Source organism: Oncorhynchus clarkii, chromosome 9, assembly GCF_045791955.1.
Source record: "Oncorhynchus clarkii lewisi isolate Uvic-CL-2024 chromosome 9, UVic_Ocla_1.0, whole genome shotgun sequence".
NCBI lineage: Eukaryota > Metazoa > Chordata > Actinopteri > Salmoniformes > Salmonidae > Oncorhynchus > Oncorhynchus clarkii.
Window position 1 is genome coordinate 59068017 of NC_092155.1, and position 281338 is coordinate 59349354.

The following is a 281338-nucleotide window of genomic DNA, read 5'->3' on the forward strand; positions in this document are numbered from 1 at the left end:
ACAGAAACACGCAGATATGTACACATTAGGGATTTCAAAAGAGAAAACAAAGAAAGTTATGAAAGAAGCAACAAGTGATGGTGTGTGGTGTGCAGGTTATGGGGAGAGAGGGTAATACAGCAACGGTTGCCCCCTCTGCACAAGAGTCCATAGTCCCCATGGGTATGGTGGTAGTGTCAGCCACCACCTGGGCACAGGGGCAGGGCACAGGATAGCTGAAGCTGCTGGTAGATGGATTCAAATTTTGATTGAAAGAAGTCTATAAACTTATTACAGAGGTTCAGCTCCAGAGCTCTTGCGTCGCCGTACACTGATCCAGTCCCCAGGGTTGACGTCCATCTGCAGCATCTTCATCACCCACTTGTCCTTCCTGGCCCCGTCGATGAACTCATCCAAAGACAACTCCCCTGAGGGAAGACACAGTTAGCATGACTCACTAACTACTGAAACCAAACACTGTTTACAATGAGGGAAAAACATTACTAACACCCATTGTCCAATGGTCCAATTTTCCAAATACTTTAGACTGTTACACACAATAATATGTTGCACACAGTCATAAGGATATGGAATCACAGTGAGAACCTGCTAAATCATTACATTATTAAAACCACAGATCAAGCTGTCAGAGAACAGTAAGAGGGTAAAGTAAGCGTCCTCACCATCATATATGTATGGGATATTATAACTGTATTTTACACTAATCTTTGAACGTCTGTTACCTCTACAATCTCCAGCAGCTCTGTCTTGTCAATGCAGCCACTTCCATCTTTGTCGTACATTTTGAAAGTCCATTTCAGTTTATGTTCCAACTTGCTCCTCAAGACCAGGTTCAAGGCTGCAACATACTGTAGAAAATCAATTGTATTGTCCTGCAAAGGAAAGAAATTATAAAATAATTTTATGATACTCATCAAGAAATACAGAAATGAAGAGAAAGTGATGTTCAACAGTTATCACTTGAAGGACATGTGGACACTGTGGCCCTCAAAGGCCCCCATCAGATGACTGTAATCTGTAGGCTACTCACTCCGTTCTTGTCAAATGCGCGAAACATATTCTCAATATAATCGGTAGCATTCTTGTTGTTAGTAACACCGAAGAAGCTCTTGAACTCGTGCATGAAGAGTGTTCCACTTGGGAACTCCACCACAAACTTCTTATACCAGTCCTGCAGCTCTGCAACATCAATTTCCTGGTCTGAATCACTCTCCTCACTCAGTCGCTGACCCATCAAATCAAATTTTATTTGTCACATACACATGGTTAGCAGATGTTAATGCGAGTGTAGCGAAATGCTTGTGCTAATCTAACCTAACAATTCCACAACTACCTTATGCACACAAGTGTAAAGGGATGAAGAATATGTACATAAAAATATATGAATGAGTGATGGTACAGAACGGCATAGGCAAGATGCAGTAGCTGGTATTGAGTACAGTATATACATATGAGATAATGTAGGGTATGTAAACATAAAAGTGGCGTTGTTTAAAGTGGCTAGTGATACATGTATTACATAAAGATGGCAAGATGCAGTAGATGGTATAGGGTACAGTATATACATATGAGATGAGTAATGTAGGGTATGTAAACATTATATTAAGTGGCATTGTTTAAAGTGGCTAGTGATACATTTTTACATCAATTTTTTTCATTATTAAAGTGACTGGAGTTGAGTCAGTATGTTGGCTGTAGCCACTCTATGTTAGTGGTGGCTGTTTAACAGTCTGATGGCCTTGAGATAGAAGCTGTTTTTCAGTCTTTCGGTCCCTGCTTTGATACACCTGTACTGACCTCGCCTTCTGGATGATAGCGGGGTGAACAGGCAGTGGCTCGGGTGGTTGTTGTCCTTGATGATCTTTAAGTCCTTCCTGTGACATTGGGTGGTGTAGGTGTCCTGGAGGGCAGGTAGTTTGCCCCTGGTGAGGCGTTGTGCAGACCTCACTGCCCTCTGGAGAGCCTTACGGTATGTGGGTGGAGCAGTTGCCGTACCAGGCGGTGATACAGCCCGACAGGATGCTCTCGATTGTGCATCTGTAAAAGTTTGCGAGTGCTTTTGGTGACAAGCCGAATTTCTTCAACCTCCTGAGGTTGAAGAGGCGCTGCTGAAGTCCACGATCATCTCCTTTGTTTTGTTGACGTTGAGTGTGAGGTTATCTTCCCTCACCTCTGGTAATCAAGCCTACCACTGTAGTGTTGTCTGCAAACTTGATGATTGAGTTGGAGGCGTGCATGGCCACGCAGTCGTGGGTGAACAGGGAGTACAGGAGAGGGCTCAGAACGCACCCTTGTTTGTGTGGCCCCAGTGTTGAGGATCAGCGGGGTGGAGATGTTACCTACCCTCACCACCTGGGGGCGGCCCATCAGGAAATTCAGTATCCAGTTGCACAGGGTGGGGTCGAGACCCAGGGTCTCAAGCTTGATGATGAGTTTGGAGGGTACTATGGTGTTAAATTCCTCTTGTCCAGATGGGTTAGGGCAGTGTGGTTGCGATTGCGTCGTCTGTGGACCTATTGGGGCGGTAAGCAAATTGGAGTGGGTCTAGGGTGTCAGGTAGGGTGGAGGTGATATGGTATCACAGAAATAGTTCTCAAATACTGTGATGAGACTCTTTAGTTGAAGGTGTTGTCGCTCATGTTTGATTGGACTCCTTAGTTGAAGAAGTTGTCTCTCATGGTTGAAAGTTCCACATATGATTTTGCTCTTCCAACTATTAATTTCCATCACAACTGCAACTTTTTAATCAGTCCACTGTGTCTGTACTATTACTGAAAAAATATATATATTTCCATAAAGGTACCACACATAAACAAAAACACTGCGGACAGAAACAGTGAGTTACTTACTATATTACCCCTTGTCTGACAATTCTCCACTGATGGTAGAGACTGGGCAAGGACTGATAAAAGGAAGAGCCCTTGACTTGACATTTTTCTTTGATCATGGTAATAGTGTGACATGAGGAAATTGAAATCAGCATACAAGTCATTGTGGAAAAGGTACAAGGCCAGTTTCTCAGACCCAGACCCAGTTTAGTCCTGGACTAAAATGCACTTTCAATGGAAACTATGTCGTGGAAATTTCCTCTATTTACCAGATCATGAGAGCAAACCACACACAAGTCACAGTTAGTTATCACAAAGTCCATCTTTAATTATGTGAGCTCTATCACAACCTTGTGACTCTCAGATCAATTCAGTGTCTATCAATTAATTCTCTGAGAGTCCCTCACACATTGTTACTGAGATCCTTTATAGCAAAGACACACATATCCAGACAGCATAGGCATAATTTATCGTTCAGCTTTGTCTCCTAAACTATGTTCTTTTCTCAAACTCAGAACCATAAACCAATCCTCCATATCAACAGGCATATATCAAATCCATCCTATCTTGACAAGATCACAGAGACACACTGACTGGCACACAGACATTGTGGAGCCAAGAGATACACGCTTGACCTCTCCCCTCTCTCCGGCCCAAGCAACTTAGTCTTGACATAGAACAGATACTGCAACCCTGCCACAGTATTATACAAAAATAACATTCTGATGAGAAGTAACTTACAAACAAACATATGATGAATATAAAACATCTTACCTATGTTACCAACCAATTCTGATTATTCCCCAACAACTATCAATTGAAAATGAATTTTTTTCATCCAGGACTAGGTTTAATCAGGGTCCAGGAAACTATCCTATGTCATCTCTACAGAGAATTACATTGAGCCATATACAGGCAGGACCCAGTATATTCCCATGGTGAAATATGAAGTCCATGTCTTGCCAAAGGTTAGTTACACAATGTCCCTTAAATGGGATCCTCCTTTCTGTTTGCAAATCTGATGACTCATAAAGGCCAGGCATTTGGTAATCCCTCTTTAAGGTGATGCTATTTCTTAGGACCTTCCTTGATAACCTGTGTGACAGAATGTACATTGTCTCCGTTGCAGCATAATTATGTCATAATTACATCAACTTTATGATAAACATTTATTATTGTATTCCATGGCTCAGTAGTAGGCCTAACATTTTACCAGTTGACTGTGTCTCCAAATACCCCTTGTTATATTTTTGTATGGAAGATGTGAAAATCCTGATATCGATATGAGAAAAATTTATCAAATTTATATACACTAAAGAGACAGGTTGCAGAGGTTGGAAAAACACACTTGTGGGACTGACTGTCCTTGTTTCCTATAGTTGAACAGTGTGAAGATCTCAATTGCATTCTCCTTGTGTCCTCTCTCTTCGGCTCCTTCTCAAAACCAATTGGATCAGAAAGCCAGAGGTCCCTCCCCTCTGATCTCCGCCATTGGATTTTGAGGACGCGAGGAATATGCAATTGAGATATTCCCAGTGTGTTGACTGAACACCCCCGTCTAGCACATCTTGGCTCATGTAATCTGCTGACTAGGTGTTTCATAGGGACACAGATAAGTATCATTAGCCTGAGTGTCAAGGCCATCTGGAGATACTCTCATAACTTTCTCTGAAAATGTAGATAAGGACATAATATATTCAAAGGATGTATTCAGTTAGCAAAATTTACTTGAAAAACGTACTGATACAAATTAAGCAAACCCCACACTTAAAATGTTAGCATTTATTGCTTCATATGAATACTGTGCTGAAAGCCAATCATTCAATTTACAGAGATGTCAATCGGTTTCACAAAGGCAGTGAACACATATTACAATCTACAAAATCTACTTTACAGAAATGTTTATCCTAATATATAAAAAAAGACAGTTGCAGAAACTGGTAAAGATATGGCAGCCAGTAAACTCTCAAAATAAAATCAAACAAAATTATTGTGATCAATGACATTTAGTGCTGATATTGACATTTCAATTTGACAAATGTAATTTTATTGAATTTAAAAGATTGTGAGAACTAAAGTAAACCATGTTTTCTTACCATTTGAGTAAATCGGACACAAAAACTGACAGTAACTGTGGTCAACAAACAAAACCATTCACTCAATACTGTCAGACAACAGAAATCAGGAAATTGGCAATATTATTGTCTGATGTTTTGGAAGACTTAGCAACAGGTGAGAAGGTAGAGAACGGTGAGATAGAGTGCTCCTGGAATGTTTAGAGCAATTTGTTCACAGCTATACAGTGCTGTCAGAAAGTATTCATTCCCCTCAACCTATTCCACATTTTGTTGGGTTAAAGCCCAAATTCAATTTTCCTACACAAAATAGCCCATAATGTCAAAGTGAAAACATTTATTTTTGCAAATGTATTGAATCATAAATACATATAATTTACATAAGTATTCACACCCGAGTCAAAAACACCTTTGGTGGCGATTACAGCTTTGTGTCGTCTTGGGTACGTCTGCATCAGCTTTGCACATCTGGATTTGGGGATTTCCTCCCATTCTTCCTTGCAGATTTTCTCAAGCTCTGTTAAGTTAAATGGGAAGTGGCGGTGAACAGCAATCTTCAAGTCTTTCCATAGATTTTCAATGGGCTTTGGTTGAGCCACTCAAGGACTTTCAAACTCTTGTGCTGAAGTCATTCCAGCATTGCTTTGGCTATATGCTTGGGGTCATTCTCCTGTTGGAATGTAAATCTTCACCCCAGTCCAAGGTCATTTGCACTCTGAAGCAGGTTGTCATCAGGGATTTGACACCATTCATTGTTCGCGGTATCCTTACCAGTCTCTCAATCCCTGCCACTGAAAAGCATCCCTATAGCAAGATGCTGCTACCACCGCTATACAGTAGGGATGGTGTTAGATGGGTGATTAGCTGTGCCTGTTTCTCTCTAGACAGCGCTTTGCATTCAGACCAATTTGTTTCTCATCAGACAACAGAATCTTTTGCCTTATGCTCCATCTTTCATATGCCTTTTTGCAAACTCCAGGCCTTCCATCATGTCCCTTTTTGTTAGGAGCGGCTTCCGTCTGGCCACTCTCCCATAAAGCTCAGATTGGTGAAGTGCGCAAAGACTTCTGGCTTCTGAGAACAGCAGGATAGCTTAGTGGTTAGAGTGTTGGACTAGTAACCGGAAGGTTGCAAGTTCTAATCCCTGAGCTGACAAAGTATAAATCTGTTGTTCTGCCCCTGAACAGGCAGTTAACCCACTGTTCCTAGGCCGTCATTGAAAATAAGAATTTGTTCATAACTGACTTGCCTAGTTAAATAAAGGTAATAAAAAAAATCAAATCTGGCAGGTTCTCCCATCTCAACCAAGGAACTCTTGTTCTGTCAGAGTAGTCCTTGGGTTTAGTCACTCACCTCCCTTACCAAAGGTCTTTCTTGCCTTGGTCGGACGGCTGGGTAATTCTAGATTTTTTCAATGTCCCAATGATAGAGACCACTGTGCTCGCAAAAACTCTAAAATTGTTTTATACCCTTCCCCCAGATATATGCCTCATCACAATCGTGTCTCGGCACTCTACGGACAGTTCCTTGGACTTCATGGTAATAGTTTCTGCTTTGACATGAACTGTCAACTGTGGAACCTTATATAGACAGGTGTTTTTCTAAATCATGTCCAAACAAATTAATCAGCCACAGGTGGACTCCAATCAAGTTGTAGTGACAGCTCAAGGATGATCAAAGGAAGTTGGCTGCTCCTGAGCTCAGTTTGGTGTGACATAACAAAGGGGTGTGTATACCTTCAAGTTAGATATTTATTTCATTTTCAATCAATTTGCAAAGACTTCTAAAAATGTGTTTTCATTCTGGGTTATTGTGTGTTAACATTTAAGCTATTTTGAATTCAAGCTGTGTTATTCCCCTTATTGGGGGATATAAGTCGAGGGGTATGAATACTTTCTGAAAGCACTGTTTTGTTCAATCAGAGTGCAATAGTACATGAGGATTGGTTGCAATCCATGGTTTCGGTATGTTTACTTTGCAAGATTACCAAACTTGCAGGGCAAGGGCTTCCAGTGGTTTTATGGAACAGATGTGTGTCATGGACAATCCTTCATACTTTACATTCCAAAGTATGGACAACTACACTAGAAATTTAAACAGATGTGAACGGTAGCTTTACCAAGGGAAAACCCAAGGCATCCCACAGATCCAGAGGAGACCTTAACTGGGCCGGCCAACATGATACTTTCACCACAGATTGAGATCACAACAAACACACAGAAGTGGCTGATTCATTCCTTATGACAATATTAACCAAGCAGCTTTAAAACTGGTGTCTAAAATAGCAGTAAATATTAAAATGACAGTGATCCATGAGAGAAATAAAAACTATCAAGGTGATAAAAAAGTACAGCTGAGTCGTTTTTTTGAATGCCACAGGCTTTAAAAAAATCTAGCTGGAGGGGAACTTTAAATGATAAGTTCCAGTTTTTAAAAACGGACTGATGCGTGGCCGTCAGGAGGTGGGTGGGTCTTACAAGGCGTGAAGAGACCTGAGGGTGAAAATCCTCTGAGGCCTCACACAAAAAGCCTCCCTGTGCTGGGAGATACAGGTCCATAGTGGTACAGAGATCTCCTGGGTTTGGTACAGTGTCAATATACAGTGTAAAGTAATGTTGGGGGGGGGGGGGGGGGGGCGGCCGTTGGCCTCAGGTTAGTCCTGTTCCATGGGCTCGTCTGCAGTCTCTGAGCTTTCCGAACAGTTTTCTGCAGCAGCGCCCTCTGCCAACGACTCAGCTGTACTGCTGGGAGAGGCAGAGGGGATAGGCTCTTCACTGGGTGCTCCCTCCCCATTGCTGCTACTGCTGCTACTTACTGGGTCACTGCAATCGCCTTCCTCCTGTTCCTCTAAACTCAGATCATTCCCTGACTGAGCAAGCTGCTCCTCTGACTGGTCCATGGTGTTGTCACTCTTTAGTCTGTGGGTGGGGCCATACTCAGCCTCCCTCTCTGATGTCTCTTCCTCGTCATCAAAGGGATCTTCTGTCTGAGTACTGGAGGGCTCTGGGGGACAGAAGGCAAGAACAATAATACCATTACATCCTTCCATAAATCAATCCATTTTTAGCAATGTTATTTTTAGATTCATGTCATTTTCCCTTTCACAAATCACGTAATGTGATTTGAAAATTCCCCATTGTACAAAATACATACCATGATCGTCTGTGGTGAGCATATCAGCAGACTTATCTTTTTCTTCCTCAACAACATCTGTTGACGATTCTGGCATGTCTGATGAACTTTGGGCAGGTGCAGGACATGACATCTCCTTGTCTACCTCTTCCTCCTCTTCATCCATGTCTTTGTCAAACTTCAGCCTCTTGACTTCGTGGCTCTCTGCCTCCGTTGCATCCTCTTCCGGATGCTTGGTCTTCATCGGACTGCTCTGTGTGGCATCACTTTCCGATACCGAGGAATCACTAAAGGAAGGGTCAAAACATCAGAACCAGTTGCTCTAATTATATATATATTTCTTATAAAACATTTACATGTGGTATCAGTACATTATATTTCTGCTGACAGTAACCTGGCTTTTCACACAATGCTATTTACCTGACAACATGCTCCTCCTCTTGTTCTGTGAGTGGCTCCTTATCGTCTGTGCTGTCAGGGAGACCGTTTGTAGCCAGAGAGGTGGATAGTGATAGCTTTGGTCTGTTCAGTGGCCTTGGGGTGTCTGGTCCATTTACATTCCTACCGTAAGGAGAGGAAATAATCTCTGCATAATCTAATACTTTCATACAATCAAATGTTGTTGCAAATGAATCTATGTTGCAATTTAATTTAATTAATAACAAGGAGATTAATTCAAGCAACACTACAGTGCCACCCACTGTCTAACAATCATATTTGGTATGAGTAAATTAGTAAACCTTCTCTCCCTATGTTCAGGGATCCCTGGAAAGAAAGGTTGGGTTTAATTTGGGTTCCTTATCCCTTTATGTTTTTTAATAGCATAACTGAAAGTTAACCATTGACAATTAGGTATATCTCACCTTTCTGAATAAATAGCGGTATTGCCAGGGAACATCACTCCATTCATTCTATTTACACTGGTTGCCCCATTTTTCCTTTAAAAAGAGGCACAGCAAGTCAACAAATCTAAATGATTGTTAGCTTTAAAATGCTATACATAGCTTTTTTTTTTTTGCATTGTAATTTCAGTACATTTCCATAATATATCAGGCACTAATGGTGGAAGGATAGTGTTTCACAGTATCGCTTACCCACAGTGTTGTGATTGGCTGTGATATTCGTCTATTGATTCTGCCTGCCGGTGCGGCATCTGTTGTCAAACTAGGATAGCTGTTCTGACCTTGTGGCTGTGTTATCTAGTGGAAACTAATTTCATGGTTGCTAAAATTCTACACTGTTCTTGTAAACGTGTGAAATGGCTAGCTAGTTAGCGGGGTGCGCGCTAATAGCGTTTCAATCAGTGACGTCACTCGCTCTGAGACCTTGATGTAATTGTTTCCCTTGCTCTGCAAGGGCCTGGGCTTTTGTGGAGCAATGGGTAACGTTGCTTCAAGGGTGACTTGTCGATGTGTGCAGGGGGTCCCTGGTTCGAGCCAAGGTAGGGTCGAGGAGAGGGACGAAAGCAGTATTGTTACATTCGCTCAATTTCTGTGAGAAAACAAGCACAATAATGTAGGGAATCATTGTACCATCTAAATCAATAACAACAAAAATCTTATTTTCAGCTGTTTGAAGAGGGTGAACCAAAACAAAAAAAGTTACTTTCGTTTTTTGGTCCACCAGCTTCAAACAGCTGTAAATATGATTTTTGTTGTTGCTGAAAATACGTTTCACAGCGATTTAGATGGTACAATGATTACCTACAATATTGAGTGCTTGTTTTCTCACATAAGTGGAAATTGAGCGAACAGTGTAGAATTTTAGCAACCAGGAAATTAGCCATTTCCACTAGATAACACAGCCAACGTCAGAAAGGCTTTCCCAGTTTGACAAAAGATGCCGCACTGGCGGAAGAAATCAACAAGTGAATATCACAGTGAATCAAAATGCAACACTGTAATACTTTGAAACACTATCATTCCACTATTAGCCACCGATATTTTCTGTAATTAGAAGATAGATCCTGTGTACATTAGCACCTTTTAAGTATATTTTGCTATATATAAAAATAAAAATAAATTAGGTTTAAGCTAAAGGGGTAGGTAGAGAAACATGACAGAATACTTACTCTGACGTAGGACACACACAGCTGACCACCATCACATTCTGCAAAACATAAACACCATCAATCCCCAAGCGTTTATATTAATACAAGCAATTCTAACTTGTTTATAAAAAATTAAACTGGGCCATGCAAGAATACATTACTCAACACAAGGACATGTATATGTGACATAGGTATTCTTACTAGGCTTAATACCCTCATTCAAACACCCATTACAAGTAATGATGTCAGTAGAAGTGACGATACTTACCTTCTCCACTCCCCTGAGGAACTTGTCTGTTCCTGTGTAGTTTCTCTTTGGCTCAGTCAGTAACTCACACAGACGCTGGATGGTGAACGGAATCCTGGAAAAATATGGATTTGTCAAGAAGGTATACTTTCCTCACCGTGGCTGTATACTAGGGCTACACAAAGACCTACTGGTAAAACAAGAAAAAGGGTCATTTTATTAGACGTTTCAGCACAGTTTAGTAGAGGATACTCACCCGTTGTATCCTTCTACGATTTTGAGAATCCTCTCCTTCATCTCTTCAAACGGAATGTACTCCACATTAGGATTGGCTGGCCCTCGCTGGTCTGGTGTCGAGGCTCTGAAGTCATCCATTACCTTCTCAAGTTTAAACAGGAAATAACTTTTGAACTGTGACCATGAAATCCTGGAAAAGATGAGACCAAAAAGTTATCCTCTCTAGATCAGACACCTTGTAACCTATCCAACAGAGATGCAGCCTTGATGCTGTGATAACTACCAGTCTTGGGACCACACAATCATGTCTCCACAAACAACTTTGGATTTGGTAGCATATCGTGATTTCTGGAATATGACTATCCACGAGTTGTAATTTACCAGTCGTTTTATTTATATCCTGTATTGACACATTGTCTTCTCCTTAGAAAAGTGGCTGGCACCGTTGGGATCATTTATCAGACACTCACATCGTTTCTCCCGTTTTGGCGACATGACACAGAAATTGATCCAGGGCAGGGCAGGCATCTTTCTTCCCTTTCTTCTCGAAGTCTGAACGTAGATGCATGAAAATAGGAAACTATTTCAATTTCAATTTCAATTAACTGCACGGCAACCACAGCGTTAGCGATCTAACAGTACCTAGCTAGAAAACTAATTAACCATCCATGGCCAACAAACTAGGTTACAGCGACCGGATAACTATGTAACTACAATGTGGGTAAAATAGCTTCAACACAATACACCTATTCACATACGTTTTGAATTATACAAGTACAGTAACGTTATCTAAATAAAATAGGCCTAGCGCGAGTTAGCTAGCTAACAATTTCGACTGATAGCCACAAGCTAGCTAGCCAAGTTAGCCGTCCAACGAGTATAATATATGCAGCTACTTAACGTTACGCTTGTAAATTCAAATGTAGCTGGTTAATCGTGTACATATACGGAAAATCAGCAAACGCGAGTTGACTTACCCGTAAAACCCTCCAAAAGTGTGTCGATTTCCATGGTTGTAACGTAAGCTATTTTATGGCAACCGAAGTCCCCTACACACCAGCGACAGGAAATCAGAAAAAGCTAGCTACCGCTAGCTAGCAACAATGCATCCCAGTGAGTTTATGGCGCCGTTTGACTCACACTTGCAGGCTAACGTTAGCTACCCACACAACTGGGCATGTCCAGTCAGAGTATGTCTGGCAAACCGGCCTTCTGCTTTGGGATTGGTTTGACGGATCGCATCCAACTTTTAAGGTGCGTTCCCCGCCACCTACTGTACTGGAGTGTGAGGCCAGTCACAGCCTACCTACATTAAATTATCTACGATAGTCCTGTTCCTCTAAGAAAGTGAAATAGAGCCCTAAACACCCAAATCTTAACCCCGTCGAGCCTCTCTAACCCTTTCACACAATCTCTCCCTATCTACATAATGCAGTTCACAAAATATCAACACATGCTCAACCGTTTCCTCCACTAAACACTCACCACACAGACCTGTTTCATGTCTCCCAATCATCCACAGCATGGCATTCAAACCTGTCTGCCCAGACCATCGTCTACTCCACAGAACTTTCTCTCTCCTACATCCCATACTCCCCACCTCTTCCTTTAATGATCGATGCACGGGATAAAATCCCTTACAAAAAAATATTGCTGTTTTGTGATTACTGAATAACTGCAATGTACTGCAGTTATACTGCACTGTAACAGCAGTTACACTTCAAAGTTACTGCAGTAAAAATAACGGTGTTCTTTTGGACGCAGTATTATTAGCATACTGCAGTTATACTGCATTTTAACTACAGTTATACTACAGCGTACTGCAGTTATACTGCACGCTGACTGCACATTTTTTTGTAAGGGATTGCCTCCCCTTACTACTAGCATCCCACTCCCTTTTTGCTAAAGATCGAGGCCTTTGCCCGGATCAAGAACTTGTCTTCCCTGCGGACCAGTGGGACCTGAATATCTAGCCCCTCTCTCCTCACTACCACCACTCCCATCCTCTCCAATGAAATAAAATACAATTTCAAAAAATTGTCAAATGCACCGAATACAACAGGTATAGACTTTACAGTGAAATGCTTACTTCCAAGCCCTTAACCAACTATGCAGTTTTAAGAAAATACCACAAAAAAAGTAAGAGACAAGAATAACAAATAATTAAAGAGCAACAGCAAATAACAAAACGGGGCTATATACAGGGGGTACCTGTCATGTATTGTCATATTATGTCTTGTTCCTGTTCTTTTCCTCACTCTCTCTCTCACACCCTCTGCTGGTCGTATTAGGTTACCTTCTCTTCCTCTCCTTACCCAGCTGCTCCTCATCTTCTCTAACTACCTCGTTCACCCTTTTCCCACCTGTTCCCTTTTTCCCTCTGATTAGGTCTCTATTTCTCTCTCTGTTCCTGCTTCTGTCTTTGTCAGATTCTCGTTTGAGTTTCTCATGCCAGAACCAAACTATCGTCTCGTTTGCTTCACCCTTGTCCTGTCCTGTCGGAATCTGCCTGTTCATCTGATGCTACGTGTGATCAGGTACCTCTGTCCTCTACGACCCGCGCCTACCCAGAGAGACCAGCAGTCTGTCGCCGCTAACCCAGCTATTCTCCTCTGCTGCTAGAAGGGGAACTCTTCTGTGAATATCAGAAGGACTTTATGATTTATTTGTCGCCCTCTCTGCGGGTTGTTTATTTTGCCATTATATACATTTGAAGAGGATCTATGTCTTACCTGTGTTTTGACATTAAAGGACTCTGTTTTTGTTAAACCGCTTTTGGGTCCTCACTCACGTGCATAACAGAAGAATCTGACCAAGAATGGACCCAGCGACTTCGGATCCTCTCCACTTAGCCGTCGAGATCCAGGGAGCGATGCTAGGCAGACACGAGCAGGAATTGTCTGCTGCTCGACATGCCGTTGAGACCCTGGCCGCCCAAGTCTCCAACCTCACAGAACAGATTCACCATCTCCGCCTCGATCCACCGGCCACTTCCAGGGCTTTCGAATCTCCGGAGCCCAGAATCAATAACCCGCCGTGTTACTCTGGGGAGCCCACTGAATGCCGCTCGTTCCTCACCCAGTGTGATATTGTGTTTTCTCTCCAGCCCAACACTTACTCCAGGACCGGTGTGACAGTTCGTTGTCGAGGTTGACGCGTCAGAGGTGGGCGTGGGAGCCATTCTTTCTCAGCGCTCCCTCTCTGACGACAAGGTCCACCCTTGCGCGTATTTTTCTCATCGCCTGTCGCCGTCGGAACGTAACTATGATGTGGGTAACCGCGAACTGCTCGCCATCCGCTTAGCCCTAGGCGAATGGCGACAGTGGTTGGAGGACCGTTCCTTTTGTCGTTTGGACTGACCATAGGAACCTTGAGTACATCCGTTCTGCCAAACGACTTAATGCACGTCAGGCTCGTTGGGCGCTGTTTTTCGCTCGTTTCGAGTTCGTAATTTCTTATCGTCCGGGCTCTAAGAACACCAAGCCTGATGCTTTATCTCGTCTCTTCAGTTCTTCAGTAGCGTCCACTGACCCCGAGGGGATTCTCCCTGAGGGGCGTGTTGTCGGGTTGACTGTCTGGGGAATTGAGAGGCAGGTAAAGCAAGCACTCACTCACACTCCGTCGCCGCGCGCTTGTCCTAGGAACCTTCTTTTCGTTCCCGTTCCTACTCGTCTGGCCGTTCTTCAGTGGGCTCACTCTGCCAAGTTAGCCGGCCACCCCGGCGTTCGGGGTACGCTTGCTTCCATTCGCCAGCGTTTTTGGTGGCCCACTCGGGAGCATGACACGCGTCGTTTCGTGGCTGCTTGTTCGGTCTGCACGCAGACTAAGTCCGGTAACTCCCCTCCTGCCGGCCGTCTCAGACCGCTTCCCATTCCCTCTCGACCGTGGTCTCACATCGCCTTAGATTTTATCACCGGACTGCCTTTGTCAGCGGGGAAGACTGTTATTCTTACGGTTGTCGATAGGTTCTCTAAGGCGGTTCATTTTATTCCCCTCGCTAAGCTCCCTTCTGCTAAAGAGACGGCACAAATCATCATCGAGAATGTTTTCAGAATTCATGGCCTTCCGTCAGAAGTCGTTTCGGACAGGGGTCCGCAATTCACGTCTCAATTTTGGAGGGAGTTTTGCCGTTTGATTGGGGCTTCCGTCAGTCTCTCTTCCGGCTTTCACCCCCAGTCTAACGGTCAAGCAGAACGGGCCAATCAGACTATTGGTCGCATCTTACGCAGTCTTTCTTTTCGTAACCCTGCGTCTTGGTCAGAACAGCTCCCCTGGGCAGAATACGCCCACAACTCGCTTCCTTCGTCTGCGACCGGGCTATCTCCTTTTCAGAGTAGCCTCGGGTACCAGCCTCCGGTGTTCTCGTCTCAGTTCGCAGAGTCCAGTGTCCCCTCCGCTCAGGCTTTTGTCCAACGTTGCGAGCGCACCTGGAAGAGGGTCAGGTCTGCACTTTGCCGTTATAGGGCGCAGACTGTGAGAGCCGCTAATAAGCGTAGAACTAAGAGTCCTAGATATTGTCGCGGTCAGAGAGTTTGGCTCTCCACTCAGAACCTTCCCCTTAAGACAGCTTCTCGCAAGTTGACCCTGCGGTTCATTGGTCCGTTCCGTATTTCTCAGATCATTAATCCTGTCGCAGTGCGACTTCTTCTTCCGCGATATCTTCGTCGCGTCCACCCGGTCTTCCATGTCTCCTGTGTTAAGCCCGTTCTTCGCGCCCCAGCTCGTCTTCCCCCCCCCCCATCCTTGTCGAGGGCGCACCTATCTACAGGGTCCGTAAGATTTTGGACATGCGTCCTCGGGGCCGTGGTCATCAGTACCTAGTGGATTGGGAGGGGTACGGTCCTGAGGAAAGGAGTTGGGTTCCCTCTCGGGACGTGCTGGACCGTTCGCTGATCGATGATTTCCTCCGTTGCCACCAGGTTTCCTCCTCGAGTGCGCCAGGAGGCGCTCGGTGAGATGGAGGGTACTGTCATGTATTGTCATATTATGTCTTGTTCCTGTTCTTTCTTTTCACTCCGTCTCCCTCTGCTGGTCGTATTAGGTTACCTTCTCTTCCTCTCCTTACCCAGCTGCTCCTCATCTTCTCTAACTACCTCGTTCACCCTTTTCCCACCTGTTCCCTTTTTCCCTCTGATTAGGTCTCTATTTCTCTCTCTGTTCCTGCTTCTGTCTTTGTCAGATTCTCGTTTGAGTTTCTCATGCCAGAACCAAACTATCGTCTCGTTTGCTTCACCCTTGTCCTGTCCTGTCGGAATCTGCCTGTTCATCTGATGCTACGTGTGATCAGGTACCTCTGTCCTCTACGACCCGCGCCTACCCAGAGAGACCAGCAGTCTGTCGCCGCTAACCCAGCTATTCTCCTCTGCTGCTAGAAGAGGAACTCTTCTGTGAATATCAGAAGGACTTTATGATTTATTTGTCGCCCTCTCTGCGGGTTGTTTATTTTGCCATTATATACATTTGAAGAGGATCTATGTCTTACCTGTGTTTTGACATTAAAGGACTCTGTTTTTGTTAAACTGCTTTTGGGTCCTCACTCACGTGCATAACAGTACCGGTACAGAGTCAATGTGTCAATGTGCGGGGGCACCGGTGTCGAGGTAATTATGTTCATGTAGGTAGAGTTATTAAAGTGACTATGCATAGATAATAACAGAGGCTAGCAGCAGCGTGGGGGGAGGAGGGGGGGGGGGGGCAATGCAAATAGTCTGGGTAGCCATTTGATTAGCTGTTCAGGAGTTTTATGGCTTGGGGGTAGAAGCTGTTTAGAAGCCTCTTGTACCTAAACTTGATGCTCCGGTACCATTTTCCCCTGCTGTAACAGAATGAACAGTCTGTGGCTGGAGTTTTTGACAATTTTTAGGGCCTTCCTCTGACACCGCCTGGTATAGAGGTCCTGGATGGCAGGAAGCTTGGCCCCAGTGATGTACTGGGCCGTACGCACTACCTCTGTAGTGCCTTGCGGTCGAAGGCCGAACAGTTACCATACCAGGCAGTGATGCAACCCGTCAGGATTCTCTCGAAGGTGCAGCTGTAAAACCTTTGAGGATCTGAGGACCCATACCAAGTCTTTTCAGCCTCCTGGCGGGGAATAGGTTTTGTCATTCCCTCTTCACGACTTGGTCCAAGCATGAACTGTGCTTGGACCATGTTAGTTTGTTGGTGATGTGGACGCCAAGGAACTTGAAGCTCTCAACCTACTCCACTACAGCCCTGTTGATGAGAATGGGGACGTGCTCAGTCCTCCTTTTCCTGTAGTCCACAACCATCTCCTTTGTCTTGATCACGTTGAGTGAGAGGTTGTTGTCCTTGCACCTCACAGTCAGGTCTCTGACCTCCCTATAGGCTGTCTCATCGTTGTCGATGATCAGGCCTACCACTGTTGTGTCATCAGCAAATGATAGTGTTGGAGCCGTGCCTGGCCATGCAGTCATGAGTGAACATGGAGTACAGGAAGGGACTGAGCACGCACCCTTGAGGGGCCCTCGTGTTGAGGATCATCGTAGCGGATGTGTTGTTACCTACCCTTACCACTTGGGGGCAGCCCATCAGGAAGTCCAGGATCCAGTTGCAGAGGGAGGTGTTTAGTCCCAGGGTCCTTAGCTTAGTGATGCGCTTTGAGGGCACTATGTTGTTGAACGCTGAGCTGTAGTCAATGAATAGCATTCTTATAGGTGTTCCTTTTGTCCAGGAGGGAAAGGGCAGTGAGGAGTGCAATAGAGATTGCGTCATCTGTGGATCTGTTGGTGCAGTATGCAAATTGAGTGGGTCTAGGGTTTCTGGGATAATGGTGTTGATGTGAGCCATGACCAGTTTTTCAACGCATTTCATGGCTACAGATGTGAGTGCTACGGGTCTGTAGTCATTTAGGCAGGTTACCTTCGTGTTCTTGGACACAGGGACTATGGAGGTTTGCTTGAAACATGTTGCTATTACAGACTCAGACAGGGGGAAGTTGAAAATGCCAGTGAAGACATTTGCCAGTTGGTCAGCGCATGCTCGGAGTACACATCCTGGTAATCCATCTGGCCCAGCAGCCTTGTGAATGTTGACCTGTTTAAAGGTCTTACTCACATCGGCTGTGGAGAGCGTGATCACACAGTCGTCTGGAACAGCTGATGCTCTCATGCATGTTTCAGTGTTAATTGCCTCGAAGCGAGCATAGAATTCATTTAGTTCGTCTGGTAGGCTCGTGTCACTGGGCAGCTCTCGGCTGTGCTTCCCTTTGGAATCTGTAATAGTTTGCAAGCCCTGCCATATCCGACAAGCATCGGAGCCGGTGTGGTACAATTCGATCTGAGTCCTGTATTGATTCTTTGCCTGTTTAATGGTTCGTCGGAGGGCATAGCAGGATTTCTTATAAGCCTCCGGGTTAGAGTCCCGCTACTTGAAAGTGGCAGCTCTACCCTTTAGCTCAGTGCAAATGTTGCCTGTAATCCATGGCTTCTGGTTGGGGTATGTACGTACAGTCATTGTGGGGACAACGTCCTCGATGCACTTATTGATAAAGCCATTGACTGATGTGGTGTACTCCTCAATGCCATTGGAAGAATCCCAGAACATTTCCAGTCTGTGCTAGCAAAACAGTCCTGTAGTTTAACATCTGCTTCATCTGACCACTTTTTTATTGACCGAGTCACTGGTGCTTCCTGTTTAATTTTTGCTTGTAAGCAGGAATCAGGAGAATAGAGTTATGGTCAGATTTGCCAAATGGAGGGCGAGGGAGAGCTTTGTACGTATCTCTGTGTGTGGAGTAAAGGTGGTCTATAATTATTCCCCCCCCCCCCCCCCCCCCCCCCACACACACATTTAACATTGTCATGCCCTCACCTTAGAGAGCTTTTTATGTCTCTATTTTGGCTTGGTCAGGTTGTGATTTGGGTGGGCATTCTATGTTCTTTTTTCTATGTTTTTGTATTTCTTTGTTTTGGCAGGGTAGGGTTCTCAATCAGGGACAGCTGTCTATTGTTGTCTCTGATTGGGAACCATACTTAGGTAGCTTTTTCCCACATGGTTTTTGGGGGTAGTTGTTTTCTGTTTAGTACATGAAAAATATAGATGACAACTCTCTCGGTGGATAGTGTGGTCTACAGCTGATCTTGAGGTACTATACCTCAGGGGAGCAATATCTTGAGACATTATGGGTATTGTGTAGATTGAGGGGAAACACAATTTGCACTGTATATGTACATATCAACTTACATTTCCTCGTACCCCTCCCTACACATCGACTTGGTACTGGTAGCTATCATTGCTCATTGTGTATTTATTCCTTGTGTTAGTTTTATTTTGTTGGTATTCTGCATTGTTGGGAAACGACAGTAAGTAAGCATTGTAACTGTTAGTCTACACCTTTTGTTTAGGAAGCATGTGACAATGGAAATGTATTTGATTATAAAGGACATTTATAATGTTCATTCACACATTCAATTCATCAATCTATTTTATATTGGCAGATGCAATTAACACTGAAAATATCACTGTCATGCTTAGATGTTTTAGTCTGAGTACCAGTTTGTTTAGTTTATTCTACTCTTTGCTACTCCTGTCATGATAAACTTTAGCATAATTTATACCCTGATGAAGACAGCTTGGCTGTCGAAACGTTGGTATTACATTTTTGCATCTGAGCTCCTAGAGTGTGCGGCTCTCTTTTATTTTTTATTTTCAAACTTCAACATAATGACATGGCGTTCAAGGTGTGGAATGTTAGATTAACAGACTGGTACCCATGCTGGCCATAGATGTTTAAGGTCATGATACTGATTGAATATTATGATAATTCTGGATGATTTAGACAAATGTCCATTATTGATATTTGTGTAATGGACTGTGAAAAGTAGAGAACAAATGTATTATATTCTACAGCATCGCGCCTGCCGCTTTTGGCAAGAACGTTTGGTCTGCAGACAGCAATACGTCATTTTACTGTTGTGGCGGCAGAACAGTGAAGCGACGAATGAGTCAGCAGAGTAGGCACTTCCTATACAATCAAAGGGGGAAACGAGATCTTTTAAAAAAACAATCAAATCGATAATTTTTTACAAGCAAGGAAATGGCAGTTCCTGCTGTCCCGAATCTGCAATTGAACAAAACAGTAAGTCAAAACTCCCCCGAACGTAACATCCATATCGACGAAAGAGAATTGGAGAACATCACGAACAACGATGGAAACGGCACTCTCCCATTACATTCTCCGTGGACTTTTTGGCTTGATAGGTAAGCTCACCATTTTATCATTACGTGGACTTAATGGCGATTCTTTCTATGCTTTCATGGGATGAGTTTGTCAACAAAATTGCATTTGCGATAGCTAGAAAGCCTTATTGCCAAAACAAAGGAGTAGGCCTTGCAATCAGTTATGCGTATAACGCCGCAGAAAGGCAAGATGAATACCATATTCATTATACATTATATGATTATTACACTTGACTATAAGTCTGTTTTCGCAATCACGATACATTGTTTCTTATTTCTCTGGTGATTTGATACCATGCGCACCGTTAGAACATGTTCTCAAACTCAGTCTTTGATTTATTTTAAAACTTCAGATCACTGCTTCACTGTATTTGTAAATATTATTATATTATGGGAGGTGTCCACATGACCTGCAGAAATTGGACTTTGTCTATTTTCATGAACACTGAGTGCTTGTATTGGGGCATAGTCTGTTAAAACATTGGGTTGGAGAAAGCACTTGGCCCTCTGATTTGTTGTATACATGTTTTTTTATGAAACATCGGCCTAGTGGTGAAAGTGTTTATTTCCAATCTCAAGACTAAAAGTCAAATCATAGGCTGGTCTGTTTTTGTTTAGGCTATTGCCATCCATTGACACTTTAATGTGGGCAATTTTTCTCTGTCTTGGTTTCAATTTAGATTTTTTCTAATAAAAACATGTTCATTGTGATGGATGTCACAATAATGGCCATAGATTATCATTTTGCATATACAGATATTTCCTTTCAATGTGTTTTTATTGAAATTGTATATCCGTCAATGTACTGCTCTGGCCAAGAGAACGCAGACAATTTTAAAGGGGGTCATTCTTGTTTACTGCTGGGCTAGAGTCCAGTGGAAAGGGGATTGACACCTGATCTCCGACCTGGCTGCTTTGAGCACAACCTCTTTTGGCTGAGTTATCTAGTAAGGCCTGTTTACAGAGTGGGAGGAAGGCTTGCTATAGGTACAAAACTAAACAGGTTATTTTAGGTCTGATTGCTAGATAAATTCGTTTAAATATTGATATTTTGTAGTGCTGAACGATTCCGAGTTCGGTTTCGTTTTGGGATCTTTTTAGGACTGCTAGATAGATCATGCCAGATGCGGAGTTATACATTTGTTTGAATATTGATGTTGTGATTACTAGGTCGTTTTGGAAAAAATTGTGAGTTTTCGGTTTCGATAAAATAAAATGCATTATGTGGGTTACATGCTGTAACAACACAGAATAAACAAAGTAATGGTAATGACTGTCCATTTACTTTGACTTATTGGTCTCCTGAGTGGCGCAGCCGTCTAAGGCACTGCATCTAATTTGTTAGATTCATCCAATGTCTGTCATGTTTTTGGAATACGTGATCGCGTCGTCACTGCTCCTTGTGCGCACGGAGTGCTAGTGCGCATGTGATGTTGGTCTGTACAAATCGGATGCAACCCGGATATAGACGGTTCATGAATCGGCGTAGCCTAACATGAGTCTCCAGTTTTTATTATACCACGGTGCTTGGGCCCCACAGGCTTGCTTGGCAAGAACCAACGACAACAAGCAGCTGCATGCGCAATGTATTCTGATCATTGTAGTTAAGGACCACGTTTTTTTTGCGCTTAAGTTGGATAACATGTCTCAGATCTTTCTAAAGAAACGCCATCGGTCATCGAAAAACATTTCAGTTAATCGCTCAGCACTAATGTTTTGTTTATCTTTCTTCCAGATCTTTACCAGGAACAACGGCAGCAGAATGTGAATCAGGTCTGAAAAAAATCTACACTGTGCAAACAGTTCAGGTAAGGTTTGCGTGTTAGTTGAGCGTTTTAAGATCTGCCTGCATCACATTATTATACATACATACATGTACTGTACTCTATGTTATGGCTTTGTGTTTTTCAACAATAATGCCGCAATAATATGAATTTGATAATCATGGTAAAGAACCTATTTTCCTTTGGATCTTTTTGAATAGAGCTTTTGGAGTGTGTACAACAATATACCTGGAGTATCCAGCCTACCACTGAGATGTAGCTATCACCTAATGAGAGGGGAGAGAAGACCACTCTGGTGAGCCTAACTCACCTAATTTGTACATAAACACAAGTCTATGCATAATTATATGACCTTTCATTTACTCTTGTCTTGTTTTATCCAGGGAAGAAGAGAGTAATGCAAAGGGGGGAGTTTGGAAAATGAAAGTACCCAAAGAAAGCACTGTAAGTACGATACAAGTAATCTGTTCTTTTTTTATAATTCATACAAATGTAATTTATCATGTTTGTTGAGTAAATGTGTATAGTGTTGGTTACATACTCAATGTGTCTTCATTTCCCCAGCCTGCTGTATGGAAGGAGTTACTGCTGGCCACTATTGGGGAGCAATTTACTGATTACTGTGCTTCAGGTAAGAGTGTGAAGGGAGAGAGTACATCGTGTGCAGTGTTTTTCAGACTCCAACTGTGGGTTTTGGTTTACATGGTCTGTTGTCAGCTTGTACAGTCATGTCTAATGAGTCAGTCAACCATACAGAATAACTCTGTGAAATACCATGCTCATCCAATGGTTTCTGGGCCTTCGGATGCCATCCTGTTCTACATTCCTCAGATTGTTCAGGTCCTGCGCTATGACAAGATGGGCTATGAGAGAGTACATCCAGTGGGTGGCCCAGACGTCTCAGCTCTTGGCCTGCTAGTGTTAGGGTTGCGTAAATTCGAATCTGGTATCAGGATAAATATAACAATGAGTCGCCGATTTTATACTATGTATTTTTTATTAGCTAAGTAATAAATGGCAAATGCAACTTTCGTATATACGGGCTCACTGTAATACCACGCAGGGCAGAACAGAGAACTGACAAGATGTATGTAACCAGTATTCTTTATACTGTGATAGGCCAACAGACGGGTTGGAACTATGTCTATCACAATAGAGGCTGGGCGTGGTTTAAACTTGCTCAGCCTATTGCAGGCACTCAGGCGGGTCCCCGCCTCGTTGCGCTTCTGTTGATATATGTAACTGTTGCTGTGAAGAACATCCATGCGCTCATGCTCGATACCGTTATCTCGCACCTGGCTCCTGTTATCTAACAAAAGACCGCTTGTTCTCGCAACACCCCGCTCTGAATGTGCCCCCCCCCAACTCATTGAACAGTTCCTGTCTTCATGCTACTCTGTATTTTTCCATCATGAGAAAGGCCCATGGCCCTGAAACTGTTAACAATGTTTCAAGTCAGCTATGTTGCATAACACATACATACATCCACACAAGCCAACAGCAGATAATATTCAGTCATATATATATATGGTAATGGCTATAATGTAAACACAGAATCCAACACTAGTTCATCTGGAACATGAAGACTAACATCTACCTGAATGAGGAGGCACACCACAAAGACCCTGACATCAGGGATCTTTTGGGTGAGATGATTGAGGAGATAATAGGCTCTGTCTGGTGCAGTTAAATACTACCAGAGAGAGTTTGACTTCAACAAAATCACCAACGTATCCGCCATCAAGCTCACCCCAAAGGGAGATGAGAGGAAGAGGGCATGTCTCAAAGCTGTTTGACAAGGTCTAGCAAGGCTGCTACCTGCCCAGTAACCCATAGGTCATTGTACTGGACATTGACTATGAGTCTAGAACACCCATACAAAGTGCTGCCAAGGCCCTGTACCTGGCTAAGTTTAAGGTGAAGTGTTGTGGGGTCAGTGAGCTGGAGAGGAAAGATCTGCGTTGTCAGACTGACTCCCAGGACGTGGAGCTGGGCGAAGACGTAACTTGCAGGATCGTCTGGCAGGTCGCCATCTTTAAAGTAAGATGACTGCAGACAGGACGTGCTGGCGCTCCAGATCATTTGTCTAAGAACATCTTCCAACAGGCGGGACTGGACCTGTTTTTGTTTCCCTACAGAGTGGTGGCTCCCGACCCTGGGTGTGGTGTGATCGAGTGTATCCCAGACTGTAAATCCCGTGACCAGATGGGCAGACAGACTTTGGGATGTATGAGTACTTCAGAAACCAGTATGAAGACGAGTCCACTCCACTTCCAGAAGGCGAGGCATAACTTCATCTGTAATATGGCTGCTTACACCCTGCTGCTCTTTCTGCTACAAATCAAAGATGGACACAACAGGAACATCATGCAGGACAGCAAGGGACGGCTTATCCACATCAACTTTGGCTCATGTTTGAGAGTTCTCCTGGTGGTAACCTGGGCTGGGAGCCAGACCTCAAGCTGACTGATGAGATGGTGGTGATCATGGGCGGCAAGATGGAGGCCATACCTTTCAAATGGTTTATGGAGGTGTGTCGGGGGGTACCTGGCTGTCAGGTCCTACATGGATGCAGTGGTGTCTCTAGTCACTCTGATGCTGGACTACCATGCTTCAGAGGACAGACCATCAAACTGCCCAAGCAGCAACTCAACCTCATGAGGTTGCTGCTTTCAAGGTCATCCAGATTTGCTTCCTCAGCAGCAGGAGCAAGACCTGCAATATGCTTCAGTATTACCAGATCCCATACTAATGACCTGCTGCAGTATTATCACATACTGAAGACCTGAGACCTGTCTGAATCCTTATTCTCTATATATGCAGTAACCTCTGCTTTAGACTGTCTGTAAGGTCAGAGGATGTCCTATATACAAAGTAATATCCTCGGCTTGCTGACTATCCAGCAACTTGTGCACTTTATAGATTGTTGTATTTCACCCACCTAATTGGACCCTGATCAAGAGCTGTTATACTAGAGAAATCACACTAACCAATCACACAACCTCTATCTAACTGAACTCTAATACAATCAGCAAATCTCACGGTCATCAATGTATTGATGCAATCACATACTAAGTGTGTGTCCAGTAGTCAAAAGCGATGAGTAGATCTTCTCTCGGGGGACATTTCTAATGGTGGCGCTAGTGACATCTGTCTTGAGTCAATCACATACTGTGTGTAGCTGCTCCAATGTAGTTGGGTCCGATTCAGAATAAACCAGTGTTTTGTTTACCTACTAACCTTCTAACTCTGCATGTCTCACGACCAGACCTTCTAGTAGTAATGTCTTGTATGGATTTAGTAGTGGTTTTAAACAGGTGTGTGAGATTCTGTTTGGAGACATTCTTTCTGCACAAATAAATATTTAATTTGCCTTCAACCCTGTACTTCAATCTCCTGGATTTGCTTTTAGTATGAATGGTTGCATCACCGCCAGGTATGGCCAGGTATGGCAACTGCTCGACATCTGACCATAAGGTGCTACAGAGGGCAGTCCGTACGGCCCAGTACATCACTGGGGCCAAGCTTCCTGCCATCCAGGACCTCTGTACTAGGCGGTATCAGAGGAAGTCCCAAAAAATAGTCAGACTCCAGTCACCCAAGTCATAGCCTGTTCTCTCTGCTACTGCACGGCAAGTGGTACCGGAGTGCGAAGTCTAGGACCAAAAGGCTCCTTAACAGCTTCTACCCCCAAGACATAAGACTGCTGAACAATTAATCAAATGGCCACCCGGACTATTTGATTTAGTGTCTTTACACTGCTGCTACTCGCTGTTTATTATCTATGCATAGTCACTTTACCCCTACCTACATGTAAAAATGACCATGACTAACCTGTACCCCCGCACATTGATTCAGTACTGTTATGCCCTGTATATAGCCTAGTTATTGTTATTTTATTGTTGCTTTTTATTATTTTTAGTTTATTTGGTAAATATTTTCTTAACTCTTTCTTGAACTGCATTGTTGGGTAAGGGCTTGTAAGTAAGCATTTCACGGTAACACCTGTTGTATTCCACGCATGTGACAAATAAAGTTTGATTTGGTGGTAGTGGTGATGAAGACCCCAAAAGCAATTTTTCTAAACCTTGGCACAAACAGAAGGGTAGTATTAAATGACAACTACACTCCTCTGATGTTATGCTAGATGTTATCATCTTAATGTGTGACAACATCTGAGATTGCTGTGAGTTGCGCTTCAGAAACCCTGCTCTTGTCACGCTGTATATCAACTTTCAGGCTTTATGAAGATGCTTTACTTGATTGTTTGTAAAGAGACGTAATCTTACATCTGTCTATCATTTTATATTATATGGTATGTATTTTGTTCTGAATGGATATGTTGTTATTATTAATAATTATTGTATAAGATGAAATACCCTATATGTATTACAGAGTGTGTTTGTAATATAACGTAGTCGGCTATCGGTTAAGCGCATTGGGCCAGTAACCAAAAGGTTGCTGGTTCGAATGCCTGAGCTGACTAGGTGAAAAATCTCCTGATGTGCCCTTGAGAAAGACATTTATTCTTATCCGGAGTGACTTACAGGAGAAATTAAGGTTCTGCTAAATGACTCAAAAGTTGTAAAAAGTATCACAGCTTTACAATATTCCATTATATAATTGTACTTCAAAATACTGAAGGGTATTGATGTGTTTATTTGAGAAAAATAATAATCTTTGGTTATGTTTCAGAGGATGAGGTGGTTGGTGTTAGTGTCAGCGTTCGAGACAGAGAAGATGTTGTTCAAGTCTGGAATGGAAATGCCTTTTTTGCTAACGAAGCAAACATCCTAGGAAGGATCTATGAACTTCTTCCACAGATAACTTTTAAAGCAGTATTTTATAAGCGTGAGTACTTTAAAAACAAGAGTAGAGTACGTGCTAGTTCACTCCATCAAAACAACGTAAAATGAGCCTATTGATAACTCATGAGATTAATGTGTTTGTTTCTATTTCAGCACATGAGGAGCACCATGCCTTCGAAGGAGGTCGCCCAAGACATTAGCAAGCTTTGCACATTTGACACTTTGTTGTTTTTGGTCATGGAAATTGACTGAATCTTCTGAGCTCTACTGTCTTTCATGAATGTGTTATACAATTACTTCAATTTGGGCAGACAGAAAATGTCATAGCTGGGCTTCATTTTAGGATGACTGATACATGTTCCTTAGTGTTTAGTTTTTTATACAAAAATATTTAGCTAAACCACACTTTATCTCAACTGTGCACTTTTACCAGAGCCTTTTAGTTTTCACAGTTTCCTGATCTTACATTGAATTTACATTGTTCCCTGATTCTAGAATGAATGGAGAGTATTTTCCTCAAGCCAGTATTATTCATACAGTTTTATGTGAAAATGTTGCACATTCAAATGTTTTATTTATTTGTTTTTTGGGGTTTGTAGTTTATTTTTGGCAGGGGGGGGGGATCTTAACTGTTACTGGTTGTTAGATTTGTTAAATAACACCAACTTTTTTACAAAAACTAAATCAACACTGCGTGTTACCAGATAAATGCTATAGTTTAGTTTACCCTGAGTGTTTTGGTAATCAGCAGTGGGTCATTGTACAAACACACTCAATTGTTGTTTCCGAAATGCACAACAGGCCTTTTTATTTTTTACTGTAATGAACAGGATTACTAAGCAAGGAATCTAGACTACGCCTAGATGGGTATCAGTTTTCTGAAGAATATCAATTGCACATGTCAATTGGTTCATTCTAATTTTTTTCTTCACTTTTGTGTTTATTACATTTCTATCATTAATATTGTTCTCATTTAAGTCCTACAAACTAAAAGAACCATTTTGAAATTCAAAAAACGATATGATGTATGAACTGTGCTTTGGGTTGAATGAGTACTTATCTTTACCAAAGACCTTTCTAACCCTCTCTCTCTGTCTTGTGTGTGCACAAGCATGCATGTGTGTGCATGCACCCTGCCAAGCTTTTTAAGTTTTGTAACCTGTTGGTTGTAATTGTCATCAGATGCGGTGGAGCTTCTCTGTGACTCAGGTCATCCATGTTCAAACACTAATAAGCACATTAATTAGGGACGTTTTTGTTGAAAGAAACAAATAATCGAACATAATGTAGCTGGACTTTCTGGCAGTTTTTACTATAGTGCCCAGTCAAGGTGAGATCTCAACTGATTATTAATCTTTGGAATGGTGCCTTGTGTTTTCCAAGGGTTTCAGTCTTGAAAGTTGTTTATTTTTAACATTGAACCAGTCAAAATGTAAAATCAATATTTTTGCTGATAGATTTTGAAATGTTGGAAAAATGAAATGCTAAACAATCATGCCTTGTTGTTATCTATGGTCTCTGGTGCTGTTTTTTGTTTGTTTTTTAATCCGGTGGCTGTGATGTCATCAAATGCACAGTCCAGTGTCAACTGTTTATCTGTGTTTGCTAACGGTGGTTGCTGAGTGAGTGTATTTCAATCGCTTCTTATCTTGCTCAACAAGACGTGCCAAATAGCTAGCTAGTAGCTCAGGCTACACATTGATGCCCCGGTAAGTAAATGGTAGAATGCTGTTATTGGATAGCAGATGCTATTTATTCATCTCGTTAGCTAGCCTAGTCAGCTACTAGCCAACATAGGCGGTAAACAACCACACCAACCCGTTGTTTAGCTAAATAACATTCACGTTGTACAACAACGACGAAGTGGCTTTTAACAGCGAGTTAACTAACCAATATGTTTGATGTTCTCTTGGATAGCTAGCTAAGGTTAACGAAAGGCAAGTTACCGAACAACATTGGCAATCTACGACTGCTAGCTGTTCGCTACATTTACTTGCTAGCTAACGTTAGCTTTAATACCAAATATGTATTTATAAATAAACCAAGATAGCTCACAGCCATACGTTAAAAATGGGAAGAAATGAGTCATAGTGGACAGAACAATAAAGGAGTTGGGCAGAGTCAAGCAACTATTAGTGAGTTCTTATTGGCGCGTTCTAGCATATATTTGCATATTTCCGTTAGGGAACGCCTACTCTGAAGTGCGCGTGCGCAATAACTCGATTCGCCTTTGCACTCCTGCATTTATTTATTTTTTTACTTTAGCAAAGGGTCAAGTTTACATACTGTTTGTAACATTATAGTTTTGGCAACAGAAAACGATTGAGTTCAAAAGTTTCAATGAAAAAATGTGCAGAATTTCGGCCAAAATCCATCTTGTTCCCTATTCCATCACTGCTGGCAACTAGGCTTCCTCTCACTACCAAATTTGGTAGTAAGTGGAACCGCCAAGCGGACGCTTCACATCTATACATCCGGTGTTTTATCCTGTTCGTTGTTCTGTGTTAATACTAGCTAGCTAACGTTAGCTAGAAAAGTACATTTCCATGGTCCGTAGTTATGTTGTAGATATTTTGCCGTCTTTAGCTAGATAACGTTAGCTAAAACAATGCATTTCCCAGTGTTGGAAAAAGTACTACAATTGTCATAAAAGATACCTTAATAGAAAATGACTCAAGTAAAAGTGAAATTTACCCAGTAAATTACAAATTGAGTAAAAGTCTAAAAGTATTTGGTTTTACATATACTTAAGTATCAAAAGTAAAAGTATAAATTATTCCAAATTCCTTATATTAAGCAAACCAGACGGCACAATAATATTATTTTTAAATGTATGCATAGCCAAGGGCACATTAACACTCAGACATCATTTAAAAACAGCATTTGTGTTTTGTAAGTCTACCAGATCATAGGCAGTAGGGATAACCAGGGATGTTCTCTTGATAAGTGTGTGAATTGGACCATTTTCCTATCCTACTATTCATTCAAAATGTTAAGAGTACTTTTGGGTGTCATGGAAAATGTATGGAGTAAAAAGTAGAATACAATTATTTACAAATGTAGTGAAGTTGCCTAGTTTAATAAAGGTACCAAAAGTAAAAGTTGTCAATATAAATAGTAAAGTACAGCTACCCCCAAAAACAACTTGAGTAGCACTTGAAATAATTTTTACTTAAGTACACCACTGGCATTTCCTTTTTTCTCGCTGTGAAATGCCCGCAATGCCCCATTTCAACAACACCAGCTAAGAACTTGTAGCCTCTTAAGACCAATTGACTGTCCCTCTTCTGTTACCATGTGTTTGGCAATCTGATTCATGGATGGATGTGGCCCCCATAAACTGGATGAATGTGGCCCCCACACATACTATACCCATAGCGTCTTGTGCCAAACCCGGAGTTTACTTATAACAACTGTAAAGAGTTTTCAGTTGGGCAGGTGTATGTCTGGCAGGTGTGCTGTCATTAAAGCATTCACATTAGATGTAATGCGCTGAAACGTTATCACCCCATGCTGTTTTGTATATTTTTGCATGGTTTCCAATGTAGTTATTTAGGCTAGAAGTTGCTACAGGATATGTGATTCTCCATACCCTTTACATGTTTGCTAATGGAAAGCCTCGCACAAGGAATTTTAACTAACCTGTTATTGATGATATTTTCTTAATTCTCAATTCTATGGAGAAAAAAATATATCTTAGAAATGTTCATGTCCAGTTGCAGGTGGTTCTACAAAAAACAGCAAAAACTCAGAAAGATATTAAATCCACATTTTGCACCTAGTGATGAGTTCCCTTGTCATTTTAATTCCAGACATCTTGCATTTCCCAACATCTTGTTGTATTTTTCATTTTCATTTTCATTGTTGGACATAAGACTGTAAAAAACATCAAGTGATTTTAATTTAAGAAATCTGTTCCCAAGTATTCCCACGGATAATAGAGAGACACGACGTGATCGTATTCAAATGTAAGCAAGGTTTGAAATGATTATGTTTTAGTCAAACTTTTTATCTGTTTGTGCTTCTTGCGGTCAATTTGTAATTATTTGTAATTATGTTCCGTCCCCCCAACCATCCACTCCACTCAAGAAGAATTCGCTCCACGACTGAATCTAATTGATGATCCCTGGCATACAGCATATTATGATCATGTAGGGACCAGTCAACCTGGCTGACAGAACAGATGCTTAATGTTATACTGCTGCTCAAGCTGATCCATAATAGAGTTTAATGGCTTTGAGTGGATATTCTTTTCAGAATCACTATCCTGTGGTGTCTCTCCCACAGCAACAAAGAAGATGATGATATAGGCCTAGTCTAGCATCATCCACCTTGTTTATGAAAATGGCAATAAAACTAAACTTCCTGCGGGTCAGCTATGCAAATGTTCAATGAAAACATTTGATTGAATTTCACATTTGCTTATTTCTATTTGCATTATCCGGTAATTGTTCCCCAGAGTGGTAAACTTAGCATGCAAGTGATTGATTAACACACATTCACTTATAAAGGATAGCCTTACAGTATGTAGGGCCCTATAATATCCACGTTGCAGAGAATGCGGACAGAATCACGGATTCCAGACATTAAAATGTAATTCAACAATATTCAAAAAGGTTTTGAACTTTGTAGGAAATCAACTAAATGTATTGAACTTATTTGACAATTCATTAATTTGCCCAAATTAATCATGTCATGAACAAAATGCATCAGTGATTTTTATTTTACTGCAACTTTCTGAAACGTGTGTGGGGGAGTGCGCATGTCTACACTTTGTGTAACTGTTAGCAATTATGCTAATGTATACCTTCTGGTAAAGATGGAAAAGCTTTTCCGAAAACCTTCTCAATTAGCCTGTTAGAATGATACCATGATTATATGCATCAATCCACAGGCCATTTGCTTAACAAACTCTGCAATCACATGAGCACTACAGAAACATCACTAACCAAAGGTCTCTTGCTGGTGCACACTTGCATTAAAGGTTAACTACACCCAAAAATAAAAATGTCTTCTATTTTTCCCAGACTTCCAAAGTGGTCACCTGATGTGGTTTAAACATTGTTGTGGACTTAAAACATCCAATGTTGCTTTTCCCACGCCTATGATTTTATAGTGCCCTACTAATGCTTTGGTGCAGGCATACAATGCCTTTTGTTTGTGGCTCTGAATTATAGTTTTGACTAAAAAGAGTGACAACTCCCAATGGAAACACAGGGGAAATGTTGATCCCCAAAAAGTAGCAAGGAGCTGAACATTAGACAATGCAATGTGCATTCAATAAAATTAACAGAATGTAGGTATTCATTGTGTATGCCTGGACAGACAGGAATTGCAGTGGGCATATGGTTTTCCCTTGTTCTATTTGCAGAGTGTTCGTGTTTATGCAAACAGGCGTACTCCTGCATTTTAAACCACAGCACCTGTTCATGTGTTCACAGTCCACATAGGCTACACACTTCTTACGCTACTGCTTTGAACTCAGTTGAACACCTACAGTGCTGTGCCTTTTCTGCCAAGGTAAGGATGGTGTACTATTGTAAAGATGTGCATAACAGTTGATTTGATATTTTGGCTAGAACCCCAAACTCTTGTTGATGATTGTTCTACTAATTTGACCTTTCTATAGTTTGCTTTGTTATAATTCTTAATGTGATTTTTCTTTCTCATTGATCTGTATTACAGATCTGTGGTAGGCTAGGCTCTATCTAAGAGTCAGGATTGAAATGCATTGTTGCATTGTGGTATAGACTAGGCCTATATTTTCGGTCCTGACTGTTGAAGTAGGTATTCAGAAGATTCCCCTCTACCCTAAAAACCTAATGTTTGTGTTGCTTGTCTGCTTTGCTAGCAGCACTGGATCCGACATTGGGAATGTTGAAGGGCATTAGGATGAAACACTGTTTTGTGTGCAAATACACCCTTGGCTGCTGTAGCCTAAAATAAACAGGAATCAGTTTTGCTGTGGAATGAAAAGGCCAGTAGGTACTGAAGTCAGACTTGATAGGCAATGCAATATTGTATCTAACAGTAGGTTAGCCTATGTTTCAGCTTGCTCCAGAAGTCGATAAGTCATAAATACATACATTTGATGAATCTACGTTTTCAGCTGAGGGGACATTTGCTGTTTATTTTAGCTGTGTTGCATTTGAGTCGAACGCTTCCCCAACTGTACACACGACCCTCCCTTTAATGCGGTATTGTGCTACCTGCCAGATCTGTTTATCGCACCACCTGGTTAATGTTAAATTGCTCCAGAAGGACGATATGTTTACTCATAAACACCGAACCAGGGTCCCTTTGTTTACCGTAGCCATGGCAGCAATCAGCTACTCAACAAATATCTTCGGTTTATGTTGGCAAGAGGGAAACTGTTGCCTTGATTAGTTAAAGCAGAGTAACATCTTGTCTTTCTCTGATCTGCAACAATATTGAAGATGTTTCTAAGATTGTCTTCAGTAAGAAACCGCATGTGGGCATTTCCATGTAAAAGGAACCATGAGCACTAATGTGAAGTTTGTAGGAGCATGTTAAATGAAAGCCTTCTATAAATTATAGTTAGACATTATTTGCCTTCTTTAAATGTAAGAAACATTGCCTTGTGCCTTGTAATTCTGTTACCAAAACTCCATATCTTTTAAGTTATTTTCTAATTTCTCTCCCTTATGAGAGAGGATAATGAACATTCACAGAAATAACAAGTAAAGACCGACCAATTAGTTAGTTTTTATTTGTTTATGAATTATTAAGTGATTAAAACACATAATTCTGTTACCAAATCAGTCACGTAATTACTGCAATTGAATTGGCTACAATTGGAAATCCTATTCACAAACCACAGCTGGGTCACCTGCTACTGTCCTTCCTTCCACTGGCATACTGTTCAGCTCATACCTTTTGTCTGGTGGTCAAAGCAAGACTGAAAACAGTCTGGTTATTTCTGTCTGTCTGTCTGTCTGTCTGTCTGTCTTTCAGTTAATGTCACCTCTTCTGATTCTTTCTACCAACTACCCACTTTCCATTTAGTGTAACAAGCATCCTCACCCACTGACCATCGGCCGATGGAAGTTGAAATTTGGTCAGTCCGCCCTGGCCGGACCAAATCTGAACCTTTCATAAGCTTCTATATTTCACAGGTTTGGACAAAACAGTACAGAAAAGTAGAGCACACTAGAGTGGAGTACAATATAATGTACTGAACATACCTACAGCACTCTACTGTGCTGTACTGTGGCGTCTAAACTTGTAAAACGAAGACGTCTGATTGTTTCAGATGTGGTCTTGTTTGGGGGCGGCGCTCATTACAATAATAGCTAGTGTGAAGCATTATACCCAAATATGCAAAATAAGGATATTGCATATTTCTACTTTTATGTACCTATTCAGGATACATCACCATGAAGAGAATGATATTCATGTCCATAATTATGCATTTCTGTATAGTACAGGTCAGGATGTAATTCCATTACCGGATGTAAATCCACTTCCCCTACTGTAGTTCAGTAACCAAAATATATTTTCAAACTCAAGGTGTCATGTAGCTGACACCCCATTCTTTCTGCAGACCTCTTTGAATCTTATTTCAGAGCTGATATTTAAGCTTTTTTGGAGAATGTGGTTGAACAAAACAACTGAGGGAGATTTTAACGTAATTCTGTTACCAAACTTTGCATCTACACAGTTTGTTCAGTAAATGTGTTTTTGTGAAATTTCTGTGTAAATTGTTCAAAGTAGTGCATGTAGTTATATGGGCAATCTGAATTCAAGCTTAATTCCGTTATCGTGGAATTGCCCATGTGCATATGTAATTGTTCCAACAAAAAAAATGTAGCCTAAAATCAGTATTGTGGAAAGTCACTGTGGATTTACATGAGGTTTACAGCGGCTCTCTTGTTCTTGTTCTGTTCTCAGGTCAGTGAGTCCAGATGCATGAGTCTGGGTCAGAACAGACAGCCTGCACCAGTCCAGCCAATCAGACGGAGAATGGGGACAGTGCTGAGAAGGATGATTGTCGGAGTGCTAAGCCACTAACTCCAGAGGGTTCTGGGGCTGACAGTCAGCAGCAAAACCAGGTTACCAAACGTATTTTATAAAGTGTGCCACATGCTTACTTTCCACAACTAAAGCATATGGGTTCTCAAATTGTCACATTTAGCATCTTTCTTTGTTTGTATGATAGGTAGGATATCTCTCACTGAACTTTGAGCCAACTGTAGTGCTGCAGACAGAGACTGCTGAGACACTTTGTGATTGGTGGAGAAGGATAGATCTGTGTTATTGGTTAGTTTTGTTTATGCACACAAGCACTTTGTCAGACTGCCAGACAGTGTAATGTTGTGCTCGGCTTACTGCTCTCTTTCTCCACCCTGCGTCTCTAACTGCCAAAGACGACCACTGTAAATGGAGTTGGTCAGGTTTGTCAGCTTTATTATTGTATTTTGGTCAACTAGCCTATTTCTACATGTAGATAGATAACGCTCTATGTTTACTGGTATATACATTGGTAGAATTTGCTGGATGAAAAGGACTACGTTAAAGTGAAACACTGGTCATCTGTGTAAACTAAGGACCAAGATAGTAATTGTGACTGTGTTAGTTAAAGTGAATTTGCATGTGTCACTACTACCTAACATATTTATAATGTTATTCTACTGTATAATCAAAGGTAATTTACTTAAATCATATGAAAATGTCCTTAGCTCTTTATTGCCTCTTCCTAGCATTTTTCTTACTCTGGTCTTGTAGATTATATTCCTTTGTGCATTGATGGTTTGTGTATGTCTCAGTTGAGTTTGTTAAAATACGGTTTGTTATAACTCAGTTCAGGGAGAGATTAAGTATAAGGGTCTGTTATATGAAAAGGGATTATATTTTCTGGGTTTCAGAAAAGGGATGTAACTTGTTTTTGGCAACATTAGTCATAGAGCACATACCTCTCTTTGAGGACTAGCCCAGTGTTTACATTGTCCTTCATGGGTATGTGGGTTTCTGTCACATCAACAATAATAATAACAAAAGATGTTTGGGCTGGTCTGCCCTGACGTCATGGAAACAAGGATTAGGTGCAGGATTAGGTTTTGCTGATGTTGTGCATACAAAAGATGAGCCTTTCCCATACCATATACAGTGACTAACTGGCCCTATCTGGCTCTCTGAAGTTTTTCTTCTTCTGTACTGCAGACTTTAAGTCCAGCTGATGCAATTATTTTACCTTCTGCTTTAAGTCATGTAAGCCATGAGTTTATCCTCAGTATCTGCTCCAGGGTATAGGTCTATAAGGATCTTGATGAGCATCAGAGCATGTTTAGTCCGTGTGGGAAAGGGCCATCTCCTTGGCAATCCACTGTTATTGTTAGCCTAGAGTGTATGTGACATCCTCCAGCAGTTTGTTTACTGGATCCCAAACAGAGCCAGCCTTAGTGGGAATTGTTTGTTTGTGGTTCAGACCTTAATTAAGGCCCTATTCCCACTAGGAGATATGAAGAAGACTCTAAGGAGCGGGGTGGCGAAAGAGAATTCAACTTTTCAATTCACATTACATCCTTGCCTTACCTTTCGTTGTGGCTGGCCACATGACAATCTTGCTCCGTAGTTCAAATTGACCGTAAATATCACAGCCACTAGCCAGAAAGCACAAACTATTCAACATTGACAAAAGTTTATTCTAAAACATATTACACTGTTGAATAATGCACCCAAACCATATTACACTGCAACAATTCACAAGCATGTATGTGCAGTCAATTTAAATTGTTTATTTTCTCGTCTGTAGGCTACACTCAAAACATTTTTAGCTTCAAGACAAAAGCACAGAGTTACTGCTAACAAAATGTCTTCATCAAGTAACGTTAGCATATCAAAAATGAATGATTTAACCCTCTCATATTATTATAAAGTACAGTAGGCCTACATTACAACATCACAACAAACCAGGCTTCATTTTGAACAATATCATGAAGATAATTGAATGTGGTAAAAGCGAATTGTGACAGGAAACGTGAGTATAACTGAATTCACCACGACAAGCTGTTTTATATGGAAGTCTATACCCGCCACCAAATTTGTTTAGTAAAAAGACTGATGATTTGTCAACGTGCACAATTAGTCTGTGCTTCAGTCTGACCAACTACAGCCTACTGACGACAACCACAGCTGCAGGTAGCCAGAGAAGCCTATGCGCTCTGATCCCATCTGGGCTTGGCCAGGGGAAACGTAATGTCATGTTTTTATAGCCTAAAATAGGCCCATTTATTTGTGTTCTGAGAAAGGGATTTTATATTCACACTTCGGGTGGCAAGGCAACCTACACTATATATACAAAAGTATATGGACATCCCTTCAAAATAGTGGATTCGGCTATTTCAGCCACACCCGTTGCTGACAGGTTTATAAAATCGAGCACACAGCTATGCAATCTCCATAGTCCAACATTGACTGTAGAATGGCCTTACTGAAGAGCTCAGTGACTTTCAACTTTCATAGGATGTCACCTTTAAGTGCTTTTATTGTGAAGTGGAAACGTCTAGGAGCAACAACGGCTCAGTCGCAAAGTGGTAGGCCACACAAGCTCATAGAACAGGATCTCCGAGTGCCCATGATTTTGGAATGAGATGTTCGACGAGCAGGTGTCCACATACTTTTGGTTATGTAGTGTAGGTCTTTTTAATCCAAAATGATTGACTGAAATGAATCAATCAATACAATAGTGATGACATGCTATATGAGTATCTACACGATGCAACCAGCCATACAGAGAGCTCAGCCCTGTTCGTTTTTGTCAAATTTTTAAACCATATGACTTAATAAATCTGGTCCCATCATAGCCCATATAAAACAGTTTATGAATGTTTTTTGATATTTTTTCTAGCTGATTTATGTCATACACTACAACTAGGGTCCAGAGTTGGTTAGATTAGCCTACTATCAGATCAATAATAACTCTGGGCCCCAGGAACCCCCAAGTTCCTGCAAGTACGCAAGTTTACATTTGAATATTATGTGTATCCGATGATATTTTTACAAAAAGTATTGTAAGTGTGAGGCTCTAAAATGCAATGCAGTTCTGTTTTTGCAAAACTTGCCATGCATCCCTGGCTTTGTATTCATTTTTTATCTATACTAAACAAAAATATAAACGAAACATGCAACAATTTCAAAGATTTTACTGAGTTACATTTCATATACAGAAATCAGTCAATTGAAATAAATAAATTGGGCCTTAATCTATGGATTTCACATGACTGGGCAGGGGTGCAGCCATGGGTGGGCCGGTGAGGGCATAGGCCCACCCAATGTGTAATGATCATGCTGTTTTAATCAACTTCTTGATATCTCTCACCTGTCAGGTGGATGGATTATCTTGGCAAAGGAGAAATGCTCACTAACAGGGATGTAAACACATTTGTGCACCAAATTTGAGAGAAATAATATTTTTGTGTGTATGGAACATTTATGGGATTTTTTTTATTTCTGCTCATGACGCATTGGACCAACACTTTACACATTGCATTTATATTTTTGTGCAGTGAATTTATTTGGCTTTAATTATTATGTTTACTGTAAACATCCCCAGAGCTGTGGGTGTTAGGCAGACAGGGAGGGGTAATTGCTGGATGCCTAGCAAAGGTTGTTCATATGTTTTGGTTTTAAAATGTTAAAAAAAACCACTTCAATGGTGTTGTTGGCATTTTGTTTTTCTGTAATTTTCCGGCATGGCTATGTCTAATCTGTGCTCATCTGTATTTGTGTGTTGGCAGGTTACAGTTTCAGTGTCTATGATGACCCCTCCGGTGGAGACTCCTCAGCAGACACAGCAGCAGGTCCTCAACCCACAGCAGATCCAGGCCCTGCTCCAGCAGCAGAAAGCACTCATGTTACACCAGGTAACTACATCATATTCACCACACAAATCTACATGTAAATGCTTTATTGTGTTCTGTTTCACAATTGTAATATTAGCAGGAATTTTTGTTAATTTCTCTGTACGTCACCTATTTTTCATGTGGATCTTCCAGTGAGATTCTGATGGCTTGAACGTGACCACTGTATTTCCTCATGACCTTCCATTAACTCAAGGTGTTTTTTCCTTCTTTTTTTTCTACAGCAACACATACAGGATCTCTGCCAGAAACAGCAGGACCAGTTCAACGCCCAGCTCCTACAGCAGAAGCATGCTGAGAAGTCAGGCCAAGAGGTAGGCCGACATACTTATTTTTTGTCATACGTCTGTATTTTGCTGTCATCTAAATGTTCCAAAGCGCTATATAAAATCAATGTATTATTATAGTATTGCTGAGGCCTCATGTGTACCTCTTCCCCACTCCCCTACAGCAGCTAGCTGCTCAGCACATGGCCATCCAGCAGCAGCTCCTGCAGGTCCAACAGCAGCACCTCCTTAGCCTCCAGAGACAGGGTCTCCTGTCTGTCCTGCCCTCCATGAGCCCCTCTGCAGCTCAGGGTAAGTGTCTACCCCCTCAGCCCCAACCCTAATCTAACATACCTTCCCCCATCAAGTATCTGCCCCATGCTTTGTTTGTTGTTGCTGTCCTCCTCCATGGCTGCAATGCAGCTACATTTGTTTTGGTTGTTTTTGGGCAAGAATATTATAGTTATTTGGCTGAATTACTTGTGTATTTCTCCTAGGTTTAATGAAAGGGTGTGAGAATGGCACCAGCCTGCTCTCTGGTGGTGAGAATCCAGCTACTCTTCAGAAGAACCTGCTCCACAGTCAGCATTCCACCACCAATGGGAATCATCCATCACAGATCCTAAAGAAGAAAGACAGGTGATTAGTCATTTCGGAACAGTGTTTATTCATTCTCATCTGTCCAACCTCTTCCGGAAGTGTTACATTGATGATATATATATATATATGTATGTCTCTCTGCAGTGGGCCTGTGGATAATCACACACAAAACACTCACCCTCTCTATGGACACGGCATGTGCAAATGGTCTGGCTGTGAGGCTGTCTTTGGAGACATTCAAGTTTTTCTCAAGTGAGTTTCTCCTCATCTATTCAATCTCTCAGAGAGACAAATTAAGGTCAATCTCTCTTACTATAATAGTAACACTGGGTTCTAGTGGCTTCTTCAGTGTTTTCTTGTTTTATAATAGAATGTGTTTTCCCCCCAGGCATCTGAACAGTGAACATACACTGGATGACAAGAGTACAGCACAGTGTAGAGTGCAGATGCAGGTTGTTCAGCAGCTAGAACTGCAGGTACACAGTAGACAAGACATTTGCTTAAATAAAGCCCATTCATTGTACAGTACCTTCTCACTGTAATCAACTTCACATGACATCTTTGTTGTTTTATCTTCTCCTCAATGAAGTTGAAAAAAGACAAAGAGCGTCTGCAAGCCATGATGTCTCACCTCAAATCCTCTGATCAAAAGTCCAAACCAGCAACCCCAACGGTAAGTCTCTGGAGTATTAAAGTGGGCATGTCTTAAATTCAAATCATGTTACTAACAGAGTAAGACGAGAATTAGCCACAATGGTAAAATAATCACCCTTCAAGTTTGCATTCCCTACAGCTGTGTTCTCTGTATTGCGTTTTAAATGAATCTTTACTTTTTATTTTCAAGGGGAATCTTGTGCCCAATGTCTCCTTCTCCCAGGTGACATTTCCCAAGGTGCTACCTTCCATGACCTTGTCTCAAAATGCCACTGCTCCTTCTACACCCCTGACACCACCCCCAACCTCCTCCTCTATCCTCCCTCCCCACACCCTGCTCACTGTGAGCCCTGGAAGGAGATGGTACTCAGACAGCAAGACCATGAAATACAGCAAAACCATGAATCAAGGTGAGTTAGCAGAGTGATGCTGAACCTAATGAGGGTAGTAGGGTACATTTTTTTGATACCTGTGGTAGTTTATCTACTTGAATGGCTTCAATCATTGATTTTAATAAAACACATTTTGTTAATTCCTTAACAGATATTGTTCAGAATAAAGAAGCTAGACCGCCATTTACATATGCAGCCCTAATAAGACAGGTAAGGAATATTTTATTTTATTTCACCCTGGTTTACCCTCCGATGACTAAATGTTAGCTATTCGTAAGGAGTGAGTCTATTGTTTGCTAATTGAATGTTTGCATTTTTCCAGGCAATATTTGAATCCCCCTATAAGCAGCTGACACTAAATGAAATCTACAATTGGTTCACGCGAACATTTTCCTATTTTAGACGCAACGCCGCAACATGGAAGGTATTTCGTTGTCTATTTAAAGGGTAATTTACATGTATATGAATACCCTTGTCCTACGTTTAGTTGCCATGCCATATTCATTACGTTTTTTTAGGAATGTTACATGGTATTAGATCAACTTGTATGGAATAATGTTCTTCTTTCTGACTCTGCAGAATGCAGTGAGACACAACCTCAGCCTCCACAAGTGTTTTGTGCGAGTGGAGAATGTAAAAGGAGCTGTGTGGACAGTTGATGAGATGGAGTTCCAGAGGAGAAGGCCCCAGAAGCCTGCTGGTGAAGGGTATGTTTAACATGCTCGGTATCTCCAGTAAAGCTCCATGTATGTCTCTGTTTCTCAACATGTTAAACCTGCATTTTTGTTGGTATTATACTAATACAAACCATGTAACTAAGTTTGGGCATGATCAGATTTTTCTCTAGAAAACCTGCAGAGCAATGTGCACATTGAGCTCACAGAAAAATCCAAACTAAATGGAATTCATATAATTGAATAGAACATCGGTCAATCAGTTGTTTAAAAAATATAAAATAACTGATATTTCGGTTATTCGCTCAGCACTAGTAACATAAATAAAAGTGTCTTGTGAGGATATGTTGTCCCTCTATTTTCCAGTGTGTGTTGAATAGATGAACATGTGTTTATTTGTAACTGCAGGTCTCTCAAGAGGGAGAACACTGACCATGGTCACTGCTCAGCTTTCCTTACTCCTAAGGTAAATGCTCTTTTGACAACTTTGAGTGCTAAACCCAGGACCGGCGTTAGGGGGCCTGGCCACATACTGTACCTCCTTTCCCGTCCAAATAAAATATTGAAATCTTGATAATTCATTGGGCCGAGAAGCGTGCCGACAGAAAGACTCATTCATCTTAGATAAGCATCCGAGTGAAACAGTTCCTCTCTGTCTCAGTATGTGTAGACTGTGTATCTGATGCTGTCTGGACAAAAACAATATGGCATGTCATACTATTTCTGTCCAGACAGCGTCAGATAGATGGTCTACATATAGTCAGACAGAGGAGTGCTGTTTCGCTTGCTCGGATGCTTTCTCCGGTGAGAGTTTCAGCAGAAAGGAAGAGGTGACACGAGGGCTCACTCTCGCCACAAACTCTGTCCAGAATAAGCCCAATGATATTCTGTCAGGCTTTCAAGAGCAGCTGTGATTACCTTTAATATTGATCAGCTTTAATATTGCAGATTGTAGCTTCCATCAATTTAATTGTCTGCATCATTTCCAATCGCTCATATATACAGTTTAAGTCGGAAGTTTACATACACTTAGGTTGGAGTCATTAAAACTAGTTTTTCAACCACCACAAATTTCTTGTTAACAAACTATAGTTTTGGCAAGTCGGTTAGGACATCTACTCTGTGCATGACACAAGTAATTTTTCCAACAATTGTTTACAGACAGAATATTTCACTTAAATTCACTGTATCACAATTCCAGTGGGTCAGAAGTTGACATACACTAAGTACCTTTAAACAGCTTGGAAAATTCCAGAAAATGATGTCATGGCTTCTGATAGGGTAATTGACATAATTTGAGTCAATTGGAGGTGTACCTGTGGATGTATTTCAAGGCCTACCTTCAAACTCCTTGACATCATGGGAAAATCCAAAGAAATCAGTCAAGATCTCAGAAAAAAATTGTAGACCTTCTCAAGTCTGGTTCATCTGCCTGAAGGTACCACATTCATCTGTACAAACAATATTACTTAAGTTTAAACACCATGGGACCACGGAGCCGCCATACCGCTCAGGAAGGAGATGCGTTCTGTCTCCTAGAGATGAACGTACTTTGATGCGAAAAGTGCAAATCAATCCTAGAACAACAGCAAAGGACCTTGTGAAGATGCTGGAGGAAACAGGTACAAAAGTATCTATATCCACAGTAAAACGAGTCCTATATCGACATAACCTGAAAGGCCGCCATTAAAAAGCCAGACTACGGTTTGCAACTGCACATAGGGACAAAGATTGTACTTTTTAGAGAAATGTCCTCTGGTCTGATGAAACAAAAATAGAACTGTTTGGCCATAATGACCATCGTTATTTTTCGAGGAAAAAGGGTGAGGCTTGTAAGCTGAAGAACACCATCCCAACCGTGAATCATGGGGGTGGCAGCATCACGTTGTGGGGGTGCTTTGCTGCAGGAGCCTCTGGTGCACTTCACAAAATAGATGGCATCATGAGGCAGAAAAATTATGTGTATATATTGAAGCAACATCTCAAGACATCAGTCAGGAAGTTAAAGCTTGGTCGCAAAGGGGTCTTCCAAATGGACAGTGACCCCAAGCATACTTCCAAAGTTGTGGCAAAATGACTTAAGGACAACAAAGTCAAGGTATTGGAGTGGCCGTCATAAAGCCCTGAACTCAATCCTATAGAAAATTTGTGGGCAGAATTGAAAAAGCGTGTGCGAGCAAGGCCTACAAACCTGACTCCGTTTCATCAGCTCTGTCAGGAGGAATGGGCCAAAATTCACCCAACTTATTGTGGGAAGCTTGTAGAAGGCTCCCCAAAACGTTTGACCCAAGTTCAACAATTTTAAAGGCAATGCTGCCAAATACTAATTTAGTGTATGTAGTAAACTTCTTACCCACTGGGAATGTAATGAAATAAATAAAAGCTGAAATAAATCATTCTCTCGACTATTATTCTGACATTTCACATTCTTAAAATAAGTGGTGATCCTAACTGACCTAAAACAGGGGATTTTTACTAGGATTAAATGTCAGGAATTGTGAAAAACTGAGTTTAAATGTATTTGGCTAAGGTGTAACTTCTGACTTCAACTGTATGTCACCAGTAGGTCTAGTGAATATACCGGCAATCCCTGTCATTTGGTTACATACATTTCTGTTAATGCATGTAATAATTTGTTGTTTACTATTCTCATTCTGAGTGGAAACATTATTAGCAGGTTGTGAACTCTGCAACACAAGTTTAGGTTTATTTCATAACCATAATTTAAGAGTTTTGTAAACTTTTTCATTGCCTTTTATTTGGAGTGCTTCATGTGAGCAATGAGCATGTCTGGTTTCTCTGTCCTGATAACGGTGAGGGAGCACGCGCCTGAGCACGCTAGTAGTAGGCCTACTTGGCCTGCTGTGTGCAAATGTAGGAAAGTGTCCATTTGATTTCTGATTGTCTTAACTCACCACGTCCACTACTAATAATAAACTGAGCTTCTCAGTAAACATTTTTTTTTTTACCTCACACAGTAAGGCCACGAAGCCTACAGCCATTGCAAATGATAGTAGTTCCTCACAGTATTTGAAAAATCTTTCCAACACTCCTGGCCTCGATAATCATCAAGCCTCGGTGTGAAAGAGCAAATATATCATGATCTGGTGACCCCATATATTCAGTGGAAACGTCATTTAAAAAAAACTGCTGTCTGTACGGTGCTCACTGGTACCGGAAACACTGAGGGCCCGGAATAGGCTAATTAAATAGAAAGGTAGGCATACAGGTGGAGTAGAGATGAAAATTCAAGTTCTTTCAATCGCATTCATCAGGATGTTTTTATTTGTCGGCTTTAGGTTTATCTATTTTACTTGGTTGACGATGGAAATTGTAGCCCTACTGCTGCATTGGCCTATAGGCTAGTTCCATGCACTAATTTCTTTAGCCGCCAATGGGCCACGGTGTATCAATGTGTCCATATGGCAGAGGCTGGTGTTCTTGCATTAGTTGAATTTTAACTTTTCGATTTTGATCATTTTAATTCAGATTTTTATGATTAACCACATGACAATGATTTTGAGAAATGAAAACGTTATCGAAATTAAACTGTTTCATGAAAATGTGCATACCGTATATACAAATAATCATAACTAGCATGCAGATAGTTTAAAAATGGTATGATAAATTGTTAGCTTCCCCAAACTTGAAACTCACGAGCTGCCTATGGTCTTTAACACCCATGAAAAAAAAATATTTGCAAGCGTGTGCGTGCACACATGGGAGGTCCCCTAAATATATATATTTATTAAAGGTGCCCGATGGAAATCAAATGCCCGTCCAACTTATTTGTTCTGGCACCGGCCCTTGATAAACCTATGGCGTGTCTTTTCAGGCTGAATGGCTAGAGAGTAGTATACCTCCATTCAACCCAGCCTCTATAGGAGCTCCCTTTTATGTTCTCTGTTCCAGCAGGAGGAGATGAATGCAGCTCTCTGGTATGGGAATGGATCCTACAGTGACAGCAGTGAAGAGCAGTACCCAATTCACCCTCTGTGAGTTCTATCACCATTCAAAACTAGATTTGATAGAGGAGAAATGTTTCATAATTCATTACAAGTACATTTCTTCCTTATCATTACTTTTCTTCTCAGCGTGAAAGAAGAGCTAATGGATGAGGAGGCATATGAGAATGTGCCCCATGACTGTTCAGAGACTGAGAGCTCTGATGAGCACAGCTCAGATGTGGACCAAGACGGCGGTAGCCCAGAGAGACCCAACCTGCAGTTGGCCCATGTGCCTTCGCAGTGAAAGGGACTGTTTTCAAACCTGTCACTCTCCACTGCAAGACTCCCACATTGGACAACTATGAAATATACCAAATTAATATAGAACTGCTTCATATCAAGTGGAAAAACACACATTTTCTGTTGAGGAAATAAATTACTATTTTATTTATTGAGGATATTTTGTCCTCGCTGTTGTATTGGGTTTTATCCACCTAGAGCTCACGTTGAAGACAAGAGCTGATGGCGGAACCTTTGTAACACCCCTTGTCCTCAAATAATGCATCCCTATCGGCTTATTGTGAGGCTGTACAACCAATGACGAAGCCCTATGGGGAGCTGGCTCAGTGACGCAGACATGTTTTTACATTTTCTTTCAAGAATGTGTATATCAATAACCAGAGCATTGGCAATATTTATATTCATGAAGATGAATCTTTGTTTTCTCCTCCTAATTAATTTTTATATGAGAGTACCAGACAACCACCAGATTGTAACAAGTTGTTTTGTTTGACATGATATCCTTGAGAATTGGTTACTTTTAAAGGGAGCTGTACACTGCCAAAAATATGATTTATGTGTAACTGATCTGTTGGGATATTATTATTTATGTAGCCTAATAATCGTATTTTTCCCCCCACTATCCCAAACATGGCTTTTTGGACTTATTTAGTGTTGTATCATACATTGCCATAGTTGTGCACTTAATGCTGTCTCTAATACATTCCATATAAAAAGTGTGTGGTGAATGTCTGGTTTGAAGCATTCATTATTGTGTTTATGTGCAGGTTTTGAGTTATGACCGGAGTTTGTTTTAACAGTGTGGTAATGGCCATACTTCAGTGGTCAATATAATGTGGATATCTAATGGTTGGCAGGCAATGGGAAGAAGACGTTGTTTGGCAGGAGAAGGTTCTACTGTAAATATACTCCCTTCATTCAGTTCAGACCACATCATCATCATCAACCAGCCTGGATGTGTGCACACTGCATAGAGATGAGTAGGTAACCTATAGTGGCATCTATATAGGCTCATACCGTGATAGCCTATCTGACTGAGGTCGTCAGAGTGATAAAATATACTTACAATTGACCAAAACTCATCCTGCCAAAACTTTTTACGCTGTCTGGTTGGCTATGGCTCGGATCCAGATGGGGGTGTGTCCTGTCCTGCCCGTTTACAGAGCACTGCGATCCAAGCTGCACTTCATCCACACGAGGATCCAGCAGCTTTACAAGGATTGGATGGTTCTGTCCCTTTGTGGACAATTTTAAAAAAAATTGTTAGCCTTTGTGAAGTTTTGTTTCAGGGAAAGTCAATTTGATTTACAATTAAGAATAAGTATCTTACCATAAATATGCATACGTGAAAGGAATGGGATATGATCTGCAAATATTATATAGGCGCATAGGTTATATTATTAGGTTGCATGGGCATGTGGTAATCTTATCAAACATTTTTAATACCTGAATCTTGAGAGAAAAAGCTTTGTTTTTAAAAATGGGTTATCTTCTATTTTTCTGGTTAGGGTCATTTTTGTATTTACTGGTTAATGGTCGAGCCAAGTATCATAGTGTGGAATTTATTTCCATTGCAAGAGTGCTTAAGCAAATGTGGTCCCATTCTACATTGACTGCTGCAGACTTGTATTCTGTAGGGGAGAGTGGGGTAAGTTCAGCCAAAATGTTAGTTGAGCCACCCCTTGTTTCTAAGAATCCATACATGAAATTAATCGTGTCACCAAATATTTAGGAAGAGTTCATCATTTCCTGGAGTCTGTGAAGGAAGAAACTACATGGAAAAAGTGGTAAGTAATTTGGGTTAAAAAAAATATTTTTCACAAAGGCAAATTCATTTGTGTTCTAGGTTTCATGATGCTTGTACAGTATCTAAACTAAAGTAGATCGTTTTAAGATTGTTTTATACATCATTTGGGGTCTCTAAGCTACAATATAAGGTCCTAAAGCTAGCATGAAAGTGCATCCTTGTAGCAGTGTGGACTAATGTAGTCAAAATTGTATAAAACCCCCTTAGATATTAATTTAGTGTCCTTTAAATTTAATTAGATCTACAATGACATTTTATTGATCTACCGGAATTTTAATTTAGAGATTCTGGTAAACTCTTTGTTCCTTTCATGTGTTCTACCAATTATTATTGAATTATTCACCATGGCAACCACTTGTTAGTATAAAAACTAAACGTATTTCTCAGTTTGGTTGGCTTTCGTGGAGATCGGACCATTTCCATTTGCAGGGATATTTGTCAGTTTTTGACCAAATAGCACATGTATGCTCTGTTTCATCATTAAACTCCTAGACTGGGCTTGTGTTTCTGTCATCACCCTTTTACCAGAGTGCTGTCCGTTATTCGTTTACTCCTAGTGGTCTATCCACACATTAGAGAGCACCAGACTCTGTTTTAAAAATATTTACCTTGGGGTAAGTTGAGCCCAATGGCCACCATACCCCATACAAATGACACTGAACAAAAATATAAACGCAACATGTAAAGTGTTGGTCCCTTGTCCCTCATGAACTGAAATAAAAGATCCCAGAATGTTCCATGCGCACAAAAAGCTTATTTATCTCAAATTGTGTGTACAAATGTATTTAGATCCCTGTTAGTGAGCGTTTCTCCTTTGCCAAGATAATCTATCCACCTGACAGGTGTGGTATATCAAGAAGCTGATTAAAAGGTTTGATCATTACACAGGTGCACCTTGTGCTTGGGACAATGACAGGCCACTCTAAAATATGCAGTTTTGTCACACAACACAATGCCACGGATGTCTCAAGTTTTGACAACGCATGCAATTGGCATGCTGACTGCAGGAATGTCCACCAGAGCTGTTGCCACATAATTTAATGTTAATTTCTCTACCATAAGCTGTCGTTTTAGAGAATTTGGCAGTATGTCCAACCAGCCTTACGACCGCAGGGCGAGCGGTTTGCTGATGTCATTGTTATGAACTGAGTGCCACATTCTGGCGGTGGGGATACGGTATGGGCAGGCGTAAGCTACGGGCGACGAACACAATTGGATTTTATTGATGGCATTTTCAATGCACAGAGATACTGTGACGAGATCCTGAGGCCCATTGTCGACCCATCAATCTGCCGCTATCACCTCACGTTTCCACATGACAATGCACGGCCCCATGTCACAAGGATGTTTACACAATTTATGGAAGCTGAAAGTGTCTCAGTTCTTCCATGGCCTACATACTCACCAGACATGTCACCCGTTCAGCATGTTTTAACTGTATGTAAATTGCCTTAGTATTGCTGGACCCCAACAAGAGTATTCGTTGCCCTGGCAATAAAATACAAATACAGAGTGAGGAGTAACTGAGTGCACACTACAGGAGAAAGGTGGAGAATTGGGACGCAGTACATATCCTTCCAAACTGTGTCCCATTCAGTAAATGAGGGCTTGCACTGACACGACGAGCCTGATAGTGGTACGAACCAACAAACAGAGTTCAGTCTGTTGCAAGTGAACTGGGCATGGAACAGACAGACTGGTGCACAGTCTCAGGAGGGATGGTTGTCAGCTGCTAAAATGTGAGTATCATTTACATGTTGTCTTTTTCGTGTGGAACAAATGGAAGGATTTATCACATCTAGTCATAAGCATGTCAAAATGATGATCTTGCTGAACAGCAGTGTAAAAAAGGGCAGTATACCTCTGTTTCCAAATCTTAGGAAACAATACATTATTTAATACTTTTGATTAGTGTTCATTTAAACTATATTTGTTATTTTAGAACAGGGCCTATTTCAATCTTATGAGATGCATCATTTTCTGTTGACTAAATGTGGGTCAGCAGTGTTTTTTTGTAGAGCGGTGACTTATTTACTGGAAGACAGAATCTCTTTCTATTTTGGGTGCAGCTGCCATTTCAGCTTGTGGTTCTGTAGGTGTACAGTAGACCAGGATACTGGAAGAGCTGTTTAACACTTTACATTTTGTCTGTACACTTTGCATCCCAACTACTGTTCTTGCTGATGGTGTACTTTTCATAATATTGTTTTCATTATTAAAGATTTGAGATGTTAAGTATTTATAGACAAGCCTGGCAAAAATAGTAAAGCTTATAAATCCATGGGTTGTAACTGATGGCAATTTTGTTACCATTCAGACGTGCCACTCTCTGACTGTTGTTGTGATCACTTACCATTTCTGCTGGCTCCTCAGCATCCAGAGCATCTCAATATGTCCTGGACAGTGGTCAGCTCCAATGTGTTCACCTACAGAGTGATCCAATGCCACAACCTGCTGGATGATGGGAACGACCCACTGCTGTGTGGTCATATAGAGGACCAGGAGGAGCTCAAGGCCATCAGAAGCAACACCAAGCGCATCGACGGCTTCATTGTCATTGATGAGACAGTCAATCAGCTATATGGCTCCCAGGTCACCAGGTACTTTGATGCCAGAAATGTTCTCTATAGGATCCTCTCACTGCCCACTACAGAGGAGAACAGGTCCATTAATGTTCTCTATAGGATCCTCCCACTGCCCACTACAGAGGAGAACAGGTCCATTAAATGTTCTCTATAGGATCCTCCCACTGCCCACTACAGAGGAGAACAGGTCAATTAAATGTTCTCTATGGGATCCTCCCACTGCCCACTACAGAGGAGAACAAGTCCATGGAGCACGTGACCAGGATTCTGGAGGAGGTCCACAAGTTTGGCATAGACAGGTGCTCTGAACCCCTCATTGCTATTGGAGCAGGGGTGTGCCTGGATGTGGTGGGCCTAGCTATTTTTTTCTACCGGAGAACAACCCCCTATATCCGTGTCCCGACCACCCTGCTCTTCTACATTGATGCCAGTGTGGGGGCTAAAACTGGAGTCAACTTTGTCAATGGAAAGAACAAGCTAGGGAGTTACATCCCCAGTCGCAATGTTTTTAGACTGTTCCTCGCAGGCAGGTTTCTATTGGGATGGCAGAAATGTTGATGGTACTCATCACAATATGTATGTGGGTTGAATATGTGTCAGCATTACAAACTGAGCATATCATCTTTCTAAAACGACTGAACACTGTTCTGTGCATTTCGAGACCTATCTGGACAACGGGACAAGCATCACTTAACAGCAAGATGTGGTTGTATTTGTCTGCTCTCTATTACATGTCTATTACACTCTTTACTAATCACGATTACTAATGAACAAACACTTTATACAAGCCTAAACCACCCCATTGGTAGTGTCTTACTTACATTGTGTTTCCAAACTCTGTATGGAGCTAATAAATCAGCTATGTCCATCATCCTTTGTGTTCTAGGTGGCCCTGATGATACACAGGGGCCTGTTTGAACTCCTAGAGACTGAAGGTGGGGACTTGCTGGACTCCAGCTTCCAGTCCTGTGACCAGAAGACCAGTGGCTGCTGTGACATGGAGGATGTTGCCACTACATCCCCACAGATTGCCATAGAAACCATGCTAGAGGAGTTGGCTCCCAACCTGTGGGAAGATGACCTGGACAGACTGGTGGACTTTGGCCACCTAGTCAGCCCTGAGCTACGAATGGTAAAACGTTTATCACTGAGTTAATATGGAAGGGATATGAAAGGATGGAGAAAACGGCATCAGGGAAGGTATGAATGCTCAGATATATTTTTGACAAGTGAAGAGACAATTTGGCAAATATGCATGCAGTATAACTTGACCTTCTTTGCAGAAAGTGCTGACTGTGCTGCTCCACGGGGAGGCGTGAACATCGACATGTCCTTCATGGTGTACGTGGCCCACCAGAAAGGGTTCCAGACGGAAGAGGAGAAGGCCTGGATCAGCCGCTGCATGATGGAGCTGGAGCTGCCTGTGTGGCACCAGGACTGCACTCTGGCCCTGGTGCAAGAGTCTTTAAACACTGCAGGGTCCCTGAGAATGCCTCTTCATACAGGACTGTGCTCTGCAGGTCTGGACATCTTTCCTTTAAAGGGGAAAGATATGTACCCATTGATTATTGAAGAATATAATTTATAAATGCCTCATGAGCTAAGTTCAACTGTCTTACCACATCAGAACCCAAAATATAAGCTTGTTTTACTCCTATTTTTGTAAACAAAATAAATGTAAACAAATAGCCTCAAAACATGGTTATATCAGTAATTGTAATGTCATTGATGGTCTGTTTTTGCAACAATAGCTTCCTCTTTGAATTTGAGAGTGGTTACATTTCTCCCACCCATCCCTCAGCTTTTTACCAAAATAGGGGTGGGGAGCCCACTTTGTTATTGTCTCAACTGCTGATTGACGCTTTCAGAACATCATCGAACTGCCTTTTTAAGTCAGAACATTCCTAGACATTCCATACAGTATGAGTTTTGGAATTTCCAAAACAAGTAAATGTATCCGATGGGGATGTGTGAAACTCAGTCCTCAGCCTGAAGTGTTCCTACTTTTGTCACAGAATAGCTAGCTTTTTGCGTGGCCTGACTGGTAAGACGCTTCGGGAGGACAGTCAAGTGTGCTAGCAAGACAGAGGTCCTGGGTTCGAGCCTCTGTGTGAGCTGAATCAGTAGGAAGTGGTGCTCGCTAAGCAAGCAACCAAGCAACGTGACATCTGTTAAAGATGGTGCCGCGACCTGGATCTGCAGTTGCGCTCAGCTCAACACTGGGGTCTCTGTGGAGTAAGTTTGAGGGGAGAATGTAGCACATGGGGATGTGTGAAACTCTCTCTTCGGTCTGAAGTGTCCCCACTTGTGTCCCGAATAGCTCGCTTTCCCTAGCTTTCCCTGTGGCGCGACTGGTATTACGCTTCGGTGGGGCAGTTAAAAGGCAGAGGTCCTGTGTTTGAGCGAATTAGGAGGAAGTGGTTCTCGCTAAGCAAGCAATGTTACAGTACGTCCGCTACACAAGCACATTTACTGTACAGTCTCATCTCTACAAAAATCTTCCATGACATCGGTGATGACATTCTGTGTCAGGCTTTCAAGAGCAGCTGTGATTACCTTTTGATATTGATCAACTTTAATATTGCAGATAGATTGTAGCTTTCATCAATATAATTGTCTGCATCATTTCCAATCTCCCATATATTTTTTTGTAACTATATATATACAGTTGAAGTCGGAAGTTTACGTACACTTAGGTTGGAGTCATTAAAACTTGTTTTTCAACCACTCCACAAATTTCATGTTAAGAAACTATAGTTTTGACAAGTTGGTTAGGACATCTACTTTATGCATGACACAAGTAATTTTTCCAACAATTGTTTACAGATGTCATGGCTTTAGAAGCTTCTGTTAGGCTAATTGACATCATTTGAGTGAATTGGAGGTGTACCTGTGGATGTATTTCAAGGCCTACCTTCAAACTCAGCGCCTCTTTGCTTGACATCATGGGAAAATCAAAAGAAATCTGCCAAGACCTCAGAAAAAAATGTAGACCTTCACAAGTCTCATTCATTCTTGGGAGCAATTTCCAAATGCCTGAAGGTATCACGTTCATCTGTACAAACAATACTACGCAAGTTTAAACACCATGGGTCCAGGAAGTCGTCATACCGCTCAGGAAGGAGACGTGTTCTGTCTCCTAGAGATGAACGTACTTTGGTGCAAAAAGTGCCAATCAATCCCAGAACAACAGCAAAGGACCTTGTGAGATGCTGGAGGAAAAAGTTACAAAAGTATCCATATCCACAGTAAAAACGAGTCCGATATCGACATAACCTGAAAGTCCACTGAGCAAGGAAGAAGACACTGCTCCAAAACCGCCATTTAAAAAATCCAGACTACAGTTTGCAACTGCACATGGGGACAAAGATCGAAAGGTTGTACTTTTTGGAGAAATTACTTCTGGTCTGATGAAACAAAAATAGAACTGTTTGACCATAATGACCATCATTAACTTTGGAGGAAAAAGGTGGATGCTTGCAAGCCGGAGAACACCATCCCAACCGTGAAGCACGGGGGTGGCAGCATCATGTTGTGGGGGTGCTTTGCTGTAGGAGGGACTGGTGAACTTCACAAAATAGATGGCATCATGAGGCAGGAAAATGACGTGGATATATTGAAGCAACATCTCAAGACATCAGTCAGGAAGTTAAAGCTTGACCTCAATCCTATGAAAAATGTGTGGGCAGAACTGAAAAAGCGTGTGCGAACAAGGAGGCTTACAAACCTGACTCAGTTACACCAGCTCTGTCAGTTTAAATGTATTTGGCTAAGGTGTATGTAAACTTCCGACTTCAACTGTGTGTGTGTGTGTGTGTGTGTGTGTGTGTGTGTGTGTGTGTGTGTGTGTGTGTGTGTGTGTGTGTGTGTGTAATATATATATATATACGTATATATTTACATATACAGTACCAATCAAAGGTTTGGACACATACTCATTCAAGGGTTTTTCTTTATTTGTGCTATTTTCTACATTGTACAATAATAGTGAAGACATCAAAACTATGTAGTATCCAAGAAAGTGTTAAACAAATCCAAATATATTTTAGATTTTAGATTCTTGTGGAGGCCAGGTCATCTGATGCATCACTCCATCCATCTCCTTCTTGGTCAAATAGCCTTAAGGTGTGTTGGGTCATTGTCCTGTTGAAAAACAAATGATAGTCCCACTAAGTGCAAACCAGATGGGATGGTGTATCGCTGCAGAATGCTGTGGTAGTCATGCTGGTGGTAGCCAAGTGTGCTTTTGAATTCTAAATAAATCACAGACAGAGTCACCAGCAACACACCCACACACCATCACACCTCCTCTTCCATGCTTCACGGTGGGAACCACACATGCGGAGATCATCCGTTCACCTGCTCTGTGTCTCACAAAGACACGGCGGTTGGAACCAAAAATCTCAAATTTGGACTCATCAGACCAAAGGACAGATCTCCACCGGTCTAATGTCCATTGCTCGTGTTTCTTTGCCCAAGCAAGTCTCTTCTTCTTATTGGTGTCTTTTAGTAATGGTTTCTTTGCAGCAATTCGACCATGAAGACCTGATTCGCACATTCTCTTCTGAACATTTGATGTTGAGATGTGTCTCTGTGAAGCATTTCTTTGGGCTGCATTTTCTGAGGCTGGTAACTCTAATGAACTTATTCTCTGCAGCAGAGGTAACTCTGGGTCTTCCTTTCCTGTGGTGGTCCTCATGACAGCCAGTTTCAGTGCTTGATGGTTTTTGTGACTGCACTTGAAGAAATTCTTGAAATGTCTGACCTTCATGTCTTAATTGTCTGACCTTCATGTCTTAAAGTAATGATGGACTGTCGTGTCTCTTTGCTTATTTAAACTGTTCTTGCCATAATATGGACTTGGTCTTTTACCAAATAGGGCTATCTTCTGTATACCATCCCTACCTTGTCACAACACAACTGATTGGCTCAAACAAAAATAAATAACACAAATGAACTTTTAACAAAGAACGAACACCTGTTAATTGAAATGCATTCCAGGTGAATACCTCATGAAGCTGGTTGAGTGAATAACAAGCGTGTGCAAAGTTGAAGTATCTCAAATATATTTTGATTTGTTTAACACTTTTTTTGGTTACTACATGATTCTATATGTGTTATTTCATAGTTTTGATGTCTTCACTATTATTTTACAATGTAGAAAATAGTAAAAATAAAGAAAAACCCTTGAATGAGTAGGTGTGTCCAAACTTTTGACTGGTTCTGTATATACAGTGCATTCAAAAGTATTCTGAACCCTTGACTTTTTCCACAATTTGTTATGTTACAGTCTTATTCTGAAATGGATTTAAAAAAAGAATCATCAATCTACACACAACACTCCATAATGACAAAGCGAAAACAAGTTTGTAGAATTGTTAGCAAATTTATTAGAAGTAAAGAACAGAAATACCTTATTTACATATGCTTACAGACCCTTCACTATGAGACTCGAGCTTGATTGGAGTCCACCTGTGGTAAATTAAATTGATTGGACATGATTTGGAAAGGCACACACCTGTCTAAATAAGGTCCCACAGTTGACAGTGCATGTCAGAGCAAAAACCAAGACATGAGGTCAAAGGAATTGTCCGTAGAGCTCCGAGACAGGATTGTGTCGAGGCACAGAGTTGGGGAAGGGTATCAAAAAATGTCTGCGGCATTGAAGGTCTCCAAGAACAAAGTGGCCTCCATAAATCTTAAATGGAAGAAGTTTGGAACCACCAAGACTCTTCCTAGAGCTGGCCGCCTCGCCAAACTGAGCAATCGGGGGAGAAGGGCCTTGGTCAGGGACCTGACCAAAAACCTCATGGTCACTCTGACAGAGCTGCGGAGTTCCTCTGTGGAGATGGGAGAACCTTCCAGAAGGACAACCATCTCTGCAGCACTCCACCAATCAGGTATTTTTCGTAGAGTGGCCAGACGGAAGCCACTCCTCAGTAAAAGGCACATGACAGCCTGCTCTGAGTTTGCCAAAAGGCATCTAAAGGACTCTCAGACCATGAGAAACAAGATTCTCTGGTCTGATGAAACCAAGATTAAACTCTTTGGCCTGAATGCCAAGCGTCACGTCTGGAGGAAACCTGGCACCATACCTACGGTAAAGCATGGTGGTGGCAGCATCATGCTGTGGGGATGTTTTTCAGTGGCAGGGACTGGGAGACTAGTCAGGATCGAGGGGAAAAATGAATGGAGCAAAGTAGATCGAGATCCTTGATGAAAACCTGCTCCGGAGCGCTCAGGACCTCAGACTGGGACGAAGGTTTACCTTCCAATAGGACAACGACCCTAAGCACACAGCCAAGACAACACAGGAGTGGCTTCAGAGCAAGTCTCTGAATGTCCTTGAGTGGCCCAGCCAGAGCCCGGACTTGAATGCGGTCGAACATCTCTGTAGAGGCCTGAAAATAGTGGTGCAGCGACACTCCCCATCTAACCTGACAGAACTTGAGAAGAATGAGAGAAACTCCCCAAATACAAGTGTGCCAAGCTTGTAGCGTCATACCCCAAAAGACTCGCTGTAATCACTGCCAACGGTGCTTCAACAAAGTACTGAGTAAAGGGTTTGAATACTTATGCAAATGTGAGATTTCAGTTTGGGATTTTTTATAAATTTGCAAACATGTCTAAACAGTTTTTGCTTCGTCATTATGGGGTATTGTGTGTAGATTGCTAAAACAAAGCAATTGAATAAGGCTGTAACGTAACAAATGTGGAAAAAGTCAAGGGGTCTGAATACTTTCCGAAATGCACTGTATATTAAAAATCTTGCGTATCTTAATTCCCATCATTAACAAAGAATATGCGTAATAATGTAGGCTGTTCATGCAAAGGATTATTACCTATAACCAGGATTGCCATTCCAAAAATTATATTTTTGGTAAGCAATTATTATTTTACCACACATTTATTGTGATTCATCCTATATTGTCCCTAACATCATTACCCCCTAGCAACAGATGTGGAATACATACACACACACATTCATACACACACACTCAACCCCTTTTCCCCATAAACTACCATAAGCTCAGACGCTCAACAGGTGTTCCATCCCTGAGCCCAACTCAAGAAAGGACTTGTTTTACGAATGCATATACAGTTGCAACTGTTTGAGAAGGCATGCAAAATTTTGCAAAAAATGTGAAAAATTAGGAGATTTCATTAACTATTGTTAAGTCCTAGGTGATGGAGATCAGATACACATGGAGATCAGATACACCCCCTTCCTCTGAAACACACACACACGCTGGTCCCCCATTGTGACCAATTTCCAAGCAACTCTGTGCAGTCAGACCTTTTGATTATTTTGTGCTACCAGGGCCACAATAATATGCCCCCTCCCCATTGGTTAGTGCAGCTCTTCATGCCAGCGCTGCCACTACCTGGGTGGGGGCACCCCACCGGAATCCCCATCGGCTAGGTAAAAGGTCGTCAAGGTTCAAATTAGCAGCTTTGAGAATTTCCTTGCATATTATCCTCTCCCATCAGGGGGCTTTGGCTTTGCAGGACCAACCCTGCCAGGCAGGCTCAGAATCTTGAGAGGGCGGTGCTGCTTTAGTAGGTGTCTGTGTGATGAACTTGGTTCTTCTTGAAGGCTGGTGATAATATCCATGCCATGATGAGCAGGTGAAGAAGAAATGCTGTGTTTCATATTCAATATATTTCAGTCAACGCACATTTACTTGGGGCTTTATTTAATATGTTAAACTGAAGTGTTACAGATTCCGTGATACAAAGGTAAAGGTCATTTTTGATTGAGCCGACATATGCAGCATTTACCGTGAATGCAGTCTCTGCTAATGCGGGAACATAGCCTTTAAATTTCAAGCACGCTGTACAGCTGAACTTCCCCATTGCGGATTGAATAGAGCCCTGGAAGTCTACCAATAAAATATTATCATTAATTATATTGGAGTGTCTGAACATGATCTATTCTCATATTATTTACCCATCATTAGTGTTCAGAGACAATTAGTGAAATACTTTGATAAAAATAAATCATAGAACGAAACATACTCCTGCAATAACACAAGTAAAAATATTTAATTGACTTTAATGTTTGTCAAAAGCTATTTTCCACACTCAGTTCCAATGAATGGCCTTGACATCACTGATCCATCCCTAACCAGTGTATGACCATCACTACCTCCATCTCCCCTGGCAACAGAGTCATTATCACATTACAGTGGCAATCTCGGCAGAGGTGTCTATCTGAACCATGTAAATACAATTAATAGACCTGTCAGCCTGGGGTGTTCAATGTGTGAACAAACATGGCTCTTTGAAATGTTATTGGTATACCCAAACTGTGCCATGGTAACAAGCGGATCGATTAATATGTTTATTTACAAATAATGGGCATCAATCAACTGTCACCATTGCTTTAAATGAAAATGTTAGTTCTATGCATTTTAGTTCTATGGTTGAAAACACCAATCTTGGTGCATAGTGGTTTCATCAACACAAGAGGGTGACATTGTCTAGGGAAATGATATGCTGATCTGGGTTCAGTCAAAGGACAGTGAGTGAATGACAGGCCTGTGTCTAGATATTACCAGACAGACCTGGGTGCAGTGAGGGCCATTCTGCAGTGGATTTGTACTGCAGAGAATTTGCCTATAAGTACATGGACTACTTTGTGCTTAGCTTTACGTGCAGCCTGATAGCCATTATTCTTAAATTATTGCTCTAGAAATAAAGAAGAAACATCCTTACACAAAAGTACAACATCAAAAAATAACAACGTTAATTCCTTCTTTGCATATTTTAGACTTCACTTTGATTTTGGCAACACATTTTGGCAGTCAACACTATGTTACATTACATTCAGAAAAATAATTGGTCTCAAAAAAGAAGCTGAGAATTCAGTAAAGCAATGTTTTGATTATTGCCCTCCGAGTGGAATTCTGACCTCAAAACAGAACTATAGCATCAAAAACATCCCAAACAAAATGGATGGCCTAGAGAGACATTTGGAGGCCCATAACATGGTTTTCTACTCTCTGACAAAAGGCCCTACTGCTTCCCGTAGGGACCTTGCAGCTCAACACTTCATACATGAAGCACCAAACACCAGAAACAACAACAACAAACCAGTGTCTAGTAGTCCTCCTAGATCTGTGGAAAACAAAAAACTAACAGTAAGGCACTTCAATGTAAATCATTCTGCTAGGTGCTTCTTACTAATCATTACAACATATTATATGACCAGCCTAATGTGTCTAATGTCTTCTGGGTAAAACAGGCACAACTGTAATCATTGCATAGTTCCACAGACTTGAGGATGCACTGTAACCATGTTCTCAATACAGTGGTGTAATGTACAGTAGATAGTTATTATCAAAGGCATATTTGAGTACTTTCCTACAGTTGTTAAAAAGTAGAAATATACATTAACAGTACAGCTTATAGTTTTAACTACAATCAATCATTTGAAAAACCTAAATATAATCGTTAGTAAATATATATTTAAATCAATTTATGGACGTCATTCCAGTGTTTAAACAGTTTTCTACATGTACATCTCCTTATATTCCTAGCAATATAAACATTCACATCATTGACAAAAAAAATATCCTGAATATCTCTTAAACACGAAATGGATGGACAGGCAAATCCTAATAAGTGTACAAAAAAATTCAATAAAAATAGAAAATGGACAAGTTAAAAACAAAATGCATTTTTCTTCCTTAGAGATCCACTTCTTAGTGAGTATTTGCTGCAATACATTTCAATCTTATTATCATAAATATCATCATAAACCAAATGTGCCTGTATGGAAATCAATGTTGCATTTCTACCAATATTGATAGACTGACATTATGTTCTGTGCTATATGTGAAATGTTTACAAATCTCCTGACTAAGACGTTATCTCATTCAAGTTCAAAAGCACAAAAGTAATGCACAAACAAAAGTAATCAAAATAATGTATTATCGTTTCTGTCATATTGCGCTGAATAGACATGCTATAAAGGAAGTAGTGTGACTGTGTAACACACCAACAATATATTAAACCACAATTTTTAGTTTTCACTTCGAGGGAATTGCATTTTTTTTAATTTAAAGCAATAAGCTTATCAATCAGGGTTTTATAACTATTATAAGCCTGCCCTATACCATGATGACCTTACACAGGTACAGTATGCGTGAGATGTCGCTCCCTGACTCATTGTCATAAAAGTATTGATAAAATCAGAGCATGATCTATTAAAACGAACTATTAAAAAGTAATTTATAATCAATACACAAGAGAAACTGAACTAAATTCAGTTTGACGGCTTTCAGAACCCAATGATACCATATAATAAACAAAAAAAACAAAACAATGAAAAATGTAAAATGTGTAAACACCTGAAAACAAACTAACTAACTAACCAGCAGTTGGCTGAAGTTAGCTACTGACGGGAGACGTCTGAGGAGGCCTCAACACAACACAACATAGAACAGGTTGAAGGGGTGGAGATAAAGATGCAGGTGAGTGGAGTGGGCAGCAGTGAGTGCTAACAGCTCTGGTCGTTCTCTTCCATGCTTTTGCTGCCTGAGCAGCTGCTATCCTTAGAAGCTCCGGGCGAGACAGAGGAAAGCAGGGGGTCTCCCCCTCCCACAGGGGACAAGTTGTCATCCATCAGGATGTCCATCAAGGCCCCCTTAGGATGACTGCCGTAAGGCCCCTGGTCACCTGAGACTCCCATGTGGCCCTTGGTGTAGGGAGATGCTCCATCGTTGAGCTCCAAGATGGTGTACTGAACCTGGTCTGGAGTGCAGGCTGGGTGGTGTTGGTGCCGGGGGTGGACATGGTACAGATCCTGGTGGCAGTCTCCCAGGGCTGGCTCCTGCTTGATGCCTCGGACTGAGAGCTCAGCTGAGCAGAGGGCAGATGTGTCTGTGGTCAGACCATGGGCACGAGCTTGCATCTCCAACTCCTGAACCCCATCAAGGGAGGGAGAAAGAGAAAGGAAAGAGAGTGTTATCAACATTGTCTGTCTGCATGCTGCATATCTGATACCATCCAGAATATAGAAGAGCCTCATCTCAATTCAATCCTACTTTGATTGGCTAATACAGTATGTGACATTTTGAAGGCATGGCTAGTTTCTCCTTATCTCTCCCAGTGCCCCACGGCCTACCATGCTGTACCTGTATCCGCAGCATCAGGTGTCTATTGGCATGCTCCAGCTTCTTCTGCCTGTTCTCCAGCTCTTTGGCCCTCTGCTGCTCCCTCTGTAGCTTCCTGATGTAATCCACTGACGCCTTGAGAATGGTGCCTTTGTTCCATCGCATATCCCTGAGGACCAGAGAGGGGCGCGGCAGGCCAGCAAGGTTTTATCAGCCTGAACTGTTAGCATTCTGGAGTACACTGACAACGTTCTAACTCATACAATTCTCAAGGGTATGGATGCACTGAAAATAAACTGAGGCATTGATCTATAATTATCGTAAACTCTAGCCTAGGGTCAATGTCTGACCCATGATATATACAGTGGGGTCCGGAATTATTGGAACCTTTTGATAAAGATGAGCAAAAAAGACTGTATAAAATAAATAATACAAATACTGAGCTATGTTGTATGCTTAAAAAATGAAAAATGATATTATTTTATACTAATATAATTTCTCAGTGAAAGAGATATTATTTAACAAGTAATAAAAAAAAAAGCTAAAAGATAGGGGTCAGCATTATTGGACCCCCTGTTTTCAATACTCCAGTACCCTCCCTTTGGAAGGATAACAATACTGAGCCTTTTTATAAAATGTTTTATGAGATTGGAGAACACTTTGGGAGAGATCTTTCCAGATCCTCGAAGGTCAAACCCGTGACCAAATACCTCTATTTTCATGTCATCTGACCATAGCACCGCCTGGAGTTTGCTAAACATCATTGGCACTTGGTTTGGAACCAGTGCTATGGTCATATGACACGAAAATAGAGGTCTTTGGCCAGACACACCAGCGGTGGGTTTGGCCTTAGAAAGAACAATGCATATGTAGTAAAATACCTCATCACTACTGTAAAATATGGTGGTGGATCGTTGATGTTATGGGGCTATTTTGCTTCCACTGGTCCTGGGGTCCGTGTTAAGGTCAACGGCATTATGAACTTTGCCAAGTACCAGGACATGTTAGCCAAAAACCTGGTTGCCTCTGCCAGAGGCTGAAACTTGGCCGCAAGTGAATATTCCAGCAAGTAAACATCAAAAACCACAAAGAAAAAAACAAAATCAACAATTTGCAATGGCCATCTCAGAACCATATTGAAAACCTGTGGTTTGAATTGAAGAGGGCAATCAATTAGCGCAGACAAAATATATCAAGGATCTGGAAAGATTCTGTATGGAGGAATGGTCTAAGATCCCTCCTAGTGTGTTCCCCAATCTCATAAAACATTTTAGAAAAAGGCTCATTGTCAATATCCTTACAAGGGGAGGGGTCGGCAGGTAGCCTAGTGGTTAGAGCTTTGGGCCAGTAACCGAAAGGTTGCTGGATTGAATCCCCGAGCTGACAAGTTAAAAATCTGTTGTTCTGCCCCTGAGCAAGGCAGTTAACCCACTGTTCTCCGGGCACCGAAGACGTGGATGTCGATTATGGCAGCTCTGATTCAGAGTGGTTGGGTTAAATGCGGAAGACACATTTCAGTTGAATGTATTCAGGTGTATACCTGAATCCCGTTCCCTTACTGGAGCAATGAAAACAGGGGATCCAATCATTTTGAACCATATCTTTTTGAGATTTGTTTTAATTACTTGTTACACAAAATCTTGATCTCTGAGCAATAGTATTATTATTAAATAATATAATTGTTCTAATTTTTGGAGTATACAATATAGCTCAGTATTTGTATTACTGATTTTCTGTTATTTTTTTGCTCATCTTTATTAAGGGATCCAATAATTCCAGACTGCGCTGTATCTGGTAGAAAGACTTCAAATCCAAGTAAACATACGCAACTTACGGATCATTTGATTTTGGAATCATGGTCCCCAATTCTTTGATCCGGTCGTTGATGTTAAACCTCCGTCTTCTCTCAACTACAGGAAATAGGACGAGAAGAGAACAATAAGAAACAATCAATCATGCAAAATGTAATAATGAAGGTAATATCACCGCATATCTAAACAACCCACATGATATTACTAGATAGCTGATAATTACCGTATAGCAAAACTCACTCAAATTATGGTTATCCTTCTTCTGTCGTTCCTTTGCCATTGCCCTGACCTCTGCTTCTGAAACAAAGCAGTTAGCATTAGGAATGGACAATGACTACAGATGTGGGATCTTAATTTGATAACCCTGTTGCAGGAGAACAATGCAGGAAATGTAAAACTTGTAGTGTATTTGAGGTTTAAAATGTGTAATTTCCACTTTGAAATTTCAGATTTTATTTTACCTTATGAAAAATGTATCAACCCCTACAAAAACGTCCATTAATTATAATCCATATAATAATTCACATTTCTTGTTGCTGCAGGATTATTTTCAAACGGATCAGTTTAAGATCCTTCATCTGTAGGACAATGGCAAAACATTGATGTTGACACACAACAAAACAGTTATGCCAGAAATGTTTAGTTAGTTTCGGGAAGAAAATAAATGAAACTGTGCTGAGCACATTATAGGCTAAGCAATATGCACCCGTGTAACCTAACTCAAACTCACAGTTAGCTAAAGTAAATATGAATATGACTATGCAGACATACCTACAGGAAACCCTTCAGGCCTGTGATAGTTCTCAAACTTGCTACACGATCCAGACTTGTCCAGCATGTGCATGATGGCCGGAGATTGGGAAACTATTTGGCACATAAAATGTTCAATGCATTTCACTTTATTTTGAATGACAAAATAACAAAGTTTACAATAATCAAAAACAATATCAATGCAAAGCACATGCATAACATTTCCCTGACCCTTTCAAACATATTGCTCAGTCACAAAGGTCTGGAGAGTATGTTTGAATCTGGATGTTTTCCATGTAATGGGGTCATGCTCACCTGAGTATTCCCTTTTGATGTTGGGCAGGTTGGCAGGGCAGGAGTTGATGGCCAGGCCTGGATGGGGCATGCTCTGGTTACCATAAATGTCCAAGAGGTTAGTGTTGACAGCGATCTGATGAGAAAAGATAACCACAGACAATAGTAATGTTAGCAGGGTCAAATATACCTGGCACATGTGGTGCTTGACACATGAGTAGTTAACCCTTTAAAAATGTGTTTACACAATGATCTGGAAGCAAACATTTGCTGTATTCGTAGACACATCTACTATGAATTGTCATATAGGCCTCCACCGGATAGGTGCAGTGAGATGTGTTGCTCTACAGGGTCAGCCATAGTAGTACTGCGCCCCTGGAGAAAATTAGGGTTAAGTGCCTTGCTCAAGGGCACATAGACAGATTTCCCCTTGTCAGCTCAGGTATTCAAACCAGCAGCCTTTCGGTTACTGGCCTCATGCAAGCAGACAGTAAATTAAGGCAATCATACCGTATTGGCCATCTGAAGCCCTGGGTCCATTAATCCAAGGATATCGTCGTTATAACTCGATTCCAGACTAATTATGTCATCAATGACATCATCCATCTATAATAAAAAAACTAAAATTGAATTTGAGACAACAACATATTTTCTAACAGACAGTGATTCAGTTGAGGGTTAATCAACAGAAGATCACATTTCCTTATCAATGAATATGTATTATCCAACTCCATGGTGTTACTACCATTCGTTACTCAAATACACATGGCTTTGAAGTAGAAGTAATCGAAAATTGGCAGATATTATGGTGTGAAAAGCACACTGAATTTACACACACTGCATTGTAGCTCGGCATCTATGGCCATGTTACGTTTTGTGTTACCTCTTTCTCACAGTTGATGTTGAGGGTGAGTAAGGCCATGGGGCTGTTGGGGGCACTGTTTCCCGGCCCCAGAGCCAAGCCCTTGTGGTCAGAGGACTGGTTGGGGCAGGGCAGGGAGCCAAGCTTGCCCAGGTAGCGCTTCACCTGCTGCTGCTGGGCCTGCTGGATGTGGTACTTGGTGGGGTTCTCCAGGTGAGTCTGCACCTGGAGGAGGTAGGGAGAGATGGAGTGAAAGAGGGAGAGACATAAGTGAGAGTCAGAATCCTCAAACGCTGTTATGATGGGTTGATGATCATTGGTCATGTTGTAATTGTGCTGTGCACTCAAGAAACAGCTCTCATATCTCACTGAATATTATCTCACTAAATAAGCAAGAAACAGCTTTGAAAATGTTTCCATACATTTATAATAATAAAGAGAACTGGATTACTAATTAATATGAAAATAAAATACCTGTCAGCTCAACTAGTGATAGAGTCCTTGACTTGACCAGAGAAAGTCAAGTATGAATTGAAATGTTAGAAAGTATCAATATTACTAGCAAATCCCAAAGCAGTAAGCCGTAAGCTTATCTTTTCATTTATATTTTTTCTGTGCTATCTCTTGATAGCTAAATAATCCCTAGATATAAATACATGTATTCACAATTCATGTCACACGTTCCATCTGAATAAATGTTATGTTTATCTTACCATACCCCAAAAGAAAAAGGGGGGAAAATAAAATATATTTCAATCAGCATAATACTGGACCTACTTGATAATGGCAAGCATCTCCAACATCTCCAGCACAATTTATATTCCAACTACAAATAAGAGATGCTTAAAACCTAATTATATTCCCTTTCCAAGTCTATGCAAGACCAGAGAGGCTGTCTTCCTCTTTCATCCGCTGCTTTCAACACTGATAATACAGAGAGGAACACCTCTAGTTCAGCTTATAAAAGGCAGAAAAAAGGCATTAGCTACACATGTTAATAAGTCTAAGTGAGACACAATGAACCTTTTTAAAGATTGTGATGCTTTATGTAAAATATGAATTTATGCCTTTATGATGCTAGTTTGACGTCAGAGTGGGAGTCTAACAAAGAGGCTCTTTCTACAACCAAGACCAGGTCACCCTGTCTACTGACACTTGCCCCAGGCCAGATAACTTCTCATCTCCTCTTTAACCACATGCATGGCTGTTGCACACTGGCTGGTTACTCTGCTATTTTTGGATGATAGGCTCACTGAGCTAAAACTATTATTGTAAACTACATGCTTCATAATATAGTCAAATATATACTGTATTGTTTTGTTTGTCTAAACATCTTCATTGAAACAAAAAATCCATAAAATGATTACGTTGCTAAAGGGAGGCTACTTTATTCATTCTTTACTCAAACCTGACAGAAAGCAGATTGTAATAAGATGTTTCTAAACATGAGATTTCAGCTACCTGTAACATTATCTCTAATATGAAGTTATTCCTGAATCCTAACAGGACAGTACATCACTGCATTCAAGGGTTCCAACAACAGCAAAGATAACCAACTGATAAATTACCAATTATAAACCAGTAATGGGAGAGAATTCCGTTTAGAATCGGTTGTACTGAAGCATGTGTGTTTATCCAACACGTGTGTAAATTGACTGTAGCCAAGCCTGGACAAACTCAGAATGACAGTTGATTTCACTGGTGAGGTGGTTAATGAGCTCAGATAACCAAGTGTGGATGACAGAGTCTGGTTATTTGGAAAGGCTTGAGGCAGATGGAGCTCCTCACAACCCCATTCACCTCCTGAACTCTTGGCTCAACAACGCTGCAACAGAACCAGACGGTCCCTCCCCCAGGCCCTTATTGGCTGAGGTTATTTAACCTTGCAAATAGTATCTACAGTAACAACTGACACCACACTAGCATCAATAGAGAATATCATACACTGTTCTACTATAACATGGTAATAAGCATTTACTGGTAGGCCTATTTGTTTTATGCAACAAAAATTAAAAAGGTAATTCAATAGATGTGTATTGCTCAATGTAAATTGGCATTCCCTATTTCTAGTCATTCCATAAGGAATGTATCCTAACTGGCAGGTCTATTAATAGCTCTCTGAGGTATTTTGGGAATCCCCCTGGGGAGAGATGAAAGTTATTTCAGGCATGTTGGCCGTGTGATAACTGAAGGGGTCAAAGTTGGGAATGCATCCTGACCAATTAGGCAATAAATGTCCTTTAAATGCACTGTTCGTCAACAATGAGAGGTGGAGGAATTGTGTAGAATTAGAGGCATCCTAAACAAAGTGAACCGTTCAAATAATATTTTTTAAATGTCAGAGAGGTGTGAGCAATCCCTGATTTGTATCTATATAGTGTTCATGTGCTGTAAATGGGACACCAAATAATCATCCAACAATCCTAGACACGCAATTAGCCTCTGAGCTGTAATTGAGGAGTAAGTACTAGTTGCACTGTTTGTGTACATGGGTGTTTGATTATTCATTTAAAAATATATAAATAATTAGCATGTATGTTTTCTTAGAAAGCGCCACATGCTGAACAATCTGATAACAAGTCTCTTAACGTCTTAATATGCAATTAACGCTACTATTACTACTAATATGACGGCCACATGCACGACCTCCGACAGTAATAATACATTTCATAATTGTACAGTGCTGTGGAAAGGCAAATGTTGCTGCAAATCTGACATATGGAAAACACAAGTTTAGAATCCATTGACACAATATGTGTTCTGTATATTTCAGAGTTGTACATCTTTCTACTTTCTCACACCAGTCCGACATCCATTTCTATCAGAGAATACCAAGGCATACTTCCAGCCAATCTGCCTCAGTATTTTCTTGACCTGGTCAAATTCCTTCTGCTAATATTGAACATGGAAGGTGTGTAAATACTGCTAGTGTTATGATGAATTGCTTTCAATCGATAGCGACATCTATGTACCAGGGTGTTATTGAGACAACAGAACAAGATCAGCAATTATTTGTTATTTTTTACATTGATTGATTGACATTTAAATTGAAATAATAACATGGATTATAACACTGGATTACCTCAATATAGTGAGCCAAGAAGCACACAAAAAAATCTATACTACTTGTACATGATATAAAATAAGCATTAGAATTGGCCAGAATACAGAATGCAGGCTTTGTCGAATTGATTTCACTCAATACAGATTGAACTTTATGCCTCTAGTAACTGAACTAGAAGTTCTTCCAAACCACACTACATGTTCTTTGCCTTACGGTTCTCATTTGGTGTTTATAACTTCCATGAGAGAAACGCTAGTAACTAGTGTGAAGTCAGAAGATACATGGCTTGAATTTAGTCTTAGCTCAAACTTGATTAATGGGATATTCCTAGGATAAAAGAAACAATAAATAATGAGAGAAACGCTAGTAACTAGTGTGAAGTCAGAAGATACATGGCTTGAATTTAGTCTTAGCTCAAACTTGATTAATGGGATATTCCTAGGATAAAAGAAACAATAAATAATCTGACTTCCAAAATAAGACAGGCCAACACAGTCCCGAGGTAACAAGCAACTCCTCCTCAATAAAGTCAATTTTTTTTTTTTTAGCTAGGTTTTTTTAGCCCATTGATATTGTTGTAATGTTTTAGTCACTCCAATATCACATGAATACACAATACCCAATGCTGAGTAAAAAGTTTGGGAACCCCTGATCTAATCCATGAGAGTAAACCTAATGCAATTTTTCCTGATCTATTAATTTCATTATATTATGAAATCTTACAATGTCTAATGTCTCAAAGGTTCAATAATTGTATTTGATGAATTGATGAAATTAGTTTCTTTGTGGCTAAACCAAAGTGACCATCTGTAAACTAGTAAATACGAAAATTACAGTATGTGACACCCATGGATAAATACAGATGTAGGATCTTAAATTGATCACTCCTTTGTTTCTGATAATTTTCCTGAACAGCAGGAAATGCAAACTTGTGTTTGAGGTTTAAAAATGCTTATAAAGTTTGTAATTTCCACTTTAAAATGTCAGACTTGATTTGCCCTAACGAAAAATGTATCAATCCCTACAAAAAATGTCCATTAATTATAACCCACATTATAATTCAAATTTCTTGTTGCTGCAGGATTATTTTCCTGCTGTAGCAAGCTGGCTCAAATTAAGATCCTACATCTGTACATAATGTTTAATTAATGCATACTTTTGATGCAGCATGATCCAAAAGAACACATCCTGTCATTTTCAGAGCTGAATACTATGCACAGTGGAATGAGGAGTAAGGGAAACGCCACTAAGGTACACAATAGTACATTTTGGTAGATAGAAGGAAGAAAGGAGGACCTTTCATATAATTGATAAAAATGCCTTTATTAGTATGGCATGTTCGATAGAAACAAAGTTTTTTTTAAACCGACGCGTTTCGGCTGCATGGCCTTCGTCAGGGAGTACAAAAACAACAAACAAAAAAAGGAATACAAGGTCCTCTTTTAAATAGCTCATCAATTAGCCCTAATTGGAAGAGGGAGTGGTTACACAATTGATTGGACACACCTAGTAAGCAACACATTGAAATACTGTAGCTATGTTATCATAAAAATACAACTCCAAACTAGAAGTATCAGAACACTAAAAGGTAGTTCTAACCTTAAATATGACTGGGAGAAGGGTCAAGAATAAGAAAGCTAAATATTCCATAGTACACTAGAACACAGCAAAACATGAACAACAACAGTCTAACCATAGCTGAGGGCAATAGAGCAAAATGTCCACTAGATGACAGCAAATGGACCCATCACGACCCTACAGGAAGGGTGAGAAATCCATATCTTTATTTAAACCAGGGTATTTAGTGGCCTGTAGTTTGTAAATCCAAAAACTTTCCCTTTGGTTTAACTGTTTAAGACGGTCCCCTTTTCTAATAGGGGCCGGAATATGATCAATACCCATAGCTTGTAGGGAGGCAGGGTTGCCATGGTGTAGGGACTTGTAGTGCCTTGCCATGGGGTAGTCTTCATTACCTACCCGTATGGCGTACTTGTGTTCCGCTATTATATGAAGAGTGCCTTGGTCCTCCTTTCTTTTTGATGACTATGCACAGTGCTTTATTCTTCTCATAATACTTCCGTCGAAGTCGGTTCCTCTCCTTGTTCAGGCGGCGTTCGGCGGTCGACGTCGCCGGTCTTCTAGCCATTGCCGATCCACCTTTCATTTTCCATTTGTTTTGTCTTGTCTTCTGGCACACCTGGTTCACATCTCCTACTAATTAACATGTGTATTTAACCCTCTGTTCCCTCCATGTCTGTGTGGGGTATTTTTTATTGTCAGGGTTGGCACGCTTCTGTCTGGTTTGCGCCGGGTTTTGTTTTATCTGTGCTTTGTGGCAGCCGGTGCTTTATACTTGGGTTCTGTACTTTTGCTGCCTCACTTGTTCTGTGGGCATTTGTTTTGTGACGCGGTTGCGTTCTGTATTATGATTGCCTTAGTAAAGTACTTTGTCCATTCATCTCTCCTCTCCTGCGCCTGACTTCCATGCACCAGCTACACCCACCGCTGACAAATACGCTAAATTCCTTTTCACTAAATCTAGAAATCATGTTGAACTCTTTTAGGAAATGATCCTAAATAAATTTCAAAGCTAGTGTTTTTTTCCCCTTATGCCATGGAATGAAAGCAGTGGGGCTAATTACGAGCATTCTTCGCTGAATTAGAGTTAGGGTGTGTGGTAAGACTGCTTGCCTTTGGCCTGATCCCCAAACTGATCCCGTACATATTCCTATTCCTCCAAAGGTCAGTGGTCACTTGGTTAATTAAGGGCCGAATCTGTCTTTAGACAAACTCATCTGAGCTTAATGTTTTCACCTTTAAGGTCCAGCAGCCCTGCCTGGTACCCCTAAGCTAATTTTGTGTAGCTTTGCGTGTGGACTGTGCTAATCTAGTCACAGACAGGCGAGCAGGTAAACCCTGCTCTACAGTGCTTAGTGCTAGACAGGAACAGGCCTTTCATTTGGGGGAATTTCAGTCAATGAAGAATGTCCGTAAGCTCCAAACCTGAATCACAGAAATGTCTTCCAGCTTGTCGTATTGTACTCTTTTATGGGGTTATCCTAAACCTTTCAAAGAGCTAATGATTTTACAGAGTATAGGATAAGTAATGTTTATGCTGTATGTGGAGGGCAATGGTTTCAATGGTTGGACCCATGCCACACATGTTCAGTATGATGACAAGAGGGGGGCACTATTTATACTACTATCCTACTACTTTATACTATATGGAATGGAATTGTACATAATGTAATTAAGACTTTAACTTTAAAAAAAATTACAGCCTTATTCTAAAATTGATTAAATAAAACATGTTCCTCATGAATCTACACACAATAACCAATATTCTTTTTTTTTGCACAGGTGCATCCTGTTTCCATTAATCATCCTTGAGATGGTTCTACAACTTGATTGAAGTTCACCTGTAGTACATTTAATTGATTGGACATGATTTGGAAAGGCACACACCTGTCTATATGAGGTCCCACAGTTGACAGAGCATGTCAGAGCAAAAACCAAGACATGAGGTCGAAGGAATTGTCCGTAGAGCTCCGAGACTGGACTGTGTCAAGGCACAGGTCTGGGGTAGGGTATCAAAAATGTTCTGCAGCATTGAAGGTCCCCAAGAACACAGTGGCCTCCATCATTCTTAAATGGAAGAAGTTTGGAATCACCAAGAGTCTTTCTAGAGCTGGCCGCCTCGCCAAACTGAGCAATCGGGGGAGAAGGGCCTTGGTCAGCAAGGTGACCAAGAACCCGAAGGTCACTCTGACAGAGCTCCAGAGTTCCTCTGTGGATATGGTTGTCCTTCTGGAAGGTTATCCCATCTCTGCAACACTCCACCAATGAGGCCTTTTTGGTAGAGTGGCCAGACGGAAGCCACTCCTCAGAAAAAGGCACATGACAGCCTGCTTGGAGTTTGCCAAAAGGCACCTAAAGACTCTCAGACCATGAGAAACAAGATTCTCTGGTCTGATGAAACCAAGATTAAACTATTTGGTTTGAATGCCAAGCGTCACGTCTGGAGGAAACCTGTCACCATACCTACGGAAAAGCATGGTGGTGACAGCATCATGCTGTGGAGATGTTTTTCAGCGGCAGGGACTGGGAGACTAGTCAGGATCGAGGGAAAGATGATGGAGCAGAGTACAGAGAGATCCTTGATGAAAACCTGCTCCAGAGCGCTCAGGACCTCAGACTGGGGCGAAGGTTCGCCTTCCAACAGGACAACGACCCTAAGCACACAGCCGAGACAACGCAGGAGTGGCTTCGGGACAAGTCTCTTAATGTCCTTGAGTGGGCCGGACTTGAATCCGATTGAACATCTCTGGAGAGACCTGAAAATAGCTGTGCAGCAATGGATCTGCAGAGACAAATGGGAGAAACTCCCCAAATACAGGTGTGCCAAGCTTATAGCTTCATACCCAAAAAGACTAGAGGTTGTCATCGCTGCCAACGGTGCTTCAATAAAGTACTGAGTAAAGGGTCTCTATACTTATGTAAATGTAATATTTCAGTGTATTATTTGTATTAAATTTGTAACAATTTCTAAAAAAGTGTTTTTGCTTTATCATTATGGGGTATTGGTGTAGATTGATGAGGGATTACATTTTTTTTCCTGTAATGTACTGTATCAAAGTGTGGGAAAAGTAAAGGCGTCTGTGTCATATTTCCACAAAAGCTATCAATCAATACAATATTAAACCTATTTGCTATAATGAAATATTACATTGATATAGAACACTTGCACACATACAACCTACTTTGCCATCTGGACTACCCAGATGGCAAATTCCTACCAGCGTAAACTTCAATCACAACAATCACACGAATTGCAGTAAAACATGGACTAGGGCTTTTCTACTGCTAAATTACTACAATACTTTTAGTAAATCTGCAGTGAATCTATATGTTCAGAGGGTTCAGAAATAAACAAGTCCTAAAGCAGTCATAATCAGAATTATAAATGACTCAGTCTCGCCTGATCTCCTTAAAATTAGGTTGTGCCCCAGAAAATTGTGAAAATGTAAAAAATAATGCATACATTGTAAAAACATACCCTCACTGTTTCCTGAATGGGTGGCAGTATGCTCTTAAGAAATGCTTGTCAGGCAGTTCATGCTATGAAACTACCACGTCCTGTATCATTGTGTCATAAAACGGTATCATTGTGTTATTATCTTTATTGTTATGATTCATATTCTCATAATTTTCTTAAGAAATGAAAACATTCCATTTTTTCCAATGATAACAATCAATTAGAATGTTGCAGTGACAATGTTGGAGACAACAGGAAAATTGTCATATTCAAAGGAAAACGCAAAGGAGAAATATCTATCCAGTCATGCTTTAGATACAGTGAGGGGAAAAAAGTATTTGATCCCCTGCTGATTTTGTACGTTTGCCCACTGACAAAGAAATGATCAGTCTATAATTTTAATGGTAGGTTTATTTGAACAGTGAGAGACAGAATATCAACAAAAAAATCCAGGAAAACGCATGTCAAAAATGTTATCAATTGATTTGCATTTTAATGAAGTATTTGACCCCCTCTCAATCAGAAAGATTTCTGGCTCCCAGGTGTCTTTTATACAGGTAACGTGCTGATATTAGGAGCACACTCTTAAAGGGAGTGCTCCTAGTCTCAGCTTGTTACCTGTATAAAAGACACCTGTCCACAGAAGCAATCAATCAATCAGATTCCAAACTCTCCACCATGGCCAAGACCAAAGAGCTCTCCAAGGATGTCAGGGACAAGATTGTAGACCTACACAAGGCTGGCATGGGCTACAAGACCATCGCCAAGCAGCTTGGCGAGAAGGTGACAACAGTTGGTGCCATTGTTCGCAAATAGAAGAAACACAAAAGAGCCGATCTCCTTCTGCCTGGGGCTCCATGCAAGATCTCACCTCGTGGAGTTGCAATGATCATGAGAACGGTGAGGAATCAGCCCATAACTACACGGGAGGATCTTGTCAATGATCTCAAGGCAGCTGGGACCATAGTCACCAAGAAAACAATTGGTAACACACTACGCCGTGAAGCACTGAAATCCTGCAGCGCCCGCAAGGTCCCCCTGCTCAAGAAAGCACATATTCATGCCCGTCTGAAGTTTGCCAATGAACATCTGAATGATTCATAGGACAACTGGGTGAAAGTGTTGTGGTCAGATGAGACCAAAATGGAGCTCTTTGGCATCAACTCAACTCGCCGTGTTTGGAGGAGGAGGAATGCTGCCTATGACCCCAAGAACACCATCCCCACTGTCAAACATGGAGGTGGAAACATTATGCTTTGGGGGTGTTTTTCTGCTAAGGGGACAGGACAACTTCACAGCATCAAAGGGACGATGGATGGGGCCATGTACCGTCAAATCTTTGGCGAGAACCTCCTTTCCTCAGCCAGGGCATTGAAAATGGGTCGTGGATGGTTATTCCAGCATGACAATGACCCAAAACACACGGCCAAGGCAACAAAGGAGTGGCTCAAGAAGAAGCACATTAAGGTCCTGGAGTGGCCTAGCCAGTCTCCTGACCTTAATCCCATAGAAAATCTGTGGAGGGAGCTGAAGGTTCGAGTTGCCAAACATCAGCCTCAAAACCTTAATGACTTGGAGAAAATCTGAAAAGAGGAGTGGGACAAAATCCCTCCTGAGATGTGTGCAAATCTGGTGGCCAACTACAAGAAAAAGAAAGGGTTTTGCCACCAAGTACTAAGTCATGTTTTGCAGAGGGGTCAAATACTTATTTCCCTCATTAAAATGCAAATCAATTTCTAACATTTTTGACATGCGTTTCTCTGGATTTTGTTGTTGTTATTCTGTCTCTCACTGTTCAAATAAACCTACCATTAAAATGATAGACTGATATTTTTTTTGTCAGTGGGCAAACGTACAAAATCAGCAGGGGATCAAATACTTTTTTCCCTCACTGTATGAAGTTTTGGATACACTTCAACATTTAATCTTGACCTTTTTTTATATTATTTTTTATATTTAGTTATACTTTTTCTAAAGAAGGACAAACAAATGTAAAGGAATTTTTTTAAACTTACCAAATGGTCTTTGTTTTTCTGGATGTACTATAGTATAGTAGTGTGTTGTGGTAGTTATCAATCTGTCTCCCCTAGCTTTCAGAAAATTTGCAACAGTCTCTAGTCGCCCAGAGCAGATTAACAATGAATCAAAGCTATGAAAAGATATGAATGTAGCTCAGCAAATAGGATTAAAGATGGCTAAATCCAAATGGATGGAAGCACAGCATGCATTAAAGAGGAATTCTCTCAGGAAATTCTCTCATATGCGTTTTAAAACACTTCTCACCTCCACGTGTTTTACACCGTATCATAGTAAACCGTGCTTGCTCTACTGTCCAGAAGTTGCCAATATAGAGTCATCCAACCCACAGTAACTTCTTAAAACAACATCTGAGTGTGAATGCCTGCATCTAGAGGTGATGACCTCTGGAATTGTGTGAGAAGTGGCATGTTTGGAAGACCACAGTGAAGCAGCCAGCCAGAGAGGGGGTGTGTCACCTGTGTCATCAGGTGTGAGAACTGTGGACAATACTTATTGCTTACCTTCAGCACCTCCATTGGCAGCTGGGATGCGGGGGGGAGGCTGGGGGGCGCGCTGACGTTGATGGCCGGGGTCTGGGTGTGGCCGTCGGTGGTCTGGTGGTGCAGCGAGGTGGAGGAGGCCTGACGTCTCTGCTGCTCCCGCCGCTCCTGCTCCTGGAGCTGCTCTCGCATCAACTGCTGCCGCAGCAGGATTCGTGATGTCATGGCGGAAGAGCCCAACGGGGGCTTGGAAGACGAGCATTGCTGGTCTAACGGATTACTGCAGAACGGAGAGACAAACACCAGGCAGGGCATCAGGAGAGAGGAGGAGGGGAGGGGGCGGGGTTAGGGAGGTGAGAGTGAGTGTTAAGGAGTGAACGAGAGGTCAGGGAAAAGAGAGAGGCATTAGAGCATTAGGATCTACAGTACTGGAATCAGGAAGACGCCACATCACAGTGAGAAAACCTAAAGATTTCTTCTAAATGTCTCCTGCTGGTCTGCAAGCCAGAAAGTTGTGTCTGCTGCAGAATACTGAACACCAACACTGAGGAGGAATCTTAACCCTAACACATCTCCTTCTAGTCTTGTCTGTATAGTGTTTAAATGTAGCCAACATCCCATACTTGGATCAAAACAATGACTCAGAAAGGGGAACTTTTCTTCACTCAGTTTCAGTTCTCCCTATGGTCTCAAATGTAGACACTTGCTGTTTTCCCAGACAGAATCCTGCTGTAGGCCTAAAATATACAGGGTGTGCTGGAGCAGATGAAGCTGTCTGGATGAAGCCTTCCCTGAGTGAGTGATTTGATTAAAAAAACTCAGCAAAACGTCTTACCAATCAAGCTGTGCAGTAATCGGACTAATTAGCCAGTCTGGTCAAACGCAACCTTGGTCTACAGCCATCCCTCCGCACTGAACTTTCCCTTTATTTTATAGAAGCTCATGTCAACCCTCTCATAAAATAAGAAAGTGATCTTACGCATCACATTTCTGACAACTGAGATGCATTAAAGACTATGTAACGTTTTTTATTGTAATCATACGAACACAACATTTTAGGCCCAAAAATGTTCATAAACTTGAAGAAGCCTGACACCAAATGCCATTTTCCACACTTTAACCACAATGAGAGGGGTTAATATACATCTCTGAGGTCAAGAACATGGAGGAAATTCAGTCGGTGCCTTTTCCCCATTTTTGCAAACTGATTATGGCTTGTCTGGAGCAAGTGAATCATGTCTTTTGACACACATTGGTTGGGAGACCTGACTTACACAAGACCAAAATGCTTCCTGTGGTGGATCCAAAATCATTTTCATCTTCACTTTACATTTTGGAATCTCCAGATAATATCGATCTGTTGTGCTTCTGTGGCCCTTCATTAAGTTCATCTGTAGGGCTTCCCTCAACATACATTCAAGAGACACAAATGTTGATTCTCAACTCAAGTTTCATAACCAGTATACCCTTGTGTATATGGTATACCTCTATCATCTTACATAGGAGAATAAGCAGAACTGTATTGAGGCAGACTCAAGATTACAACCATTGACCACTGTGTGTGTAGGTTCTGCCCTCACTAACACATTGACCGGCTTGCCAGATGGCTTTTTGCCCAGTTGTTCCTAAGCAGAATACTGAAACCCATAAAAAGACCTTTTGTCTGGTTCAACTTTCCACTATTGTGTGTGCACACACCTCCTCTCTGTGCATATGTATCAGGAAACACAATGGCTGCACAGTCTCTCGCATGGCCACACCCCCTGGCCGAGAGTTTTTTAATGTAGAGAGAGAGCTCCTGGACTGAAGGTGGTTCAATGGCTGCAGCCCACCCTCACACACCTTAATGACCTGCTGGATAAAGAATGGCTTGGCCTAGTGGGAGAGCCATCAATCTTGCTTCACAATGAACAATAGTCAACTTTTAGTCAACTTTTAATTGTCCTTCAATCTTGGCTGAATCTCTTTCACATTTCAACATCTACATATCTGTATAATTACATATGAGTTCCAAACAAAACAATAATGCACCAAAGCTTTAAATGCATTCTGGCTATAGTACTTAGCCCAAACTGCACATACATTTCTTGAATTCCAATGCAAAAGCTTCTTACCTATCTGTCCAAAATCAAAACACTGCATTGGCAAGTAAAACTCTGAGCAGTAAACAAACCGCAACCTAAAGTTACTGCCTAGAGAGAGTGCTATTAATAGCCATATAGATGTATTGTATTTATAGTCCAAATGCACGTTTCACTCTGCACACATATAAACCTTCTATCTTACTCTTTCTAACACACGCACATTCAAATCTCAAATATAAACACACATGCATGCACACATAGCAGCATGGAGGTGCAGCTACTCACAGGTGGTTAGTGTAAAAGGAGCAGGGTCTGTGCACTTGGGCTCCTAAGGCCTCCATGTTTGTTCGTTTTTCCTGAAGGTGCATCAGACAGCTGTCCTTGGAGAGCAGTGAAAGTCATGTTGCCAATGCAGCCCTGTAAGTGTGTCACAAGGGGGAGGCTCCAGGGCCAGGCCTGGGAACTCCAATCCCTACATAGAGCTACCCAGGGAGGAACAGCCCCGTCCGGTCAACACCAATCCACACACAGTGAGAGTGAGAGTGAGAGTGAGAGTGAGTGAGTGAGAGAGAGAGAGAGAGAGAGAGAGAGAGAGAGAGAGAGAGAGAGAGAGAGCACAGGAGCAGTGCTGTGTTGTCTGTTCAAGACATGATCTATCAAACAGGAGGTGCTGTACACTAACTGAGCTACTTAGATTCCTTACTGCATCAACATCAAGATCCTCAGACCGGAAAGATTGACCCTGGTCAAACAATGAGTAGCCATGTGTGCAGAAGGACAGAAGTAAATACAAGGAGTTATCCTGGCCCTGCCCTTTTCCCCCACCATAAGGTACACTTCTTCCTCTGGGCTCACCTTCACAATCACCTTCTGAGACACACAGAGCTCAGTCCAGTGACTGCAGTTTGCAGGTGTCTTGGTTCCTGGTTGGATCAGGTGTTCCTGACAGCACTACACAGTCTCCCTGCTGGAGGTGGAGTTTGAGCAGCACAACTGCACACTGTTCTGCTCAGAACCTTGACCTACCCAACCAACCCCCACTGCTCAGAACCTTGACCTACCCAACCAACCCCCACTGCTCAGAACCTTGACCTACCCAATCAACCCCCTCTGCTCAGAACACTGCTGCCTGGTGCCGAGAGCATATACAGTTGAAGTCGGAAATTTACATACACTTAGGTTGGAGTCATTAAAACTTGCTTTTTAACCACTCCACAAATTTCTTGTTAACAAACTATAAGTTTTGGCAAGTCGGTTAGGACATCTACTTTGCGCATGACACAAGTCATTTTTCCAACAATTGTTTACAGACAGATTATTTCACTTATAAGTCACTGTATCACAATTCCAGTGGAAGTTTACATACACTAAATTGACTGTGCCTCTAAAATGCTTGGAAAATTCCAGAAAATTATGTCATGGCTTTAGAAGCTTCTGATAGCCCAATTGATATAATTTGAGTCAATTGGAGGCGTACCTGTGGATGTATTTCAAGGCCTACCTTCAAACTCAGCGCCTCTTTGCTTGACATCATGGGAAAATCAAAAGAAATCAGCCAAGACAGAAAAAAAATTGTAGACCTCCACAAGTCTGGTTCATCCTTGGGAGCAATTTCCAAACGCCTGAAGGTACCACATTCATCTGTACAAACAATAGTACACAAGTTTAAACACCATGGGACCACACAGCCGTCATACCGCTCAGGAAGGAGACACGTTCGGTCTCCTAGAGATGAACGTACTTTGGTGCGAAAAGTGCAAATTAATCCCAGAACAACAGCAAAGGACCTTGTGAACATGCTGGAGGAAACAGGTACAAAAGTATCTATATCCACAGTAAAATGATTCCTATTTCGACATAACCTGAAAGTCCACTAAGCAAGGAAGAAGACACTGCTCCAAAACCGTAATAAAAGAGCCAGACTACGGTTTGCAACTGTACATGGGGACAAAGATCGTACTTTTTGGAGAAATGACCTCTGGTTTGATGAAACAAAAATAGAACTGTTTGGCCATAATGACCATTGTTATGTTTGCAGGAAAAAGGGGGAGACTTGCAAGCCGAAGAACTCCATCCCAAACGTGAAGCACGGGGGTGGCAGCATCATGTTGTGGGAGTGCTTTGCTGTAGGAGGGACTGGTGAACTTCACAAAATAGATGGCATCATGAGGACGGAAAATTATGTGGATATATTGAAGCAACATCTCAAGACATACTGTATGTCTTGAGATGTTGCTTCAATATATCCACATAATTTTCCGTCCTCATGATGCCATCTATTTTGTGAAGTTCACCTATATGGCTTGCAAGTCTCCCCCTTTTTCCTGCAAACATAACAATGGTCATTATGGCCAAGCAGTTCAAATGTATAAACTGGTTAAAAGGTCATGTAAACTAAAACATTGACTACAGTAAGGAAAGAGACACATTAACACAGATAAACCGGACCATGACATAACGGTGAAGAACACTCACAGTGAGGAAAGGCTCTGTATACAGTGCTTTGGTTAAGTAAGACAAGTTAAGAGCGCTATGGTCACAAATAAATAAAATTGATGCATACACCGAGTGCTCCAAACATTAAGAACACCTTCCTAATATTGAGTTGGACCCCTCCTTTTTTCCCTCAGAACAGCCTCAATTCGTTGGTGCATGGACTCTACAAGTTATCGAAAGCATCCACAGGGATGCTGGCTCATGTTGACACCAATGCTTCCCACAGTTATGTCAAGTTGGCTAGATGTCCTTTGGGTGGTGGACCATTCTTGATACACACAGGAAACTGTTGAGTGTGACACAAACCAGCGCACCTGGCACCTACTAACATACCCTGTTTAAAGGCACTTAAATATTTTGTCTTGCCCATTCACCCACTGAATGACACACTTACACAATCCATGTCTCAATTGTCCCAAGGCTTCTTTAACCAGTCTCCTCCCCTTCATCTACACTGATTGAAGTGGATTTAACAAGTGACGTCAATAAGGGATCATAGCTTTCACCTGGATTCAACTGGTCAGTCTATGTCATGAAAGAGCAGGTGTTCTTAATGTTTTGTATACTCAGTGTGTGTTATGCAAGGAAAACAAAACTGCAAGTTGCCAACTACCACAACAGATAATGCGGTTCTTTGTTGTCGTAGTTACGGGCAGAGAAGGTCCGGTTGGGATAATTTGAACTTGCCGGGTCCTATTTCTGTAATTAGGTTTTATGACTTTCATGAGTCTCTGCACTTGTTTACAGTAGTATGGCCTACTCTAGTCCAGCTCGCCTTCCCCTCTCTGCATGCTATGACTAGGACAGCACTCTGAAGCACATCAAAAAACAACCACACAGATGATCAATGTATTGCAGTAATATTACTGCTGCTGCATACAGAATGGTGGGTGGCTATAATGTGTGATAAGTCGCGCCCTACTACAGGCATGCTCTTCAAATTATCCTTGACAGCATCAATGTGTTCTCTATTTGAAAATACACTATATATACAAAAGTATGTTGACACCCGTTCAAATTAGTGGATTCTACTATTTCAGCCACAGCCATTGCTGACTGGTGTATCAAATTGAGCACACAACACTCACTACCGAGATCCAAACTGCATCTGGAAGCAATCGTCAGTACAATAACTGTTTGTCGGGAACTTCATAAAATGGGTTTCCATGGCCGAGCAGCCGCACACAAGCCTAAGATCACCATGCAAAATGCCAAGCATCGGCTGGAGTGGTGTAAAGCTTGGATGCCATTGGATTCTGAAGCAGTGGAAACGCGTTCTCTGGAGTGATGAATCACACTTTACCAACTGGCAGTCGAACGGACGAATCTGGGTTTGACGGATGCCAGGAGAACACCACCTGCCCCAGTGCATAGGGACAACTGTGGAGTTAGATGGAAGAGGAATAATGGTCTGGATCTGTTTTTCATGGTTCGGGCTAGACCCCTTATTTCCAGTGAAGGGAAATCTTAACGCTACAGCATACAATGACATTCTAGACGATTCTGTGCTTCCAATTTTTGTGGCAACAGTTTTACTGAATGGAAGCAAGTCCCCACAGCAATGTTCCAACATCTAGAAGAAAGCCTTCCTAGATGAGTGGAGGCTGTTATAGCAGCAAAGGGAGTTTCATACTAATACCCATGATTTTGGAATGAGATGTTCGACAAGCAGGTGTCCACATACTCTTGGTAATGTAGTGGCTACCATAATGTTGTTTCTTCCTAGGTTCTGGCCTTTCTAGGGAGTTTTTCCTAGCCACCGTGCTTCTACATCTGCATTGTTTGTTGTTTGGGGTTTAGGCTGGGTTTCGATACAGCACTTTGTGACATCGGCTAAAGTAAAAACGACTTTATAAATACATTTGATTGATTGATAAAGAAAATCCTTTGTCAGTCTCACATCTGTTTACTCAGACTGTCAGATCTAACTGGAATTATGGAGAAATTAAATTAACACCATCATGGCCACTGTCCAGTGAATGTGTTTAGAGCCAAAGTGGGAGTAAGGATGCGGTCAGAGTGATTACGTAACCATTGGGTTGTGTAGTGTCTCACTCAACTCTAGCACCTGTATGTGTCACTCAGACCACATCGGATCCCCATCCTGGATCGGGAGAGGAACACCCTGGTCCGGACCTCCCACTTTGGTATATGATATGGACTCCCAGAAACAGAACAGGACAGAGCGCTCCCTGAGACTTTGAGTGTCCCTTACAGAGGCCACATTGACACCAGCACTGGAGAGTGGATGCTCATGTAAAAACACATATCATAATGCAATGCAGTATGTACTTTCTGTGAATACATTTTTACCATATATCTACTTCAATGCCTAGGCCAAGATGTGGCTTGGGAAGAGCATTGAACACAATAAAGACAACCTCTGCTCTTTGATATTATTTAACTTCTAGGTCAAACGGGGCTTGTAGGGAGTCGATAAAACCAGTTCGTGGGCATGGAGTGCATGGTCACTGGAGGACAACTGGGACATCTCTGCTCCTTAAAAGCGTCATATAGTCACATACTCTACGTAGTGTTTGACTGCATGAATAGTGTATCCTTAACCACTCAATGAGTCATCATATTACATAAATGGGAAGATACATAGTGGAAAAAGAAAACATTGACTTACAGACATTTTCTTTGTTATTTTTTTTATTTAACCTTTATTTATCTAGGCAAGTCAATTAAGAACAAATTCTTATTTACAATGACGGCCTACACCGGCCAAACTCGGACGACGCTGGGCCAATTGTGAGTCGCCCTATGGGACTCTCTAACACGGCCGGTTGTGATACAGCCTGGATTCGAACCAGGGTGTCTGTAGTGACACCTCTAGCACTGAGATGCAGCGCCCCTCGGGAGCCCATGCCACATGCTTTGACAAGGTTCATGCTACATTGACACTTTACCTCTCATTCACCTCTTTGACAGATGAAAGATACAGTATGACAGGTATGTGACCATTGGGCAGTGACGTTACATCTTTTTTTAATCATAATGTCATGACATGGAATATCTCTCTAAACTGTATCTACATTTTTGCTTTTAACTATGTCATCACTATTTTATTGTAAATTTCACCATTTAGTGCTGTAGCCCTACAAATGGTGCATTACATATTTTGACCAATCCAGACTCTGGGCCTACCAGAAGCAAAATATATGAGCTGAGACGTGAACAAATCCTGTCAAGAGACGTGCAGAATATTGACAGTCTAATTAGAATGTGAAGCTGACTCCATAAGTTAACTTGCAAAAAAATCCCAGCAACAAACAACGCAAGGCTTGCTTTGCATTGGAGGTGACATATCCATTGCTAAATTTACAGAGCTAATTTACACCGCATAGAAGACAAGTTTCACCGTCTGTCTCACGTCTATATTAAGAACACACAGCTCAGGCTCTGACTCTGCAGGGGTTCGTTCGGCTGTCTGTGCCAAAAGCTTTCTGAGACAGCCAGAAGCGAAGTAACCTCCGTCAGTAAAAACAAGATAATTCATGATGTTATCAACATCATGATTTCAAGTGAAGAAAAACTGCATTTTAGACCTAACAGGCCAGTCAATCTATGTCTTATCTTTGGCCTTGCGTTACTGTAGTAGTCCGGGTGTGTAGCATTTGTTTGTTTTTTTGCATTGTTTGTAACTTATTTTGTACATAATGTTGCTGATACCGTCTCTTATGACCGAAAAGAGCTTCTGGACATCAGAACAGCAATTACTCCGCTTGAGCTGGAAGAAGAATTTTTCTTTAATGAGTCGGACGAGAGGGATTTACTCCAGACACCCGAACAGGCCCTCATCCTCGTCATTCGCAGGAGAAAGAGACAGGTTTTGCGGAAGGAGATCGGGGTGCCTTGTGAGGATCCGGCGACGAGTGACTAATCTGCCTTTGCCATCGGTACTATTGGCCAACGTACAATCACTTGATAATAAAGTGGACGAACTACAAGCATGTATATCCTACCAACGGGACATTAAAAACTGTAATATCTTATGTTTCACCGAGTCGTGGCTGAACAACGACATGAAAAACATACAGCTGGCGGGTTATACACTGTATCGGCAGGATAGAACAGCAGCTTCTAAGACATGGGGTGATGATCTATGTATATTTGTAGAGAACAGCTGATAAGCTGTAGACCACACTATCTACCTACAGAGTTTTCAACTATATTCTTCGTAGCTGTCTATTTACCACCATAAACCGATGCTGGCACTAAGACCTCACACAATGAGCTGGATACGGCCATAAGCAAACAGGAAAACACTTATTCAGAGGCAGCGCTCCTAGTGGCCGGGGACTTTAATGAAGGAAAACTTACATCCATTTTACCTAATTTCTACCAGCATGTTAAATGTGCAACCAGAAGGATAAAACTCTAGACCGCCTTTACTCCACACACAGAGACACGTACTAAGCTCAGATGAAGCAGATGCTAAGCTACAGGACTGTTTTGCTAGCACAGACTGGAATAGGTTCTGACGCTCGTCTTATATGGCAGGGTTTGCAAACTATTACAGACTACAAAGGGAAACACATCAGAGAGCTGCCCAGCCCACAGACGAGCTAAATTACTTCTATGCTCACTTCTAGGTAAGCCATCCTGAAACATGCATGAGAGCATCAGCTGTTCTGGACGACTGTGTGATCACGCTCTCCGCAGCCGATGTGAGTAAGACCTTTAAACAGTTCAACATTCACAAGGCCGCAGGGCCAAACGGATGACCAGGACTTGTACTCCGAGCATGCGCTGACCAATTGGCAAGTATCTTCACTGACATTTTCAATCTCACCCTGTCTGAGTCTGTAATACCAACATGTTTCAAGCAGACCACCATAGTCTCTGTGCCCATGAACACTAAGGTAACCTGCCTAAATAACTACCGACCCGTAACACTCACGTCTGGAACCATGAAGTGCTTTGAAAGGCTGGTCATGGCTCACATCAACACCATTATCGCAGAAAACCTAGACCCAATACCGCCCCAACAGATCCACAGATGATGCAATCTCTATTGCACGCCACACTGCCCTTTCACACCTGGACAAAAGGAACACTTATGTGTGTCACGTTCTGACCTTAGTTCTTTTGTAATGTCTTTGTTTTAGTATGGTCAGGGCATGAGTCGGGTGGGTTGTCTATGTTCGTTTTTCTATGATTTGGTATTTCTGTGTTTAGCCTGGTATGGTTCTCAATCAGAGGCATCTGTCAATCGTTGTCCCTGATTGAGAACCATACTTAGGCTGCCTGTTTTCACCCTTGAGTTGTGGGTGATTATTTTCTGTTGAGTGTTTGTATTCTGCACCAGACAGAACTGTTTCGGTTTTGTTCGTTCACTTTGTTGTTTTTGCTCAGTGTTCAATTTCTTTATTAAAAATATGGACACTTACCATGCTGCGCATTGGTCCTCACCTTCTTCCACCAACAACGGCCGTTACAATGTGGGAATGCTATTAATTGACTACAGCTTATTGCCCTCAAAGCTCATCACTAAGCTAAGGACCCTGGGACTAAACATCTCCTTCTGCTACTGGATCCTGGACTTCCTGACGGGCCACCCCAGGTGGAAAGGGTAGGTAACAACACATCCGCCACGCTGATCCTCAACACGGAGGTGCGTGCACAGTCCCCTCCTGTACTCCCTGTTCACTCATGACTGCACGGCCAGGCACGACTCCAACACCATCATTAAGTTTGCAGATGACAAAACAGTGGTAGGCCTGATCACTGACAACGACGAGACAGTCTATAGAGAGGAGGTCAGAAACCTGACCATGTGGTGCAGTGCAAGGCCAACAAGTGTTCAAGACAAAGGAGATGATTGTGGACTACAGGAAAAGGAGGACCGAGCACGCCCCCATTCTCATCGACAGAGCTGTAGTGGAGGTTGAGGTTGAGAGCTTCAAGTTCCTTGGCGTCCACATCAACAACAAACTAACATGGTCCAAGCACACCAAGACAGTCGTGAAGAGGGCACGACAAAACCTATTCCCCTTTAGGAGACTGAAAAGATTTGTCATGGGTCCTCAGATCCTCAAAAGGTTTTACAGCTGCACCATCGAGAGCATCCTGACAGGTTGCATCACTGCCTGGTATGGCAACTGCTTGGCCTCCGACCGCAAGGCACTACAAAGGGTAGTGCGTATGGCCCAGTACATCACTGGGGCCAAGCTTCCTGACATCCAAGACCTCTATGCCAGGCGGTGTCAGAGGAATGTCCTAAAAATAGTCCGAGACTCCAGCCACCCTAATCATAGACTGTTCTTTTTGCTACCGCACGGCAAGCGGTACCGGAGCATCAAGTCTAGGTCCAAGAGGCTTCTAAACAGCTTCTACCACCAAGCAATAAGACACCTGAACATCTAATCAAATGGCTAGCCAGACTATTTGTATTGACCCCCCCTCTTTTACGCTGCTGCTACTCTCTGTTATTATCTATGCACCCCTGTATAAAGCTTCGCTATTGTTATTTTACTGCTGCTCTTTAATTATTTGTTACTTTTATTTTTATTATTTTTTAGGTATTTTTCTTAAAACTGCATTGTTGATTAAGGGCTTCTAAGTAAGCATTTCACTGTAAGGTCTACTCCACCTGTTGTATTCAGCGCATGTAAAAAATACAATTTTATTTTATTTTTATCAAACAAATGAACCACAGTGTCATAACCACAAGGGTATATAAGGATAAGCATGGTTAAAACGACTGCACTCAATGTTTGGCTTTCTGTCGTGGTTGCAAAGCCATTAGATTGCCTGCTTTTAGCGGGGCATTCTCAGGTTCAAGAGGAAAAGCAGAAAAGTGTATTAATTCATGCATGTCAGATAATTTTGGAGACACATAGAAGTCACAATAAAAAATGTAATTAAATCACAACTTCAAGCATCTGCTACAGCAAGCCCATATAGTGTTGATTTAGTATCAATGTAATGAAATGTACTAATGAAGAAAATCGTTTTAAATTATGAATTACGTTAAAGGGCTGCACAAGATGGTGATTGCTTTCTCGTTCTCTCTGACATTTCAATGAAATTTTGTGGAAAATAAAAGCAAGAAACTCCACAGCAATGTGTCATTGCTGTGTGGAAAACAGTGGCCAGTCTGAGATATGGCTTTCTCTTTGCAACTCTGCCTAGAAGGCCAGCATCCCGGAGTCGCCTCTTCACTGTTGACGTTGAGACGGATGTTTTGTGGGTACTATTTAATAAAGTACTATTTCTATTCTGGTTAGAGCCATTTTGTGCTGTTCTGTAAAGGGAGTAGTACACAGCGTTGTAAGAGATCTTCAGTTTACCCTTTTGACCTCCTCCTTTTTTCCACAGCAACCAGTGATCCGGGTCACGGCACCAATGTAACAGTACAGCTTCCGTCCCTCTCCTCGCCCCAACCTGGGCTCGAACCAGGGACCCTCTGCACACATCAACCACAGTCAATCATGAAGCATCGTTACCCATCGCGCCACAAAAGCCGCAGCTCTTGCAGAGCAAGGGGAACAACTATTTCTAGGTCTCAGAGAGAGTGACGTCACCGACTGAAACACTATTAGCGCACCACCGCTAACTAGCTAGCCATTTCACATCGGCCACACTAACATAATTGCAAAAGGGTTTTCTAATCAATTATCCGTTTAAAATGATAAACTTGGATTAGCTAACACAACGTGCCATTGGAACACAGGTGTGATGGTTGCTGATGATGGGCCTCTGTACGCCTATGTAGATATTCCATAAAAAATCTGCCATTTCCAGCTACTATAGTCATTTACAACATTAACAATGACTACACTGTATTTCTGATCAATTTGATGTCATTTTAATGGACAAAATATGTGCTTTTCTTCAAAAAACAAGGACATTTCTAAGTGCCCCCAAACTTTTGAACGGTAGTGTATATAAAATATATATACTAAAAAAGGGGATTAGAAATGATGCATGTAATGTTATTTGATAGACTTCAATTCTATCTGATAATTTCATAGCTGATCTAGCCCGTAAAAAAAAGAGAGGGAAAAAAAGATCCAGAAAGGAAAGACTGATTGGGTCCACCACAAGTATTCTATCGGAAATCTAGACACAGAAGAGTACTGTCATGTTTAGAAAGGTCACATGTCTCCACCACTAAGCACAATAATGAAGTCATACATAATTAACAGACAAAAAGAGACAATATTGCTTTGAACTACTTCCTGGCAATGGGCATGCAGCCAAGCACACAGTATTGACAGGCATTTTAGACCATTGCTCAATGTAACGCTTGTCCCAGTCAATCAAGCTTCACAGCCGGCATCCCCATGAACTACGCAATTACACAGAAGGCAATATTATGGTATAAGGACTTAAATGTATAACAGTGGAGGCTGCTGAGGGGAGGACGGCTCATAATAATGACTGGAATGATCAATGGAATGGTATCAAACACATGGAAACCCCGTCTTTGATGTTTTTGATACCACACCATTGACTCCATTCCAGACATTATTATGAGCCGTCCTCCCCTCAGCAGCCTCCACTGATCCATTAGTCTTTAGAATAGAAAAGCCCCAGTTATTTGTACATTCTAATCTTACACAGAGAGACATAACCAAAGTGACAATAATTCAGGGGAGGCCTGGACCCCAGGCGGCAGAGGGGTAAAAGGTCATGTCCAGAGAACAGACCTGACTCAGCTCCCTGCTCTTTATTCAGCGCTAGGGACAGAGGACACAATATGGATGCAAATAGCTCTCTATTAAGTCATTTGTCAACTGTTTAGGAAAATATCTATACATTTTCCTTTATGTAGTTAAATAAGCTATTTTGGAAAGTAACATGGTTCCTACAATATTTATTTACTTAATTTTAGAATGTATAACGCATTTTCTTACTAGGTCTCTATTGATATAAATAATATTAAGAATTCACTGAGCACTAGGAATATCCCTACAGCAGATGCACAAGCTGATGCACCAGTGAAATGTGACACACATTTGACCACATTGAACACATGACATTTTTCTTGACATTGTAATGACATTTACAATGCATGAAATATATTTATTTCAAAAGAAAATGCATTTAGACTATACATGTGGAAAATAACTATGGCAGCGGAATAAACTGAAGGAAGTTCACCATGGAGTGGAGTTAAGTTCGTTATGGTAATCACAGTGAAGAAGACATCATAGTTTACTGCCTGGTATGGCTGTTCAAAATCCACAAACAAACTGTATTCTTCACAAGCTAATATTTGAGGTTGCATGTTAACAAGACAACACCCAAGTGTTGCATAACTAAATGTGCAATATAGAAGAGACATAAGGAATGGGAAGCAAACAAATCCCTCCTAGAAAGTCCTCAATAGGATAGGACATTTTGCTATAGGATAACATCTCTGTGGAATCGCCTTCATTGGAAATAATATAATTATACCCACACAAAAAAACATTTCCACAATAATTAAAACTTTTGCAAACATCCCTCGAATATCAAATTGCTCTTTACTGCATAAAATAGCAGTGCACAGTCAAAACACCGACCTGTTTTTTTTCAAGGGCTGACTCTTCAATTCGTAATACGTTTTTGGTTCCTCTTGAAACTCTTCTCCAACCTCGAAGTCGGGAACTATACCCGATTCCGCTTGCATACTTGCGGCTGTCAACTTCTTGGCAATTTCAAATTATAAAGAAACCAACGATGTTATGGCCACCTCTCTAAAACACTCGCTGTAACAGCCACTGAAAACGCAAACCCGTCTTGCTCCAAGACCCAGCGCGCAAACAACGCAAAAACATATGAAGTTCTGTAGAGCAGGGAATGACGCTCTTAGAAATGGGAGTTTGTGGTATGGAAAACTACAAGCACCATAAGCCACACGTTTGGTGTATTGATCTGTCAATGTCAGCAGCTTTTTCATAGGTCGCAACATCCGATGGGATTTTACCACATTTTACCTTCAAAACTGCTCTGGTAAAATACCATAGCAGGATACATTGTTTCAATGTACAAATATCAGTATTCGTTCTTAAAAATAATAGCCTTATTAACATCTCCATCATTTTCACACATACCCTACTTTTCTTTCTATGAAAGGTAGGCTACAGTGTAACTACAACTATAAGCCTAATTTGTATACCTATAGTGTAATTACATTGTAACTACGATCCAACTACCATGTCCAAGTCACATTGCAAACCATCAGATGAGTTGACTATTTCTAAATTTCGTAGACTACATAGCCGTGTTAATAGCATTGACCCAAATATTGATTATGTTTGAAAATGTTTGAGGAAATCTCGTGTTTTACGTTTTTTTTTTGATGATGGGAGAATAACATTGAGAGAATGTGATCTTAAAATGTGGGTAGGTTATGTATTATGTTTATTAATGTAGGTTAATATTATCTGAGCTTGTACCCTACTGCTCTCTAGCAATGGTACTGGAGTCTGAACATAAAGTTTAATTTACAACCAGTTAGGTATTGCGATACATTACAGGCTGTACCGTGGAAAGGTTAAAAGCAAAAGCCAGATCACCACAGGCGACTCTCCTGTGCCTTGCAATCTGCACTGTCCCCATTTAAAAGTCCCTTATTCTCCACTGGGCGGCAGTGTAAAGCTAGGACAATCATCATCACCATTGAGTCTGCAGGTGACAAATAAAATAAAATATAATTTTATTTGTCACATGCTTTATAAACAACAGGTGTAGACAAACAGTGAAATGCTTACTGAGGGGCCCTTCCCAACAATGTATACAGAAAGAAAATATATAAATAATAGAAAAGTAAAACACATAATAATAAAAGTTATAATAAATACACAATGAGTAACGATAACTTGGTTATATACAGTACTGAGTTGATTTGCAGGGGTATGAAGTAAGGTAGATACTGTATGTACATATAACTAGGAATACAGTGACCGATAATAAACAGTAGCAGCAGCAGCTTATGTGTTGAGACAAAACAAGTTTGTGGAAAAAGGGCCAATGCAGATACTCCAGGTAGCTATTTGATTAACCTGCCTTGACAGAGCATGCAAGACTTGCAAGTTCGAAATTTGCGCTTGTGTCATCCTGGTCAACTGGCTCACAGACCTACATTTCACCATGTGAAAAATCAACATACAAGCAAATGAATTCTAGGAATGCAAGAATCCACCGAGAACAACAGTCAAGGCAACAACATTCTTAAACTTGCAGTAGCTGCTCTCAATGACTGTGGCAGGCTACTATAAAAACATCATGCTCCAATGATTTCAGTGTACCCATCCTTTATTGATTCAACCTCTATTGATGGAATGGTTTAAGTAAATACAGTATAGTGTTGATTTTTCCTGTAGTCTTGCCTAGATTGTTACTGAAGAAGGGAATTATCTGGATAAACCAGTGCACAATGTTAACAGGGTGTTCATAGCAGATATGCCAAAAAGAATCTGAACTAAACTGCGTGTTAGCAATTTAACTTACACAATATTATGACAGCAATCCAGTTGTATAGTTTATGCATCATCAATATCTAAACCACTCAGATGGTTGGTTCTTGGCTGTGAGGAGGAGATATCCAGAGGACAGATGGTTTGGGGGAATCATAATGAGATCCTTATTCATTCATGTCTGATGAAACCCTAGAGCTGGGGGTTGGGGGGTTGGAATGGGGGGAATGAGGGAATGGGGGGTGGTACATTGTTTACAGTAGGCTGGGAGGCTTGACAAATTAATAGGCTACTGTCACGATCGTCGTATGAAGTAGACCAAAGCGCAGCGTGGTGTGAATGAAAAAAAAAACACGAAGTACACTAAACAAACAAACTAACGTGACTGCTATAGAAACACTGTGCTAACCTATAACATAGACAATAACCTACAAACCACAATACAAAACAGGCTACCTAAATATGGCTCCCAATCAGAGACAACGACAAACACCTGCCACTGATTAAGAACCATATCAGGCCAAAACACATAGAAACAGACTAACTAGACATGCAACATAGAATGCCCACTTATATCACACCCTGACCAAACAAAACATAGAAACAAACAACTCAAATAATGGTCAGAGTGTGACAGCTACAGAAAATTTACTTGCTGAAATTTTTCAGCAAAACCTTTTAAAATAAGACAACTGAAGAGTTTCAATCCAAAATGCTTTATGGGTGCTTCTACGGAAGTGGTGCAAATTGCAGTCCCACCCCAAAAATACGATTCAAAAAACCGTTTAAATCTCCATCTTAGGACATTTATTTATATTATGATATTTTCTAATTCAATGGAATGGCTATAAACATATTGTTAAATTTATATAGTACATGGGCTGGGTGGGGTACAGGGGGGAGGAAACTGGAAGGGAAAGGTGGAGAGTGATAAGTTTGGCTTGGGAGAGAGGGAAGGAAGGATTTATCTATGTTACAATGTACTTGTATTTCTTTTTGTGACTTGCAAACCTGCTGTAAAATGAATAACAGTTCTTGCAAGATTAGGAGAGGATGTCGAGTCATTATTATTCCTTGTTTGCCGCCATTATAGGTAAGATCCCATGGTGGTTATTGGTGAGAGTGGAGAGAGACTCTTTCCGAGGGATTGGGATGGGGTGGCTGATAGGGCATCAGACACTTCCTTGAAGTGCTGTATGTGTGGTGCCTTCACTCATCTCACTTCGGTCTTTAAACTCTCCCCAAGTAGAGCCCCAGAAGTCACTATACTTTAATGGCACAGTGCATTAAAGTACAAATAAGTACTTTGTCCTCTGTTAAATGTTTGCTTGTTCAATGAACCATAAACAATTAATAAACATGCAAACTGTGGAACGGTCGTTAAGACACTAACAGCTTACAGATGGTAAGCAATTAAGGTCACGGTTATAAAAACTTAGGACACTAAAGAGGCCTTTCTACTGACCCTGAAAAACACCAAAAGAAAGAAGCCCAGGGTCCCTGCTCATCTGCGTGAGCATGCCTTAGGCATGCTGCAAGGTGGCATGAGGACTCCAAATGTGGCCAGGGCAATAAATTGCAATGCCCGTACTGTGAGACGCCAAAGACAGCGCTATAGGGAGACAGGACGGACAGCTGATTGTCCTTGCAGTGGCAGACCACGTGTAACAACATCTGCACAAGATCGGTACATCAGAACATCACACCTGCGGGACAGGTACAGGATGACAACACAACTGCATGAGTTACACCAGCAACGCACAATCCCTCCATCAGTGCTCAGACTGTCCGCAATAGGCTGAGAGAGGCTGGATTGAGGGCTTGTAGGCCTGTTGTAAGGCAGGTCCTCACCAGACATCACCGGCAACAAATTCGCCTATAGTCACAAACCCACCGTCGCTGGACCAAACAGGACTGGCCAAAAGTGCTCTTCACTGACGAGGCGCGATTGTGTTTCGCCAGGGGTGATGGTCGGATTTGCGCCCGTCCAGCGCTCTAACCTCCATGGGAATGGAGATGGGCTGAGTGGGGATGTTCAGCTCGGAAGCCAGTGTGGTGTCCAAAAAGCTCTCATCGGCCCCAGAGTCAATGAGGACCCGGAGAGATTTGGACTGGTTTCCCCACAGCAGAATTACATGAAAAGGGGTGCGAGTAAGGGAAGCAGAAAAGTTCTCCATATGCCCCACCAGAGTACTCGCTCCTACCGGTGAGCCTGGTCTTTTACCGGGAAAGAGGACACAAAATGACCAAAAGTCTCGCAATACAGACAGCTCCTGTGTTGCCATTCCGCTGGCGATAGCCCAGCTCGGCCTAGTTGCATAGGCTCGGGAACAGTGCTTCGGCCGTCTTTTGTGACTCTCGAGGAAGGTTGGGAAACATCAGGTGCACTCGGCAACGTCTGGGACTTCCGGGTTGACTCGGAGGCGAGGTGGAATCCCTGGACGTGCGAGCGAAATCGAATTTCCTCTCCATCCGTCGTTCCCACAATCGCCCGTCGATGTGGATGGTCAAAGCAATAAGGGCGTCGAGCAGGCAATAGACAGGTCAAGGCAGGCAGGGTTCAGTAAACCAGAGGTGAGGCAAAGGTACAGGTCAGCAGGCAGGCTCAGGGGCAGGCAGACTGGTCAGGCAGGTGGGCTCAGAGTCAGGACAGGCAAGGGTCAAAACCAGGAGGGCGAGAAAAAGAAAACCGCTGGTTGACTTGACAAACAAGATGAACTGGCAACAGACAACAGAGAACAAAGGTATAAATAAATACACAGGGGTAATGGGGAAGATGGGTGACACCAGGAGGGGGGTAGAGACAATCACAAAGACAGGTGAAACAGATCAGGGTGTGAAAGGAACTGATAGATGGAGGGAATGTTGGAACATAACTACCAAAATTACAGTTAACGAAAATGTACATTTAATCCAGTATAAACTAATGTATAAAATGTATTACACAAGAGACAAACTTTACACATTCTACAGCACAACAGCAGAGTCATGTCTTATGTGTAAAACTAACAACAACTCAATAATTAATGCCTTCTGGAATGGCTATTAAGTCCCAAAATTATGGGCGGAGTTAGAATGTTGGCTGTCAGAAGTTTTACAATTTAAGTTAAATTTAATCTGCATATTTCACGACATGGCATATGAGAATGGGATGAGATTCCCAATGGGTTGGAACATACTTTTCTCGTCAATCATTTAGAAAAATCCTTCACTTAAAAACTGTAAATCAAATAATCCTCCATTGTTAAGACAGTGGATGAATGAAACACATTATTATTTAAATATTGGAAAACTATGGGCTATGGAGAGAAACAGAATAGCGCAATTTGAGGCCATATGATATAGAGTGTTACAATCACTGGAAATGTCCAGGGGATGAAGGATGAGGGCAATTGTTGTGAGACAAATGGGATGTGTGTGGTTGTGGTGGGAACACGTGGGTCTGAGCAGGTGTGATGTCATTGATGTTTGCTGAAAAAAGTTTGGACACCTAAAACTTTACATTACATTTTTTCATGATGGAAACTGAAATGTTAAAATGTAATTGTTAAAAATAAAACTGTTGGGAAAAACATTTAAGAGCTACAGTCTGACAGCAGTGGTTACAGTGGCGGTTCGTACGGGCAGTTACAGTAAAGAGTTTCTCAGGAGCCTGGCGCTGTCACCTCTTTCTGGATGTAGCACCACCACCAATCCACCGTATTCCAGACAAGGTCTGACCAGTGTAGTACTGTTACCAGATCTTCAGTGGGTAGGCCATTTCTGTCAAGAACAGTCAAAAAGTGCAGGCGCTTTGTGGCCTTTCTCACTGACTGTTTCACAGGTGTGTCACCACTGAGTTTAGAGTCTCGATGAAAACCAAGATACAGTACTTGGTACTTGTTACCACTGGTACTTTCTGTCCTACTACGATGAGTGGTGCTGGTTGTGGAGGGTCTCTTGAACACACACACATTAAAAGACTGTAGAATGAATGTACCTTAAGCCACACCCCTATAAATATCACCAGCATGGTAACTGGAAAGTATGGAAAGTACATGGATGTGCATATGTTCCTTAGCTTTTGTACATGCACTCTCCAGCATGGCCAGATGGTGAGTAGCATGTCTGCAAACATTTTGGAGAAAATGACTGAGCAAGTTGGTAAGTCATCATGTATTTTTGAGAAGTGTCACCACCGAACAATCTAATATATCCATAAATATGTAAAGTATGGTTGTGGGACTAAAATATATGTTTGCTGGGATGTACATCTGTCAAAATGAAAGATAGCTATGGGGATTCTTTAAAGTCCAAAATATGTTAAAATTTACCAATAGTCACAACCAAAATAATTGACTACATAGAGTTATATAGAGGTCTCATCTTTGTATCTGTGTCATTATGGCGTTTGAGGCACCACTGGTAGCATGCGTGCTGCAGAGGACCACCATGTGTTTAGAGGACAAGTGCACACTTCAGGAAAAAGTGTAGAGTATAGAGATGCATAGACAGCTGGGGGTTCCAACCCTCCAAGAGCCCAAACATTGACATCTATTTGGTCCAAACATAGATGTCTATAATGTGCTCTACAGTACTGTACTGTAATGTATTGTACTTTACTGTACTGTGCTCTACTGTATTGTGCTCTATTTAAAAAAAAATGCGGGATTTAGTCATGTGAAAAAAATATATATTTTATGAATATCGCTAGCTGCAATAAAATACCACCCTTTTTATGTCTCTGTGTCCAGTATGAAAGAAGTTAGAGCTAGTTTCACAAGCCAATGATAACCAGTTCTAGCTGTTCCTGTTCAACCGGATCTGGGGAAGTAGAGAAAAGGTTTCATTGACAAAATCTCTTACTATCCCTTAATTAAATATAGAGGAAATTACAGTCACTGCAACTAAATACAGTTTTTTTTTCTGCAAAACACCTTGAGACTGGTGTTATGCGGGTGCTATTTAATGAAGCTGCCAGTTGAGGACTGTTTCTCAAACTAGACACTCTAATGTACTTGTCCTCTTGCTCAGTTGTGCACCGGGGCCTCACACTCCTCTTTCTATTCTGGTTAGAGCCAGTTTGCGCTGTTCTGTGAAGGGAGTAGTACACGGCGTTGTACGAGATCTTCAGTTTCTTGGCAATTTTTCGCATGGAATAGCCTTCATTTCTCAGAACAAGAATAGACTGACGAGTTTACGAAGAAAGTGCTATGTTTCTGGCCATTTTTAACCTGTAATCGAACCCACAAATGCTGATGCTCCAGATACTCAACTAGTCTAAAGAAGGCCAGTTTTATTGCTTCTTTAATCTGAACAACAGTTTTCAGCTGTGCTAACATAATTGCAAAAGGGTTTTCTAAGGATCAGTTAGCCTTTTATAATGATAAACTTGGGTTAGCTAACACAACGTGCCAGTGGAACACAGGAGTGATGGTTGCTAATAATGGGCCTCTGTACACCTATGTAGATATTAATAGTCATTTACAACATTAACAATGTCTATACTGTATTTCTGATCAATTTGATGTCTTTCAAAAACCAGAACATTTCTAAGTGACCCCAAACTTTTGAACGGTAGTGTATATGTATTGAAACTGTCTAGCAAACGTATTCATTTTAAAATGTTGAAACCCTTTACCTCTCATTATCATTCATGTGATGACAATGTGTGAGTTTTTTTTTTTTGTTGCTAACATATAATGGAGGGTCCCTGGGTCCCTAATGGTCTTGGTCTTGAGACCACTCAAGACCATATTCATTTGGTTTTTAAATTGTCATGGTCTCAACTCACTGTGTCTGGATCTTGGGACCAATGTCCTGGTAGAAATATTGGTCTTGGCTCCTGGATATTATCTTTAGTCTTTGGATACAAACCATAGGCAACCCAAAAAGATGACAATGATCATTGGCTGATCACTCCCGACAATGAGATTATTTGATCTGGTTCTTCTTGGCAGCATGTTATAAACCACAAATTGCCTCAGGTTGCTTTCATGAGATTTACATTTGAGATTTTCTGAAATATAGAGCCGTTTATGTCACTTTAGTTCACTCCTATTAATTGTTGATGAATAGATTTTTTTGAAGGCAATGGATGGGTGGGGTTTATGTCACAGCCAACACACAGTATTTTGGACATGCATTCATTTATACAATGGCTACAATTGGCTACAATAATAATAATTATTTTAAAACCCTGATAGGCATGTAGATAGGTTTGCGATAATACCTGGGTAGAAAAAAATGGTATTCCGCATGGGTCTGCATCATATCTAATTCTAAAACATTAACCTTTATTACCAGCAATGAGCATATTGTGGCCCATTGTGTACAGTTCAGTACAGCCGCCGTAGCTGAGGACAGCGAGCGCTAAAATCTCCTTTCACGTAAATAACTGCGGGGTGAAGGCGTGGTGAGCGTGGAAGAAAGCAAGCGTGCGCGAGTAGCCCTACGAGAGAAGGCTACTAATAGTTGACAGCGATACAGTTCACTGACTCTCTCCTCCTTTTGCTGAAAACGTAACAGGAATGCATTGAATTCGTTTCCAATATGCTGGAGGAGACCTATGTTAGATTCAAGAAACCAACTAGCTGAAATAGAAGGAAACGCCCAAAACGAAGGTAAGACTGTCCCATTACAACGTGACAAAAAACGATAATGGGGAGAGTATTCTCTGAACTGTGCAGGGAACAAAGTATACCAGGTCATTCACGCATCGGAATGGGATCCCACTCGAGTGATCAATTAATTAACCGGCTTTATCATATCATTGTAGGCTTGGCTATCCTATTGTAATTGTATTATCAATATTGGCATCAGTGTTTTTTCTTTCAACAAAAGAATCATGCCAATTCATATACTTTTATTTAGCTTTTAATGTCATCGGGGACTCAGGTTTGTCATTTGACTGAAAATAACCACCAATGTACAGTAAGTAGTAACCTAGTCATTGTTCCTACCCCGTTGTGAAATACGTGTTCCTGTTAGCATACAACGTTTTAATGGGTCATTAGCCTACTGTATACAATTGGTAAATACTTTTCTTTATGTGAATGGAATAAACTAAAATATGTTTTTGATGATGAGATAAGACACATAATACATTTGCATTCTGCCTGACACACCTTGCTATCCAGTCTAGTCTGCACTAAACAGCAGTGGATAGAAGAGATCGGTTAGGGACCGATATGGACCGGGGTTTGGTCAGTGAGGAAGGATACAGTGCAGAAAGAAGGCTTCCTTACAGAAATTGGATTGGGTACATTAATATTAAGGCAACGATTATGTAGCTTTATTTATCTACATAAAGGATATCTTTAGGATTAGGCCTGTTGTAAGTAAATACAGTAAGCGATTTCAATTCATATATAAGCATCAGAAACGAAGTCCAGTTGATTAATTAGCAACATAATTTTACTCTGCAAGTATACTGCCTATCCGTTTTACCGATCTGTTTTTGTTCATGCGGTGTATGTCCATGCTGTGTATGCCTACTTAGGCTACATGTGGATAGTCATAAAGAGTTGTGGATTATTTGCATCCTTTATTTTGCATTGTACGTTGTCAGTGACTGCTCTAAGGCAGCTAGCAGGCTCACTCCATCATTTTCATGAGAAACATGTCACCTGTGTAGTAGCAGCCAAAGCAAACAGCAGCATACAGTATAATGTCATGGTACAGGTGGCAGTGCCAGCTCTGGCCTGATGTTACCGATTGACTACGTAGTGAATTCGTTAAAACTATTTGAAAAAGTAAACTAAATTCTCAAAACTTGTTTTTTACACTGTACAGATTTAGCAGTGAATAGAACAAAGAAAGAAGAGAAAAACCATCACTGATAGTGATGATAGTGTTGTCACTATTTGTCTACAAGTTGTCACTAATTGTCATGTTCTCTGTGAGATTCAGGAAAATAAAGGCTTTTGATGTAGTTTTAGGCAGCCTGCATGGTAAACAGGAATTTCTAGTTTGATGGCTGTTTTTTTTAGAAATGGAAGTGGATGAACTTCACTATCCTGAGACTTATCCCGTTGTGATGGCCCCTGCCGTTGTTGGTCAGGATATCCTGTTGAAAACAGTATGGTGACTAATGCAAAGCAGCACCGCAGGAGATGGGGGGGCATTGTTTAAAACCCACGACATAAAGCAATGACTGACCCCTTGAAACAAGCAACAGGGGTCATAACAAACAAGTGTTGTTTAAGTGGGTAACTAAATATACAGTAAACTGAAATAATACATTGTACCTTTAACAGTAAACATACACCATGTAAGCATATACTTCTGCTAGTTTACTGCCTCTACATATTTTCCTCTTGTGAGTGTACCTCAGTACATGAGAGATGGTTTGTGAGGCTGTTTGATGCTGGTGATGAGCAACACACCACATCACTCAGTTGGCAGTTTTCCTTTCAGGAACCTTGACGTCTCCTGAGGATTTACATGAAACACTGTCTAAAGAGAGGATTATTTTTGGAAAGGCTGGTTATCCTGCATTTATTCATAACCTGGAAGAGTTAAATATTGTTACGTTACAAGTCCATAGGTAGGGAAGTATACACATTCTATGAAACTGCATAAGTGTTACATCAGTCTTCATCCTCAAGCATTCATTGGTAATCACACACCTGTTCAACTCCATAACTCTACATACTCCAGATTATCGGCTTTTGCTAGTACCTATTATAACTGATGACAGTAAATGCTAATATTCAATAAAATTAATAGTGCTACATGTCACGATAATATTGTTTTGACAGCCAATGTTATCTTTTGATGATAGCATCTATAAAAGCTTTGAGATTCGTAGTTCTGTTACCCACATCAAGCGTTGCAACATCATTAATATCCCAATCTCTACTCTGCTCCTCAGTGACTGAGTGCCTCGCTCCTTCCCCAGGGCTCTGCAGAAAGTCACAACAGCTCCAGATAATACAACGTTGCAGTCCCTTTCAGTAGGCATAAATACCCCTCACTACAGCACCTGCTTCTGACACCCAATAGAGAAACAGCTTTTCATTCTAGTCGCATAGCAGCTGTAGTGAAGGGATAGCAACAGTTACGGGTACTACTAATACTCTACTACTAATACTACACTACTACTATTACTCCAACAACCCCAACTAGTACTACATCTACTACTACTACTACTACCACTACTACTGCTGCTACTACTATTACTACCACTGCTACTCCTACTAATACTACACTACTACTGTTACTCCAACAATTCCAACTAGTACTACAACTATTACTGCTACTACTATTACTACTACTACTACTTATACTACAACTACTACTACCACTACTACTACTACTACTACTACTACTACTACTACTGCTTATACTACAACTACTACTACCACTACCACTACTACTACTAATACAGCTCCCACTCCAACTACTGCAACTACTGCTGCTACTACTGTTACTACCACTACTACTACTGCTACTACTACTACTACTACCACTACTACTTATAATACAACTACTCCTACCACCCCTACTACTACTACTACAACTGCTACTACTGCTGCTACTACTGCTACTACTACTACTACTACTATTACTACTACTACTACTGTTTATACTACAACTACTACTACCACTACTACTACTAATACCAATACTATTACTTCTACTACTACTACCACTCCTACTACTACCGCTTCTACCGCTACTACTACTACTACTACTACTACTACTACTACTACTACTACTACTACTACTACTACTACTACTGCTGCTACTACTGCTACTACCACTACTACTACTACTACTACTACTACTACTGCTACTACTGCTGCTACTACTTTACTTCTACACCTACTAGCCTACTACCTCTACTGCTACCTTAACCACTACTTAGTGCTAATACTTCCACTACTTCTGAAAATACTGCTACTACAGCTGTCATTATTAGACAGCGTAGACAGCATGGTTAGTGTGCAGTGCTGAGTGCTCTTTGATTGCAGTAGTTGCAAAACACCAGTCTCAACGTCAACAGTGAAGAGGCGACTCCGGGATGCTGGCATTCTAGGCAGAGTTGCAAAGAAAAAGCCAAATCTCAGACTGGCCAATAAAAATAAAATATTAAGATGTGCAAAAGAACACAGACACTGGACAGAGGAACACTGCCTAGAAGGCCAGCATCCCGGAGTCGCCTCTTCACTGTTGACGTTAAGACGGGTGTTTTGCGGGTAGTATTTAATGAAGCTGCCAGTTGAGGACTTGTCTGTTTCTCAAACTAGACACTCTAATGTTGGGCTGGGCTAGACAACCTGGACCCTCTCTTTCTAAAATGATCAGCCAAAATTGTTGCAACCTCTATTACTAGCCTGTTCAACCTCTCTTTCGTATCGTCTGAGATCCCCAAAGATTGGAAAGCTGCCACGGTCATCCCCCTCTTCAAAGGGGGAGACACTCTAGACCCAAACTGTTACAGACCTATATCTATTCTACCCTGCCTTTCTAAGGTCTTCGAAAGCCAAGTTAACGAACAGATCACAGACCATTTCGAATCCCATCGTACCTTCTCCGCCATGCAATCTAGTTTCCGAGCTGGTCATGGGTGCACCTCAGCCACGCTCAAGGTCCTAAACGATAACATAACCGCAATCGATAAAAGACAAATCTGTGCAGCCGTATTCATCGACCTGGCCAAGGCTTTCGACTCTGTCAATCACCACATTCTTATCGGCAGACTCAACAGCCTTCGTTTCTCAAACGACTGCCTCGCCTGGTTCACCAACTACTTCTCAGACAGAGTTCAGTGTGTCAAATCGGAGGGCCTGTTGTCAGGACCTCTGGCAGTCTGTATGGGGGTACCACAGGGTTAAATTCTCAGGCCGACTCTTTTCTCTGTATACATCAATGATGTTGCTCTTGCTGCTGGTGATTCTCTGATCCACCTCTACGCAGACGACACCATTCTGTATACTTATGGCCCTTCTTTGGACACTGTGTTAACTAACCTCCAGACAAGCTTCAATGTCATACAACTCTCCTTCAGTGGCCTCCATCTGCTCTTAAAAACAAGTAAAACTAAATGCAACCGATCGCTGCCCACACCTGCCTGCCCGTCCAGCATCACTACTCTGGACGGTTCTGACATCATTTGTGGACAATTACAAATGCCTAGGTGTCTGGTTAGACTGTAAACTCTACTTCCAGACTCACATTAAGAATCTCCAATCCAAAATCAAATCTAGAATCGGCTTCCTATTTCGCAACAAAGCATCCTTCACTCATGCTGCCAAACATACCCTCGTAAAACTGACTATCCTACCGATCCTTGACATTGGCGATGTCATTTATAAAATAGCCTCCAACACTCTACTCAGCAAATTGGATGCAGTCTATCACAGTGCCATCCGTTTTGTCACCAAAGCCCCATATACTACCCACCACTGCGACCTGTATGCTCTCGTTGGCTGGCCCTCGCTTCATATTCGTCGCCAAACCCATTGGCTCCAGGTCATCTATAAGTCTTTGCTAAGTAAAGTGCCGCCTTATCTCAGCTCACTAGTCACTATAGCAGCACCCACTCGTAGCACGTGCTCCCACAGGTATACAGTGGGGCAAAAAAGTATTTAGTCAGCCACCAATTGTGCAAGTTCTCCCACTTAAAAAGATGAGAGAGGCCTGTAATTTTCATCATATGTACACTTCAACTATGACAGACAAAACGAGAAAAAAAAATCCAGAAAATCACATTGAAGGATTTTTAAAGAGTTTATTTGCAAATTATCGTGGAAAATAAGTATTTGGTCACCTACAAACATGCAAGATTTCTGGCTCTCACAGACCTGTAACTTCTTCTTTAAGAGGCTCCTCTGTCCTCCACTCGTTACCTGTATTAATGGCACCTGTTTGAACTTGTTATCAATATAAAAGACACCTGTCCACAACCTCAAACAGTCACACTCCAAACTCCACTATGGCCAAGACCAAAGAGCTGTCAAAGGACACCAGAAACAAAATTGTAGACCTGCACCAGGCTGGGAAGACTGAATCTGCAATAGGTAAGCAGCTTGGTTTGAAGAAATCAACTGTGGGAGCAATTATTAGGAAATGGAAGACATACAAGACCACTGATAATCTCCCTCGATCTGGGGCTCCACGCAAGATCTCACCCCGTGGGGTCAAAATGATCACAAGAACGGTGAGCAAAAATCACAGAACCACACGGGGGGACCTAGTGAATGACCTGCAGAGAGCTGGGACCGAAGTAACAAAGCCTACCATCAGTAACACACTACGCCACCAGGGACTCAAATCCTGCAGTGCCAGACGTGTCCCCCTGCTTAAGCCAGTACATGTCCAGGCCCGTCTGAAGTTTGCTAGAGAGCATTTGGATGATCCAGAAGAAGATTGGGAGAATGTCATATGGTCAGATGAAACCAAAATATAACTTTTTGGTAAAAACTCAACTCGTCGTGTTTGGAGGACAAAGAATGCTGAGTTGCATCCAAAGAACACCATACCTACTGTGAAGTATGGGGGTGGAAACATCATGCTTTGGGGCTGTTTTTCTGCAAAGGGACCAGGACGACTGATCTGTGTAAAGGAAAGAATGAATGGGGCCATGTATCATGAGATTTTGAGTGAAAACCTCCTTCCATCAGCAAGGGCATTGAAGATGAAACGTGGCTGGGTCTTTCAGCATGACAATGATCCCAAACACACCACCCGGGCAATGAAGGAGTGGCTTCGTAAGAAGCATTTCAAGGTCCTGGAGTGGCCTAGCCAGTCTCCAGATCTCAACCCCATAGAAAATCTTTGGAGGGAGTCCGTGTTGCCCAGCAACAGCCCCAAAACATCACTGCTCTAGAGGAGATTTGCATGGAGGAATGGGCCAAAATACCAGCAACAGTGTGTGAAAACCTTGTGAAGACTTACAGAAAATGTTTGACCTCTGTCATTGCCAACAAAGGGTATATAACAAAGTATTGAGATAAACCAAATACTTATTTTCCACCATAATTTGCATCATACAATGTGATTTTCTGGATTTTTTTTTCTCATTTTGTCTGTCATAGTTGAAGTGTACCAATGATGAAAATTACAGGCCTCTCTCATCTTTTTAAGTGGGAGAACTTGCACAATTGGTGGCTGATTAAATACTTTTTTGCCCCACTGTATTTCACTGGTCAACCCAAAGCCTATTCCTCATTTGGCCGCCTTTCCTTCCAGTTCTCTACTGACAATGACTGGAACGAACTGCAAAAATCACTGAAGCTGGAGACTCATATCTCCCTCACTAACTTTAAGCATCAGCTGTCAGAGCAGCTCACAGACCACTGCATCTGTACATAGCCCATCTGTAAATAGCCCATCCAACTACCTCATCCCCATATTGTTATTTATATTTTGCTCCTTTGCACCCCAATATCTCTACTTTCACATGCATCTTCTGCACATCTATCACTCCAGTGTTTAATTGCTAAATTGTAATTACTTCGCCACAATGGCCTATTTATTGCCTTACCTCCGTTATCTTATCTCATTTGCACACAATGTACAGTGCCTTGCGAAAGTATTCGGCCCCCTTGAACTTTGCGACCTTTTGCCACATTTCAGGCTTCAAATATAAAGATATAAAACTGTATTTTTGTGTGAAGAATCAACAACAAGTGGGACACAATCATGAAGTGGAACGACATTTATTGGATATTTCAAACTTTTTTAACAAATCAAAAACTGAAAAATTGGCCGTGCAAAATTATTCAGCCCCTTTACTTTCAGTGCAGCAAACTCTCTCCAGAAGTTCAGTGAGGATCTCTGAATGATCCAATGTTGACCTAAATGACTAATGATGATAAATACAATCCACCTGTGTGTAATCAAGTCTCCGTATAAATGCACCTGCACTGTGATAGTCTCAGAGGTCCGTTAAAAGCGCAGAGAGCATCATGAAGAACAAGGAACACACCAGGCAGGTCCGAGATACTGTTGTGAAGAAGTTTAAAGCCGGATTTGGATACAAAAAGATTTCCCAAGCTTTAAACATCCCAAGGAGCACTGTGCAAGCAATAATATTGAAATGGAAGGAGTGTCAGACCACTGAAAATCTACCAAGCCCTGGCCGTCCCTCTAAACTTTCAGCTCATACAAGGAGAAGACTGATCAGAGATGCAGCCAAGAGGCCCATGATCACTCTGGATGAACTGCACAGATCTACACTGAGGTGGGAGACTCTGTCCATAGGACAACAATCAGTCGTATATTGCACAAATCTGGCCTTTATGGAAGAGTGGCAAGAAGAAAGCCATTTCTTAAAGATATCCATAAAAAGTGTTGTTTAAAGTTTGCCACAAGCCACCTGGGAGACACACCAAACATGTGGAAGAAGATGCTCTGGTCAGACGAAACCAAAATTGAACTTTTTGGCAACAATGCAAAACGTTATGTTTGGCGTAAAAGCAACACAGCTGAACACACCATCCCCACTGTCAAACATGGTGGTGGCAGCATCATGGCTTGGGCCTGCTTTTCTTCAGCAGGGACAGGGAAGATGGTTAAAATTGATGGGAAGATGGATGGAGCCAAATACAGGACCATTCTGGAAGAAAACCTGATGGAGTCTGCAAAAGACCTGAGACTGGGACGGAGATTTGTCTTCCAACAAGACAATGATCCAAAACATAAAGCAAAATCTACAATGGAATGGTTCAAAAATAAACATATCCAGGTGTTAGAATGGCCAAGTCAAAGTCCAGACCTGAATCCAATCGAGAATCTGTGGAAAGAACTGAAAACTGCTGTTCACAAATGCTCTCCATCCAACCTCACTGAGCTCGAGCTGTTTTGCAAGGAGGAATGGGAAAAAATTTCAGTCTCTCGATGTGCAAAACTGATAGAGACATACCCCAAGCGACTTACAGCTGTAATCGCAGCAAAAGGTGGCGTTACAAAGTATTAACTTAAGGGGGCTGAATAATTTTGCACGCCCAATTTTTCAGTTTTTGATTTGTTAAAAAAGTTTGAAATATCCAATAAATGTCGTTCCACTTCATGATTGTGTCCCACTTGTTGTTGATTCTTCACAAAAAAATACAGTTTTATATCTTTATGTTTGAAGCCTGAAATGTGGCAAAAGGTCGCAAAGTTCAAGGGGGCCGAATACTTTCGCAAGGCACTGTATATAGATTTTTCCCCTATTGTGTTATTGACTGTACGTTTGTTTATTCCATGTGTAACTCTGTGTTGTTGTTTGTGTCACACTGCTTTGCTTTATCTTGGCCAGGTCACAGTTGTAAATGAGAACTTGTTCTCAACTGGCCTTCATTCAAATAGCCTTCATTTCACAGAACAAGAATAAACTGACGAGTTTCAGAAGAAAGTGCTATGTTTCTAGCCATTTTGAGCTTGTATGTCACGTTCTGACCATAGTTCTTTTGTGTTTTCCTTGTTTTAGTGTTGGTCAGGATGTGAGCTGGGTGGGCATTCTGTGTTGGATGTCTAGTTTGTCTTTTCTGTGTTTGGCCTGATATGGTTCTCAATCAGAGGCAGGTGTTAGTCGTTGTCTCTGCCAGTCAGCCAGGATCCTCCAGAGCTGCCAGTCAGCCAGGATCCTCCAGAGCTGCCATTCAGCCAAGATCCTCCAGAGCGGCCAGTCCGCTTCTTACGACGATCGTGACACTGTAATCGAACCCACAAATGCTGATGCTCCAGATACTCAACTAGACTAAAGAAGGCCAGTTTTATTGCTTCTTTAATCATCACAACATTTTCAGCTGCGCTAACATAATTGCGAAAGGGTTTTCTAATGAACAATTAGCCTTTTAAAATTATTAACTTGGATTAGCTAACACAATGTGCCATTGGAACACAGGAGTGATGGTTGCTGATAATGGGCCTCTGAACTCCTATGTAGATATTCCATTTAAAAAATCAGCAGTTTCCAGCTAGATGAAGGCCATGGTCATTATATTTTACCAATGACTAAATTTGGCCAAAGGAGAAATCAGATATGGTAGAATTCCAAACACCACTCCTATCAACTCACTGCCTCAGGATCCCAGAAGGCACTAAGCCTGGGGGAACAGGTGTCTCAGCCTCCCCTCAAATACTGCTGCTCTGTGTAGCCTTACCTAGAGGTTAGCTATGGTGCTGGAGGTCATGACCAGTCATCAGCAGAAGTCAAAGATGCAAGTTACAAGTTGATTTTGGGTAATTTCCTTCCCAAGCAACCAACAAGTGGTCTCGTGTCACAACACCGGAGAGGTTTCGTGGTGCCCTAGCTGAAAAGAGTGTTGTGACTGAATGGAAAACTACTTGATTACAATCAGGTCACCCTGGCTTGATAGAATTGGAGCTGGGTATCCTGTTTAGTAGGCTGTTTACAGACACCTGAAATCACAGGAAGACATGGTTTTGGCTGCTTAAGAGTGTTTGGTTTTCTTTTGGAGTGGGAACCCTGATGTTAACTCATTCAGTTTCTAATGAGTTTTTACTGAACTAAAGTTGTCAAATCCACCCTTGACACATCAAGGCAAATTACCACAAAAACGTAGACTAAGTCTTATACATTGCTTTGCAGTATGACTCCAGGAAATGTCAACCTGATCATAGAAATGTGTATAAAGGAATCAAGAGATCATTTAGCCATGCGTCACAGTACATGTCTAAACCATGTGCAGAGGACAAGTATATAAGTCTAAAGAGCAGACGTGGGCTGGCGTGCGACACCAGGTTTCATCAATAATGCATGAAGCCAGGAAACCGAGATAAGAGGAGGTGCAGCCAGGCCATGATGACAAAACCAGCTGTTTCTTGTGATTTACTGCCGTCACACCTGGTATGTACTTCTAAAACAGGTCTAAATCAAAATGTACAAGCAACCGGAAAAATATGAATGGATTGTTTTTGACCGGAAGACACACCTCTTCCGGTCAAAAACAATCCATACCTTTTTTGGGGGGTTGCTTGACCATTTTTATTTAGACCTTTCTTGGAAGTACATGCTGGGTGTGACGGCAGTAAATGAGGATAGTTGCAGGCAGGGCAGGCATATTTGGTGTGTAAAGAACTTATTTTAACATTATAACGCTTGCAGAGCTGTCTAATGGGAAGATGAATGGAAGCTTTCTGGGCAGAGAGGAGATCTCGTCATATTCATCGTCACTTTTGCTCAGATACTGGTTCATGCAACAATATGCCTGAATACTTAGCCTGTCATTAAACCTCATCATCATTGTCACGTAGTCTATAATCATTACAAACTGCCATGTGAAAGTGCCATTGTTGATAACGTTATGTGAAGCAAGACATTTATGATGACATATATGCAAGTCAAGCATTATAAGAGGGTAATGTTTAGACCCACTTAACACAGTTGATATTAGTGCAGAGGGCCAGCGCCAATCCGTAACAGGCCATCCATGACAAGCTCTCCATATCACCCAGGCCCCTAGGCCCTATTCCTTATAGTCCCATGCCCATTGCCTGTGGCCCACTTCTCAGACAGCAGTCAGGCTCCAAAAACACACAGAAAGCCTTTACACTTCTTTCATCATGTCCCGCTACATCTCTGCCACGTGGGATTAATTGCATGTCTGAAGGCAAGTGGTGTTTTCTTGAGAGCTGTTGAATGTAATGTGTTTGGTTGACTAAGCAGTGTCAGTGGTCTTGGATAAACACAACACTGGAAAACTGGAATCAGTATTCCAGTCAATAAATCAATATCATTATCATCTCATTCATTAGCATAAATGGACTTTATATGGTTATACGTGCAAATATTATTGCTACAGTATGTACAGGCTGAATCTCAACGGGACTTGATATGAGGATGGGTTGGCTATAAACATCCTTAAAGAAAAGTGAAATAGAATTTAGAAGTGACATAGAAGTTAGCGTTTAGCTCCTAGATCTGTGCATCTGGAAAAGCTTGTGGAAAGCTCTGTCCAGAGTGATAAAAATAGATCATGTTGAGAGGATTTGACATTTCCCACTGTCCAAATGTTAAATGTGGGAAAACCAATCACAAAACGCTCATTCAATTAAATTGGCTGATACTCTAAGTACACATTGGAAATGAATCGTCACATGTTCATGCACATGAGGGCCTTAAGTAAGAAACATTTTCTTGACATTTTTTGCCCCACATAGAATACTCACTGTAGTGACAAATCACCATGACCCATCTAATTCTGAAAATGTAATAGCTACAACTGTCCGGCTCCTGGCAGCTGGTTCTGCAATCTGCACACATTAAAGCATGATGGCATTGTCATCACAAATACACTAGACATCCTGCTGCTATAATACTGGCATAACAATGTCAGTGCACTGTGACAAATACTGTAGGTCTCTGTGAGAGACATGCAGTCGTGCAAAATTAATTGGATCCATTGAATGTGCATATTTAACATTATATCATATTTTTTTAATTGATCACATTGTCAGTGTTACAGGGCCTTTAAATCAGACCCCTTAATTGAATGATTGTTAATTAACATAATTAACAGAGGGTGATTTGTTAATTATGACTTTCCTATCCGAACTGCTTCAACTCCCAGCCTTTCGTCCAAAGCCAAATAGAGACATTCAATCTCCATCTCTACCATCTCAATTTAAATTAGTTGGTTGTTGGTTTAGCTTTTTAGGCTCTTTGAGATTATTTTATGTAATGAACAGCGCTATACAAAATGTATTATTAGATTTGTCTGAGACAGAGGCGGTATTACTGTCTGGTATCCAACACCTCGGTTTCCTCATGCTCTATGTTTCCTAGAGCATAAATGATTTGGCTACAATAGGAGTCACCTGCACCACGTCTCCTGGCTGACCCATTTTCCCTAAGGCTTAGCAGAAGCAGTGCTCTGAAAGAAAAGTCTGTAGTCTAGCATCTGACCCAGACGTGCCTTAGCTCAATGGGTTAGCAGCACATATCAATGATATTGTTACGCAAACCAACTCAGCCAGACTTGGGTTTGGTAGGTATCAGGCGTTGCAGAGCAGGGACAGCCAAGCCAAAGCCCGGCTGGGTGTTAGCTAGCGTGCAGTATGGACAAGCTGTTGGTCAGAGGTGCTCGCTTTGTGCTGGTTGTCAGTGTGTGGATCTTGAGGAAGAAGGGCTACATGCTAGGGATGATGAGCTCTGGACAGGGATGTGTTCAGACGTGTGTCCTCCCAGGGGAACTCTACCAGGTACAGCAGCACTTTATAGATCAGTAGGACTTCATCTGTCATTTACAGTATAGGGCTGTTAGAGGACAGGGCTGGTGGAGGTGTGTGTCTTTGCCTACTTTAGTGTTACCTGTAACTACTATATGTGATATTGAGAATGTTTTGTGAGCCATTGCAGGTTGTATATTTTATATTTTAGCACTTCATGCCATAATTTGGTGGACACAGATTAGAGTCAGGTGTGGTGTTGGTTGTTTTTGGAGTATGTGTATGTATTTTACGTTTTTAAGTGCTACAAAAGGCTTTTGGGGGAAGAGTGGGGTAAGGTGAGCCAAAGGGGTAAGTTGAGCCACCCTTATTTCTATGAAACCATACAAAAAATGTATAATTTGCTCAATATTTAGGTAGATGTCATCATTTCATGGAGTCTGTGAAGGAAGAAATCCCATGAAAAAAAGTGGTAGAAAGTTAGGTCCAAAAAATAGATTTTCGCAAGTCAAATGAATTTATTGTGTTCGAGGGTTCATGATGCTTGTATCTAAACCAAAGTAGATCATTTTAAAATGGCTGTAAACCTCAGTTGGGGTTTCTATAAGCTTCAGTATGAAGTTCTAAACCTAGTATGAAAGTGCATCCTTGTAGCTGTGTGGGCTAATATAGTCAAAACATTTTTGGATAAATTGGGACAATAGCCATGGGGTAAGTTAAGCCAACGGTTGAGCCCATGGCAAGTTGAGCAAATTGAAGTGTTTTCTTCACAAGCGTAATGCAAGGCATTTTTCGATTGGATATGAGGCAACAACAGGGCCTGGCCTATGTAAAAAAAAGTACAGAGTGTTTGATAGTTGTTAAGCCTATGTTAAAAGATGCTTCAAAGGATTAAAAGACAAAAAAAGTGATGATTTTGTGATTTAGTTTAATTGTGTTTTGGAAATAAAGATAGACATGTTTTTTAAAAGGTAGTGCTAATATTTAATTCAGTACTGAAATCTGCTTAAGGATCCGCCCCTTTTTTTCAATTTTCACCTAAAATGACATACCCAAATCTAACTGCCTATAGCTCAGGACCTGAAGCAAGGATATGGTATTCTTGATATCATTTGAAAGGAAACACTTTGACGTGTCTGGAAATGTTAAATTAATGTGGGAGAATATAACACATTAGATCTAGTAAAAGATAATACAAACATATTTTTTGTACCATCATCTTTGAAATGCAACAGAAAGGCCATAATGTATTATTTCAGCCCAGGCGCAATTTAGATTTTGACCACTAGATGGCAGCAATGTATGTGCAACGTTTTAGACTAATCCAATGAACCATTGTATTTCTGTTCAACATTTTATATCAAGACTGCCCAAATGTGCCTAATTGGTTTATTAATACATTTTCAAGTTCATAACTGTGCACTCTCCTCAAACAATAGCATGGTATTATTTCACTGTAATAGCTACTGTAAATTGGATAGTGAAGTTAGATTAACAAGAATTCAAGCTTTCTGCCAATATCAAATATGTCTATGTCCTTGGAAATGTTATTGTTAATTACAACCTCATGCTAATCACATTAGCCTAGGTTAGCTCAACCGTTCCGCAGGGGAGCCACCAATCCTGTAGAGGTTTTAACTTACCCTGACCTGCGGCTCAACTTACCCAATACCCAGTGTAATTTGTGCCAAGAGACCACTTTTTTTTTTAGATAAGCTATGTTTTCAAAACTGAAATGTACATTAATTCTGATTAGTTTTAGGGATACACAACATATTGAAATACATGTACATATCTTTGTTGGAAGGAATACTATGTTTCCCTTGACGGAGTGATGCTGAATGTAAAAACCTCAACTTACCCCACTCTCCCCTACAGAATTACTTAAAAACCTTCAGAACAACAAATCCTCTTTGGGTTACTTTAGTGCTAAATCCATGAGACAATGGAGTCCTTGTAATTAAAAACAACATCAGTTATTATTTCCTGAACGTGATTAAGCTCTCTATCCTGTGCATTGACTTTGTTAAAAAGAAAGCCCTGTGCCTCCTGAGTGGTGCAGCAGTCTAAGGCATTGCACCGCAGTGCGTGCGGCGTCACTACAGACCCGTGTTCGATCCCAGGCAGTGTCACAGCTGGCCGCGACTGGGAGACCCATGAAGCGGGGCGTACAATTGGCCCAGCGCTGTCCGGGTTAGGGGAGGGTTTGGCTGGCCGGGATGTCCTTGTCTCATCACACTCTAGAGACTCCTTGTGGCGGGCAGGGTGCACGCACGCTGACTTCAGTTGTGGCCAATTCCTTTGTAGATGCACTGTGGCCAATTCCTTTGTAGCTGCACTGTGGCCAATTCCTTTGTAGCCGCACATTGGTGCGGCTGGCTTCTGGGTTAAGTGAACCAGTGTGTCAAGAAACAGTGCAGCTAGGCAGGGTCATGTTTCGGAGGACGCATGGCTCTCAACCTTCGCCTCTCCCGAGTCCGTACGGGAGTTGCAGCGATGGGACAAGACTGTAACTACCAATTGGATATCATGAAATTGGGGAGAAAAGGGGTAAATATAAGGTTTTACAAAAAGAAAGAAAGCCTTGGCTGATGTTTGATTTTGGTCAATTTGTATTGACTGAGACAAGATTTCTACACAACTGAAATGTCCTACAATTGTCATTAATTGCATTTGCATCTAAGCAGGGTTGGTGTTGATTGACAGTATGAACAAATCCAATACTCAGCATTTACTTCCTGTACTCCATTGTAGATGACGGAGGGGAGACTCTGCCAGGTTCATCTCCTTGACGACAGGAAACTTGATCTGCTGGTTCAGGTACAATATCTTAAATCATTTTATGAGATTATTGTAACAGTACTTTAGTTTCCTATGAATTTCAAATAATTTGGACCAAAAATGATAATGCCCTCAAATAGATAGGCCCAATGCCCTCTTCAAACAATTTCCTATTCCACAGCCCAAGCTGTTGTCCCGTGAACTGCTAGATCTGGTGTCCTCCCATTTTAATCTCAAAGAGAAGGAATACTTTGGCCTAACATTTGTTGATGACAGGTAAGACACTGCTTATTTTGTAAGTATATGGGTGTTAGAGCATACAGTGTGTGTGTGTGTGTGTGTGTGTGTGTGTGTGTGTGTGTGTGTGTGTGTGTGTGTGTGTGTGTGTGTGTGTGTGTGTGTGTGTGTGTGTGTGCGTGCGTGCGTGCGTGCGTGCGTGCGTGCGTTTGTGCGTGCGTGCGTGCGTGCGTGCGTGTGTGTGTGTGTTTGTGCCAGTGTGTGTGAGTGCTTGCGAGCGCTCAGTGGTGGTCTTGGCTATTTAAGATTAGGGAGGACAATTAAACATTTTATGAGCATATTTCTATTACAGCATATTGGATGACTGTCATTCATATTCCATTCACAATGTAACATTGATAGGTTTAGGCTACTACATGATACCGTATTTTTCCCTATACCCATCATGAGGTTGCTACAAACTAGCCTATGAATGAAAGTTTATAACGTAGGTGCACAGGTCGAGAGACAAATTTGAGTAATCAAGGTGACAGACAGTGACACACCAAATACCGTCATCTAGCTGATCTAGAGTGTAATCATTAGTCCAACTATCACGGCTCAGGAAAAGACCCAGATGCAGAGTGTTCGAATAACGGACGTTTATTATTTAAACAGGGGGCAGGCAAAGGACAGGTTAAGGGCTGGCAGGGGTCGGTAGTCCAGGGCAGAGTCCAAAAGGTACAGAGCGGCAGGCAGACTCGGTAAGGGCAGGCAAAAAAAATGTAAAACTAGAAAACGGGTTCAAGGAAACAGGAGTAAGAAAAAAACCCTGGTAGGCTTGACAAGACAAGACGAACTGGCAACAGACAAACAGAGAACACAGGTATAAATGCACAGGGGATAATGGGGAAGATGGGCGTCACCTGGAGGGGGGTGGAGACAAGCACAAAGACAGCTGAAACTGATCAGGGTGTGACACCAACAGTTGCAAACAAGAGTTTCTATTGGGCAAATTCAGGTAGGCTTATCCCCGTTTCGTTCTGTGTGCTTCCTTTTAAGAAAAGTTTTTCGATGGAATGAATCGGTGGAATGAATACACCCCTGATCACTAGAGCTAGAGCATTAGTTAACTCATTACGATCACACAGTACTGTGTACAGCAAGCAGTTTAGCAGTTACACCGGCGGGCCCCGGTGGCAATAAATTAATAAAACCGAAAGCTTACCTTGACCTTGAGTTCTATTGTTGGATAGCCTTAGCTAGCTAACAAAAATAAATGGCATTCCTCTCTGTTTGAGCCTGGTATTTGAGTAAATTAGCTAGCTGCATTAGCTAGCTAAGTAAGTGAAAGTAAAAGTTTAAAAGTTTAAAAAAATACAATGAAATCTCTCTCTCTCTCTCTCTGGTGCTTCTCCTTCATTTTTTAAGAAATAAATTAGTTACAAACTGTTCAACTATTGTCTTTCTCTCTCTTTGAGTCAACTACTCACCACATTTTAGCATTGCAGTGCTAGCTAGCTGTAGATTATGCTTTCATTGCTAGATTAATTCTCTGAATCTTTGATTGGGTGGAAAACGTCAGTTCATGCTGCTCTGATAGGTTGGAGGACGACCTCCGGAAGTCGTCATAATTATTGTGCAAGTCTGTGGAAGGGGGTGAGAACCATGAGCCTCATAGGTTTTGTATTGAAGTCAATGCATACACCATGGTGCTACCCCAGAGAGTGCTGTTGAGGCTACTGTAACCTTCATTAAAAACAGTGTGTTTTAATCGCACGTTAATATTTTGCTGAGAATATATTTAGTATATGTTTTATCTATTTACATTTTTTTGGAAATTCACTGAGTAGGATGGTCCTCCTCTTCCTCCCATGAGGATCCTCCACTGATAAATGTATGCTTGTATGCTTCTTACCAGTGCTGTTTGTTTACTTAACACTTTTCTTCATTGTCTCTTGTAGTGGCCAGTGTAAATACTTGCAGTTGGACCGAAGAGTTCTAGAACATGACTTTTCTAAGAGGGCTACTGGGCCTATTGCCCTCAACTTCCTGGTCAGGTAGTTATTGCACCAGGTCCATATCTGTACCACATATATCCTGTTATTGGTTTAAGATGATAATGACGGCAGTAGTTTTATTACATTAGGGAATATCTAGTAGTGGGTGATGAGATGTCTTACTGATTATGCATGGAATATGTACTTTAGAATTAAATTCAACAAATAGTCTTTGAAACTTCTTTGTACGTATCCCTGCAGGTTTTACATCGAGAGTATAACACTGCTGAAAGACAACACAACGGTGGAATTATTCTTCCTAAATGCAAAAGTTGCCGTCTACAATGTAAGCTACTTATCTTATTCTGTTGTGTGTTGAGATAAATGGTGATTCACCGTCTCATTGTCCCTCTTTATAAACCATCAAACCTCAGTCTGACTGTGGCCGTGAGACACTGTTTTGTTGGAATGAGATGAGACAGTCAGAAAGAGTAGATTGCTGTTTATTCAAAAATAATTATATTTTGATGAATATGTGTTAGTCATAGGAACAGAGCTCAGATACAGACATCTGCAAAGTGTCTCTGCAGCCCATAAGTACATTAACACATGTATGATGATGCTTTATTTCTTACAGGGGGATATAGAGGTGGAAAGTGAGAATGTATTCAAATTAGCAGCAAACGCCTTGCAGGTTAGTTTCTTATTTGCTTGGGATTTGTACTGTATATTAATTGGCCACTCTAAAGCATACATCTTCTGACATGCTGTTTTTATATCAATTCAGGAAGCAAAGGGGAATTACTCAAGGTAAGGACATATATTCTAATGAGTATCAAACACAACAGCTACCTAAGCAACAAGACAACATCACACATTTAGCAAAGACTTTAAATATTGGAGCTGGTTTTCCAGACAAAACAGTAAAATCAATGACAGCGAAGGCAGTTATAAGAGGGAAGGCAGAGATGTTGTGTATTGTGAGGCCTGCCACGATGTGTTGAAATCTCACACAGGCCTTCGAATGAGTATCATACCACTGACAGCTCGGCCAAGGCTACTACAGTCTGCAGGGCTGCATTCTAACATCAAAGCTCTACCACTTTTAATAAAGCGTCTATTGCAGGAGCAGCATCCTCTTTACTGTCAGGGAGCATTCAGTTGGAACCATACTGTAGACAGAGAATTATGGAACACTGTGGATCTTTGTCTGCATTCACACCTGTCTCATTCCAAATTAAAATAAATTACAGGGGTTAGATGGCCAGAGAATGGAGCTTCAGTTGGTTCATTATGAAGAACCTTCCTCTGCATGTGGCCATGCACCTGGAACATGTCTGCCAATGACGTTTCTGCACCAGTGGGTCAGGTCAGACAGTCTGATTAAATAGGGGTGATATCCTTTAGCAGCTCATTCCAAGTTGTTTGTACTTTAGAAGACCTTATTGCACTGGTTTCTCTACATCATTTCTGTATGGTAATTTTCTAACTGTTATGTACAGAATATTATTTAAAGGCCTGGTGCAGGCAAAAACGTGATTATCCTGTGTTTTATATACATTTCCACACTATGATATTTTGGTGGGATGGAGTTTTGGCCTACCTGGTGAAATCACCAGGTGATACATTAGATAGCAGGTTTTCAGTGTTCCCCTCCCCACTGACCACTCCCAGGCAGTCCTAGTAAAAGTCTTGCTTGAGAAATGTTCTTTGCTAAGAGGCTATTTTTGTTTATTTTGGAGAGAAAAAAGTATGAAAACAATCACAGTAAGGTACTTAACTGTTACACAGATACTATTTGATATTGAGATAAAAAAAAATGGCTGCATTGGGCCTACAGTATATTGTATTTCACTATCCACATTCTGTTTTATCATTATTATCAGTGATGAAACCACCAGAATGGATCTGAAGAAGCTCCCAACTCTTCCCAACAAGGTGCTAAAGGAGCACCCATCACTTACATACTGGTAAAATAACCTTGAATATGATGTGCATCCTTAGTAACTTTTTAGTTTACAAAACTGCTAAATAAAAATTGTTGCAAAAGAAATGTTGTAGCAGACAATGATTTAGGATGTATGATGCATTCCTGAGAGGGAGGAGGGATGCAGCCCATAACTTCGAAGTTGAAGGTGTCATCATGCATTTTTACAATGTTTATTATAGTGAGGATCGAGTGATAGAGCACTACAAACAGCTGAAAGGAGTCTCCCGCGGACATGCCATAGTGCAGTGAGTATTGGAAAAACAATGATCCCTCATTCCCCTCACACACTCCTGTTAACCACAAGTCATAAGATTGAAAACATCAGGCCCTGGCTATCTCTCAGTCCTCTCTCTTTTTCTCTTTCTATCTCTTACTCCCTTTCTTGCTCTCTGTTTTCTCTCTCAAATACTCACTCGTTACTCTCTTCTCTCTCTTTACCCTCTCTTTTTTCTTCTCTCCCTTACTCTCTCTCTCTCTCTCTTTCTCACACTCTCCTTTCTCGTAGCCAAGGTCTGATAGAAATCAATAACCCAGTTCAGTTACTGTCTGGCCAGTGAATCATTGTGATTCACTGTAGGCACCTTTAACATATCATGCTCTCATTGTCCTGTACCATCTATAATATCCCTGGAAACCACCTTTTGGAAGTTAAAGAGTGATTCTGGGATGTTACTGTAAAATAAAATTATTTTATTTCAGGTATTTGACTCTAGTGGAATCCTTACCCACGTATGGTGTTCATTATTATGAAGTAAAGGTAATAATACAGTATATTGCATTATGCACACAACAACAGCTGTGCATTGCACTTATACATCCTAATAAATACAATTATAAATCAGATTTCTGTAAGGGAATGGATGTATGCAGTTCAGTCATGAAACTATGCTTTTGCCTTACAGGACAAGCAAGGTATCCCATGGTGGCTTGGGATCAGCTACAAAGGAATTGGCCAATATGATTTGCAGGACAAATTGAAACCAAGGAAGGTACAGTTATTTGTTTGTTCCCATTTGTGTTCTTCTTACACTATGGAGGAGTACAGGATTAGTTTTGCATGAGATATTTTATTGTCAGCATACAGCGGTTGTTTTGCAGTATAGTCTTTACAGGTATATAGGAGATTCATTTAGCAGATAAGATGTCTGCCTGCTACTGCAGCATTATACCTGACAGCGCTAGGAGCTTCAGCAGGCTGTTTGAGGAAAGATGAAAATGACAGTGATAAAGATACCTCCAGCACGTAGCACTATCATGATTCACTAACCTCTCACACACATTCATCACCTTTTCATCTGATCGGGGTTAGGCCCTCAATACAGCTGAAGAAGGCCAGACTTGAATATATAGTTTATAACAACTCTGTGATCAATCCCTTTAGGTAAACATTACTTTGGAGGCCTGTATTTATAATATTTATGTCTATCACTTATAACAGAGAGAGAGAGAGAGAGAGAGAGTATGCCTGCTCAACTTCTACCAGATCAGTTAATACATGTAGATATATCCATCATTCTGAGAGTCCTACATAAAGTGTCAAGTGTGTAACCCGCTCTTCTGGTTCAGTGGATGTTTTATAGCTTGCTGTTCTCCTGGACAAACACCAAGCTTTGTGGTCTGCCTCTACATGATCACGGTGTTAAGTTAATGATCTATGTGCGTATGAGTTTGAACACGGAGAGAGAAGGAGATCTGGTTGGGCAGACATTTAGTGTTGAGAGGAGGGAGGATGGTGTGTATGTGATGTCAAAGACAGGAAGGCAGGGTACTGGGCGTTACCCTTCAGAGTGCTGAGAGTACCTGAGGAGACTTGTTGGAAGCAGAGAGAAGGAGTTGTTTGTGTTGTTTGACCTTGACAAAAAGGAATAGAGACAGCATTACTATAGAAACAGGATTACTGGACCTCTACTGGTAAGAGATAAAGCAACAGTTTTACATATTTTATATTGACAATAACATTTTGTTAAATGAAAAACAACTACATATATGATGATATCATGCTTTTTTATGATGTGATTTTTGATGGTAGCGCAATCTGGGTTGTTGTTTTTTTCTGTCCCTGGTATTATGTAATAGGTACAATAGTGTTGGTAAATGTTACAGATAGGCTACAGAACTAGCTATAATAGGAGAGAGAGGGGTGGATTACAAAATCCAACCATTAGTTTGGGTCTGTAACAAGGCTGTAAATGCCTGCCTCGTGTGGCGAACCTAGACATGGTGATGAGTCATGCACCTCTGTGGATTCTTCATATCTTACTGTAAACAGTCAGCACCTGGAGGGGTTACTGAGCAATGTGATTAGCCATGGAAGCTGTTACACATTGTTATTTGTCTTTGTGGTATGCCCCTTTGTAGCAAAATGCTATTTACTCTGGACTAGCACCTGCATAATGATATAATAGATAATATATCATAGACCTGACAGCCCTGTTTCATGGCAGTTGAAGTTATAGTTGTGATTTAACTTACTTGATTAAAGGTTGCGGTTTGCTAGTTATTACATCATGGGATTGACTATGTGGGCATGTGTTATGACATAGCCAGGTCAGAATAAGGTCATTGTAATATATCTGTTGTGATTCATCATTACAGATGCTTATTATTTAATCATATACTTTATATGGGTTCATATAAAGGTGTCATATGCAGGATTTGAGAGTTAAAGTTCAAGTAAATGTTTCACCAATCATTAATCAGTTGTTTCTCTGTGTCTCTCTGTGTTTACCTCCATAGCTGTATCAGTGGAAGCAACTGGAGAACTTGTATTTTCGGGAGAAGAAATTTGCTGTTGAGGTGAATGACCCTCACAGGTGAGGGCAAGTCAAACTATAAATATTTATCACAACTACATTTCCTAGACAGCTAAAGAAGCTCTTCTTCCTGAGCCTAATGTATTTCCTCTAAACAGGCGGGCAGTGACCAAGCGTACATTCGGCCAGACCGGCTTGGTCATCCACACATGGTACGCCAGCCATTCACTGATCAAAACCATCTGGGTCATGGCCATCAGTCAGCACCAGTTTTACTTGGACAGGAAGCAAAGCAAGGTACCATGTCATATTATCTCTTTTTAGTCCTGACCTAATCAGTGTACCTGTGTTCTGTACCTTCATGCGTCCCTAAATTAATACATGTATTCATGTCGGATTAAATGCTGATATTTACATGTAGACAGTGTAGGTTTGTAGTATGTATTCACCCCATAAATCCCTAATCCAACAGGGTAAAATAACTGCAGCGAAAAGTTTGGGTGATATTGCCGTCGATCTAACAGAGCATGGAGGAGGAACCAAGATAACCAGACTAGGAGATAACCTAAAGCACAACCTCATTATGGCTAGCACTGGTAGCCTGGCGTCAACAGGTAGGTCAGCATTCTGGTAGCTGAAAGTCTATATTTAGCTAAGTGTTTTAAAATACCTGTATAAAGGGCTAGGAAAAAATATACCCTTATTTGTATGCACTGTGTTAGAAAAGTACAACCAAAACTAACACATAGGCCTGCGGTACATTTATAGTGTAAACAATGTCACCACTACAGGGTCTGCCGATTCAGCGGTGGACGAAGAGCAGAGAAAGGAGAAGATCTCTGAGCTAAAGAAAAAGGAACAAGAGATCCAAGACGTCTTGACCCAGAAAACAAAGGAGCTGAAGAAAATCTGCTTGCTGGAGGCGGTGAAAGGCCCATTTTTCTCTTGGACAATTACTTACATTGATTTCTGGAGGTGCTAGGCTGATACACTTCAGCAATTCATTTCAGTCAGGGTCAGTCAGTGAAACATCAGTCAAGCTACTGTACAAATTGCTTTAGTTTGGGCAATTGAGACTATTGGAGTGAAACACTGTGTAACTGTACGAGCCAGTGTGCCACAGAGAGTGTCTGTTTTGTGTTTTCTCACATTGTTTTCTGTAAAGCTAACTGACCTGGATATTTTGTTGTGTGTTTCCAGGAGCTCACGGGCAAACTGCCAAAAGAGTATCCCTTGTTTGCAGGCGAGAGACCTCCTCATGTTAGACGACGCGTTGGAACGACCTTCAAACTGGATGACCTCTTCCCATACAACGAGGTCTGTCTTGAAACTGCACTGTTCAGTATATGACATATATTTTGCAAACTAATCTAGGAACCCAGAACCAAATCTCACGTTCATGTGTAGCACATGGGGATGTTTAAGCCGTGCGTACTGGCGCTAGAGAAGTCAGGCGCAGGAGAGCAAAGACTGTGTTACAACGGCGCAGTTTAATGATAAAAATCACTGTGACCAAACAATATATATACAATGGGACAAAACCCCCAGACATAACGTGCACAAGCACTCACAATGAACAATTCCGGACAAGGACATGGGGGGAAACAGAGGGTTAAATACACAACATGTAATTATGTAATTGGAACCAGGTGTGGGGAGACAAGACAAAACAAATGGAAAATGAAAGGTAGATCGCCGACCGTCGAACACCGCCCGAATAAGGAGAGGGACCGACTTTGGCGGAAGTCATGACAGTGTGAATGTGATGTGTGAAATTTACTCCTCAGCCTGAAGTGCCATCATTTGCGCTGCCGAATTATTAACTTTTCGGTGGTGCCAAACTGGTAATACGTTTCAGGAGGGCGGTCATGCGTGCTACCAAGGCAGAGGTCCTGTGTTCCAGCCTTTGTGTGAGCCCAATCAGGAAGCAGTACCTGCTAAGCAAGCAGTGTGACGTCCGTTGTACATGTTGGCCTTGTTAAGTTTGTAACAAGACTAATATTTTGCAGAATATGACATAACATGAATTCCATGAATTCCTCAGGGATTTGAACTTGGGGTTTTAGGATATTACTGTAAGCAGAGAAACACATATACTGTACACTGAAGGAAAAAAAAATGTTGTGTCATGAATGGAATGTGATGAAGTTAGGATCATGTCCTGTCCTGTTTCGTATGGATCACGTGTTGATGAGTTGCCTGATGCTTTTCCCAACACAGGCACAAACTGCAAAATATTATGTTGTTGATATGACTACATTCTACTGTAATTTACAATTGGATATTGCATTTAAAGTGCTCAGTGGATATTGAAATGGATCTGCCATTCTCTGATGTAATAATGTCTATAATAATGTCTGTACTCTGATCTTTAGGACCCTTATCTGAGGAACCTGGAGAGCATGTTTGCTCTGCAGCAGAAGATCGTAGAAGCAGCTAAGAAGCTGGCCTCAGAGGCAGAGCTCTGTAAGACTGTGAAGAGGAAGAGGAGGAGGAACTGTCAGGACGCCATGAGGAAACTGCAGCAGGTTGAAGACGAGATGAACCAGTACAGAATCAAGAAAGGCAAGAAGCCTACCCAAAGAGCCTCTATGATTATCACAGGTACTGGGGATAAAGATCGACAAACACATGCACTCACATTCCACAATATTACTTTATACATTTGTACTTTAATCTGTAGCCTATAATATACTTTCCTTCTTCTTCCCCAGATGAATTTATCCGTTTAGAGACCAGCTCCCTGTCAGATAGTCAGATTCTGGATGACGGTGAGTGGGACACAGAGTTCAGTCATACAGTAGCTACCTGACCTTTGTTGCACAGCTGCTTTACCAATCCCATCTGATCATGAGTTTTGTATTTTGGTCCAGATGACTCTGATGGTGCTCAGAGGCCCCGGTCACGGTCTGTCCAGTGCTCCCCTCAGCTCAGCCCCGCGCACTCCCTAGATCACCACAACAACAAGAGTCTCAACAGGTTAGCGTTTGACGGCCAGGATGCTTCACACCACTACCACCCAAGAGAGGTGTCATCCGCACACAGCAGCCCCTACAAAACCTTACCCAGACCTTCACGGGACGCACGCAGCATGCCCTCCACCCCCGTTATGACCCGCAACGCCTACAGCAGCAGCCAGCTCAGGTGAGACCCTCCACCACCCCTCAGACCATGCCTAGCCAAACTCTTACCCTCTCACCCCGACCCTGAACATTTATCCTATACTATCCTATACTCTCCTACCTTACCTGCATCCCACCGTTTAACAGAAAACAATTGTTTATTTTATTTTACCGTTATTTTACCAGGTAAGTTAACTGAGAACACATTCTCATTTACAGCAACGACCTGGGGAATAGTTACAGGGGGATGAATGAGCTAATTGTAAGCTGGGGATGATTAGGTGACCGTGATGGTATGCGGGACAGCTTGGGAATTTAGCCAGGACACCGGGGTTAACACCCCTACTCTTACGATAAGTGCCATGGGATCTTTAATGACCTCAGAGAGTCAGGACACCCGTTTAACATCCCATCCGAAAGACAGCACCCTACACAGAGCAGTGTCCCCAATCACTGCCCTGGGGCATTGGAATATATATTTTTTAGACCAGAGGAAAGAGTGTGTCCTACTGGCCCTCCAATACCACTTCCAGCAGCATCTGGTCTCCTATCTAGGGACCAACCAGGACCAACCCTGCTTAGCTTCAGAAGCAAGCCAGCAGTGGGATGCAGGGTGGAATGCAGGATGCAGAAAACAATTGTAATTTAGTGTGCTGTACATCTGGATTTCTTAACCATACTATTTGCTTCTTTTGTGTGTGTGACTTTTGCAGGTCGGATGGGAACTCTCAGTCCTTCAGGCACCGCAGTGGGAGTCTGGAGTCACAGCAACGGCTATTAAAGGATACTGACTCAGAGAAGCCAGTGTTTACCCAGTCCCCTGCCCGCAGGAACAACAGCACAGAAGCCCTGGAGGACTGCTCCTCCTACACCAGCCAGTCCAGCTTGGACTACGCAGGCAACCCCCACTACTGCACCCTGGACTCTCGGACCCGCAACCATCAGCTGCACAGGAGGGTGGAGGTCTACGGTAATACAGGCAGTATGCCCAATTTGGTCCAGAACCATATCGGCTTTAGTGATACTTACGAGCCCCAGGCACACTACGCGCCAACTGCTTACTACGTGGCAGGCTACCCCTGTCCAGACATGGAGCCCTACTCCAACGGTGCTTACGTCTATGAGAACGAGATGGAGGGCCACTACAATGTCAACCCCTCCTACCAAGTCCACAATTACGGACACGAGCGATACAGGACCTACAGTAGTGATCGGGCGGACAGCCTTGCTCAGAACCCCTACGCTACCATGAGATTGCCCCGGACCAGACATGGGCCCCGCAATGAGCCCTTACAGAAGAACATGCAGAAGGCCATGGTGGCTGAGCACCTGAGAGGCTGGTACCACCGCAGCGGGGGCCACATAGAGGCAGGTAGAGGTCTGGCTGGGTATGACTACGATAACGGCTCTCAGCTCAGCCTTGGATACCAGACCATGCCAGCCCCCTTCAGCCACTCCAGCCGAACCACCTCCTACTCCTCAGGTAGTAGTTGATCCTGCTTCTCATCATACTGGAACAGGTCACCTCAGAAACCATACTCTGTCTGTTCACCCTCGGTAACACAGAGGGACATGTTTTTATTTTTTATTAATACAATTCATACATTCCTAACATACTGTATGAAAATATTATTCTGTATTAATTGTTAGGATTAGGGTGTCATTCACTGAGACTCACCTTTATTTTTCTGTCTCTTTAGTGCAACTAAAAAGTGTTGTCTTTCTAGTTTCCTCATCCACCAGCACAGGAAACTGGCGCAGCCAGCTAACTGTGGGTCTAACAGACAATGATAACATGGCAGAGTCACCACAGCACCATCACCCAGGAGCCCATGGCACCTACAACCGGAGCCCCACCCATATCAGGTGAGTACCTACTACAACCCCACACCTACATGTAGTCATCTATATATCCCACATGATTTTAGAGGAAATAGTAGCATTAATTGTGTGACCTAAACTAAGGGAAATAAAATGTTTCAATCAAGACCAGTCTTATGAGGGTTATTTAGCCAGCAGCATACCATCTTGCAGCCACTGCTGGCTTAAATATAAAGCTAAGCAGGGTTGGTCCCTGGATAGGAGACCAGATGCTGCTGGAAGTGGTGTTAGAGGGCCAGTAGGAGGCACTCTTTCCCCTGGTCAAAATAAACATCTCAATTCCCAAGGGCAGTGATTGGAGACATTGCCCTGTGTAGGGGTTGGATGTTAAACAGACTCTCTGTGGTCACTAAATATCTCATGGCATCTATCATAAGAGTAGGAGTGTCTTGGATAAATTCCCAATCTGGTCCTCATACCATCATGGCCACCTAATCATCCCCAGTTTCCAATTGACTCATTCATCTCCCCTGTAACTATGCCCAAGATTGAAGCTGTAAATGAGAATGTGTTCTCAGTCAACTTACCAGGTAAAAACATGCTCATATTTTTATCCTCCCTATGCACAATCGCAGGTATTCTTGTGGATGTCATCTCTGTTGACTCTCTGTGTTTGCCTGTAATGACATTGAACCTCAGGACCATCCTAGCGTTCGTTGTCACCACTTACCGCTATCCTTCCACCTGCTCTTAATATTCCTGCATCCTCTCCTCTTCTCCACCTTCATCCTGTTCCTCATGATTGAACAGGTCATTTTGGCTGTCAGATAGACTTTAAAATGTTATCCTTATCTATGAACAGTCTTTGATAGTAAGTGACATCAGTGTGTTTGGCCTGTTGGTGTGAAACTAAACCCCAATAACGAAGCAGTCTCTAATGAGTGTGGGTGTGTTCTTTGTGAACTGGTGATCTTTTCACTTTCTTCCTTTCTTTCTCTCCTTTCACGATCTGTCCATCCTCAATCCTCATGTACATAGATTTCCCCCAGAATGCAATGTGTTGAAGAGGTCTGATACGATGCCGGTAGATTCAGTAAAGATGTTTGGTGCTGTGGCCAATAGCGCTGAGGAAGACCATTAGGCAGTCATTCAAACACAGAAGGGTGAGATGCAAATAGGCTGTGGTAGTGCTAATCCATTTCCATCAGTGCCACTGTTTTCAGTTTCCATCTGCGTCTCATCATTTGCCATATTGATCAATATAGCGTAGCTCATTTAGTGCCGTGAAAATCAAGGTGAAATCAATATTTCTAGGCCATCCATTAAATGTACAGCCAGAGCAGTGGTAACACATTCTGCCAAGGCCCAATCCAGATACTTCTAGCTCATGGATGACCATGCCTTACCCGCTCGATCAAAGATTTTGCCAAATTATCGGTCTATTAGCAGGCTCACAAATTCAGTATGGCTGCATCCCACTGGGAAAAATGGATTGAATCAACGTTCTTTCCAAGTCATTTCAACAAAATAATGAAATGTGATGATGTTGAATCATCATGGAAAATTGATTGGACTTTGAAAATGTCATCAATGTAAGGGAATTTAGCATTTTTAACCCAACTTTTAACCTAAATCCAATGACATGATGAAATGGTTTGTTGATTTCACATTGAATTCACATTAGTGGACAACTCAACCATTTAAATCAAAACTAGACGTTGAGCTAACGACGTCTGTGCCCAGTGAAATGTGAAGCAAATGGTACATTACATCCTGTAGCTAGAAACCCCACTTTCACATTGTCTACCTTCACATGCACAGTTTACACACCACATCCTGCACATACTGTATCTCATAGCACCAGTAGTAGAATGTACCTACTTTTGCTTGCCTCTCATTAGTGTAAATTGTGATCCATATTAAGTGGAAATTTCTAATTTCACATGTTACATTCCTTATATTATTGCATGGCATGCTTGACAAGACAGTAGGTCATTTGCTTTTGTTAAACATCCTTCTTTCTAATAACATATTTCTTCATGGTGTTTATCCCTGGTTTGTTCTGTTCCATTTCCATGCCTGTACAGTATATTATAATCTCAGCTGTTGCAGCATGCAGGGGGTTTCATGCAGTAATATGCTATCCTAAAGTATGGGAGTCTTTTATATTGACCTTGACTCAAATGTGTCTGTTTTCATCTCTTTATTACAGGAGAATATTCATGGATGGAAATTACATGAGCATCTACTGAAGGTAAGAGGACTGGAATGAAATCTGTCACAATGACCCTGACACTGGAAGCACAGACCTCTGGATGGATGCCAACTAACCAATCTGTATACATACTATGAAGCTTGAGAATGACTCTCCCATGTGCCTTGGATTGGATGGAGATCGATATTATTCAGGAAGACATGGATGTGGTGATGGCACAAAAGTTTTGCTGATCTGGAAAAGCAGCTTCATCATTGTGAATTTCGAACCCTGGGATATCTTTGACCCAAATATATTGAACCAATTGTATTATGACCTTATACATATTGTAAATCAACTGTAATATCTTTGTAAAACATTTTAGGTATACATTTTGGAGTTATTATTCACAAAATGTGATAACAAAATAATAAACTAACCCTTCTTTAGTCCCAGGTTGTCAGTCCATGGACTGACACTCTCTCCTCTCCCAAGTATGAATCTGAATGTACATGTTTCTAGATTATTATTATTTGTGAATGTGTTATTGTGATGTAAATTGCTTTCATGTGGAGAACATAAACTTTTGATAAGTAGGTTTTTTGTATGATGTAAAAAGATATGTCTTTGAACTGGATAACCCTCAAATAATGTTCCTTTATTTGTTTCTCTACATATTTCTACATTGTCCATGTATTGTTTGTCTTCTCCTACTCTGAGTGAATATCTCCCATTTGGATTTGGGACATTAATAAAAAACAGTGTGAGACTTTATTTGTAGTGTGACTTCTTTAGCCCTGTGTGTGATAAACAAGACTTTCTCAATTACATGCTACAGGGTGTCATACTGATAACAGGACATTCCTATTGAGTATAGCAACCCCCTACATATCAGATATTCTCATTTAAATAAGCTGTTCATTGTTGTGCATCACTTTAGGGAGATATTATTACATTTTTCAGGGAACTCTGGGGGATTGGGCGGAGCCCTCTACGCAGTGGACCCTAGGATTCCTCCCCAGGCTTGTAAAAAAAACAATCCACCTGTTACTGTCTATCTCCCCCTCTTGTTGTCTCACAATCAACTGCCATGCTGCAAGATCATGAAGTTTGTTGAGCTGACTCAAGCTGCTGAAAAAGGAATATGTTAGTATGTCTCCCCTGACCCTCTTGCACCAAACATATTTCCATGTGATCCTATGTGTTAATTTTAGACTTTGTCTGAGGCGTGAGCAGGCCATTTACCAACTAGAGACAGAGCCAGTAGCACTGTCCACTCAGCTCTAGAACTGTTCAGTCATTGTGGATATACTTTTTACCCTTTAGGTTGATTGACAAACAGTTTATTTTGTCAAACGACTTCTAGATGGATATGTCCAACCAAAGAGACCTGGGACATGGAAGACATAAATGAGGAAGACATTAATGAAGATGATATCCTGGCTAGCTTGTCTCCTGAGGAGCTTCAAGAACTACAGAAAGAGATGGACGTTATGGCCCCAGACAAGAGAGTGCCGCTTGGTCAGAGACAGAAGGACCAGAAGAAAGAAAAGCCATCTGCAGACTCTGATGATGAAGACATCGATGAAAATGACATCCTGGCAAACTTCTCCTGAGGAGCTGAAAGAGCTCCAGAAAGAGATGGACGTTATAGCCCCAGATGAAAGGGTACCTGTGGGTCAGAGGCAGAAAAGCCAGACAGAGAAGGTTCATTTGACCACAGGGGCCTGGTGGATTATCTGTACTGGGAGAAGGAGTCCAAACGCATGCTGGAGGAGGAGAGGATCCCCGTCACTCTCCTGCCCAATAAGGTAAGGGACTACATAACCAATGGTCAATATACCGTAGATATAGCCTTCAAATAGGGTGGCTTGTAGCCTAGCGGTTAGAGCATTGGGCCTGAAATCAAAGGATTGCTGGTTTGAATATCTGAGTCGACAAGGTGAAGAATCTGTTGATGTGCCCTTGAGCAAGGCACTTAACCTAATTTGCTTCAGGGGTGCCGTACTACTATGGCTGACCCTGTAAAACAATACATTTCACTGCACCTATCTGGTGAAACATCTTAATATATCATACTGTATACCTCTTTAATTATTATAACATTATAAACAAACATAATTAACTGACTGACTGTATGTTCTACAAGGCTAAGTTTATTAAATGATTGTACTACTTGTCTTCATCAGAAAACCATGGAAGTGGATGCTGAAAAGAAAGAAAATGCAGAACACATGGAAATTGTGTATGAGGTGCAAGAAGAAGTCATTGAGGTGGAAGCTACAGATGGTGTTGAAGGAGAGGAAATTATAGTGGAGGAAGAGGATGAGGATAAAAAGGACATAAACTATGAAAGGGTCATAGGAAAACATGAACATCCAGTGAATAAACATTTAAATGAGTCATTGGATGACAATAGCACAAACACTGTATACACTACTAGCCCCTTGCAGCCCCCTCCAGAGTTCACCAACAAGAAAGAGGAGAAAGAGACTGAGAGCAGAGAGCAAAAAAAGAGCACATCACAAATATCTGAGAAAGTAGAAATGAACACCACAGAGACTCCTGAAGTAACAGAGATGACTCCAGAGGAGAAGAGGGCCTTTTTTGTCCCGGAGAAAGGGGCGAGAGTAATAAACAAGCTAAATATTCCATCGCTGGCCCTTGGCGGGGGCCTTGGTGACCTTGATGGGGCCAAGAAGACATCAAGACCCTCAGGGAATGAGACAAACCTGGACACCACCCTGGATAAGATATGCAACAACAACCCCACTATCACAGATGTAAACCTGAACAACATAGAAAACATTCCCAAAGAAATGCTTATAGAATACGTCAATGCCTTGAAGAAGAACAAACACGTAAAAACCTTTAGCATAGCCAACACCGATGCAGACGAAAACATTGCCTTCACCCTGGCCAACAGGCTGAGAGAGAACCGTTGCATCACCACACTGAACATAGAGTCTAACTTCATAACAGGGAAGGGCATCATCGCCATTATCCGCTGCCTACAGTTCAAAGAGACGCTCACTGAGCTCCGCTTCCACAACCAGAGACACATGCTGGGCCATCACGTGGAGATGGAGGTGTCGCGCCTGCTCAAGGCCAACAATACCCTCCTGAAGATGGGCTACCACTTTGAGCAGGCAGGGCCTAGGATGGTGGTGACTAACCTACTGACCAGGAACCTGGACCGCCAGAGACAACAGAGGAACGAGGAGCAGAGCAAGCAGCAGAAGCAGGAGCAGAAGGAGGTGTTTGAGATGTATGAACGGGCTCTGAACCTGCCCCCAGGGCTATTGGCGTTGCTTGGCTACGTCCCTCACGAAATCGCGGCCCTCATGCCGCAGCTGCCCAAGGGTCCACAGGGTCCCATGGAACCCAAACCAGAGCCCTCCTCCCGAGTCAAGCAGTCCAACACTTCTTCACAGTATCAACACAAGCAGATTTACCACGCTCCACAGTGAAACCCCATTCCACAACAACTCCCCAGCATGGACTCGTCTGGTAACCCTCTAAGAAACATCCAGCTGAAGAGGACCCCCAAAAAGAGTGACCCTTTTCTGGATGTGGACCCAAGGGACGACAGGAGAGCAGAGAGGCTGAACGTCCAGCTCAGGAAGACAACAGGAAAACAGAGGGGTACCGGCATTGATGAGATGGTAGAACTGAAGGCCACTCTGAAAGATGTGATGAAGACATTAAAGCCTGTTCCTCGAAGGCGGCAGGTAGGGGTGTCCTTGTCTCATCGTGCAGCAGCGACTCCTGTGGCGGGCCGGGCACAGTGCGCGCTAACCAAGGTGGCCAGGTACACTGTGTTTCCTCCAACACATTGGTGCGGCTGGCTTCCGGGTTGGATGCGCGCTGTGTTAAGAAGCAGTGCGGCTTGGTTGGGTTGTGTATCGGAGGACGCATGACTTTCAACCTTCATCTCTCCCGAGCCCGTACGGGAGTTGTAGCGATGAGACAAGATAGTAGCTACTACAACAATTAGATACCACGAAATTGGGGAGAAAAAGGGGTAAAAAAAATAAATTAAAAGAGCAATGTGGCCTATCTCAAAGCCGTGAGTTCAACTGATGATTCTCAAATTAGATTAGCACTAACAGACATATTGTTAGCGAACTTGATCTGACCAGCCTTCAGTTTTTAGTCAGATGTCAGAAGTTGTCTGATTATTGCTTAAAACATTTTTTTGTAATATAAACTCAGCAAAAAAAGAAACTTCCCTTTTTCAGGACCCTGTCTTTCAAAGACAGAAAAAATCCAAATAATATTATTATTGTAAAGGGTTTAAACACTGTTTCTCATGCTTTAATGAATTCATGAACATGCACCTGTGGAACGGTCAAACACACGATCTGTTATAGTCACAGCCGTGATTTAACCAGTTTTATAAACTTCAGAGTGTTTTCTATCCACACATACTAATCATATGCATATACTATATTCCTGGCATGAGTAGCAGGACGCTGAAAAGTTGCGCGATTTTTAACAGAATTTTCGAAAAAGGAGGGGGTAGAAGTAAGAGGTTAAGACAGACAGTAGACAGACAGCTTACAGACAGTAGGCAGTTAAGGTCACAGTTATGAAAACTTAGGACTAAAGAGGCCTTTCTACTGGCTCTGAAAAACACCAAAAGAAAGATGCCCAGGGTCCCTGCTCATCTGCGTGAACGTGCCTTGGGCATGCTGCAAGGAGGCATGAGGACTGCAGATGTTCCCCAGGGCAATAATTTGCAATGTCCGTACTGTGAGACGCCTAAGACAGTGCTACAGGGAGACAGGACGGACAGCTGATTGTCCTCTCAGTGGCAGATCATGTGTAACAACACCTGCACAGGACCGGTACATCCGGACATCACACCTGCGGGACAGGTACAGGATGGCAACAACAACTGCCCGTGTTACACCAGGAACGCACAATCCCTCCATCAGTGCTCAGATTGTCCGCAGTAGGCTGAGAGAGGCTGGACTGAGGGCTTGTAGGCCTGTTGTAAGGCAGGTCCTCACCAGACATCACCGGTAACAACGTCGCCTATAGGCACAAACCCACCGTCACTGGACCAGACAGGACGGGCAAAAAGTGCTCTTCACTGACAAGTCACGGTTTTGTCTCACCGGGGTGATGGTCGGATTCGCGTTTATCGTCGAAGGAATGAGCGTTACACCGAGGCCTGTACTCTGGAGTGGGATCGATTTTGAGGTGGAGGGTCCGTCATGGTCTGGGGCGGTGTGTCATCATCGGACTGAGCTTGTTTTCATTGCAGGCAATCTCAACGCTGTGCTTTACAGGGAAGACATCTTCCTCCCTCATGTGGTACCCTTCCTGCAGGCTCATCCTGACATGACCCTGCAGCATGACAATGGCACCAGCCATACTGGTCGTTCTGTGCGTGATTTCCTGCAAGACAGGAATGTCAGAGTTCTGCCATGGCCAGCGAAGAGCCCGGATCTCAATCCCATTGAGCACGTCTGGGACCTGTTGGATCGGAGAGTGAGGGCTAGGGCCATTCCCTCTAGAAATGTCTGGGATCTTGCAGGTGCCTTGTTGGAAGAGTGGGGTAACATCTCACAGCAAGAATTGGCAAATCTGGTGCAGTCCATGAGGAAGAGATGCACTGCAGTACTTAATGCAGCTGGTGGCCACACCAGATACTGACTGTCGCTTTTGATTTTGACACCCCCTTTGTTCAGGGACACATTATTCCATTTCTGTTCGTCACATGTCTGTGGAACTTGTTCAGTTTATGTCTCAGCTGTTGAATCTTATGTTCATACAAATATTTACACATGTTAAGTTTGCTGAAACTAAACACAGTTGACAGTGAGAGGATGTTTATTATTTTGCTGAGTTTATGTATTGTGGAACACTCTTGAACTGGAGAAACTTAGCCCAATCAAGCTTGTTAGCTTTAACCCATATTAGACACACACTAGCAAATATGTACACCAGATTTATAGTGTGAAATTCAAATTAGGTGATATATCTGTTTATCCTCCACTACCAATCAAAGCTTTCTCACAGCTGTTTCTTTGCGTAATGTATTACTCCTACAGGTGCCGCTCCCCAAAGAATTGGAATCAAGAGAAACCAGTCTCTTCAATCTCTGAGGAATTTACAACACCAGGCTGTGTTTGTTCAACATGATGTGTTTAATGTCTTCCACTTGTAACAATAGTCTGCCACAGTTCTCATGGTCAGGCAGAACAAGTTTTGTTCTTTGAGGTTTGGAATAACTTTTATGGTATTTGGATATGAGTCTACAGCTGGAAAATGCACCATAGAATGTGCATCATAGGTATAAGTAGACTCAATGAAGAATGTCTAAGAAAAAAATAGTTATATTTGTTTGTGTAAAATTCCATGACTTTGTACAGCCCCAAAACCATAATACATCCTCTACTGATGACTTGGATCTTTCATATATGGGATTTTAAAACCACTATGGTGTCTAACTGCCAACTTTTCAATATAGATATAGCTGAACACCATATACAGAATATACAGTATACCATGAAAAAAAAAAAACGTTTTAGGACTGGATTCAATCCGTATTACAAAATATCTACGTCAAAATATAAAGGTAATTTCCGATTGAGCCGACATATGCAGCCTTCACTGTGAGTGCAGTCTCCGCGAACACAAGAACATTGCCTTTCGGGGCTCTCCTCAATCTGTATTGCTGAAGTTCAGCATTACAGCGTGATTGAAATTTAAAGGCAATGTTCCCGCGTTAGCAGAGACTGCATTCACGGTAAACGCTGCATATGTCAGCTCAATAGTAAATTACCTTAACATTTTGATTGCGCAATCTGTAACACTTTAGCAATACAGATTGAATCAAGCCCTACATTTCAATGAGCTATAATGTGGATCTTCCGTGATACTTTGGCGATACGGATTGAATCCAGCCCTTAGTCTTTTACTGTGTAAAACACTGTGGATCAGTGGTTCAGGGACTGGAATAATAACTGTATTGACATAAAAAATCAGTGTACATACAAAATGTTTCAGATGTCAATCTTTCCTTCATTAACATACATTTGTATGACCTTACAGTTGCGTCATTCCCTATTTCTTCGAAGTTGAAATTGAAAATAACTCTCCACACCTTATTGGATTTTCAACATTTCAGAACCCATTTTATTTTTGTAAAATGTTTTTTATTTTAATTTAAAAAATAAAGACAAATGGCATGGACACAATTATTGGCACCCTGGAGCTAGTACTTGGTTGCACCGCCTTTGGCCAAGATAACTGCCAACAAATGCTTCTTGTAGCCATCAATGAGCTTGCTGCACCTTTCTACTGGCAATTTGTCCCACTCTTCAGCAGCAAACTGTTCTAATTCTTCAATGTTAGACGGGTTCCCTCCACCAACTGCTGTTTTCAGATCCTGCCATTCAGATCTAGTTTCTTCGCTGGCCACCCCAGAACAGTCCAGTGTTTCTTCTTAAACCACTCCAGGGTGCTTTTGATGTGTGTTTTGGGTCGTTGTTTTTCTGGAAGACCCACAACCTTCAACAGAAACACAGTTTTTGGACACTGGGTTGAACATTGGACTACAAAACACCTTGATAGCCTGGTGATTTCATGATGTCTTGCACACATCCAAGGCCCCCAGTACCAGAGGCAGCAAAGCAACCCCACAGCAGGACAACAACCCCAAACACACGTCAAAAAGCACCCAGGAATGATTCAATAAGAGATGCTGGACTGTTCTGGAGTGGCCAGCTAAGAGTACAGATCTGAATCCCATCCAAAACGCATAGCGAGATCTGAAAGCAACAGTTGGGGAGGGCATGAGGGCATCCCTGAAACACAAATATTTACACATGTTAAGTTTGCTGAAAATAAACACAGTTGACAGTGAGAGGACGTTTCTTTTTTTGCTGAGGTTATGTATAAAACACAGGAAATCATGTTTTTGACTGCACTGGGCCTTTCATTCTGGGATCTGAACAGCGTCTTAAAATCTATTTAATCGTTTTATATGAATTACCAATGGTGATCCCTGGAATTGGATAAATTGGATTGGCATTTTAATATGGCTAAAAAAAATCTCCAAACATCTGGGAAATACAGGAAAATACAATCAGAATCCCCATTTTCAAATACACAACAAAAATACACCAAACATTCATAATGTGTGTAATATTTAATAGTACAGAGGTAACATTCTTGCACTAATATTTTTTCCATCAATACTTTGGTGCCTTACCCTGTCCTTTTTGTAATGCAAACATTTGTTTTCTGCATGCTTTATGCTGAATACACAAGTACAGAAGATTTGGTGATACATGAACGCACAACTTTAACATATACAACATGACTACTTCAATTAATAAAGCTGCATTTGCCATTCATTTTCCCATATTGCATAACTATGATCTGATAATGTTCATCTCAAGCCCAACCCACAGGGTCTGAAGTAACAAGAGGGACATTATTGCTACTTGTCGATAAGCAGTCACTGGTCCAGTGAATATAAGGGGGAGCCCAGCGACACCAGTTCAGCTTAAGAGAAAATACAGCGATGATTATTCTTCTGAGGTAGCAAATAAATTGGTTCCGATTGATTAAATGCTTTGACCTAAAAAATGAAAAAAGATAATTAAAAATGCTACGCTACTGAACACAATTGGTTTAACATGCAATAGTTGCATTCTGGCATGCAGCTTTTTTTGTTGTTGACATTGTACACTCAAAAGTCAAATGTGCCTGGATACATATCGCAATTACATAATGACATGTGTATTGTGTGTTTATTTGAATGGACACACAATATACACAGGAATGCTCATGCCTCATTTCATTGTGCCATGTGCCTTCCCCCCAACATCTGATCCATACACGACAGTACAAATCTTTCTGAAATGCTCCAAAGAAAATCAGGGACTGTGTGACACAAAATGTACAAAGGTGTTTCAATATAACAAAACAAATGGAGTGAGAATGATAAATAGGGGGAATGCGACAACACTGATATTATATGGGGTACAAATCAACACACTTGATTTTGATGTTAAAGGTAAAAACAAACCATGTTGAATTTAATCAGAATGAGGTTGTGGGTGCCATTTTGGCTCTCTCCCCTCAATCCTTGTTTAGCTTTGACTCCAGGAAGTCCTGGATCTTGTTGATCTTCTCCTCCTGTTGGTCTAGCAGATCGAGGATGATGCCCATCGGGGACTTTTTCATGCCCACTCCCTCCATCTTATTCTCCAGTCTGTTCTTCATGTTGCGCAGCCTCAGAGACGCATGAACCAGGATCACTATAGGGAAGAAAGGCAGGATTAGTTTCCTACCCATTCAGGATATGCTATCCTCAATGGAGATTCCCATGGTAACATGTTCCCATTCTGTCAGCTGGAAACATGTTGTAAAAGTGCACACGTGTGCCTTACTCTTATGCAGCTTCAACTGAGAAGGATAATTATTTTCCAGGTATGTTATGAAAAACAATTGACTAACGGGTTAAGGAGAGGCATCTTTACTTCCCTCGCCAGATGCTGACTGCATCATGTAAGCCAGTAAATGTAGTGGAGTCTATAGTACAGACAGTACATAGCAACCACATCGGCAGCCACAGGACAGCCCTCTTGGGATAGCCTGTGTTACATACTGACTGCCTCCTGTTTTTCCATCACAATGTTAGTTGTTGCCTGTACTTTTCTCAGAACCACCAATTGCCCTAAACATTGTGTTCTGTAATGTGTATTTCAGAATGTAGCAGTTTGTCTAGACCAGCACTTCACAACTCCAGTCTACTCCAACACCATACACTTTTGTTGTAGCTCCGGACAAACTCACCTGATTCAACTTAACGAGGTCTTGATGATTAGTTGAATAAGGTGTGCTCGTCCAGGGCTACAATTAAAATGTGTACTGGTTGGGGTACTCGAGGACTGGAATGTGGGAAACACTGGTCTAGGCTATTTCTTTTCAAAAGTGTCACATGCATTCTCCATATTGAACCCATACAATTAGAGAGTGTAGTTAAATAAAGGTTCAATAAAACATTTTTAAAAAACAATCTGTTTGCTCCATCTTCTGGGACTCATCCCCCATGTTTGCACCTACCCCAGGGTAGCCTGCCGCCCCATGAATGGTGGTTAGAGCGTTGGACTAGTAACCGGAAGGTTGGAAGTTCAAACCCCCAAGCTGACAAGGTACAAATCTGTCGTTCTGCCCCTGAACAGGCAGTTAACCCACTGCTCCTAGGCCATCATTGAAAATAAGAATTTGTTCTTAATTGACTTGCCTGGTTAAATAAAGGTAAAATAAATAAATTCATAGACGCTAACTGCTTTAGCATCTATTGACGATAGTATCTGCTGATCAGGGGACTGATGTTAAGAGCCCAGACTCTTGCTCTAAACATTAACACCCATCTCTTGCGTTGCGCGGCATGTATCTTTCATATCAGCAAGAATTTTCTTTTTACAAAAAAAAGGTTAAATTACTACACACCTTTATTGGGTTAGGGTTCCCACATGGCCATATTTCCATGTTACAGCACTTGTTTACAGAAAACGGAGTTTGTTAAAACAGTAACTGTGTATTTTGCATTTGTGAAATCATTTTGATGTGATATAAAAGTAGAGGTATTTATGTTTCTTGGCAATAATTTCTTTGCTGTCGAGTCTGAAAAAAAGATCTTAGAAATGTCTGTTTACAGTAGGGATGGGTGTTTAATGTTTTGATTATTCGAGTACTCATGATTTTTTGGGGAGTATATTTTTTAGAACACAAGGCCCACTATGGGAATTTTTTTTGCCCATTTATCTGTACTGGACAAAAATATAAATGCAACAATATAAAAGATTTTACTGAGTTACAGTTCATATAAGGAAATCAGTCAATTGAAATAAATTCATATGGTCCTCATCTATGTATTTCACAACTGGGAATACAGATATGAATCTGTTCGTCACAAATACCTTTAAAAACACAAAAAAAGAGTAGGGGCGTGAATCTGGTGCGACCATTTGCCTCATGCAGCGCGACACATTTCCTTCTCATAGAGTTGATCAGGCTGTTGATTGTGGACTGTGGAATGTTGTCCCACTTCTTTTCAATGGCTGAGCGAAGTTGCTGAATATTGATGGGAACTGGAACACGCTATCGTACACTTGGATCCAGAGCATCCCAAGCATGCTCAATGGTTGACATATCTGATGAGTATGCTTGTTGCATTCATATTTTTGTCCAGTGTATATTAAATCCATGTTTTGTATGAGATATGCCTCTTGCATGTGTGTGGGCGTGTTGCATTGAAATGAATAGTTCCTGCAAGGATGCTGGGAAGTGCTAGATGTGCGGCAGCTAAGATGGTGAGGGACAAAACATGGATTTCATATTTTTGAGGGGGTTCCGTTGATTTTTGTAGAACCACCTGCAACTGGAAACGGACATTTCTAAGATACTTCTTAGACCAAATCGAAAATGAAGAAAGTATCATCAAGGACAGGTTAGTTGAAAAATCTATGGTGGCAGTTTGTATGGGTCTTTCCTGTAACAGCCAGTAATGGACACCAAAAATCTTTGGTTATATCACATTATCTTGCATACAATATGTACCTAGTTTGCACCATATTCCAATGGAGTTACCATTGGAAAAGGCCTGGAAGCTAGGATAAATCTACATGCTAGTTACTGTGTGCATACTTGTGCATTGTGTGATTATCAGGATTCTGACCCTATGGGCTGAATTCCCAGACACAGATAAAGCCTAGTCTTGTACAAAGCTCTTAATCTGTGTCCAAAAAGCTGGTCCTATGAGTGTAGAATTTTTGAGACTCACACAGCAAGGGAAAAGTAATTCCGAAAATGAAGACCATCACTCCACCACACAGCGACAGCAGAAAGTAGCTCGTTCCCATAACAGCGATGACAAACAAAGTGGGGTTCTTCTTCTTGAAGTTCTTGATGAAATTCTTGTTCTCTCCTGCCCACACCGAGCACATGAAGACCAGAGAGACCACCGCACCGCCCAGAAACATGCCAAGAGGGTTCAGAAACCTACACAACAGAAGGGAAACACAGATTACACAACCTCTAAATCCACTCAAACGCTATACATGGCAATGCAAAACAACAATTGGGGCTCTAAAACAAAATACATGTAATGATGAGCACAACCTGGTGGCTGGAATAAGATGAACACCTTTACATTATTTATTTGTTTTTATCTGAGCCATTTTCTAAAATAATATAACTTTCAAGCTACTGTAGCTGCAATTTAGTAATTAGGACGCATACAAAGCTGTTCCTCAGGTATCTTATCAATTGTATTAATAGCATACTTTGACATGGATCAGTGTGTGGCTGAGATAAGGACCCAACAGCTGGGACAACTTGCAGCATCCACGTGTTGTCATTGTCTGGTCGACTCAAGAGACTATTAATAGAAAAGAAATGTGACAGGAAACTCATCGCTGTCAAATTTGACTGAGTTCAGTTTCGTACATGAGTACCTTTTTATATTTTGAGTACCATTTAAGTTAATGTCAAAAGAGAAAAAAGGTACTCAAGTACTCAAATGAAAATTAGACTATAAAGAAATTGGTTACTATTAGCCTAAGGCCTACACTACCTTGTAATTACTATGTTCATCATGGCTCCCATGATTCAAAAAAATGTCACACAGTTGCTGGCAGCTGATTCAGGAAAGGTGGTGCAATGACATTTGTTTTTAGCAGGCCAACTACAGTAGCTAATGCCAGACTCCATTCCAATTCCATGACATGACTGGATCTCTTATTTTGTCGTTGCTGTAATATGAAAAGGTATATAGGGACTGCGCATTGCTATGAATAAATGCCCACGACTGTCGCGTGGATCTGATGCAGGCTAATCTAATAAACTAGTTATCTAGCTAGCTATAGCAGCTGGGTAGATAATGCTAGGAAGCTCGCGCTGTCATGATGACTTACCCCACGATCAGGAAAACCACTATGGCCACGGCGAAATAATTGGTCTGATAGTATAACAAGTTGCTGATCACCCTGTTGTTCCATTTAGCTAAATCTCCGAAGTCGGGTTTTGCAAATCGATCAGCTCCTGGGAAGAAGTCATCCCATGGTCTAAGTGGTGCAAGCTCCATACTCGCCATCTCTGAGTTTCACTGCGCGAGTATTTTGACTGATCAGCTGATCAAACCAGTTCTCGTTCTTAGCAGTTCAGCTTCTCGCGAGAGTAGGACAAGCGCAGTAATGTTGATGTGAATCAAAATTACGTTGCGCTTCACCCTATTTTTTTTTAACAGTCTATGGCTTCACCTTATGCCGCGTTTAAAAAAAATGGGAACTCAGAAATCTCCGACTTCCAAGCATTAACAAACTCGGAAAAAACGAAATATCGTTTTAACGGTCATCCAACTCGGAATCTTGAGCATCTTTCTATAGCTCCGACCTGAATATCACTGACGTGATGATTTGACCTCGAGTCTTGAAAGCACCATTATAACTCAGTGTGCAAAATTTGAGCACATAATGCTAACGCAGGTTTGATTTTTGTGAATATACAGTACAGGCACTGGGGACATGGCAGCGTGAAAGTATGGCGGATGCTGAAGAGCCGTAAGTAACGTTACCAAAATAGATATTGTAGCTGACAGAAATATGCTGCTGTAAAACAAGCATTGAACCTTATTTTATTCTCTAATTTTTAGGGAGAAGAAAATAAGGAAAATAGAGGAGCTGACTGAGAAGTTAGTGACGAAATGCTTGAAACTGTCAGCAGTAGGTTTGAGTTGAGTTGCACAACTAGTTAGCTAGCCTGTTAGCATGGAGTGTGGAAATTCATTCATTCAACAATTTCAGTTTTGGAAATTGGCCCAATTCAAGTAGTTAGCGAGTTTACTATAACGCCCAGGCAAATATTAGCTAGGAATAATAGGCCTAGTCAAAGTGTACCAAATCTACCCTCGGCCAGAGGCTCTAGCTCTGCAATATCAAAAAAGACCAGTTAGTTATGGTAACGTTAGCTAGCCCTTGATCATGACTCTCAGTTCCACACAGATGAAAATCGGCTAACCGATAGGTAACTTATCTAGTTTACCAGCCTGGAGCATTACACATAAGAGTCAACTTTAGACGAAGGCGTATTCTGTATGCGGGAGTTTTGTTAAGAGGCCGACGCTCGCTCTGAACATTAACACGCAACGCTTGTCGTACGATTTTGGAAGCATAATGACCTTATCTTTCATATCAGTGAGAAATCATTTTCAGAAAACAAAAGGTTAAATTGATACACACCTGTTTATAGGGTTAGAGTACACACATGGCCAGGTCTCTATGTTACAGCGCCTGTTTATATTTATAAAATAGTCTGGCAGGATATTGACGTTTATGAATGGGGTTTTGCCAGACCCAACCAGGGATGTAGTGGAGGATAAACGACGTTACGCACATTTTTAATTTAGTTAATTATCGTGTACACACTTATTATTGGGTTCCCAGCATTGGTCAACACTCAAAGGCTTCTTGATCTGAGTTCTAATCGCGCCTACCTGTGCTAACGAGTAGATTCATGTATACTTATGGGGTGTGATACATGCCAGAATTAAGCCTCATGAAGCTACTGATACCTCTCACCAAGTCACCTAACGTCTTCCTAGCGCCATGAATTAACATATACTGTCAATGGAGACAAGTTTGTTTCTAAGGCGTCAAACCTCCGACGAGTTCACGACACGTACACGTCATGTGGACGTAGTGTTCACATTGCGTAACGTGTCGCTGACAAGTCATGTGTCAGTTTGCATGTAAGTTTGTTATGAATGATTTTACCACAAACAACTTAACGTCTACATGTGTTACGTGTTAGTTGAAGTCTCTGTTTAGTATAGCAATTTAGCTATACTAAACAGCATCATGATCAGCCAGACGAGGACTGGCCACCCCTCATAGCCTGGTTCCTCTCTAGGTTTCTTCCTAGGTTCTGGCCTTTTTCTAGGGAGTTTTTCCTAGCCACTGTGCATCTACACCTGCATTGCTTGCTGTTTGAGATTTTAGGCTGGGTTTCTGTACAGCACTTTATGACATCAGCTGATGTGAGAAGGGATTTATACATACATTTGATTGAACAGATAACATTTATTATTCAGGAGAATCCCATTGAATCAGGCAGTTGCGTTCTTACGCATATCCTTACTAAAAGGAACCGTAAATACCCCAGCCTGTTTTGATCACAGATCATGATGAAGCCTGAATATTTAAGCTCTTTGTCATATATTTAGCCCACAATTGCCTATGGATTTGATACACATGAAGACCTATATTTAATATGGAATTGACAAACAAAAGCCTGACTAGGATCCTGACTTTCCCCCACGTCATACGTCAAAAGTTGGAGGGTGGTTGGTAATGGAGGACATCAGGTGGATCCATGTCTGGGTGTTGGGCAGAACCCCTAGGTCCTGGAGAACAGGAGCAGAGTAAAGGGAACAGGGTAGGAGACAGACATAAACAAGCAAACACACAGGTTGAATGATTCAGGTATGTAAAAATAGTTATTTAATTATTTACTTTAAATGTTTGATTAGACATGGATTAATGTTAACGGCAGACAGAAAATAAAGGATACCTTTCTAATTGTTGATGTCAGTGGGGTTGGGAAGGGATGGTCCTTGGGAAAGGTAGAGAGATGAGTTGTGAGAGAAACTCCAGGGTGGTGTCATGACCACTGGAGTCATACACCTTAACACCTTAACAGTACCTATCTGGAAGTGGTGGTTATTTAACATGACCCAGTGGTTAGCCTTGAGATTGATTATTTGGAGAAACCCCTGGGCCAGTGTTGGTACTGCTAAACAGCACGGCGATGTCGCCCACCATGAGGCTGAAAATGCAAATAGTTATGAGATTTTTTATATTTCCTCTTAATGGATGTTGACCCCAGCTAGGAGCGAAAGAGCACCAAGCTCTCCCGGGTCTCGCCTTCTTCCAAGCCAAGTAATTTGCCCAGATGTCAAAGCACTTGGTTCCCTTGATCTTCTCAGGTGGTTCCCCTTTTTCTCATGCGCTCTGTCCATGTTCAGTCTCACCTTTATTGATAATAGAAATAAATGCAATTATATTTAATATTATTACAAATACATCTCTTATATATCTCTTGGAAGGCCAGAAAATAAATGAACAGTGGACAATTTTTACCTGGTCAAAAACCTCCACATCCTTCTCAGTCTGTGCCTGAAGGTGGTCTTTGAAGGAGTTTGAATTTGGTTCGACAACTTCCACCACATCAGGTGGAGTATCACTGACCTCAAAGTGCATTATACAAAAACAGCAAAAGAAAAACGTGAATCAAAAAAAGTATACTACAGTATGTGCAATAATGTTATATACAATTGTATTGTTTACATCAGTTAACTGCTGCGGCTTCCCTCCATATAGCAGGTGATAGAGTGAATAATGTGGAGACCTGGACACTGCTGTGTTGTGTGCAAAGATAATTACCTTCAGATTGTCTCAATGTCAACAGTAAAGAAGAGGTGAGCATCCTGGAGTCACCTCTTCACTGTTGATGTTGAGACTGGTGTTTTGCAAGTACTATTTAATGAAGCTGCCAGTTGAGGACTTGTGAGGTGTCTGTTTCTCAAACTAGACGCTCTATTGTACTTGTCCTCTTGCTCAGTTGTGCACCTGGGCCTCCCACTCCTCTTTCTATTCTGGTTAGAGCCAATTTGTGCTGTTCTGTGAAGGGAGTAGTACAGTGTTGTGACAGATCTTCAGTTTCTTGGCAATTTCTCGCATGGAATAGCCTTCATTTCTCAGAACAAGAATAGCCTGACAAGTTTCAGAAGAAAGTTATTTGTTTCTGGCCATTTTGTGCCTGTAATCGAACCCACAAATGCTGATGCTCCAGATACTCAACCCGTCTAAAGGTCAGTTTTATTGCTTCTTTAATCAGCACAAAATTTTCTGCTGTGCTAACATAATTGAAAAAGGGTTTTCGAATGATCAATTAGCCTTTTTTATAATGATAAACTTGGATTAGCGAACACAACGTGCCATTGGAACACAGGAGTGATGGTTGCTGGTACTGGGCCTCTGTACGCGTATGTAGATATTCCATACAAAAATCATCCGTTTCCAATAGTAATTTATAACATTAACAATGTCTACACTGTATTTTTGATCAATTTGATGTTATTTTAATGGGCACAAAAATTGCTTTTCTTTCAAAAACAAGGACATTTCTGTGACCCCAAACTTTTGAACGGTAGTGTACATTTACATTAGTGTGGATAAAGCAGTAGCCTATTCTACAACCTGTTAGGATACCGTTGTGATATTGTCAGGCATGATTTTAGGTCTTTGATCGTTGTTGCATGTTGTATCTCGTTTCCCTTCTTCAGTGAAAAGTAATTATCTCATTTACAATTAAATGAATCCATTAAATAAATAATGCTAGCACATACAATTACGTTATTGTACAATAACCTACTACGCTATCGACACAGTAAATAATATTGCCTATGTGCTTTCAACAGTACATTATCAGCAAAAAATACTTATTTTCAAATAGACCACATTTGCCTTAACACAGTAGACCTAAATATTTCCTAACGATATCACAACTTAAATATAGCCTACATCCTGCTCAGTTGGATCAAGGACATCTTGGTAATTATTTGTATCATCTCTAATAAGGAAACTGTCTCAGGCAGTCATTCAAATCGCTTCTGCCAATTGTAAAAAAACAAATTAATTAAAGTCTGTGTTGCCGCTTAGCTCTCAAATACTGTGCCAGTCTCACTCTATGAACGGTCACTGCTATCTGGATTCCTTGGGACGTCCTTACCCTGAACCCTAAGTTAACACTAAACTTAACCAATTAACATTTATACTTGATAGAGGTATTGTCATCCCAAGGATCCAGATTAGCAAAGCCCCTCTGGGAAAGTCTATGAACTGCTCTATTCGACTGAAGGGACATCCCAAGGAGTCTGAATAGCAACTATGAACTCCTGAAAGCCGTGGACACAACTCTTATTGGTTGTCTCATGTGGAACTGGTAACAACACAGTCTGTGATTGGCTAACAACATTTAGATCTGTATACAGCGAGATAAGATATCATACCATGCCATGAGTTGTTGAGGGAAAGACAGAATATCTATAGATTGGGCATCATAATTTCTAGGCCATTAGCGATAACAGGAAATACACAAGCCGTAGGCTACACTATAGTTCAAGGTGGCTATGTCGGAATGTCTGCTTGCACGGGGAAAATTGTACATTTCTAACATTTATGGTTGAGATTTAATTAATATAAATATAAACTATGCACATTGTCTTTCATTAACATGCGATGCAGGTGTCACGCAGACGTTAGTAAGGCGTTATCATGTCAGGTGGTACGGTTGCCTAGACTTATATATGTTCCTTATCACCCCCCATAAATGCTCGTTATGTTCACCTGCTCCCTCGGATTTACCTGGTTAGCAGCACTTTCATTCACCACTCTGTCCAATGGGAAACTCCGCCCACGACATAGGCTGAGACATGAAATGAACTACCTCAGCCCAGACCTAAAGTGGCAAGTGTCAGAGAGACTGCAGGAATTTTTTTGAAATCCCTCGACTCCTTCCGTGTCAATAGACATCCCCCCAAACCACCCTCCTGACTCTCTGAGAATGATTGTACAGCTGTTAAAGAGTCGCTGATATTTCAGTCTGACTCTAGCAATCTCAAAGTACTTAAAAGTCCTTGAATTTGACTTGCCACTGTTTGTATGAAACCTGAATATTTTTGATTATGGAAATATACACTGCTCAAAAAAAATAAAGGGAACACTAAAATAACACATCCTAGATCTGAATGAATGACATATTCTTATTAAATAGTTTTTTCTTTACATAGTTGAATGTGCTGACAACAAAATCACACAAATTATAAATGGAAATCAAATTTATCAACCCATGGAGGTCTGGATTTGGATTCACACTCAAAATTAAAGTGGAAAACCACACTACAGGCTGACCCAACTTTGATGTAATGTCCTTAAAACAAGTCAAAATGAGGCTCAGTAGTGTGTGTGGCCTCCACGTGCCTGTATGACCTCCCTACAATGCCTGGACATGCTCCTGATGAGGTGACGGATGGTCTCCTGAGGGATCTCCTCCCAGACCTGGACTAAAGCATCCGCCAACTCCTGGACAGTCTGTGGTGCAACGTGGCGTTGGTGGATGGAGCGAGATATGATGTCCCAGATGTGCTCAATTGGATTCAGGTCTGGGGAACGGGCGGGCCAGTCCATAGCATCAATGCCTTCCTCTTGCAGGAACTGCTAACACACTCCAGCCACATGAGGTCTAGCATTGTCTTGCATTAGGAGGAACCCAGGTCCAACCGCACCAGCATATGGTCTCACAAGGGGTCTGAGGATCTCATCTCAGTACCTAATGGCAGTCAGGCTACCTCTGGCAAGCACATGGAGGGCTGTGCCCCCCCCAATGAAATGCCACCCCACACCATGACTGACCCACCGCCAAACCGGTCATGCTGGAGGATGTTGCAGGCAGCAGAACGTTCTCCACGGCGTCTCCAGACTGTCACGTCTGTCACATGTGCTCAGTGTGAACCTGATTTCATCTGTGAAGAGCACAGGGCGCCAGTGGCGAATTTGCCAATCTTGGTGTTCTCTGGCAAATGCCAAACGTCCTGCACGGTGTTGGGCTGTAAGCACAACCCCCACCTGTGGAGGTCGGGCCCTCATACCACCCTCATGGAGTCTGTTTCTGACCGTTTGAGCAGACACATGCACATTTGTGGCCTGCTGGAGGTCATTTTGCAGGGCTCTGGCAGTGCTCCTCCTGCTCCTCCTTGCACAAAGGCAGAGGTAGCTGTCCTGCTGCTGGGTTGTTGCCCTCCTACGGCCTCCTCCACGTCTCCTGATGTACTGGCCTGTCTCCTGGCAGCGCCTCCATGCTCTGGACACTACGCTGACAGACACAGCAAACCTTCTTGCCACAGCTCACATTGATGTGCATCCTGGATGAGCTGCACTACCTGAGCCACTTGGGTTGTAGACTCCGTCTCATGCTACCACTAGAGTGAAAGCACCGCCAGCATTCAAAAGTGACCAAAACATCAGCCAGGAAGCATAGGAACTGAGAAGTGGTCTGTGGTTATCACCTGCAGAACCACTCCTTTATTGGGGGTGTCTTGCTAATTGCCTATAATTTCCACCTGTTGTCTATTCCATTTGCACAACAGCATGTGAAATGTATTGTCAATCAGTGTTGCTTCCTAAGTGGACAGTTTGATTTCACAGAAGTGTGATTGACTTGGAGTTACATTGTGTTGTTTAAGTGTTCTCTTTATTTTTTTTGAGCAGTGTATTTCACAGCAGTTTAGATGGTATAATTATTCTCTACACTATGCTTGCTTTGTTTGTCACACAAACTGATAATATTAGAATTTTAGCAACCAGGAAATGGAGGAGCAAATTCTGCTTAGTACACCTTTTAAAACAGCGTTGGGATTGTAGTTCACATGAGCCAGTCATGGGAAACGCTAACCGCTGAGAACTGTAGTAGGGATAATGCAGAATGCCACCTATAGTTTTGGAGAGCTATTATGGTAGCCAGCTAGTTTCCATTAGCTAGTTAGCAGCAGCAACATCTGCTGCCAATGATGAAATCTGCAGCCTGAATTTTCACACATGATAATCGAAAAATTGATTAGGTACTAGCTAGCTAGTTATACTAGGGAAATCATCATGATGTTAATGTACACAGACCTGTGTCTACCTATCTAGCTATCTCATTTTGACTCATCAAACTTGTAAAGGTTTGAATGATTTCTCATTGATATGTGCAGAAGAGCACCGTGTGTTCTCTGTGTGCAGAATGGCTGTAGATGGAGACAGTAGAGACTGGGATGGCCGATGGAACCATGTGAAGAAGTTCCTTGAGAGAGCCGGCCCATTCACTCATCCTGACTTTGAGCCAAGCATTGAGGTAAGGAAGAAATAACAAATAGATAACTAATAACATTTCCTTTATTTAGGGGATAGAGATAATCATTCACCAAACCAACTCTTTTATGCTCTCAGTCCCTTGGGTTCTTATTGGAGACATGCAAGATCCTGGTCATTGGAGCTGGAGGACCTGGGTGTGAGCTGCTCAAAAATCTGGTATGAGAGTTTATGTCCAGCATCCAGGTGCAAATGCATGCAAGCCTTTTGTTTCTTTGTCTGTTTCTGCACATCAAGAGGTATCTTAAAGTGGAACCGACAGCGTTTGGACTACTTTGCATATGACATTCCCAGTTTATGCTTCAAAACCAACTTAATAAGAAGTTTTTAAAAAATAGGTTAGATTTGAATCAAAATTCCATGACTTATAATAACACATTGTTGGCAGAATACAGTTGAAATCGGAAGTTTACATTCACCTTAGCCAAATACATTTAAACTCAGTTTTTCACAATTCCTGACATCTATTTCCTGAAGTGCACCAGTTCCTCCTGCAGCAAAGAGTCCCCACAACATGAAGCTGCCACCCCCGTGCTTCATGGTTGAGATGGTGTTCTTCGGCTTGCAAGCCTCCCCTTTCTTCCTCCAAACATAACAATGGTCTTTATGGCCAAACAGTTATTTTTGTTTCATCAGACCAGAGGACATTTCTCCAAAAAGTACGATATTTGTCCCCATGTGCAGTTGCAAACCGTAGTCTGGCTTTTTTTATGGCGGTTTTGGAGCAGTGGCTTCTTCCTTGCTGAGCGGCCTTTCAAGTTATGCCGATATAGGACTCGTTTTACTGTGGGTATAGATACTTTTGTACCTGAATCCTCCAGCATCTTAACAAGGTCCTTTGCTGTTGTTCTGGGATTGATTTGCAATTTTCGCACGAAAGTACGTTCATCTCTAGGAGAAAGAACGCGTCTCCTTCCTGAGCGGTATGACGGCTCCGTGGTCCCATGGTGTTTATACTTGCATACTATTGTTTGTACAGAGGAACGTGGTACCTTCAGGCATTTAGAAATTGCTCCCAAGGATGAACCAGACTTGTGGAGGTCTACACATTTTTTTCTGAGGTCTTGGCTGACTTCTTTTGATTTTCCCATGATGTCAAGCAAAGAGGCACTGAGTACACCTCCAATTGACTCCAAATGATTTCAATTAGCCTATCAGAAGCTTCTTGGATTTTTCGAAGCTGTTTAAAGGCACAGTCAACTTAGTGTATGTAAACTTCTGACCCACTGGAATTGGGACACAGTCAATTACAAGTTAAATAATCTGTCTGTAAACAATTGTTGGAAAAATTACTTGCACAAAGTAGATATCCTAACCGACTTGCCAAAACTATAGTTTGTTAACAAGAAATTTGTGTAGTAAAAAAAAAACAGGTTCTAATGACTCCAACCTAAGTGTATGTAAACTTCTGACTTCAACTGTATATGGAAGGAGTTCAATGCATTATTAATATAATTCACAAATACATTTCCTGGTAGTCCAAAAAATATTGCTATCAGTTTGTAAATCAGATGTTCTGGCCCATTTTTTGCTGCCTCCACCCATTGGATGCACTGTTTCAGTTTAAATGGCTCAATATTTTGACAAAATGGACGACTGTAACTAAGGCTTGGAATGTCAATACAATCAAACTATCAAGGGCAATGATCAAAAGTCAGTCATAACGTGGCAAATTGGCTAGCGCACGTGTCAAACACAAGCGAATATAAATGAGTCAAATTGAATAATCTACTTTATGAAATTACAGCCTGATGCGCTTGCTTGTTTACAGCGCATAGCGGATGGGAAAGTTTACAGACAGACATGCCTAGCTAGGTAGGCTACTAAAATGTTGCAGTCTGGCTTTGGTTTTTAAGGCTTGACAGTGAGTACGTTTACATGTACACTAGTAATTTGATATTAACCCGATTCTGGCAGAAGGCAGAGTATGGCATTAGTAAACACCTAACTCTGCTTGCCTTAATCAGTGTAAAGTCATAATCGAAGTAAGCATATGCCGATTAACAACTGGTTTTCTAAGCAATCTTTCTAATTACTAAAACATGTAAACAGCATAATCGGCGTTCCAGCGTTGTATTTGATTTGCGCATGTGCCAGCTCAATCTTATGCACGAGTGAAGTGAGCTCTGAAAAACGTAATAGTTTTTACATACAAAAGGTATATGTCCAAAATCAGAATCAAGAAATATTCGCAAAAATAACATTGTCACTGTGGTAGAACGTTACTTTTTATTTGCGGATTTCTGTATTTATCGAAAGTTCCATCAGTAGCCTGATTTCAGATGTGTCCATGTAAACAGGATAATTAGGGAAATCATTCTTCTTGCAAAGCATGTCAACTTTTTAAACAAACTATTATATTGCCGTGACTATCCACAATAATCGCAGTAGGCTAGGTTGGCTACTGACTACAATACATGTGTATGTCACCATACAGCAATGCTGTATTCAACTGCACCCGTGATCCATGCAGTGCAAAAAAAATGAAAAACATGTTTTAAGTTTAAATGTTACTATTTATTGCTACGTTTTTGTTATTTAGAGTTAAGTACTTTTTTGATTAGGGTCGCAGCATATTATGCATAGCAGCAAAGGCTGTACAAATATGATTTATATTTTTTTGTTTTAATATGTAACAATTCTGTATACAGTATTCTATGTACATAAGTGGACATTTTATAAAGGGACATTTTTTTCTGATAAAACAATGGCCCGTTTGCGTCCCAGTTTAACGTTTTTTTTATTTGTTGTAAAAATAAGTAGGCTATATCTGACCCGCAAATTCGTAGTTTATTTCAAAATGTCCCGTGCACTGATTGAGTTTGACACCCTTGGGCTAGCGTATTTATTTAGCAAGCTAAAAACACAGGGCCCAACGTTAGTTAGCTAGCTAGCTGCTAGGAGGATATCATGTCATTGAACGAGTGTGTCAGTGACCGACTTTTTCCCCTGATCGTGTGGCTACAGCTAGAGATGCAGCTGTCATTTGGTTAGCTAGCAAGAAATGTGAATTGCTTTGCTAGCTCGCTATGCTGAACTTGAACGACTGTTATCCACAGTTACTATATCTCTTAGTTGTGATCAAATGTATTTGGCATTGATCAAATGAGCGGGTAGGCAGGGAAGTTCCTATTCAGTTTTCAAAACATGGGTTGTGACAAGCATGCATTAGCAGGTAAGCTGCAGAAGGACGAGCAGGCTACTATTCCCCATCGTTTATCAGTGCAATTTTGACGGGCAAATTGCTGAAAAAGTTTGAGAATGTTTATCTAACGTTAATATTCCTCGCTCTGCCTAGCATTAGTTGTTGATGTGCATAGGGAGGGAGAGAGTCTACCTTTTCATTGTTATTTGATCAATAGGACTGTCAAGTTCTCAAATGTTAAGAGGACTCCTGTGGTTTTTACGTATTTGCAGAAATCTATTCAGATGGATTTTTGGCAAATGCTTTCTAATGATCTACTGCCTGTTAACACACCGTCCAGTTCAAAGTGAATAATGGCAGGCCCATGTGGCAAATGGCTTATTTGAAAATAGACCTACAGTAGCTCTGATTGGCTATAGAATGGTCTGGACAAGACATGATTTTATTAGGTTTTATTGACTGCAGTGTCTATTAATTGTCCAAAAGCACGGCGGCTTTCCCACTCTATATTGCTATTGAATTCTCACATGTCCCTTACTATACGTCATTCCCAAACATTCTATGCATTTATGAAAATAATCATAGCTTGTCAGAAAAAAGTAAAAGGCCTCATATTATTCCTGGGGGTGTATATGAATACAATTTCATGTTGCTAAATGCTGTCAGTTCCACTTTAATGTTTGGTTTTGCCTTGTTCTAGGCCCTGTCAGGTTTTCGTCACATTCATGTTGTTGACATGGATACCATTGATATCTCCAATCTCAACAGGCAGTTCCTTTTCAGGTTTGGCTTGCCATTTTCCCACCTTCTCCTATGTCCATTAATCTATTACTTTATGATGGATACCAACCTTAGTGTGTTCACAGTTGATAGAAAAAAATCTACTGAATGAAAGAGTCTTAAGAGTTTACTGTTAAACACACACATCTCGTCTGTATACCCTGTTTAGGACCAAAGATGTTGGACGGCCAAAAGCAGATGTGGCTGCTGACTTTGTCAATGGTCGCGTCCCTGGATGTCAAGTCGTCCCGTGTCCTTTGCAACTGACGTGATGAATACCGGCATGTAGGATTACCCCATACAAATGATTGCATTACAAAGCTTGAGCATGTGAACATTTGTAGAAGTATCTTCTATCATTTATTTTTCTTAAATAGTATCCTGCTCAGACATTTCAACAAAATCCAAGACTTTGATGAATCTTTCTACAGACGTAAGTGCAAACTTTGTGTACATTATGGAGTTTTCTAAAAATCTTTTGTACCTACGGTGCATTCGGAAAGTATTCAGACCCCTTTACCTTTTCAACATTTTGTTACTTTACAGCCCTATTCTAAAATTGATTCAATAAATACTTTCCCTCAATCTACACACAATACTTCATAATGACAAAGTGAAAACTGTTTTTTAGAAATGTTTGCAAAATTAATAAACGGAAATACCTTGTTTAAATAGTAGTCAGACGCTTTGCTATGAGACTCAAAATTGAGCTCAGCTACATCCTGTTGCCATTGATCATCCTTGAGATGTAGATGTTTCTACAACTTGATTGGGGTACAACTGTGGTAAATTCAATTGATTGGACATGATTTGAAAAGGCACTTAACATTGCATGTCAGAGTAAAAACCAAGCCATGAGGTCGAAGTACTTGTCTGTAGTGCTCCGAGATAGGATTGTGTCAATGCACAGATCTGGGGAAGGACACAAAAACATCTCTGCAGGATTGAAGGTCCCAAAGAACACAGTGCATTCATTCTTAAATGGAAGAAGTTTGGAACCACCAAGACCTGTCCTAGAGCTGGCCTCCCGGCCAAACTGAGCAATTGGGGGAGAAGGGCCTTGCTCAGGAAGGTGACCAAGAACCCGATGGTCACTCTGAAGGAGCTCCAGAGTTCCTCTGTGGAGATGGGAGAACCTTCCAGAAGGACAACCATGTCTGCAGCACTCCATCAATCAGGCTTTTTCTGGTATAGTAGCCAGACGTAAAAGGCACATGACAGCCTGCTTGGAGTTTGCCAAAAGGCACCTAAAGACTCTCAGACCAAGATAAACAAGATTCTCTGGTCTGATGAAACCAAAACCTTTTTGAGAGCCCTCAGGACCTCTGATTGGGGCGAAGGTTTACCTTCTAACAGGACTATGATACTAAGCACGCAGCCAAGTCAACGCAGGAGTTGCTTCAGGACAAGTCTCTGAATGTTCTTGAGTGGCCCAGCCTGGACTTCGATCAAACATCTCCGGAGAGACCTGAAAATGGCTGTGCAGCGACGCTCCCCACCCAACATGACAGAGCTTGAAAAATACAGGTGTGCCAAGCTTGTAACGTCATACCCAAGAAGACTTGAGGCTGTAATCGCTGCCAAAGGTACTGAGTAATGGGTCTGAATACTTATGTTATTGTGATATTTCAGTTTTTTATTTTGAATAACTTTTTTACAAATTGTTTTTGCTTTGTCATTATGTGGTATTGTGTGTAGATTGATGAAAAAAACAAACCATTTAATCAATTTTAGAATAAGGTTGTAACATAACAAAATGTGGAAAAGGCAAGGGGTCTGAATGCTTTCTGAAGACACTGTAAAATAATGGCTCTGACACACATTTTCTTCTCAAATTTGTAGAATTCCATATTATTGTTTGTGGATTAGATTCCATCATCGCCAGGCGTTGGATGAATGGCATGCTGGTATGTCTTAATATAAACAATATGCTATTTGGACTGTGTGTATATGTCAGGGTTTTTTCTGGATTTAAAAGGGGTTTAGGGGTTGGCATGGCAGGTGGCGTGGCAATGGGCACGGTCGGCACAGCTGGATTTGAGACATTTTTTTAGAGGTCCCCAGCTTTGCGGTGTAAGCACATTTCCTGCAATTCTTCAAATTTCTCCATGGAGCTGAGAGAAATTGTTTTAATGCAAATTTCTGCAATTCTACATATTTTGCTGACTGTCAAGATTTTATTTTGGTGATAACAGAATATATACTGTGGGTTAGAGGTCGACCGATTAATCGGAATGGCCAATTTTAATTAGGGCCAAATTCAAGTTTTCATAACAATCGGGAATCTGTATTTTTGGACACCGATATTTTTTATTTTTTTTTACATCTTTATTGAATCTTTTATTTAACTAGGCAAGTCAGTTAAGAACACATTCTTATTTTCAATGACGGCCTAGAAACGGTGGGTTAACTGCCTCGTTCAGGGGCAGAACGACAGATTTTCACATTGTCAGCTCGGGGGATCCAATCTTGCAACCTTACAGTTAACTAGTCTAACGCAATAACGACCTGCCTCTCTCTCGTTGCAGTCCACAAGGAGACCACCTTTTACGCAAATGCAGTAAGCCAAGGTAAGTTGCTAGCTAGCATTAAACGTATCTTGTAAAAAACAATCAATCATAATCATTAGTTAACTACACATAGTTGATCATATTACTAGATATTATCTAGCGTGTCATGTGTTGCGTATAATCTGACTGAGCATACAAATATCTAAGTATCTGACTGAGTGGTGGTAGGCAGAATCAGGCGCGTAAACATTCATTCAAACAGCACTTTCGTGCGTTTTGCCAGCAGCTCTTCGTTGTGCGTCAATCATTGCGCTGTTCATGACTTCAAACATATCAACTCCCGAGATGAGGCTGGTGTAACCGAAGTGAAATGGCTGGCTAGTTATAGCGCGCTAATTATGTTTCAAACGTCAATCACTCACTCTGAGCCTTGGCGTGGTTGTTTCCCTTGCTCTGCATGGGTAACGCTGCTTCGAGGGTGGCTGTTGTCGATGTGTTCCTGGTTCAAGCCCAGGGAGGAGCGAGGAGAGGGACGGAAGCTATACTGTTACACTGGCAATACTAAAGTGCGTATAAGAACATCCAATAGTCAAAGGTTAATGTAATACAAATGGTATAGAGAGAAATAGTCCTATAATAACTACAACCTAAAACTTCTTACCTGGGAATATTGAAGACTCATGTTAAAAGGAACCACCAGCTTTCATATGTCCTCATGTTCTGAGCAAGGAACTTAAACGTTAGCTTTCTTACATGGCAAATATTGCACTTTTAATTTCTCCATCACTTTGTTTTTACATTATTTAAACCAAATTGAACATGTTTCATTATTTATTTGAGGCTAAATTGATTTTATTGATGTATTATATTAAGTTAAAATAAGTGTTCCTTCAGTATTGTTGTAATTGTCATTATTACAAATAAATTTAAAAAATTGGCCGATTTTAATCGGTATCGGCTTTTTTGGTCCTCCAATAATCGGTATCGGCGTTGATAAATCCTAATCGGTCGACCTCTACTGTAGGTCCATTTATCTTTTAGACCCGATTTATATCTGGTTTTATTCATTTAAGTTCAGTGTTTTTCCATCCAGATTTTAATATATTAATAAAAAAAAATGTTTAGATTTAGGCGTCCCGAAAAAACGCTTAGGGAGCCCGCCCAAGGATTTCAATGGCAGAAAAATCCCTGTATGTAAAATGTCAGTTCTAACTAATTGAAGACCCCATTTACAGATATCTCTCCTGAGTTATGAGTATGGTGTTCTGGACCCCAGTTCCATCATTCCCCTCATTGACGGTGGGACGGAGGGTTTCAAAGGCAATGCTCGGGTCATTCTGCCTGGCATGACCGCATGCATCGACTGCACCCTGGAGCTCTATCCACCACAGGTGCTCCAAGTTCTCTCAGACCTGCCAATTTTTTTGTGTACTACTTCAGTAGCCCACTTCTATGTTAAGTTGGACAGTGATTTGTGTTCTGCAGCCATTTTCTGTTATCAGTGACACAAAATTAACTTGTGTGTATGTGTGTTGTATAGCCTAATTTGATGTATTCTTTTGGTCCATAGATTAATTTCCCCATGTGCACCATTGCGTCTATGCCGCGGTTGCCAGAGCACTGCGTTGAATATGTCAGAATGCTACAGTGGCCCAAAGACAAGCCTTTTGGAGGTACAACCATGAATAACACTACTCTATTCATTGTCACATTACCTCTTGATTGCAATCAAAAAGGTCAGAAAATAATTATGCTGTATCGCCCGTTATAATTCCTCCATAACACTATCATAAAGATTGTCATAGTCATAATACCTCCACAGCTGATATAATAGGTAGTCAAATCTTTTTTCTTTTTGACCCTTTTATCGCCCCAATTTCGTGGTATCCAATTGGTAGTTACAGTCTTGTCTCATCGCTGCAACTCCCGTACGAACTCGGGAGAGGCGAAGGCTGAGAACACAACCCAGCCTCTTGACACAATGCCCAGTTTACCCGGAAGCCAGCCGCACCAATGTGTTGGAGGAAACATCATACACCTGGCAATTGTGTCAGCGTGCACTGCGCACAACCCGCCACAGGAGTCGCTACTGCGCGATGGGACAAGGACATCCCTGCCGGCCAAACACTCCCCTAACCCGGACGATGCTGGGCCAATTATGCTCCGCCTTATGGGTCTCCCGGTCACAGGCCGGCTGCGACGTCATGGCCGGCTGGACTCGATCCCAGAATCTGTAGTGGCACAGCTAGCACTGTGATGCAGTGCCTTAGACCACTGTGCCACTCGAGACACCCTGTAATATGACTATCTGACGGGACAGTTTGCAATACAACATTGTTTTTTGGCCGTTTCTGCCCTTGCTGATTGCTTTAGGAAAGAGCAGTAACAGCCAGGAATTATTATTTTTTTTTTCCAAGGGAGTAGATCAGCTTTAATATGGCAGATATATTGTGGCTTCTACCATCATTTCCAATCCCCCATATATACTGAACAAATAAAAGATCCCAGAAATTATCCATATGCACAAAAAGCTTATTTCTCTCAAATTCTGTGCACAAATGTAGTTACATCCCTGTTAGTGAGCATTTCTCCTTTGCCAAGATAATATCTCAAGAAGCTGATTAAACAGCATGATCATTACACAGGTGTACCTTGTGCTGGGGGACAATAAAAGGCCACTTTAAAATGTTCAGTTTTGTCACACGACACAATGCCACATGTTTCAAGTTTTGAGGGAGTGTGCAATTGGCATGCTGACTGCAGGAATGTCCACCAGAGCTGTTGCCAGAGAATTTCTTGTTCATTTCTCACAACCGCTGACCACGTGTAACCATTCCATGACCTCGTCTGGCTTCTTCACCTGCGGGATTGTCTGAGACCAGCCACCCAGATAGCTGATGAAACTGAGGAGTATTTCCTTCTGTAATAAAGCCCTTATGTGGGGAAACACTAATTCTGATTGGGTGGTCCTGGCTCCCTAGTGGGATGCCCCCTTAGGCCCTTAACCATAGATTAGGTCCTAATTCATGTGTTTTAATTGACTGATTTCCTTATATGAACTGTAACTCAGTAAAATCATTAATTGTTGCATGTTGCGTTTAAGTAATAAGGCACAAGGGGGTGTGGTATATGGCCAATATACCATGGCTAAGCTCTGTTCATGTGCGCAACGCAGAGTGCCTGGATACAGCCCTTAGCCGTGGTATGTTGGCCATATACCACAAACACCTGAGGTGCCTTATTGCTAATATAACCTGGTTACCAACGTAATTAGAGCAGTAAAAATAAATGTTTTGTCATACCCGTGGTATACTGATATATCACGGCTGTCAGCGAATCAGCATTCAGGGCTCAAATTACACAGTTTATAATTATATTTTGTGTGTGTGTACACACATACATACATACATACATACATACATACATACCCACCCACCCGTAAAACATCAGTCTCACACCCACCCACCCGTAAAACATCAGTCTCAATGTCAACAGTGAAGAGGCGACTCCGCGATTCTGGCCTTCTAGGCAGAGTTGCAAAAACAAAAGCCATATTTCAGACTGGCCAATAAAAAATTAAGATGGGCAAAAGAACACAGACACTAGACAGAGGAACTCTGCCTAGAAGGCCAGCATCCCGGAGTCTTCTCTTCACTGTTGACGTTGAGACTGGTGTTTTGAGGGTACTATTTAATGAAGCTGATAATGGGCCTCTGTACGCCTATGTAGATATTCCATCAAAAAAACAGCCGTTTCCAGCTACAATACATTCACAACATTAACAATGTCTACACTGTATTTCTGATCAATTTAATGTTATTTAAATGGACAACAAAAATGAGATTTTCTTTCAAAAACAAGGACATTTCTAAGTGACTTGTGTGTGTGTGTGTGTATATATCTATAACCCTACCTCATTGGAGTAAACTAAATATATATTTGTTATATTGTTATTTTCCCATAAACCTACCTAATTAGAGTAAATTAATGGACAACAATACAGCTTATACATGCTATGTACATTTGCTGGACAGTATGTTTTACATTTAGTTATCTTTTTGTTTGTTTTTAGTCCCAGCCTTCAGCTACCCTCAACCTCTCCCACCCACCCCTCCCCAAACTGGTATTGCACAATGTGCCATTTGGTGGTCATAATTCCTTCATAACACTATCATAAAGATCAACATAATACCCATTTCTAACAGATAATGGCAGCTAATGACAGTCCGGCTCTTGTCTGTCCCTCAGATGGTGTTGGTTTGGATGGGGATAACCCTGAGCACATCCATTGGGTGTTCCAGAGGGCCCAGGAGAGAGCTGTTGACTACAGCATCACAGGAGTCACATACAGACTCACACAAGGTGAGGAGAACCACACTGTAACACCCTGTCCTGGAGATGATAAAACTCATGTTTTACCAGCTTTCAGCCATACATTCTGTATAGGACAAACAATTTGCTATCAATTCCATTTTCAATTAGAATTTAAAAATGTTTTTTAATTTAAGTTGTATTGACACCAACAAGTACAAGTATTGGTTGCTGAAATCTGAACAGTGGAGTTAAAGATTTATTTTGACATGGTTTTGCCTCAGGTGTCGTGAAAAGGATCATCCCTGCTGTGGCGTCAACTAATGCTTTAATAGCTGGTAGGAAACCCTTAATGACTGTCATTGGGTTTTATCTTGAAGAATCCTAAAGTAAAGTGTAACATATATTTCACCGTTTGTGTTGCTTTGCAGCTGCCTGCTCCACTGAAGTTTTTAAAATAGCTTCAAGGTTAGTACCATGACTCATCCCTTTTTCACATGATGGACTCACTGGAGAGTAGGTCAATTCCATACTAGGTATCATTCATATTACCTTTCTCTGACTTTGCAGCACTTATATTCCACTGAATAATTATCTGGTATTTAATATTGTGGACGGACTGTACACCTACACCTTTGAGGCAGAGCGAAAGGTTAGTCGTGTTTTTGATGTAACCAGATGAGAGTCCTTAATGGATATATATTTGCCCATTTTATTTAGGAGAACTGTATTAATGTAACTGACGGTGCTATTGACACACAAGGCTATAAGGGTATGGTGTGGTTTCAGGCTACTTGTGCCTTCATGCTCTTGTTTGGTCTGACAGGTGAACTGCTCAGCTTGTAGCCAGGTGCCCCAGGATCTACAGTTCCCACCCTCTGCCAAGCTACAGGAGGTCCTGGAGTACTTGACAGAGAACGCCTCCCTGTGAGTACATCTCCTAGTAACCAGATCGACTGATATTGATGTCTGCCAGGTCTTCACACAGAAGAGGCTGTTTTTTATGGTTACTGAAGTGTAAATGTGAAGTTGTCATTGTTAACTTTAAAAAGTTATTGTTTTCCAGACAAATGAAATCCCCAGCCATCACAGCAACCCTGGACGGGAAAAATAAGACACTGTATTTACAGACTATAGCTTCAATTGAAGAAAGAACTAGACCAAACCTTTGCAAAACCTTGAAAGGTAAGATGCGTGCATTGCGTGTGTGTGGTAGATCATATAAAGCTATGTGTTTATTTCGGCCATCTTGTAAATGTAATGTTGTGTTGTTGCAGAACTGGGATTGTCCGATGGACAGGAACTAGCAGTGGCGGATGTCACCACACCTCAGACTGTCCTCTTCAAGTTGAAACTCACCTCTTAAAGGGCTAGTGCAGTCATAAATGTGATTTTCTTATGTTTTATCTATTTTTCCACACTGAGGTTGGAATAATTCTGTGAAATTGTGAAAATGATGATAATACCCTTTTAGTGTAAGCGTTGTTTGAAAAGAACGCCTGAAATTTCAGGTAATTTTGCATGGGTGGAGTTTTGGCCTGCCTGGCGACATTACCGGGCGGTGTTAATAGACCAATAACAGAAAGTTCCAAACCTCTGCCAATAACAGCTAGTTTTGTTTCTTTTTTACCATTGTTTTCAATTAAAATCACAGTAAGGTACTTACTTAATTGTTACCCAGAAATAATTTGATATTGAGATAAAAAACGACTGCATTGGACCTTTTTTAAATGCAGAATCTGTCGACATTTGACAACCTTTGGGGAGAAAGTAGCAAGTGATACAGCGTGGCATGGTTTTAATATATTTTAGTCTGATAATGTATATAAGATCATTTTCTCTGTGTATTGGCCCATTGTGGGAGGTAGCTGATGGCCATCAACCTTCTATATCACTATATGTGGAATCAGTCTGTGAAAATGTTTCTTAATGTTTTACTCCTAAATGTTTGCTCCAAATGTCTGTCTTCTTTCCCTCACTCAAAAGAGCAGTAGTTTATATAGGGTACCAGTCAAAAGTTTGGACACACCTACTCATTCTAGGGTTTTTGTTTGTTTATTATTATTTATTTTTTCTACATTGTAGAATAACAGTAAAGAAATCAAAACTATGAAATAACACACATGGAATCATGTAGTAAAAAAAAAACAACCAAAAGTGTTAAAACACATCAAAATATATTTTAGGTTCTTCAAAGTAGCCATCCTTTGCCTTGATGACAGCTTTGCAACCAGCTTCACATGGAATGCTTTTCCAACAGTCTTGAAGGAGTTCCAACATATGCTGAGCACTTCTTGGCTGCTTTTCCTTCACGCTGCGGTCCAACTCATCCCAAACCATCTCAGTTGGGTTGAGTTTGGGTGATTGTGAAGGCTATGTCATCTGATGCAGCACCCCATCACTCTCCTTCTTGGTCAAAGTGTGTTTGGGTCATTGTCCTGTTGAAAAACAAATGATAGTCCCACTAAGCGCAAACCAGATGGGATGGTGTATCGCTGTAGAATGCTTTGGTAGCCTTGCTTGGTTAAGTTTCTTGGCCCAAGCAAGTCTCTTCTTATTGGTGTCCTTTAGTAGTGGTTTCTTTGCAGCAATTTGGCCATGAAGGCTGGATTCACACAGTCTCCTTTGAACAGTTGATGTTGAGATGTGTGAACTCTGAAGCATTTATTTGGGCTGCAATTTCTGAGGCTGGTAACTCTAATGAACTTATCCTCTGCAGCAGAGGTAACTCTGGGTCTTCCATTCCTGTGGCGGTTCTCATGAGAGCCAGTTTCATCTGCACTTGAAGAAACTTTCAAAGTTCTTAACATTTTTCAGATCACTGACCTACATGTCTTAAAGTAATGATGGACTGCCGTTTCTCTTTGCTAATTTGAGCTGTTCTTGCCATAATATGTACTTGGTATTTTACCAAATAGGGCTGTCTTCTGTATACCACCCCTACCATGTCACAACACAACTGATTGCCTCAAACACATCAAGAAGGAAAGAAATTACACAAATTAACATTTAACAAGGCACACCTGTTAATTGAAATGCATTCCAGATGACTACCTCATGAAGCTGGTTGAGAGAATGCCAAGAGTTTGCAAAGATTTAATCAAGGCAAAGGGTGGCTACTTTGAAGAATCTGAAATATATTTTGATTTGTTTACCACTTTTGGTTACTAAATGATTCGTAATGTTATTTCATAGTTTTGATGTCTTCACTATTATTCTACAATGTAGAAAATAGGAAAAAATAAATGAGTAGGTGTGTCCAAACGTTTAGCTGGTACTGTTTGTAATTATGACAAACTGTGCTGCAATAAAGTGTTTTGTTAATGAAAGTTGTCGCAAAGAGGGTTTCCTTCGTCTGCACTAGATCGACGCTATACACCTAACACACCACTGACATAGCATGATTTGATTAGAGGTGGTTTCACCAACCCAAATTCATTTAACTTTTTAGGATATTGATCATTAGATTTTTTTTTTTGTATATGGTTTAGTAGTTCCTGGACTCTATGGCTAAACTTCCTAGTCATATACTGTAGCCCAGATTTCAATTAAATAAATTGTAAATGGGGCATTTTGTAGTCGACTTAAAGAAATGACGAGTTGACACCTATTTTACTAAGCACAATAGGAGGACTAGTACCATGGTCTGCACATGGGGTTAGCGGCTGTAAAATACTTCAGTGGTGCGTTCAGGTTTGCTACATACAGAGTTTGTTTCCCAAGTTTCTAAATCATACTAAACTATCTTTGGTATAGTGTCACCATAATATTTGAATTGAGGAAGTGTGATCATAATCATTAGGATATTTCATGTCCTAAATGTCCGCAGATGTAAAATAAATGGTGCACTTGAGAACAGTGGGTTAAGTGCCTTGTTTAGGGGCAGAACGACAGGTTTTTACCTTGTCAGCTCGGGGATTCGATCTTGCAACCTATCCGTTATTCGTCTAATGTTCTAACCACTAGGTGGTTAGATTAAATCGGCACAATATGTTTTACGGATACATTTCACAATATTAAATTAATTCGCACAAAACATATTAACAAAAGTATTCACTGTGAAAGTTGCTACATTCATATATTGGCTATGCACAGCACTTTGTTCAATTTATCTAAGCAGTTATTGTTTTCTTGCTTAAACCGCGAGCATCACATGTCAAACTCAGACATTTCTCTCAAAACACAGAGATGGCAATTCACACAGGACTAGTATTATCAGAGGATATTGGAGTTCGCCAAAAAACTAGGTTATTCTGGCTGGAATTGATATACTCCTGCCATGTAAAAATTACTGCCATGGCAAATTCGGACAGGAGTAAAATTACAGATGTGGTGTTTTGTGCTCATGCACATAATTACATTACCCAACATCCCCCAGTAAAACTAATCCTGTCCAAATAGGGCTATAGACTATACACAGTAATTATGACAAATTCCGGAGGACCTCGTCCAACCTATCAGAGCTCTTCCAGCATGAACTGTCATGTTGTCCACCCAATCAAAGAATCAGAGAATTAATCTAGTAATGAAAGCAGAAGCTACAGCTAGCGCTGCAGTGCATAAAATGTGGAGAGTAGTTGACAAAGAGAAAGACAATAGTTTAAATTAATTTCTTCAAAAATGAATGAGAAGCGAGAGAGATGGCTATATATTTTTCACTTCCACTTACTTACCTAGTGAATGCAGCTAGCTAGTTTAGCCGACTCAAACACCCAGCTCAAACAGAGGGTTGCTATGTTACTTAGCTGGCTATGGCTATCCAACACCGGAACTCTTCCAAGTAAGCTTTTGGTACCCACCGGTAACTGCTAAACTGCTTGATAACTGTACACTGTACTCCATGATTGTAGAGAGTTTACTAACATGTTAGTTCTAGTAGCTATGTTGACTTGACATTAGCTAACATGGTGACAACGATGTAGGCTGTGTGTAGCGGTTATGATATTTAGGTTTGACTAGGAAATGTTTTTTCGTCTGGTCACAGACCACTGTTGTGTTCTGCACTTTAGTCCAGAAGCTAGGGGAAAAGGTGAGCGGAGGAGAGTGCGTAGATGCGAGAGAGAATTATCCAACGATCATGCTGTTTATATGTGGCTGCTATGATTTTAGTATCAGGTAGTAGACTAAACCTATCACTGTTACTTTGAGCTGGGTGAATGGAATATGAATGACAGTCATCCAATATGCTGTAATAGAAATAAGGCCATGCTCATAAAAAATATAATCATCCTCCCTCATCTTAAATGCACTGACCGCCACTGGTTTGCTCCCATTTGATGGTGTGGATTGGCTTGAAGCAGAAGCAATGAGTGATGTATTTAAAGGACAGTGGTCATGCTGACATTGTTCCCCAACCCATCCCCGTTTTCAACTTGTCTTTCAGTACAGCACCATTTCCGTTCAATTACTGAATGCAGCCCTGGTACAGGATTCATACCCCGCAGTGAGTGAGCTGATCAAATGTACCCACACACTATCACTGTGTTCAATCAGCATAATGTCCTTAGTCCATAATATCTTATTGAATGAGGTTTGGTGTGGTATGGAGACATTTGGTTTTCTTGATTAAGTTATTTAATGATGCGAAAGCCTCATGGCATGCTAAACAGTCAGTATCATGTGAAAACTGGTGTGTTGTGCCCTCATGTAGTCATTTAGCTCTGGGGAAGTACATCATACCCATTCACACGTTTTGCCCCAGTAGCGACTGCATGAAGATATGATACCTGTAAGTTTCCAAATTAGTCCATCAATGATGAGAGGATAGCTCTGAAGCATGGGCTGGAATATATTTCAACAGCTGTGAGAGATATTTCTCTCTAACCCTTCTATTTTTCTGCCTCGGACTGTATCCTGTTCAACGTTAATAGTCTGAATTGGAGTGATTTATCACGCGGTTTCGTCTCAGTTTTCAGATCAAATGTGAGGCGGATACTGAACAGAAACAAACTCAAGGAAATCAATAATTATTGAGGAGGGGACTGTTTCAACCATTATTTCCAGCATTATTTCTAGCCGATTGCGCATTGGTGTGGACAACATTTTTTGACGTAGGAACCATGGTTTTTAGGGGTTAATACTAAATTAGCTCTGTAAAAGGCAAAGAAAGATACGAACAGAGTGAAGTGTTGGCATACTTTATCATGCATGAGAATGTGTTCCTCTCAATAGTGAGTGCATTCTTGGACCGATAAACTGTCTGGTTGATGGACGGCAACTTCAAGAAACAATCAGGAAAGTAGCCTAGGTGCTAGCTGTCACCACAATGATATATGGCTCTATAGGCAAGTGAGTATTTATATCTAAATTGAATCCATTGTTTCATGAATGTGATGAAATACTATCGTGATCAGAAAATGACAGACTGCTTTATCTGCAAACAAGTGTCAGTCAAATGATCTGAAGCTGCAGCATTGTTCATTAAATTCTAAACACCTTGGAAAGTATATGGTTTTATACACACTACCGTTCAAAAGTTTGGGGTCACTTAGAAATGTCCTTGTTTTTGAAACCGTTTTTTTTTTGTCCATTAAAAAACATCAGATTGTTCAGAAATACAGTGTAGACATTGTTAATGTTATAAATGACTATTGTAGCTGGAAACGGCAGATTATTAATGGAATTATAACGGCTCTCGTCGAAAGGAGTGGACCAAAGCGCAGCGTGGAAAGTGTTGATGATTTTTATTTTCAAAAAACACTCAAACAAAATACTAAATTAATTTTCACAGTCTGCTGCCTCAGTGTCTTTAGATATTTTTGTCAAATGTTACTATGGAATACTGAAGTATAATAACAAGTGTCAAAGGATTTTATTGACAATTACATGAAGTTGATGCAAAGAGTCAATATTTGAAGTGTTGACCCTTCTTTTTCAAGACCTCTGCAATCCGCCCTGGCATGCTGTCAATTAACTTCTGTGCCACACCCTGACTGATGGCAGCCCAATCTTGCATAATCAATGCTTGGAGTTTGTCAGAGCCTCTTGAGGATTGACCACAAATTCTCAATGGGATTAAGGTCTGGGGAGTTTCCTGGCCATGGACCCAAAGTATCGATGTTTTGTTCCCCGAGCCACATAGTTATCACTTTTGCCTTATGGCAAGGTGCTCCATCATGCTGGAAAAGGCATTGTTCATCACCAAACTGTTCCTGGATGGTTGGGAGAAGTTGCTCTCGGAGAATGTGTTGGTACTGTTCTTTATTCATGGCTGTGGTTGTGAGTGAGCCCACTCCTTTGGCTGAGAAGCAACCCCACACATGAATGGTCTCAGGATGCTTTACTGTTGGATTGACACAGGACTGATGATAGGGCTCACCTTGTCTTCTCCGGACAAGCTTTTTTCCGGATGCCCCAAACAATCGGAAAGGTGATTCATCAAAGAAAATGACTTTACCCCAGTTCTCAGCATTCCAATCTCTGTACCTTTTGCAGAATATCAGTCTGTCCCTGATGTTTTTCCTGGAGAGAAGTGGCTTCTTTGCTGCCCTTCTTGACACCAGGCCATCCTCCAAAAGTATTCGCCTCACTGTGCATGCAGATGCACTGACACCTGCCTGCTGCCAATCTTGAGCAAGCTCTGTACTTGTGGTGCCCCGATTCCGCAGCTGAATCAACTTTAGGAGACGGTCCTGGCGCTTGCTGGACTTTCTTGGGCGCCCCGAAGCCTTCTTCACAACAATTTAACCGCTCTCCTTGAAGTTCTTAATGATCTGATAAATGGTTGATTTAGGTGCAATCTTACTGGCAGCAATATCCTTGCCTGTGAAGCCCTTTTTGTGCAAAGCAATGATGACGGCACGTGTTTCCTTGCAGGTAACCATGGTTGACAGAGGAAGAACAATGATTCCAAGCACCACCCTCCTTTTGAAGCTTCCAGTCTGTTATTTGAACTCAATCAGCATGACAGAGTGATCTCCCGCCTTGTCCTTGTCAACACTCACACCTGTGTTAACGAGAGAATCACTGACATGATGTCAGCAGGTCCTTTTGTGGCAGGGCTGAAATGCAGTGGAATTTCTTGAGGGGGATTCCGTTCATTTGCATGGCAAGGAGGGACTTTGCAATTCATCTGATCACTCTTCATAACATTCTGGAGTATATGCAAAATGCCATCATACAAGCTGAGGCAGCAGACTGGGAACGTTAATATTTGTGTCATTCTCAAAACTTTTGGCCACGACTGTACATAGGCGTACAGAGAGTGGCCCACTATCAGCAACCATCACTCCTGTGTTCCAATGACACGTTGTTAGCTAATCAAAGTTTAGAATTTTAAAGGCTAATTGATCATTAGAAAACCCATTTGCAACTATGTTAGCACAGTTTAAAACTGTTGCTCTGATTAAAGAAGCAATAACACTGGCCTTCTTTAGACTAATTGAGTATCTGGAGCATCAGCATTTGTGAGTTTGATTACAGGCTAAAAATGGCCAGAAACAAAGAAACTTTCTTCTGAAACTCCTCAGTCTATTCTTGTTCTGAGAAATGAAGGCTATTCCATGTGAGAAATTTCCAAGAAACTGAAGATCTTGTACAGTGCTGTGTACAACTCCCTTCACAGAACAGCGCAAACTATCTCTAACCTGAATAGAAAGAGTGGGAGGCCCCTGTGCACAACTGTGCAAAAGGACAAGTGCATTAGTGTCTAGTTTGAGAAACAGACACTTCACAAGTCCTCAAATGGCAGCTTCATTAAATAGTACCCGCAAAACACCAGTCTCAACAGTGAGGAGGCAAATCCGGGATGCTGACCTTCTAGGCAGAGTTGCAAAGAAAACGCCATATCTCAGACCGGCCAATATAAAGAAAAGATTAAGTTGGGCAAAAGAACACAGACCATGGACAGAGGAACTCTGCCTAGAAGGGGAGTTGCAGCAATAAGACAAGACTGTAAAAGTATAAACAAAACAAAAACTGGCTCTGGAAGCAACGTCAGCACAAGAACAGTTCATCTGGAGCTTCATGAAATGGGTTTCCATGGCCGAGCAGCTCAAATCAAATCAAATCAAATTTTATTTGTCACATACACATGGTTAGCAGATGTTAATGCGAGTGTAGCGAAATGCTTGTGCTTCTAGTTCCGACAATGCAGTAATAACAAGTAATCTAACTAACAATTCCAAAACTACTGTCTTGTACACAGTGTAAGGGGATAAAGAATATGTACATAAGGATATATGAATGAGTGATGGTACAGAGCAGCATAGGCAAGATACAGTAGATGGTATCGAGTACAGTATGTACAAATGAGATGAGTATGTAAACAAAGTGGCATAGTATAAAGTGGCTAGTGATACATGTATTACATAAGGATACCGTCGATGATATAGAGTACAGTATATACGTATGCATATGAGATGAATAATGTAGGGTAAGTAACATTTATATAAGGTAGCATTGTTTAAAGTGGCTAGTGATATATTTACATCATTTCCCATCAATTCCCATTATTAAAGTGGCTGGAGTTGAGTCAGTGTCAGTGTGTTGGCAGCAGCCACTCGGTGTTAGTGGTGGCTGTTTAACAGTCTGATGGCCTTGAGATAGAAGCTGTTTTTCAGTCTCTCTGTCCCAGCTTTGATGCACCTGTACTGACCTCGCCTTCTGGATGATAGCGGGGTGAACAGGCAGTGGCTCGGGTGGTTGATGTCCTTGATGATCTTTATGGCCTTCCTGTGACATCGGGTGGTGTAGGTGTCCTGGAGGGCAGGTAGTTTGCCCCCGGTGATGCGTTGTGCAGACCTCACTACCCTCTGGAGAGCCTTACGGTTGAGGGCGGTGCAGTTGCCATACCAGGCGGTGATACAGCCCGCCAGGATGCTCTCGATTGTGCATCTGTAGAAGTTTGTGAGTGCTTTTGGTGACAAGCCGAATTTCTTCAGCCTCCTGAGGTTGAAGAGGCGCTGCTGCGCCTTCTTCACGATGCTGTCTGTGTGAGTGGACCAATTCAGTTTGTCTGTGATGTGTATGCCGAGGAACTTAAAACTTGCTACCCTCTCCACTACTGTTCCATCGATGTGGATAGGGGGGTGTTCCCTCTGCTGTTTCCTGAAGTCCACAATCATCTCCTTAGTTTTGTTGACGTTGAGTGTGAGGTTATTTTCCTGACACCACACTCCGAGGGCCCTCACCTCCTCCCTGTAGGCCGTCTCGTCGTTGTTGGTAATCAAGCCTACCACTGTTGTGTCGTCCGCAAACTTGATGATTGAGTTGGAGGCGTGCGTGGCCACGCAGTCGTGGGTGAACAGGGAGTACAGGAGAGGGCTCAGAACGCACCCTTGTGGGGCCCCAGTGTTGAGGATCAGCGGGGAGGAGATGTTGTTGCCTACCGTCACCACCTGGGGGCGGCCCGTCAGGAAGTCCAGTACCCAGTTGCACAGGGCGGGGTCGAGACCCAGGGTCTCGAGCTTGATGACGAGCTTGGAGGGTACTATGGTGTTGAATGCCGAGCTGTAGTCGATGAACAGCATTCTCACATAGGTATTCCTCTTGTCCAGATGGGTTAGGGCAGTGTGCAGTGTGGTTGAGATTGCATCGTCTGTGGACCTATTTGGGCGGTAAGCAAATTGGAGTGGGTCTAGGGTGTCAGGTAGGGTGGAGGTGATATGGTCCTTGACTAGTCTCTCAAAGCACTTCATGATGACGGATGTGAGTGCTCAGTTACCTTAGCTCAGTTACCTTAGCTTTCTTGGGAACAGGAACAATGGTGGCCCTCTTGAAGCATGTGGGAACAGCAGACTGGTATAGGGATTGATTGAATATGTCCGTAAACACACCGGCCAGCTGGTCTGCGCATGCTCTGAGGGCGCGGCTGGGGATGCCGTCTGGGCCTGCAGCCTTGCGAGGGTTAACACGTTTAAATGTCTTACTCACCTCGGCTGCAGTGAAGGAGAGACCGCATGTTTTCGTTGCAGGCCGTGTCAGTGGCACTGTATTGTCCTCAAAGCGGGCAAAAAAGTTATTTAGTCTGCCTGGGAGCAAGACATCCTGGTCCGTGACTGGGCTGGATTTCTTCCTGTAGTCCGTGATTGACTGTAGACCCTGCCACATGCCTCTTGTGTCTGAGCCGTTGAATTGAGATTCTACTTTGTCTCTGTACTGGCGCTTAGCTTGTTTGATAGCCTTGCGGAGGGAATAGCTGCACTGTTTGTATTCGGTCATGTTACCAGACACCTTGCCCTGATTAAAAGCAGTGGTTCGCGCTTTCAGTTTCACACGAATGCTGCCATCAATCCACGGTTTCTGGTTAGGGAATGTTTTAATCGTTGCTATGGGAACGACATCTTCAACGCACGTTCTAATGAACTCGCACACCGAATCAGCGTATTCATCAATGTTGTTATCTGACGCAATACGAAACATCTCCCAGTCCACGTGATGGAAGCAGTCTTGGAGTGTGGAGTCAGCTTGGTCGGACCAGCGTTGGACAGACCTCAGCGTGGGAGCCTCTTGTTTTAGTTTCTGTCTGTAGGCAGGGATCAACAAAATGGAGTCGTGGTCAGCTTTTCCGAAAGGGGGGTGGGGCAGGGCCTTATATGCGTCGTGGAAGTTAGAGTAACAATGATCCAAGGTCTTTCCTCCCCTGGTTGCGCAATCGATATGCTGATAAAATTTGGGGAGTCTTGTTTTCAGATTAGCCTTGTTAAAATCCCCAGCTACAATGAATGCAGCCTCCGGATAAATCGTTTCCAGTTTGCAGAGAGTTAAATAAAGTTCGTTCAGAGCCATCGATGTGTCTGCTTGGGGGGGGGGGATATATACGGCTGTGATTATAATCGAAGAGAATTCTCTTGGTAGATAATGCGGTCTACATTTGATTGTGAGGAATTCTAAATCAGGTGAACAGAAGGCTTTGAGTTCCTGTATGTTTCTTTCATCACACCATGTCACGTTGGCCATGAGGCATACGCCCCCGCCCCTCTTCTTACCAGAAAGATGTTTGTTTCTGTCAGCGTGATGTGTGGAGAAACCCGTTGGCTGCACCGCTTCGGATAGAGTCTCTCCAGTGAGCCATGTTTCAGTGAAGCAAAGGACGTTACAGTCTCTGATGTCCCTCTGGAATGCTACCCTTGCTCGGATTTCATCAACCTTGTTGTCAAGAGACTGGACATTGGCAAGAAGAATGCTAGGGAGTGGTGCGCGCTGTGCCCGTCTCCGGAGTCTGACCAGAAGACCGCCTCGTTTCCCGCTCTTTCGGAGTCGTTTTTTTGGGTTGCTGCATAGGATCCACTCCGTTGTCCTGTTTGTAAGGCAGAACACAGGGTCCACGTCGCGAAAAACATATTCTTGGTCGTACTGATGGTGAGTTGACGCTGATCTTATATTCAGTAGTTCTTCTCGACTGTATGTAATGAAACCTAAGATGACCTGGGGTACTAATGTAAGAAATAACACGTAAAAAAACAAAAAACTGCATAGTTTCCTAGGAACACGAAGCGAGGCGGCCATCTCTGTCGGCTGGATACAAGCCTAAGATCACCATGTGCAATGCCAAGCGTCGGCTGGAGTGGTGTAAAGCTCGCTACCGTTGGACTCTGGAGCAGTGGAAATGAGTTCTCTGGAGTGATTAATCACGCTTCACCATCTGGCAGTCCGCTGGACGAATCTGGGTTTTAAGGATGCCAGGAGAATGCTACCTCCCCCAATGTGTAGTGCCAACTGTAATTGGTCTGGGACTGTTTTCATGGTTCAGGCTAGGCCCCTTAGTTCCAGTGAAGGGAAATCTTAACGCTAAAGCATACAATGAAATTCTATATGATTCTGTGCGTCCAACTTTGTGGCAACAGTTTGGGGAAGGCCCTTTCCTGTTTCGGAATGACAATGTCCCCGTGCACAAAGCGAAGTCCAAACAGAAATGGTTTGTCGAGATTGGTGTGGAAGTACTTGACGGGCCTGCACAAAGTCCTGACCTCAACCCCATCGGACACTTTTGGGATGAATTGGAATGCCGACTGCGAACCAGGCCTAATCCGCCAACATTAGTGCCCAACCTCACTAATGCTTTTGTGGCTGAATGGAAGCAGGTCCCAGCAGCAATGTTCCAACATCTAGGGGAAAGCCTTCCCCTTCCAACTCCATATTAATGCCCATGATTTTGGAATCAGATGTTTGATGAGAATATGTCCACATACTTTTGGTCATGTAGCGTAACTCTATTTCCCCAGGTGTTGAAGAACACACTCTTTTAGATACTGTAGGCCTAATATCAAAGCAGATTTTCTCTTTAATATTGAGTTTGACAGGTGGCCGAGATTTTTATACAATGGTAGCAGATACACATATGGACCAAGGGGGACATAATTATTAGTTTTGGTTGCCATAAATCCACATGAATTCATCCTCTTGTCTATCTAATGCTAGTCTTGTCCATCTGGTCACAGAGTGGTAATGTGATAACCTGCCTGATCACTGTGGTGTTTGTTACAGAATGTGATCACCTTAGTAGTTTGCATCACTGAGGTAGGCTACCTACTGCATACAGACACAGTGACGGGTTTAAGACCTTGTTGAAGAACAGATGCTGGTTAAAAATACAGTAGTTAATACTCCTGATATACTTCTTCTGGGAGAATCTCTGAGCAACAGCGGTACGTTGAAACTGTTTTTCTCCCAATGGTCTCTGCATTATTCATCACTGTAATTAAATGTAAAAGAAGAAATCCTTGTCCTAGTTTTTCTGGGACGACTTGGTTGTGTTGGAATACTTGCGGTTGTCTGGGGTATTGTTGTGGACTGGGTGAGGGGGTTTGTGAGGTAAACGTTCTCAGAGAGTTGTGAAAGAGTGGTATGGCCTAGGTTATTGGGTCAGGAAATCCTTACATACTGTATAAAGATATATATTAAAGTTTAAAACTCGTGTAACATAGGGTGTTTGAATGTGGAATCACTTTAAAATACCCTATATATCAACGAGAGAGACAACGGAATTGGCTACAGAGCAGGCCATCAGACATCAAAAGTTCAAGGACCTGCAGCGCTGAATGGGCCTATACTATGGCAGAACTGTAAACACTATACCAATTGGTGGCTCAGTCTGACCGTTGGTGCACCACTCATGGGTGCAGTCAGATAGTAGGAGGGTATGACACCATTTTTTTCCACAGGCTAACTGTTGATTGAATACAAATGTTTGGTCCATGCCCCTCATGAGTTTAGGCCTTCTCAACTTTTGTCCCAATAACTGTTTTTTTTAACCACTGGGTGGCAGTAATTGTATGTCATATTGTATTGTATGTCTTTCATCAAGCTTTCATAAAACTTCATGATGGAATGTAGACACAATATGTAGATATAAAAGTGTTAAACCAACATTTTTCTATTTTAAGAAATCAAATATTTGAAGTAGCTGTACGCAAAGTATTTGAACTAATACTGAATATTCTAACAGAGGTTTCAGACCCCATCCCCCATACTGTGCGATGGCTGATGTATCATATCTTCCCACTAACTACGTTGTTGCTAGGCTGACGGGATGAAGGTTATTAGCTGGGAGATGGCGTGGCCGGTACACTGGGGCGGCCTCCTGCTCTGCATAGTGATCCTCTACTGCCAACCAGTGTCCACCGGCAACCACAGCCCCCTGGGGCAGTCGGGTATGTACCAGAGCCAGCCCACACCAGCCCCTCCCCTGGCCCCCAAAAGACTCATTATGGCTCCTGGCCACCAGTATGCCTAGCTCTACTGGGAACTGAGCACGGCCAAAACTAATGAGGTGAAAAGAGATGTTTGGTCTGGTCTGCATGGTAGAATTTAAACACAGCATATGCTGATGCTACAATTACTGTAGTCTGTTGCCAGACTCATCAAATCAAATCAAATCAAATGTATTTATATAGCCCTTCGTACATCAGCTGATATCTCAAAGTGCTGTACAGAAACCCAGCCTAAAACCCCAAACAGCAAGCAATGCAGGTGTAGAAGCACGGTGGCTAGGAAAAACTCCCTAGAAAGGCCAAAACTCATGGTTCTCCTACAGCGACTGTGGGAAGAGACTTCAAAATACTACAATAATCAGTTACACATTCATAAATAACAAACAGGTAATTGTCAGTAATTTATTCTCTTCCCTTTAATGACCAAGTGTTCAAATACACTACAAGAAAATGCTCAACAACAAAAGAGTGATCAAATGAAGATCCTACATCTGTATGTGTAGGCAGGGATGTGCACAAAAAACTTCACCTCTTTTTGACAGATTTCATTTTTTTCATCCATGTCTATGCAGGCTAGTTAGGTTACCACCTTTCCTAAACCCTTTGTCTCAGGTTCATCACAGGTAAAGACAGGTACCTTTGAAGTGGTGGATGCCCATCACTGCTGCAATATGAACAAGATTGAGGAGCGCTCTCAAACTGTCAAGTGTTCCTGCTTCCCTGGCCAGGTCGCCGGGAAAACAAGAGCATAGTCCTCTTGTGTTGAAGGTAGGATGCTTCATATAAGATGGTAGAGTTTCAGTACTTCAAGGGTTTTTATTACACCAACATATTGTCAATGTTACAGTTATCTCGCCCGTTTTTCCAGGCGGAAATCAGTGTTTATTGAAGTGCTCTCCAAACAACACGCTGCAACTCATCTCATTTCAAGTGACTGACTGCCCACTGTGCTGTGTTCTCTCCTGTTCTTTTCAGCATCCATCATGCTTCAGAAGTGGTGGTGCCAGATGCAGCCCTGTCTTAAAGGGAGAGGAGTGTAAAGTACTGCCGGATCTCAATGGCTGGTCCTGTAGCTCTGGAAACAAAGTCAAGACCACCAAGGTGAGTTTATGTGAAGGGACAGCAAAGGAAATTAAATTAAGGACCTTGAATTCATGCATTATTACAGTACAGTTGGAAGGCAATGAAACCAACCTATTCAGAAAACAATCATTAAATGACAAGCAAACGATACTATCTGTTCCAACTAGTATTACATCAAGGAAATGGCACCAATGATACATGCATGCTTCAAAGTGGTCCCTGTGTAAAGATGATGATAAATAACCTAATGAAATGATTGATTGTTTTGATAAAAGTAAGAAGGAATGTAAGCGCGCTCTCTCTCTCTCTGCGCCCCTCCCCATGAAGCTTAATTATGTTTGCACATGTAACTAATGCAAAGATTGAATGACAGCATTTGTGCAGAATCATCACACGTGTTTACAGTACTTGCAATAAGCCTTGCTTTAATTATAAAATATCCCACAATCTGACATGATTACTGCTCCCAGTCAGTCACAGAGGGCTAAGCAAGCTTCATTTGGTAATTCTGTGGAAGATGGGGCCAAAAGGACAAACATGAAATGAGACCGTTTTATACATGTAAACCAGCTGATACAGAGATCTAAATGGGATGTAATTCAATCTGACAGCCTTCATGCCAGTGGACAAACTGCTGCCTTTAGGAATGTGCAAATCTGTGATGTCTTGCCTTTTATCAGCTTGAAATAGATATGCAGTAGGGAAACCTATCATGAGTCAACTTGAAGAGAATAGAAAAACAGCTGAACATATACTGCATAAAGTAATTAATTAATAAAAACCGAAACAAACATTCCAACATGAATCTTTCTGGATAGGTATACTATACCCATCTGATGTTATAGTTGCCTCAGGAAGAAACTGCCATTTCCCTGTCCACTACGTACAGTATGTCTAAGATTTGGATCAGGCAGTAGAAATAATGATTTCTAGTGAAGGCTGTTGGTACAGGGTCACCCAGCATTTAATAGACCTTTCAGAAGTTCTTGGATTGCACCCTGTTGCAGGATTTGTTGTTGTTGTTGCTTTAAGTGTATTTGAGGTTTAAAAAGGCTTCTGCAGTTTGTAAATTCCAATTAAAAATGTCAGTCTTTAAATTTTCTTATGAAAAATGTATCAACCCTTACAAAAATGTCCATTAATTAGAATCCACACAATTAACTTCTCCTGTTGCTGCAGGATTATTTTCCTGCTGTAGCAAACGGGCTCTAATTAAGATTCTACATCTGTACTACTTTTACCTTTTCCAGGTAGCGCAGTAGCAAAAACCCATCTCAGCCAATCGACTGAGACCCTGAATGTGCCCTGGCCTACAGTAAATCTCACTAGTTTTTTTCTTTGAACAAAGTGAAGATCGTGTTCAGTTTCTGGGATACAATTAGGAATACACTAGCAAATGAGCAGCTCTACCAGATAAATAAAGTGACTGGTGTGAATGAAAAGGAGAACTCGAGGAATTCAAGGAGCCTGTGCAATAAAGTATGTATCCCTACTCCCCTGTCTGTGTCCTCTGAGAGACAGAGATGGGGGGGGGGGGGGGCAGATAAAAAAAAAAATATTGCTTCGCACATCTCTCAGTTGGATTCCATATTGTGTTCTGTCAGAGGGACATTGTCTTTCAGTGAGAGATAAATGCTGAGCTGGTGATTGCTGTATGTATTGTCTGTTTGGATGAGTCACACCCAGAGAGACAACTGGACATTTGAAATAGATTGTGAACTTGGACCAAAGACTGTATGAACAGAGGCTCTTGTCTTGACTGTCTCAGTGAAGCAATGTACCCAGCTATTGATGAATGGAAGCACATTTTGATTTGGGCATTCTTCTCAATATGTTTTGTGGGGAGACGCTGTCTTCATTTGTTTTGGGCGTTCTTATCGATACTTTTTGTGTAGAGACACTGTCATTTGATTTGTCCTGTCCCAACGTTTTGGAGGAAAGGGTTGGATAAACCTGGGCCATTCCTCGAGCTACTCCAGATTCAGCCACACACACACACATGCAAGGATATGATGGCATGGAAATGAACATGGAACTCAGATGCAAAACAACGGCTGTTTGAAATGCTAATCACTAGGAGAGGAGGAGAGAGAAAAGGGGCTTCTTCAATGCCGACAGTATTTACATCACGCATTTGTTTGTCTTTCTAACTGCTGTCTCCTGTTGAGAGGACCTCTGTTATAGTAATGATGTGAAATGGTGCAGAATTGCCCGTGCCTTCAAGCAAATTGTGGCTACAAGCAAAATAAAACATTCACTCTACTGTCATTTACTTTCCTCAGTTTCTGTCCTCTCAACACTTTTTGTACATCTATGCTTACTCATAATAATTGCCATTCTTTTGTTCATTCTTTTAAAGTAGTTTGAGAAAGCAGAAGAGTTTTTTACAGTTTAACATGACAATGCAGAAATGTTACAGAGCTTCACTGATAAAAACCTACTTATTCCCAAAGCAACATCCCATCAGAACATGCCAAACAGCCATTCAAATTCAGCTTGTCAAACCTAACATAAGAGGTGTTTGCTCACCTCCGCCAAAATTATTACCCTGTAAAATGATTTGGCAATTATATCTTTTGAGCTGTCACAAAGGATCAGATGTAATGTTGTGTTTATGACATAATAATTAATGCTAGTGCACATGATGCCTAACCTACAGTTTTACTCAACACAAATATTTATCTTCCTAATTTATTCAGCACAACTTTCTCTTAATGACCTAGAGAGGACACAGCTAATTAATAAAGTGTGAATATGATAAATACCAACCATTATTACGCTGTGTGTTTGTGTGCATGCAGATGGGTGTGCGTGTTTTGCCTGGGGAGACAAGAATTAAAATCCAACTGGTTTTAAAATGCCTTCAACTTACTCAGTGCGATAGACTGAGTGTAATTTGGTTATGGCTCAAAGATATGTTCCATGTGTCTTGTCATGTGCATGATGTCTAGAATTGAAATTGCATTTAACATAATTAGAGAGTTGAACAATTATATTTTAATGAATATAATATTAATTGGAATAACAATGTTGGTTCATCTGCCTGTATTTAATTAATATATAGTGTGTGCATGGTCATGCGTCATAGTTGTTCTGTAGGCAGATTGATGCATACTGTAGCTACTTGTAATCAAATACATGAAACCATAGTTTAGTCTCTCCTTGTTTTCATTGTGCTGTGATGTTAATGATATCATATGGTAACTATGACATTCTCTGCAGTTAACATGGGTATACATGATTTAATATTTAAAATGCATGATGTAAATACACTTTGACTTATATAGCAACCGTCCTATTAGTACAGCCTAATTTCCTGAACTACTTTGAAAGTATCTTGCATGTGGAATATTGTAATTTACTGTCACACTCTTTTAAAGTAAACATGTTGAGCTCACAACAGAGGAAATAAAATAACCTCACAGCAAGACACAACAGATAGGGAGAGCACACAAAGACTCAGGCACTGCCTGTTTTCATGAGTAATATTGGTGTAACGTTGTTATGTCCTAAACACGAGTATGCTATCCACAGAAAAATGTATCTTCTTCAGAAAATCCCTCAACATGCATTTTACAGTTAATCAATTATTAACCTTTGTTAATGGGGTGGGTTTACTTTACAAGGGGAAAACTGTACGTTTAAACGTTTTACCTCCTGAACATCAGCGGGGTAATGTTGATGTAAGGTATACTGAGTTTACAAGGTAAATAAGACAGGCCCACAACATATTAGCCCCGTTTATACCTGGTTCTAACATGCATCCTTTGTCTTGATTTTATCCACATTCTGAATGTGCCCACATTTTTAGACAAGTGTAGACGACCACCTCCAGAGGTTGTCAGGGACCATTGGTATCTGGATATCAATCCATTTTAAACAGATCTGGATGATCTAACCATTTAAATCATAATTATACTGGTCTCTAAAATCATTGACGGGTAGCACCATTGAATTGCTAAGAACTGAAAACTGCTGTTCACAAATGCTCTCCATCCAACCTCACAGAGCTTGAGCTGTTTTGCAAGGAGGATTGGGAAAAAATGTCAGTCTCTCGATGTACAAAACTGATAGAGACATACCCCAAGCGACTTACAGCTGTAATCGCAGCAAAAGGTGGCGCTACAAAGTATTAACTTAAGGGGGCTGAATAATTTTGCACGCCCAATTTTTCAGTTTTTGATTTGTTAAAAAAGTTTGAAATATCCAATAAATGTCGTTCCACTTCATGATTGTGTCCCACTTGTTGTTGATTCTTCACAAAAAAATACAGTTTTATATCTTTATGTTTGAAGCCTGAAATGTGGCAAAAGGTCGCAAAGTTCAAGGGGGCCGAATACTTTCGCAAGGCACTGTATGTGTTAAATAATCTGCATACAGTGTGGCCCCAGGAAATCTGGTCACATTGCGGATACAGTGGACGGATAAGAGACCATTTTTAAAATTATATTATCTTTTAACCCCTTTTTCGTGATTACGATCTTGTCTCATTGCTGCAACTCCCCAACGGGCTAGGGAGATGAAGGTCGAGTCATGCATCCCCTGAAACATGACTCGCCAAACGGCGTTTCTTAACACCCACTCGCTTAACCTGGAAGCCAGCTGCACCAATGTGTCAGAGGAAACACTGTTTGATTGATGACCGAAGTCAGCCTGCAGGTGCCTGGCCTGCCACAAGGAGTCACTAAAGCGTGATGAGCAATGTAAAGCCCCCCGGCCAAACCTTCCCTAGCCCGGACGACGCTGGTCCAATTGTGCTCCATCCTATGGGACTCCAAGTCATGGCCGGTAATGACATAGCCTGGGATCGAACCTCAGGCTGTAGTGACGCCGCAACACTGCGATGCAGTGCCTTAGACCACTGTGTCACTCGGGAGGCCACAGACACATTTTAATACCATGTGTAGATGCAACAGCTACAATGTGGGTACAATCAGAATGTGGATAAGATCAGGACAAATGACTCATGTTAGAACTAGGTATAAGTGAGGTTATAGTCAGTCAGTTTCAACACATGTCAAAGCAGGTCACCACTGACACACTACTAACCCTGTAGATTTATCACTGTTTGTAAATGTGTTATTGTTTTTGTTTGCCTGATCAAGTCTTTAATCATTGATGGAGCCCAAATGGTTTGGCGGCACCGGCGTTCTCAGCATGAATGATTTAGATGAACGCTGGAGGAGCCTGGAGAGGAACCTGATGTCAACTTTAATTAGAATCGAGTTTGGTCCGCATTACCTTGACTTTGAAATCCCTGCATCCCACAGGGAGACAGTGCCTGGTTTGAGAGGATGTGATTAGACTTGGTAATATCTTGGTGGCTGGCTGCTGCCTGTTGTACTTGGAGAGAATGGCAAACACTAGAGCAGTTTGTTTTACTCTACTGTAGGCTATGTACGGGGTCCGTGCTTAATTTTCTTGCCAGTTGTCCACATAAACTACTGTACATTGCACAACCACCTAATGTAGTGGTGGCTGAAGTGGTGGTACACACTTATTAATTGACTCGATCTTGGTACAATCATTGACTTAATATCTGACACTACTCATCATGATATTGAGTTTGGCTGACTTACAAAATGTGTAAATGGGTGGGTGCAGGTGTTGAGTGTGAGCACTGTCAGTGCCACCCAGTTTGAATATGTTTATATCTAGAATATCCCATGGGGATCCAGCACTGAGGTGTAATAAGAACTGGAGACTGCATCCAAGATGTTCAACTATTGTTTTCAAGGTAATCTACTCACGCTCGTAGACAGTCGATTCATGGACCGTCTGCATCCAAGATGTTCAACTATTGTTTTCAAGGTAATCTACTCACGCTCGTAGATGTCGATTCATGGACCGTCTGCATCCGGGTTGCATCCGGTTTATACCGACCAACATCACGTGCACTAGCGCACATGGAGCAGCGCGAGTAGCGACGACATCATCACATCATCCAAAAACAAGGCAGACATTGGATGAATATAATTTGTTAATATCATTGGCTGTGAGTGATGTGAAAAAAAATCTGCATTTGTGCACGAAGGTGATGACTAAAGTGTCTTATTAGGAATTTTCAAATCTGACTTTTCTATGTTGCTGTTTATGGAAATTGTCTTTCTGGGGCGGGCATCAGTTAAACTGCAGTACTGAAGCAAAACTGTAGGAGTAGTCAAAACTGCTTCCAGACCAGAACCCTGGCCCCTTGGGATCCAGCAGAGAAGGGGTCCTATGGGTACCTCACTGTTGTCCCCTGATGCCTCACTTACTTCCTGACAGAAAGTCAAGGTGGATCAACGTCAGTTGTCACGTATTTGTCACAGTTCTGCACCACAATGTGAGCCATCAGGCCCCGCGGGAGCAGCCTGGAGTGTGTCTGATTTTATGGAGCTGGTGCTTCTTCAGAATCTCCTGCAGTTAGCTAACATTACATTATCATTAGTGTCATAGTGTTTGGTAGTGTGATGGAGGATCTGTTTTACTGTCAAACAAACAACTTTAGTTAGAAACAGAATATGGCTGAATGTCAGATTCTGGGTAAGAGGGAGAGGAGAGCTGAATGAGACAATTGGAAGCTGCGGTTGAGTAGCCATTGGTAAGATGAGCAGCCATGTTGGGAATCTTTCCAGGCCAGGGCACCGAGGTTATTACCCCTGTTCTAGCCACAAGATTTTTAATGACCACTGAGTCAAGACCTCAGTTTCAACAGCTCCTCCACAGATAATTGAAGATGATAACTTTTCAGAGTGCTTCAATTTAGCCGATGATTCCCTCCATGAGGCACAATGCTGCATACTGTGGTTTCACCTTCAGCTACTGTTCACCTCTGTCTCATTTATCTTTTTCACAGAATCCCAGTAGCCCAGTCCCACCAGCTTAATCATTTCATCTTCAGCATGATTGTAAAGGGAGCCTTTAAAGGAAGCACCACCTCCATTAAACAGTGGTTTAGTCATTAATTTCTTAGGCTGTGCGCTTACACTGGTACTGTATGCAGACTAGCAGTTCATCAATAGTTGTTCAGATTGGAATACACTTTAGAACAGATTTCAGAATACAGTTAGGATACAGTGCCTTTACTTGCATGTTACTTTCTGCTGTCACTAGCCTTGCCTGCCGCTGGTGCGATGTGATTTCAGTGTGTGTTTATATGCTGTGTTTGACCCACAAGCACAGATGGAGATTCCAGACAACATGTGCCAGAGAGCAACACTCAGAAGATCCCTTCAGGGTGTCTGGTGGTTTTACATCTGCCTGCTGACTGCTAGGTTGCTGGTGCTTTGTAATATAAAAATATTTTCTATAATCTGCTTCGTGCTCCATTGGGCATCCTTTGTTGAGCGGAAGACTTCAGAGTAAATCTGTTTTTTATTGACTGTCCTTATTCGTCAAGTTAATTTCTTCTTTACAATGCGAGCAGAACACTTCAAAACCCCAGTCTGTTAGGGTAGAATTCCCAGAGTGCTGCAGTTCTGTAGCTACTGTTTTATGGATTCAACTGGTCAAGTAGGCTACCCAATACAAAAGATGCATGTACACGGGTGAAAGTAGGCCGGTATGGTCCATTATGGCGTCCCGGCAAAATAAATGATGGGGGTACGCTATACCGGTAAAACTTGAGTCTATCACAATAATTTACACAAAATGCCAATAAAACTATAGGCTATTAAACCATTATTTAACATTACCACAGTGGTGTAGTGGAGGATAAACAATGCAGCCTACCCACATTTTTAGGGGGCTGGACAGTTTACCCACCTTTTGCAGAAAAATGCATTGAAAGTATAGGTGGTGTCATTTATTTTACCGCTACTTGGGCGGTAAGAAAATAAATCTACTTTCACCTCTGAATGTACAAATTAAACATTGGCATTCCGGTCATGTGATTTCCTCTACTTACTTAACCCAATTAGCAGGCTAGTTGATTGTGATCGTTGTGATTTCTGACATCTGTGCACTGTGGAGGCAATTATTATCCAGATTTCATCACTTATGATAAGCTGATTTTGTTGATACTTCAAGCAGCCAATGCTAAATAGATATTTAAATTACATAACACACCATAGTTTAATTTAATATTTATGCACAAAGCAATGGTAGACTTTTAATATGTTGTTGAAGAATTTGACACACATAAGGCATCTAAAGAAGTAAAAAACAACAAAATAGGCCTACTGTGTTTTTTGGTAAACATTCAACCGTTTGATGGATAACTGAACTATAAAAGGAAGCAACACTGATGACCTAAGGAATTCAAGTACAAAAACGGTTTTGATAAAATAAACATGTCTTGTTATTGGCCAAATGATTCCAATGTACAGTTGCATCCTCACATGATCTACACCTATAGGTTATTGTATGTTTAAGAAACACTAGACCTTTGGCTGTGGTCTGGAATCTGGAACACATGGACAAGAACAGAACAGATCAGAGTTTGGAATCATTTACATCTCACCACCATCATACTGTAGACAATGTTCTTGTTCACATGAAGATACTGAAACATGGTATATACAGAATCCTGAGGCCCCACGGCAAGTTTTCCTCAAAGTAACCCAGAAATGTCTCTCTTTCGCCGAGTCTAAGTTTGCTGATACCAGAGAACGAAGAGCTGGGACAGTGGCGGCAGTAGATACTCAGACGAACATCAGACACAGTTCAGATGTGCTGTACATCCAAATGCAGTGTTCCATCAAATTACAACATTGTGAAATCACTGGGTTCCCCATTGCTATGCTTCAGCTGCATCATTCCTCAGTGCCCTTGAGCAGCAGTTTCTTTGAGAATTCACACCTTTCTATACAGGGATGTTCACACGTATAACTGTAAGGTAAGCTGAATGCCTGGGTCCTTGGATTGATCTGAAACAAACAAAAGGGAGTGCACTCAGATATTGTGATACAGTGTATTACAGTGCAGATATCATTGTATTGATTATTAGATGGGTTATGGTAAGATGGTATACATTAACAGCTCTATAAAGATGGAACATGTCAAAGCTGACCTTTGCAGTTGGCCCATCTAAAGTTAGAGGTATTCTTTGCTTGCAGGTTGTTGGGTGTTCTAAAAAGGAAAAGCGACAGTTTTCTCATATTCTTGAGTCAATACCTTGTGCCTTTGTCTGTCAATATAAAACTCTATATTGGTCTCTTGGTGCAAATCTCCCATGACTGTACCCCCTCCTCCAATATAACTCTGATTCAAATTGTAATGAGAGGTTATCTTACCCGGGTGGTTTTGATCTTGTTCCCAGCGTAACACATCCAGCCTGAGTTGTCAGGCAGCGTCTTGCACTCTTCATCCTCCAGGCAGGGCTCCATCTCGCACCACCACTTACCAATCACTATGGATGCTGCAGGCAACAAAACCATAAGGTGACCTGAGTATGTCTTACCCAGTGGAAACGGAGGCAATATGAGAGAGCAGTATATGACTTGAAGATGGATTGGTGGCTAGCACTGAAGCAACCTTAGGTGTATTTACAGTGGCTTGCGAAAGTATTCACCCCCCTTTGGCATTTTTCCTATTTTATTGCCTTACAACCTGGAATTTAAAAAAAAATTGGGGGGGGGGGGGGGTTGTATCAATTGATTTACACAACATGCCTACCACTTTGAAGATGCAAAATATTTTTGATTGTAAACACAAAAAAAAGACAAAAAAAGGACAACTTGAGCATGCATAACTATTCACCCCTGCAAAGTCAATACTTTGTAGAGTCACCTTTTGCAGCAATGTCACGCCCTGACCATAGAGAGCCTTTTTATTCTCTATTTTGGTTAGGTCGAGGGGTGATTAGGGTGGGTAATCTAGGTTGTTTTATTTCTATGTTGGCCTGGTATGGTTCCCAATCAGAGGCAGCTGTTTATCATTGTCTCTGATTGGGGATCCTATTTAGGCAGCCTTTTCCCCACTGTGTTTTGTGGGATCTTGTTTTTGCGTTGTTGCCTTTGAGCACTTCATTTGACATGACGTTTCGTTGTTTCTTTATTTGGTCTTGTTCAAAGTTTCACGTCAATAAACATGTGGAACCCAGATCACGCTGCGCTTTGGTCCGAGTATGCTTCCAACGACGATCATGACAAGCAATTACAGCTGCAAGTCTCTTGTGGTATGTCTCTATAAGCTTGGCACATCTAGCCACTGGGATTTTTGCCCATTCTTCAAGGCAAAACTTCTCCAGCTCCTTCAAGTTGGATGTGTCCCGCTGGTGTACAGCAATCTTTAAGTCATAACACAGATTCTCAATTGGATTGAGATCTGGGCTTTGACTAGGCCATTCCAAGACATTTAAATGTTTCCCCTTAAACCACTCAAGTGTTGCTTTAGCAGTATGCTTAGGGTCATTGTCCTGCTGGAAGGTGAACCTCCATCCCAGTCTCAAATCTCTGGAAGACTGAAACAGGTTTCCCCCAAGAAGTTCCCTGTATAAATACAGCCATTCATCATTCCTTCAATTCTGACCAGTTTCCCAGTCCCTGCCGATGAAAAACATCCCCACAGCATGATGCTGCCACCACCATGCTTCACTGTGGGGATGGTGTTATCAGGGTGATGAGAGGTGTTGGGTTTGCACCAGACATTACGTTTTTCTTGATGGCCAAAAAGCTCAATTTTAGTCTCATCTGCCCAGAGTACCTTTTTCCATATGTTCGGGGAGTCTCCCACATGCCTTTTGGCAAACACCAAACATTTTTGCTTATTCTTTTCTTTAAGCAATGGCTTTTTTTCAGTCCACTCTTCCGTAAAGCGCAGCTCTGTGGGGTGTACGGCTTAAAGTGGTCCTATGGACAGATACTACAATCTCCGCTGTGGAGCTTTTTAGCTCCTTCAGGGTTATCTTTGGTCTCTGTTGCCTCTCTGATTAATGCTCTTCTTGCCTGGTCTGTGAGTTTTGGTGGGTGGCCCTCTCTTGGCAGGTTTGTTGTGGTGCCACATTCTTTCAATTTTTTAATAATGGATTTAATGGTGCTCTGTGGGATGTTCAAGGTTTCTGATATTTTCTTATAACCCAAACCTGATCTGTATTTCTCCACAACTTTGTCCCGGACCTGTTAATTATGTGACTTTAGAAGGTAATTGGCTGCACCAGATCTTATTTAGGGGCTTCATAGCAAAGGGGGTGAATACATATGCATGCACCACTTTTCAGTTTCACTTTTTTCTTTTCATTTCCCTTCACCAATTTGGTCTATTTTGTATGTCCATTACATGAAATCCAAATAAAAATCCGCCTGAAAATAAAAATCCATTTAAATTACAGGTTGTAATGCAACAAAATAGGAAAAACGCCAAGGGGGATGAATACTTTTGCAAGGCACTGTAAAGCATTTCTTACATGCATTTCAAATCAAAGAGAAAGCCAGACGTCTAGACATGTTAATTGAAAGAGGGGGCATAGCTGTAACTAATGCAGGACATATTCTTGCTCTGGAAAGAGAAAATTGCCTTAAATACAGGGTAAATGTCCAACACATCTTGGACGTCTGACAGAGAAAAATACCCTGTCAGTCCTGACAGACAAAAGACACCTCAAATTCCCTCACTCTGTCTGTGTACTCTGCTCAGTAATTGTGGAAACATTTCCTAATGGTTAGAATCTAAAGAAGCATACAAGCAGGTGAGAAGTGATGCTTGCTGTCAGGGCCGGCCCCAGGCATAAGCGACATAAGTGACCCCAAAAAATGTTAAAACAGTGGTCAAAACATTAAGGACACCTTCCTAATATTGACTTGCTCCCCCCCCCCCCCCCTTTGCACTCGGGAACAGACTCAATATGTTGGGGCATGGAGTCTACAAGGTGTCTAAAGCTTTCCGCAGGAATGCTGGCCCATGTTGACTCCAAATGCTTCCCACAGTTGTGTCAAATAGGCTAGATGTCCCTTAGGTGGTGGACCATTCTTGATACACATGGGAAACTGTTGAGTGTGAAGAACCTGGGTAGAAACCTTAGATTTGTGTCGGGACTATATCTGAAATAGTATCCAAATAACGTTTTTAATGAAAATATGTCAATCATTATTTGAATATGTTGATAACCTGTTGTATAAAAGTGATAATGCCCTTGAAGCTGGTGTTTGGAGGATATATTGGCATTGTTTGCCAGCCTGACATGAAACAACACCCCTGCCAATATATCCTCCAAAACCGGCTTCTCGGGCGTTATCACTTAACTATAGTAATTACAGCCGAATACCGACTGGGTACTATTTTGTTAGTCACTTTCACTCAGAGATCATTAACATGGTATAAGTCATTGCAAAATGTGCAGAATTGCAGGAGATTAGCTTTAAAACTGCAAAAATGTAGCTTCACTACATGGCAAAATGAGTATACAATTTTAGCATTTTCTCTCTGCCCCACAGCATAGGAAAAAATACAGTATATAGGCAGTAATATAGGCTACTACTGTCTTCTGTTGGATCTTTACTAGAGATGCTAAAATTGTGTCTCATCTGTCAAAAAACCAATACATACAATTCATAAAGCAACAGTACATTTCCACAGTACAAAATGAGGTAGTTGAGTATGACCACAACTTGTGTTCTTGGCTGTCCTAGTCTAAGTGGTTTTCCACTTGGACCTGTTCCTTACGGTGAAGAGGGTCACTGTGGTTATTTGCCAGGAGTCTGATCGAACAAAGTTTATAGTGCATCTATTAAACAACAACTCCATAGGCTGCTCTGTCTTAGACCTGGCACGAATCAATGCAGGGTGCATAATACACAAAGAACCATTGCAACTTCTCTAGGGAATGTACTGTATGTCATTGATGAATGCGTGTGTTCTATATACATTCTATACATTCTCTCAGTAATTCTCTCTTAATACTTCTGCAGTGAGCTAATCAAAAGAAAGGGATGGTGCATCTCCGTCTCTACTGGCCACCTGCTGTGAGAAATGCCATCCCAGATCTATTGGGAAAGGCTGAATCATTATATACAATCCAAGTTTTATATTGTACTACTCTAATGCAACCCTGATAAAAAAATATTCAAGAACTGGTTCTATAAGAAGCATCTGTGTGTGCGAGTCCAATCAGTGATAGGGCACACACTTCCCTTGCACCTGCAATACCAATGGGGGTTGGGATGCTAGTCTTACTCTACTCACCATCAACACAGGAGGGTCTGTTCCTGGTGGTCCCTGCCACCTTCCCTGGTAGGCAGGAACACTTGACCGTCTGGGACCGCTCCTCAATCTTGTTCTTATTACAACATCTGTGAGCCGCAATCACTTCACACGTTCCTCCTTCTAGGAAAAGATCAACAAAAGCAAACAAGTAAAAACTGTTCAAAATAACTTCTTAGGTTAGTCAATGGCAAAGTTAGCACAATCAACAATGATTTATGTAGCTACTGTATGTTGGTAGGCCCGTTGTTGGCCTGTTAAATTCCTGTGTATGTTCTAGGCTTTATCTCAATATCAACATACTGTAGATGGTATCTCTTTATGCAAGATATCACAAGTGTATTACATGTGAGTAATGTCTGTCGTGCGTTTTGCACATTAATTGAGTGAGGCCCCAGAAGTCCCTAGCTTGTGTGAGAGACTAGATAAAGACATCATCAGGATGAGAAGGCCTCCAGGGGCCCTCCCTCCGTCTTAGTCTGAATAATGTCCCTTCATGTAATTATCAGGAGGTTGGTTCACTTTGCCTACAGGACACCGTCCCCCGCCATCCCCCTCATCAGGGTGGCTGTCTTATTCTGCCTACGGAACTTCTCCCTATCAGGATGCCCCCCCCTACAACTAACACTAACAACACAACAAGTATGACCAATCCAATAATTAGGCCTGTCTGTCGACCAAAGACAAGGAAAGTTTATATGTGCATCAGGAGGCAAATATGAAATGTTCCCCATTTGGTGGAGTTTTTAGAGAGAAACGGATATGCCATTACGTTTTCAAAATGTGTTACGACTAGAGAATGTAATTGCAGAGCAGCAGTGGATATCACCAGCTGATGAAAGTAATACCATGGAACAGATAACCCATGAGACTGGGTTGAATAATAATGCTATCACCTTACCCTGTGCAATATCCAAAGATTAGTCAAATACAGCCAATGGACTTTTTCCCAACTAGATAGAAATGTAGATTTGTCTTCTAACATATAAGATTTCAAGTGAGACCCATATTCAGAGTCAAAACCCAGATAGACATTTAAAAGAGTTTAAATTCAGGTTGGAGAGGAGGTGGTGTCAGCTTCATGCTATAATTGAGCGATCATGTTAAAGCCTGGAGAGATGATCTAACATGACCTCTCCTGAACCCTGGATGACCTCCTGACCCCTGATTGAAAGGAGACCACACAGCCCATTTTCCTCTACCAATGACTGACTCCATCATTCCACCACCTCATCTCAATAGCAAGAGGATATAGTTTAAACATTTTCAATACAACATGGAAAGAATTGTGGAGACTGCCAAATGTTACCGTTATGTGTTAGGGTTTAATTAGGATTTTTCATATACTTCACCCACACACAGCCTTTTTGCATAACATTTTGTTTTTCAGAGTGTGCATTGTACATCACCCTGTCAGCTATCTGAAGTGTTGTTTCAGCCTAGCTTGACTGAGAAGTGACTGCAAATAACAGCAATAGAGATTGGAAGCTCCGTTGGAGACAGCCTAGAGGTTTAATTGGCAGAAATAATTGTAATAGAATAATTAAACAATGGTAATTGACTAAGTTTAATTGAATGGGAGGAAACAAATTAAAGACCTTCGCTTTCCAAATCTCTCTGTCTGACCAGATTTCTCAATAATACCGTGTGGTTTCAGTGGGATTTACGTCACTCAAGGCTGGTGGTTGAGAACAGCCTTTGGCAGGAGTTGAGGAGAGACATAAACTTTATCTCTGAACCTGTATGACAACGGGGCATGTTTGCACAATGATAATCCTGATTTTATTTAGCAGTGGAAGCAGTAGGCCATCAGCTAAAACAACAACAGCCCACAGGGGTTTGTTCTCTTTAATGCATCTTCTTAATTGCATAAGACAAGACCCAGATTAATCCTTTGATCCATTAAAAACCACACTACTCAACAGAATCCACTTTGTTCGTTGCTTACGTTGCTTGTTGAGAGGAGCAGCAACGAGAACAGGAGAAGTTTGAGTCTGGATATACTCTATATTTGGAAATCGTCACCTCTGAAGAATATATTAAAATCAAATAAAAATGCAAATAGGCTTGGTTATTTCCAGCTGGTAGGTGTTTTCGGTGGCTTTAAACAAAAGTAATGTGAAACTGATGAGCGTTCTTTAAGCTCAGTCGGTGTGGCTCAGTTTGTGACTGCCACACTCTTAATGCTCCGAGACTCCATCTCTACGCACACACGCTGCATGCTCAGAGACCACATCTCTGCGTCATGAATATATCAGGGGGAGATGGAGAATAACATGGCTGGAGATGAATAGTGTCTCATCAGGTGACGGCTGCTGGAGCCATGCCAGGATATAATTGTTTTCTGTATTTCCATTCCCTCTTCCATTATCAATCACTGAGAACAAAGTCAGCTGCCCTAATGACAAATGGCTTCAGAACTTGTGTGTGCGTGTTTGTGTAGTTATGTGTCTCATGGAAGCTGTGATATTGTATAAAGGTTGGGTGGGATGGTGTGCTATCTGAAAAGCACAAAATATCCCATCTCTCCCTGAAAAGCACATTATGTTAAGCAGGTCATGAGCCAGTTCCTGATCTCTTTCCTTATTGTTTCTCCCACTATTGTGTTGACTGGCAGAGAACAGGAATCCTGCTGAGACAGTCGTTCCAGGGGGTAGAGGGGTAATGCAGGCAGGAACAGGAGGGGCTCTGTTAGTAACGCACTATTTAAGTTGCCATACCATGCCACGCTCCTGCCAGTGCCCTCTTCCTGTCTTGTACAGTAATCTAAACATTGGGTTTGTTAGAACACAGGTGCCACACAACCTGCAACCCGACAGGTCTGGGTCACATTTTTTTTAGCTAGAGACATTGACCTTTTGAAAGCTCCTGCAAGTTTGCTGAGGTTATAAACTATTTTTCATTGCATTTTGAGGAAAGATAAGGTACTGTCCTGATATTTGACAATGTACTTTCTGTGGCATTCAGGGGAGATGGTTGTAACACTTCAAACCAGAGTAAAAGGGGCTTGGGAGGCCTGGTTCGTGGGGGCTGCAGAGAAAGACGTTTGTGTGAGCTCTTAATATTTTAGGAACCCATGATTTGGACACAACACCTGGTGTCCACAATAAATCAGTTTCTAAGGAGTAAAAGAGGAGTAAATCAGTTTCTGAGGGGTAACAGAGGAGTAAATCAGTTTCTGAGGAGTAACAGAGTAGTAAATCAGTTTCTTTGGAGTCTGGAAAGCGATGAAAGCCAGGAGAAATGAGGAATTAGGACTTATTACCCCTGCTATAGAGGTTCCTACTGTAGTGTCAACCCATGTATGACAATTACACACAACATTGACATTCTACAATTGCGTGGATCTAAGATTCTCTGTGCCTAATGGATGTGAACAGGGGCCATATGGGACCAATAAATGGCTATTCACCAGTGATGAAGCTGCTATTGCTCAGACGCAAATGTTCTCTACATCTCATTAGAAATGTGCCGTAAGCATGCCAAGACTTGCTGTCTACTGTAATAAACACGTGTGAAGTAGTCTCCAGAGGATCTGACCGCATGTATTCTATCTCAATGGGTAGTGGGTACACTCTTTCCCTCTCAAGCAATCTGTGCTGTGTGTGTGTGTGTGTGTGTGCGTGTGTGCGTGCGTGCGCTGTGCTAGTCTAAAACGAAATATGAAACTGCAATTGAATGTACTGTGCTCTCTTTGCTGTGTTTCACACTGCCATCCACTTGGAAAGCCCTAGACGCTCAATTTAGCAGGTAACATGGTTCTTTTCCGAGGTTCTGTGGATGCACACATACCACGTTGTGAATGGTTCTTTCCCATATACACACACATCTCCACAAGTTCTGGCAAACCATAGCCCATGTTTGGAATGGAAGTAGCCAGCCTCTCACCATTAAATAGAAGATTCGCTCAAGGTGACCTGTAATAGGCCGCGCTCACAGTTCATTCTCTGTGTCCATGCCAGCAGGCTACCACAGCCCTGTCACTGGCAGGAAATGAGACAACCAGATTAGAGAATGTCAAATTAATGCAGATGGAAGACAGTGAGAGTCACAAAACACAAGCCAGCATGGTGTCAAATTGAAAGACTAGGTTTTCCCACACAGTAAAGTCCTTGCAGGGCCGTTGTTATTCTGGTCTCAAATGCTTGGGAAAAACATGGAGAGAACTATTACATGATAAATTGTGTGCCAATCATGACAAATTTGTTTCTGCAAAAAAGAAAAACGGATGATAACATGATATGATGCCAATCATAAGTTTGTCTTTTGCAATTCAAAAGACAAAATTACATCTAGATGAATTGTGTGAGTCATGGGAGAGAAAACAAAAATGGAATAGCTGAATGTTATGAACAATGTAAGATCAATGTTTTCTTTTCTCTCTTAGAGCAAATAACATGGCTTTGAAAAGCACTAAGAAGTCCTAATAATGCACTGATCAAGAAAGCTAAATCGGGATTTGACAGTCCCTTCTTGAGTGTGTGTGGTGTGCAAGTGCATGTGTGTGTGTGTGTGTTTACATTTACCCTCCCAGACCAGAAATAATTACTCTCCCCCTCTGAATTGGATTCAGCAAAGTACTTTTTCATAGCATGCACAATTTACACATGGCTGAAGAAAAATATAAATTGCTACTCAGAAAAAGTACGACCCATGAGAAAATTAATATAAGCCAGGACATTTATGAAATATATGACTGGCAGCACTGTCACTTAACAGCAGTAGCATCTCCCTCCTCTTAGTAGTTGTTTTGCATTTCAATAAAGTATTGTCCATTCTCAGTGGCCCGTTGCACCTGACCATATATTTAACCCCCGTGTGTTAAAGATGCATGGAACAGAGGAACCAGAGAGGTAGGGAACAGAGGAACCAGAGAGGAAGGGAGGAGAGGAACCAGAGAGGAAGGGAGGAGGGGAACCAGAGTGGAAGGGAAGAGAGGAACCAGAGTGGAAGGGAAGAGAGGAACCAGAGTGGAAGGGAGGAGATGAACCAGAGTGGAAGGGAGGAGATGAACCAGAGTGGAAGGGAGGAGATGAACCAGAGTGGAAGGGAGGAGATGAACCAGAGTGGAAGGGAGGAGAGGAACCAAAGTGGAAGGGAGGAGAGGAACCAGAGTGGAAGGGAGGAGAGGAACCAGAGAGGAAGGGAGGAGATGAACCAGAGTGGAAGGGAGGAGAGGAACCAGAGAGGAAGGGAGGAGAGGAACCAGAGAGGAAGGGAGGAGAGGAACCAGAGAGGAATGGAGGAGAGGAACTAGATAGAGAAAGGGAGGAGAGGAACCAGAGAGAGAAAGGGAGGAGGGGAACCAGAGAGGAAGGGAGGAGAGGGAACCAGAGAGAGGAAGGGAGGAGAGGAACCAGAGAGGAAGGGAGGAACCAGAGAGAGAAAGGGAGGAGAGGACCCAGAGTGGAAGGGAGGAGAGGAACCAGAGAGGAAGGGAGAAGAGGAACCAGAGAGGAAGGGAGAAGAGGAACCAGAGAGGAAGGGAGGAGAGGAACCAGAGTGGAAGGGAGGAGATGAACCAGAGTGGAAGGGAGGAGATGAACCAGAGTGGAAGGGAGGAGATGAACCAGAGTGGAAGGGAGGAGAGGAACCAGAGTGGAAGGGAGGAGAGGAACCAGAGAGGAAGGGAGGAGAGGAACCAGAGAGGAAGGGAGGAGAGGAACCAGAGAGGAAGGGAGGAGAGGAACCAGAGAGGAAGGGAGGAGAGGAACCAGAGAGGAAGGGAGGAGAGGAACCAGAGAGGAATGGAGGAGAGGAACTAGATAGAGAAAGGGAGGAGAGGAACCAGAGAGAGAAAGGGAGGAGGGGAACCAGAGAGGAAGGGAGGAGAGGGAACCAGAGAGAGGAAGGGAGGAGAGGGAACCAGAGAGAGGAAGGGAGGAGAGGGAACCAGAGAGAGGAAGGGAGGAGAGGAACCAGAGAGAGGAAGGGAGGAGAGGAACCAGAGAGAAAGGGAGGAGTGGAACCAGAGAGAAAGGGAGGAGTGGAACCAGAGAGAAAGGGAGGAGGGAACCAGAGAGGAAGGGAAGAGAGGAACCAGAGAGGAATGGAGGAGAGGAACTAGATAGAGAAAGGGAGGAGAGGAACCAGAGAGAGGAAGGGAGGAGGGGAACCAGAGAGGAAGGGAGGAGAGGAACCAGAGACAGAAAGGGAGGAGAGGAACCAGAGAGGAAGGGAGAAGAGGAACCAGAGAGAGAAAGGGAGGAACCAGAGAGAGAAAGGGAGGAGAGGAACCAGAGTGGAAGGGAGGAGAGGAACCAGAGAGGAAGGGAGAAGAGGAACCAGAGAGGAAGAGAGGAGTGGAACCAGCGAGAAAGGGAGGAGTGGAACCAGAGAGAAAGGGAGGAGAGGAACCAGAGAGGAAGGGAGGGGAGGAACCAGAGAGGAAGGGAGGGGAGGAACCAGAGAGAGAAAGGGAGGGGAGGAACCAGAGAGAGAAAGGGAGGAACTAGAGAGGGAAAGGGAGGAGAGGAACCAGAGTGGAAGGGAGGAGAGGATCCAGAGAGGAAGGGAGGAGAGGATCCAGAGGGTTGGATGCGCGCTGTGTTAAGAAGCAGTGCGTCTAGGTTGGGTTGTGTATCGGAGGACGCATGACTTTAAACCTTCGTCTCTCCCGAGCCCGTATGGGAGTTGTAGCGATGAGACAAGATAGTAGCTACTACAACAATTGGACACCACGAAATTGGGGAGAAAAAGGGGTAAAAAAATGTTTAAAAATAAGAGAAAGCGAGGAGAGCAACCAGAGAGAGAAAGGGAATGGGTTTTCTATTTGCATCTGAGCCTCAAAACCTGTCTCCACAGCTGTCACACAGGGACGCAAAAGCTGCTGTAAAACTGGTATTGATCAAGGGCATAAATTCATATTCTCAGTCTTGAGGAGGAGGATCCTTATGTGACAAAATGCCCATGGTGATTTCGTTTTGCTATGGATATACTATATGTGTTGTTGGGTATGACAACAAACTACAGCAGAAATCATGCAATGAAACAAAATCGTTCCATTTGGTAAAAATAGGACAAAAAACATGGAACATGAGTCTCTATTCTTCTTTATTCTTTTTCCAAAAATGTGATGTCAATGCTTTGTCTGCCTATCTATCCATCTTTCCCTAGCTCTCGCTGCCTTCTACATTTCCAGGTATTTAATATCAGTATATAGCCTTCCCAGATGAAACACTTCCAGTCTGCATTAAAAAAAAAGACATTTAAAAAAAGAGGGAAGATGAAAGGTGGGCACTATTCAAAGAGTTGTCAGTGGAAAGCTGCTGAGCTTGTATCCGTGGCTACAATCTTAGAAAAAAAGGTCCCAAAAGGGTTCTTCTTCTGTTCCCCTTTTTGGTTGCAGGGAAATCCTTTTGGGTTCCATGTAGAACCCTCTATGGAAAGGGTTCTACATTGAACGCAAACAAGGGTTCTCTTATAGGCACAGTCAAATAACCATTTTAGGTTCTAGATATCACTTTTTTAGTTTGAGTGTAGGTCCTCTCCTCTCAGGGTTGAACGGACGGACGTGGCAGTAGTCTGGTACAGGGTACGAGTGTGTCTGGCTGCCCTGTAAAATGCACTCTTCTGCAACATTTGCTCTGTATAAATAATATACAGCACAATAGAATGCTTAAATTACCTGTCATACATGTACTCTCCTGGGTTGGGTAGTAATGATTTACCTAAGCTTTGCAGGGTGACAGGGCTGGTAATGGGAGTTGAAGGAAATGGTTAATTACTAACCCAATATGCTGGTGTTGTGCAGAGATGTCTTAGGTAATAATCACTTTCAATTATCTTTATTGTGCATTGTGAATAGACTAGATATGTGGGTGTTGGTGACGTATGCAGCCTATTGTATGAAAGTACAATAATTGCACTCTTTATGCTTGCTATTAGTATACCACTTGGTTACTGTGAGGGGACAGTACACCAGTTATCATCTCTATTTAAATTGTGTAGGTGTTTTCTTATCACATGTCCCATGTGAGAACAACACACACTACTCATTCTCTGCCCCAATTGATGCTCTCCAGCCTAACTCCATCACTCAACCTATGGTAGGGTTCTCATTATTGCAACAGAGCAGTCATTTCTATCATACCACACCACTCTACCTCGGTGTCGTGTCTTTACTATCATTAACTGAAGGCTGGTAGTTTTTATCAAACATTCTCTGTAATTAGTTACTGTGCGATCAACTGATTAATCACGTAGCTAATTAACTAGGAAGTCGGGGCACCGAGGAAAAATATTCAGATTACAAAGTTATAATTTCCTAAAATAACTTTTCAGATATTTTATCTGATCAATTAGTCTTCGAATTAAATGAATTATTTACTTTACCTCACGTTAGTCTCATTCCAAACGTCGTAAATGGTTGGTTATCTGCACGAACCCAGTCTTCACTATGAGTCATCCATACATCAATTGTCTTAAATAATTTATTTATTACTAACTAAGTAATTCACAGAAATGCATAAAAAAACAAACAAGGTAAATGTGGTGATAGGCGGATGTGCTCTAGTGCGCTAAACCGGCATGGAGGCTTGTTAGACAAAAGGGAAGTGGGGGTCAACTAAGAAGTCACTACAGAGTTAATAATTATAACAATTGAAATGCTAATCCTTTACACATGAACGCTCACTCATTCGGGAACAATTGCAATCAATATATATATTTACGCTCAGTGTGTCGTCTTGATCGCTGGTGAAAAGTTAGTGTCTTTTGTAGAATTGTCCGTCTCTCTCCCTCTCTCTCTCTCTCGGTTGTGGTTAGAGGGGATTGTTCAGAGTGACATTCGTTATAGAATGGATGTTTCGGCGGTTGTCGTTCTTCGCGTTCAATGAAACCGAATTCCTAGCTGCAGACTAGTAATTCATATCAAAGACTTGTTCTCATTCTGTCGGTATCGATAGTCTAAGAGTTTAACCACGTGGTATGGTTAAAAGATTCAGCAATGGTCTACAACCTTTGTACTCCCGTGATTGAGAGAAACATGGTCTGGTGATAATTTCTCAAAATTGGGTTTTATTCAGAATGGCAGAAAAGGGCTGTCCCAGGATGTCTGATCCTAACTGGGCTCAGGGGCGGTCCTCTGATTTAGTTCAAATCCAATTCCCTTTTTGAGTTTTCCTTCATTAAAACAGTCCAAAATCACATTGTAAAATTGTGGTAACAGTATCATACTCACTCATTCATCTTATACAACAATTAGATGTAAACCTTATATCTGGGGCTATTATATAAACAGTGTTATGGTAATGTGGCCACACCGTCTCCCATGAGCTTCCCAAGTTGTGACAAACTTTACACTTTCTCCGGAACATGAAATTTGTTCGTACCTCAAGTTCTGTGAGGTGGAAGGATTTCCTTTGTCCTCTATGAAAGTTTACCCTCTCTCTACTATGTGGCCATGTGGCAGGGTCTTCTCAGGAATTTACGACCTCTGATCACAGCAGCCTAGTTGAAGGAGGCAAGGGGGGGGGGGGGGGGGGGGGGTGTTGCTATACCCAAAGAGGCCAACGTCATGACATCGGCATGCTGCATGCTTATCACCAACTCTGAACCTGCTGTAATTGGATCTGTGGTTTAAATATGCAAAGTGATTTGTGGCAAACCAAGGAGGTATTAGAGGCATAAGAAGCTGAAATCTGCAATAGACCCTGATACTCACAGTATTAATTACCTTGCTTATTTATAATACCAACTCTCCCCCTTGGACCCAATTAGGAATTCAAGATGCTATTTTACTAGCTAATGAGGTTTAAGTCATGATAATGAATTGAAAATCCCTGTCGGGCATTTGAAATAAGTAAGAATGAAGGGTAACAACTCAGTAAGGGATCATCCTGCAGAAATACTGTAGGTGTACTGGACATATAGTTTCCCTTATTGACAAGTCATTCATTTTTATGTAAGCGTTAGTGTTATTGGGTGCCCAAGTGGCCCAGCGCCATCCGGGTTTGGCCGGGGTAGGCCTTCATTGTAAATTACAATTTGTCCTTAACTGACTTGCCTGGTTAAATAAATAAAAATATATATTTCTAGGGTTAGGGTTGAACTGGGATGTGGACATGATGCTCGGGTTAGGGTTGAACCAGGATGTGGACATGAAGCTAGGGTTAGGGTTGAACCAGGATGTGGACATGAAGCTAGGGTTAGGGTTGAACCAGGATGTGGACATGAAGCTAGGGTTAGGGTTGAACCAGGATGTGGACATGAAGCTAGGGTTAGGGTTGAACCAGGATGTGGACATGAAGCTAGGGTTAGGGTTGAACCAGGATGTGGACATGAAGCTAGGGTTAGGGTTGAACCAGGATGTGGACATGAAGCTAGGGTTAGGGTTGAACCAGGATGTGGACATGAAGCTAGGGTTAGGGTTGAACCAGGATGTGGACATGAAGCTAGGGTTAGGGTTGAACCAGGATGTGGACATGAAGCTAGGGTTAGGGTACAACATAACCTTCACTTCAAATCAAACCTCTAAACCTACAACCTGATTTTGGACAAAATGACTTTGAAGGATTCCTACTACCAAAGATTCTTATTTCCAAGGTCTATACAGCAAATGCTCCGGCAAACGAACAACCACTAAAAGAAGCACAAGAACCCTGAAAATACCATCCAACCTGGAACTGAGTGAGTAATGTTAGTCTGAAGCTAGTTTTAAAGCCAAGAAGAAAAATAAATTACAATGATATATATTACTTTATAAGGACAGAATGCTAAGTAAAGGACAGCACAGATCTGGCTGCAACTTCGATTAGCACTGAGGTGTGAAGTGAGAGATGTCAAAGCCCTTGAGCCCAACAATGGCAGGAGAGTTTCACAGCCTCTCCCACCCAAATGCAGAGGTCGTTACAATACAGTACCCCCTGGATTCATCTCTATTTTGAACTGATATGCAGCAATGACACTTCAATTGTAAATTACCTCAATAAGAAACAATATTGTGGCTTTGATCACATCAGAAAATATACTCCTCACAATCTACAAAATACAACAGCCACAGGACAACTTTGTTTGGATGTCGTAAAGGACCATTTGCCATAACTGAAGAGATATAGCCAACTAATGACCTCCTTTTCCATGTGGGAAAAAATGGTGGACAGAGACTTGATAGCTACGTTAGCTAGCTAGCTGGGATATTCTACAAGGAATCTGTCTCCCGAAAAAAGCTTCTCCCAAGTGGGTGTGACACCTACTCCCGTTGCCTGCTGCACTGCTGCTTGGATTCCACCTGGCGATCTGTTCACCGTCTACCCTGGCCTGTCTCCCCCTGTCTGTTACAGGTACCCCCACCCCTCTCCGCTCTGTTGGGGCGAGTGACTCTGAACTTACAATGGCTAGCCCCAAGTTGTTAAAACCTCTACAGGATCGGTTGAGCTAATGTAGGCTAATGTGATTAGCATGAGGTTGTAAGAAAAAAAAAAAATTCAGGACATAGACATATCTGATATTGGCAGAAAGCTGAAATTCTTGTTAATCAAACTGCACTGTCCACTTTACAGTAGTTATTACAGTAAAATAATACCATATTGTTTGGGAGAGTGCACAGTTATGAACTTGGCATAATACATTAGGGCCTTTCTCTTGCATTTCAAAGATGATGGTACAATTTTTTTTAAACGCACGTTTTTTTCTTTGTATTATCTTTTTTAGATTTAACATTTCCACAAACTTCAAAGTGTTTCCTTTCAAATGGTATCAAGAATATGCATATCCTTGCTTCAGGTCCTGAGCTATAGGCAGTTAGATTTGGCTATGACATATGACATTTAGGTGAAAATTTAAAAAAGGGACGGATCCAACACTACCCATCCCGGATCCGGGAGCGTAATCATCGACTGACACTAATTAGCATAACGCAACGGACATAAATATTACTAGATATTACTATAATATTCCTATTCATGAAAATCACAAGTGAAATATATTGAAACACAGCTTAGCCTTTTGTTAATCACCCTGTCATCTCAGAATTTCAAAATATGCTTTACAGCCAAAGCAAGACAAGCATTTGTGTAAGTTTATTGATAGTCTAGCATAGCATTATGTCCAGCTAGCAGCAGGTAACTTGGTCACGAAAATCAGAAAAGCAATCAAATTAAATCGTTTACCTTTGATGAGCTTCGTATGTTTTCACTCACGAGACTCCCAGTTAGATAGCAAATGTTCCTTTTTTCCCCCAAATATTATTTTTGTAGGCGAAATAGCTCCGTTTGTTCTTCACGTTTGGCTGAGAAATCGACCGGAAATTACGGTCACGAAAACGCTGAAAAATATTCAAAATTAGCTCCATAATATCGACAGAAACATGGCAAACGTTGTTTATAATCAATCCTCAAATCACTCTGAGAGCCATCAGGTGACCACTTACACAATGTAGCCGCTTACGGGTATTCTTCAACATAAAGGCGTAAAACTACGTCACAATGCTGTAGACACCTTGGGGAATACGTAGAAAAAGTAATCTGGTTGATAGCCCATTCACTGCTCAATAGGGACGCATCGGAACGCAGAGCTTTCAAAACATGAGTCACTTCCGGATTGGATTTTTCTCAGGCTTTCGCCTGCAATATCAGTTATGTTATACTCACAGACAATATTTTTACAGTTTTGGAAATGTTAGAGTGTTTTCTATCCTAAGCTGTCAATTATATGCATATTCTAGCATCTTGTCCTGACAAAATATCCTGTTTACTTTGGGAACGTTATTTTTCCAAAAATGAAAATACTGCCCCCTAGTTACAAGATTAAAAGAGGTTTTTAAACACTCTACAACAAAGCTTTCTTCGAGTCCAACAAGCTTTCTCTGCCCGTAACCTTGTTCGGAACACCTCCAAAACAAAGGTCATGTGGTTTGGAAAGAAGAATGACCCCCTCCCAACCGGTGTTATTACTACCTCTGAGGGTTTAGAGTTTGAGGTAGTCACCTCATACAAGTACTTGGGAGTATGGCTAGATGGTACACTATCCTTCTCTCAGCACATATCAAAGCTGCAGGCTAAGGTTAAATCTAGACTTGGTTTCCTCTGTTGTCCTCGCTCCTCTTTCACCTCAGCTGCCAAACTAACCCTGATTCAGATGACCATCCAACCCTTGCTAGGTTACGGAGACGTAATTTATAGATCGGCGGGTAAGGGTGCTCTCGAGCGGCTAGATGTTCTTTACCATTCAGCCATCAGATTTGCCACCAATGTTCCTTATAGGACACATCACTGCACTCTATAATCCTCTGAAAAACTTGTCATCTCTGTATAGCTGTCGCAAGACCTACTGGTTGATGCTTATTTATAAAACCCTCTTAGGCCTCACTCCCCCCTATCTGAAATACCTATTGCAGCCCTCATACTCCACATACAACACCCGTTCTGCCAGTCACATTCTGTTAAAGGTACCCAAAGCACACACATTCATGGGTTGCTCCTTTTTTCAGTATGCTGCAGCTAGCGACTGGAGGGAGCTGCAAAAAACACCCACACTGGACAGTTTTATATCCGTCTCTTCATTCAAAGACTCAATCATGGACACTCTTACTTACAGTTGTGGCTGCTTCGTGTGATGTATTGTTGTCTCTACCTTCTTGCCCTTTGTGCTGTTTTCTGTGCCCAATAATGTTTGTACCATGTTTTGTGCTGCTACCATGTTGTGCTGCTGCCATGTTGTGTTGCTAACATGTTGTTGTCATGTTGTGTTGCTGCCATGCTATGTTGTTGTTTTAGGTCTCTCTTTATGTAGTGTTGTGGTGTCTCTCTTGTCGTGATGTGTTTAGTCCTATATTTTTTTCATTTTTAATCCCAGCCCCCGTCCACGCCGGAGGCCTTTTTTGTAGGGTACCATTGTAAATAAGAATTTGTTCTTAATTGACTTGCCTAGTTAAATAAAAGTACAAATAAAAAAAGGGTAAGGGTTAGAGTTATGTCTAGGGTTAGGGTTTAACCGTGGTCTGGACATGAAGCTAGGGTTAGGATTAAGGTAAGGGTTAGGGTTATGTCTAGGGTTAGGGTTTAACCGTGGTCTGGACATGAAGCTAGGGTTTGGATTAAGGTAAGGGTTAGGGTTATGTCTAGGGTTAGGGTTTAACCGTGGTCTGGACATGAAGCTAGGGTTAGGATTAAGGTAAGGGTTAGGGTTATGTCTAGGGTTAGGGTTTAACCGTGGTCTGGACATGAAGCTAGGGTTTGGATTAAGGTAAGGGTTAGGGTTATGTCTAGGGTTAGGGTTTAACCGTGGTCTGGACATGAAGCTAGGGTTTGGATTAAGGTAAGGGTTAGGGTTATGTCTAGGGTTAGGGTTTAACCGTGGTCTGGACATGAAGCTAGGGTTAGGATTAAGGTAAGGGTTAGGGTTATGTCTAGGGTTAGGGTTTAACCGTGGTCTGGACATGAAGCTAGGGTTTGGATTAAGGTAAGGGTTAGGGTTATGTCTAGGGTTAGGGTTTAACCGTGGTCTGGACATGAAGCTAGGGTTTGGATTAAGGTAAGGGTTAGGGTTATGTCTAGGGTTAGGGTTTAACCGTGGTCTGGACATGAATCTAGGGTTAGGATTAAGGTAAGGGTTAGGGTTATGTCTAGGGTTAGGGTTTAACCGTGGTCTGGACATGAAGCTAGGGTTTGGATTAAGGTAAGGGTTAGGGTTATGTCTAGGGTTAGGGTTTAACCGTGGTCTGGACATGAAGCTAGGGTTAGGATTAAGGTAAGGGTTAGGGTTATGTCTAGGGTTAGGGTTTAACCGTGGTCTGGACATGAAGCTAGGGTTTGGATTAAGGTAAGGGTTAGGGTTATGTCTAGGGTTAGGGTTTAACCGTGGTCTGGACATGAAGCTAGGGTTTGGATTAAGGTAAGGGTTAGAGTTATGTCTAGGGTTAGGGTTTAACCGTGGTCTGGACATGAAGCTAGGGTTTGGATTAAGGTAAGGGTTAGGGTTATGTCTAGGGTTAGGGTTTAACCGTGGTCTGGACATGAAGCTAGGGTTTGGATTAAGGTAAGGGTTAGGGTTATGTCTAGGGTTAGGGTTTAACCGTGGTCTGGACATGAAGCTAGGGTTAGGATTAAGGTAAGGGTTAGGGTTATGTCTAGGGTTAGGGTTTAACCGTGGTCTGGACATGAAGCTAGGGTTTGGATTAAGGTAAGGGTTAGGGTTATGTCTAGGGTTAGGGTTTAACCGTGGTCTGGACATGAAGCTAGGGTTTGGATTAAGGTAAGGGTTAGGGTTATGTCTAGGGTTAGGGTTTAACCGTGGTCTGGACATGAAGCTAGGGTTAGGATTAAGGTAAGGGTTAGGGTTATGTCTAGGGTTAGGGTTTAACCGTGGTCTGGACATGAAGCTAGGGTTTGGATTAAGGTAAGGGTTAGTGTTATGTCTAGGGTTAGGGTTTAACCGTGGTCTGGACATGAAGCTAGGGTTAGGATTAAGGTAAGGGTTAGGGTTATGTCTAGGGTTAGGGTTTAACCGTGGTCTGGACATGAAGCTAGGGTTTGGATTAAGGTAAGGGTTAGGGTTATGTCTAGGGTTAGGGTTTAACCGTGGTCTGGACATGAAGCTAGGGTTTGGATTAAGGTAAGGGTTAGGGTTATGTCTAGGGTTAGGGTTTAACCGTGGTCTGGACATGAAGCTAGGGTTTGGATTAAGGTAAGGGTTAGGGTTATGTCTAGGGTTAGGGTTTAACCGTGGTCTGGACATGAAGCTAGGGTTAGGATTAAGGTAAGGGTTAGGGTTATGTCTAGGGTTAGGGTATAACCGTGGTCTGGACATGAAGCTAGGGTTTGGATTAAGGTAAGGGTTAGAGTTATGTCTAGGGTTAGGGTTTAACCGTGGTCTGGACATGAAGCTAGGGTTAGGATTAAGGTAAGGGTTAGAGTTATGTCTAGGGTTAGGGTTGAACCGTCGTGTGGACATGAAGCTAGGGTTAGGATTAAGGTAAGGGTTAGGGTTATGGTTAGGGTTGAACCGTCGTGTGGACATGAAGCAAGGGTTAGGGGTATGGCAATGGTTGGGGTTGAGCCGGGGTTTGGACATGAAGCTAGGTTAGGGTTGGGGATTAGGATTAAATAGCTTAACACCTTTTTTTTGCAAGGGATAGGCAGGACAAGGGCAAGAAAATACACATCCGATTTAAAAATACATAAGAAAATCCCAAATTCTGTATTTTTTTAATATCCCAAACAGAATCTGATTGGGGGTGGGGTCTTTTTTGAGGAAGGCCTAAGGGTTCTGACTTCTCACTGGGATAAACACCAGACAAACAACATTAACATTGGAATACTGATTAGCACTACCCCCAGGTGGTGAGTGTAGGCAACAACACATCTGCCACGCTCACCCTCAACACAGGGGCTCCTCAGGGGTGCGTGCTTAGTCTTCTCCTATACTCTCTATTCACCCACGACTGCGTCGCCGCGCAGGACTCCAACACCGTCATTAAGTTTGCAGATGACACGGCAGTGGTAGGCCTGATCACTGATGATGATGAGACAGCCTACAGGGAGGAGGTCAGAGACCTGGCAGTGTGGTGCCAGGACAACAACCTCTCCCTCAACATCAGTAAGACCAAGGAGCTGATCGTGGACAACAGGAAATGGAGGGCCAAACACGCCCCCATCCACAACGATGGGGCTGTAGTGGAGCAGGTCGACAGCTTCAAAATTCCTCGGTGTCCACATCACTCTGGAACTATCATGGTTCACACACATAAACAGAGTCATGAAGAGGGCACAACAACACCTCTTCCCCCTCAGGAGGCTGAAAATATTTGGCATGGGCCCTCAGATCCTCAAAACATTCTACAGCTGCACCATTGAGAGCATGTTGACTGGCTGCACCACCACTTGGTATGGCAACTGTATGGCTACTGCTTGGTAACTGCAAGGCGCTACAGAGGGTAGTGTATACGGCCCAGTACATCACTGGGGCCGAGCTCTATGCCAGGAGGTCAGAGGAAGGCCCTAAAAATTGTCAAAGACTCCAGCCATCCAAGTCAGAGACTGTTCTCTCTGCTACCGCATGGCAAGTGGTACCTATGCCCCAAGTCTGGAACCAATAGGACCCTGAACAGCTTTTACCCCAAGCTGAAAGGCTGCTAAATAGTTAGTTAAATAGTTAACCAATAGCTACTCGGAATATCTGTATTGACCCTTTTTTGACTCACATACGCTGCTGTTACTGTTTATTTTCTGTCCCATTGCCTGGTCACTTTATTACTACCTGTATGTACATATCCACCTCAATTACCTCGTACACCTGCACATCGACTCTGTGCTGATACCCAGTGTGTATAGACAATTTATTGTTACTCATTGTGTATTTATTCCTTGTGCTATAATGTTTCTATTTATTATTTGTGTTATTATTTTTAAATGTTCTACTATTTCTAATTGTTATTTTGTTTTTGGGGGGGAAGGGCCCATAAGTAAGTCTACACCTGTTGTTTACGAAGCATGTAACAAACATCATTTGATTTGATTTAGAGCTGATGCTGGTATAATGACAAATTAGTGTTACTCAGAAACTCGCATCAACTGGTCAGGTGGTGTGAAAGGTATCACTGTTAATATGCCACTTTAGTATAGTATGTTCAAATGAACATGGTGTATGTGTAAATCATTCATACAGCATATCCTCCCTTACAAAAAAAAGTTTGCAGTTTTACATATAAAAATGGCATTTTCACATATGGAACCATAATTCACATGTTAACATTAACACCACCTTTTCACATGTGAGGAGAATAACATGTTTTCACCTCATATTTGAATTGCAGTTTCACATGTGACATTTTTGGCTTCATATGTTAAAAACTTTCACGTGAAATTCGGATGTGCAGTTTCACATGTAAAAATGTTCACGTGAAAATCTAACTCACACGTGGAATTGCATTTTCAAATCAGAAAAACATTCACATTCCAAATGTGAAAATATCACTTTCACATGTGGATATGCAAGTTCACGTGAAAATCAATCACATGTAAGGAAACTCGGTAACACTTTATTTGGATTGTCCATCTGTAGATGCTCTACTGACTATCAGTAACACTTCAACTTCATATCTACTTCCTAACCCTAGTCCTAGCCCTAACTTTAACCGTTATCCTAACCCTTATTCAAAACCTAACCCTAACCATAACCGCAGTAAGTAGTTGCTTAACAACAGATAGTTTGTTGATAGTATGGACTATCTGGACTATCCAAATAAAGTGTGACCAGAAAATCAATCACGTGAAAATCAATCACGTGAAATTTGCAGATTCACATGTAAGAAAACTACACGTGAAAATCTCACTTTCACATGTGAAAATTACATTTGAATGAAATTGAAAGCAAAACCGACTCAAAAGTATTGATAGAAAAACTAAATATTTTTTATGTGAGAGCAAATTAATTGTAAATGGACTTTTCAGTGATTTTATTTAACGATAACCGTCACGTCTACTCCCACTCCCGCTCTCCGGCGCTCAACGTCGAAAGTTTACTCATTGTTAAGCACACTGCCACCATCGTTACGCGCACCTGCGCCTCATGAGACTCACCTGGACTCCATCACCTTCCTGATTACCTCCCCAATATCTGTCACTACCTTTGGTTCTTTCCCCAGGCGTTATTGACTCTGTTCCTGTGTTTCATGACTGTACGCTACTTGTGTTTCTTGTTTTGTTCCATGTTCCGTTATTTACTAAATTCACTCCCTGTACTTGTTTCCCGATTCTTAGGGTATATGTTACAATAACGCAAATAAATTAAACGCCTCCCACTTCCTGCAATTTTCCACATCGTTGGTTAAGTTACCCTGGACTTCGCTTTCACTACCCTTTTCCAGGTACATGTTTTGGCACATTCATTCCAGCAACATAGTACTCTGCATCCCAAATCTAAATAAATAAAACATTGGTGTGTAGACAGTGAAATGCTTACTTACGGGCACTTCCCAACAATTTACAGAAATAGTGGAAAAGTAAAACATAATAATAAAAGTGATAATAAATACACAATGACTAACAATAACTTGAATATATACATGGGTACCAGTACCGAGTCGATGTGCAGGGGTACGAGATAATTGAGGTGGACCAAAAGTATGTGGATTCCTGCTTGTCAAACATCTCATTCCAGAATCATGGTCATTAATATGGAGTTGGTCCCCCCTTTGCTGCTATAACAGCCTCCACTCTTCTGGGAAGGCTTTCCACTAGATGTTGAAACATTGCTGCGGGGACATCCATTGCGCCACAGAAGATTAGGCCTGACTCAAAGTCGACGTTCCAATTCATCCCAAAGGTGTTTGATGGGGTTGAGGTCAGGGCTCTGTGCAGGCCAGTCATGTTCCTCCACACCAATTTCGGCAAACCATTATTAAATTCTTTATTTTTTATTTTTGTACTTTTTACCCTTTTTTCTCCACAATTTTGTTATATTGAATTGTTAGTACAGTCTTGTCTCATTGCTGCAGCTCCCATACGGACATGGGAGAGGCGAAGGTCGAGAGCCATGCGTCCTCCGAAACACGACATCGCCAAGCTGCACTTCTTCTTGACACACTGCTCACTTATCCCGGAGGCCAGTCGCACCAATGTCTCGGAGGAAACATCGTCCAGCTAGCAACCGAAGTCAGCGTGCATGCGCCTGGCCAGCCACAGGAGTCACTAGAGTGCGATTGGACATCCTGGACGATGCTGGGACAATTGTGCTCCGCCTCATGGGTCTCCCAGTCGCGGCTGGCTGCGAGACCATGAAAAACAGCCCTAGTGTCATACCCTGATCTTTTTCACCTGTCTTGTGCTTGTCTCCACCCCCACCAAGTATTTCCCATTTTCCCCCATTGTCCCCTGTGCATTTATACCTGCGTTTTCTGTTTGTCTGTTGCCAGTTTGTCTTGTTTTGTCAGGTCTTACCAGCATGTTTCCCATTTCTCCTGTTCTCAAATTTTTGTTTTCTAGTCTTCCTGGTTATAACTGTTCTGCCTGACACTTTTGTTATTTTAAATATTCTGAGAATCAAACTATCCGCCTCTTGTGTCTGCATCTGAGTATTATCCTGAGGTGTGATTGTACGAACTGGCCATGTCTGACCCAGCAGACTTAGACCAGCTTCGCAACTCCCAAGGAGCCAGCATTGGAAGACATGAGGGTCTACTTCAAAACCTTATGATAGGACTCCCGACCTTGGCGGAACACCAGGATTACACTTTCAATACATTGCTGGAGCAATTCCGCAGATTATCTAATAGGCAGCAAGTCACTACGGTAACCCCCCAGACTCTCAGTAACCTTGCTACCTGCGGTGCTTCTCCCTAGCCTACCCCGGCTTCCAGAGAACCCTGCTTAACTCCTCCGGAACGCTACGTTGGAGATCCAGGAACCTGCCTGGCGTTTCTCTCCCAATGCTCCCTCATCTTCGAGCTGCAGCCCTCTTCGTTTCCCTCAGATCGCTCAAAGATAGCGTAACTGATAACGCTGATGTCCGGGAGGGCACTCGCCTAGGCTACGGAGGTGTGGGAGCAACAATCCATAATTTGCCTCAGTCTGGTGGAGTTCATTGCGGAGGTTAGAAGGGTATCCAATTCTCTGCTTTCCAGGAGAGAGGCTGCTCAGAAGCTACTTCAACTGTGTCAAGAGTCAAGTACTGTGGCAGAATACACAGTGGATTTTCGCACTTTGACCGCCGAGAGTGGCTGGAATCCGGAGTCTCTGTTCGACATTTTCCTTCATGGATTATCAGAGGTGGTTAAAGAGAATCCGATGTCACCCGAGTTCCCTTGGGAGTCAACGAGGGCTGTCAACTTGCCTTCTCCGGAGCCGATGCAACTGGGCAGGGCTAGATTGTCTCCTGCTGAACGTTTACGCAGACCGAGCGCCAAGAGCTGTCTGTATTGTGGAACTACAGGCCATTACATATCTACCTGTGCATTAAAAGACCAGGCTCATCAGTAGCTAAGAGTACGCTGGTGAGCCATACAGGGTGTTTCCAATCCTCCATTACTCGTACCCTTCTCCATGTCATCCTGTTGTGTAAAAAGCCAAATCCACTCATTTGATGGCGTGTCCACATACTTTTGTATATATAGTGTATGTACATATCACTAGGAATAAAGTGAGATAATAAACAGTAGAAGAAGTGTATGATGAGTCATAAAAGTTAGTGCAAAAAAGGTCAATGCAGATAGCTAAATAGTTCACCAATAGCTACACAGATGAATTATTTAGTAGTTTTGGGGATAGAAGCTGTTAAAAGGGTCCTGTTGGTTCCAGACTTTGTGCATGGATACCGCTTTCCGTTCAGTAACAGAGAGAACAGTCTATGACTTGGGTAGCTGGAGTCTTTGACAGTTTTAGGGACACCGCCTGGTATAGAGGTCATGGATGGCAGGGAGCTTTGCCCCAGTGATGTACTGGGTCGCATGCACTACCTTCTGTTGTGCTTTGTGGTCAAATGTCAAGCGGCTGCCATACCAAGTGGTGATGCAGCCAGTCAACATGCTCTCAATGGTGCAGCTGTATAATGTTTTGAGGATCTTTTCAGCCTCCTGAGGGGGAAGAGGGGTTGCTGTGCCCTTTTCACGATTGTCTTGGTGTGTTTGGACCATGATAGATAGCTAGTGATGTGGACACCGAGGAACTTGAAGCTCTTGACCCGCTCCCCTACAACCCTGTTGATGTGAATGGGGGCATGCTCGGCCCTTCATTTCCTGTTCCCCACAATCATTTTATTTATCTTGCTGATGTTGTGGGAGAGGTTGTTCTCCTGGCACCACACTGCCACGTCTCTGACCTCCTCCCTATAGACTGTCTCATCGTCATCGGTGATCAGGCCTACCACTGTTGTGTCATCTGCAAACTTGATGATTAAGTTGGAGACGTGCATGGCCACACAGTCATGGGTGAACAGGGAGTACACGAGGGAACTAAGCACACACCCTTGTGCGGCCCTCATGTTGAGCATCAGTATAGTGGAAGTGTTGTTGCCTACCTTCACCACCTGAGGTTGACCTGTCTGGAGGTCCAGGACCCAGTTGCACAGGGCGGGGTTCAGACTCAGGGCCCCGAGCTTAGTGATGAGCTTGGAAGGAACTATGGTGTTGAAGGCTAAGCTGTAGTCAATGAACAGCATTCTTACATAGGTAATCCTTTTGTCCAGATGGGAAAGGGCAGTGTGCAGTGCAATGGCGATTACATCATCCGTGGATTTGTTGGGGCGATATGCAGGCTGTATCACAACCGGCCATGATTGGGAGTCCCATAGGGAGGCGCACAATTGGCCCAGCATCGTTCGGGTTTGGCCGGTGTCATGACGCTAGCCCTTTCAGTGAATTGGCTAGCAGAAATGTGGCAGACTCTTGTCTCCCTAACCATGCTGTATGAGAGAGAGAGGGTCACAGTAGAACAAAGGAACTTTCCCGCCAAATTCTACTTGAGAATTGAACAATATTCCTATTTTGGAGAATGTGTAAACGTTGGGTGGAGAAGCCAGCTATGACCTGGTCTGTTTTGTTTCATGTTTGTGACCTCATGAAAGACAATACAGCCACATTACCCTAACTCTGTTTACATAGGTTCCTCAGTTGTGAGGCTTGCATCTAATTCTTGTATCAAATTAATGAGTAAAGATTAAACTATTTGCGAAATTATGTAATGTGATGTTAACCTTTAAAATGAAAGAATTGGCCTCCAATGTAAAGTTTAACTAAGTCAGTAGCAACACCCAAGTGAATAGATATTGGTTAGAAATGATGAACCAGCCCCTTTTCTACTCTTGAATAAAAGCCTCCGTGATCAAAAGTCAACTCAGTTCCAAATAACGGGAGGACTTGTCCTCCACTTTGAAAAGGGCTAATTTCAACTCTACAGGCCAGGAAACGAGAGTGCTTGCTCCACATGTGAAATGGTATGAACTGTGAACTATTGATCACTCAAGAATAAGTGAGTCCTAGATGACAGCCTAACAGACTGCAGCTGGAAAGGTAGCAAATCTAGTACGAGAACACTGACCGAACCGGAAGAATCTCAACAGGGAGATGAACCTTTCAGACCACGTGAACCTCTCACATGACAACGCGGAATAATCTACAAAGGAAAATGGCGACATCGACTGGGCAAACCAGCGCCTCACATCACCAGCTCAACTATTGAAGCCAGCGTCACGTAAATACGATACATTATTTTCTGAATGAGCGATCGTTAGTGGCATATGTATTTACGTGAGAATAGCTTACCAGGTCCAATAGAGACCCATGTTCCTTAGTCTTCCTTCCAAAACCCCTTTCTCTTCTCTCTGAATCTATAGTGTTATAACCAAGCAGTTTTTTTTCTCCCATTGGAGTCGATCTTAGTCCTGTATTGACACTTTGTCCGTTTGATGGTTTGTCGGAGGGCGTAGCGAGATTTCTTATACGCGTTCGGATTAGTGTCTCATCCTTGAAAGCGGCAGCTCAAGCCTTTAACTCAGTGCGGTTGTTGCCTGTAATCCATGGCTTCTGGTTTGGATATGTACGGACGTACGGTCAATGTGGTGACAACATCTTCGATGCACTTGGAGCCAGTGACTCCTCAATGCTATCGGATGAATCCCAGAGCATATTCCAGTCTGTTCTAGCGAAACAGTCCTGTAGCTTAGCATCTGCTTCATTGGACTACTTCCATATTGAGCGCGTCACTGGTACTGGAATCAGGAGGATAGAGTTATAGTCAGATTTCCCAAATGGAGGATGAGGGAGAGCTTTGTATGCCTTTCTGTGTGTGGAGTAAAGGGGATATTTTCGCCTCTAGTTGCACAGGAGACATGCTGGTAGAAATGAGGCAAACTGATTTTAATTTTCCTGCATTAAAATCACCTGCAACTAGGAGTGACGCCTCTGCATGAGCATTTCATTTTCTTGTCTGCTTATGGCCCTATACAGCTCATTGAGTGCTATCTTAGTGCCAGTATCGGTTTGTGATGGTAAATGGACAACTATAAAAAATTATAGCTGAAAATTTGTAAATAGTTTGGTCTATAGCTTATCATGGGGCGGCAGGGTAGCCTAGGGTAGCCTAGTGGTTAGAGCGTTGGACTAGTAACCGGAAGGTTGCAAGTTCAAACCCCCGAGCTGACAAGGTACAAATATGTCGTTCTGCCCCTGAACAGGCAGTTAACCCACTGTTCCTAGGCCGTCATTGAAAATAAAAATTTGTTCTTAACTGACTTGCCTGGTTAAATAAAGTTAAAATAAAAATAAAAAAATAAATAAAAATTAGGTATTCTAACTCAGGCGAGCAGAAACCCGAGACTTCCTTAATATCAGAGATCGCACAACAGCTGTTGTTAACAAGAGACACACACCTCCCCTTTGAGTTTACCCAACGCAGACGTTCTGTCCTGCCAATGCATAGAAAAAACAACTAGATGTATGTTATCCATATTCTTGTTCAGCCTCTGAGAAACATAGGAGTTTACAGTTCTTCTGCTGGATCGCCTCCATTTGATTTATTTTTAATTTAACCTTTATTTAACTAGGGATGTCAGTTAAGAACAAAATGTTATTTACAATGATGGCCTACACCGGCCAAACCCAGATCACACTGGGCCAATTGTGCGCCATCCTATGGGACTTCCAATCACGGGCGGTTGTGATACAGCCTGTATTCGAACCAGGGTGTCTGTAGCGACACGTCTAGCACTGAGATGCAGTGCCTTAGACCGCTGCGCCACTCAGGAGCCTGAGTGCATGGTTGGCCCTGGTCAATCCCTGGATGGGACTCTAGATGTAGCTGGAAGTGAGGGAAAAACATGTGAAGGGAAAAACGTAAAAAATTATATAACATGTGAAACTTCACACGTGTCTGCAAACCACGTCTGACTTGTGAAAATGTAAATATGTTTGATATAAGGTCACACGTGTAAAGTTTTTTTGTGATTCCTGCATTCCTTTTTATCCAATCACATCAACCACTGTGTACTGAATTTGCTATAGCTGACAACATATTGTTGTTGTTATGTCATGTGGATGTTGTGGCTAATGGATCAGTCATTGAGGCATGATCAATTCAATGGAAGGATTATCACTTTACTCTGTTTCAGAATCAGATCTTATCCAAGGTTAGGATGAACAGTATTCTTCTGCCCGACATCCTCACACAGTATGTTGTGGAGAAGAAATTGTGAAAAGTGAATAGAAAATGATCAAATTGAATGTGGGGGCTGTTTGACACAGTGTTGATGGATTGCTATTCTCTGCGGCTGGTGGCCTTGACTCCAACATGCAAAACAAAACAATTCCCCTCCACTCTACACTATTTATGTGTGTGTTTGTGAATGTATGTGTGTGATTGTGTATGTGTGTGTGTGCAAGTGTGTGTGTATGTTCTTGGAGAACCCCCTGTGCCAGCAGCCACTGAGCCTGGTGGGAGTGATGTAGCATGGTTATTAATGCATGAGGATCCTCATACAGAGTATCTAAGGCTGATAACAGCTGGCAGAGTCAGAGGAGAGTCAGTGCTGTGTAATTAATTAAGCTTTAGGCCTCCGAAATTCATTTTGCACACACAAAACCATAGCCCATTGCACAATGCTGCTGCATGTACGTTTTCTATAAACATGCTGTATAAACCAATATCTACAAGCACTAAGTACATGTGGGTCTCGTGAATGGAATTATCAATGGAGTCCAAGAGAGAACATGTAGTATTTAGTGTTGTAAAATCCAATATCACACCAATGCTGAACATAATCAGGCATGTGCAAGGTGTTGTATCCAAATATGATTACTGCTCACACACAATAACTGAGAAAATGTGGCCCAGATCCAAAATCTCTGGTTTCTGAGCTGGTCATGGGTGCACCTCAGCCACACTGAGGTCCTAAACGATATCATAACCGCCATCGATAAGAGACAATACTGTGCAGTTGTATTCATCGACCTGGCCAAGCCTTTCAACTTTGTCAATCGCCACATTCTTATCGGCAGACTCAACAGCCTTGGTTTCTCAAATGACTGCCTCGCCTGGTTTACCAACTACTTCTCAGACAGAGTTTCAAATCGGATGGCCTGTTGTCCGGAGCTCTGGCAGTCTCTATTGAGGTGCCACAGGGTTCAATCCTCGGGCCGACTCTTTTCTCTGTATACATCAATGATGTCGCTCTTGCTGCTGGTGATTCTCTGATCCACCTCTACACAGACGACACCATTCTGTACACTTCTGGCCCTTCTTTGGACACTGTGTTAACTAACTTCCAGAAGAGCTTCAATGTCATACAACTCTCCTTCCGTGGCCTCCAACTGCTCTTAAATGCAAGTAAAACTAAATGCATGCTCTTCAACCAATTGCTGCCCACACCTGCCCGCCCGTCCAGCATCACTTCTCTGGACGGTTCTGACTTAGAATATGTGGACAACTACAAATACCTAGGTGTCTGGTTGGACTGTAAACTCTCCTTCCAGATTCACATTAAGCATCTAAAATCGGCCTCCCGGGTGGCGCAGTGGTACTGCAGCGCCAGCTGTGCCATCAGAGTCCCTGGGTTCGCGCCCAGGCTCTGTCGTAACCGGCCGCGACCGGGAGGTCCGTGGGGCGACGCACAATTGGCCTAGCGTCGTCCGGGTTAGGGAGGGCTTGGTCGGTAGGGATGTCCTTGTCTCATCGCGCACCAGCGACTCCTGTGGCGGGCCGGGCGCAGTGCGCGCTAACCAAGGTTGCCAGGTGCACGGTGTAGCCTCCGACACATTGGTGCGGCTGGCTTCCGGGTTGGATGCGCGCTGTGTTAAGAAGCAGTGCGGCTGGTTGGGTTGTGTATCGGAGGACGCATGACTTTCAACCTTCGTCTCTCCCGAGCCCGTACGGGAGTTGTAGCGATGAGACAAGATAGTAGCTACTACAACAATTGGATACCACGAAATTGGGGAGAAAAAGGGGTAAAAAAAAAAAAAAAAAAAAAATCTAGAATCGGCTTCCTATTTCGCAACAAGCATCCTTCACTCATGCTGCCAAACATAAAACGGACTATCCTAAAGATCCTTGACTTCAGCGATGTCATTTACAAAATAGCCTCCAACACTCTACTCAGCAAATTGGATGCAGTCTATCACAATCACACTGTATGCTCTCGTTGGCTGGCCCTCGCTTCATATTTGTCGCCATACCCACTGGCTCCATGTCATCTATAAGTCTTTGCTAGGTAAAGCCCCGCCTCAGCTCACTGGTCACCATAGCAGCACCCACCCGTAGCACGCGCTCCAGCAGGTATATTTCACTGGTCCCAAAAGCCAATTCCTCCTTCGGCCGTCTTTCCTTCCAGTTCTCTGCTGCCAATGACTGGAACGAACTTCAAAAATCACTGAAGCTGGAGACTCATATCTCCTTCACTAGCTTTAAGCACCAGCTGTCAGAGCAGCTCACAGATCACTGCACCTGTACATAGCCCATCTGTAAAAAGACCATCCAACTACCTCATCCCCATACTGTTATTTTATTTATTTTGCTCCTTTGCACCCCAGTATCTATACTTGCACACTCATCTTCTGCACATCTATCACTCCAGTGTTTAATTGATATATTGTAATTATTTCGCCACTATGGCCTATTTATTGCTTTACCTCCATTATCCTACCTAATTTGCACACACTGTATATAGACTTTTTCTATTGTATTATTGACTGTATGTTTGTTTATTACATGTGTAACTCTGTGTTGTTGTTTGTGTTGCACTGCTTGCTTTATCTTGGCCAAGTCGCAGTTGTAAAGGAGAAGTTGTTTTCAACTAGTCTACCTGGTTAAATAAAGGTGAAATAAAAAAATTTGAAAAATAATAATAATTACCACAAATACTGCTGTCATTGGAAAAAAATATTTGTTCTTAACTGACTTGCCTAGTTCAATCAAGGTTACATAAGTAATACAAATGTATTAAAATGTATCAGATGACATGGAAATACTACTTTATTGACTGGAAATTAGTCTAAGAAGGTACCTTTGCATAATGGCAGTGGTGTAAATACTTTGAAGTACTATTTAAGTAGTTTTTCTTAGTTTTGTGCTTTACTTCACTATTTATATTTTTGACAACCTTTACTTTTACTTCACTACATTACTACAGAAATTAATATACTTTTACTCCATAAATTGTCCCTGACACCCAAAAGTACTTGTTACATTCTGAATGCTTAGCAGCACAGGGAAATGGTTCAAATCACACACTTATCACATCCCTACTCCCTCTGATTTGACACATACAAAACACATACTTGAACTTTAGATACTTAAGTATATTATAGTAATTTGATTTACGTTTGATACTTAAGTATATTTAAAACCAAATACTTTTACTCATAGTATTTTACTGGGTGACTTTCACTTTTCTCAGCCTCCAGTATTTATGCTGCAATAGTTTGTGTCAGGGGGCTGTTATATCTGGAGTATTTCTCCTGTCTTATCTGGTGTCTGTATGCTCCCTCTAATTCTCTCTTTTTCTCTTTCTCTCTTCTCTCAGAGGACCTGAGCCCTAGGACCATGCCTCAGGACTACCTGGCCTGAAGTCTCCTTGCTGTCCCCAGTCCACCTGGTCATGCTGCTGCTCCAGTTTCAACTGTTCTGCCTGCGGCTATGAAACCCTGACCTGTTCACCGTACATGCTACCTTGTCCCGGACCTGCTGTTTTCGACTCTCTCTGCCGCACCTGCTGTCTCTAACTCTGAATGATCGGCTATGAAAAGCCAACTGACATTTACTCCTGACATGCTGACCTGTGCACCCTCTACAACCACTGTGATTATTATTATTTGACCCTGCTGGTCATCTATGAACGTTTGAACATCTTGGCAATGTACTGTTATAATCTCCACCCCTCAGAGCCTGGTTCCTCTCTAGGTTTCTTCCTAGGTTCCTGCCTTTCTAGGGAGTTGTTCCTAGCCACCGTGCTTCTACATCTGCATTGCTTGCTGTTTGGGGTTTTAGGCTGGGTTTCTGTACAGCACTTTGTGACATCGGCTGATGTAAAAAGGGCTTTATAAATACATTTGATTGATTTATTGATTCATTGACTTCAGTCATTTTCTATGAAGATATCTTTAATTTTACTCCAGTATGACAATTTAGTACTTTTTCCACCACTGCATAATGGAATTGTATGGAGAGTTGGTCCCCTGGGGTCACACTGTCATGTATGGAGAATATTGGGACAAAGTGGGCTTGGCAGGCACCAGATGTAGTAGACTCAGGCTGCATGCCACTTCCCATAGACACTGCAGGTAGGCTGGGATGAGACCTAGTGAAGGCATGGCTTCCTGGCTCAGAGGCAGACCTGGGTTCAAATAATATTGGATTTATTTTTTCAAATATTGTACCTGTGCTTGATTAACCTTTCCTGTTGGAATGCAAAGTCTCAAAAGTGTGAACCTATAACACCTGGCGCTCCATGCAGACTGAATCAAACGCTCAAAGTATATGACATATTTCAAATAGTATTTGAACCCAAGTCTCCTTAGAGGAGGTCTGAGGGGAGGATGAGCGACATGTAAGTCAAAAGAATGTTCCTGCAAGAGGCATTATATAAGGCTATTAAACTGTCACTGTCTAGAAGGATGCAACCTTTGTTTGCGACCGCTGAAAATCAATTTTTCATGTTTGTTTCTGGCGAGGAAGTAGCACTGTACTATGTCTCTCCTTTGTTAGAGAGCATGGGGAAATGTTTTTGCTCCTTTTTTTTCTCTCGCTCCTTTTGACAGAAAGATACACAATGAAAAACATGTAGCTTGCAAGCAACATTAAAATGGAATAGCCTACGTATAACCACTGCCCCTTACCTATATATTATATGTTGACGTGTGTGTCTGATTTCTATATCATTTGGGGTGTAATGTTTGGGTGTCTGTCAATTTAAGTACTTATTTGCACTGAGAATTCAAATGAACATACTGGGAGTCGAGAACACAAACCCGATGTTGATGTTTTTTCAGGGCAATTAGGAAAAAAACATTCAGCCGAGTGAAGTTCAAATCCAGTATTGTCTGAGTTCAAACCCTGCCAGTCATAGTGTAGGTGAGAGGGAGTTGATGAGTGAGACCACCTCAGGCTTCTGTGTCCTCCTAATTCCTATTTGTTGTCTCTCTGTGGACACCCAGTGCCGCTTCTAGCCTTTTGGGGGCCCCAAGCGAGATTTGGCCGGGGCTAGCAATTACCTAGCAATCCCCACAAAATGTAGCTGCCATGGGCTAATTGAGGGACTGACATAACAAGTGGAAAACTGCTGATGCACTACCAAATTTCGAAATTGCACCTCGTGTATTCTACTTTTCTAACTCTCAACAGTAAGTTGAGACCTTGACTGAGTTCCTTTTTTTGTGTGTGGGGGGTTGGGCCCCCCTAGAGTGTGTGGGGCCCTACACTCAGCGCCTAGTCTGCTTATAGGAAGAGGCGGCTCTGTTGACACCTTCAGATGGAACTGAGATTCAGGCCAAACACTCAATAGAATTCTTACCATTTAAAAACAAATCTTTCCTCCTATTTGAAGTTAGTACAAAATTACAATACAATCACTCCAGATTATTTTAAGATAGCATTATGTTTCCCTCTTCTCTATATGCATTACTCTTAAGTGCACACACACCACATGGGAAAATGGACTGTCTGACAGATAGCATTAAGCATTTAAAAGTCCCTGTCAACACACCCCTTTCATACACTTAAATACTATATAACCTTATCATTTATATAACCATATCACTACAGATTAATTGTAGGTGGCATTGCTTGTTTGTTTTGAGCAATATGGTTCAGTTTGTAAAGTAAGTTCAAACCATGGGTCAAAGCCTTATGTATGAGTTAAAGTGTATGAGTTCTAGAGATAATGTGTGATCAGAAAAACACAATAAAACTTTGTAACAGTGGCAAGAGTGCTTTACGTTTGAGTGCTCTAGTGTGTTTCCTGTGATCCCTGTTGGGGGTGGATGGTGGCATGTCAACTCAGGACCCTAAAAACAAAGCCGACGCCCCTTTTGCATGCACGACAACCACAATCTGTTCCTGCTGCTGTTCACGCTCATTGCACGGAATAAATAAGGCACCTTGTGAATCATGCAACCCGTAGCTCGCAAACTGCACTGTCCGTCTTCACCAGAGGAGCATAAAACAGCCCACAGCACGTCTGAGAGTGAAGCTCCGGCTGCTGCTGCATCCTATAAGTACAGCTGAAGGGTGGAGAGGAGTACACTACCTCCTCCTGATTCACTGGACATACATAATCAGCTATTCAGGAATCCTACCTCCAGCTAGAGTTAGTGCGTGCTGGGCCTGGGACACTGGAACCCTTGGGATGCTTTGTGTTGTTTTTGCAATACATTTAAAATTGGCTCAAGGCAATTATACACATAGACCTACCTTTGTTCAAGGCTTTCAAAATCAATGTCAGTTGTTTGGAATAAAGCGTTGTTCATGTTCATATTGGACCATGTGAGTTGCATTTAGCCGTAATCAGCATATTAAAACCTTTCATTGCACTATGCCTACCATTTATTCTGCTTAGAGAACCTGTTTACCTCTACAGCCCAACACTTTTCATTGGCAAGGAAAAAACTGATCTCCAGCCCCTTGTGATCTCAATTTCCTGTGGTAGTACCAGTCACTGAGAATTTAAGGCATGTCACCAGCTTCAATGATTGGCCCAACGGTCCACAGCCAATGTCCTTCCTGCCACCAATTCATGACCCGTCAACCCCAATACTGCTACCAATCCAACAGCCACACAACACACAACGCAGAACAAATGCCCTGATGTCACAGTCAATCCAGGCATCCCATTCTGCTCTCATAATACTGGCATCCCATTTATCCTGGCATGAGGACAAGACAAATTATGGTATTCAGGAATAACAAGGTTTTTACTCTTTCCCCTGATCCAGAAAATTAACGATTGTATGCTTTCTACAAGATTAACTAACCACTATTCATATTTTTGGTTGAATTTGAAATCTCTCTCAAATCCTTGTCGGAAATGTGTGTTTGTCGAGTGTATTGTCTTTACAGCTGTATGCCAACATCCCAAGTGATTGATTCTTCAGTGGGAGAATGTAATTATGGGCTGTACCATCACAAAGCTCCTAGAACAGCAGCACTGATGTCTCAGAGGAGATTTCATAAGGCCATTACTCGATAGCTGGGAATCTCGAGCTCAGAAAACATGTTCCCCTTCATTGTTGTTTAGAAATGTTTATGGGACAGACACACAACTGAAACATTCAGCATTACAGTGCTATATTAGTCCCATCTAATGTGTGTATCTATTTTTTTTAAAATTTTATTTCACCTTTATTTTTTAAACTATTTTTTATTTCACCTTTATTTAACCAGGTAGGCAAGTTGAGAACAAGTTCTCATTTACAATTGCGACCTGGCCAAGATAAAGCAAAGCAGTTCGACACATACAACAACACAGAGTTACACATGGAGTAAAACAAACATACATTCAATAATACAGTAGAAAAATAAGTCTATGCTCTATGCTCTGTATAGTTTTAAATGGTGCAGTGATTCGTTTTAAATGGCGCTCTGTATAGTTTTAAATGGCGCCCTGTTTAGTTTTAAATGGCGCCCTGTTTAGTTTTAAATGGTGCCGTGTTTAGTTTTAAATGGAGCTCTGTGTAGGTTTAAATGGCGCTCTGTTTAGGTTTAAATGGCGCCCTGTTTAGTTTTAAATGGCGCTCTGTGTAGGTTTAAATGGCACTCTGTGTAGGTTTAAATGGCGCCCTGTTTAGTTTTAAATGGCGCTCTGTGTAGGTTTAAATGGTGCCCTGTTTAGGTTTAAATGGCGCTCTGTGTAGGTTTAAATGGCGCTCTGTGTAGGTTTAAATGGTGCTCTGTGTAGGTTTAAATGGCGCCCTGTTTAGTTTTAAATGGCGCTCGTGTAGGTTTAAATGGCGCCCTGTTTAGTTTTAAATGGCGCTCTGTGTAGGTTTAAATGGCGCTCTGTGTAGGTTTAAATGGCGCTCTGTTTAGGTTTAAATGGCGCTCTGTGTAGGTTTAAATGGTGCTCTGTGTAGGTTTAAATGGCGCCCTGTTTAGTTTTAAATGGCGCTCGTGTAGGTTTAAATGGTGCTCTGTGTAGGTTTAAATGGCGCCCTGTTTAGTTTTAAATGGCGCTCTGTGTAGGTTTAAATGGCGCTCTGTGTAGGTTTAAATGGCGCTCTGTTTAGGTTTAAATGGCGCCCTGTTTAGTTTTAAATGGCGCTCTGTGTAGGTTTAAATGGCGCTCTGTTTAGGTTTAAATGGCGCCCTGTTTAGTTTTAAATGGCGCTCTGTGTAGGTTTAAATGGCGCCCTGTTTAGTTTTAAATGGCGCTCTGTGTAGGTTTAAATGGTGCTCTGTGTAGGTTTAAATGGTGCTCTGTGTAGGTTTAAATGGTGCTCTGTGTAGGTTTAAATGGTGCTCTGTGTAGGTTTAAATGGCGCTCTGTGTAGGTTTAAATGGCGCTCTGTGTAGGTTTAAATGGTGCTCTGTGTAGGTTTAAATGGTGCTCTGTGTAGGTTTAAATGGTGCTCTGTGTAGGTTTAAATGGTGCTCTGTGTAGGTTTAAATGGTGCTCTGTGTAGGTTTAAATGGCGATCTGTGTAGGTTTAAATGGTGCTCTGTGTAGGTTTAAATGGCGATCTGTGTAGGTTTAAATGGTGCTCTGTGTAGGTTTAAATGGTGCTCTGTGTAGGTTTAAATGGCGATCTGTGTAGGTTTAAATGGTGCTCTGTGTAGGTTTAAATGGCGCCCTGTTTAGTTTTAAATGGCGCTTGTGTAGGTTTAAATGGTGCTCTGTGTAGGTTTAAATGGCGCCCTGTTTAGTTTTAAATGGCGTTCTGTGTAGGTTTAAATGGCGCTCTGTGTAGGTTTAAATGGCGCTCTGTGTAGGTTTAAATGGCGCTCTGTTAAGTTTGAAATGGCGCTCTGTGTAGTTTTAAATGGTGCAGTGATTAGTTTTAAATGGCGCTCTGTGTATGTTTAAATGGCGCCCTGTTTAGTTTTAAATGGCGCTCTGTATAGTTTTAAATGGTGCAGTGATTCGTTTTAAATGGCGCTCTGTATAGTTTTAAATGGCGCCCTGTTTAGTTTTAAATGGTGCAGTGATTAGTTTTAAATGGCGCTCTGTGTAGGTTTAAATGGCGCTCTGTGTAGTTTTAAATGGCGCTCTGTTAAGTTTTAAATTGTGCTCTGTGTAGTTTTAAATGGCGATCTGTGTAGGTTTAAATGGCGCTCTGTGTAGGTTTAAATGGCGCCCTGTTTAGTTTTAAATGGCGCTCTGTGTAGGTTTAAATGGCACTCTGTGTAGGTTTAAATGGCACTCTGTGTAGGTTTAAATGGCGATCTGTGTAGGTTTAAATGGTGCTCTGTGTAGGTTTAAATGGTGCCGTGTTTAGTTTTAAATTGCGCTCTGTGTAGGTTTAAATGGCGCTCTGTTTAGGTTTAAATGGCGCCCTGTTTAGTTTTAAATGGCGCTCTGTGTAGGTTTAAATGGCGCTCTGTTTAGGTTTAAATGGCGCCCTGTTTAGTTTTAAATGGCGCTCTGTGTAGGTTTAAATGGCACTCTGTGTAGGTTTAAATGGCACTCTGTGTAGGTTTAAATGGCGCCCTGTTTAGTTTTAAATGGCGCTCTGTGTATGTTTAAATGGCGCCCTGTTTAGGTTTAAATGGCGCTCTGTGTAGGTTTAAATGGCGCTCTGTGTAGGTTTAAATGGCGCTCTGTAGGTTTAAATGGCGCCCTGTTTAGTTTTAAATGGCGCTCTGTGTAGGTTTAAATGGCACTCTGTGTAGGTTTAAATGGCGCCCTGTTTAGGTTTAAATGGCGCCCTGTTTAGGTTTAAATGGCGCCCTGTTTAGTTTTAAATGGCACTCTGTGTAGGTTTAAATGGCGCTCTGTGTAGGTTTAAATGGCGCCCTGTTTAGGTTTAAATGGCGCCCTGTTTAGTTTTAAATGGCGCTCTGTGTAGGTTTAAATGGCGCTCTGTTTAGGTTTAAATGGCGCTCTGTTAAGTTTGAAATGGCGCTCTGTGTAGTTTTAAATGGCGATCTGTGTATGTTTAAATGGCGCCCTGTTTAGTTTTCAATGGCGCTCTGTGTAGTTTTAAATGGTGCAGTGATTAGTTTTAAATGGCGCTCTGTGTATGTTTAAATGGCGCCCTGTTTAGTTTTAAATGGCGCTCTGTGTAGTTTTAAATGGCGCTCTGTGTAGTTTTAAATGGTGCAGTGATTAGTTTTAAATGGCGCTCTGTATAGTTTTAAATGGCGCCCTGTTTAGTTTTAAATGGTGCAGTGATTAGTTTTAAATGGCACCCTGTGTAGTTTTAAATGGTGCAGTGATTAGTTTTAAATGGCGCCCTGTTTAGTTTCAAATGGTGCAGTGATTAGTTTTAAATGGCACCCTGTGTAGTTTTAAATGGCGTTCTGTTTAGTTTTTACTCTCAAGGACTAGAGCTACGGTGCCTTGCAAAAGTATTCATCCCCCTTGGCGTTCTTCCTATTTTGTTGCATTACAACCTGTAAATTAAATGTATTTTTATTTGGATTGCATGTAATGGACATACACAAAATAGTCCAAATTGCTGAAGTGAAATGAAAAACAATAACTTGTTTAAAAATATATATATAAAAATAAAAAGCTAAAAAGTGGTGCGTGCATATGTATTCACCCCCTGTTCTGAAAGGCCCCAGAGTCTGCAACACCACTAAGCAAGGGGCACCATCAAGCAAGCGGCACCATGAAGACCAAGGAGCTCTCCAAACAGGTCCGGGACAAAGTTGTAGAGAAGTACAGATCAGGGTTGGGTTATAAAAAAATATCAGGAACTTTGAACATCCTACGGAGCACCATTAAATCCATTATAAAATAATCGAAAGAATATGGCACCACAACAACCCTGCCAAGAGAGGGCCACCCACCAAAACTCATGGACCAGGCAAGGAGGGCATTAATCAGAGAGGCAACAAAGAGACCAAAGATAATCCTGAAGGCGCTGCAAAGCTCCGTAGCGGAGATTTGAGTATCTGTCCATAGGACCGTTTTAAGCAGTACACTCCACAGAGCTGGACTTTACGGAAGAGTGGCCAGAAAAAAACATTGATTAGAGAAAAAATAAGCAAACACGTTTGGTGTTAGCCAAAAGGCATGTGGGAGACTCCCCAAACATATGGAAGAAGGTACTCTGGTCAAATTAGACTAAAATGTTGCTTTTTGGCCATCAAGGAAAACACTGGCGCAAACCCAACACCACCCATCACCACGAGAACACCATCCCCACAGTGAAGCATGGTGGTGGCAGCATCATGCTGTGGGGATGTTTTTCATCAGCAGGGACTGGGAAACTGGTCAGAATTGAAGGAATGATGGATGGTACTAAATACAGGAAAATTCTTGAGGGAAACCAGTTTCAGTCTTCCAGAGATTTGAGACTGGGACGGAGGTTCACCTTCCAGCAGGACAATGACCCTAAGCATACTGCTAAAGCAACACTTGAGTGGTTTAAGGGGAAACATTTAAATGTCTTGGAATGTCCTGGTCAAAGCCCAGACCGTAATCCAATTAAGAATCTGTGGTATGACTTAAAGATTGCTGTACACCAGCGGAACCTATCCAACTTGAAGGAGCTGGAGCAGTTTTGCCTTGAAGAATGGGCAAAAATCCCAGTGGCTAGATGTGCCAAGCTTATAGAGACATACCCCAAGAGACTTGCAGCTGTAATTGCTGCAAAAGACAGCTCGACAAAGTATTGACTTTGGGGTGGTGAATAGTTATGCACATTCAAGTTTTCCGTTTTTTTTGTCTTATTTCTTGCTAGTTTCACAAGAAAAAATATTTTGCATCTTCAAAGTGGTAGGCATGTTGTGTAAATCAAATGATACAAACCTCCAAAAAATGCATATTAATTCCAGGTTGTAAGGCAACAAATTAGGAAAAATACCAAGGGGGATGAATACCTTCGCAAGCCACTGTACTAACATGACATCCATGTTGGGTTACTCCTCCGTCATTGCTTTATGATTGGACCAGCTAGGCCAGTTAGCTGTTTTCAGTACCGGCACAATCAATATTTTCAGGAAAGCCTATGATCAGGGACGTCTAAACAACAAAGACTCACGAGAGAGCAGTAACTCCAATCAGGCTCACAGCTTTCTCCAAATAAATCTCACTAAAGTGGAGATTTGACATGGAAAAGAACAGAACCCAATAAGCATTTAGTCTACTGTATGTTGTGCTGACATTACATTCACCAAAGAAAAACATATAATTAACACACAAACAGTACTTTTAGTAGTCTAAAAATACAGTAGGAGGATGTACTGTATAAAACCTTTGAAATTGTGCATTCGAGGCTATATTGTGACAGTGTTTTTTGAACCTGTCATTATTGCTGCCTCAATAGCCTCTGTAGACATCAGGACACAAACATGGAATCTTCTAATACCCTGGGATTGGTTGGGCTGCATTTGTCCACATGTTATAATGCCCTGGCATTTGGTTGGGCTGCATTTGTCCACATGTTGTAATGCCCTGGCATTTGGTTGGGCTGCATTTGTCCACATGTTATTATACCCTGGGTTTTGGTTGGGCTGCATTTGTCCACATGTTATTATACCCTGGGTTTTGGTTGGGCTGCATTTGTCCACATGTTATAAGGCCCTGGGATTTGGTTGGGCTGCATTTGTCCACATGTTATTATACCCTGGGTTTTGGTTGGGCTGCATTTGTCCACATGTTATAAGGCCCTGGGATTTGGTTGGGCTGCATTTGTCCACATGTTATTATACCCTGGGTTTTGGTTGGGTTGCATTTGTCCACATGTTATTATACCCTGGGTTTTGGTTGGGCTGCATTTGTCCACATGTTATTATACCCTGGGTTTTGGTTGGGCTGCATTTGTCCACATGTTATTATACCCTGGAATATGTTTGGGCTGTATTTGTCCACATTTGATAGCACATACTATATTATACTCACGTGTGACTGAGCGATGAAACAAAGGTGGTGTAGCGAGAATTACTGTCCTGACACTGACATCAAATGTTGAATACAAGAAGCAGTTGACCTGCTTTACCACTACTAAGGCGTTGGAAATAGAACAGCCACTGAGGAGTGCTGCACGCTCAGTTAAAAGCACTGGCACAGCTCTCTTTGCAAAGCCTTGACAAGATTCACTATGTAGCTTTTGAATGATTCTCTCCTATGTATACTTCCATTCACAATATCCATAACTTAGGCTTCCTGAAAACAAAAGTACCGCTGGTCCAATTTCAATTCAGCACAATTTCATAGAGATTGTAATCACCCGAACCAAAAGGAGGAGAATCGTTTGTTGGTAAATTAACTCATATATCAGCATGAGAGTTATTGGGGCTGAGGTGGACCCAAGAGTAAATATTTCCGCCAGATCCTGCAAACTGTAGCTCAAAATGAATAAACACACAGTCTTGCCACTTTGGTTTGGACTTTTGAAGCAAACCCTCTGTACACAAAAGACAAATGTAACACAGTGCAATGTGCATGCTAGATAGCTAATGGGTGATTAGTCCTAGCTAATTAGCCTGTCATCCATTAGAAAATAATGGCTTTGTCAAAAGAAGCCCCCAGTGACACCACACACACCATAACCTTTTCTAAAGTGGTTAACAGGTTGAAGTTTATTGGGATGTCTTGTCCTGGAGGCAGAACGTAGCGACTTCAGCTAGATGGGCCAGCTGGAAAGTGAAAATTGGCTAAATTGTAAGAATGTATGACAACAGAAGTTCACTTTTTGGCCTTAATTTAAGGTCAGGGTTAGGTATTAGGGTTACCAATGTGGTTAAGGTTAAGGTTAGGGTTAAAGTTAGGGTTAAAATCAGATTGTATGACCACTCTGCAGAGCTGGCACGACTCCTACCGAAGGTGGCTCCCCTTCCTGTTCGGGTGGCGCTCGGCGGTCGTCGTCACCGGCCTACTGGCTGCCACTGATCTTTTCCTCCCCCTCCTTGTCTGTTTATTAGTTACACCTGTGTTTAATTAGGTTTATTGGTGGGGCTTTATTATCCAGCCGGCCCGCCTACTGGGTGTGCGGGATTATTCTCTGTGTACATTTTGTGCACGACTGTAGGCCATGGTTGTCCGTGTATGTGTGTATTTTCTGGACTGTTTAGTTCCCCGTGTTTTGGGGCATTTGTTTGGGTTGGCGTCGGTTTCACCTGTGTGGTGAATTAAAAGTATTGCTACCCTGAATTCTCTGTTTCCTGCGCCTGACTTCTTCCTCCACTACACTCCGGGCATTACAAGAGCTGCCTCCAGAACAAGATTCATGACGAAATACATTAACCTGCAAGAGGTTAGGGAAAGTTGTTCATTTTTTTCAGTGACTATTTACAAAGAACACACAAAGTTCTAAATAGAATATACGTATATTGCCCAAGCCCTCCTCCCTATCTTGTTTTGTTCCAGTAAATAACCATTACTCTGTACCGCAATTATCCATACAAAGGCTATAAAAAGGGACAAAACCTTTTGCAATGTTCCATTAGACCTACATTTACACAGCTCAAAAGTGGAACAAAGCAGAGGTAGAAGTGGAGGAGGGTGTTGTTGATGACTCACCAATCATGTGAATGGAAGTCCTTCCAGGCCGTGTCACATGGTGCGGCTGTAGCTGTATGGTCTCATAGAAGGTGGCCTGGCAGAGCTGGATGGCTGTCCCACTGACCCAGAGGACCAGGCAAAGCAGCCAGGACATGACAGCACACATCTGCTATAGCGGGGTGGGGGGGCACAGTCAAAGGTCATCATGTCACACACAGAAACACACACGCAAGCACAGATGCCCTCATGACCAAATGAAAGCACACACGCGCGCACGCACACACACACACAGAAACACACAGAAACACACAAAACCATGTCCTGGCACATTGACCCAATGAACTTCCACATAAACCTCATAATAAACAGTGTATCACTCAGCGTGATAATCAACTGCTCGTTTGTGATCTTTTAATTCCTGCCCTATTTTGTCCCTGAGCCACAGCGCAGCAGAAAATGTGGAATGGTCCCTGGAGACTTATTCCATGCAGCTGAGATTTCCCCTGACAGGCTGAATCCCCCTCTTCAACCTGACTATCTCTTCTTGCCTGCCTTTAAACCAAAATTAGAAATAAAAAATAAGATTTCTCTCCTGGTTCGCAGGCAGTTAGCTGCCATCTCTTTTCTATGGGTGTCTTTTGGATGTCACAAGGTTGTGAAAGTGATAGAACCATAATGGGAATCAACAATCATGTAATGTCTCTCACAAAGCTGTTTAGATAAGGGGCTTCAAGACACATGCAGATCCCAGGTTAAGGTTAGGGTTGGGTTGAGAATGATTCAATATTGTAAATAATTGCCTCTGTAAAAATATATTGACATCAACAAACGTGGTGATAGCATTACATTGTGATTGTATTCAACAGATTACAAAATTATTCATTTTTAGTGAAGCTTGTGAAAGAGAAAATAGCTTTTGGGCAGGTGCCTTTGTCATGTAGTACAATTTTTTATTAGATTCAGTTTCAGTGTTGTTTTTTTCTCAGTTATAATCTAAATAATCACCACTGTCAACATATCTTTACATCAACAAACTAGAGGTGTTGCCTGCAAGCAGTGTTTCGGTTCAACACATTACAAAATGTGCATTTTTGTCAGGGAGCATGTCAAAGGAAAATCTGCTTTTATCCAGGTGGCTTTAATAGGTAATGAGATTTTGTATTAGATTAGGTTTTAGATATTTTTTGGAATGTAGCCTACTGTGTCTGTGTGAAATTTGAGTAGAGTGTGCTTCCGCCTTGGATTGGCTTTCAATGATAGTGCTTCAGAGAAAAAATGTAGCTGGCCTTTTGTTATTCATTCCACAGATCCTACAGTATAGCTATAGGATCTTCATTTGAGCCAGTTTGCTACAGCAATAAAACCTTCCTGCAGTAACAGGAAATTGAATTATTATGTGGATTATAATTAATTAACATTTTTGTAGGGGTTGATACATTTTTCGTAACTGGCTGAAATGTCTAAATTCAAATTAAAAACTTCATAAGTCTTTTTAAACCTTAAATACATTAGAAGTGTTACATTTCCTACATTGCAGGAGAAACAACAGGGTGATCACATTAAGATCCTATCGTAGTTCAGCCTAGATATTACAGTCTCTGTTTTCCCTGTTTAAAGGACCTTACGTCTGTAAAAAGGTGGCATAGTCTGCAAAACACAGTACATGTATTTTCTTTCTAATGCACTATCGATGTTCTCATATGTGTTCATGTACAGTAAAGTACTGTACATAACATAATTGGCCCAGAAAATTTCCAAAAACTGTCAGTACATTTGATAGTTCAAACATTATGTGTTTCAACAGACTGGATGTAACCTTTGGAATAAATCAGCCTTGGAATAAAAGAGGAACATGAAATCCACAAGATTATGCAAACAGTAAATATTGTAAAAGAAATGTTACTACAAATTGCAAGCAAATGTATGTCATAAAAACAGAGCACAGTACTTTTAAGGAATTTGCTTAATGCATAACTACGTACAAACTCACTTAAATCTAAGTGATGCAGATTTTATGAAACGGTCTCCATATTTGTTCATGTAAAGTCCCTTGGGTACAGTTTTATTTATACTTCCATCGAAACACTTAAACATCTCTCCTCCTTTATACAGTAAATCTCCTACCTGAGTAAAGATCCTGGTAATCCTGGTAGAGTAAATAATTCTTCTATCACATTATCTTAAATCCATCCATCCCAAAGCTGATGTGAATCCCCCCACAACTTTATCCTTGATTTAGGTGTCGAGACTCCCAAACTCCTCTGACACTTCACGGCTTGCCCTTCTTCACTTTGTCTGAGGACGACCAACAATGAGCACAGAGACTGAAACAGATTTAGAGCCTTGCCATTTCCTCCTTTGAAATATCACTGTATTCCCTCGAGGAGACCCTGGCACTGACACAGAATAGATTTGCCTCTTTGCGTTTACAGGCACATACAGAGTGATCCTTAATTAACTGCTGTAGAATCTCCCCTCTCGCTCTCTCTTTCTCTCTTTCGCTTTCTCTCTCGCTCTGTCCGTCTGCGTCCTCCTCCCATTGACAGGCAGTCTCTGAGCACACGTTCTAGCTCTGTCCCCCTCAGCGAGCACTAAGTAATGACTGTTCCTCTACAGCCTGCCTGAGTGTAAAGACTATCAGGTCTTAAAGCAAGATTGCCCCAGTATCACACTGAAATGGCAAGGTACCTTATGGCCAGTCCTGATTATCAGCCTCTTACCATTGGAAATCAACACAGGTGGTCTCACATAGGAACACCCACTTTAGAACACCTATAGACACTTACATAGATTATATTTACCTAGTACATCTTACACACATTTTTTTATGCACTTCTCCCCACAGCAGAACATGGTAATATGACACGCAAGTGGGTGCAATCAAACCAGGCTACATTTCATGTAGGGCAATTCCATGCAAAGAGAGTGATGCTGAGACTCAGATTTTCACTTTAAAATGTATGTTAAAAAAAAGTAAAACAATGATTGAAAAGTTAAACAAACCATAAAACTCTATGCACATGGGCTACTTTTGACAATTTCCACTGAATATTTTACCAAAACACATTTACTTGAAGAACGGTGCAGATGCAACGTTGTGCTGTGCCGGTTTGTGCTGTTGTTGTGCCGTCATTTTGTCACCAAACTTTGCATCTGCATAGTTGGCTGTTTTGTTTAACTTTGTAATCATTGGTTTTTGTTTGGCATTCATTTTGTGAAAAATCTAAGTCTCAGTATCACTCTGTTACCATCTAATTGCCCTGTTCATTTCATATGCTTGATCCTCTTCATGGTGACTGCAGATAATATATATTCATAACCAAATCGCCACTCATTAGTAATAAGAAGTTTAAAGAAGAGAGCTGAAATCAACCTTCTGGTGAAGGATCATTAACCCTAGGCTGTTCATAAACTGGACGGCAGAGAGGGATATTCAAATAGTCAAGTTCATCAGTCAAGTGATGGTTTAATGGCTACCATAGGAAATAAGGGAGAGGTAAGTGCCATTACAAGGAGTAAGTCAGCCCTGATCAGTATGTGTGGAAGACAATGAGGCTGAGAGAGGATGTCCTCCCTCCTCTATACCCACGGTATGACTGAAAGCCAGCTCCACTCCTCCACTGCATTGTTTCGAATCTTTATCACTGGTATACAGAACACGCCCCCGGCCCTGAAATCACACTGCTCTAAAAGTGTTGAAAACATTTTCGGCTTGATTGGAAAGGTGAGGTTCATTCCCATGGAGGCCAAGGAGTGAATAAAAACATGGAGCAAGAGGAGAAAGTGTGACACACTCCTCTCAGGGGTTATGGGCATAATGTCACTTTGAATGAGCGTCTCTGCTGCGAGGCTATGTAATAATCAACACTCTGATGGGGATGGAGGAGACACGATGTGAAGAAGAGGATAACAGAGAAACAAACAGAGACAACTTAAATATCTTGGAGCAGAATCAGAGTTAGACAATCATTCCAAGCCTCAGACATCTTCAGCATGCAGCCCACAACAGGGCTGTTTTAACATTGAATGAATGAGATTTGTCTTTGACAGCGTTAGGAGCGAGCGATATGCTTCAAAGCTCCATTGGATTAAGCTACTTTGTCAAAGCAGTGCAAAAATGCAAGGATCTCATTGAAAAACAATAAGTCCTGGCATCAACCAAGCACACGTTAAGTTTCTGCACATCTGAATGCTCAGTCTCCAGGCTAGTAAATTCTCTAGTCTCCGAGGGGCTATTATTTTTCTTTATTGTGACTATATGACTTATATGACTATATCTTTATGACATACAGGTAACTTCCAAAATAAAGGAAACACCAACATAAAATGCCAGAACAGCTTAAATGCATCTTGGCATATATTTTACAAGGGTCTGGAACTCTATTGGAGGGATGTGACACCCCTCTTCCATAATTTGGGGGTGGTAAACAGTCTCAGGCACCGCTGCAGAATTTCTCATAAGTGTTGAATTGGGTTGAGATGTGGTGACTGAGACACACACACACACATTTTAAACCCCCTATGCGCCTATGAGACCCCTCTTGCAAAGTCACTGAGATCTCTTCTTCTAGCCATGATAGCCAAAATAATGGGCAACTGGACATTTTTATACATGCCCTTAAGCATTATGGGATGTTAATTGCTTAATTAACTCAGGAACCACACCTGTGTGGAAACACCTGCTTTAATTATACTTTGTGTCCCTCATTTACTCAAGTGTTTCTATTATTTTGGCAGTTAGCTCTATCTCAAAACCTCTCAGTGAGATGGTGGCAGTAATGCACGTGGGTCTAAAGTGAACAGTGCATATACAGTGATGCAATTGTGAGCTGCAGGAATGTCTACTGCTGTCGTGAGTGACCAAAATTCTGAAAGGTTTTGGTGTTCCAAAAACCGCACATGACATTTGGAAATGATATTAATGCTGACATTGACATTTACTCCTGAAGGCTCATTGTTTAAAGACTTCATGGAGTGTGTCAAAATTCTTAATTATACCAGTATTGTAGTTCATTAGAACAATACAACATGTCGAACCTACTACAAAGAGTTCATAGTAGGAAAGCTTGATATCTTTACACTGAAATAAAACACTTTAACAATTGTAAATCTTCTCACCATTAAATGTATTGCTATTCCACATGTGTAGCTCAGTGAGGGGTATAGCCGTGACTGAACAGCTCCAGTTTCAGCACCATAGACAGGTCTACTCACTACAGCATTATCAAGATGCTCTAGTTTAGTTCCATGGACAGCTCTGTTCACTGCATCACAGTGAAGAAACCCAATTTCAGCAACCTGGACAGCTACAGCCCCAATCACTACAGCACCATGCTGGCAAAGGACAGCGCTTTGTCACTCAACATACCTGTATAGCATTAATAATCAACACACCTGCAAGGCATTCTCTAATCAACACAGTGGCATGAATGTTCCACACCAGTGTTGCAGTTGGAAGGACACAACCACAGCGTGCCAGCAGAACCACTAATTGTGTTTTAGGTCCCTCAGAAGGATAACCTATTTTAACACTTCCGGAGAAGCCAAGACGCTGCCTTAGTAAGGGAAGCCAAACGGGTAGGATCTTCAACCACCACTTGCCTGAGGGCTCTGTGAACTTGTTTTTTTTAGTCTTGGTTGTGTGCTTTACTCATTGTCACCTGTGTATTCAGGCACACCCAACGTTTCCCAACCTCATGGTGTGTGTTTTGTTTTTGCAACAGGAATGGGCATTCATTTCTCTGTCTTTCCCAAGACAGATGGAGGGGGTTCGATTAACCCTGCCCCGGGTACCCGTGTAGGCGCGTTTGAATCAGCTGAAAGTTGATTGCATTCGATTTGGAACCGGGCTGTGTGAACAGGTGCCCAAGGTGATGTCCGCTCAAAACAGAAGTGATGCAATTAAGTACGATTAGGATTCAATGTTTTCCCATGCAAAATTCTTTATCTGCCTACCCAATGTAAAATATAGTTAGAACATTTTAACATTTATTTTATGGAAAAGAGATGTTTCTGGACGATGCACCATACTGCCTTGTTGACAAAATGTCAGATTGCTGTTCCATTTGAGAAGGGAGCTCCACCCTCCCTGCTTTCGCCCGATGATGTAACGGGCCATAGGCCGGTTCCCAGTGGCTTAGCATAATCGAATCTGCCCATGGAGACAGACAGATACGGATTCAGAGACGAAAACAGAGATGGAGACAGACACCGAGACGGACACAGACATGTTTGCAGTCTTGAGCTGTGAATGTGCCGGCCACCTTACCAGGCTCTGCTATTCATAATCTAATTATCATTTCCTCAACTGACATTAATAAAGAGTATCATTTAAAAGCCGTTTTAATGTTGAGAAAACACAAGGCTTTTTAAAGAGGGGGAAAAGCTTTTCCTTTATTGTTTGATCTAAATGCATTTTCTCAGAGGCATATCAATCACCAGTGCCAATAAACCACAAGACAGCATGAGACGATGAGTGATTCTTTTCAACTTCCAATCATTAGCATTTTCATTGAGTGATTCTGTTTTAAGCGGCAATCGTGGCTTGTTTCTTAGGTCAATGGCAAACAGTTAGGGGCTGGTCCATCTACATGAGCCCTCTTGCGGGTTCAGCCAAGTAAGAAATATGATTATCTTTAAAGGGAGACCTAGTCTGAAAGCCAGGGCCTTGTATCTTATATTGTGGTGTGCTAATGTTGGGTAGGATCCCGTCAAACCACTATTAGAATAATTTTGGTCTCGATCTGAAGAAGCTGGGTATTTTTAAATGTATTGCCTTCTCGTGTTTAATGGAAATTGAGTGTGGCTACATTTTACACCTGATGATCTTAACATTTAATAGATTTTTGTTATGGATGACAGTGAGACACAGATGTAATCTTTCCCCCAGCAAACACTTCATTAACTTACCAGGCACAAACTTCACTATTCTTACCCCGACGTGATTTCAGTTGGAAACAGACACAGAAGTTTAAAGGGGAACTGCACCTGCTGATTTGGCCTTGTTTGTTGGCTTGCTCCTCAAGAAATGCTCGTGGCCATGACAGAAACCAAACGTGAGTTGGCTTGGAGGTGATATGATGTGGGTGTTTCTTGGGTGTGTCCTTGCCACCACCAAGACACACCCATCTGTCAGAACTTTGCCCGCAGCTGTTTTCCCGCACTCAATCACAACAAACAAACCTCCTGCAGGTTGAGTTCAATTGCTACAGGCAGATAGATGTATGGTGAGATGCCGGAGGAAGCTTTGAATAGGTCAGTAGCCTACAGAGTAATATGAGATTGCGGAATTTATTTAGATATTCTAAACTAAGTGTTTTGATAAATGTCAAATGTAGTAACAGATCCTTATTGTAACGGCTGTTGAATGAAGAAGGAGTGGACCAAAGCGCAGCGTGGTACGTGTTTATGATGTTTATTAAAATCTGAACACTAGAACAAAAATAACAAAGTTGAACAAAACGAAACAGTTCTGTCTGGTGCAGACACAAAACAGAAAACAGTGGGAAAAGGCTACCTAAGTATGGTTCCCAATCAGAGACAACGATAGACAGCTGTCCCTGATTGAGAACCACACCCGGCCAAAACAAAGAAATACAAAACATAGAAAAATGAACATAGAATGCCCACCCAAATCAAACCCTGACCAAACCAAAATAGAGACATAAAAAGCTCTCTAAGGTCAGGGCGTGACACATATAGAATAAACAACCCTTTACATAATACCATAGCATCAGTGTTCTGCTAATGTAACAATGTGCACCTTTCACCTTTCATTGTCATTCCTAGCCGATACAGATACTGTGCACATCAATATTTTGTCTGGTGGTAATGGGGCTACACTGGCAAACATGTTAGAGTGGTCATACCTTCCTGTGTAGTGTCCTGTATACAACAGGAGTTCCCTGGTCCTGGTGCAGAATACACAGGGTTTCCCACTCCCCATATTGACTGGCACCATTGAATTCAATAATAAAAAAATACAATTTAAGTAAAAGTTGTGTCTAGTAAAATTGGAATGCCACGTGCTAGGTCGCTCACAAATTTAGAGATATCAATATCAAGCCTGTCAGTCTGGAGTTCATCACAGCATCTTGTAAGTCTCCAAATGCTGGCTCCATAGATGCATCTGTGAACACATACCAGTCAATGTTCAATTACCAATGGAAGTTAGGATAGGTGATATCTTAAAAACAATCATATACTAGGTTTAAGTTTGAACAAGTCAGACTAAACCTACCTAATTCTGGTCTCCCTATCGACGACCTTGGTAAGCAGGCAAGAGGTGAGGCTGAAGGTAAGGTCTTTGCCAGTGCCCCATTTATGGGCAGGACAGCATAGATCAGCTCCTGGCCCCTCATCAAAGATACTGGTAGGTCACACACACAGAGCACTGATTACATTATCAATGATGGTTATGATTAGCATGGTGGAACCAACCTGATCGCTGTATTCACCTTTCTAGTTCTGTTCAGATATCGTGATATATTAAGTGAAATATAATGGTAAACGCAGAAATCAGGCTGGTTCCTCCAGGCTAGGTTATGAAGGTGAATTGGAACAAAAGTCTAAACTTTTTTGATCTTTGACTAGGTTAAATGTCACCAACCTGATTAAAGTGTCCTCCCTGCTCAATATATAGGAATGCTCACAGCGAGGGCATGTCTGTGTGATGCAGAGGGTCTTCTTGCTGGTCTTCTCTATGTTGCATGTTTGGCTCTCAAACAACTGCAGCAGGCAATCCTTATAAATAACGTATTTCCTCATCTTAAATGTTTCTGACTCATATCGATGCCACATAGGCCATTTTCAAAGGGATTAGTTGTTTTATAGGGGGAGTCGCTCTTTAAGATGTTTACATAATATACGCTCTGGTTTTTGGTTTCTAGTAGGGCCCAGGTCTATAAAAAGACTGAGCAATATGCAAAGCCTCTCTGTATAAGTCGTCTTTTTGAGATCATTGCGGGTCAATTTCCCCCATTTTTACACCTTTACCATTTTACACCTAAGTAGTAACATCAATGCATGCACATGCAATTTTGAAAGGGATGAATACAGTAGTGCAATCTTAGGCAGAAAATAAAGGACATACAGATGCATTTGTTCATAACTCACCATTCTTTTATCCCAAACTGCTGATGACAGTCTCTTGGGAGAGCAGATGCTTTGCCTTCTGGCCCAGGGCCTCACCGTTCCATCTCAGTAAGTGCCTCTGCTTCTCCCCAGATCTGCTATAACAACTCTCTATTATTCTCTTCCTGCAACCAGGTGCGGAAAAGATTCAATTATACAGTATATTATTTTCTTGCTTTTAACAATGTATCTGTAGCTTTGTTGGCTTAACTTTTTTATAGATAACTTTGACACCTTTAAGAAACAGGAATGCAAAGTACATCAAAATCATCTTGACTCCTGGACCCTGTCCTGCATTTCAAGGCTGCATTGAGACAATGGCTTATCAGTGACCCAAGCCCTGCTCAGTAAATCTCTACCATTGTGTTGCTGAGTTGTCGTAGTGCTGCTGCAAATGTACATTGTCCTAGGGGCGTTGGCAGTCACAATGTAAGTAACCTATTTAATTTCCCCCTAACTCCTCTGAATGCCTCTGTCAATCCTACAGCTATTGCATGTATCAGACCTCAGGATAAGACCCAGATGCAGACAGTTTGAAGTAACAAAAGTTTATTACAAAACAGGGGGCAAATGACAGATCAAGGTCAGTAATCCAAAGCAGAGTCCGAATGGTACAGAACGGTAGGCAGACTCAGGACAGGCAGAGGTCAATAATCCAGGGCAGTGTCACAAGGTACAGAACGGCAGACAAGCTCAGTGCAGGCAGAATGATCAAAACTGGGGAAACAGGGACTAGACTAAAAAAACAGGAGTATGGGAAAAACACTGGTAGACGAGACAAGACGAACTGGCAACAAACAGAGATCACAGGTATAAATACATAGGGGATAATGGGGCAAATGGGCGACACCTGGAGGGGGGTAGAGACAAGCACAAAGACAGGTCAAACAGATCAGGGTGTGACAGTATGCAGTAATCATGTGCCTATGAACCTGAGTTACATTGATAGCACTGAGGCAGTTGGCCCTAGTAGGAAGTCCACTGAGTGCAGCTCACCCTGCACTCTCAGCTCAAACTTAAATATCACTGTCATGTCTTCCTCTGTCAAATGCTGTTGAAGTAATATGGCAACAGGTTCACTTGCCACACCTAAAGGCCATTCTTGACCGAAGCTGCTATAGACCACCAAGTGCTAACAGTGAGTATCTGGATAATATGTGTGAAATGCATGATATGGTACAGTGCCTTGCAAAAGTATTCATCCCCCTGGGCTTTCTTCCTATTTTGTTGCATTACAACCTGTAATCTGAATGGATTTTTATTTGGATTTCATGTAATGGACATACACAAAATAGTCAAAATTGGTGAAGGGAAATAAAATAAATATTCAATGAAAAAGTGGTGCGTGCATATGTATTCACCCCCTTTTCTATGAAGCCCCTAAATAAGATCCGGTGAAACCTTCAGAATTCACATAATTATTTAAATAAATTCCACCTACAGTGGGGCAAAAAAGTATTTAGTCAGCCACCAATTGTGCAAGTTCTCCCACTTAAAAAAGATGAGAGAGGCTTGTAATTTTCATCATATGTACACTTCAACTATGACAGATAAAATTATTTTTTTTAAATCCAGAAAATCACATTGAAGGATTTTTAATGAATTTACTTGCAAATAATGGTGGAAAATAAGTATTTGGTCACCGACAAACAAGCAAGATTTCTTCTTCTTTGGTATTTTGTTATTTATGGGTAGATTAGCTTTAATACAGCAGATACATTGTGGGTTCTATCAATGTAATTGTCTGCATAATTTCCAATCCCCATCATTTGAGTAAATTCATGGACAGCAATATGCAGGCTTTTACTTTCAGTTTATACATACTATATACAGTGGGGCAAAAAAGTATTTAGTCAGCCACCAATTGTGCAAGTTCTCCCACTGAGAGAGGCCTGTAAAGATGAGAGAGGCCTGTAATTTTCATCATAGGTACACTTCAACTATGACAGACAAAATGAGAAAAAAAATCCAGAAAATCACATTGTAGGATTTTTTATGAATTTATTTGCAAATTATGGTGGAAAATAAGTATTTGGTCACCTACAAACAAGCAAGATTTCTGGCTCTCACAGACCTGTAACTTCTTCTTTAAGAGGCTCCTCTGTCTTCCACTCATTAACTGTATTAATGGCACCTGTTTGAACTTGTTATCAGAATAAAATACACCTGTCCACAACCTCAAACAGTCACACTCCAAACTCCACTATGGCCAAGACCAAAGAGCTGTCAAAGGACACCAGAAACAAAATTGTAGACCTGCACCAGGCTGGGAAGACTGAATCTGCAATAGGTAAGCAGCTTGGTTTGAAGAAATCAACTGTGGGAGCAATTATTAGGAAATGGAAGACATACAAGACCACTGATAATCTCCCTCGATCTGGGGCTCCACGCAAGATCTCACCCCGTGGGGTCAAAATGATCACAAGAACGGTGAGCAAAAATCCTAGAACCACACGGGGGGACCTAGTGAATGACATGCAGAGAGCTGGGACAAAAGTAACAAACGCCTACCATCAGTAACACACTACGCCGCCAGGGACTCAAATCCTGCAGTGCCAGACGTGTCCCCCTGCTTAAGCCAGTACATGTCCAGGCCCGTCTGAAGTTTGCTAGAGAGCATTTGGAAGATCCAGAAGAAGTTTGGGAGAATGTCATATGGTCAGATGAAACCAAAATATCACTTTTTGGTAAAAACTCAACTCGTCGTGTTTGGAGGACAAAGAATGCTGAGTTGCATCCAAAGAACACCACACCTACTGTGAAGCATGGGGGTGGAAACATCATGCTTTGGGGCTGTTTTTCTGCAAAGGGACCAGGACGACTGATCCGTGTAAAGGAAAAAATTTATGGGGCCATGTATCATGAGATTTTGAGTGAAAACCTCCTTCCATCAGCAAGGGCATTGAAGATGAAACGTGACTGGGTCTTTCAGCATGACAATGATCCCAAACACACCGCCCGGGCAACGAAGGAGTGGCTTCGTAAGAAGCATTTCAAGGTCCTGGAGTGGCCTAGCCAGTCTCCAGATCTCAACCCCATAGAACATCTTTGGAGGGAGTTGAAAGTCTGTGTTGCCCAGCAACAGCCCCAAAACATCACTGCTCTAGAGGAGATCTGCATGGAGGAATGGGCCAAAATACCAGCAACAGTGTGTGAAAACCTTGTGAAGACTTACAGAAAACGTTTTACCTCTGTCATTGCCAACAAAGGGTATATAACAAAGTATTGAGATAAACTTTTGTTATTGACCAAATACTTGTTTTCCACCATAATTTGCAAATAAATTCATAAAAAAATCCTACAATGTGATTTTCTGGATTTTTTTCTCTCCATTTTGTCTGTCAAAGTTGAAGTGAACCTATGATGAAAATTACAGGCCTCTCATATTTTTAAGTGGGAGAACTTGCACAATTGGTGGCTGACTAAATACTTTTTTTGCCCCACTGTATGTGACATCTAAGTGTCACATGATCTCAGTGTATATATATATATATATATATATACACCTGTTCTGAAAGGCCCCAGAGTCTGCAGCACCACTAAGAAAGGGGCACCACCAAGCAAGCAGCACCATGAAGACCAAGGAGCTCTCCAAACAGGTCAGGGTCAAAGTTGTGGAGAAGTACAGATCAGGTTTGGGTTATAAAAAAAATATCAGAATCTTTAAAACATCCCACGGAGCACCATTAAATCCATTATTAAAAAAAATGGAAAGAATATGGCACCACAACAAACCTGCCAAGTGAGGTCCGCCCACCAAAACTCACGGACCAGACATGGAGGGCATAATCAGAGAGGCAACAAAGAGACCAAAGATAACTGTGAAGGAGCTGCAATGCTCCACAGCGGAGATTGGAGTATCTGTCCATAGGACCACTTTAAGCCGTACACTCCACCGAGCTGGGCTTTACGGAAGAGTGACCAGAAAAAAGCCATTGCTTGAAGAAAAAAATAAGCAAACACGTTTGGTGTTCGCCAAAAGGCATGTGGGAGACTCTCCAAATGTTACGTTCCCCACCTCTTGTGTTGTAGTTTGTGTATTTGAGTGTGTTTCAGGTGATGGCTTCCTGAAATCCCCCAGCAGCTGATTGGTCAACTCCACGATTAATTGTAGAGCTGACCCCGTCCCTCGTCAGGACGCAGCTGTCTCCAATTTCCAATGCCTTCTGAAGCTATAAAAGCCAGTGTTCTGTTGTTCAGGGGAGAGATTGAATGTGATATAGATCATTGCTGAGAGAGGAGGTTGATGGCTGAGGGTTATAGCATGTTGGTCGTTGGTATGTACTGTGTTAGTTGTTGCTGGGAGCAGTTGGTATGTTCTATGTGAGTTTGTTGCTCAGATAGAGCTTCTTGGATGTCTTTTGTTTCTTAGTTTGTTTGAGAAATTGTTTGTTCTCCTGTTTCATTTGTTCCCAGGGGGGAAGGGGAAGGCACCTAGGGAGCGCTTAGGCAAGAGGCCTGCGGGCATACATATACCCGTAGTATATTCACTGTCTAGGCACACTAGGTAAGACCTGGGCGGACCACCCCCTTGTATTTTGGTTAGGGCACCAGGTGGTGCTAAATTAGGTTCCGTCCAGCCCCTTTTCACCATATTACCGTGTGAAGGAATAAATTCATTGTAAACAATACCACATTCTGCCTTTTGTCATCCTTACTCGCACCTACAGTCCATACCGCTTTCACTTCACGGGGAGTTGAGTTGTAGCAGGGTGTTGCGTTCCCTCTTCACAGAGGCGTGCGTAACACCAAACATATGGAAGAAGGTACTCTGGTCAGATGAGACTAAAATGTAGCTTTTTGGTTGTCAAGGAAAACACTGGCGCAAACCCAACACCACCCATCACCACGAGAACACCATCCCCACAGTGAAGCATGGTGGTGGCAGCATCATGCTGTTGGGATGTTTCTCATCAGCAGGGACTGGGAAACTGGTCAGAATTTAAGGAATGATGGATGGTGCTAAATACAGAAATTATTGAGGGAAACCTGTTTCAGTCTTCCAGAGATTTGAGACTGGGACGGAGGTTCACCTTCCAGCAGGACAATGACCCTAAGCATACTGCTAAAGCAACACTTGAGTGGTTTAAGGGGAACATTTAAATGTCTTGGAATGTCCTAGTCAAAGCCCAGACCGTAATCCAATTAAGAATCTGTAGTATGACTTAAAAATTGCTGTACACTAGCAGAACCCATCCAACTTGAAGGAGCTGGAGCAATTTTGCCTTGAAGAATGGGCAAAAATCCCAGTGGCTAGATGTGCCAAGCTTATAGAGACATACCCCAAGAGACTTGCAGCTGTAATTGCTGCAAAAGGTGGCTCTACAAAGTATTGACTTTGCGGGGGTGAATAGTAATGCACGCTCAAGTTTTCAGATTTTTGTCTTATTTCTTGCTTGTTTCACAAGAAAAAATATTTTGCATCTTCAAAGTGGTAGGCATGTTGTGTAAATCAAATGATGCAAACATCCAAAAAATGAATTTTATTTCCAGGTTGTAAGGCAACAAAATAGGAAAAATGCCAAGGGGGGTGAATACTTTCGCAAGCCACTATATGTGATATCAGAGATATACAGTGCCTTGCGAAAGTATTCGGCCCCCTTGAACTTTGCGACCTTTTGCCACATTTCAGGCTTCAAACATAAAGATATAAAACTGTATTTTGTGAAGAATCAACAACAAGTGGGACACAATCATAAAGTGGAACGACATTTATTGGATATTTCAAACTTTTTTAACAAATCAAAAACTGAAAAATTGGGCGTGCAAAATTATTCAGCCCCTTTACTTTCAGTGCAGCAAACTCTCTCCAGAAGTTCAGTGAGGATCTCTGAATGATCCAATGTTGACCTAAATGACTAATGATGATAAATACAATCCACCTGTGTGTAATCAAGTCTCTGTATAAATGCACCTGCACTGTGATAGTCTCAGAGGTCCGTTAAAAGCGCAGAGGGCATCATGAAGAACAAGGAACACACCAGGCAGGTCCGAGATACTGTTGTGAAGAAGTTTAAAGCCGGATTTGGATACAAAAATATTTCCCAAGCTTTAAACATCCCAAGGAGCACTGTGCAAGCGATAATATTGAAATGGAAGGAGTATCAGACCACTGCAAATCTACCAAGACCTGGCCGTCCCTCTAAACTTTCAGCTCATACAAGGAGAAGACTGATCAGAGATGCAGCCAAGAGGCCCATGATCACTCTGGATGAACTGCAGAGATCTACAGCTGAGGTGGGAGACTCTGTCCATAGGACAACAATCAGTCGTATATTGCACAAATCTGGCCTTTATGGAAGAGTGGCAAGAAGAAAGCCATTTCTTAAAGATATCCATAAAAAGTGTTGTTTAAAGTTTGCCACAAGCCACCTGGGAGACACACCAAACATGTGGAAGAAGGTGCTCTGGTCAGATGAAACCAAAATTGAACTTTTTGGCAACAATGCAAAACGTTATGTTTGGCGTAAAAGCAACACAGCTCATCACACTGAACACACCATCCCCACTGTCAAACATGGTGGTGGCAGCATCATGGTTTGGGTCTGCTTTTCTTCAGCAGGGACAGGGAAGATGGTTAAAATTGATGGGAAGATGGATGGAGCCAAATACAGGACCATTCTGGAAGAAAACCTGATGGAGTCTGCAAAAGACCTGAGACTGGGACGGAGATTTGTCTTCCAACAAGACAATGATCCAACACATAAAGCAAAATCTACAATGGAATGGTTCAAAAATAAACATATCCAGGTGTTAGAATGGCCAAGTCAAAGTCCAGACCTGAATCCAATCGAGAATCTGTGGAAAGAACTGAAAACTGCTGTTCACAAATGCTCTCCATCCAACCTCACTGAGCTCGAGCTGTTTTGCAAGGAGGAATAGGAAAAAATTTCAGTCTCTCGATGTGCAAAACTGATAGAGACATACCCCAAGTGACTTACAGCTGTAATCGCAGCAAAAGGTGGCGCTACAAAGTATTAACTTAAGGGGGCTGAATAATTTTGCACGCCCCATTTTTCAGTTTTTGATTTGTTAAAAAAGTTTGAAATATCCAATAAATGTCGTTCCACTTCATGATTGTGTCCCACTTGTTGTTGATTCTTCACAAAAAATACAGTTTTATATCTTTATGTTTGAAGCCTGAAATGTGACAAAAGGTCGCAAAGTTCAAGGGGGCCGAATACTTTCGCAAGGCACTCTATATTTTCTGGCTGACATAAATACTGACTGAAAGTCAGTCAGTATTTATGTCAGCCAGAAAATACTAAAAACTTCCTCAGGATCGGTGTCCTGTCCGCAGGACTATTGAGCTAACATAGGCTAATGCGATCAGCATGAGGTTGTAAGAAACAAAAAATATTCCCAGGACATAGACATATATGGGCAGAATGCTTAAATTCTTGTTAATCTAACTGCACTGTCCAATTTACAGTAGCTATGTCTTGATACAACATTTTGAATAGATGTGCAAGATTTCAAATACAGTTCTGCCATTAGTGGCCAATGTCTAAATTGCGCCTGGGCTAGAATAACCCATTATGGCCTTTCTCTTGCATTGTAAAGATGATGGTACAAAAAAAATACAAAATAAATTTAGTTTTTTTTCTTCGTACTATCTTCTACCAGATCTAATGTGTTATATTGTCCTACATTCCTTTCAAATTTCCACAAACGTCAAAGTGTTTCCTTTTAAATGGTATCAAGAACATGCATATCATTGCTTCAGGGCCTGAGCTACAGGCAGTAAGATTTGGGTATGTCATTTTAGGCAAACATTTAAAAAAGGGACAATCTATAACTTGTGCCAGTCAGTCAACCTACGAGGGTATTTGCAAACAGCACAGGAATGACATCATCCACACGTATTGATCACATGTTTATTAATGCTGCAGAAATCTCCTCCTAAGCCGTATCAAAATCCATTGGATGTAGTGATCATAATATAGTAGCCCTACCTAGGAAATCCAAAGTTCCAAAGGCTGTGCTTATTATAGTGTATAAGAGCTGATAGGACGAACTACAAAACATATTCTATGTTGAAGATGTAAAGAATATTTGCTGCTCTGTGGTGTGCAATGAGGAGCAACCAGATGTGGCACTTAACACATTTATGAAATTGTTTATTCCAGTTACTAATAAACATTCACCCAGTAAGAAAACAACTATAAAAACTGTTAAATCCTTAGAGATTGAGGAGGAATTTCAAAGTTGTGTGGTTGAAAGGGATGAGGAAAAGGGAATGGGATATAAGTCTGGCTGAACAGCGGATTGGCAAACTATAAATTGAGAAATCATGTGACTAAACTGAACAAAATGAAGAAGAAACTGTACTATGAAACAAAGATGAATGATAGTATAAAGCTTTGGAGCACCTTAAATGAAATTATTTGGCAAAAAGTCAAACTCTGAACATTGTATCAGATGGCTCCTTCATCACAAAACTCACTGATATTGCCAACTACTTTAATGCTTTTTTCATTGGCAAGATTAGCAAATTTAGGCATGACATGCCAGCAACAAATTCTGAACCGACACATCTATGCATAACTGACCAAATTATGTGATGTGGGGCGGCAGGGTAGCCTAGTGGTTAGAGCGTTGGACTAGTAACTGGAAGGTTGCAAGTTCAAATCCCCGAGCTGACAAGGTAAAAATCTGTCGTTCTGTCCAGGCAGATGTTCCTAGGCCGTCTTGAAAATAAGAATTTGTTCTTAACTGACTTGCCTAGTTAAATAAAGCTTATAAACATGCATTGTAATTTTGAACTTCATAATGTGAGTGTGGAAGAGGTGGAAAAAATGTATTGTTGTCTCTCAATAAGGACAAGCCACCTGGGCCTGACAACTTGGATGGAAAATTACTGAGGATGATAGTGGACAATATTACCACTCCTATTTGTCATCTCTTTCATCTCAGCCTACAGGAAAGTGTGAGCACTCAGGCCTGGAGGGAAGCAAAAGTAATTCCGCTACTCAAGAATGGCAAAGCACCCTTTACTTGCTCAAACAGTCGACCAATCAGCCTGTTACCAACCCTTAGCAAACTTTTGGGAAACATTGTGTTTGACCAGATACAATGCTATTTCACAATAAACAAATGAACAACAGATTTTTAGCACACTTATAGGGAAGGGCATTCAACATGTACTGCGCTTACACAAATGACTGATGATTGGCTGAGAGAAATTTATAAAACTATTTTAGGATCTGTTTTGTTAAACTTCAGTGCAGATTTTGACAATATCTATCATAATCTGCTGCTAGAAAAACATATGGCTTTACATCCCCTGCTATATTGTGGATCAAGAGTTACCTGTCTAACAGAAGACATACAATGTTCTTTAATGGAAGCCTCTCCAAAATAATCCAGGTAGTCACGCATTCCCAGGGCAGCTGTCTAGGCCCCTTACTTTCTTCAATCTTTACTAATGACCTGCCACTGGCTCTGAGTAAAGCCTTTGTGTCTACGCTTGCTGATGACTCAACATTATACACGTCAGCTACCACAGCAAGTGAAATCACAGAAACACTTACATATTGCAGCGTTAACCTTTTGGGCGACCCGACCAAATTCATATAGCAATGTGAGTTAAAGATCTGTCATTCTCATTGAAAGCAAGTCTAAGAAGCGGTAGATCTTTTCTGTGCGCTGTTTGTTTCTATGCTTCTCGTTCCCAAGTTGTGTTTGTGTCTTTCACTTTCGGTTTTGTACACTTGCTTCAAACAGCAGAAAATTCATATTTCACAGCAATTTAGATGGTACAATGATTCTCTCCACTAAACTTTGTTTTGTCACAAACAGGTGAACTATTAGAATTTTAGCAACCAGAAAATGGTGGAGCGATTTTTACATAGATCATCTTTAGCAAAAAACTGCATTCAGCTTCAGAATGGGTGGCAAGAAACATATCAATCCTAAATATTTCAAAAACTAAAAGCATTGTACTTGGGAAAAATCATTCACTAACCTTTTACTGCAGTGGCAAAATCAGGGTCACCTAGTGTTTCTTGGTAGTCTTAAACAAATTCTACTTTGAAACAAAAGTATACACCTCACACACATGGTTATGGGCTTAAAAAGACACCTGTAACATTTCAGATAGGCTTGAAATGTATTCCATTTTGAGTTTACATCCCAATATTACTGTAACGGAAACACTGTGAGTCGAGAAGAAAGTGCAGGGGTTGAGTTTGATAATACAATAAACTTGGAACGATACAAAACAAGAGTAGCGTCGATATGAAACTGCCCGGGGAATGGAAATAAGGGAGTGTTTGTTTGCGTTGTTTGCAACTTTTTAAAACGTATTTTGTACATAATGTTACTGCTACCGTCTCTTATGACCGAAAATAAATTCTGGACATTAGGACTGCGATTACGAATAATATACTGCTTCCCAGGAACAGGCCCAGATCGCCGTAATTTGCGTAAAGAGAAAGCAGAGAAAAAGGGTCCAGAGGGCGGGCTGCCTTTTGAGAATTTGTAGGTGATCGAATAAAACCCCATTTCCTTCCATTCTGCTAGCAAACGTGCAATTTTTGGAAAATAATATCAATGACCAACGCAGAAGATTAAACTACCAGCGGGACATTCAAAACTGTAATATCTTATGCTTCAAGGAGTCGTGACTGAACAACGACATTATCAACATACAGCTGGCTGGTTATATGTTGTATCGGCAGGACAGAACAGTGGCGTCTGGTAAGACAAGGGGTGGCGGACTATGTATTTTTGTAAATAACAGCTGGTGCACACTATCTACGGAAGTCTCAAGGTTTTGCTTGCCTGAGTATCTCATGATAAGCTGTAGAACACACTATCAATCTAGAGAGTTTTAATATGTATTTTTCATACCACCACAGACAGATGCTTGCACTAAGACCGCACTGAATGAGCTGTATTCCGACATCTTCCCGATTCCTGCTTACAAGCAAAAATTAAAGCAGGAAGCACCAGTGACTCGATCAATAAAAAAAAGTGGTCAGGTGAAGCAGATGCTAAGCTTCAGCACTGTTTTGCTAAAACAGACTGGAATATGTTCTGGGATTCCTCCGATGGCATTGAGGAGTACACCACATCCGTCATTGGCTTCATCAATAAGTGCATCGATGACGTCGTCCTCACAGTGACTGGACATACATACCCTAACCAGAAGTCGTAGATTACAGGCAACATCTGCACTGAGCTTAAGGCTAGAGCTGCCGCTTTCAAGTAGCGGGGCTCTAATACAGGAAGCTTATAAGAAATCCCGCTATGCCCTCCGACGAACTATCAGACAGGCAAAGTGTCAATACAAGACTAAGATCGAATCGTACTACACCGGCTCTGACTCTTGTTGGGTGTGGCAGGGCTTGTAAACTATTGCAGACTATAAAGGGAAGTACAGCCGAGAGCTGCCGAGTGACACAAGCCTACAAGACGAGCTTAATAACTTCTATGCTCGTTTCGATGCAAATTCTGGAAGACTGTGTGATCATGCTCTCCGCATCCGATGAGAGTAAGACCTTTAAACAGGTCAACAGTCACAAGGCCGCAGGGCCAGAAGGACTACCAGGACGTGTACCGCGAGCATGCAGTGACCAACTGGCAAGTGTCTTCGCTGACATTTTCAACCTCTCCCTGTCCGAGTCTGTAATACCAGTAGTAGTCCCTGTGCTTAAGAACACTGAGGTAACCTACCTAAATTACTACTGACCCGTAGCACTCACGTCTGTAGCCATGAAGTGCTTTAAAAGGCTGGTCATGGCTCACATCAACACCATTATCCCAGAAACCCTAGACCCACTCCAATTTGCATACCGCCCCAACAGATCCACAGATGATGCAATCTCTATTGCACTCCACACTGCCCTTTCCCAACTGGACAAAAGGAACACCTATGTGAGAATGCTATTAATTGACTACAACTCAGAGTTCAACACCATAGTGCCCTCAAAGCTCATCAATAAGCTAAGGACCCTGGGACTAAACACCCACCTCTGCAACTGGATCCTGGACTTCCTGACGGGCCGCCTCCAGGTGATAAGAGTAGATAACAACATATCCGCCATGCTGATCCTCAACACAGGGGCCCCTCAGGGGGCGTGCTCAGTCCCCTCCTGTACTCCCTGTTCACTCATGACTGCACAGCCAGGCACGACTCCAACACCATCATTAAGTTTGCAGATGACACAACAGTGGTAGGCCTGATCACCGACAATGACGAGGCAGCCTATAGGAAGGAGGTAAGAGACCTGGCCGTGTGGTGCCAGGACAACAACCTCTCCCTCACCGTGATCAAGACAAAGGAGATGATTGTGGACTACAGGAAAAAGAGGACCGAGCACGCCCCCATTCTCATCGACGGGGCTGTAGTGGATCAGGTTGAGAGCTTCAAGTTCCTTGGTGTCCACATCACCAACAAACTAACATGGTCCAAGCACACCAAGACAGTTGTGAAGAGGGCTCGACAAAACCTATTCGCCCTCATGAGACTGAACATATTTGGCATGGGTCCTCAGATCCTCAAAAGGTTCTACTTCTGCATCATCGAGAGCTGCCTGGTATGGCAAATGCTCGGCCTCCAACCGCAAGGCACTACAGAGGGTAGTCAATACGGCCCAGTACAAGACTCCTGAACATCTAATCAAATGGCTACCCAGACCATTTGCATTGGCACCCCCCCTCCTTTACACCGCTGCTACTCTCTGTTGTTATCATCTATGCATAGTCACTTTAATAACTCCACCTACATGTCCATATTACCTCAACTAACCGGTGCCCCCGCACATTGACTCTGTACCTGTACCCCCCTGTGTATAGCCTCGCCATTGTTATTTTACTGCTGCTCTTTAATTACTTGTTACTTTTATTTCTTGTTCTTTCTCTTATTATTTTGACTTATTTTTTAAAACTGCAGTTGGTTAGGGGCTCGTAAGTAAGCATTTTACTGTAAGGTCTACACCTATCGGTGCATGTGACTAATACATTTTGATTTGACAAACATAGGGTAGGTAATTAGTGAAGTGATGGAGTCCAAGAGTGTCTCATGATGAGGCGCAGGTGCTCGTAACGATAGTGCCAGGTGTGCGTAGTCCGAGCCTGTGATAAGTAAACAGGTGACGTCGATCACTGGAGAGGGGGAGCGGGAGTAGACGTGACAATTATACTTGATATACATCACAGAGACTGAAAAATATCAAAACTGTTTGACATAGAAACACCAGATTTTCTGCTGTTTTTTTAAATCATCTTTATTAATTATGAAATGAAGAAAATATAACGTTCCATCCATGAGGCTACTAAGTCATTTTACTGCAGGAAAGGGCTGCACCCTAAACCTCAATTAAATCTTGTAATGAATAATGTGGACATTTTGAGGTTGAGGAGTCAAAACTGCTTGAAGTAACCCTGGATTTTAAACTCATGGTCAAAACATATTGATGCAATAATGGCTAAGATGGGGAGAGGTCGGCCCATAGTTTTGTCACCACCTGGACCACTGTCCAGTTATGTGGTCAGCACTGCTGGCCCTTAATTAAATGTACATGGAGCGCTAACAATAATATGCATGTCAATCTCTCCTGGCTCAAAATAGAAGAGAGATTGACTTAATCACTACTTGTATGTGTGAGAAGTATTGACATGTTGAATGCACTGAGCTATCTGTTTAATAAGGATCCACCCCTTTTTTTCAATATTTGCCTAAAATTACATACCCAAATCTAACTGCCTGTTGCTCAGGACATGAAGCAAGGATATGCATATTCTTGATACCATTTGAAAGGAAACAAGTTTGTGGAAATGTTAAATTCATGTAGGAGAATATAACACATTAGATCTGGTAAAAGATAATACAAAGAAAAAACATACGTTATTTTGTATTTTTTTTGTACCATCATCTTTGAAATGGAATGCCGTATTAATCCAGCCTAGGCGCAGTTTTGATTTTGGCCACTAGATGGCAGCAGTGTATTTTCAAAGTTTTAGACTGATCCAATGAACCATTGCATCAATTGCATCAATGTTGTATCAAGACTGCCCAAATGTGCCTAACTGGTTCATCATTTTTTTTCAAATTTCTTTAACCAGGTAGGCCAGTTGAGAACAAGTTCTCATTTACAACTGCGACCTGGTCAAGATAAAGCAAAGCAGTGCGACACAAACAACAACACAGAGTTACACATGGCATAAACAAACACAGTCAATAACACAATAGAAAAAAATATATATACAGTCTGTGCAAATGAGGTAAGATTAGGGAGGTAAAGCAATAAATAGGCCGTAGTGACGAAATAATTAAAATTTAGCAATTAAACACTGGAGTGATAGATGTGCAGAAGATGAATGTGCAAGTAGAGATGCTGGGGTGCAAAGGAGAAAAAAAAACAAAAAAACAATATGGGGATAAGGTAGTTGGATGGGCTATTTACAGATGGGCTATGTACATGTGCAGTGATCTGTGAACTAATACATTTTCAAGTTCATAACTGTGCGCTCTCCTCAAACAATATTATGGTATTCTTTCACTGCAATAGCTACTGTAAATTGGATAGTGCAGCTAGATTAACAATAATTGAAGCTTTTTGCCAATATCAGATATGTCTTTGTCCTGGGAAATGTTGTTGTTACTTACAACCTCATGCTAATCACATTAGCCTACATTAGCTCAACCGTCCCGCGGGGGACCCACCGGTCCTGTAGAGGTTTTAAAGTGTTTAAAGCTGAGACACCCATACATACTGCACAAGACAATGCCACCAGGTCTCTTCAGTCCCCAAATCCAGAACAGACTATGGGAGGTGCACAGTACTACATGGAACTTTATTCCACATCAAGTAACTCATGCAAGCAGTAAAATTATATCTTTAAAAAACAGATTAAAATACACCTTATGGAACAGCGGGGACTGTGAAAAGACACACGCAGGCATGATAACATACACACTATACACACAGACTTTGTGTTGTAGATATGTGGTAGTACACTAATGGCCTGAGGGCACACAATGTGTTGTGAAATCTGTTGTGTAATGTAATGTTTTTTTATTGTGTATAACTGCCTTCATTTTGCTGGACCCCAGAAAGAGTACATATGGACCAATACAATGTAAATACAACCATCCCAGCTCTGCAGATTTTTCTGCGAAGAGACAGAATCATTAGATCACTTATTTTGGTACTATTATTTTGGAACAAGTACTTGATACTCTGCCGATTTTGCAGGTTTTCCTACTTACAAAGCATGTAGTGGTCTGTAATTTTTATCATAGGTAAACTTCAACTGTGAGAGACGGTATCTAAAACAAAAATCCAGAAAATCACATTCTATGATTTTAAGTAATTAATTTGCATTTTATTGCATGACATAAGTATTTGATACATCAGAAAAGCAGAACTTAATATTTGGTACAGAAACCTTTGTTTGCAATTACAGAGATCATATTTTTCCTGTAGTTCTTGACCAGGTTTGCACACACTGCAGCAGGGATTTTGGCCCACTCCTCCATACAGACCTTCTCCAGATCCTTCAGGTTTCGGGGCTGTCGCTGGGCAATACGGACTTTCAGCTCCCTCCAAAGATTTTCTATTGGGTTCAGATCTGGAGACTGGCTAGGCCACTCCAGGACCTTGAGATGCTTCTTACGGAGCCACTCCTTAGTTGCCCTGGCTGTGTGTTTCGGGTCGTTGTCATGCTGGAAGACCCAGCCACAACCCATCTTCAATGCTCTTGCTGAGGGAAGGAGGTTGCTGGCCAAGATCTCGCGATACATGGTCTCATCCATACTCCCCTCAATACGGTGCAGTCGTCCTGTCCCCTTTGCAGAAAAGCATTCCCAAAGAATGATGTTTCCACCTCCATGCTTCACGGTTGGGATGGTGTTCTTGGGGTTGTACTCAACCTTCTTCTTCCTCCAAACATGGCGAGTGGAGTTTAGACCAAAAAGCTATATTTTTGTCTCATCAGACCACATGACCTTCTCCCATTCCTCCTCTGGATCATCCAGATGGTCATTGGCAAACTTCAGACGGGCCTGGACATGCACTGGCTTGAGCAGGGGGACCTTGCATGCGCTGCAGGATTTTAATCCATGACGGCGTAGTGTGTTACTAATGGTTTTCTTTGAGACTGTGGTCCCAGGTCTCTTCAGGTCATTGACCAGGTCCTGACGTGTAGTTCTGGGCTGATCCCTCACCTTCCTCATGATCATTGATGCCTCACAAGGTGAGATCTTGCATGGAGCCCCAGACCGAGGGTGATTCCCCGTCATCTTGAACTTATTCCATTTTCTAATAATTGCGCCAACAGTTGTTGCCTTCTCACCAAGCTGCTTGCCTATTGTCCTGTAGCCCATCCCAGCCTTGTGCAGGTCTACAATTTTATCCCGGATGTCCTTACACAGCTCCCTGAGTTCAAACAGGTGCAGTTAATACAGGTAATGAGTGGAGAATAGGAGGGCTTCTTAAAGAAATAACAGGTCTGTGAGAGCCAGAATTCTTACTGGTTGGTAGGTGATCAAATACTTATGTCATGCAATAACATATCGAGGGAGATTATCAGTGGTCTTGTATGTCTTCCATTTCCTAATAATTGCTCCCACAGTTGATTTCTTCAAACCAAGCTGCTTACCTATTGCAGATTCAGTCTTCCCAGCCTGGTGCAGGTCTACAATTTTGTTTCTGGTGTCCTTTGACAGCTCTTTGGTCTTGGCCATAGTGGAGTTTGGAGTGTGACTGTTTGAGGTTGTGGACAGGTGTCTTTTATACTGATAACAAGTTCAAACAGGTGCCATTAATACAGGTAACGAGTGGAGGACAGAGGAGCCTCTTAAAGAAGAAGTTACAGGTCTGTGAGAGCCAGAAATCTTGCTTGTTTTAGGTGACCAAATAGTTATTTTCCACCATAATTTGCAAATAAATTCATAAAAAATCCTACAATGTGATTTTCTGGATTTTTTTTCTCATTTTGTCTGTCATAGTTGAAGTGTACCTATGATTAAATTACAGGCCTCTCTCATCTTTACAGGCCTCTCTCAGTGGGAGAACTTGCACAATTGGTGGCTGACTAAATACTTTTTTGCCCCACTGTATATAGTATGTATAAACTGGAAGTAAAAGCCTGCATATTGCTGTCCATGAATTTACTCAAATGATGGGGATTGGAAATTATGCAGACAATTACATTGATAGAACCCACAATGTATCTGCTGTATTAAAGCTGATCTACCCATAAATAACAAAATACCATTTAAAAACACACAATTAACAGATATTACAATATATACAAACATACACATATACGGTATTTGTTTGCTTGAAAGAGCAGCATACATTTTTCCTGACAGGACTAAAAAGAAAACCTTCAAAACAGCTGAAAAGGAAATTAAACAGCATGCTTTGTGTCTAACTGGACTGCGGGAACATGTGAAGTATTTGTAAAAAGAGAGACCCCTTTGGAGGGGGACCTTTCTTTTGCCGCCAATGGAGGACTGAGCAAGGTTTAATACTTTAGGGAGAGTGGTCTTTATTCCCTGTGAAGAATCATTATTAGTGTCCTGCAAATGTATTGGTGAGTCCTAGAGACACCACACTGTAATTTCTTTAGCTGTGCCATGCGTTGTTGATAGGTCTATGGTCTTATCAATCTTTGTGCTCCATTGCCATAGATCACTACTATAGCAACAAACAGCAGAGGGCTTTTTAGAGACACGTTTGAGTCTCTGCTCTGGTCTCTAAGACATTCCTAGACTAACTTGTCTAACTGTTAATCAAGAACTCTCAAACATATTATTGAAATTATTACGTCAAACATTTTCCTGCAGTCAAAATTCATTTTGAAAAAGACATTCAACAGCAATACTAACGGGTGCATTACAGTTGTAGCCGCAGGTTGATTCTTGTTGGGATGAGTCTTGTCCTGGAGGCAGAACTGACTAAGAGGAATACTATATATGAGTCGGGTGACCAATAAGAATATAAATCCATTGTAGTAACTGTATCATACACTGGGGACGAGTGATTTATTTTCTGAGTAGAGTAATAGGCTTATTCATTATATGCCACCTCCTCCTCCTTTAAACAACACACCTACACTGAGTGTACAAAACATTAGGAACACCTGCTTTTTCCATAACAAAGACTGACCAGGTGAAACAAGGTGAAAGCTATGATCCCTTATTGATGTCACTTGTTAAATCCACTTCAATCAGTGTAGATGAAGGGGAGGAGACAGGTTAAATAAAGATTTTTAAGCCTTGAAACAATTGAGACATGGATTGTGTATGTGTGCCATTCAGAGGGTGAATGGGCAAGACAAAAGATTGAAGTGCCTGGTTTGAGTGTGTCAAGAACTGCAACGCTGCTGGGTTTTTCATGCTCAACAGTTTTCCGTGTGTATCAAGGATGGTTCACCACGCAAAGGACATCCAGCCAACTTGACACAATTCTGCGAAGCATTGGAGTCAACATGGGCCAGCATCCCTGTGGAATGCTTTTGACACCTTGTGTAGTCCATGACCCGGCAAATTGAGGCTGTTCTGAGGGCAAAACGGGGTGCAACTCAACATTAGGAAGGTGTCCCTAATGTTTGGTACACTCCGTGTATAAGACTAATATCCTTAGAAGGATTGTCATAAGTTATAATCCTAGCTTTCATCAGCTAACAGTCTGTAACAAATGCTTTGAGAAGGCAACAGCTGCATCCGCATGGCTACTTGGTAGAGCCAGCCCTGGAGGCAAAACTGAGCGGTTTCCACTAGATAGGCCAGCTGCAAAGTCAAAATTGAAACAAACATGTGCTTTTTTGTCTTAATTTAAGGTTGGGGTAAGGCATTTGGGTTAGCACTGTGGTTCTGGTTGGGTTTAAAATCAGATTGTATGACTGTGACTGTGCCAGCTAGTGACCACTCGGCAGAGCTGTCTCCAGTACATGAGTCATCTGAATAGATGTCAACTTGTGTAGAGCCATTTCCCATTCTGACAACAGCTCTTGAACAAGAGATGAAGAGTACGAGATTATGGAGCATTTGCTTTATCGTCTAAGGGTGCCTCCATTACCTTGTATAGCTATTAGTAGACGGATGGTAGTAATTTGTTCCTAATTAGCCAATTACAGTGCCTTCAGAAAGTATTCACACCCCTTGACATTTTGTTGTGTTACAGCCTGAATTTCAAATGTATTTAGATGTTTCGGTCCCTAGCTTACCCACGATACCGCATAATGTCAAATAGGACTTATGGTTTTTAGACATTTTTACAAATTAATAAATAATGAAAAACCAGCATATTCAACCCCCTTTTTTATGGCAAGCCTGAGTACGTTCAGGAGTAAACATTTGCTTAACAAGTCGCATAATGAGTTGCATGGACTCTGTGTGCAATAACAATGTTAAACATGATTTTTGAATGATTACCTTATCTCTGTACCCCACACATACAAATACCTGTAAGGTCCCTCCAGTCGAGCAGTGAATTTCAAACACGAAGACCAGGGACGTTTTCCAATGCCTCGCAAAGAAGGGCACTTATTGGCAGATGGGTAAAAAAAAAAATCAGACATTGATTGAATATCCCTTTGAGCATGGGGAATAACACAATCACACAATCATACACCCAGTCACTACAAAGATACATCCTAACTCAGTTGCCGGAGAGGAAGGAAACTGCTCAGGGATTTCACCATCAGGCCAATTGTGACTTTAAAATAGTTACAGTTGAATGGCTGTGATAGGAGAAAACTGAGGATGGATCAACAACATTGTAGTTACTCCACAATACTAACTTAATGGACAGAGTGAAAAGAAGGAAGCCTGTACAGAATACAAATATTCCAAAACATGCATCCTGTAAAACTGTCACTAAAGCAAAACTGCAAAAATGTGGATACAACATAATTTTATGTCCTGAATACAAAGCGTTATGTTTGAAGCAAATCCAACACAACACATCACTGAGTACCACTTTTCATATTTTCAAGCATGATGGTGGCTGCATCATGTTCTGGGTATGCTTGTCATCAGCAAGGACTAGGGAGTTTTTAGCATAAAAATAAATTGAATAAAGCTAAGCACAGGTACAATTCTGTGCTTAGCTTTATTCTGTCTGCTTTCCAACAGGTCATGGGAGACAAATTCACCATTCAGCAGGACAATTACCTGAAACACAAGGCCAAATATACACTGGAGTTGCTTACCAAGACAAGATTGAATGTTTCTGAGTGGCCTAATTATAGTTTTGACTTAAATCCGTTTGAAAATCTATGGCAAGACTTAAAATGGCTGTCTAGCAATTATCAACAACCACCTTGACAAAGCTTGAAGAATTAAAAAAATTATATTCCAGGTGTGCAAGGCTTTTAGATTTACCAGAAAGGCAATTCTAACATATTGTCTCAGGGGGTTGAATACTTATGTAATCAAGATCTTTTTCATATATATATATATTTTTTTTTACAAATGTAAGAATATTTTCACTTTGACGTTAGAGTATTTTGTGTAGATTGTTGACAAAAAAATATATATTTTAATCCCACTTTGTAACACAACAAAACGTGGGGGAAAATCAAGCGGTGCGAATACTTTCTGAAGGCAGTGTATGTGAGGGGATAATTAGATTGTCAGATTGTGAAAAGCTTGATAAGTGCAAGGATGCCGATTCAAAACCGTTGATGGCTACAACCATTGTACTAATGAAGTTCTCCTAGTCTCCAGACTCTCCTTACTGTTGCTTGACTATTTTCACCGGTTTACTGGAGTGAGTATATCCTCAGCTAAAACATGAACAACATCTCCAGTGTACTCCAGTGTGGGAGTGTACTCTTTTTTTATTTTGTCAGAATGAGAATGAGTAGGCAATGAAGGGTCTTCCCACCTTCATCATTATTTTGCTCCACTGCAACACTCCCCAGGCCATTGTTGCAAATGAGAATGGCTTTTCAATAAAAACACTGCACTGGGTAAAATGAATAGGTAGACAGAATATATCTGAGAGTGGTTGGTGAATTCAACACACACACTCACTCACACACACACACACACACACACACACACACACACACACACACACACGCACACATGCACACACGCACACACGCACACACACATGCACAGGCACGTACACACATCCTTGCTCACGCTGTGTGTGTGTGTGTGTTCTGACTCACTGTCAGGTGTGGGATAAGTCCTCCCAGGCTGTTCAGGGTTGCTCACACCAGGTTCAGCCCCACCCACATGTGTGTGGTAATCTGTTCTCTCTCTTACCCAAGCTTCTCGCTCTAAAGGACCTTTCAAATCTGCTGTAATCATCCTATTGAGACAGCTGAACAGAGTGCTTTGTGTAATAGGGTTCTTTGCTAGATTTGTATTGCCAAAGCCTGCAATTATTACCCGAAACGATAAGGTGGATTTTGATGTTTGCAGTTGTCTGATTTGTTCTTTGAGTTGGTTTGCATCAGCTGTCTATACTTACTATCATGTATATTTTACCTAAATCATTACTACACTACCCGCATGTAACACTTACATTTCAAAGTTAGTGATGCCATATTTCAGGAAGGACCCATGTTTTTCCTGGAAAGAAAGAAATAATATTGTACAACTTTATCAGAGAGATTGATCAAAACAAAGAGGAAACGAAAAAACTAAACAGATGCCCTTTTCATGGCTCATTGGCTTCTTAGATAAGATCCTTTTCAGTCAGAATATTTTTTTTACTACTGACCCACCTTTAGAATACATTACAATAAATTACAGTTGATTGGCTGTGTGGAGTCATGAAGGGATATGTGTGGTTTGTATTCAATGCTAGTTTGTTGCATCAAGTCCCTGAGATGATTATGCATACTATTCTGTGGTAATAAGAACTTTTGCTCATTTCAAAATGGCAGCTTGAGTCTACTGCAAATGCTTGCATGAAATTCATTGATTTAAGTGGAGTGGAAAGATAGTCTTCTCAAAAATAGTTTAAATTATGCTAAACTAAGCCCTCGACCCGGGAATGTAAAGTTGCACATTGTTGAGTGATTAGAAAATATCACCTTGGGATTGGGAAAAGTGGGATTGGGAAAAGTGAGCAGGTATAAAGAGAATTCTTGTACAGTAACGACATAAATAAGTGTGCAATTCTTCATTTTTTATTATTTGTCAAGTCTTCATTATAAATGTATATCTCCATATAAATGCATAAACATAATTTATTTTAGTACATTTGTACCCACAAACCTTTACCATTCCAGTAGTATGACATAAATCTGAACGATACAGTCCATTTTCAGGAGATGAGGATCCTCTTCTACTCAATATGGTTGACTACCACACAATGTTTGAAATAAAAAATATATATATATGATAATAAACATATACCCTTTGTAGAGGCATGCCTATATAGTGAGAGTGCACACCAGAGAGTAATATTTCCTAACAAACTCTGAAGCATAATGGCCATTTGCACAAGGGAAGCTCTCCCACTACATCAGTAATACAGTCATATTTAAAGATAGCAGTGAGGTTTTTGGTTGTTGAAGCAGGCTGAAACCAAAGCTGCTGGGTCTGTGAGTACACTATTCCCTATATAATGCACTACATTTGACCAGAGCACTATGGGCCCTGGTGAAAAGTAATGCACTATATAGGGAATACAGGGTGCCATTTGGGACAGACAGAGGCTTTCTCCAGGGCAGGGCCTCACACCGAGACATCCCTGCTAATGATCTCCATATACCATCTACTGTATGTATGCCTCAGCCTTGCCTCCAGCTTTGATGAATCCTTTATGATGGGAGATTGTTTATTAGATTAGCACACAAATACTTATTCAGTGATGTACTGGATACTGTATGTGGAAGGCAAGATGCATGTACTGTTCCATGGCTGTACTGTTTCCCCCCCCTTTCTCCTCTCGAAATTGTTTTGCTAATGTATGAATAAAAAAATGCTTTTAAATGTCAAGCTAACAGAAATGCAACACTGCACAAACACACATTCCTGTGAGGGAACGCAGCTTCTAGTATCGTCGTCAAGGGCCTCGGGAACGGTCTGTAGGGACAGACCAGCCAACTTCTCCAAGATGCGATGAAGACGTTTTATTGTCTTGGCCATATGGCTTGTGTTCATGTGTTCTAGAAAATGTGTTACTTCTCCTTGGGAGGAGAATAAGAGTCTTAATCACACATCTATATAGCAGCCAAGCCTTAAAAGGCAGCTGTCACCATTAGGAACCTCATGATGCCTGTCATAGAGAGACACACTGCCCTTGAAACTGAAAGAACCACTGAGTGTTGATCCGCTTTGAGTAACTTCACCACACCATTGCTAGCTGACCTATGTAGACACACTTTTTGTTTACATTCAGATTAGGAGTCTTGTTTTTGAACACTATGTCCACGTAAACTGTACCTGAGGTGTCATTGGAAAGGAAAGTTGCAACAGAGACCCATCTAGAGTATGACGTATTTACAGTGGGTACCATAAGTAGTTTTGTTGCGTTACATAGTTGGATTTGAATAGATTTAAATGTCGATTTTTTTTGTCATTAATCTACACAAGATACTCCATAATGTCAAAGTATTTTTATTTTATTTAAATTAATACAAATTAAATATCCTAGTGGTTAAAGCGTTGGACTAGTAACCGGAAGGTTGCTAGATCAAATCCCCGAGCTGACAAGGTAAAAATCTGTTGTTCTACCCCTGAACAAGGCAGTTAACCCACTGTTCCTAGGCCGTTCTTGTAAATAAGAATTTGTTCTTAACTGACTTGCCTAGATAAATAAAGGTTAAAAAAATACTAAAATATAGTGTTTGCATAAATACAATATTCACCCCCTTTATTTAGGCAAGCTTAAATTAGTTCAGGAGTAAAATTTGACTTAACAAATCACATAATACATTTCATGGACTCATGCTGTGTGAAATAATATGGGATGAGTCCTTCAGTTAAGTATTTCAAGCACAGATTCAGGGAGTTTTTCAAAAGCCTCATAAAGAAGGTCAGTAGATGGGAAACAATAACAAGTCCGACATTGAACATCTCTTCAAGCATAGTCAAGTTAATAATTATGATGTGGATGATGTACTAAACCACGAAACACATCAAAGATAGTGTACATCAGTCCTTCTAAAGTGAGCTGCAGGACAGGAAGGAAATTGCTCAGGGATGTCACCATTAGGCCATTGGTGATTTGAATACAGCAAAAATGGCTGTGATAGTTCAATGGAAGGAGAAAACTGAGGATGGATCAACAACATTGTAGTTACTTCACAATAATGACCTAAATGATAAGAGTGAAAATAATTTTCAAAATACTGAATAAAAATATACAGAACATGCAACAAGGCACTAAAGTAATACTGAAGAAAAACTACACGGCAAAGAAATACACTTATCCACACTTATCCACACTTATGTTTGGAGCAAATTCAACACAACACATCACTGAGTAATTGCCTCCTTATTTTCAAGCATGGTGATGGCTGAATCATGATTTTATTTGAGTGTTTTCTATTAGTGTTTATTTTTCATTAATCTTAAAAAAAAAATGGAATATTTCTTCCAATTTGACATTAGAGTATTTTGTACAGATCGTTGATAATTTTTTTTACAATTTATTCATTTTAGTCGCAGCTTGTAACAAAATAAAATGTGAATAAATCTAACAGGGGTGAATACTTATAATACACACTGTATCCATCAGAATTGGGGTTTACACGTAATCTGATTACAAAAAAATGAACCGTTATCAGCTACATTACCAGCTAAAATATTGTAATCAGATTACAGATACGTTTGAAAACTTGATGGTTACTTCTTGGATTACTTTTAAATTCAGAAAGGATGTTTTGGAAAAAATACAATTTCTGTTTTCTCAATGACATTCAATTCAGCATTGAAAAAAGGAGCAAGTTTAAGTTTGTTCCACCTGAGTGAGTCTGACCACAAGTCAGAGACCACTATCATGAAACACCAAATGCATTTGATGGATCCTTTTTGTCTTCTAATGTTTCTTAAAGGGAAAGTAATCCAAAAGTAACTGAGTGTAATCAGATTACCTTACTGAGTTTGGGTAATCCAAAAGTTGTGTTACTGATTACAATTTTGGACAGGTAAATAGTAACTAACGGATTACATTTAGAAAGTAACCTACCCAACCCTGGTATCCATCATATATTTCCAAATAGTGTATCCACTGGCACGTTGACTCATCACAACGGATAAACTGGTCCACAATTCAGAGACCATGTATATGTCAGAATGTACCAGCAGCAGTCCAGACATTACAATGTTTCTTGATATGTAATGACACAGATGTTAGGTCTGAGATTGGTGTATGGAGCTCATCATGCCTCATCCTGCTTTTCACTTTGGGGCAAGGACAAACCGTCATGCCTCAGTTGTTCTGGTAATTATTTCTGCTCCTCTCCCTTTTCCATGCCCAATCCCAACCCTCCACGTCACGTGTCCCAAACGACACCCAATTCCCTATATAGTGCACTTATTTTTTACTAAAGCCCTATGGGCCCTGGTGAAAAGTAGAGCACTTTAAAGGGAATAGACAATGATAGCTCAGGCCTGCTTCTTTCTCCCAGAGGACATGACACTGGAACAGCTATATAGCTATATCTGTGAAAATGGGGATTGGGAACTACCGTGTATATAGGTACAATATTTCTTCTTGCATTACAAAGAATATTTGTTTAATTTTTCATTCATCTTTAAAAAAAGAAATTCCTCTTCCACTTTGACAGAGTATTTTGTGTTGATTGTTGACAAAAGAAGACATTTAAATCAATTTGAATCGCATTTTGTAACAAAATAAAACGTGAAGTAGTACAAGAGGCCTGAATACTTATAATACCCACTGTATCCATCAGAGTTGGATTTTACATATAATCTGATTACAAAAAAAAAACTGTAATCAGGTACACTACCAACATAGATATGGTAATCAGATTACAGATACTTTTGAAAAAATAGATGATTACTTCTTTGATTATTTTAAAATTCATAAAGGATGTTAGCGAGATGAAAAATAAATGATGATACCTTTCTTTTTTCTCAATGACATTCAATTCAGCGTTGGAAAAAGGTGCAAGTTTAAGTTTGTTCCACCTGAGTGAGTCTGACCACAAGTCAGAGACCACTATGATGAAACATCAAATGCATTTAATGGATCTGTTTTGTCTTCTAATGCTTCTTAAGGGAAAAGTAATCTAAAAGTAACAGAGTAATCAGATTATGTTACCGAGTTTGGGTAATCCCAAAGTTACATTACTGATTACAATTGTGGACAAGTAACTAGTAACTGTAACGGATTACATTTAGAAAGTAACCTACCCAACCCTGGTATCCATCATATATTTCCAAATAGTGTATCCACTGGCACGTTGACTCATCACAACGGATAAACTGGTCCACAATTCAGAGACCATGTATATGTCAGAATGTACCAGCAGCAGTCCAGACATTACAATGTTTCTTGATATGTAATGACACAGATGTTAGGTCTGAGATTGGTGTATGGAGCTCATCATGCCTCATCCTGCTTTTCACTTTGGGGCAAGGACAAACCGTCATGCCTCAGTTGTTCTGGTAATTATTTCTGCTCCTCTCCCTTTTCCATGCCCAATCCCAACCCTCCACGTCACGTGTCCCAAACGACACCCAATTCCCTATATAGTGCACTTCTTTTTTACTAAAGCCCTATGGCCCCTGGTGAAAAGTAGAGCACTTTAAAGGGAATAGACAATGGTAGCTCAGGCCTGCTTCTTTCTCCCAGAGGACATTACACTGGAACAGCTATATAGCTATATCTGTGAAAATGGGGATTGGGAACTACCATCTTAGAGTGGATACAATTTCTCCAAATTAAGAGTAACAAATTGAATGAAATAGTACAATGTTATCTCTCAGGTCGAATTGCCCCTCACGATTGTGTTCCCCTGATAAAGGTGATGGTCTCCTACAGTAGTTGGACCATGCTATGTTTCAGATTAGATTTCCCTCTCTCCATTATCTCTCTCTACTCTCTAGTTTGTTTGTGAGAGAGAGAAAGAGTAAGAGAGGGGAATATAAACTCAGCAAAAAATAAATGTCCTCTCACTGTCAACTGCGTTTATTTTCAGCAAACTTAACATGTGTAAATATTTGTATGAACATAACAAGATTCAACAACTGAGACATAAACTGAACAAGTTCCACAGACATGTGACTAACAGAAATGGAAAAATGTGTCCATGAACAAAGGGGGGGTCAAAATCAAAAGTAACCGTCAGTATCTGGTGTGGCCACCAGCTGCATTAAGTACTGCAGTGCATCTCCTCCTCATGGACTGCACCAGATTTGCCAGTTCTTGCTGTGAAATGTTACCCCACTCTTCCACCAAGGCACCTGCAAGTTCCCGGACATTTCTGGGGGGAATGGCACTAGCCCTCACCTTCCGATCCAACAGGTCCCAGACGTGCTCGATGGGATTGAGATCCGGGCTCTTTGCTGCCCATGGCAGAACACTGACGTTCCTGTCTTGCAGGAAATCCTGCACAGAACAAGCAGTATGGCTGGTGGCATTGTCATGCTGGAGGGTCATGTCAGGATGAGCCTGCAGGAAGGGTACCACATGAGGGAGGAGGACATCTTCCCTGTAACGCAAAGCGTTGAAATTGCCTGCCTTGACAACAAGCTCCGTCCAATGATGCTGTGACACACCGCCCCAGACCATGACAGATCCTCCACCTCCAAATTGATCCCGCTCCATAGTACAGGCCTCGGTGTAACGCTCATTCCTTCGACAATAAACTCGAATCCGACCATCACCCCATGGTGAGACAAAACCACGACTCGTCAGTGAAGAGCACTTTTTGCCAGTCCTGTCTGGTCCAGCGACGGTGGGTTTGTGCCCATAGGCGACGTTGTTGCCTGTGATGTCTGGTGAGGACCTGCCTTACAACAGGCCTACAAGTCCTCAGTCCAGCCTCTCTCAGCTTATTGCAGACAGTCTGAGCACTGATGGAGTGATTGTGTGTTCCTGGTGTAACTTGGGCAGTTGTTGTTGCCATCCTGTACCTGTCCCGCAGGTGTGATGTTCTGATATACCGATCCTGGGCAGGTGCTGTTACATGTACTCTGCCACTGCGAAGATGATCAGCTGTCCGTCCTGTCTCCCTGTATCGCTGTCTTAGGTGTCTCACAGTACGGACATTGCAATTTATCTGCAATCCTCATGCCTCCTTCCAGCATGCCCAAGGCACGTCCACCAGATGAGCAGAGAACCTGGGCATCTTTCTTTTGGTATTTTTCAAAGTCAGTAGAAAGGCCTCTTTAGTGTCCTAAGTTTTCATAACTGTGACCTTAATTGCCAACTGTCTGTAAGCTGTTAGTGCATGTTTATTAATTGTTTATGGTTCATTGAACAAGTATGGGAAACAGTGTTTAAACCCTTTACAATGAAGATCTGTGAAGTAATTTGGATTTTTATAAATTATCTTTGAAAGACAGGGTCCTGAAAAAGGGCTGTTTCTTTTTTTGCTGAGTAAATATACTGAACAAAAACATAAACGCAACATAGAAAATGTTGGGTCCCATGTTTCATGAGCTGAAATAAAAGATCCCAGAAATGTTCCATATGCACAAAAAGCTTATTTCTCTCAAATTGTGTATACAAATTTGGATACTTCCCTGTTAGTGAGCATTTTTCTTTGGCTAAAATAATCCATCCACCTGACAGGTGTGTCATATCAAGAAGCTCATAATTTAATAGCATGACCATTACACAGGCACACTTTGTGCTGGGGACAATAAAAGGCAACTCTTATATATGCAGTTTTGTCACACAACACTGTGCCACAGATGTCTGAGCTTTTGAGGGAACGTGCAATTGGCATGGTGACTACAGGAATGTCCACCAGAGCTGTTGCCAGAGAATTTAATGTTAATTTCTCTACCATAATCTGCCTCCAATGTCATTTTAGAGAATTTAGCAGTAAGTCCAACCAGCCTCACAATCCAACCAGCCTCACAACCGTGGGAGCGAGCGGTTTGCTGATGTCAACATTGTGAACAGAGTGCCCCATGGTGGCGGTAGGGTTATGGTATGGGCAGGCATAAGCTACGGACAATGAACACAATTGCATTTTATCGATGGCAATTTGAGTGCACAGAAATACCATGAAATACCGTGTTGAGATCCTGAGGCCCATTGTGAGGGCCATTTTTTTAAGGTATCTGTGACCAACAGATGAATATCTGTATTCCCAGTCATGTGAAATCCATAGATCAGGGCCTCATGAATTCATTTCAATTGACTGATTTCCTATGAACTGTACCTCAGTAAAATCTTAGAAATTGTTGCATGTTACGTTTATATTTTTGTTCAGTATATTTTCAATTACATATTAGTAATGTCAGTCAGGGACCTAGCAATGTGACCTTTAAAAGGCATGGTAAATGTGAGTTTGGATGATAATTTATAATGTCTCAGACAAAATGGCTGGCAAAAGCATAAAAAACCATGTTGCATTGGCTTAGTTTGGAGATTTGAGTTTCACAGCATGTTGATTACAGGAAACACCATAAATTCATTTTGTCTTCTTTTGCATGGCCTCTAGACTTCTTTCATAATTGAGTAGTGTAGTGTATGAATGTTTGATGTTTCGAGTCCCTCTTTTGTCTGGGTTCAAACAAATTCCCTCTGATAGCAGAACATACAAGCTTCTGCATGACTACACCCAGGGTACTGAAGCAGGAAACAGGGTTGGTCTTTCAGGAGAGAAGAGACACTCAAACACTTCTATGTAGGATGCTGGGTTCAAACATGTAGCACCTCCACAAAGTTTAATTATAGACTAAGTATTCAAGTGGTTCCTTCAACCTCGATGTTGCTTACCACCCAATTTTACTTAATGAAACTATTTCCATCTGGACATGCATATGGGTATTTTATTATTTTTGGAAAACTCTCCCCCCAGATGGAGAGCAAATGGCAGGAAATCTGTTGACAGAAAATATGTATTGAGTTTTGTGGTTTACTGGTTCATTTGATTTAGTCTGCCCTCTAGGGATTTCCTTGGGTAACACACAGTCTACGCTTCCCAAGTTCACACTGAACACAGGAAATGATTAGAACCCACAGTACAAGTATTTTGATATGTAGGCATGTTTGATTTAATTTGTATGAAATGCAGCAGTTGCGGGTAAGCATTCTACGTATCAGACAATGCTCCAGTAAATTCACAGACTGTGGTCTATCAAACTACAGGCAATAAAATGCCGTCGTAGATAGTGTTGTGGTCGAATCCTTGAATGCAGCTTGGATAGACAGACCGAGACATGCCAGTGGCCACTGCTTCTCTGTGTGTTGGCAATATGACGACATGACATAAGAACTCACTAAATCCATGGTAAATGTTCTATCCATCTTCAGTGTGTCTCACAGTTGTATTAGTACAGGGTCTAGAACTAAGTAGATAAAGCCTCAGGGTGTCATTCCCATGACGTCCCCAGCCTACTCTCTCCTCTTGGGATGTAAACACTGTGAAGACAGATTAGTTATACTGCAACAGTTAAAGCAGATTAGCAGAGATTATAAACAAACATGTTGGATTAGGCAGACAGCATCATTTCCTTCTTTTCACATATCCAGCTCAAGCAATTAAAGCAGTGGTTATGGTACAGTGCTGGTTTAACCTAGATATGTTAATTTCTCCAGATTTTAGATGTGTACTGAAGCGTGGAACCACAGTAATTCCCAACCTTGGTGTATCATTAGAGTAACTAACTACCAGTCGGTCATAGCTTTTTTTTTATGACTGCTGTTACTTTTAAGAACCATGTTCCTTGAGTATGGCTTTGGTGTGTCTTGCTGGTGCATATTTTGTATCTCATTCTTTTCTATCTCCATCTGATAATGAAGTCCTCATGGCATGACTCATAATGTCATCTTTTGATATTATAGGCAAATATCAATTAGCATCACTAGAACTATTATAAAGTCTATTCAAATGTCAAAATATTGTTTTGTCTGCATTTCTTCAAATCTCCTCTCCATCTATCTCCATCACCCAAGGTTAATATAAGCCGTGGCTGGGCTCTCAAGTCTCTAACAGCCATCACGAGGAAAGAAGGGTTGACCCATCCTGAAAAGCTGCCAAGATCCAATCTTCTGGGTCTCAATTAAAGTCAGATTTACTGACATCAGTCCCAGTTCAGTGTCTGTAATTACGTACAAGCTGTTCAGTAAGGAGATAATGCAGAGGCTTATGGGAACGGCTACTAATTGGAGGCCTTCACTTTCTCGGATTGTGCCCACGTCTTGAACTGTGGATGCCTGTCAGTGTCCTCAGGGTGATGTGGTTAACTCTGTATGTACAATACCAGTCAGAAGTTTGGACACCTACTCGTTCAAGGGTTTTTCTTTATTTTTACTATTTTCTACATTGTAAAACAATAGTGAATCAAATCTAATTTTATTGGTCACATACATGTGATTAGCAGATGTTATTGCAGGTGTAGCGAAATGCTTATGCTTCTAGCTCTGACAGTGCAGTTGGGGTGGCAGGTAGCCTAGTGGTTAGAGCGTTGGGCCAGTAACAGAAAGGTTGCTAGATCCCCGAGCTGACAAGGTAAACATCTGTCATTCGGCCCCCGAACAAGGCAGTTAACCCACTCTTTCTAGGCTGTCAGCGTAAATAAGAAATTGTTCTTAACTGACTTGCCAAGTTAAATAAAGGTTAAAAAAAAATATATCTAACAAGCAAATTACACCACATATACACACAAATCTAAGTAGGAATGAATTAACATATGGATGAGCAATGTCAGAGCGGAACGGACTAAAATACAGTAGAATAGTTTAGAAAACAGTACATACATATGAGATGAGTAATGAAAGATATGTAAACATTATTAAGTGACTAAGATACCATAGAATAGAATAGAATTCAGTATATACATATGTGATGAGTAATGCCAGGTATGTAAACATTATTAAAGTGACTAGTGTTCCATTCCTTTAAGTGGCCAGTGATTTCTAGTCTATGCCTACAGGCAGCAGCCTCTAATGTTCTAGTGATGGCTCTTTAACAGTTTGATGGCCTTGAGATCGAAGCTGTTTTTCAGTCTGTCGGTCCCTGCTTTGATCCACCTCTACTGACCTCGCCTTCTGGATGATAGCGGGGTGGCTCGGGTGGTTGATGTCCTTGATGATTTTTTGGGCCTTCCTGTGACATTGTGTGCTGTAGGTGTCCTGGAGGGCAGGTAGTTTGCCCCCGGTAATGCGTTGGGCAGACCGCACTACCCTCTGGAGAGCCTTGTGGTTCCAGGCGGTGCAGTTGCCGTACCAATCGGTGATACAGCCCTACAGGATGTTTTCAATTGTGCATCTGTAAAGGTTTGTGAGGGCTTTAGGTGACAAGCCAAATTTCTTCAGACTCCTGAGGTTGAAGAGGCTCTGTTGCGCCTTCTTCACCACATGGTCTGTGTGGGTGGTCCATTTCAGTTTGTCAGTGATGTGTATGCCAAGGAGCTTGAAGCTTTCCACCTTCTCCACTTCGGTTCCGTTGATGTAGATGCTGTTTCCTGAAGTCTGCAAATATCTCCTTTGTTTTGTTGACGTTGAGTGAGAGGGTGTTTTCCAGGCACCACACTCCCAGAGCTCTCACCACCTCCCTGTAGGCTGTCTCGTCATCGGTGGTAATCAAGCCAACTACTGTTGTATCATCTGCAAACATGATGATTGAGTTGGAGGCATGTTTGGCCAAGCATTCATGGGTGAACATGGAGTACATGAGGGGGCTGAGTACGCACCCTTGTAGGGCCCCCGTGTTGAGAATCAGCAGAGTGGAGGTGATGTTTCCTACCTTCACCACCTGGGGAAGACCCGTCAGGAAGTCCAGGACCCAGTTGCACAGGGCGTGATTTAGACCCAGGGCCTCGAGCTTAATGATGAGCGTGGAGGGTACGATGGTGTTGAATGCTGAGCTATAGTCAATGAACAGCATTCTTACATAGGTAGTCCTCTTGTCCAAATGGGATAGGGCAGTGTGCAGAGTGATGGCTATTGCATCGTCTGTGGATCTATTGGGGCGGTAAGCAAATTGAAGTGGGTCTAGAGTGGCAGGTAAGGTAGAGGTGATTTGATCCTTGACTAGTCTCTCAAAGCACTTCGTGATGACAGAGGTGAGTGTTACAGGGCGATAGTCATTAAGTTCAGTTACCTTTGCCTTCTTGGGTACAGGAACAATTGTGGCCATCTTGAAGCATGTGGGGACTGCAGACTGGGATAGGGAGAGATTGAATATGCCCGTAAACACACCAGCCAGCTGGTCTGTGCATGCTCTGAGGATGCGGCTAGGGATGCCGTCTGGGCCGTCAGCCTTGTGAGGTTTAACACATTTAAATGTTTTACTCACGTCAGCCACGGAGAAGGTGAGCCCACAGTCCAAGTTAGCGGGCTGCGTTGGCGGCACTGTGTTATCCTCAAAGCGTGCAAATAATGTTTTTAGCCTGTCCGGAAGCAAGATGTCAGTCTCGGCGACATGAATGATTTTCCTTTTGTAGTCCGTGATTGTCTGCAGTCCCTGCTACATACGTCTCGTGTCTGAGCCGTTGAATTGCGAATTTCTCTCTATATTGACATTTAGCTTGTTTGATTGCCTTGTGGAGTGAATAACTACACTGTTTATATTCTGCAATATTACCAGTCGCCTTTCCATGGTTAAATGCAGTGGTTCACGCTTTCAGTTTCGCGTGAATGCTACCATCTGTCCATGGTTTCTGGTTAAGGTAGGTTTTAATAGTCACAGTGGGTACTATATTTCCTATACACTTCCTTATGTGGTTCCCAGTTTGCATAAAGTCCATTGAAGTTCCTTATGTGGTTCCCAGTTTGCATAAAGTCCATTGAAGTTTTTGAGGGCCATCAAGGTTTTGGCTTGAGGTGGGATGTAAACGGCAATGACGATGACGGAGGAGAATTATCTTGGGAGATAATATGGCCGGCATTTAATTGTGAGGTTTTCTAGGTAGGGTGAAGAAAAGGACTTGAGTTCCTATATGTTCCTAGAATTACACCATGAGTCGTTAATCATAAAACACACCCCTCTGCCCTTCTACTTCCCGGAGAGATATTTATTCCTGTCTGCGCGATGTACTGAGAATCCTGCTGGCTTTACTGACTCCGACAGAGTATCCCAAGAGAGCCATGTTTCCGTGAAACAAAGTATGTTACAGGCCCCAATGTCTCTCTGGAAAGAAATCCTTGCTCTAAGCTCATCAACTTTGTTATCCAAAGACTGAACATTAGCGAGTAATATAATCGGAAGCGGTGGGTGGTGTGTGCGCCTCCTAAGTCGAACCAGCAGGCCTCCTAAAGTGTCTTTCCTCCGCCGGCGATGTTTTGAGTCAGCCTCTGGAATAAGTTAAATTGCTCTGGGGAGAGTGAACAAAGGATCTGCTCCAGGGAAGACATTTTCCTGGTCATAATGCTGGTAGTTCTGGTGAGTTACCACCGCTCTAATATCCAATAGTTCTTCCCGGCTGTATGTAATGACACAAAACATTTCCTGAGCTAATAATATAAAACATAGTACATACAAAAACAAAATTCTGCAAAGTTTCCTAAGAGCTAGTCGCGATGCTGCCATCTGTTGTTAAACATATCAAAATATATTTTTCCAACAGTCTTGAAGGAGTTCCCACATATGCTGAGCACTTGTTGGCTGCTTTTCCTTCACTCTGCAGTCCAACTCATCACAAACCATCTCAATTGGGTTAAGGTCGGGTGATTATGGAGGCCAGGTCATCTGATGCAGCACTCCATCACTCTCCTTCTTGGTTAAATAGCCCTTACACAGCCTGGAGGTGTGATGGGTCATTGTCCTGTTGAAACACAAAGGATAGCCCCACTAAGCACAAAACCAGATGGGATGGTGTATCTCTGCAGAATGCTGTGGTTGCCATGCTGGTTAAGTGTACCTTGAATTCAAAATAAGTCACAGGCAGTGTCACCAGCAAAGCACCCCCTCACCATCACACCTCCTCCTCCATGCTTCACGGTGGGAACTACACATGCGGAAATCACCCGTTCAACTACTCTGCATCTAACAAAGATACAGCGGTTGGAACAAAAAATGTCAAATTTGGACTCATCGGACCAAAGGACAGATTTCCACCGGTCTAAAGTCCATTGCTCATGTTTCTTGGCACAAGCAAGTCTCTTCTTCTTATTGGTGTCCTTTAGTAGTGGTTTCTTTGCAGCAATTTTACCACGAAGGCCTGATTCACGCAGTCTCCTCTGAACAGTTGTTTTTGACATATGTCTGTTACTTGAACTCTGTGAAGCATTTATTTGGGCTGCAATTTCTGAGGCTGGTAACTCCAATGAACTTATCCTCTGCAGCAGAGGTAACTCTGGGTCTTCCTTTCCTGTGGCGGTCCTCATGAGAGCCAGTTTCATCATAGCGCTTGATGGTTTTTGCGACTGAACTTGAAGAAACTTTCAAAGTACTTGAAATTATCCGGAATGACTAACCTACATGTCTTAAATTAATGATGGACTGTCATTTCTCTTCCACAGTTTTGATGTCTTCACTATTATTCTACAATGTAGAAAATAGTCAAAATAAATAAAAACCCTGGAATGAGTATGTGTGTCCAAACGTTTGTCTGGTATTGTAGGTCAATCAGTAATTTACCCATGTGAACTATGACCTACCCGATTTTCTGTATACTTAATACTGTAATAACAACATACTGAGGCATGGTGTTCTCCAGCATCTAAAAAAATGAAGCTGAAGCTGAATGCTGCAACATTGTCATTGACAATTATACAAGACCAAGACCCTAGATAGATCTTTCTCTGGCAGTTACATGTGTTTCCTATCAGATTTTCAGGTTTCTCTGATTAACAATGTTCCTGCCATCTAAGAGAGGCAATTTCTGCCTTAAAATGTATGTAATGATGAGGACATCTATGAGTAATGATGAGGACATCTATGTGTAATGATGAGGACATCTATGTGTAATGATGAGGACATCTATGTGTAATGATGAGGACATCTATGTGTAATGATGAGGACATCTATGTGTAAGGATGAGAACATCTATGTGTAATGATGAGGACATCCATGTGTAATGATGAGGACATCTATGTGTAATGATGAGGACATCTATGTGCAATGATGAGGACATCTATGTGTAATGGTGAGCATTGATCTTTTATAATGACCACACTAGAAAGCTATGTTGATTAGGTATTTTGAACACGGTTCAATGAGGCCAGACCAGATAATTTTCACGGCAACATTTATTTGGTCTGGTGCATATAAACTAGTAACACCCGCCTACATTGAATACCACAGTTGAGGGGATATTGAGAGATGTTCTGCATGTCAAGGTCATGTAAACATAATTTACAGTAATATAATATTATTCCGAGAAATAAAAACAATTCCCTAGCCAATCAGTGATATCCATTCATTAGGCAATGAAGTGCCAGGGAGATATGAAAACCAGCAGGACTACAACCCTCGAGGACAGGCGTACTGAACTCCTGATGTGATCAGAGAACCTTTTTTACTGTAGTAGGCCTGTACTGCCATCTTTTGGTCATAAATATGTGGGTTACAGCTTCCTCCACATAGTACTGATGAAGTTGTGCCATTTTATTTGCAAGAATCATATTGTATTTACATTGCCTTTGGGTAGACATGATTGCTTATTTGGCAAACAGAGTATGATACAAATATTTCAACAACCTCAACACAAAAATACATATAAAAAATATAAAATGTTAAAATATACAAATCAACTACTACAATTGGAAGAATTTGAAAGTATTTTTAAATACTTAATGCAAATATTATTTTCAAATACCTGGGTTAAAGTGTATTTGAGTCAGTGTATTTGAGTCATTTTAAATACATGCCAAAACTTTCCAATTCTATTTCCAAATACATTCCAATGTTAAACTACTTACCTTTCAAATAAAAAATATCTGAATTCTTAATTCAAAATGTTTGTGAAAGTAATTGAGATATTTGAAATAATATTTCAACCCAGGTCTAAATAATGAACATCAACATTAACCCATTAATAAACCCCTTAGTCCCCTGTCCCTTCTGCCATTTCCTCATCCTTAGTCATTTTCATCTCCTTCTTCCTTGCTTCTTCCTCCTCCGCTACAGACTGCTTAACAGACTGCATCCCAATGGCTCCACTCTGTCTCTCCCTCTCCTCCTGGTCCAGTTGTTTGTAATTGAAGTAGTTCATGATGAAGAGAAAGATGCCAGGTGCCAGCATCATGGCACCACATGCCCAATACATGTATTTGTGGTCGTCAAAGACATCCACCAAAAACCCTGCAGAGAGAGTAGGAGCCATTTATTATATATTATATATATATTTTTTAAATATATTTTCCCCCTCATCAATCTACACACAATACCCCATAATGACAAAGCAAAAACAGGTTTTTATACATTTTTGCAAATGTATAAAAAAAGAAAAAAATAAATATGACATTTACATACTGTAAGTATTCAGACGTTTTGCTCAGTACTTTATTGAAGCACCTTTGGCAGCAATTACAGCCTCGTATCTTCTTAGGCATGACGCTACAAGCTTGGCACATCTGTATTTGGAGAGTTTCTCCTCTCAAGCTCTGTCAGGTTGGATGGGGAGCGTTTCTGCAGCTATTTTCAGGTCTCTCCTGAGATGTTCAATCGGGTTCAAGTACGGGTTCTAGCTGGGCCACTCAAGGACATTCAGAGATTTGTCCCCAAGCCACTACTGCGTTGTCTTGGCTGTGTGCTTAGGGTCGTTGTCCTGTTGAAAGGTGAACCTTCGCCCATGTCTGAGCTCCTGAGCAGGTTTTCATCAAGGATCTCTCTGTACTTTGCTCCGTTAATCTTTTCCTCGATCCTTACTAGTCTCCCAGTCCCTGCATCTGAAAAACATCCCCACAGCATGATGCTGCCACCACCATGCTACAGCGTTGGGATGGTGCCAGGTTTCCTCCAGGCGTGACACTTGGCATTCAGGCCAAAGAGTTCAATCTAGATTTGATAAGAACAGACAATCTTGTTTCTCATGGTCTGTGATTCTTTAGGTGACTTTTGGCAAACTCCAAGTGTGCTGTCATGTGCCTTTTACTGAGGAGTGGCTTCCATCTGGTCACACTACCATAAAGGCCTGATTGGTGGAGTGATGCAGAGATGGTTGTCCTTCTGGAAGGTTCTCCTATCTCCACAGAGGAACACTAGAGCACTGTCAGAGTGACCATCGGGTTTTTGGTCACTTCCCTGACCAAGGCCCTTCTCCCACGATTGCTCAGTTTGGCCAGGCGGCCAGCTCTTGGAAGAATCTGGGTGATTCCAAAGAACACAGGCCACTGTGTTCTTGGGGACCTTCAATGCTGCAGAAATGTTTTGGTACCCTTCCCCTGATCTGTGCCTCGACACAATCCTGTCTCGGAGCTCTTCGGACAATTCCTTCCACCTCATGACTTGGTTTTTGCTCTGACATGCACTGTCAACCGTGGGACCTTATATAGCCTTTCCAAATCATGTCCAATCTATTGAATTTACCACAGGTGGACTCCAATCAAGTTGTATAAATATCTCAAGGATGATCAATGGAAACGCTGCCAACAAGTGCTCAGCATATGTGGGAACTCCTTCAAGACTGTTGGTCTGAATACTTATGTAAATAAGGTATTTCTGTTTTTATTTTTAATACATTTGCAAACATTTCTAAAAACCTGTTTTCGGTTTTATTTTTTTTGTCCATTATAAAATAAGGCTGTAATATAACAACATTTGGAAAAAGTCAAGGAGTCTGAATACTTTCGGAAGGCACTGTATATACACAAGCATCTTTAAAATGTATGAATACTCACTAAAGACACTGGCTGTATCACAAACAGCAGTGATCAAAATCTAATCTAATCAAATCAAATGTATTTGTCACATACACATGGTTAGCAGATGTTAATGCGAGTGTAGCGAAATGCTTGTGCTTTTAGTTCCGACAATGCAGTAATAACCAACAAGTAATCTAACCTAACAATTCCACAACTACTACCTTATACACACAAGTGTAAAGGGATAAAGAATATGTACATAAAGATATATGAATGAGTGATGGTACAGAACGGCATAGGCAAGATGCAGTAGATGGTATCGAGTACAGTATATACATGTGAGATAATATATACATATGAGATGATCGGGAGTCCCATAGGGAGGCACATAATTGGACCAACATCATCTGGGTTAGGGGAGGGTTTAGCCGGGAGCATTTACTTGGCTCATCGCGCTCTACCGACTCCCTGTGGAGGGCCGGGCACCTGCAAGCTGACATTGGTTGTCAGGTGAACAGTGTTTCCTCCGACACATTGGTGCGGCTGGCTTCTGGGTTAAGTGGGTGGGTGTTAAGAAGCGCGGTTTAGCTGGTCATGTTACGGAGGACGCATGACTCGACCTTCGCCTCCTGAGCCCATTGTGGAGTTGTAGAGATGAGACAAGATCGAAATTGGGGGATTTTTTTTATTTTTATTATGAATACATTTCCTTCACTCACCTGAAATTGGGGGACCCAGAAGCACAGGGCCACACTCGAGGATGGTGACCAGTCCTACAGCGCTTGAGAACCGCTGTGCTCCCACCAGATCCATCAGGACCTCAAAGAGCAGAGCACACACCATCCCAAACGCCACACCAAAGAATACAGCATAAACCACCAGGCCTGCGTACCCCAGGTATACCGCAAGGAACGGGCAGAGGAGGTGACACACACCGTTGTACGCCACAGAGAAACTGAAGAAGTACTGGATCCTGGGTCTAATCCATTTGGTGTTGGCGATGAGGCCGGTGCCTGGCCTGGCAAACATGTCCACGAAGGCAAAGATGGAGAGAAGGAAAGCGGCCTGGTAGTTATCAATCCCAATACCTTTGGCATATGAGGGGAGAAAGACCACTGGAGCAAAGAAGCCAAAAAACATGACCACATTGCCTATGAGGTAGATGATGAAGCCTCTGTGTTTAAAGAGAGAGAGATCCATTAATTTGTCTGCACAGCCACCTATCTTCTGCTTCTGCTCTGTTTCAGTTAGAAGGTCCCCTGCCTCAGGGTTAGCGTTGTTCTCAGTGGACCCAGCCTTCTTGGCAGTTGTTCCTTTGGAGGCTGTGACAGGATGTTTTTGGACTGTTTTCATGTTAACGGGTCTCATCAGGGCCCCAGCAACGCAGCAGTTCATCACTATGGCTCCCAGGATCATAAAGGCTCCCCTCCATCCAAAGTTATCAAACAGGAACTGATTGAGTGGAGCCAGAGTGGAGAGGAATACTGGACTTCCTGCCATGGCCAGGCCGTTTGCAATTGGCCTTTTCACCTGGAAGTACTTTCCTATGATTGTAAGGGAAGGTTGTAGGTTGAAGGAGAGGCCAAAACCTGTAGAGAAGAAAGGTTGCTTTATCAATCCATCATCTATGAATTAATGAATTCCATTTACATTGGCCGTATGACAGTGATGGTGTCACCCTGAACCTCTTGAAGATTTAAACTATCCTCTGCCAATCTGTCAGATAACATGCCACTCAAACGTCACAACTGTCAGTCCGAGTACAAATTGTCTGAAGCTGAGCTTACATTCAAGTTGCTGTGGTTTCTCTTTAGAGCTCTCTTCCTCTCCATTTAGTTTTTCCAGCATAGCAGTTTATTGACATTTCAACAATCCTTACCCTATCTGAGAATACTTCACTAAAGCATTGTTTGCTGGTATGATAGTTTTCCAAATACCATGCATGTAAAATTATTGACTCATCAGAGTTGGGGAAGAATATCCCAAAGCAACCTGATAAAATGGTCTAACAGACAGGCAGGCCCCATAGTGAAGGTCCTTGAACTGAAAGAGGGAGAGAGTGTAGAGGCTCCCTAGCGCATTGACCCTGAGTGATCAAAGACTATTCCTCCCTATGAGTGACACGGCCTTCTGACGTACATAACATATCTACTCGGAAACCAACCACTCAGTTCCCTCCCTACCCAGTCAGAACTAGAGAGAGAAACATTTATAAAAACATTACACAACACATGCCTGATATTGATTGAGATTTGTGGTTTTCGTGGCTTTAAGCCCATAACAAAGAAAACTGGTGATTATAAATACATTCTACACATTTTCATAATAATGACAATATTTTAAGAAAACATTCAAATAAATACCTCCAATGACTCCAACTAATAAATACAGATGTATAATCGTAGTGCCAAAGGAAGCAGCAACCATAGACGCCCCAACCATGAGCCCACCAATGATAACCACAGTTCGGCAACCATAGCGGTTGACCAGTATACTGCTCACTGGACCTGCAAAGATAATGAGAGGAAAAGCGCTATATTTAAGCAATAAGGTACGAAGGGGTGTGGTATATGGCCAATATACCACGGCTAAGGGCTGTTCTTATGCACGACGCAAAGGAGAGTGCCTGGATACAGCCCTTAGCCATGGTATATTGGCCATATACCACAAACCCCCAAGGTACTTTATTGTTATTATGAACTCGTTACCAACGTAATTAGAACTGTAAAATAACATGTTTTGTCATACCCGTGTTATGCAATCTGATATACCACGGCTGTCAGCCAATCAGCATGTAGGACACGAACAACCCAGTTTATAATCATATATAATTACCTTTCAGTGGCTGTTGCCTTTATTTACACAATGGCACTGTTTCACAGACATAGAACCTAGCCTTGGACTAAAAATAATGCTAAATGGAGAATCTCTGGGAAATCAGCCCAAAGTGTGTGTTGGACAAATAACATTCCTATTGACACATTGTGATACCCCATAAGCCATGACATGCACACACAGTATACACTTACCTCCTGCGTACATGGCAGCCAGCATGATTGAGGACACCCATGCAATCTCACTGTAGGAGACACTGAAGTACATCTGAATCTCCTTGAAGTAGATGGTGAGAGATTTGGGAAAGGCATAGGAGAACCCGATGGAAATGAAGGCACCAAAGACCACAGCCCAGCCCCAGCCTCCATCTGGTGGGGTGTACCCCAGGTTAGTTGTGGCCGCAGGGGACATGGTGAGTTAGTGACGGCTGTGGAAACAGGATATCTTTGTCTAAAATAACCAGTTGCAACTTGGTTCAAAAGAAGTGAACTGAATAATAGATTACTATCACAGTGATTTTAACAATCAACAAAAGCAGAGAAAATGTACACTCCTTCCTACCTCCTGTCATTACATGTATTATTAGACTTGACTTCTCCTTAATCTTATGGCATTGCATGCATTCATTACTATGTATCAAGTTTTGGTCATGTCATATGTGTTTTGTGCTTTACCTCATTATCATCAAAATAAAATATATATTCATCAGATAGTTTAAGTGTCAGCTTACCTCTTTCAGTGCAATATAATTCAGATGTGTTAGCTCCGTTTTTATCCTTTGACAATCTTTCATAGGTATCCCTTGTAGCGAAAGTTGTGTCTTCATCACGTTGGTGCTGCTCATTCCAAATATTGATCATCATCTTATCAGGGGTTTTGTCATGGTAGGAGGGAGGAGGGGGCATTTCAGGCCAGTCAAAATCAAATTGACACACAGGGACCACTTTTGTGGCACTTTTATACAGCAATAATACTGAGGAACAAAAACACATTTGATTAACAGTATCATTCAAAAGTTTGGACACACCTACTCATTCGAGGGTTTTTCTTTATTTTTACTCTTTTCTACATTGAAGAATAATAGTGAATACATCAAAACTATGAAATAACACATATGGAATCACGTTGTAACCAAAAAAGTGTTAAAAAAATCAAAATATATTTTAGATTCTTCAAAGTAGCCACCCTTTGCCTTGATGACAACTTTGCACACTCTTGGCATTCACTCAAACAGCTTCACCTGAATGCTTTTCCAACAGTCTTGAAGGAGTTCCCACATATGCTGAGCATTTGTTGGCAGCATTTCCTTCACTCTGCTGTCCAACTCATCCCAAACCATCTCGATTGGGTTGAGGTCAGGTGATTGTGGAGGCCAGGTCATCTGATGCAGCACTCCTGTTGTCCTGTTGAAAAACAAATCATAGTTCCATTAAGCGCAAACCAGATGGGATGATGTATCCCTGCAGAATTTGGGCCAAGTCCATTGCTCATGTTTCTTGGCCCAAGCAAGTCTCTTCTTATTATTGGTGTCCTTTAGTAGTGGTTTCTTTGCAGCAATTCGACTATGAAGGCCTGACTCAAGCAGTCTTCTCTGAACAGTTGAAATGAAATGTGTCTGTTACATGAACTCTGTGAAGCATTTATTAGGGCTGCAATTTCTGAATCTGGTAACTCTAATGAACTTAATTGAAATGCATCACACCTCATGACGCTGGTTGAGAGAATGCAAAGAGTGTGCAAAGCTGTCATCAAGGCAAAGGTTGGCTAATCTCAAATATAAAATATGTTTTGATTTGTTTAACACTTTTTTGGTTATTACCATGATTCCATATGTGATTTAATAGTTTTGATTTGATGTCTTCACCAGTATTCTACAATGTAGAAAATAGTACAAATTAAGAAAAATACCTGAATGAGTAGGTGTCTCCTTTCGACAGGTACTGTAGCTAAAATGAAATGCAGCACATGTGGGCTCATCTGAAGTCACCTTTCAGTGAGATGGAAGCCTTTCCTTTCTATTCTAAGATTTGAAATCTCCAAAATTTGCTTTCCTTGGTTGCTTTCCACAGCTACTTTATTTTGTTTTTACCAAAAAGGCAGACCCAGCTTTACCTCAAAGACCAAAAGTCCAAAAATGATGCAGAAAAATGTATCCATGCTTTTGTCACTTCTAGATTAGACTACTGCAATGCTCTACTTTTCGGCTACCCGGATGAAGCACTAAAAAATTTCTGTTAGTGTTAAACATGGCTGCTAGAATCTTGACTAGAACCAAAACATTTGATCATATTAGTCCAGTGCTATCCTCTCTACCCTGGTTTCCTGTTAAGGCTAGGACTGATTTCAAGGTTTTACTGCTAACCTACAAAAAATTAAATGGGCTTGCTCCTACCTATCTTTCCGATTTGGTCCTGCCGTACATTCCTACACATATGCTATAGTCACAAGACGCAGGCGTCCTTATTGTCCCTAGAATATCTAAGCAAACAGCTGGAGGCAGGGCTTTCTCCTAAAGAGCTCAAATTTTATGGAATGGTCTGCCTATCCATGTGAGAGACACAGACTCAGTCTCGACCTTAAAGTCTTTATTGAAAACTTGTCTCTTCACTAGGTCGTATGATTGAGTGGAGTCTGGCCCAGGGGTGTGAAGGTGAACGGAAAGGCACTGGAGCGACGAACCACCCTTGCTGTCTCTGCCTGCTCGGTTCCCCTCTTTCCACTGGGATTCTCTGCTTCTAACCCTATTACGGGGGCTGAGTCACCAGGCTTACTGGTGCTCTTCCATGCCGTCCCTAGGAGGGGTACGTCACTTGAGTGGGTTGAGCCATTGACGTGATCTTCCTGTCCGGGTTGGCGCCCGCCTTGGATTCGTAACATGGGGGAGATCTTTGTGGGCTTTACTCGGCCTTGTCTCTGGGAAGTAGGTTGGTGGTTGAAGATATCCCTCTAGTGGTGTGGGGGCTGTGCTTTGGAAAAGTGGGTGGGCTTATATCCTGCCTGTTTGGCCATGTCCGGGGTTATTGTCAGACAGGGCCACAGTGTCTCCCGACCACTCCTGTCTCAGTCTCCAGTATTTATGCTGCAGTAGTTTGTGTCGGGGGGCTAGGGTCAGTCTATTATATCTGGAGTATTTCTCCTGTCTTATCCGGTGTCCTGTGTGAATGTAAGTATGCTCCCTCTAATTCTCTCTCTCTTTTTCTCTCTTTCTCTTTCTCCTTCTATCTTTCTCTCTCTTTTTCTCTCTCTCTTCTCTCGGAGGACCTGAGCCCTAGGACCATGCCTCACGACTACCTGGCCTGATGACTTCTTGCTGTCCCCAGTCCACCTGGTCATGCTACTGCTCCAGTTTAAACTGTTCTGCCTGCGGCTATGAAACCCTGACCTGTTCACTGGACGTGCTACCTTGTCCCGGACCTGCTGTTTAGGAACCTCTCTCTACCGCTCCTGCTGTCTCTAACTGTGAATGATCAGCTATGAAATGCCTACTGACATTTACTCCTGAGGTGCTGACCTGTTGCACCCTCTACAACCACTGT

General features: G+C 41.7%; 9 protein-coding genes and 3 pseudogenes across 17 annotated transcripts; 6 read left to right on the plus strand and 6 right to left on the minus strand.

Annotated features, from left to right (window-relative positions):
* Nucleotides 1-270: 270 nt before the first annotated feature.
* On the minus strand, nt 271-1234 carry LOC139417577 (guanylyl cyclase-activating protein 2-like; annotated as a pseudogene).
* Nucleotides 1235-5252: 4018 nt separating this feature from the next.
* On the minus strand, nt 5253-11777 carry LOC139416632 (serine/threonine-protein phosphatase 4 regulatory subunit 2-A-like). 2 transcript variants are annotated; one of them, XM_071165544.1, is made up of 9 exons: nt 11547-11777; nt 11040-11121; nt 10589-10759; nt 10354-10447; nt 10107-10144; nt 8899-8973; nt 8456-8596; nt 8057-8322; nt 5253-7906 (listed from the first exon to the last, which is right to left on the minus strand). In XM_071165544.1, exons 1-9 carry the CDS (start codon nt 11578-11580, stop codon nt 7557-7559), a joined length of 1251 nt encoding a protein of 416 aa, XP_071021645.1. In that variant the 5' UTR covers nt 11581-11777; the 3' UTR covers nt 5253-7556. The 2 variants fall into 2 exon arrangements, with proteins under 2 accessions (XP_071021645.1, XP_071021646.1); XM_071165545.1 differs by having other exon boundaries at nt 11040-11149; nt 11547-11765.
* Nucleotides 11778-19248: 7471 nt separating this feature from the next.
* On the plus strand, nt 19249-27854 carry LOC139416634 (eukaryotic translation initiation factor 4E type 3). Its single transcript, XM_071165552.1, has 7 exons — nt 19249-19788; nt 21503-21575; nt 21752-21846; nt 21935-21995; nt 22116-22182; nt 26247-26402; nt 26513-27854. Exons 1-7 carry the CDS (start codon nt 19625-19627, stop codon nt 26557-26559), a joined length of 663 nt encoding a protein of 220 aa, XP_071021653.1. The 5' UTR covers nt 19249-19624; the 3' UTR covers nt 26560-27854.
* Nucleotides 27855-27903: 49 nt separating this feature from the next.
* LOC139416633 (forkhead box protein P1-B-like) lies at nt 27904-45799 on the plus strand. 5 transcript variants are annotated; one of them, XM_071165546.1, is made up of 16 exons: nt 27904-28068; nt 34271-34431; nt 38116-38241; nt 38463-38552; nt 38690-38816; nt 39002-39143; nt 39249-39356; nt 39493-39580; nt 39694-39777; nt 39949-40168; nt 40302-40360; nt 40473-40574; nt 40730-40857; nt 41233-41290; nt 44737-44819; nt 44919-45799. In XM_071165546.1, exons 2-16 carry the CDS (start codon nt 34285-34287, stop codon nt 45073-45075), a joined length of 1719 nt encoding a protein of 572 aa, XP_071021647.1. In that variant the 5' UTR covers nt 27904-28068; nt 34271-34284; the 3' UTR covers nt 45076-45799. The 5 variants fall into 5 exon arrangements, with proteins under 5 accessions (XP_071021647.1, XP_071021649.1, XP_071021648.1 ...); XM_071165548.1 differs by having other exon boundaries at nt 27940-28068; nt 44740-44819; XM_071165547.1 differs by lacking the exon at nt 27904-28068 and adding an exon at nt 31795-31879.
* A 3470-nt stretch (nt 45800-49269) lies between these two features.
* LOC139417578 (2-epi-5-epi-valiolone synthase-like) lies at nt 49270-52061 on the plus strand (annotated as a pseudogene).
* A 4256-nt stretch (nt 52062-56317) lies between these two features.
* On the minus strand, nt 56318-89283 carry LOC139416635 (microphthalmia-associated transcription factor-like). Of its 4 annotated transcripts, none has more exons than XM_071165554.1 (10): nt 89017-89263; nt 74940-75198; nt 64322-64525; nt 63949-64044; nt 63460-63574; nt 63166-63258; nt 62635-62688; nt 62418-62493; nt 60605-60752; nt 56318-60390 (listed from the first exon to the last, which is right to left on the minus strand). In XM_071165554.1, the coding sequence occupies exons 1-10, from the start codon at nt 89121-89123 to the stop codon at nt 59968-59970; spliced, it is 1575 nt and encodes a 524-aa protein (XP_071021655.1). In that variant the 5' UTR covers nt 89124-89263; the 3' UTR covers nt 56318-59967. The 4 variants fall into 4 exon arrangements, with proteins under 4 accessions (XP_071021655.1, XP_071021654.1, XP_071021657.1 ...); XM_071165553.1 differs by having other exon boundaries at nt 57140-60390; nt 62635-62691; nt 89017-89283; XM_071165556.1 differs by lacking the exon at nt 89017-89263 and adding an exon at nt 77288-77539 and having other exon boundaries at nt 57140-60390.
* A 20610-nt stretch (nt 89284-109893) lies between these two features.
* LOC139416636 (FERM domain-containing protein 4B-like) lies at nt 109894-127654 on the plus strand. The gene is made up of 22 exons (XM_071165557.1): nt 109894-110049; nt 112771-112836; nt 112979-113073; nt 114978-115073; nt 115275-115359; nt 115651-115707; nt 115801-115823; nt 116900-116983; nt 117183-117248; nt 117703-117760; nt 117906-117992; nt 119740-119816; nt 119915-120053; nt 120229-120370; nt 120548-120681; nt 120957-121073; nt 122132-122360; nt 122471-122527; nt 122630-122900; nt 123592-124361; nt 124606-124744; nt 126912-127654. The coding sequence occupies exons 1-22, from the start codon at nt 109906-109908 to the stop codon at nt 126949-126951; spliced, it is 2976 nt and encodes a 991-aa protein (XP_071021658.1). The 5' UTR covers nt 109894-109905; the 3' UTR covers nt 126952-127654.
* Nucleotides 127655-128154: 500 nt separating this feature from the next.
* On the plus strand, nt 128155-133536 carry LOC139416637 (leiomodin-3-like; annotated as a pseudogene).
* Nucleotides 133537-135042: 1506 nt separating this feature from the next.
* LOC139416639 (PRA1 family protein 3-like) lies at nt 135043-140077 on the minus strand. Its single transcript, XM_071165558.1, has 3 exons — nt 139838-140077; nt 138706-138923; nt 135043-136174 (listed from the first exon to the last, which is right to left on the minus strand). Exons 1-3 carry the CDS (start codon nt 140014-140016, stop codon nt 135996-135998), a joined length of 576 nt encoding a protein of 191 aa, XP_071021659.1. The 5' UTR covers nt 140017-140077; the 3' UTR covers nt 135043-135995.
* Nucleotides 140078-140240: 163 nt separating this feature from the next.
* On the plus strand, nt 140241-160745 carry LOC139416640 (NEDD8-activating enzyme E1 catalytic subunit-like). Its single transcript, XM_071165559.1, has 17 exons — nt 140241-140482; nt 140575-140613; nt 147761-147872; nt 147968-148048; nt 151735-151817; nt 151984-152064; nt 152204-152247; nt 153657-153721; nt 155560-155715; nt 155895-155997; nt 158573-158686; nt 158920-158973; nt 159067-159103; nt 159206-159287; nt 159462-159562; nt 159702-159820; nt 159913-160745. Exons 1-17 carry the CDS (start codon nt 140463-140465, stop codon nt 159999-160001), a joined length of 1380 nt encoding a protein of 459 aa, XP_071021660.1. The 5' UTR covers nt 140241-140462; the 3' UTR covers nt 160002-160745.
* Nucleotides 160746-182892: 22147 nt separating this feature from the next.
* Nucleotides 182893-229489, minus strand: LOC139417312 (chemokine-like protein TAFA-1). Its single transcript, XM_071166578.1, has 6 exons — nt 229138-229489; nt 227032-227182; nt 187471-187611; nt 183585-183709; nt 183362-183420; nt 182893-183218 (listed from the first exon to the last, which is right to left on the minus strand). Exons 2-5 carry the CDS (start codon nt 227177-227179, stop codon nt 183385-183387), a joined length of 450 nt encoding a protein of 149 aa, XP_071022679.1. The 5' UTR covers nt 227180-227182; nt 229138-229489; the 3' UTR covers nt 182893-183218; nt 183362-183384.
* A 42904-nt stretch (nt 229490-272393) lies between these two features.
* LOC139416642 (monocarboxylate transporter 2-like) lies at nt 272394-278815 on the minus strand. Its single transcript, XM_071165569.1, has 5 exons — nt 278533-278815; nt 277997-278229; nt 277331-277474; nt 275687-276556; nt 272394-273465 (listed from the first exon to the last, which is right to left on the minus strand). Exons 2-5 carry the CDS (start codon nt 278211-278213, stop codon nt 273209-273211), a joined length of 1488 nt encoding a protein of 495 aa, XP_071021670.1. The 5' UTR covers nt 278214-278229; nt 278533-278815; the 3' UTR covers nt 272394-273208.
* Between the last annotated feature and the right edge of the window lie 2523 nt (nt 278816-281338).

Excerpts from the sequence above, each read along its gene's own strand:
- LOC139416632 (XM_071165544.1), bottom strand. The coding sequence starts at position 11,580 with ATGGAAATCGACACACTTTTGGAGGGTTTTACGG. Across the intron at positions 10,448-10,588 it reads ATCGTAGAAGGATACAACGG|GATTCCGTTCACCATCCAGC; the intron begins GTGAGTATCCTC and ends ATATTTTTCCAG. Across the intron at positions 7,907-8,056 it reads GCTCACCACAGACGATCATG|AGCCCTCCAGTACTCAGACA; the intron begins GTATGTATTTTG and ends TCTGTCCCCCAG.
- LOC139416634 (XM_071165552.1), top strand. The coding sequence starts at position 19,625 with ATGGCAGTTCCTGCTGTCCCGAATCTGCAATTGAACAAAACAGTAAGT. Across the intron at positions 21,576-21,751 it reads ACACTGTGCAAACAGTTCAG|AGCTTTTGGAGTGTGTACAA; the intron begins GTAAGGTTTGCG and ends CTTTTTGAATAG. Across the intron at positions 21,847-21,934 it reads GGGGAGAGAAGACCACTCTG|GGAAGAAGAGAGTAATGCAA; the intron begins GTGAGCCTAACT and ends TGTTTTATCCAG.
- LOC139416633 (XM_071165546.1), top strand. The coding sequence starts at position 34,285 with ATGCATGAGTCTGGGTCAGAACAGACAGCCTGCACCAGTCCAGCCAAT. Across the intron at positions 34,432-38,115 it reads ACAGTCAGCAGCAAAACCAG|GTTACAGTTTCAGTGTCTAT; the intron begins GTTACCAAACGT and ends GTGTGTTGGCAG. Across the intron at positions 40,858-41,232 it reads CAGAAGCCTGCTGGTGAAGG|GTCTCTCAAGAGGGAGAACA; the intron begins GTATGTTTAACA and ends TTGTAACTGCAG.
- LOC139416635 (XM_071165553.1), bottom strand. The coding sequence starts at position 89,123 with ATGCAAGCGGAATCGGGTATAGTTCCCGACTTCGAGGTTGGAGAAGAG. Across the intron at positions 64,526-74,939 it reads TGCCAATGGAGGTGCTGAAG|GTGCAGACTCACCTGGAGAA; the intron begins GTAAGCAATAAG and ends TACCTCCTCCAG. Across the intron at positions 60,391-60,604 it reads ACCTGATGCTGCGGATACAG|GAGTTGGAGATGCAAGCTCG; the intron begins GTACAGCATGGT and ends GATGGGGTTCAG.
- LOC139416636 (XM_071165557.1), top strand. The coding sequence starts at position 109,906 with ATGGACAAGCTGTTGGTCAGAGGTGCTCGCTTTGTGCTGGTTGTCAGT. Across the intron at positions 110,050-112,770 it reads TCCCAGGGGAACTCTACCAG|ATGACGGAGGGGAGACTCTG; the intron begins GTACAGCAGCAC and ends ACTCCATTGTAG. Across the intron at positions 124,745-126,911 it reads CGGAGCCCCACCCATATCAG|GAGAATATTCATGGATGGAA; the intron begins GTGAGTACCTAC and ends TCTTTATTACAG.
- LOC139416639 (XM_071165558.1), bottom strand. The coding sequence starts at position 140,016 with ATGGCGAGTATGGAGCTTGCACCACTTAGACCATGGGATGACTTCTTC. Across the intron at positions 138,924-139,837 it reads GTGGTTTTCCTGATCGTGGG|GTTTCTGAACCCTCTTGGCA; the intron begins GTAAGTCATCAT and ends TCTGTTGTGTAG. Across the intron at positions 136,175-138,705 it reads AATTACTTTTCCCTTGCTGT|TGATCCTGGTTCATGCGTCT; the intron begins GTGAGTCTCAAA and ends TCTTCCCTATAG.
- LOC139416640 (XM_071165559.1), top strand. The coding sequence starts at position 140,463 with ATGGCGGATGCTGAAGAGCC. Across the intron at positions 152,248-153,656 it reads TGATGAATCTTTCTACAGAC|AATTCCATATTATTGTTTGT; the intron begins GTAAGTGCAAAC and ends TCAAATTTGTAG. Across the intron at positions 159,821-159,912 it reads CCTTTGCAAAACCTTGAAAG|AACTGGGATTGTCCGATGGA; the intron begins GTAAGATGCGTG and ends GTGTTGTTGCAG.
- LOC139417312 (XM_071166578.1), bottom strand. The coding sequence starts at position 227,179 with ATGTGTGCTGTCATGTCCTGGCTGCTTTGCCTGGTCCTCTGGGTCAGT. Across the intron at positions 183,710-187,470 it reads CAGACCCTCCTGTGTTGATG|CATCCATAGTGATTGGTAAG; the intron begins GTGAGTAGAGTA and ends TGTTGCCTGCAG. Across the intron at positions 183,421-183,584 it reads ACAAGATCAAAACCACCCGG|AACACCCAACAACCTGCAAG; the intron begins GTAAGATAACCT and ends TTTCCTTTTTAG.
- LOC139416642 (XM_071165569.1), bottom strand. The coding sequence starts at position 278,213 with ATGTCCCCTGCGGCCACAACTAACCTGGGGTACACCCCACCAGATGGA. Across the intron at positions 276,557-277,330 it reads ATTAGTTGGAGTCATTGGAG|GTTTTGGCCTCTCCTTCAAC; the intron begins GTATTTATTTGA and ends TCTTCTCTACAG. Across the intron at positions 273,466-275,686 it reads TCTGGGTCCCCCAATTTCAG|GGTTTTTGGTGGATGTCTTT; the intron begins GTGAGTGAAGGA and ends CTCTCTCTGCAG.